General features: G+C 40.6%; 2 protein-coding genes across 6 annotated transcripts; both read right to left on the reverse strand.

Moving 5' to 3' along the window:
* Nucleotides 1-22,592: 22,592 nt before the first annotated feature.
* Nucleotides 22,593-134,180, reverse strand: PTPRR (protein tyrosine phosphatase receptor type R). Of its 2 annotated transcripts, XM_070755707.1 has the most exons (14): nucleotides 134,102-134,180; nucleotides 116,398-116,702; nucleotides 84,956-85,069; nucleotides 83,497-83,649; nucleotides 81,005-81,115; nucleotides 78,374-78,636; nucleotides 48,209-48,395; nucleotides 47,916-48,000; nucleotides 46,468-46,547; nucleotides 46,009-46,146; nucleotides 34,040-34,150; nucleotides 30,906-31,063; nucleotides 25,987-26,100; nucleotides 22,593-23,878 (listed from the first exon to the last, which is right to left on the reverse strand). In XM_070755707.1, exons 1-14 carry the CDS (start codon nucleotides 134,154-134,156, stop codon nucleotides 23,785-23,787), a joined length of 1,968 nt encoding a protein of 655 aa, XP_070611808.1. In that variant the 5' UTR covers nucleotides 134,157-134,180; the 3' UTR covers nucleotides 22,593-23,784. The 2 variants fall into 2 exon arrangements, with proteins under 2 accessions (XP_070611808.1, XP_070611809.1); XM_070755708.1 differs by lacking the exons at nucleotides 116,398-116,702; nucleotides 134,102-134,180 and adding an exon at nucleotides 85,327-85,338.
* Nucleotides 134,181-208,512: 74,332 nt separating this feature from the next.
* TSPAN8 (tetraspanin 8) lies at nucleotides 208,513-259,480 on the reverse strand. Of its 4 annotated transcripts, XM_070755695.1 has the most exons (10): nucleotides 241,198-241,288; nucleotides 240,124-240,340; nucleotides 230,212-230,391; nucleotides 224,931-224,993; nucleotides 220,991-221,119; nucleotides 219,294-219,368; nucleotides 217,495-217,602; nucleotides 216,275-216,400; nucleotides 212,761-212,844; nucleotides 208,513-208,763 (listed from the first exon to the last, which is right to left on the reverse strand). In XM_070755695.1, exons 3-10 carry the CDS (start codon nucleotides 230,269-230,271, stop codon nucleotides 208,710-208,712), a joined length of 699 nt encoding a protein of 232 aa, XP_070611796.1. In that variant the 5' UTR covers nucleotides 230,272-230,391; nucleotides 240,124-240,340; nucleotides 241,198-241,288; the 3' UTR covers nucleotides 208,513-208,709. The 4 variants fall into 4 exon arrangements, with proteins under 4 accessions (XP_070611796.1, XP_070611797.1, XP_070611795.1 ...); XM_070755696.1 differs by lacking the exons at nucleotides 240,124-240,340; nucleotides 241,198-241,288 and adding an exon at nucleotides 259,202-259,480; XM_070755694.1 differs by lacking the exon at nucleotides 240,124-240,340 and having other exon boundaries at nucleotides 241,198-241,413.
* Between the last annotated feature and the right edge of the window lie 26,270 nt (nucleotides 259,481-285,750).

The following is a 285,750-nucleotide window of genomic DNA, read 5'->3' on the forward strand; positions in this document are numbered from 1 at the left end:
TTGTTTGTATTTGGTTGTAAGCCACCCAGAGCTCTCTGGGAGTGGGGGAGGGGGGTATATAAATCAAATAATAAATAAATCCAAATAATAAATAAATAAAGAGGACAGGTCAGAACAATTTCCTAACACAGATCACAACCCCAAATTATGGCTGCCCTGGCAAAAGTGGTAATGAACCCCTAAACAACACAGCCTTGGCAAAACTTGGCTGTAAGTATTTAATGCCCTTCAGAGCTGAGATAATAGCCATTTTCTCCTAACAAAGCCTTGTATCTTATTATTTTTTTGCTTTAAAAAAGACAGGAATTGCAAATTTCCTTTTTGCTATCTTAGCGGAGTAAATCAGTTATCAGCCTAGAACAGCTACTTTTCTTCCTTACAATCAATATAGTCACTCCCATTTTGAATATCATATCAAGCAGAACCTTATGTTCAGCAATAATCAGTTCTGTGGGGGAAAAAAACATTAGCATGGAAAATGACCAATTTATTTTCCCTTTTTCTCCCGTCAGCATCTGCATTTAAACTGTTTAAAGTCTAAACTGCATTTAGACTGTTATGCTGCCCCAAATATATTTCCACTAGAAATATACACAATTAAAAGCAATAAATGAGCTTGTTCTTGGAAAATGGCATTAACAAATTAACTCTGAATCCCTGCAGGATTTCACATGCTATCTTCTGCCTTTCTCCTATTTCAACTTATAGACAGGGAATTTCCAAGTGCTAGAATGGGGTGTCCACTCTTGGGGAATTCTATAAGTCGAAGTCCACAACTGTTAAAGCTGACAAGGTTGGACACATCCCTGTGCTAGAAGAAGCTTCAGCGGCTCATAAAATCATTCACAACAAGTCTTCTAATTATGCAGCATTTATATCACTCCTTAAAAAGTTGATTCAAATGTTGTGAATCACTATCTTGATAAGCTTTCGTTCAAATTTATACAAATTTTTTAAAAAAAACTTTAAGCCCATTTTAAAGTAATTTACATGATAGCAAAATCTATTCTCCTGTGAGTTATCAGCAAGTCAAATCTCAAGATTGCTTCAATAATTTTTCCTACTTTTGTAATAATTGCTTATTTTTAAGATACGTTCTCCAAATTTGAGTCATCCTTCTTTGCTTGACTTTTCACTACCCAAATATCCTTTGTCCATTAGTGCTCATTCAGTTTGAGTTGGAGTTCTGGGATTTGAAGCGGTCATAATTCCATCTGAATTTATAATTTGAGGTGAACTTAAATTAAATTCAAGACAGTTTATATTTTAAAACTCAGATTAAAAATTATCCATTGTTATCCAATCATCTTTCCCATTAATTGGAAATAATTAAAATGTTTGTGGCTGCTTCATTGTGGGGAAAATGGCATGCAAATAATAGAAAAGATAGAACTTTTACACACCATTAATCCCAGCATATTTCAGTTTTGTACTTCCAGGAATTCCACCACAATATTATTTGGAAATATTCCCATGGACCTCTTTTCAAGACACTTTCAGACTATCCAGCAAATAGCCTATATACGGAGCAATGTAGATTTTTTAAATCAAACCAAATAATTCTCATAAAATGGATAAAAGTGATATCCGTCCACTTGCTTTTTGAGGGTGTTAAAGTTCCCTTGACATTAAGAGGAGGCCTTTGGGCTTCTTTTATGTATAGGTGTAACTTTGCTATTTACAATTTTATGGATATTAGGAGAATAAAAGACACGAGTAGCAAATTTTGCCCTTCCTAGGAAGAGCTCTCTGTCTTTAATAGGATACCAGGCTGGCTAGGACAAATCTTTTCTGGACAAGATATAATTCTACCTTGCTTCCTCTCAGAATTCTTCTAGATAACAATAATGGCATAAGCAGGCTGGCAATTGAAAGACAATACAGTTGATCTACTGAGAAAGTCTACAGAGAAGCAGGCTGGTATAGAGAGAAGAGCATTCACCATTTTCAAACCATTCTCATGGTTTTTGTTTTACTATTTATTGAAACTTCTAAGATAGCATTGGTGAGATTAATCAGTTCAAAGACTTTGTAAGATGGATGATTGAGAGAATATAACTTAAATAGGAATTAGAGTTAACAAGTCAAAAGTGGGCAGGAATCTTAGCCAAAGAACTAAGACCTGCTGGGCTTTTGGAGAAAGTTACACAGATTTTGGGTAACCAAGAGATTAGATAACTGAAGAAAACTAGCAGCTGGGCTGACAGTGTGGTTGGGGACATGTTTGTTTGTTTGTTTATTAATTTACTAATTTACTAATTTACTAATTTACTAATTTACTAATTTATTTACTTGCTTGCTTACTTACTTGTTTGTTTGTTTGTTTGTTTGTTTATTCATTCATTCATTCATTTATTTATTTGACTTATATGCTGCCCCTCTCTGTGGACTTGGCGTGGCTTACATTTTAGTAAAAAATACAATAGATAAAACATTCTAGGCCAATTAATAAGATAATAACTTTTTAAAAATTCTTAAAACTAAACATTTAAAATAAAAAAGTCACACACATACTATCACACCAGATACATTCATTGGGCAGAGGCTGCGGTCTAATGACTCCAAGCCTGGCGACATAAATGTGTTTTCAAATTTTTACAGAAGGCAAGGAGGGTGGGGGCATTGCTAATCTCTGGGGGGAGTTGATTCCAGAGGGCCGGGGCTCCAACAGAGAAAGCTCTTCCCCTAGGCCCTGCCAGCCAGCATTGTCCGGTTTACAGGACCCTGAGAAGACCAACTCTGTGAGACCTAACTGGACGCTGGGATTCGTACGGAAGAAGGCGGTCTCGGAGATAATCTGGTCCTATGCCATGTAGGGCTTTATAGGTCATAACCAACACTTTGAATTGTGTCCGGAAACCAACATATGTTGTCGTGATTGCTAGACTGTGATTATAATGGCAGCAAAACCAGTGGAGGTATAGCCACCACCATTGGCTTCCAAAATCTCTTTCACCTGAACCAGCTATGAAGACATTCATAAGGTCCCAGTCCACCTATTGGCAGTAGATTGAATGTTGGGCCATTTAAGTATCTGGGAAATGGACAGGGTCCCTATGACAATGTCACAGCACATGACATTATAAGATTGCACTGGTCATGATAGTGAATACTGGATGGAGAAGTTATTAGAAGATGTCCAGGGCTTAAAGGCACTACTTTCAGTAGGGTTTAGTAACACATCAACCGTCTGGAATAATCTCCCAAGTAAGAGTTCTGCCTCAATCATAAGGCAGAATTTCAAAATACAGTTTGACTCAAGGGTGCATGCCAGTTTGATTTAAAGGTCATCCCTACGCCTAGTGTTGATAGACTCTTACTTGCCTTGGCAAGACTATTACAGAAGTACACTATTCTGAGTACAATTAGGGTTGAGGTTGTCTTCACAGCTGGTCCAGAAGTTGGAGCTGTGAGACTAAATGTGAAATCACTGCCACTCCAAGAAATCAGTCAAAATCAGCATGAAGTAATTAAATTATGGAGTAATTAAATTCAGTAGCCAACCATTCAATTTATGCTGACCCCTCCATGCACTCCCAACATATGGATATTGTAAAATAATGTATTATCTGGAAACCACCAAGAAGCCTCAGAAAACCCTTGAATCTGTGAAGTCCTTTACAAGGCTATGAAGTATTTTTCAGCCATTTGATTTAGAATGCTGAATTGAAGGGGAGTTGTGTTTTTGATTCCCAAATTTATTTCAATGGAATATCCTAAATTTGCAGGTCTGTAGTGAATAATGTGATATTTGCTGTAAATGTAGTTGCTGTTCATCATTTATTTGGGCAACTGATTTCCTCCTTGTGCTACAATTGCCGGTGTATTTTTGCCATCTGTTTCTTGCTCTTTATCTAGTTATTTATCCATAATAAATATCATTTATTCAGAGTGGTTTATAAATAACTGAAATATGTAATGTTTACTGCATCATGGATGTCCCAGCCCATTGCCAGGAGTCTGTAAAGGTGAAATGGGTTTCAACTCAACTCAACTCAACTCAACCCAACCATTTCTTGGCTATTAACCTCTGGCAGGCTGAAAATGGCATAGATGTACAGTGACAAATATATTTATTTTGCACTTTTTAATAGTTTACGTTTTTATCATATATACTACCCAGAGTCTTCCATTTAACTTGGTGGTTATAGAAATCAATTGATCGATCAATCAACCAACCAAACAACTAATCAATCAATCAATCAATCAATCAATCAATCAATCAATCAATCAATCCTTCTCTATTTTCATAGAATACTAAAATCTGAAGAAGTACTACTTCCAATTCATCAATTTTTTGATGAATCCAGAGGAAAAATTGTGAGGGCAGTATTATATAGAATTTCCTCCAGAGCTACAGGATGGGTAGGTTCATCTTGGTGAAACTTCATCCTATCTCCTCACTCCTGGGATATCTCCACTCCTTCCTGAAGTAGTCTGTTGTCTTGGTTCCCCTGCCCTCCAAAATGCTTTAACAGTACCCAAAAAAAAAAAAAGGCTTCTGCCAATGCAATCATTTTTTTTCCTACTAAAAGAAAATGAAGTGAGGAAATGAGAATAGAAGGGTGGAACCCTGGCTGGGTACCATTTTTTCATTCTTCTATTAGCCAGCTGGATGAACCTTATTCCCATTTCCTTTTGTACCAAAGTGAGGAGAACATTCCCACAGTGGCAGGAAGTACAAGGTTAGTGAGGTGAAATCAGTGGCTGAGAGTAAGTGTCCATAATGACAATTGTTAGTAACAACACAATCTCAAATGCACTTATTCATGAATAATCAGAAATTCTACACAATTCTATTCAGTTTGATTTCTGATCAAGTGGGAATTAAATTGTATTATTAGGTTTCTTCAAGAAATTTAATTGTGCAACATTATAAAAGTTAAAATTACAGTAGCTTTATGAGATAGTCGTCTAATGGTTTGCAACTCCCAGGCTGTTCTTTAACCCCATTTTTAAAAATACATTTTCACTCCATTGATAATTGAGTTTAAAGATAAAATATAATTAAAAATCAATATGGCCATGGTTAAATTTTTAGCAATCTTTTTAATTCTAAAAATACCATTATTCTTTGTCAATGGAAAGCAATTCTGTAGTTAAAGATGAAGATCTATCTTACAAACCACCTGTTAACTGATGTGAAAATGTCCTATGCCTATCATTAATGCTTTTATGGAAAGAGAGGAATTAGGGACAGAATTAGAAAGATTTGAAGCATGTCGGAGATCCATAGCCTTTCCACTCCATGAACAACCATTTAGACTAAGAGCAAAGCAAATAGCTGGAAAAGATTCTTATTCCACCCACTCCTTCAATCTTCGCCTCCGCCAGCCGGCTCTGCAGCTAAGAGGCAGCAGCGATCAGCCCCCTCGCCCTCCCAGACGTCCCCAGCGCCCAGCCACGCGCCGCCTCCCGTTAGCCCAGCTGACTTTTCCCTGCTGCCGTTTTCTCTTCATGGCGCAAAGCCACAGTCCCGGACTCCCGGATCGCTCGCTTCTCCAGCCAGCAAGCCGGCTGCCGGAAAAGCATCGCACTTTTTCAATGCGCGGCGCTTTCCTGGGCAGATGGCTTTGCTGACCGGAGAAGCGAGCGATCCGGGAGTCCGGGACTGTGTGGCTTTGCGCCATGAAGAGAAAACGGCTCGGGCAGCAGGGAAAAGTCGGCTGTTTTCTCTTCATGGCGCAAAGCCACACAGTCCTGGACTCCCGGATTGCTCGCCCCAAGGCAAGAAGCGGCGGCGGAGGAGAGGGGGCAGATCGTGCCCCAAGACAGGAGGCGGCGGCGGCGGAGGAGGAGAGGGGGCAGCTTACGGGGAATGGTGCTCGCAGCTGTCCCCCGGCTACTGCCAGATGCTGCTGTTTCCAGCGCTTTCCTGCTGGGCCCCAAAGAAGGAAGGTGGGAAAAAGGAGGCGCGAATAATGAAGCTCTCCTTTTTCCCGCCTTCCTTCTTTGGGGCCCAGCAGGAGAGCGCTGGAAACAGCTGCATCGGGCAGTAGCTGGGGGACAGCTGTGAGTGGGAACTCCAGGTCCGAGGCACCGGCGGTCCAGCACCGGCAGCGCCCCGCCCAGCTGGAGCTTCCCTAGGCTTCGCGGCACACCGGTTGGGAAACGCTGCTTTAGACCAATGCTGGATTTCTAACACAGCAGAATTTGAACAGTGGTAGACCAAGAATGAATTCTATCCCAAGCTTACCCCATTTTCTGAGTACAATTCTTACAATTCAATGTAGCTCTAGTTTGATACTGATATCACACATGAGAAACCTGTGATCAAATCATGTCTGGCTAAATGAAATGAGAAGTAGAATTCAGTTTACCTCAATACTTCTCTATGATCATTATTATCTTTCTAGGGCTATCAGTGATGGTTGTAAACAAAATAAGGATCCAGATTAACAATCCACAGTATTTGTGCATTTATTTATTTAATTTATCAGTTAAAACAACTGCCAAATGATTCTGTCAGCTTACAACTCAAAACCCACTTACTAAAAGAAGAATACAAGACAAATTACAGCGAACCAAGTCAAACTATTTTTTCCTCAGCTTTCCTAAAAAAGCCAAAGTTCTGCAGAGGCTACATAGGGGCAATGTAGTTTAAGACAGCCACTCATCCATTTCAGACTGCAAAGAGAGTCTCAATTGAACCATTCACTAAACCTTCATGGAGACCCCAAATTCCATCTGATTCATAGGTAGGATCAGCAATTATTGGCTGGTCTAGCAGACTGTCCAATTTTCCACCAAACTGCAAAGCAATTAGAAAGTGATCTGACCACAGCAACAGAAATATTCTTCAAGGCCAGATCCACTGCATTGAGACAAAAACAACAGATCTAAGGTGTGACTCCAGGATGCATCAAGTTTCATTTTGGAAAGTTACAAGACCATGAACTTCTGAAATGTCCTAGATTCAATGTTTCTGGGTTGCAGATTGAAGTCATCAAGAACTATAAGCCTTGGGTCTAAATCACCAGCCCAGCAATGAAATCCAGCAGCTCAGGCAGAGATGATGTTGAGCAGCATGGATGTACAATAGCATCTGTTCCCTAGAACCCAACTTCAATCAGAGAGTCTTATATTCAGTTATCTATGGGGCAAGAGCTTCTGGAAACTCCTAACAACTTGTAGATGATAACATTGTATTACAATCAAGTAACATGTACATCAACATCAGTTATCAGATTCAATGAGCTATTTGTTCACAATCAGAACAGTATTCTGGATTATGACCTTATTGTTTCTTTTTTATTTTATAATAGAGTCAAGGAAAGAAAAGCTTTCCCAGTGAATAAATTATCTTACCTCTTTTGTAGTGCTAGAGAAATGATAGGTAGTTGTAGGAATCCAGTTTTTTTCTGTCACTTCAAACAAATTCTGTTTAAGACTGAATTTGCCCATAGCCTCATAGTTACTTTCTGTAACATTTCTGATGGAAATCATTGTATTGCTACTGCCAAGAAAATTCTGTGGATTATGAGTTATAGGATTAAAGGGAAGGGATGTATTTTTAGTGCTCTGAGCCAATGGTTCAGCATCTTGGAAATCTAGGAGGAATAAACATATATAAAATCAGAGCTCAACATACATAGAAATAGTCTGACATATTAATCACATCTTAACTGTTAACATGAATAGTGTTAAATGGGTTGCAGTTTTACAATAATAACTGATTACATAGTCTTTTAACTGAGAAAATGCTAGGTTGATAAGATAATATCCACATTGCTCTTTGATGTTAGATTTCTAAAGAAATCCACAATGGCCATTTCTCTAGGTGCATTCATGATTATTACTAATTTAAGTATGCAATGTGTTTAATAGCTCAATCATATTTTGACAATCCAAAGCAAAATTTCCACATAGCAGGAAGAAACTGACTTAATCATTTCATATCATAGACTAATCAGCTTATTATATGGTCTAAGGTCTAAGATATACCCTGACTCACACGGCACTGTAGAACTGAGAAACTGTATTTGTCTAGTTCCAATTTAAGACCAGAGTATAAGATGCACCTAGATTTTAGAGGTGGAAAACAAGGGGAAAAATAATCTGACCCAAATGGTGTAATAATTTAATAAAATATTAGTGTAGCAGAATACTTTATACAACAATGTACACTTTTTACAAACTTCAAACTTGACAGCTTTAAGACTTGTGGATTTCAAGTCCCAGAATTCCTCTTCCAGTCATGCTAGCTCAGGAATGGGAGTTGAAGTCCACAAGTCTTAAACTTGCCAAGTTTGAATACCCTTGAACTTCTAATCCCTAACCCAGAGGTCTTCAAACTTGACAGCTTTAATACTAGTGGATTTCCCATAATTCCTCCTCTAGTCATGCTAGATGGGATAATTAGAAGGCAAAAACAGTCTCATTTTTTCACAAAAATGGGGTATTTGTTGCCCATTTTTTCACAAAAATTGGGTGGGCAAAGGGTATTAAAAGCATGCAGGGAGTTCCTGGATGCTGGGGGATGTCAAAAATGTCCACATTTTTGTGAAAAAAGGCTTTTTTATCAAAAAAATTGAGACATTTTTGCCTTCCCCCAGTCCCCAGGAGCTCCCAAATCCTTTGCCCACCCCATTTTTGTGGGGGTAAAAACCAGGCAAAAAATGGCAATTTTTCACAAAAATTGGCATTTTTGCCAACCTCCAGCACCCAACAGCTCTTTAGGTGGGGGTTGGGCTTTGGGACAGCAAAAATGGCTGCATTTGGTGTATAAGACGCACCGACAATTCCACCCTCTTATACTTCAAAAAATATCTAAAATTTGCTACAAATCCCTTGGGTTTTTTCTCAACAACAATGTAACATCTGCATAAAAAGGGACTCCAGCTACCCATGCATATTTGTATTCCCAACTACCTCCCTTGCCATAACAAACCACCCTAACTGTATACATTTCCATTACATTAATCTGTAATTACATTAGCCAACGGTAAAGACTGGAATCTCTACTCATAGTCATTCATGCCCTTATCACCTCGAGGTTTGACTATTGCAATGCTCTCTACATGGGACTACCTTTGAAATGTGTTTGGAAACTGCAAATTGTGCAGAACGTAGCCACGCAAGTGGTCATGGAACTGACCAGGCAGGCCCATGTCTTTTCAACACTCTGCAGTCTGCACTGGCTGCCAATTGTTTTCCAGACTCAATTCAAAGTGTTGGTTATGACCTATAAAGACCTACATGGTATTGGACCAGATTACTTGTGGGATCACTTCTGCCGCATAAATCCCAGTGACTGGTTAGGTCCCACAGAGTTGGCCTTCTCCAGGTCCCATCAACTAGGCAACGTTGTTTGGCGGGACCTCTGGAATCAACTCCCCCCAGAGATTCCTACTTCCCCCACCCTCCTCGCCTTTCATAAGAGACTTAAGACTCATCTATGCTGCCAGGCTTGGGCCGATTAGACCTTAGCCTCTGGCCAACGAATGATTGTATGGTCCCTGTAACCAGAGATTTTAGATAGTTATGTAATTTTTAATTTAACTGGATTTAATTTTATTGTAACCTACTGTTTTTAATATGTTGTAAGCCACCCGAGTCCCTGGAGAGGGGTGGCACACAAATCCAATAAGTAAGTAAGTAAGTAAGTAAGTAAGTAAGTAAGTAAGTAAGTAAGTAAGTAAGTAAGTAAGTAAATCATTTGTTTAATTCCTCTTCTAACAATTAATTAACGATTCCATTTATTCTCTTACATGTTTTATTTTTGTCACATATTGATTTTATATTCAGCAACTATTCTTTATCTCCATATCTATGAAAAATGTTCTGACACAAGAGTCTCACTGTCATTTATTTTTTAATGATCTGAAAAAGCTGGTCTGTCTACTATAAAGATGCTTTGCACTTCCCAGGTTTTGCTCATTGTCATCTCTTGTAAATGTTTTGTTCAGAATTCTACCAAATCCTTCCAAGGCAGACCTAACAAATGAATCTTTTTTTGTTCAGTTTTAGCATTCAGTCTTCCAAATTCCTTTTGTAGAGGTGGATAATATTAGCATTCTTCCAATTTTTAGGTACATATGCAGTCCTCACACCATTTAAAAGAGGCATACAACCATAGATAAATCATATCCTTGCTTTAATATATTGTCAGTTGCATTATCTACACCAGTGATGGCAAAGGTTTTTTTCCTCGGTGCCAAAAGCATGCACACATGTGTGCGATAGTGCGCACACATGCCCATGCTCATAATTCAATGCTTCCTTGTGCTCCACCCCTGCGTATGCATGTGTGACCCCACTGTGCTGCCTTGCCCCCCCCTCCCGCATGCATGCACAACTATACCACTTCCTCATTTCCCAACTTCTGGTGGGCCCAATAGGCCTATTCTCTCCCCCCAGGAGATTAGAAACACCCTCCCAGAGCCTCTGCACGAGCTGAAAATCAGCTGGCTGGCGTGCATATGCATGCTGAAGCTGAGCTAGGGCAACAGCTCATGTGCCAGCAGATATGGCTTCGTGTGCCACCTGTGGATCTACATCATAGATCTGCACTGTTAGAGCAACAATCTCTTCCATATATATATATAAATGCTATAAATGCTATTTCTTTTATTTTAAATTCCATTTATTGAATTCTGCTGGAGGTTTGTTACATTTCCATCAAAATTACTTTACATCTCTTCTGTGTTTTTTATTTTTAATTATCTTTGTGATTTTAGGTGATATTCTTTACAAATATCTATTCCATCATTATACAAACTATACAATATCTTTCTTTCATTCTTATGTTTTGTAGCAATCTCTCTCCCTCTGTTTACCGTTTTACCCAAATATCATTTTTCAAATGACACATATGTTCAAATGTTTTAAATCAAATCAAATTTCAAATATGTATCAAATGTTACCTTAACTTCATGCCCTTCCATAGCTCTTCTGTAACATGCAATTTTCACATATTTTCTTTTTTCCATTGAGAAATTAAGCTAACCATCTTTTCATATAAGACTTATATTTTCTCTCTGTGCATCAGTTCTACATTCATCCCCTTATCTTTCATTTCTTTCCTTCCTTATTTATTTTTTCCCCAAGATCCTCTTTTGACATGATCAAAAATGGTATGTCCTACATTCACTAGTTTTCTGATTTTTCTATCCGGATCCCCACTGGACTGTTTCCATACTGATTCCTTTTGGGATTCCAAATGGGCCAATCATTCATTCTGTACTCTCTTGTTCTCTCACAGTGACAGAATAATTCCTCTTTCCCCACCTTCACTTCCAATTGCATGGATTCAGAATAACCCATAGTTTTATGCAAAACCAATTTCTGATTATTTTATTATTGCCTCCATTGCAACATGATATACAACTATCATGAGTATGTGAATTCTTACTTTAATATGCAGACACAAGTTAGACTGTACTAATTTACTATTTTTGAAACTTTGTGGTCCTTATTTTCAGAATTTAAACGTACACTTTCACTTTCTTATGTACTATTTTCTCCTGTAGAAGATCAGGCTATCTTCATTCATATCTATTTTATCTTTCCTTTTTCTCTTGGTTTCATATTGCTTTTATTTACTTAAAATAAATATTTAATAAAATAAAGTAAATCAATTTTATTTACGATTTCATGCTTTTTAGCATTTATTCCTTTTACATTTCAAGATGAAATCTTTCATATGCCATGGTGATCACTAGAGTCTATGGATATTAATCTCTGCTGCAAATCATGACTTTGCTCAATACTAGGATTGATAAAATAGAGATTACCTTATAAGGGCATATACCGTTGTCTACATCCCATGAAACTCAAATACAAGTTGTATATTGACAAACAATCAGGATGCCCAAAATAGCATAGTGAGTTTATTCTGTCTTATTCAAAAATAGGAAAAGTAATTTCAGTGTGGTTATTGATATCATGTTGCCCAATAGAACAACCAGAAACACAATTGATTCAAAATACATATAGTGAATTAGATAATAGCATTACTATGATGAAACATTTAGCACCAATATCAAAAAAAGATTTTGTTCCCACTTCAATCCTGCGTACAGTTTAAGGTGTCAGAATTAATCTCTGGAGACCAAATTTAGCCCCAGTTATTTGCCAGTTTATAAGACCCTCAAAATGCTGCATTTATTTACAAAATTTCAAGTGCCTTCATATAAGTTTGGCTAGAAAAGTGGCTCGGCATTGACTTTGAAATAAACTCTTAATGATGACAGTCAGGATATCAGATAATTGATCTTGCCACCATTATCTGCAGCCATTTGGGAATAGTTTTGAGCAACTGATCAGAAGCACCCATATTAGCTGCTTTTCCATACTGATTTTAGACAATCTATAAATATTGTTGCGCTTAGGCATTTCATGCTTCCCAAACTTAAACACATCTTGAATCTGCTGCTATTTTATATTTGTTCCCCTAGATGTTAGCTATTCCTGTAGGTTTTTTATTATTACTATTATTTTTATTAAATCTTATTATTACTTTGATTTCTTTTGAAGCATTTGGATGCAAAGGAAAATGCAAAGAAAGCTGCTCAGAGTCACTTTGAACTGTGAGATGGGCAGCAATTAAATTTGACAAATATTTAGGCTAGCAGTCTAAATATTTTCCTGGTTTATTATCTGTCATGATTATCTTCAGTTTCAAGAGATTTTCTCAGGTATTTCTTGAGATATAAAGTATTGAACCTGCTACTTTCTACATTCAAAATATGTGTTTTATTGCTGAAAACCATGAACAAGAAGGGTAAAGAAGATATTGATGAATATATTATGATTATGAAAGATTAATTTTTTCTTGTAGTGTAATCTGAAATTATTTGCTTCTCAGATACCATCACTGTTCTCAATAAGTTCTTCTTCTTAAAGTAAACCTTACAGTTCTTATGTTCGTCTGTTAACGCTACCATATAGCATTTTAATCAAGTAATATTTGCATCTTTTGTGTCAGCTGTTCAAGTTAAATATTAGTAATGAATAGTTGTTTTCTTCCATAGCATATACTGTACTGTATATTTCCAGTTTCATTTGTTAGAAAGAGCTGGGAATTTGAATTCTTTGTTAAAGCAATGGCAGATCACAATCTTCTACTTTATATTATACATGATTCTTACTTAACTTAAAAGTTGCACATGCATCTATAATAAGTCTTAAAATTTGAAGTCAGATCTAAATCACACCATTAACACTAGTTCTGGACTAGTTCTTATTTCTTCCGGACTTTCTCTGCTATTCATGTATACTTTTTCTGCTCCTGACCATATAGTCTGTGAAGTTCTACTTCAGTTTTTACAATGTAAAGTTTTATATCCAGCCCATTTTCAACTGACTGGGAATTTGGACATCATAGTCCTAGCACATCTGAAGTGTACCATGTTTAGGGAAATCATAACAGGTGATATGTAAATAACTAGTTGGGAAAATGTCTATGAAGATTCTCAATTATTCAGGTCATAGTTGGCCCAAATATACTTTTCAAAGTGCAACTTGACTTTCTTGGTTTTTTTTTCCTTTGACAATGTTACTTCTCATCAAAGAAGCTTCTTCAGTTTTTTCTTCAACCTTGTTGGAAAATAAGTGTTTTTGCTGTAGCAGACTAACATGCCTGGGATTGTATGTTTGGAACGAATGACTATGGAATGAATGGATATGATTATTGGAATGATTGGGATTATATGTGCCATAGATATATGATTTTGGAGTGAATAGATACAGTATGGATAGGTTATATGGCTTACCTGGTGACAGAGAGGCAGGGGGGATGGGGGACCCTACCCCTGGGGTGGTGGAGTCAAGATCCGTCCGGATCTGAGCGACTTTATCAGCGAAAAATGAGTTAAATTCCTCAGCACTACTCTGCAAGGGCTCCCCAACTCCCCCCTGATTAAGAAGTGAGCGGGTCATCCTAAACAGAGCAGCCAGGTGGGATTCCACTGATGCAATCAAGGTGGCATGGTATGCACATCTTGCCGCCTTGAGCGCCACTTTGTAAACTGGAGCTGGAGCAACACCACCTTCTCAACAACCTTCCCCATAAAGGGAAGGTTGGAGATTGGATGATTGTTGTTGAGTATGGCTGGGTCCAGGGGAGACTTCTTGAGGAGAGGGCGCATGAGTGCTTCCTTGTAGGGAGCTGGGAAGGTCCCCACCCTCAGAGAAGCATTGACAATTTCCTGGACTCAGCTCCGTGTCACCTCTCTACTGGCCGAAACCAGGCAAAAGGGACACGGATCCAGCAAACAGGTGGCGGAACTCACAGCTCCAATGGCCTTGTCCACTTCATCAGGTGTCACCAGGTCAAACTCCTCCCAGACAGATGGACAAAGACAGCCCCCAGTCACCTCGAATGACTCGTTGTCAGCTGACACTGCAATTATTATAGAAACATAGAAGACTGATGGCAGAAAAAGACCTCATGATCCATCTAGTCTGCCCCTATACCATTTCCTGTATTTTATCTTACAATGGATATATATTTATCCCAGGCATGCTTAAATTCAGTTACTGTGGATTTACCAACCATGTCTGCTGGAAGTTTGTTCTAAGGATCTACTACTCTTTCAGTAAAATAAGAATAAACAGTAGAACTTTCCAAGAAAGAAGCCAAAGGCAAAAAAGAAAAGATCTCAGGAAGGATCTTAGCAAAGAATTTCAGAGAGCTGCTAGAAATGAGGAGTAGTATTGCAATGACTTCTGTAAAGACATAAATGATAGAAACAGACATGGAAATACTCACTTGAAACTCAAATGGCTCAATTTATTAGATTTTGGGCATACAATGAAAAAACCTAGATTTCTTGAAAAATCCACAATGAAGTGAAAGATGAAAGAGAAAAAAGTAAGTCAGTCAGAAGCAAGGTGAATGAACTTGCTCAGTTAGGATGGCAATATACACCATTAAAAGAACTGAAGGATCATCCTGAAAAAAAAATAGTGTGTTGTAGTTAAGAGTTGATACTGACTTGATGGCACATAATCATCAAGTTGGAAAGTATTAACTTTGTGACAGTTACACAAATGGTCTGAATGTCTTTTGATTCAGCCATCCAAACTCTCATCAATATAATCACATCATCCTATAAAAGCCAGCTTGTCATCTTTCAAAATCCATCTATTTTTAATCTTTAGTTTAAGTATGAAAACCATGACTGACTATTATGGCACATGACAGGAAACTATCCCAGACACTAGCTGCATTATTTTGGCAAGCAAATGCTTTCTGCTCTAGCAGAAACAGGCTCCATTTGGGGTGACAATTGCAAACTGGTTGGTCATCTCCAGGGGTGGGCTCCAGCCGGAATGGGGCAGAACCCCATTATGGTAGTGAAATTGAAGCTGCATGTGCAGCTCCAGCTAATCTGTGTTAGTTACTTCTGAGATTCCCTGGTCACTGGCATTAAAAATAATTTCCCCCCAAAATCTTCTGCGCCTGTGCAGGAAATTGGTTGATGAACCAGCAGCTTCCTGATTTGCTGGCTCGTCAATTAGTAACTGGCATTATTTATTTATTTGTATTTATTTGTATTTATTTGTATTTATTTGTATTTATTTGTATTTATTTGTATTTATTTGTATTTATTTGTATTTATTTGTATTTATTTGTATTTATTATTTATTTATTTATATTTATTTTTATATTTATATTTATTTATTTATTTTTTTAAAAAAAATATTTTTTATTTTCTTATTTTTTTATTTTTTTATTTTTTTCCAAAAAAATCATCTGCGCATGTGCAGGAAATTCATTGATGGCCAGCAGCTTCCTGATTTGTGGTTTGTCAATCATGCCCACCCACCTCGCTTTGGTGCGCACAGATTCCTGTCCTATGTGACGGAGTGGTGCGCAGCTGGGAACTTGCTTTGGCTGATTATGTTGGCTACCTTTAGCAATTTACAAAACCCTCTTTTCTAAAATTTTCATTCATTACAAAAGGAGAACCGGTGCTCAGGTAAGTGTGTTATTTTATTGGAGGTGGCTGTGCAGAGGAATGCTTTATTTTTTATTTTCCCATCTGGTCGCCAGCAACGTGGCTGAGAAGATGGGGAGGAAACTGCTCTTCCTCCATTCCCCCCCATTGTCGCAGCCCTGTGTCATGCCCCCATGAATTTCTTTTTATTTTCCCGCCGTTGTTGGCCACGTGGCTGAGAAGATATGGGGGAAGCAGCTTCCCCAACTCACACTATAACCCTGAACATTATATCTATCAACAGAAACAGGCACATGGTAGGTAAGCCACTCCCACCCAGTCACATAACCTTTAAGTCACCTCCAGTCACATGGTTGTCAAGCCACTCCCACCTGGTCATATGACCAGCAAGCCACTCCTACCCAGTCACATGACCATCAAGCCACACCCACAAAATAAGCCACACCCAGGTATGGTAGTAAAAATTTTGGTGTCCCATCACTGGTCATCTCAAAGGTGCTTTTTCAAAAGGCAACTGGATTTTGTTTTTCCTTAAAGGCGTTTTGCCTTTCAGGAAAAGAAGCTTTGAAGAAGCATGTTTGGGACAATCATGGCCCAGATGACTGAGAATTTCCATAGTCAATCTGATTGGCCAAGAATTACAGTATAATAAACAGTTTACAGCTTGCCTGTCAACTTGCTGTTTAACAAAAAACTTGGTGGATATGATTAACAAATGTCTGATAATGGTTTGAAGAGTTTATCTTTGGAGATGACAGAATTTAGTACAGAAATGAATAATTACACTTCATTTTTCTTTCTCCTCTTCCATAGTAAAATAATGTAATATTTTTTTACATTGGGAAAGTAATGTTCAGTCTGTGATATTTTATGGCCCCACTATTACAACTGTATTTTTTCCAACTTCCTCTAAGAGAAAACATTGCACTTCTTATAGCACTTTGGAATCTGTTTTGTCAGAAACACCTGATCCTAAAAACAGAGTTTCAAGCACAACAAAACTTTGTTTTGCTGCCACAATACTAGGTTGCTTACTACATATAACAATTTTAGCTTGAAGAGTCCCTTTAAAAATGTAATTAGTGGGTTATAAGGAGCCGGTATTTCCAAATATGATCACTTGGCATATAATTATGAAGGTTTAGAATGGCAACCTATGATTTCTTCTCTTTTAAAAGAAACAGTTGATGAACTTTCAGCCAGAAACAAACCTCTTTGCAAAATATTGTCAGGCATGTTTAATGTTTTCAATAAAACAAATCTTATCTTTTATTCAAGATATTTATTTTTGTGAGGTCCTTTTCAGTGACAAATGTTCCTTATTGCATATTACTTAGCCTGGCATATAGTTCAAATGTCTTCAGAGTTGTTTCCCCCGCCCCCCCCATATCAGCACTCTTAACTATTCCACATTGTGCTGAGGGGAAAACGTCAGCTTCCTGCAACAGGTTGTATATATATTTGGAGTCCACTGTTCGTTTTCTATTACTCACAAGTCAGATTCCTACCTCTCTGTCTACATGGGGTTTTGCCACACATGCATTTTTCTTGCTTTGTTCATGAATATCGATACAATACTTTGTATCTTCTAATCTTTAACCCTTTGTAATACTATAGAAAATTACAGTGACATTCAATTGCCTTCAGATTAAAAAAAATGGACAAAACAGTGTAAATTCTTTTTAAATTTTTTTAAAAAGGAGTTCCCATGGGTTTTGCTCTCCTAGTCATTGCTGACTTTAGGGGACTATTTCTAGGCCATTGAGCCAGTGCTGTTCAAAGATATTTCTGCAATCATGTAGCCAGAGTGACATCAGGCTGAAGCTCAGTGTGTATAGTGAAACATGGAGTGCTATTACCTTCCCACTGAAGTGGACCTATTTAGCTTCTTGCATTTACATTATTTAAACTGCTAGTTTGGTAGGAGCTGAGGAAAGTGATGGGAACTCATTCCATGACACAGTGGTAAGACTTGAATTACCAAAGCATAGACCTTCTTTGGTGTCTGAGCCACTGAGCCATCGCACCTGTTTAAAAACTAACTAAACAAATTACAGTAGATAATTAGTTTAACAACAACCACTTCAATACAAAGAATTTCTTCAATACTGAGATAGGAAGCATATAAATTTAATAAATAAACAAATGAACAAAAAAGGAGAGCAAATTTCTGGCCACATGACTGTTTTCCTCCATGGACCTTTGGTGGCCATCTGAAAATGGTGGCTCTTAGCCATGGAAGATTGGTTGGCCTGGCTAAATGTAGTACCCCACAATGGGTCTTTTTTGTTGATCGGCTAAATAAATTAGATATTTTTGGTTATTCTGTTCTCAAACTACTGTACAATTTTGGAAAATCTGGTCTAAGATTATTAATACATTATATCTTTTAATATCCATATCTCAGCTTGATTTGATAAGTTTTTTAGTCAGGTTTAATCTTTCAAAGAGCAACATTTCGTTATCTAAAGGTTAAATTTTCCTAAATTACGTTTGAATATTTGTTTTATTATTTTATTTACTATGAATTTTGATTGGATTTATTAAAATCATTAAAAAAAGAAGCGGCTAGATATCTATCTAATTTATTAGATTTGTTATGAATTGTCTTATTGTATGCTGTGAGCCGCCCCGAGTCTACGGAGAGGGGAGGCATACAAATCTAATAAATAAATATAAGAAATATAAGAAATGAAAAGCAGAAGAAATTCATACAATGGGAGTTATGACTAAACTCTAAAATAATAATTAATTTCATTAGCTATGGAAGAAGGGTGATAGAACCTGTCTACTCATACCTTCATGTTGCCAAACTACTTTCAGAATTGTGTGTTACAAATTAGATTTGAAATCTGTAAAAGGAGCTGGCTTTGGGTTACATGATGATTCAGCATCCAATAGAATGAAATATGAATACATTATTCTGTAATTCAAAGTATTCTCTAATCATATATTCAGGCAAATGATGTTTCTCATCTGTTGCTTTTTAAATCCACCATATTGGAGTATGCATATTGGTCCATGTTGTTTTTAATAGTATGATTGGTTTTGTATTAAAAATGTTAAGCTCTATAATTTCAACAGGCAAACAGACAACAACCTCTTTTTCCAAACTACTGGTATGAGCATATATTTAAAGAATTTCTAATCTTGGCCTGTTCATTTCTGTGAGGGAAATGCATCTTTGTGTTCACCATCCTTAAGAAAGGCCATGAAAAGCTAACTGAAAGCATGGAGAAAGATAACCAATATACATATATAATTAAGAAGGCATTTCTAATCACTATTCTTAAAACATTAACAGTTGAACTATCTTGGAGAACTTTTAAAGTGCTTCTAAATGGTTTTCCACCTGTGAATCAAATGTCATTGTACTTTTAAAATCAGTCAGTGCTTGTAGTTGACAGGAAACATATTCAAACTGCTTACCAAGCTTTGAACAAAGATTTTCATGGATGGTCTCTCCTTTCTCATTGACATCAAGTTTTTTCCAACTATGGGGATATTTCCTGCCCTTCTTCACAACTACTCTTGAACTTCGTTTCTCAAGGAAGAGAGAGCTGTTTTTCACCTCCAGGAGGCCTTCACTGCTGTAACAAGTCCAGCTAGGAGCCTCAGAGCAGTTGGCAACAATCACTTTGCGGGAATGTGCAACCTTGGACTTAGTGATGGCCAGACACTGGCCAGTTCTAAGATGGAGAAGCTTGTCTTCTTGCAACCAACTCCACTGCTGATTAATATTGGTCAAATTGCACATTCCCACATAGGCTATATTATGACTTTCATAAATACACTGCTCTTTTAGCTCATGGATAATCAGAAAACTATCTAAAAAAAAGGAAACAAAGAATCCATGGTAATAGAATAGGGCATCAATTAATATTCATAATACAGTATAAGGACAATAACAAAAACACAAATTAAAACCATTTATTTTGTCATCACCCTATCATGCTAATATACAAATAATTCATAAAGATCAAAATGGTTTGGACAAAGTGTCAATTATGAATTTGGTGAATTTCAGTCTTTACTTTTTCTTAAATAACAAAAAAAACTTACAAAAAGTATAGCCAGAGTTAGAATAGATTCACATGATGAGATTAACACATTTTGTAATAGCACAATATCCATTGGCAATGCCTGTCAGATATATTGCTAGTCCTATAGGCCACATGTTTGTTTTTTCTTATTTAATAATATAAGTAATAATAATATTTTCCTAATACTGGCTTGGCTGTAATGCTCTTAATTGTAATATAATTCTCAAACAGTTCCCCCTCCTATAATGTTTCAAAGCACAATTGGTAAATTGAAGAGTAAATTCACTAGGATAAAATCTAGTCAATCTTAACTATAAAATACCAGTATATGATAATTATTCTATTTCTTTCTGCCAAATGTTCATTAAAAAGTCCCAATTAAACAGACCAATGACCTGAAATAATATGCCAGGTTACAATTTGTTTCTATTTGGAAAAACAGGACAGTATGTCAGAGTCTCACATTTAAGGCAATTAAGAAAAAAACAACCCTCATTTTTCTTTCTGAAGAAAATCTAAATAGTTATGGGCTTCTAATGGTCCATAAACCAAAACTTAGAAATCAATTATTCTATTTCAAAAATCTTGTGGAAACTCCTTGGAAATCACAGCCAGAAAAAGAAAGAAAAAGAAAAAATAGGAGTCATACTTACCAGAGACTGTAAAGGCCAGGGAAGTAGAAATTAGAACACAAAGTAAAGACCCCATATTCCCTCTAACAACATCCATTGCTTCTTTCTCTCTCTTCACTTTTTTAAAAAAAGCATAGTCTAGATAAGTGAAGTGAAGGCTAGGAAGGAAATGTGGTTTCACAAGAGGAAAAGTCGGTGACGAACATTTCCTTCTATTCAATTGTTTTTGGGGGGAGTTTTACACCACTTTGAATTTTCATACAGTTCTTTACTGTCCTATCTCTTATATTTAGGAAAACACAAGCAAACCAGAGCATTTAAAACAGATCTCAGCTAAGGATGAGAAGTTGTAATTTGGCTTAATTGCCTGTCTGCAGGTGTTCTTGTGTGTAAATATATATTGTGCTGTCCTGTAAATACCCCCAGCTTTTTGTAATGATATGTTATGTATAAATCTAGAGACATTATATATTTAGATGCCATATATGATTTATCTGTATCCTACAAGGAAGTAGAGCATGTTCGCAGGGGTCTCTTCATTATGAATTCAATTGAATATTTGAGCCCTTGCCGCATTCACATGATGTCTTCATGTCATCATTTTTCATTGTACCTTGCTGTCACTTTTTCTACACCAAGCAACAATGGTTATGAAAGAAATTAATATCTTTTGACCTTATTTGATTCACACTTTTTTGAAGTGAGCATGAAATAATAAGCATGGCCTGGAGGATGGTTTTCTTATATATATCTCATTTGATTAGTTCTATTGTGCTATTGCTGAAAAAGGTAGCACAATTCAAGAATTGTGAACTCTGACGCTTTAGCTTTGTAATGTATAGGGGGAAAAAGATAAAGGAGTCCTTGCAGATTTTACTCCTCATTGCTGACAATAGGAGGAAAGGTTCATATCCCTTTCAAAGCCAATGAGCCAGCGGAGTCGAAAGATACTTCTGTGATCATGTGGCCAGCATGATGTCATGGTGCATTGTTACCTCCCCACCAAAATGGTACCTATTTATCTACTCACATTTTCATGCTTTTGAACTGCAAGTTTGGCAGGATGTAGGATGGGAGCTCACTTCGTCACGTGGTGTTTAGGTCTTGAACGTGGGCTGCCAGTGATTTAGCTGGCAAACCCAGCATATGTACTGCTGAGCCACTGCACCACTCTTGCAATATTCATGTATTTATTTATTCGATTTTTATGCCTCCCTTCTCCTTAGACTCAGGGCGGCTTACAACATGTTAGCAATAGCACTTTTTAACAGAGCCAGCATATTGCCCCCACAATCCGGGTCCTCGGAAGAATGAAAAGCTGAGTCAACCTTGAGCTGGTGATGAGATTTGAGCCGCTGACCTTCAGATGTACAGTCAGCTTCAGGAGCCTGCAGTACAGCACTCTACCTGCTGCGCAACCCCAGCTCATGTATATACAGTATACTTTGCTTTGGAAATTAGATTTCTCACTGGGTTACAACAAATATGTCATTTTAGTCTTCCTGTCTATGGTACCAATGTCCCTTGATATCATCCAGGAGGTAGAATTATTATTGCTTTAATCTGGATTAATTTGGAGTCATCAGTTTTTAGAAATAGTAAAGTGGAGTCATCAGTAGTACTAATAATACAGTTATTAGTACAGTTGGTCTGCCCATGCTTGACCTTCCAATCTTATCATCTGCTCTTCTTTTCCTGGCACTGCTAGTTCATTAGATTATAGGAACAGAAAGCTTTATTATACATTAGTTTCGATTACCAAGATAGAATAGTGAGAAGGCATTTATAGATTTTGGAGAAATGTACTCAGGCAGAATATTTTATCATTGAATATTCCAACAGAAAAGTAGCAACATTTGATGATAATGACCAAAACAAAATTTTAAAAATTACAAGCATCTTTATATGCAGTTTATTGACTACATGAAGCAAAAGTAACATCATTTGCTTTAAAAAGCTGTGAATAAATTGTGTGCTGAAAACTCTTGAGTTTGTTGAAGGTGAAATGCCAACTATTTTTTTCCTGTAACAACTAGGCAAGGGGAAAAAAATAAAGAAATTTTATGTTTAACAAAGCTTTCAAGATTTTGTTTCTCCAAGCATCCAACATCACATGTGAGTAGAGGGTTACAACTTTTTTTAAAAGACAAAGAAATATTTTAAAAATTACCATATAAATATATGTTACAAAGATCCTTTTCAGTTTGTTTGTAAAATAACTCAAATGAGTTAAACATACACAGAATTCTGTTCTGAAGTAAAAAATGTTCTTAACATAGTAGATTGTATTGAATAAATGTATAGCTATTGCAAAATGACATTGGATGCAATTTATTAGGAATTTGTCTTGACCTAGCTCCATTGAAATTAGATAGAAGTTCAAGAGAACCCAGCAAACTTCATTAAAATGCATTCCTTTTTTAAAAAATAATTTTATCTTTTTTGATAGGTTTTGCACAGGAAATACAATAAGTGTTCCACTTATTGTGTTCCCAATGTTTTACATTATTCACTATTTGCAGCAAATATTTATGAGTATTTACTAGAGTCATCATATAAAATAGTTATTAATTTTTATTCATTTAAAACCCCACAAATTTATTTATTTTTCCTCTGTAGCATTTTGTGAAATTAGTACTCATAACTACCCTCTTGCAGATTTTACCACCAAGAATCCAAGGAGCTCCAAATTAAGTTTACCACATAATAGGGAGTAGTACTTAATAGGTACAATTGAACATCTGACTAGCTATTCACAAAACAGACTTTGGAAACATTGAAGCATGTATACACATTTCTTCCATGAAATTTCTCACATCCAGTTGTTATACATACATACATACATATATACATACATTCATACATACATACATACATTCTGTGTTTTATATTCTATTAATACAGAAATAAGTCTTCCTTAATATATGCACACACACATGTATATGTGTGTATATGCGTGAAAAATTCAATGTAACATCAGCATATTAACCTTCATTAAAACTGTTTCAGGAACTCACAATACATTCAAGACAAGAGTCCATCAATCTTCAATGCTTTTTTTAAAACAATGATCCACATTCCTTTGACAGGTTGAATGCTCTGCTTCTCCTTCTACGACTGTCAACCTCTTGAAGAAGTTGCTGGTAGGTAATGAAATAAATTACCTCAAAAAAGAGTGACCTGTTTAATTTTTCCATCTTGGTTTCATTGGACAGCTTCAGTGGAGAGTCTGCTTTCATATAGATTCAATGCATGATGAACAAATTCATACTGTTCACTTGTTTGGACCATTCCACCTCTGAAAAGCAAAAGAAAGCAAAGCAAAATAAAAAGGTAAATTCTCACTGATGATACAATGCCTTTCCCCCCCTAAATCCTTGTGTCATCCATCTTTGTGGTTTTTAGTTTATATTTAATTCTTATTAATTGTAATTATTTTTATATTTATCTTTTTAACCTTTTGTAAGCAGGGTCACTTCAATAATGAAATGGGCAGCATATGAATGAATGGATGAATGAAAGAATGAATGAATGAATTTGATATTCTGTCTGGGTTTTTGCCTAATCATACTGCATTTTCAATTTAGTTTGGAAGGGGATCGTATCATTTCAAGTACCATCCAACTGTCTCCACTCCCCAAAATCAGAATGACAGAAATGTGACCTTGGAAAATGACCTCTTTCTCGGACCATTTTCGGTTCTCTGCTGATGTCTATGTCAGCAGCCCAGCTGATGCAATTACAGTTGCAACTGAATCAATTTTTTTTCCAGAACACTGTTTTCAAAAATAATAATAAAAGGAATGTTTGCCTTATCCACATTTCCTACTCAGAATTTCTAATACATTTTTTCTGAATAGTCTCCACCTTGAGTATTCTCCAGCACTGGGTGATGTTTGGGCATTTGGCAACCACCATTTTCCTTCACTTCACTTCCAAATGATGTTTGGGCCAGTGGTGGGTTGCTACCAGTTCTCACCAGTTCAATGAACCGGTAGCAGCAGTGGCAGGAGGCTCCACCTACCAACCTAGACATCCACAAAAATGCTCTGTGAATGCACAGAAGATTCTGCACACACATGCTCCCGATCCCGAACCGGTAGCATAGTTAATTGAAACCCACTACTGGTTTGGGCCTAAGCATTGAGGAAGATGCTCAATACTTTCTAGGCTGGCCTTCTTCAGGGGACTCAGCGCGGCTTACAAGATAAAATCAATACAAAATACAGATATAAATTATAAAACCCAACCATAAAACTCAAATCTTAAAATACCATACATTTAAACCCGTTCATCCAAACGAATCACAATCACAATCATACTATCAGCCAGAGCAGTATGTCAAAGCTCAACAGCTACACTTTACCTATAAGTATTAAAATACATTCAATGCTCCAACTTGGAAGAACTCTATCTGCTGCTTTTCAATTATTCATTTGGGCTATGCAGTTCAGCAGTTAGATGTTTTGATTTTGTTTGCCTTTCTTCAGAGGATGCTACCCCAGCTCTTGAACTATTTATCAATTTAAAATTCAGAACAAGCAACGTGCATCTTCAAACGTTTAAGAAAATTTGAATGTGTCTGCCAATGTCCATGAATTTGCATTCTGACACTAAATGTGTGACCTGTTATGGTCCTAGAGCACACGTACAGACTGCAGGTTTTCCTGTCCTTTTTCTAATGCCTCACAGGCTTCCTGTCTCACCAGCTGACATCGAAGAAATGCTGCAGCAGTGACTCATTTCAGAATGGACAGCAGAACTGTATTTAATCTGACTATAAAAGTAAAATACATGGCCCAGATACTTTTAAAGGCACATTATAGAATTCCACTAAGCTTTGGAATAAACTGGTCATTCTCAGCCTGGCATTTTTCTAACAGGCTACAGCTACCACACAAATAGTCTGGCTGTGATGATAGGAACTACAGTCTAATCCATCTAAGGGTTGTCAAGTAGGATAATCCTAGAATTTACAGAACAAAGGGGCACTGCCAGCATGGAAAGATCAAATGACTTCTCCCACCATTTGTCTGCTGATAATGTTGCTTTGAATGCTTGTTTGTATTTTGTATTTTGCTAAATGCATTCATGAGCTTGCCCCTAAAATCCATAGGAAAGGGCCATGATGGAATTTAATGGGTGCATCACCAATTATTTCCTTTATTATAAATAAGCACAAAGGGTGTGGACTGAAATGTTGGATGAAGGGGAAATTGAGTTTGCAAAAACCTTAAATTGATTTTACATCCAATGCAGCTATTTTCTGTTAATGTTGCTTGCTTCTATTGTTCATTTGTTTCCCTTTGATCCTAGAAAAATTTCAGAATTATAATGTTCATGACATGAATGACAGTGACCCTTAAAAATATTGTGTGGCAAATATTAATGGATTTTGTATCCTACCTGTCCAAACGCAGTTGGCAGACAATACTCAATGCATCAACAACTCCTGCTTCCCTGAGCTGGTGGCAACCAATTCCAGTAGCAATGAAACACCCTGTTCTTCCTATTCCAGCACTGTCAAGGAAAACAATTAAACCAAAGCCGAATATTATTAAAATGGTATCATAGGATATTTAAGTTTTGAAATATTCTCCATAGAAGACAGAGAATGGTTTTGTTCCTAATTTACTCATACGATAATCTCAGATAATCATTTTATCTGAGATAACCATTTTCTCAGCAGAGCATTTGTTTGTTTTTATTTATTTATGTATTAAATTTCTATGTTGCCAATCTCTCTTACAAAGTGACTCTGGGCAGCATAGAAATTTAAATTTGTTTAGTAGTTTAGCAATTTGACAAATGTAGATTAGCTGAAATTTTTGATTTCTGTTCCATGCAAAAATATAAGATTAAATAGATGCAGATGATGCACCTTAAAAATGCAGCAATTTTCAGCCCCATAAACTTTTGAATATCTAAATTCTTATAATATATTGCAAAAACAAAATACATGTCTATGTTCTTTAGCTCTGAGAGAATTAAGAATGCCTATTGTTAGATTAACTTCTTAGTTTTCCAGACACTTTTGTATTTTTCCTTTTTCATTGCACAATTGAGATCATAATACAAATATGAACATTTCCTGCCATAATACGATAAACTCATGCAAGTATAATTTTTCTGATTTTTTAAAAATCCACATTGTAGAAGAGAAGATAAGGGGAAAATTTATTCTGTGAACTGCTATTAAAAATAAGCTCCCCTTACACTGGGTGAGAAAATAGGTATTTTCAGATCAACACATGGTATGATTCACATTGTAAATGATTATCAAAAGCTACAGTAAAACCTGGGATCTTACTAAAATTGTGATGGAAGGGAAATTCAGTGTTTTCTAAAAACATCCACTAAAGAAGAGTTCTGGATTATTCTCTGATTTGGATGCAAGACTGGTGTCAATCATTGTTTGTTATAAATTCCACACTGCAGGTGAATTGTTTTTCCCTATTCCTGCTCCTTTCTTATCTATTTAGTAAGGTTTCCTTGTCCAGTTTCCATTTGAGGCCAAGCTGGTGTTCAGTCCTTCCTCGCCAGTCCCCATTCCATTCCTTGGTTTCTCAGAGGTTTGCACACATGATACCTTCACACCTGTTTCCCACAGTATCTCCTTCACCACTGAAGTAGATTCTTCTTTCTACTCACTTTTGTGGCATTATTACAAACAGTCCTCGATTTACAATAGTTCATTTAGTCAAAGTTACAACGACACTGAAAAAAGTGACTTATGACAGTTTTTCACAGTTACAACCTATGTAGCATCTCCATGATCATGTGATTGAAATTCAGATGCTTGGCAATTGGTTCATACTTATGACTGTTACAGTGTCCTAGGATCATGTGATGGTCTTTGCAAGCTTCTGAGAAGCCACATTCACTTACAGCAACAAGTGGGTTACTAACTTATCAACTGCAGTGATTCACTTAACAATTGAGTCAGCAACTTAATAACATAAATTTTGGGCTCAATTGTGGTCATATGTTGAGGACTACCTGTACTCTCATGCTACAGTCATCAAAGTATACTGTATGGGGAAAAGGTTGCTCTTTGGTTCCTACCTTACTGTGCAGAGCCATGGAAACTTTGTAACAAGGAAGAAATGATAACTTAGCTTTATTAAAAACAAACTTCAAACTTTCTATCTTGCAGTTATAACATAGATGTATAAACAGATAAAGAGAAATGAAAGGAAGCTTTACAATATTGTAGACAGGGTGTGGAAAATCTAGGGACCATGTGTCACTCAGATTGGGCATTAAACAACAGGGGTGTCTACTAGAAAATGTTAATAGTTCAACGGAGCACAATTCCCTAGAGCAGTGATGGCGACCCTTTTTTTCCTCAGGTGCCACAAGAGCGTGCACGCGCATGCGTGAGTGCCCACACTCATAATTCAATGCCTGGGGAAGGTAAAACCAGCTTCCTCTGCCCCCTGGAGGTCCTCTGGATGCTGGAAACAGCCTGTTTCCTAACTTCTGATGGGCCAAGTAGGCTCTTGTTTCACCCTCCCCAGGCTCCACAGGCTTCCCCCATCCCCCCTGAGGCTTTCTGGAAGCAAAAAATGCCCTCCCAGAGCCTCTCTCTAAGCCAAAAATCTGCTGACTGGCACATACATGCATGTTGGAACTGAGCTAGGGCAACCGCTTGCATGCCAGCAGATAAGGTTCCGCATGCCACCTGTGGCACCTGTGCCATAAGTTCGCCATCACTGCCCTAAGGTTTGGCACAGTTCATTAATTTAATAGGCCACTTTTGGATCAATTGCAAGATTATAAAACAAAACACAGAGAACATAGCAGATCTGCAAGCTTAGGGCAATGATCAGGCACTAAAGAGAGGGAATATGCCAAGCCATACAGCCAATCATAGTCATAGCTGTTACTGTATCAGAAAAAAGTACTGGAGATGATCCATTCTGAAGAGTTTGTGACAGTTCAATATGAGAATAGTATGAAAATGAACTGAAGCTGGGCAACACGGGCAGGAGATACATTTCTGGTTGGCTGCAAGGACAATGTCAGTTGTTCCTCCATTTAAGATGTAAATGGATCATAATGGAACAGGCAAGCAAAAGGCTACTACTGAGCACCAAATCTGTTTTAGGCAGCAAATAGGGGACCTGCCTGAATTGAAGAAGACATATAATAAGGGGAATGATTTTTGTCTTTTGGATAATGATAGAATATAGGTAGGCCATAAAATTTGCATGAAAAAAGGACCAGTTTTAATTACCACTAAACCCAGATTAGGCTGAGAAAGATTCTTGCCAGAAGCTTGGAAAGATATTTTTCATGTAGACTGAATGGAGTTAAATAAAAAGCTCCTTACAGTGTAACTGAATCAGCTTTCCACTTTCTTGATATGTACTACTATCAATATTGCAAGAATCAATTTTAATTCATATACAGTGGTACCTCGGTACTCGAACGCTTTGGTTCTCATACATTTCGGATACCGAACAAAATTTTCGGCAAAAATTTGCTTCGGTATCTGAACAAAAATTCGGATACCGAACAGCCAGAGAAAATTTTGTTCATTATCTGAAATGCTACAAGATCTGAGGGGACGGGGTGAGATGGAATGGGAGTCGGAATCCGACACGCCCATCCTGGCCGCCCACTAAACAGCCTCCCATGTCTCTAGTCTAAATGCTCCAAGCTGTAGGAAGGGACCTGAGGCGGCGTCAGACCCAACTTTTTTGCCTAACTTTTTTTCCCGCTCTCTTCCCCCGGCCACACTGCTCTCTGTTTCCGTTCCAAACTCGGCTTCTAGTCCGCCATGAGGCTGTGGCGCACGGCCCGCGCTGCGCGGTAGTTAACTCGCCCCGCTTCCTAAGTCCGGATGGGCCACGGTGCCTTGAGCCCCTCATTGAGTACCTCACCACCTTCACGAGCAAGAGCGGCTGCCTGCTGAGGGGCACCACCAACCGTCTCTGGGGCACCGTCCCCGGCGTGGGGAGCCTCCACCAAGTCCACTTCCAGGATCCCCAACACGACGGGGTTCCCTCGCCGCCCGCTTGGCAAGATAACTTGGTCCTAGTTGGGCCGGCGGGTTTCGGGAGGGAGGAGAATGGTTTCATTCGTAGCTGGTCAGTCAGAGAGAAACAAAACGTCCGTCCCTCGCTCCCCCCTCCCTTCGTGGGGGGACCCAGAATGCGCGACTCCTAAAAAGTTGTGTTTCCCAGCCTTTTGTGGAGGGCACTCAGCAGCGCCGGGAACGTCAGCGGCTTCCCTTTCTCATGTGACATTCCCGGCGCTGCTGCTGCTCAAAGGAAAGCCGCCGCCACCATCGGGAAGGAGAAAGTTGGTGTAGTTGCTTAAAGGGAAGAAGACGAACCCCTGAGGAAAGGAGGCCCCCCAAAGCTGTCAGTATTGCAGCTGCCCCCACCCTTCCTACAGCTTGGAGCGGAAAGGTGTAGGAAGGGTGGGGGCGGCTGCAATACCGGCAGTTTCGGGGGGGCTCCTTTCCTCAGTGGTTTGTCTTCCCTTTAAGCAGCTACACCAACTTTCTCCTTCCTCATGGCGTCAGCGGCTTTCCTTCGAGCAGCAGCAGCACCGGGAACGTCAGCGGCTTCCCTTTCTCATGTGATGTTCCCGGCGCTGCTGCTGCTCTAAGGAAAGCCGCCGCCACCATCAGGAAGGATAAAGTTGGTGTAGCTGCTTAAAGAGAAGAAGACGAACCACTGAGGAAAGACGGCCTCCCGAAGCTGCCGGTATTGCAGCTGCCCCCACCCTTCCTACAGCTTGGAGGGAAAGGTGTAGGAAGGGTGGGGGCGGCTGCAATACCGGCAGTTTTGGGGGGGCTCCTTTCCTCAGTGGTTTGTCTTCCCTTTAAGCAGCTACACCAACTTTCTCCTTCCTGACGGCGTCAGCGGCTTTCCTTCGAGCAGCAGCAGCGCCAGGAACATCAGCAGCTTCCCTTTCTCATGTGATGTTCCCGGCGCTGCTGCTGCTTAAAGGAAAGCCGCCGTTGCCGAGAAGGAGAAAGTTGGTGTAGCTGCTTAAAGGGAAGAAGACGAACCACTGAGGAAAGGAGCTCCCCGAAACTGCCGGTATTGCAGCTGCCCCCACCCTTCCTACAGCTTGGAGCGCTTAGACCTCAGATCTTTATCCCATAGGAAATAAAGGAAATAGGGGCTGGAAACCAATTAAACCCATTTCCATTATTTCCTATGGGATAAATTAATTCGGTACTCGACCAAATCGGTTCTCGACCACACTTCTGGAACGAATTGTGGTCGAGAACCGAGGTACCACTGTAATTCCTATCCTGCTCCATTAAAATCTAAATTTAAAAACATATTTAAGGTGAAAATTACCTGCAATGAACAATTATAGGACCTCTATCAGTTGAAGCCTTCTTGTCTTCTTCTACATCCAGCATGAGTTGTAAAAGAGGTTGAGCACTGACTGGAGTTTTGTGATCTGGCCAGGAAGTGTACCAGTAATGCTTGACATTCCTTGACTGATTTCCTTGCTGAAAATGATGAACAATTTAACAATTTTTGTGAACAATGTATTTCTGCACTCAGGTACAATGTATTTCTGCACTCAGAAAAACAAATACTTTGGGGTCCTTGGTGTTCTGTGAGGCTTGGTTGTTTTGGGTATAAATTTTTTATTGTTTTTCACACCTTACAGAGATTCCAATTTACATACCTCAAATTAAAATAAAATACAATATAATATCATATGCCAAATTCTTAGTCAAATTAATCAAATTTTCCAATTTATTCAACTTATTCTGGTATATATCATTCATCCTGTGCTACCTCCTTTCAATATACTATCATCCGGATTTTGGGTATTGTTCTTCGCCTTCATTTGCATTTAAAGTGCTATAGCTATATAGATTTCTCTTGGCTATTTGCTGTTTTTCATAACTATGACATCATGCTTCAGTTCACTTCTAGCCTTCTTACTAAACTCATTTCTGCTTTTATTTAACACCCCCCTCATTTTATCGTAGCTGCCCTTAAAAAAAGAAATATCCAAATTTACTTCTCTTTAAAACCTAAGAAGGAAAGAAAAAAGAAAAAAGAAAAAAAGAAACACTATTCATATCTTAATGTAATTATAACAATGTCAATATACATTATTCATAGGAGGAATGATTGTTGTTAGGAATTTTAAGATATATTTACTACTCAATTCATTTCTTTCATTTCTTTCATTATATCAGTATATTATTACTATTACTATTACTATTATTATTATTTATTAGATTTGTATGCCGCCCCTCTTCGGAGACTCAGAGCAGCTCACAACACAAAACACGGCACAAATCCAGCAATTTAAAACCAATCATACATCTCAGACAAACCTTGCGTAAAATGGAAATGGCTCGGGGGAATCAATTTCGGCATGCCTGACGGCAGAGGTGGATTTTGAGGAGTTTGCGAAAGGCAAGGAGGGTGGGGGCAATCTTAATCTCCGGGAGGAGTTGATTCCAGAGGGTTGGGGCCGCCACAGAGAAGGCTCATTCCCTGGCTCTCGCCAGATGACATTGTTTTATGAACGGGACTCAGAGAAGGCCAACTCGGTGGGACCTAACCGGTTGCTAGGATTAGTGCAGCAGAAGGTGGTCTCGGAGATATTCTGGTCTGATGCCATGAAGGGCTTTATAGGTCATAACCAACACTTTGAATTGTGACCGGAAACTGATCGGCAACCAATGCAGACTGCGGAGTGTTGATGTAACATGGGCATACCTAGGGAAGCTCATGATAACTCTCGCAGCTGCATTCTGCACAATCTGAAGTTCCTGAACACTCTTCAAAGGTAGCCCCATGTAGAGAGCATTACAGTAGACGAACCTCGAGATGATGAGGGCACGAGTGACTGTGAGCAGTGACTCCCTGTCCAGATAGGGCCGCAACTGGTGCACCAGGTGAACCTGAGCAAATGCCCCCTTCGCCACAGCTGAAAGATGGTTCTCTAATGTCAGCTCTGGATCGAGGCGGACGCCCAAGTTGTGAACCCTCTCTGAGGGGGTCAGTAATTCCACCCCCAGGGTAATGGACAGATAGATGGAATTGTCCTTGGGAGGCAAAACCCACAGCCACTCTGTCTTATCAGGGTTAAGTTTGAGTCTGTTGACACCCATCCAGATCCTAACAGCCTTCAGGCACCAGCACATCACTTCCACTGCTTCGTTGACTGGACATGGGGTGGAGAAGTACAGCTGGGTATCATCAGCATACTGATGATACCTCACCCATGCCCTTGGATGATCTCACCAAGCGGTTTCATGTAGATATTAAATAGCAGGGGGGGGGGGAGGAATGACCCCTGAGGCACCCCACAAGGGAGAGACCTAGAGGTCGACCTCTGACCCCCCACTAACACAGACTGTGACTGACCAGAGAGGTAGGAGGAGAACCACTGAAGAACAGTGCCTCCCACTCCCAACCCTTCCAGCCGGCCCAGAAGGATACCATGGTGGATGGTATCGAAAGGCACTGAGAGGTCAAGATGCACCAGGACAGAGGATAAACCCCTGTCCCGGGCCCGCCAGAGATCATCCATCAATGCGACCAAAGCAGTTTCCATGCTGTAACCAGGCCTGAGACCCGACTGTTGAATCAATATAAATCATATTGTTCCATTACTTTTGTGAAAAGTATCTTCCATTAGAAAAGCGAGTGTATTAATATTCTTCCCTAATCTAGATATCTTCCACTGCTGTTCTTAGTGTGATAGTCTTCCCTAATCTATAAATTCCACTGCCAATCCCAGTGTAATTATCTTCCCTAATCTATGTGTCACTGTCATATCAGTGCAATAGTCTTCCCTATTCTAATTATTTTCACTGCTAAATGCAGTGCAATAATCGTCCCTAATCTATATATTTTCCTAATCTATATATTTTCCCTAATACTATATATCTTCCACTACTCCTTCCTCCCTGTTTCGGCCAGCCAGGAAGTAGTCTCCATAACATCAAGGCCCCGCCCCCAGAATCCCCTCGTGGGATTTCCCACCTCCTTTTGCTTGCACCGCTGCAAGCAAAAGGAGGTGGGAAATCCCATGATGGGGTTCCCCACTCTCCTCCCGGGCGGCAGTGTTTCGCGGTGTTCGGCTGAACGCCGAACCCAAACCCGAACTTTACGAACCCGAACTTTGCAGGTTCGGTTCGCCCAACACTATACATAACCTTTCTCAAACTATCTTCTAGGCATTCACTGTAATTATCCTAATTCATAAGTAACAGATTATGATGTCTACCATTTTGTAAGGCTATTGGTTGAAAAAGGCTGACAATTTTATTCATAATCTCTATCTCTATCTTTTATATTTCTATAATATTTAGTTTTTATATATTCTTGTGTAAGATACTTTCTTTGAACCAATTAGCTATTGAAGTCATGTTCAGTTCAATACTATAGATGGTGTGAACTAATAACTACATATAGTGATTTGAAACAAAACAACATAAAAACCATTAAAGTACCTTTAATGTTAGATTGCGGATAGTATAATTTTCACATTCCTGCACATTGTCAACAAGTACTTCCACTTTTCCATATATTCCTCTCTTCTCTGGCCAATACAGCACACATTTCTAGAAAAAAGGATTAAATAATGCTTTAAATAAAATAGTAAATTAATTTTAATTTTTCTTGAAAGTTGTATTTGTCACAAATATGGCAGACATTGTAACTGCTTCATCATTAATATTTCTAGAATTTTACATGGTAAATGGTTATGAACATAAATTGACATTAAACCTATCTGCATATCTTGTAAGCTTCCCTAATGACATGAGTATAGGTTGGCACACAAATATTTTAATAAATAAAACTGCAATAGAATGTTATTTTGTGGAGACTTTTGGTTCCAAGATACCTAGAATAATCAATTTCAGCATTCCAAATTAACTTCTTTTAAATTGAATTAAATTAAACTGCACAAGTCAAAATGAGGTCAGTGAAAATATTTACTGATCCCTCGCATCCTGGACATAAACTGTTTCAACTCCTACCCTCAAAACATCGCTACAGAGCACTGCACACCGAGACAACTAGATACAAGAACAGGTTTTCCCTGAATGCCATCACTCTGCTAAACAAATAATTACCTCAACACTGTCAAACTATTTACTAAGTCTGCACTACTATTACTATTAGTTTTTTCCCATCATTCTTATCACCCATTTCCTCCCACTTATGACTGTATGACTTGTTGCTTGTATCCTTAAGATTTTTATTAATATTGTTTCCTCATTGCTTATTTGACCCCTATGGCAATCATTAAGTGTTGTACCTCATGATTCTTGACAAATGTATCTTTTTCTTTAATGTACACTGAGAGCATATGCACCAAAGACAAATTCCTTGTGTGTGTAATCACACTTGGCCAATAAAGAATTCTATTCTATTATTGTTTCTTTAAAATGCTTTTTTTAAATAAAGAAGTGTTTATGGTCAAATCAATGTACTGTTGATCATTAGCAGTAAGATAACTGCTTAAATGATGAACTATGCACAGGCTTTCTTAATAACTCCATTCTCTGAAATCAAATGCCTGGGTCACTCAGGAGCCTTGTAAGCTTTTTCTCTCAAGGAATTAAAAAGAACAACCATAAATAACCAGAATTATGATTAAGCAAATCTTAGAAAGTTTCTCTGACAGATCTTAGGGATTGAGTGTTACTAATTAATAGGCATTTTGAAGGCCTACATTTAATTACTACATATTTTATTTTATCCCTAGATGGTTTTCTTTGATCTACCCAGAGGTTAATAAATCTTATAAAGAAATCTTTAAAAATTAAAAACAAAAAGGCTAAATATGTTTACATGCACAAGTTTTAATTATGTTTTATATTTATATCTGGCAACAGCTTAAGACATACTAATTTCACCAACATCAATACTATGCTTATTTTCAACTGTGGAATGTATTAACACTATTCTCAATTTTAAAGGAACAGTGAGTTGGATCCTACATAACCATGTTAAATACATTTGTCCCATTAATTGGGCATAACTGGTTATATTCAGTAGCTCCATCTTGATTGCAAAAGATATTGAACTCCAGTTTAAATAAAGTTCTAAAAATAATAAACTTGAACCCCAAACAAGCATCATGTAATAGCAAAGCAGATTCTTGAACAAAGAAAGAGAAATAATCTATGCACTATTATTCATTGTTCATTTAAACGAAATAAGATTATAATATATGCATAAAATAATATTATTCATATTATCATTATTTAGAAGCTGTACTTATAATTATCATAAAGTAATGAAATTGCTGTACACCAATATTTGGAATAAAGCAACAACAAACAACAACCCTATTACTTTTAAGTCTTATAAGATAGCTCATCGGTTAAGCAATGGGAAAATATTTTACAATAACTAATTATGATATTTGTGAATAATCAATGTTTTTGACTTTTGTAAAAAAAAATCTTTACCTGATAGATATTCAGCATTTATGTGATGACCATCTACTTTGTAACATCAAATTATTCTAACTAATGTAAGAACTCTCCATTCAAAGAGAAAGTTGGAGCTGCCTTCTGGAAATCAAAGAGTCCTGCTACTAACAGGGTCAAAACACCGCCCACCTTTTAAGCTTGTATTCAAATGTTCAAGATCCTAGCCCATGTGACCCAGGGGTTCCTTAATTACATGGAAAGACTAATAATGATACAAAAAGCCTATCATATATGCCTTCCCCTCCCTGGGAAGATGTGTTCTTGCCAACATTAAGAAGGCCAACATAAAATATTGCTGCCTGTTCAACATCCTTCTGTGATTTCTTGATAATAGATCAAATATATTCAACTCCTTAAAAGCTAAAGAAATGTTTTTCTTATCTTGTTCCCAGACGTATAACTGGCAGACAGCTTTGGGTGGACAATGAAATTTATTGTTCTCTTAGGCTACCCACTTCACAGCTGCTTCTAACTTTCAACATAACCCAACAGATTTATTTTTAACACATTACTGCTAGTATTCTAGCAATACCCACTTGGCACTGAAGAAGGAATGAAGGGCAATATGTAAATCCCAGATACAATTGTCATTATAACTGCTAATATGCACCATAACATTAGTAAAACAGTTACAAGCAAATCATTGATGCTGTATCATGAAACCAGTTAACTCAAGACAAATGACTAATTAAAGTAATATTTAGTTGCAAATCTGGAATTCAAATTCACATGTACCAATCTGCAATATTGTATATTTTATGAATTTTCATATTTTCTGCAACCATTTAGATGTTAATCACATAGGTAAAAGATGCGGAGGTCAAAATCTATTAATCACAATCAATAAAGTATACAATTGATACACCATTTTCATAATTGCACAGAAGCAGTTGTGATTCCAAAAATTATTATTATTCATTTTATTTTTATATTTTTGTTCTATATAAAAGAAAAATGTAAGCCATATTCACTAAAACAGTCAACATTGTAACTACTGATTAGGCACAAGAGATTAAAAATATATAATGTAAAACAAGATGATTTGTGTTTTTTTTTCCTTTTCACTAAATTTAATTTTACTCTGATTCTCATCTTGTGTTGCTACATCATGTGTTGCAGGTTGAAATGTTAATTACAAAAACATTTGATTTGCAATGTGACTTTTAATGTACATGTTACTGGTTTATAGCTACCAGAATACCTATGGGACCGCCTTCTGCCGCATGAATTCCAGCGGCTGATTAGGTTCCACAGAGTTGGCCTTCTCCAGGTCCCGTCAACTAAACAATGTCGTCTGACAGGACCCAGGGGAAGAGCCTTCTCTGTGGCGGCCCCGTCCCTCTGGAATCAACTCCCTCTGGAGATTCAAACTGCCCCCACCCTCCTCGCCTTCCACAAGACTCTGAAGACCCATCTATGTCGCCAGGCATGGGATAATTGATATATCCCCTTTGTGGCTAATAAGATTTATGTGTGCTTATGATTTGGTAGTATTGACTGTTTTTAAATGATAGTGGGTTTTAGCTATAGTTTTAATTATTGGATTTGTACTGCATTGCAATCCCATGTTCCGGCCCCTTGGAATCAACCCAGGGCTCTGGTGATGAGTGTAATTTATTTTATTTATTTATTTATTTATTTATTTATTATTTAGATTTGTATGCCGCCCCTCTCTGCGAACTCCAGACCCTGGACTCAGGTTGCTGCTGCTCAATGCCAGGTCGGTAGTTAACAAGGCTCTCCTCATCTGGAACTTGATCCTGGAGGAGGAGGCCGACCTGGTATGTGTGACTGAGACCTGGCTGGGCACAGAGGGGGGAGTTCCCTTCTCTAAAATGTGCCCAGCCGGGTTTCAGGTACAGCATCAGCCATGACTCCAGGGAAGGGGGGGAGGAGTGGCCATTGTAGCCACTCTATTAGCTTGCGCAGACACGCTGCTCCCGAGATTGAGGGTTGTGAGTCCCTTCTTGTGAAGTTAGACCTAGAGGTTCAGGTGGGCTTGTTGCTCATGTACCTGCCTCCCAGCTGTGTGTCAACAGCCCTGCCTGTGCTGCTCGAGAAGATAGCCGGGCTGGCAGTGGAGTCCCCTGGACTTATTGTCCTGGGGGACTTGAACCTGCCATCGCTCGGTGAATCCTCTGAACTAGCACAGGAGTTCATGGCCACCATGACAGCCATGGACCTGACCCAAGTAGTTCAGAGTCCAACTCATGAGGGGAGGGGCACGCACCCGATATGATATTTCTCTCAGAGCAGTTGAGTAATGGTCTGAAACTAAGGGGCTTAGAAGTTGTGCCTTTGTCATGGTCAGACCATTTCCTGCTACGGCTTGACTTCAAGGTTCCAATCCTTCCCCGCAGGGAGGCGGAACTGACTAGGTGGCTTCTCCCCAGACGTCTGATGGATCCAGAAGGTTTTCAGACGGTGCTTGGGGTCTTACCGGATTCATTCATCCACAGCTCGGCAGAGTCACTTGATGTGGCCTGGAACAGGGCTGCGATGGAGGCTCTTGACTGAATTGTCTACCGAATTGTGCCATTGCGACCTAAATGTGGCACTAGACCCCAGAGAGCTCCTTGGTTTACCAAAGAACTCTGGGTGTTGAAACGCCAGAAGAGACATCTAGAGAAGCGATGGTGGAAGAGTAAATCCAAATCTGACCGAACACTTGTAAGCATAGTTCCCTCTAAGCCGAGCAGTGAGCAATCGCTCACTTAAAAATCATCATCAACTCAGAGTTTTCCAAACCTGCCCAGAAGCCGAGAGGGAAAGAGTGAGAGGGAAGGAGAGAGAGAGGAAGAGAGGAAGAGAGAGAAACAGATAGAAAAAAGAGAGGAAGGAAAAGAGAAAGAAAAAGAATGGGAGTAAGGAAGAGAGAAAGAAAATCAAAATCTAGTTTGAAACTAGCTCAACTATTTAAGTGGCATTTTGATATCGATAGAGTTGCCCTATTATGAGCTCACTGTTATAGACACACAGTACAGTATTTTATTTTGAAATTCTCTGAGGCAAAACAGGCTGGGTTTTTTATTTGTTGTTTGTTTGTTTGTTTACTTATTTATTTATTATTTCTGTGCCACCCAGTCCCGAAGGGACTGCCGCTCAGACACTATACTTTTCCGCCCACCCCCCCCCCAAAAATTAGAGGGAACACTGCTTGTAAGAGCTCATATTAAGACTTACAAAGTGGCACTCAAGACGGCAAGATGCGCATAGTATGCCGCCTTGATTACATCAGTGGAATCCCACCTGGCCGCTCTGTTTAGGGTGACCCACTCCCTTCTTAATCAGGGGGGAGTTAGGGAGCCCTTGCAGAGCAATGCCGAGGATTTTAACTCGTTTTTCGCTGATAAAGTCACTCAGATCTGGACAGACCTTGACTCCAATTGTATAGCAGTGCTAACTGACAATGAGTCAGTTGAGGTGACTGGAGCCCGTCCTTGTCCATCTGTCTGGGTGGAGTTTGACCTGGTGACACCTGATGGACAAGGCCATTGGAGCTGTGAGTTCCGCCACTTGCCTACTAGATCTGTGTCCCTCTTGGCTGGTTTCAGCCAGCAGAGAGGTGACACGGAGCTGGGTCAAGGGAATTGTCAACGCTTCTTTGGGGGTGGGGTCCTTCCCGGCTCCTTACAAGGAGGCACTTGTGTGTCCCCTCCTCAAGAAGCCTTCCCTGGATCCAGCCATACTTAATAACTATTGTCCAGTCTCCGACCCTCCCTTTATGGTGTTGGCGCTCCAGCTCCAGTGGTCCTTGAAAGAAACCGATTATTTAGGCCCTCAACAGTCAGGATTCAGTCCCAGATACAGCACGGAAAATGCTTTGGTCGCACTGATGGATGATCTCTGCTGGGCCCGGGACAGGGGCTTGTCCTCTGTCCTGGTGCTTCTTGACCTCTCAGCGGCTTTCGATACCATCGACCATGTTATCCTTCTGTGCCGGCTGGAGGGGTTGTGAGTGTGAGGCACTGTCCTTCAGTGGTTCTCCTCCTTCATCTCCGGTCAGTCACAGTCTGTGTTAGTGGGGGGTCAGAGGTCAACCTCTAGGTGTCTCCCTTATGGGGTGCTTCAGGGGTCGGTCCTCTCCCCCTGCTATTTAATATCTACATGAAACCACTGGGTGAGATCATCCAAGAGCATAGGGTGAGGTATCATCAGTACGCTGATGATACCCATGTCCAGTCAGTGAAGCAGTGGAAGTGATGTGCCGGTGTCTGGAGGCTGTTGGGGTCTGGATGGGTGTCAACAGGCTCAAACTCAACCCTGACAAGACGGAGTGGCTTTGGGTCTTGCCTCCCAAGGACAATTCCATCTGTCCATCCATTACTCTGGAGGGGGAATTATTGACCCCTTAGAGAGGGTCCGCAACTTGGGCATCCTCCTCGATCCACAGCTAACACTAGAGCACCATCTTTCAGTTGTGGCGTGGAGGGCGTTTGCCCAGGTCCGCCTGGTACACCAGTTGCGGCCCTATTTGGATTGGGAGTCACTGCTCACAGTCACTCATACCCTCATCACCTCAATGTTCGACTACTGCAATGCTCTCTACATATGGCTTCCTTTGAAAAGTGTTCGGAAACTTCAGATTGTGCAGAATGCGGCCGCGAGAGCAATCATGGGGCATCCAAGATCTGCCCACGTTTCGCCAACACTCCGCGGTCTGCACTGGCTGCCGATCAGTTTCTGGTCACATCGGACCAGAATACCTCCGGGACCGTCTTCTGCCGCACTAATCCCAGTGGCCAATAAGGTCCCACAGAGTTGGCCTTCTATTATTATTATTATTATTATTATTATTATTATTATTATTATTTCTTAAAATAATGTCTAAACTTTTCATTAAAGCCTCACTTGAACACAGAGTTGTAATACATTTTTGGTGCACATGCATTACCTGGAATGAATTATACACAAAATTAAACTAGCAATCTCTTGGACAAATTGAAATGGCTAAATCCTCATTAAAATATAGCTAAATATGCAAATGGACTGTGCAGAAAATGTCCCCTTTTGAATTTCATTCATACAATTGATACCAGGTAGTTCAGCCTGTGACCCCAGGGTTGCATAATCAATGTGAAATAATTAAGGTTTCCAATTGTGTTTTATTAGACTCTAAATATTAAATCCATTAAATTAATTATACGATCTATAATATAATAATTCAGCAACACCCAAAACCTTAATTAATGTTGTTGCAAACTGTTAGAAGTATGTTGTGATATTATTAGGCTAGACAGAAAAAAGAAGCCATGTGATGGAAAGGAAAGAGTGTAATAAGTGGAATTTTGGAAACTTACACAATATTTGTAGCATGGAAAGTTGTGCTATTCCAAATAGCATAACCAACTCCAGTAGTTCTTTCTGTACATTGATTGGAGTTATTGAAAATGATAATTTAGTAACCCATTGAGAGCCACCCCTAGGGTACATAATTAAGCTATCTGCAAGGTTTTAGTAAAGTAGCAATGAAAGGTTACAGGAAAAGCAACAGATGTATAGTATGTTTAGTAGAATATACAAAGGATAGGTCATATGTAAATTGGCCAAGTACATTGAGATCCAGTTGGAAACAAAAGTTATCAGTAAACTGAATCTTGTTCTAGCTTACTGTAATAAATGTGACTGAAAACTCTAAGATTATTGCAAGAATGTTACTATTGTTAAACAATACACGAGTTGGTCTTCTGCCATTGATAACTTGGGTTGTTATCATGGAGACATAGGGAGAATAATATTCCAGAAGCTTAGCTTAATTTTCAATACTCAATTCTTCCCAGGGCTATACGGATTATGCTTGAACTCTTTTCTATTTGTGGCCGTTATGTTTTTTCATGTTGTAGAGTTCAGAAATTTATGTTGGAAGGATGATTTTGCTCCAATTCAAATCAAAATAAGAAACATATTTGTTCTGCCAGGCTTCTCGGCATGAGCCCTCAATTAAGTTCAAAGGTAGGAATTCAGACACACACAGTTGTATAGTCAACAACACTGTTTTTATCGAAAGTAAAATAGGAGCCAAACACACTTTTAGTCAGTCAAAGGGCTCACCTTCAAAGCAACCGCCTTGAATGCTGTGAAGAACAATAAACAAACACAAAGCAGATAACAAGCAGCTGTGAAGATGTCACTGCCACTCTCCTTCAAGAGTTCTCAAGTCACAAACCTGACTATGATTTAGTTCAAAAGTCCTGGAAACAGTTCAAAGAGAGTCCTTGTAGAATCCTGATACAAAAATACATGTCTCTTTCTCACCGAATGGATAAACTTCCACACCCAGAGGCCAGAACACTGACAATTTAACAGCAGCCCCCAATTAGTCTAATTACACCCAGTCACAGGTGATCTTCTTTATTTCCTGTAGTATTTACACAGTTGCTCTTTCCTAGACATCAATGAATGTCTCTCCTTCCAAATCCATTGATGATAACGATGATGAATCACTCATGGGGCGACTAACTAATGGGCTGTATGCCATTACCCCCTCTGAGGATTCCATTTCACTTGCAGTATCAGCTACAGACGCTTCGCTGTCAGAAGCAGTTGGCAGTAAAACTGGCTTCTGACACTGGGAGGATTCACCCACCCCGACCCCCACAGTCCTTGGGGCAGGAGCTGGCCCAGAGGAAACCACAACACATAATATGCCTGTCTTTTAGCCTGAGAGACATTGGCAACTATAGTTCTTAGCATTTTATCTATGTTTTCAATTTCTGTATCCCTTAATTGGTTTCTGTTCTATTCCGTTCCATTCCATTCCATTCTAGTAATAGAGTTGATATACTATAGATTATTATGGTTATTCCCTGCTTTCACAGAAATTAAAACTATATAAAAAAATCCAGGATAGTCCAATGAAGACAATACTGTGGAATACTGGCTGGTAAAATACTCCACTTTATAATAGCAGTAGCACTTAGATTTACATACCACTTCACAGTGCTTTTCAGCCCTCTTTAAGCAATTTACAGAGTCAGTATATTGGCCCAAACAATCTGGATCCTCATTTTACCAACCTTGGAAGGATGGAAGGCTGAGTCAACCTTGAGCCTGGTGACTTATAACATTTTGCCCTAAATCCAGATTCTAAGTCCACAGTGCAATTAATGAAGGAAGGAATAATAAGAAGTAGCACAGATGGGGCACACTATACATAAATATACTAGCTATAACAATTTTCTCTGAACTGTCCTTTCCTCACTATGAGAATTTGTTACCTTTTGCTTAGATCATAATATTACATCCTGATTTCCCTTATTGTCCTGGCTAGCTAACAAAATGGATTTTTTCAGTTGGTGGCTGGAGGAACGCAATGGAAGAGAAAGTAAAGAACTGTTAAGAGAATAATCAGTAATGTTTTTCTCATCCTCATTCTAAGATATGGGGCCTTTTAAGAATCTTCCAATGCTTGGTTAAGATTGGATAGCTCATACAGACATATCTTCTTGATTTTTGTGGTGCGGGGAGAGGCAAACTAATTTATACTGGGGTCTGTGATGGACAGAGTAAAAAAAACTTACTATTTATTTTCCACAGACTGCTAATTTTCTTCCTTTGTTATGCAAGGTTGTGGAAGAAATACTCACCTCTAAACACTTTGAAGGGAGGAAATGTTGTAATTTAATATCATTAAAAATATTCCTATTTTCCTTGCAGGACGATTAAGAGAAAATGTATGAAAACTTTCTCCACAACAGCACTGCTACATAAAAATCACTTCTGCTTTGATAAACACATTGCAGTCAAAAATATAACTTATTGGGATATTTCAGTAGGATATAAAATGTTTGGATGCCCTACGTCTTGTAAATATTTACTGCCCTTTTTATTGGGTAAACTTTTCTGTTTATCAAAAGAAGAAAAGTCACAGAAGAAAAAAAATTCTGTCTTATAAACATTCTTATAATGATTTGATCAAATATGAGAAGCTCATATAAACACAAATGTCCATGTAGCCTGGGATTTCCTTAAGAAATCTCCGTCTTTTTTATTATGCGGAAATTGCCACCCTCAGTGTAGGACAATGTGCAGAAACAGTATTGTAATGAGTGGGAGCAATTCAGGTAAACACAGGGCTTCCTGATATGTTGAGAATTACTTTGTGTTTCTTTCAAGCCATTCTTTTCAAACAGTGTTAGAAGTGACTTTTTTAAAATAGGATAGATTTTCAGAATTATTTTGATCAGTGCTGATAAGGCACTATTTATAATATCACACATTTCCTTAGAAAATATTCTTTTATATGTTTTTAGTTACACATGTTAAGATACTACTTTATAGATAACTGTCTATAGTCCTTTCCTTGTTAGAATCCAATACTTATATCAATAAAAAATTAAAAAATTAAACAAATAAAACTATTATTTCAAATCAGGACTCAACTAATTTCTGATTTCAGTCAAAAGATACAGCAAACTTCTCAATATCCTTAAGACATCAGAGCTTCCACATTAAATATAGATTTAATCAGGTTCTATCCTTGACATATTCAGAAAGAGCTGGCAAACTTTGTGTAATGCTGGGACGCCACAGTTACAGATAAGAATATTGTGCTAGATAGACTGATAGTTACATTTAATATAGTGCAGCATTTCATGGTAGTAAATGGTTGACCAGTTATTTATACATTGAGTAATTATTGATAAATAGGATTTTCACACCATGACAGGAGAAATTTAGATAAGTTCCTTAGGTAAGGAAAAACTTCTTAGAGAAGTTTCATAAGTAAGGAGAAAATTCCTAACAATGTGAACAATTACCCTATTTTTAGAAATTTAAGACTCACTGGAGTATAAGACACACTTTGATTTTAGAGGTGGAAAACATGGAAAAAAGTATTCTGAACCAAATGGTGTAGTAATATATTAATTAATAAAATACCAGTGTAGCAGAATACTTTTTACAAACATGTACACTTTTTACAAACTTCCAACTTGACAGTTTTAAGACTTGTGGACATCAACTCCCAGAATTCCTCCTCCAAACATGCTAGCTCAGGAATGGGAGTTGAAGTTTTAAACTTGCCAAGTTTGAATACCCTTGTACCCCTAATACCTAACCCAGGAGCCTTCAGACTTGAAAGCTTTAAGACTAGTTGACTTCAACTCCCAGAATTCCTCCTCCAGTTATGCTAGATGGGGTAATTAGAAGGCAAAAATAACCCAATTTTTGCAAAAACCAGACTGTTCCCCCCATCATTTTTTTGGGTAAAAAGTGGATGGGCAAAGGGTCTCGGAAGCCTGCAGGGAACTCCTGGATGGTGGGAGATGGCAAAAATGGTCCAGTTTTCATCTGTCCCCCCCCCCACCCCAAAAAAAAAATTGCCTGGGCAAATGGTCTAGGGAGTCTGCAGAGAGCTCCTGGGGACTGGGGGAAGGTAAAAATGCTTTTGTTTTTGTGGGAAAAATGGGTGAAAAATATCCCATTTTTTGCAAGGTCAGGGCCATTTTTGCCATCCTCCAGCATTCAGGAGCTCTCTGAAGGCTTCCCAAATCCTCTGTCCAAAAATGGGATGTGGGGGCAGGCTTCAGGACAGCAGAAATGGCTGTATTCAGTGTATAAGATACACCAACATTTCCATCCTCTTTTTGAGGGGGGGGGGAAGGTGTGTCTTATACTGTGAAAAATGCGATAACCAGAGAAACAGCTTTGCCTTCAGAAGTTGTGAGTATTTTATTACTTTTAAGAAGAGACTGGACAGTCACTTGTCTGAAATGGAATAGAGTCTCCTGCTTGAACAAGGCCTTGGAAAGAGGAACTTCAAGTCCCTTCCAGCTCTATTTCAATTGAAATGGATTCAGAACAAAATTATTACTATTTCAAATCTGAAAAGTAATGCATATTTTTGAAATACATATCCATGTTAAATTAGTTAAGGTGTTTTAATAGATAGTAGTATTGGCTGGGTTAGATTTTTATTTTTATGTTTTAGAACTCGACAAAATGTCCATGATTGATTAGCTAAAAAGTCTTACCTCATTTTTCTCCTTCAGTTTTGTGATCATAACAATAACAGGACTGTCTTCTTGCCATACCATCAGCCAGAAATCATTCACAGTATTAATCATAGGACCCTGAGTTGCAATGAAAGCCTTCTCTTTGCCAGCATATCCCTAATTAATACAAAGATGGAACAGTCATATTAAAATATGTGTCTCTAACATGCTGAGAAGAAACCAGAAGATAATCAACATATCTTGAACAAAGCTTTAGTTAAAAGACCAATACACTTCAGAACAGCACTTTATGGAATGATTGCTCATTTTATGCAGTATATACATAGTCTACTATCTACTGTCAATAGTAAAAGGCAGTGGAAGTTGATAGTACTAATAGTATTAAGCTAGGTGTTTTGATAAGAGAAGAACTGAATGGGAAGCATGAAGATGAAATATATGTCGGCAAGTCAGCACACTGCACATCAGTGTACTTACTCTGATGTAGTTAGCATTTATGTAGGTGCTCAAAACATCCCCTGGGTTCCTTGGTTTCAAATATACCCTGCTTACAGGATCTGTAAAGACAACACAGGTGGAAATGGAAATGAAAACCTAAAGTAGTAAAAGGAAATGTCATAAAAGCATAAGGATTTTTTAAAAGAAGCTTGATGATTTATGCAATGATATTGACAGCTATAGGTATGGAAGGTGTTACAAATCCTTCTAAACATTCCAGAAAAGCTGTGAAACCAAAAAAACCAAACAAACCCCAACCATGAAGGATTTATACTGTCTTCTGTCTGCTTTTTAATTTTATGCAAAGGAAAAGGGGAGGATAATCTATTTCCAATATTCATGTTCTTTATGTGCATGGATAGATATTTTTCCAATAGTTTTGAAGACTTGAAGGGAGAAAGTACATTATATCCTCTGAAATCATCTGAAATAGCTATCTATAAATTAAAACCTAATTTTATCATAGAATGTAATTCCCAGTCTCCTATTGTCAGATAAGGTAGTCAGAGGCTTGTGCTTATCTCTCTTATTGTAACACTGGGAGGGATCAATTTTGCCTCCTCCATTTAGTATCATACCTGCATCAGAACTGGGCAACAAAGCTGAGATCAAGTAAATCCCATGCAATTCAAAGAGTATACTGATTATTGTACCTATATGAGCATATTCAGTGGTATTCCATTTGGAGTAGGAATACGCCTTATTGTATTAAAAATATTAAATTAATCCTATTTTTTGCAGCACAGAAGATTATTTTTAAATCTTTCTGAGCTATAGAAACCTCAATTTCAGCTTTACCACTGTTGATTGAGTAAAATACATCACTTAAAGAAAAGGGAAAGCTGGGTCCATCTTCTGCCAGATTCATTACTGTATTAACTTTCCTACGTAGCAGTGGGTACACAGTACAATTATGGCTCTTTACTGGAGTAAACTGTATGCTGTGTTTTGGTTTAGTCTATTTTTTCCCTTCTCCCCATCGCTACTTAATCACAGTTAATCTTATGGCTCTTTAACATATGTTTCAGCAAAATCACATTCTTGAGGAAACATACTTTGACAAAGGAAAGTAGTAGAAAATTTGAAAATACTTAAGTTTCATTGATATGAACAAACTATTTTAATATAAGTTTCCAACAGTAAGGTAGATTAATAAAGTTCATGGTAGCATAAATGCTTATTTAGTTATGCATGCAATTTGATACATCTACACAAGTTGGGCTTAAGAAGTCAAATGCAGTTCATCAGTTGGGATTGTGATAGCAGCAATAACAATAATGCATATTAAGAAAATATTATTTCACAAATCAATTTGTAATCATCCTAGGTTGCTTTAATTCAAGAGCACCTATAAATTAAGAATTAAAAAGCTGATGATAAGCAAATGGAGAATTAAGTGATAAAAGTATCACTTTAAATCAACTTACTTGGAAGAATTGTTTTATAACGATTTTTGGTTCCATGACTAGGGATGTCTATTTCTTTAGGATTGACAAAATTCATGGGAATTTCCTAAAGAGAGAAAAAAGAACCCCCACAATTTTTATTATGAGCAATTCTTAGTATCAATATTAACAATGATTTATTGTACTTGTAGGAAGGTTTCTCACAAAGCCACAGTATTGTTGTTGTTTTTTTTTAATAAATAATCTGTTTAAGTTAAAAAGCAGAAAGAGTATGGGGTGGTTCTATTATTAACAAAGCAGTATTACAGACTTACCATGAATTCTGTCTGAAGTAAATGAGAACTTGCAACTACATCTTTTAATTGCTCTTTGGTCAATATTCTGCTAGCTGACTGTAGATACTCCATTGCTACTTTTTCCCTTGGCGTGGGCACAGCTATTAAGGGTTCGACACATCCCAAGCTGCTCATATCTAAGGTGAGCGAGACGTTGGATCCTCTTCTGTATGATAACAAATATAATATGTATTTGTAATTAATTGTTTATGTGAATCTATCTGATAAATTGAAATTTGATGAATAATACTGTACTTGAATAAGAAAATATGCATATTTATTGGAGAATAAATGCCACTGAATACAGAGAAACGTATTACAGTACTTTGTAAAAGTCTCTTTGAAATTTCTTAATGTTGGTGTTTGCACTACAAATAAAGAAAAGTATATTGTGTCAGGGTTCTGACCAATGCCCTAATAAAAGCAGGAGCCTCAAGCCAGTTTTCAAGAAAAATCCAGTTGTTTTTTAGGAGTGCCATATAGGACAGTGAACTCTAGTATCTTTTATCACTAAAAAAAAATATCAAATTTTTATTGAGAAAAGATACTAGAGTTCACTGTCCCATTTTTCAAGTGGGCAAGTCCATAAAATAGAACAGTAACTTCTATATATTATTGTCTAATTCTGCAACTAATCAATGGATGTGAAAAATCTGTGATCCAACCTACTGTGGCAAGACAACTGTTGGTTGAACAGATCTTCCTAGCCAGTTTACTCAATTTGAAATTACTCTATGTATTTGGTTGTCACTTTTACTTATTGTAAAAAGATACTTGCTACAACTATTTATTGGCACCATCAGATATATGCTTATCATGTCCCATTCAGGATCTGATGGGGATGTGATGGTTCCTTTTCTGGATGAATTTCCCCTTTACATTAATCACTTGGTAACACCTTTGAGAGTTAAAAGCATGGAATAACAAATTTTATTTAAATGCTTGGTATAACATTATGCAAATCATTAGAATAGTACTGTACAAGTAGAAGATAGAAAATTGGAAGAGGCTGCCAAACATTATTGTTTACACCTAAAAGCTGGAAATCATTTTGGAAACAGTATAATTCATAAATATGGCTATTGAAATATTATTAAAATGATATAGGAGAATGAATATGTCAATTAAGAAATGACTAAATTTAAAATAGGTTATCTAACCAAACTTTTTTATTTGTCTGCTACCTATATGTTGATTGTTAATAAGCAATCTGAAGACCACGTCTTTCTTTCTTATCTCTCTATAGTTTTGAAGTAAATTTTAGCCAGAGACCCTTCAGAGGCCTGAGCATTAGGCACTTGGTGTTATTGACCAACAATCATGCCTTCAGGCTGAAATAGTACATGCTTCAATATATTTGAAGTGAGGGAACTATTCTGCCTCCACCCTTCTTTGTGAACCCAATTATTTTTTCTCCCCTAAAATAAACAAAAGAAATTCATTGAAGATATAACCAGCAGTATTATTATATTGACTCTAACTCATTCAAGTGACAAAAATAAAAGAAATAACTAAAAATAAGAACACTAGTTTAATGATAACATTGAAAGTAAAGGCCTTCCTAGAAGAAATATATATATATTTTTAATCTTTAGAAAAAGAGATTCTAGATCTATAATGATCTGCTGATCTCAGACAACAGAAATAGATTTAAAAGCTCCACAAGGGAGATGTTATTTCTTGTTAAATGGGTATCACTGAAATAAGATTAAAACATAACAAACTAGCTATGGTGATGCTTGTTTAGAGTGAGGTATTTTCTGACTTTTCCTATTTTGTAGATATGACACCAGAGTTTATAACTAAATGCTAAAGCAAAATACACTGTATTTTAGTGTTGAGTCAAAACAGGATGTTATGTTTTTGGAACATTTACACCCCAAACTAATTCCTGTATCAATTTCTTGCAGTTATTTAAAAACAGTTCAAAATGGTCTCAATGGACCAACTATGTGGGAGTAGGGAGGGAGAGAACATGAAAGAAATCCAGCCAATTCTCCATTACACTACGCACAATTTTACCTCTCTAAAAGTGTCTGTGGATTTCTTAATAAAAAAGCGTAAATACATATTGTTTTATAACAAAGCACAATTGCAATGTTGATATTTTCTTTGGCTCTAACATTGTTTTATCAGTCAATCATGACAAAGGGGTTATTTCCTCTGCAGAAAAAAATGTGGCAAGAGCTAATTATATCTTTGAATTTATGACTTTTCCAGTTCAAGAGATTAATTTAAAAAATGGACATTGAGAAGCAAATTGATTTCTCTGAATTGATCCAAAGATATAGTCATCGGACAAAAACACAGTAAAGTAATTTAAAGAAATGTTTGGAAAGAAATAGAAAATTGTTAATGGTATAAGTTAATTATAAAAATAGAATTGCAGCAAATAATGCTTCCAAAGGCGTTTTCATATAAAAAGTAAGGGTTACATTAATATATTAAAGCTCCCAGTAATGTTTTATAAGGTGTATTGAGATTGAATCTCATTAACCTAGAAAAAGAAACACACACACACACACATATACACATACAGTGACACCCTGCCAGTATACAATATTATATTGACTTAAAGGAAACAAATCTTTAAGGCCGCCATCCTTCAAGGAAAGGGCTAGTGTTGAAAGATAACCTGATCCTACAAATTGCAGCAAGCAAGTTGCTCAGATAATAGCACCGGTGGTCTTTACTCACCGGTGCCTTTTGCTGGAGGCCCGGGGAGACAGGGACACATGGCGGCCACCATCTTGGATTCGGCCGAGATCTCGCGAGACTTCGCGAGATCTCGGCCGATGATCAGGCCAGGGTGGCCTGATCGGTGACGTTTCCGGGCGGGGCCTGCCTGCCCTATAAAAGGGCGCGCAGGCCCGAGGCTCTCCCTTCTTGCCCGGACTCGTTTCCTGGTGCAGACACTCGGTCGGGTGTCTGCTTGTGGCCGCCGTTTTCGGCGGCCTCGTTGGAGGCCTTTTGGTGTGGCGGTAGCGGCTGGGGTTCGGCGGAAAGGCCACCCCCCCCCCCCGGCGAAAGGACTTTTCTGCCTCATCGGAGGCCGGTGGTTTGGCTGCTGGTGGATCCCTCGGGACCTGGCGCTAGGGCTCCTGGTGGGGGGAGTGATCGTTTTTCCCCTTGGGATCGGGGCTAATGGGGGTGAGGCCGCAGACACATCCCTGATGATCGCTCCGTGGGCCCGGATGGGGCCCTTGTAAGAGGGGGGAGTGGCTGGCCCTGCTTCTCCTCGGGAGCGAGGAGGGCGGCGTGGGTCAGTTTGGGCTCCCTTTTGATAGGTAGCAGCCCTACTGCTACTCCCCTGCCTTCCTAGGCAGCGGTCTTCATTTTCTTTTGGGGGCGGGGCCTTTTTGGCTCTGGCTCCTGGTTTAACAAAGACACACACCTAAAATGAAATCCGGTTCCGGTGGGAGGAGGAGGGTGGAATATAGCTCCACCGGACTACGACTAAACATCAAAGAAAAAAATATAGGAACCCCCCCGTTGAGTCAGCAAACCTGCTTTGAAGTTCTGGGGAGGCGAAGTGTCCCTGTTTCCAGAAATCCTAGATTCGGCGGTGTTCATGGCGGTGGCGAGCTGTTTGGCCATGAACACGCCTGGAGTCGGGTTCGCGGAGACACGGAGGAATGGCGGCTGTTATTTACAACTGAGCCGCGCTGCCGGGAGTGAGTCGGGTGAGTTGGAGAAGGGAAGAGTGGAGGACCGTGACGGCCAGGGAGAGGGAGAGGGAGCCAACCAAGAAACAACTGGCTTGGACGACCCAGACTCCGGGGGAAGCCTTTTTTTGGGGAGGAGGTCTCCTGAAGCTGACGGTCCCCTGGAGGGGTCTCGAGTGTACAAGGAAGGACAGCTGACGGGAGGAGAGAGCGTGCACCGAGAGGAAAGGAGAGAGGGGAGAAAGAGGGGCGACGTCTGAAATTGCCTTCCCCCCACTGCATAGACCCGAGACACCAAGTAGCTGTATGGTGGGAGCACCCGGCCCCGGAGGGACTATGGAGGAATGAACTAGTGGGAGGAAGGAGAGGAAAGAAAGAGGAAGGAGGAAAGAGGAACTGAGACTGAGACAGAAGCTCGCCCTACTGAGACCACATGGAGTTTCTATTAAGACCTTATAAGACTGCAGAGGGTCTGGAGACCTGGAAGCATTGTAAGATCAGAGGAGTGGAAGTGACTGAGAACCCAGAGAAAGACCTGAGTGTGCCAGCCAGTGGCAGTGGCTGGCACCAAAAACTTGGGAAAAACCTGAAGAACAACAACATGCCAGGACTTCTCCCTCAACAACATCTTTCCCCTGATCAATTCTTTTCCCCCCAGAACTCACCTTTAAGAACTGGTGTCAGTGTTGCTGACTTGATGGATAGTTGATTTTTAATTACAGTATTTCCTATATTTTTTAGCACTTTAGAACTTTGCACTTTACCAACTTCAATTAATAACTAAGCTCTGATTTTATCTTATTAACTATTAATCTATGAACTTTTTTATTCTCTATTTTATATTGTGATATATATTATTAGTATTTTAATTATTATTAATTTAATTCATTTTAATATTACTAGGGGGTCTTGTAATTAATGGATGATTGGGGTAGATATGGGATGAATGATTGGTATGAATGCAATGGTTGGGGCGGGTGGGATTATGGTATGAATGAGATAAATGGAAATAGTATGAATGATAGATTTGGCCCACCTGACGCCGGAGAGGCGGGAGGGGAAGGGGCACTAATCTCTGGGGTGACAGAGGGTCAGAATATTCCGGTGTTGCTGGGGAGAGGCAGATATGGCGGGGACCACAGAGTTAGCCGTTCCAGGGGACCGTTGCTTAATAATGGTCCCTTGTTCTGGCTCTGTGAGCTCAATCTTGGGTACTGGTGATGAGTGTAATTCTGGCCCTGGGCTCAGGTTGCTGCTGCTTAATGCCAGTTAGGTGGTAAATAAAGCTCTCCTCATCCGGGATCTGATCCTGGATGAGGAGGCCGATCTGGCATGTATTACTGAAACCTGGCTGGGCCCAGAGGGAGGAGTTCCTCTCTCTGAAATTTGCCCAGCTGGGTTTCAGATATGGCATCAACCTCGACCCCAGGGAAGGGGGGGAGGAGTGGCTATTATAGCCAGGGAGTGCCTTTGCCTACGTGGACTCATTGCTCCAGAGATTGCGGGCTGCGAGTCTCTCTTGATGAAGTTGGACTTAGGGGTTCAGGTGGGCTTGTTTCTCACGTACCTGCCTCCCAGGTGCATGTCAAAAGCCCTGCCTGTGCTGCTCGAGGAGGTAGCCGGGTTGGCGGTGGAGTTCCCCAGACTTATTGTCTTGGGGGACTTCAATCTGCCGTCACTCGTCGAAGCCTCTGGACTGGCACAGGAGTTCATGGCCACCATGACAGCCATGGACCTGACTCAAGTAATACAGGGTCCGACTCACGAGGGAGGACACGCACCCGACATGGTATTCCTCTCTGACCAATTGAGCAATGGTCTGAGACTAAGGGGCTTAGAAGTATTGCCTTTGTCATGGTCAGACCATTTTCTACTACGGCTTGACTTCCTGGCTCCAATCCTTCCCCGCAGGGAGGCGGAACCAATTAAGATGTCCCGCCCCAGACGCCTGATGGACCCAGAGGGATTTCAGACGGTGCTTGGGGTTATTCCAGATGCACTCGTCCACAGTCCGGCGGAGTCTCTTGCGGAAGCCTGGAACAAGGCTGCAGCGGAGGCTCTTGATCGGATTGCGCCTTTGCGACCTCTCCGTGGCGCTAGACCCCATAGAGCTCCATGGTTCAACGAGGAGCTCCGGGAGTTGAAACGCCAGAAGAGACGTCTAGAGAAGCGATGGAGGAAGAGTAAGTCTGAATCTTATCGAACACTTGTAAGAGCTTTTATTAAGACTTACAAAGTGGCGCTCAAGGCGGCAAGATGCGCGTATTATGCCGCCTTGATTGCATCAGCGGAATCCCGCCCGGCCGCTCTGTTTAGGGTGACCTGCTCCCTTCTTAATCAGAGGGGAGTTGGGGGCCCTTACAGAGTAGTGCCGAGGATTTTAATACGTTTTTCGCTGATAAAATCGTTCAGATCCGGGCGGACCTCGACTCCAATTGGAAAACAGAGTCGGCTGACAACGAGTCAGTTGAGGTGACTGGGGCACATACTTGTACATCTGTCTGGGAAGAGTTTGATCTGGTGACACCTGATGAAGTGGACAAGGCCATTGGAGCTGTGAGTTCAGCCACCTGTTTACTGGATCCGTGTCCCTCCTGGCTGGTTTCGGCCAGCAGAGAGGTGACACGGAGCTGGGTCCAGGAGATTATCAACGCTTCCTTGGGGAGGGGATCCTTCCCATCACCCTATAAAGAGGCGCTCGTGTGCCCCCTCCTCAAGAAGCCTTCCCTGGACCCAGCCGTACTTAATAACTACCGGCCAGTCTCCAACCTTCCCTTTATGGGGAAGGTTGTCGAGAAGGTGGTGGCACTCCAGCTCCAGTGATCCTTGGAAGAAGCCGATTATCTAGGTCCCCAGCAGTCGGGTTTCAGGCCCGGTTACAGCACGGAAACTGCTTTGGTCGCGTTGATGGATGATCTCTGGCGGGCCCGGGACAGGGGTTTATCCTCTGTCCTGGTGCTTCTTGACCTCTCAGCGGCTTTCGATACCATCGACCATGGTATCCTTCTGCACCGGCTGGAGGGGTTGGGGGTGGGAGGCACTGTTCTCCAGTGGTTCTCCTCCTACCTCTCTGGTCAGTCACAGTCTGTGTTAGTGGGGGGTCAGAGGTCGACCTCTAGGTCTCTCCCTTGTGGGGTGCCTCAGGGGTCATTCCCCCCCCCCTGCTATTTAATATCTACATGAAACCGCTTGGTGAGATCATCCAAGGGCATGGGGTGAGGTATCATCAGTACGCTGATGATACCCAGCTTTACATCTCCACCCCATGTCCAGTCAACGAAGCAGTGGAAGTGATGTGCCGGTGTCTGGAAGCTGTTGGGGCCTGGATGGGTGTCAACAGACTCAAACTCAACCCGGATAAGACGGAGTGGCTGTGGGTTTTGCCTCCCAAGGACAATTCCATCTTTCCTTCCATTACCCCGGGGGGGGGAATTATTGGCCCCCTCAGAGAGGGTCCGCAACTTGGGCGTCCTCCTCGATCCACAGCTCACATTAGAGAACCATCTTTCAGCTGTGGCGAGGGGGGCATTTGCCCAGGTTCGTCTGGTGCACCAGTTGCGACCCTATCTGGACCGGGACTCACTGCTCACAGTTACTCATGACCTCATCACCTTGAAGTTCTACTACTGTAATGCTCTCTACATGGGGCTACCTTTGAAAAGTGTTCGGAAACTTCAGATCGTGCAAAATGCAGCTGCGAGAGCAGTCATGGGCCTACCTAGGTATGCCCATGTTTCACCAACACTCCGCAGTCTGCATTGGTTGCCGATCAACTTCCGGTCATAATTCAAAGTGTTGGTTATGACCTTTAAAGCCCTTCATGGCACTGGACCAGAATATCTCCGAGACCGCCTGCTGCCGCATGAATCCCAGCGACCGATTAGGTCCCACAGAGTGGGCCTTCTCCGGGTCCTGTCAACTAAACAATGTCAGTTGGCGGGCCCCAGGGGAAGAGCCTTCTCTGTGGCGGCCCCAACCCTCTGGAACCAACTCCCCCCAGAGATTAGAACTGCCCCTACTCTCCTTGCCTTTCGTAAGCTCCTTAAGACCCACCTTTGTCGTCAGGCATGGGGGAACTTAGACATCTCCCCCGGGCATATACAATTTATGAATGGTATGTGTGTATGTATGTGTGTTTAGAAAATGGGGTTTTTAAATGTTTTAGTAGAAATTTAGATTTGTTGTGAATTGTTTTTTTCACTTTGTTGTGAGCTGCCCCGAGTCTGCGGAGAGGGGCGGCATACAAATCTAAATAAATAAATAAATAATAAACAAACAAACAAACAAATAAATAAATAAATAAATAAATAAATAAAAGACCAAATCAGGGGATTGGATACTGTAGCCTAGAGGTTAATTCTCTGCCTTACAAGGCAAGGGTTGCAGGTTCAAGTCCCAGTAAGGGTATGGCCAGCTGATGAGGCCAAAATAAGGTCAAAACAGATGTATCCTAGTGGTTCTCCAGCCCGGGCAGATGGCGGCGTTGCCAGGCCCCGTGGGACTGGGAATACCCTGGGTGCCTTATACACCTTTCGGGGCAGTTGCGGTCGCAACACATTCGACATCCATTGCACTCCTCCCTTGGCCCGGGCAGGCTTTTGTCCCACCGGGTTTCGGGAGTGGGGGCAATGGTTTAGGGTCTCCGGCGGGCACCTGCAACCAGGTGTGGTCCCCGTTGGCTATGGCTGCCCTCCCTCGGGCTCCTGCGACGGCTTTTCTGTCGAGGCCCGGGGTATCTAGTGCGGGGGGTTGGACCCCGCCAGATTCGGCCGCTATGGCTCTGGCCCCAGTGATCGCTTACCCGTCGGGGCCTGGGGTGTTTAGTTTAGGAGCCTCTACGGTTTGGGACCCGTTTACTGGCCTTAGGGCCGGGGCTATCCCATGCGGGTTGCCAGCGACACCCCTGGGGTTTCCACCTTCACCCTTTGGTCAAGGAGGCCATTTGGAGGGGGGAATTCGCGGTCCTCTTTTCTATCCTGAATAGGGAGGTCCCGATGAAGGACAAGGAGGGGGAGGTCCCAGGGACGGAGCACAAGAAACCAAAGGTCGGTAAGCGTTTCAGCTCTTGGCTGTACGCTTTCTTGACCTATACCACCATTGTGGTACAGAGGCAGCCGGCTAGGGCTGCCTCGATGCTTAATTATATAGACCTTATAGCCGTCCCCAGCTTGGGGCTCCCATGCCGCTTTTGTTTGTCCTAGGCCTAAGCAGGGGAAGGACAAGAAGGGTGGGGGTCAGGCGAAGCAGCCCCCGCTTGCTGGGGGAAAAGGGCCCCAGTCCAATTAATCTTGTTGTTCTTAAGGGTTGGTTAAAAAACTACCACCATCGCGAGAGAGCGGACGCTCTTCTGCTAGGTTTCCTGAGGGGTTTTAGGATCCCTTACAGGGGGGTTAGGAAGGCCTTCGTGTTTGACAACCTTAGATCGGTTGTGGGACATGAAGACATTGTTAGGGATAAAATGAAGAAGGAGGCCCAAAAAGGCGAGTGGTGAATTTCGGTTGATTCACCACTTGTCTTTTCCAAAAGGGGAGTCAGTGAATGATTTCATTCCTGATGAGCTTTGTTCAGTCCGGTATGCATCTTTTGATGCGGCCGTGACCATGGTTAGGAAGTGTGGGGTTGGGGCCCTCATGGGAACATGCGATATTAAGTTCGCATTCCGGCTCCTCCCCATACACCCTGCGCCTTCAAGCTCTTGGGCTTCCGCTTCGAGGGGGGTTATTATGTGGACAGAGCATTGCCAATGGGTTGCTCTGTCTCATGCTCTCTTTTTGAGAGCTTCAATACCTTCTTGGAGTGGGCGCTCAGGAGGCGCAGTGGTCAGGTTTCGGTTGTTCACTACCTGGATGATTTCCTAATGGCGGGGCCCGCGCATTTCGGAGCAATGTTTGCTCTAATGCGGGACTTCGAGGCCCTTTGTGCCCAGCTGGGGGGTGCTTTTAGCCCCCGAGAAGACCGAGGGCCCTGCCACCAGGATTACCTTTCTTGGTATTGAATTGGACTCGGAGGAGCCATCTTCTAGACTGCCCCTGAACGAATTAGTCAAGATTTGGGGTAAACTCGATCTGGTTCTGGGCTGCAGGAAGGTCACCCTTCAGCAGCTCCAAGAATTAGCGGGGATTCTTATTTTGCCTACCGGGTCATCGTGCCTGGCCGGGCGTTTTCACAGAGGTTGTATAGTGCGATGAAGGGGCTCCGTTTGCCCCATCATCATACCCGCTTATGCGCTGGGGTCCGGGTTGACCTGTGCGTGTGGCGGGAGTTCTTAGAACGGTTTTAATGGGTTGTCCTTTTGGAGGCACGAGCTTCTTTTGGAAGCTGAGTTGCAGTTGTGTTCAGATGCCGCAGGGACTTGTGGCTTCGGGGTTGTGTTAGGTGACCAGTGGTGCTGGTCTGCTTGGCCTCCGGAATAGAGGGCCTCTCCCATGGTTAAGGACTTGACCTTTTTTAGAGCTTTTTCCCTTGGTAGTGGCCTTAGAGCTTTGGGGGGAGCAGTTCAGGGACAGGACTGTGCACTTTTGGTGTGACAACCTAGCAGTTGTCCATGTTGTGAATGCCCTGACCTCCAAGAGTGACAGGGTCAGGCGGCTTGTCCGCCATTTTGTGCACGGGTCTTTGTCCCTATATGCCTTATTTTTGGCTAGACATTGTTGTGTTTGGGCCTGGGCCAGCTGTTGCCCCCACAGATGGGGGAGACGTGGCACACAGTGACTGTGAAAGCCTGGCTGACAGCTAGGATGATGCAGCTGACAGCCAGGAAGATGTAGCCAGCAGTCAGGAAGATGGGGCAGAGAGCCAGGACGAATTGGCAGACAGTTCAGGGGAAGGGGCTGGCAATTCGTCAGACAGTCTATCTTCTCTCAGCTCGTCTGCAGGACAATACATCAATTTACGCAGGGGGCCTTACAAAGAAGGGGTCGCTTTAAGAAGTAGGAGAAACACACCTGGGCTGGGTGTGGTTCCCTTAATGAGGGCTAAACAGCATAAAAAGGGAACGGGGCCAAGGCAAACTGTGGCTGATTATCTGGGTGGTTTGTGGTTTGTTCCTGCTCTGAAGTTCCTGCTCGTGGATTGTACTTCAGCGTTGGGGGAGTTGAACGCTCTGGGACAAGCTGCTGCTTTTGTGCTGTGAATATTCAGAGACTCTTGGACTATTTCTGCTCTGTGACTTTTGTATGGGTTGGCTTTTGACTGAACTTTGTAGCTGATTGAATTTTGCAACGAATCCTCTTGGTTTCTCCTGAAAGTAAGGACCATTTGCTTTAGTCTTTTTTCTTTACTGTTTAAGTACAAGTTTGCTGATTAACTATCCACGTGTGTGTTTGACTTTCTTTTCTGGACCATTCATCATTGCTTGAGGCCGGTCAGGCAGAACAGACATGTCCCCGGGTTAGATAATGGGATTGCTGACGCCTTGTCCCGTGGTCAGTTGTCCAGGTTTCGGACCCTGGCCCCGTGGGCCCGTGCGTCACCAGAGGCTTTTCCCGACCACCTTTGGAGCCTGGGCGGGCTCCTGAGCGGTGGAGAGAAGAGGCCTGCAGGGCTATGGCCCTCTCAGTAGCACCACGCACCCTGAGGGCTTACCAGCATGCAGGTGTGGAGTTTGGGGATTTCAGGCAGGATAGGGGTTACCCTATAGTTGGCCTGCCCCAGTTGAACTCCTGGCAGAATTTTGTGTCCAGCTTAGGCAGCGTGGCCTTTCAGTTAGGACAATCAGGTCCCAGTTGGCCGGTCTCGCCTTTCTGTCCGAGGCGGGGGGGGTTAGGGACCTTTCTGGTGACTTCCGCATTCGGAAGATGCGGGATAGTCGCCAGGCTCTGACGGTGCAGCAGCTGTTGCTTATTAATCAAGCTTTGGACAGTCTGTGTGCCTCTCTGTCCGAGGCCCGTCTCTTGTGGGCAGCGACTTGTGTCATGTTTGGGGCCCTACGGGTCAGTGAGGCTATGGCCTCCTCGCAGGCTGGCAGGTTGCTCCGTGCCTTCCAATTCGCTGATTCTGTTTAGTTGGGTTCTAGTGTCCAGGGTTCTGGCCGGGCTAGGGATTGATCCCGCCGGCTATGGAATGCTTGTTCAGTATTGGCGGCGTCATTGGTGCGGCATTCGAGAAATCAGCCGCTGATGGTCAGCGGCCTGTTTAGGGTACGATTGGCCAGCTGAGGGTCTGGGGGTAAGGTCTTAGGCCAGTTTACCTCTCTTGGCCCTCTTCTAGTGGGCCCTGCCTGTACGACACCGATGGGTTGCTTTGCGGTCACAGTGCTGATCCTGGGCTGGCCGCTCAGCAGCTTGAACCGTCGGGGGGACCCGACTGTCTTTGGGAGGACGGGTCCACGTCATATGGCTGGGGAGAAGAGGTGTGCGGTTGGAAAGGTTTTTCTACGGCTGTTGCTGGGAGGGCGGCATCCCATTGCTGCGCCCAGATGGTGCTGGGAAGGCGGCATCCCATTGCTGCGCCCAGATGGTGCTGGGAGGGCGGCATCCCACTGCTGTGCCCAGGTGGTGCTGGGAAGGCGGCATCCCATTGCTGCGCCCAGTCAGTGCTGGGAGGGCGGCATCCCATTGCTGCGCCCAGATGGTGCTGGGAAGGCGGCATCTCATTGCTGCGCCCAGGTGGTGCTGGGAGGGCGGCATCCCTTTGCTGCGCCCAGTTGGTGCTGGGAGGGCGGCATCCCATTGCTGCGCCCAGATGGTTCTGGGAGGGCGGCATCCCATTGCTGCGCCCAGGTGGTTCTGGGAGGGCGGCATCCCATTGCTGCGCCCAGGTGGTTCTGGGAGGGCGGCATCCCATTGCTGCGCCCAGGTGGTACTGGAAGGGCGGCATCTCATTGCTGCGCCCAGGTGGTGGGTCTTGCACCTCGGTGGCAAGGACCTGTGTGTGCCTGGAGGTCTACTTTTGATCTACCAGGCTCACGAAGACCTGCGGTGGCTTCACACTGTGGGGCCCACCACGCAAGTGGTGTGGTCTGAGATCCTCCCGAGGATCACTTGGTGGGACACCATTTCCCTTAGGACCGGGTTAGACGGGGGGTTATTAAGGCCCCGGGTAAGGTGGTCAGAGAGTTAGGTGGGGTTGTAGTGGCCCTTCCCCTCATCACCATATATCAGCCGTGGCTTTACCGGGCTGCCGGTGTTCCTCTGTCAGAACAGTGGGACACCATTTTTCTTACAGGACCTGCAGTGGTCACTGCGCGAGCTGGTGCAGTTAGAGGGGGGAGTGGGGGGGGGCAATATAGAGATCTGACCCCCGCTCCATGGCAGGTTAGGGGCGGAAAACTGGGTGGTGGTTTAGCAACTGCGTGTTCCCCGTTGGGCATCTTTGGGGATGATTGACAGGTTCTCTCCAAGCTTGTGGTATTGGCGACCTGAGCAGCTGGGGGGAACCTGTCTTTGGGTCCCGCCCATTTAATTCCCCTTTTAGGGGTTAGCCGGCGGGACCTCCCACATGCAAGTGCATGGCATGGTCTCAGGTGAGGGAGGGGTCCCTCACCTGGATTAGCATGGAGCTACGCCCATATGTTGCCCCGGAAGTTTATTATACCTCATTTTCCGCCCCGGAAGCAATTGTTTGACCCTGCAGGTCCAAGTCAGGGTCATTGGCTAATTATGTTGATTATGCTAATTTGATTAAATAAATTATGCAAATTTATTTTAATAAAAATGATCCAGTTTTAAATCCAGCTCATTTGTGTCCGTGTCGTTACTCCGCCTCTCCTGCAAATGAATACATTCATTTATTTGCTGACTCTAATGGATAATTGACATTTATCACTGTTTCTTGGATAACAGCAAGACTAAATTTTCAGTGGTCTGCCAACCTCCCTGCCAGATTTGTATATGGAGATACAGGAACTCTGGAAAGCATAGTAGATTGGAGTATAACCATAACATTGTTAACTAGATTGCATAATTATGATTATCCTATCTATTCCAAGTCCTGATGGCTATTTTTATTTAACCCCCCTCACTGTCCCATAAACACAAATTCCTGACCTTAATTATCGGTTCACTTGCATAGTATGTCATGGCTAAAAGGCTACATGAATTCTACATGAATTCAGGAATTCATATTCTAAAATAAGTTGGAATGGAATTAAAGAGAGATTTTAGTGGGGGGGGGGGAATAAATGCCTTTAATATAATTAAATTATGCATGGTGCATTTGTGCCTCCTGAACACAAGGAGACAGTAGAGGAGACAGTAGAGTGATGATAGAGTTATAAATTTGCTTCTTCCCTCTTTTTACCTACTTTTTATATAAAAGATTGTTATTGTGAAGCTGCTCCTTTCTGCCTTTCTTCAAAGCATGCAGACACAGAAAATGTTTACTTTGGGATTCTCTCTGGTAAGAGGCAGTTAGCTAGTTCTAGGTTTATAATACATTTCCTTTGGGTTATAAGCATAAAGAATACTTGATTAATCATTGCTCAATAGTTTTCCAGGTTCAACATGCTTGTTCAGACCCATCAACCTTCAATACTCTTTTCACTGGAAAAAGTTTTAATGTGAATGAAGTGATACTTAAAGCCCATCATAATAACCAAATATTTTTTCCATACGATGTATTCTGTGTTTATGAAATAAACTTACTTAACTTTACATATTTTGATGACAGGTTTTATGGTGTTGGTTTCCAAACTGCTTAATTCATGCTGGAGATTTGGGCACTTTTAGAGGATGTCAATTTTTAGAGACTGAAGAAGGTCATGAAATTTAACTGGAAAATCTCTTCAGGAAGCTCCACCTATTCACTTTATGTCAACCAATCTGATGAAGCCCATAAATTACTGAAGTAGTCATTTCCTGCCTTTCCCTGAAAATGAGTTCCCTCATAACTTTTGCTGATTATTTTAACTAGTTGTTTCTTTAACACCATCTGATATCTAACACGCTCTGAATATCATGTTCAGTATTGCAGTACCCATTATGATTTCATTCATTTTCTGGAGGGAGCAAAGAATTATGCATAGCTGAGTTTTTCCCTTCCCTCACCCATTATTTGAATTGCCTTTTTTCTATAACTGACGGTAAAGAGGCTTCTGCATTCCACTATATATAGTCCTGAAATGAGATTCCATTACTGGAGTTTTTTGTTGTATAGTGTCTATATATAGTCTCTATAGGGGCGTGCATAAGTGTACCTTTGTGCCTATCATTCCTGTCTTAATGTCTTTTTATCTTTTCTATCTCTACTTTATATTTATATTATGTTAAACAAACTATAATACAAGACTATATTTGTATGACAAATAAAATAAAATAAACAAATAAATAATAAATTCCTGAAGTTAGAAGCATAGAAACATAGAAGATTGACAGCAGAAAAAGACCTCATGGTCCATCTAGTCTGCCCTTATACTATTTCCTGTATTTTATCTTAGGATGGATAGATGTTTATCCCAGGCATGTTTAAATTCAGTTACTGTGGATTTACCAACCTTGTCTGCTGGAAGTTTGTTTCAAGCATCTACTATTCTTTCAGTCAAATAATTTGGAGGGGTAATTTTGGGAGTGATTTGGGGTGGCATAGGAAGCTTTTGGAGGGGTGATTTTAGCAGTGAGATGGGGCAAAGGAAACGGTAGGTTAGAGGGGATTTGGGCTGTGGAATGGGGCGGCTACGGGGAGCAGAGGAAGCGGAGGACTAGAGGGGAAAGTGGCAGGGAAATGGGGCAGCTCCAGCGTTCCCTGCCTCGGGACTGCAGGTGCAAGCAAAAGAAGGTGAGGAATCCTGGTGGGGGAGGGAAACAATTGGGAAATCCCTGCAGGGAAAGGCAGGGAAATCCCTGGGGCAGTAAGAGAGGCACGCACAGTAAGAGAATCCACGCACCCGAGCTCAGGTTCGTAAGGTGAAAATGGTTCTTAAGAAGAGCCAAACAAATCTTAAACACCAGTTTCGTATCTCAAAAAGTTCGTATGAAAAGGCGTTCATAAGATGAGGTATCATTGTAATGTGCTTCAGACTATTCAGGCAATCAGTAATAAGAGAACCTAGCATCATTTTAGGTATGTAATCAGTAAGAAGACTTAAAGAAACTTCTACCACTTTCTGTAACTTGCCTTATTTTCAGTTTGAGAGAGCTATCCAAAGTGTAGAAATAAAAGTGTAGAAATGAGTGAATTAGGATTGGGTATCATTGTTCCTTATTTTGGAGAATCTGACTCCCTTTCTTTTTTTCTTTTAATAAAATGTGCTCTATCATTATGGTCTGATACTTGGATAAACATAATTTTCCTCTGTAATCTGGTTGAGTAGGTATAATTGCCTTGCTTTATTTGTTAAATAAAATCAGCTAAAGTACTTATTCCCTAGATTGATTCCCTTCCCAAACAAAACAGAAGAGTAAACTGAATTGTTGGTAACCTAAAAACACTACCATAGTTTTTGGTGTATAAGGCGCACCTAGATTTTAGAGGAGGGAAACAAGGAAAAAAGGATTCTGAACCAAATGGTGTAGTATTAAATAGTGATAGTAATAGTAAACCTCTCCAGCCACGAGTACCTGGGTTTTGGGGTTCCCAGTGTTTTTTGTGGGAAATGTCTCCCTCTCTCCCTCCCTCCCTTCCCTCCCTCTTTCCTTCCTTCCTCTCCACTTTTCTATTTCCCTCCCTCTTTCCCATTTCTTTCTTTCTCTCCACTTCTCTCTCTCCCTTTTCCCTCTCTTTCATTCTCTTCCTTCAGGTTCCTCTCATTTCTGTGTACTTCTCCCTCTATCCCCCCTTTCTCTTTCATTTGTTTCTCCCTCTCCCCACTTTTTGCTCTCATTTTTCTCACTTTCATTTCTGTTTTTCTCTCTTTCCTCTCCCTCTCCCTTTTTCTTTCTGTCCCCTTCTCTCTCTAATTTGTTTCCCTCTTCTCCCTCTCTCATTCTCCCTCTCTCTCAATCTTTCTCTCATTTCTCTGTCTTTTCTCTCTCATTTGCCTCTATTTCTTCTACATCATTCTTTCCCTCCAGCATTTTCTCATTTCTCTCTTTCTCCCTCTCTCTCTCATTCCCTCCTTTCTCACTTCCCCCCTCTCTTTTTCCATCCCTTTCTCCTCCCCCCCTTGTGTGTGTGTGTGTGTTCACTCTTGAACCATTTCCAAAAACAGGCGAGGGCTGGTTCTTTTCCTCTCTCTTCTTCTTTGGGTGCCTTTTACCATATGATTTAAATCATGAGTCACTTCCCTTTCTCTTTTGTTTCTCTCGCTTTCCTCTCATTCTCTGCCTCCATAATTTTCTCATTTCTCTCTTTTTCTCCCCCTTTTCTCCCCTTTTTGCTCTCATTTCTCTCTTCCTCTCTTCCTTTCATTTCTGTTTTTCTCATCCCTCTTTTTCCTTCTCTCCCCTTCTCTCTCTCATTTGTTTGTTCTTTCTCTCCCTTGTTCTTTCCCTCCATCATTTTCTCAATTTTCTTTTTCTCCTTTTCTCTATCTCATATTCCCTCCCCCTCTCACTTCCCCCCTTTATTTACTTCTCATCTCTCTGCCTCTGTCTCTGTCTCTCTGGGGACCAGCCAGCAATGGCGTGTAGAAGGGGAAAAAAAAGCATGGACATCGCTCCAGTCCCTTCAGCGCAGAACAAACAGAAGGTCAATTCCTTTCCCCTTCCTCCCTTGCCCCACCCAAGCATGTCTTTTCCAGCGTGTGGGTGTACAGCTTGATTCGCTCTGTTTGGTGAATCGACTCTTAACCTAGCAGTCCCTAAAAACTCTGCTGGGCGGGAAAGGGCACTTTCTGCCATGGTAGGGAAAATAGAACCAGAGTCCCCACTGGTGGAAATGGGGAAGGCTCAGCTTATCTTGTCCTCCAGTTCGTGGATGTTTCTCAACTCTCTTTGAAGATCGTCCCCCGCCGCTGGACTACAGAAAAGTCACTACCACCACTGCTGACTGCTGAGAGAAGCTAGTCTCTGTCAGCGGTCAGCACCGGTGGCAGCAGCAGCCATCCCTATTCCGGTGGTGGTGGCTTCTTAAGTGCTTTGGTGGTCGTGGTCAGCAACGGCGGCAGCAGCAGCCTTCCCATAGTCCAACGATGGTGGCTTCTCACGCAGTTTGGCAGCGGCTCCACCAGCAGCTCTTTCTCTGCAGCTTTCTCATGTTTTGGCAGCCAGGGTGGCAGTCAGCCGCCAAACTGCATGAGAAGCCACTGCTGCAGGACTACAGGAAGGCTGCTGCTGCCACTGCTGACTGCCACCCAACTCCCCCACCCCCCCGGTAACATTTGGTGTATAAGACACACCCAGTTTTTGACAGACTTTTTTGAGGTAGAAAGGTGCATCTTATATACAAAAAATACGGTATTTAATTTTTAAAAAAAATAACCATCAACTAAGCAGCATTTTCAGTATTTAGATTCCGATTCAAAATCACTTCCAAGCATTAGTCAGAGTCAGACTATATTATGCCACAAAGGAATGAAGGAAATGATTTTTAAAAGTACTTCTAGACTAAATTTTAAGCAATTGGTATCTGGTTGGGACAGGAATCATTCTACATCCTGTGCAGGAAAAGAGCTGAAAGAAAAACATTTCAGTTTTCCCTCTTTTAATCAGCCCTTCTAAAATTCTTTCAATTGACTCCTATTTATCCAAAAAGTTAGGAATGGACTTTTCACTGAAAGACAGATAACTCCTGTCTGAACTTCTCAATTAACTCCAGCATCAAATGTAGATTTATCACGCAAACCAGATTATCAGATAAAGGGATGGAAATGTTCATAAGTCACATAGGTGCAGAATGCTCAGTTAGGGTCTGGTAAGATAATGAAATGGATCCTCCCCCAATTCCCCAATCCCCAAAACTTTACCCTTAGACTGACTACTGTGACCTCCCCCCATTCCTAAGAGGTCAGTAAGGGGCATGCATAAGCACACCAGCATCCCTGTACAAACGTTCCCTTTTATTTGTACCCTTCTTATGTATATAAATAACGTTATACCTATGTATATTACCAAACACATACTTGGTAATATAGGCTATATGTCTGTAGAAATTCCCAGTGATCCAGGTCATGGTTGTCTCAAAGGTGCTTTTTCAGCATTCAAAGGTGCTTTTTCAGTAGGCTGCTGGACTTTCTTGTTTTTTTCTTTGAAGACCTTTTGCTTCTCATCCAAGGTTTCCCATCCCCATCATTCTCATCAGTTGCTTCCTGAAAAAAACACCTTTGGAACAGGATAGCTGTGTATTCAAAATAGATTTGATTCTCAAGAGCTGGAAACATCAGTAGAAAAAGGCATGTAGTCTTTCTCCAAATTGATGTTATTAGGGGCAACCCCTCCCCCATTAATTTTGGAGCAAAAATGTTTTTAAAAATACAGGAATTGATCCTCAGATTAGCAGAAACAGAATTATTTTTACAATAGTCTTGCAAAGGCTCCTACTAAGATGCATAAGGGCACATTTTCACTTGCCAGGTGTTCCAACTGTACAAAATGTTAACAATTCACCAGAAAACCAAGACTGATTTGAATAGTTTATTTCTCAATACCATTAATAGATTAGTCCAAAGACATATTAAAATGATTATTGAGGTTATTATCTGTTATTAAATACTTAATTGAGTCACTAAATAAAAAATACTTAGTGTCGTGAATACTGGCCAATGACCTCTTTGTAAAGTAGTATTGCCAATTAATTATCTAATATGATTGAATGATGTTTTATTGATGGAAGTTAATGATTATTTCCTTTTATTGTCAAACGTCTCAAAGAATTTTTTATCTAGGTTTAATATAGACTGGAAAAATCTTGAGCTCCAGATGCTTTCAGCAATCTTATAATTACTAAAACAAAGCCAGACAAGGAAGGAAAAGTGATATCAATCACATAGTTTTTACAGTTATATAAGAAACCTGCACAGAAATATAAATGGAAATAATAATAGTAATAACAACTACCACCACCTTAACAGCTCTTAGATTTTTGGTTAGGACTTGAACTGTTAAGATTTTACCAGTCCCAGACTGTGAATCGAATTGAAGATTAAATCAACAACAACAACAACAGCGATAATAATATAATAACAGGATTGGAGGGAATCTTGGAAGTTTACTACCTGCTCAAGCAGGAGAGTCTACACCATTTTAGAGAAATGGCTGTTCAGTCTCTTCTTGAAAGCCCCAGTAACTTCTGAAGGCAAGTCCTTCCACTGGTTGATTGTCCTCACTGTTAGGAAATTTCTCCTTAGGTCTAGATCTCCTTGATTAGTTTCTGTTCATCAATTCTTGTCTTGAAAAACACTAATTGGTAATTCCAGCAATACCTCACCTTTATTATAAAACAAAACTGCAAATAGCTGCTCTGCTGTCTGACAGAGAACATGGCAAAAGAATTATGCAGCTCATCTGTCATGAGTGGCCAGTATTCTTTATAAATTAGACTTAATACTTTTCTGTGGGAAACCAAAACAAAACCATTGCACTGAAGAAATCAACAGTTTAATAGTGTACTGACAACGTAAGAGCCATACTTGATGAAATTTCTAAAGTTGTAATCTGTACATATTAAGAGGATTGCTGAAGATTAATACAAACTGGTATAATCTAGTACTGGCCAATTTCAAGCCTGAGATTGGCTTGGTGCTCTTGATGGGAGGTCTAGAGAAGAGGGTTTGTGGGTTACATGTGGTCCTCTCAGCCATTTAATTGTCAAGAAATTAAGAAGAAGAAATGAAGGACAAAGGTCTCTCTAGTGGACAAAAGTGGAAAAGACAATAATCAAACCAGCTTTCTTGGGAGGGGAAGGGAAGGGAGGTAGAGAGCAAACAAAAATCGTATGGAAGATCGTTTTTTCTGCTTAACCAGGATAGAGAAGAAAAGGGAAAAACAGTATTTTAGCAATACTTGGAAGGCTGATGGGGGAAGAAAGAAGAATGCAGGCAGTCCTCAACTTATTCCTCAACAGTTAGTTTAGAGACCGTTCAAAGTTACAATGGCACTGAAAAAAGTGAATTATGACCGGTTTTCACACACATACAACCGTTGCAGTATCCCCATGGTCATGTGATCAAAATTCAGATGATTACCAACTGGTTCATATTTATGACATTTGTTGTGTCCCAGGGTCTTGTGGTGCCCTTTTGCGACATTCTGACAAGAAAGTCAATGGGGAAGCCAGATTCACTTAAAAACGTATCAACTGCAATGAGCTGCACCAAGAAAAGTTGTAAAATGGGGCAAAATTCACTTAACAACAGACGTTTTATGGTCAACAACAATAGTTGTGGTGGTCATAAGTCAAGAACTATCTTTAAAATAAACTTTATGTTGAGGGGGAAAAAAATATCCCTGCATTTTAAGAGTGGGGTGGGGAGAAATGTTTAGATTTTTATTATTTTAAAATAACGAGACATTATATCTCAGAATGAAAGAGTAAAATAACATAATTGCTTATTTGTACTTCATTTTGAGCCTCCGCATGCCTTGCTCAGCCTAGTATGGTGTAAAACCCATAACACTTACACACCTGTCATGCTGTTTGTGTACACAGTGTAGGTCAGATTTCAAAGTTTTTAAATATACTTTCAAGTCTTTAGAATCCAGATTTTTTTTCTTCTGAAATAATAAATGGAATGTTTGCTTTGTTCATGTGAAAAAAATTACATCAATTGTTGGACATTCAGTCAGTTAAGTTTCCCATCAGGTTCACCATTCTGGCAGGAAAATAAGCCAATCTGTTTGGAGGAGCTGCCTGACAGTTCCCTATGAAAGGGAAAGCTGTCAGGTAAGGAGTTGCTGGATTTGTACATAGTTACTGAATAAAGAGCTGCTGTCACTGAGTCCAGTCTCTTCCGTTCACCCTATCTAACACTGGCAACGAAGGTAGGAAAGGAAGGTGACTGAGTCAAAAAGAGCTGACAACTAAATCCAGACAGAGCTAAGGAATACTGGGATCAGTGGCCATTTTGAGTGGCAAATTCAAATCTGCATCAGCCTGTCAATATGATATCTTTCATACCTTCAGCTCCATTCAAACCAGCGAAAGAGCACTGGAACTCATATATCACTTGTTTTGAGTGCTTCATGGAGGCAAACAATCTCCTAGGTATACAGGAAGAAGGCTCTCTTTTTCAGCCATAGCAGTCCTGAGGTGTTCGATATGGCAACATCACTCTCCACATCAGTCACATACAATCAATACCATGGCTAGTATTATAGAACACCCTGAAGATGCACTGCACCTTGATGCCATCCAAAGTCATGATGTGACACGAATTCCACTGATAATATCAAAAAGACAGGGAGGCTATCAACCAGTATGTCGCCATGTTTCGAAAGGCAGCAAAGGACTGTGGGTTCAGACACTTGGATGAGATCTTCCTCAACCAACTCATTGTGGAATGAGGGACCTCCACCTGCAATGGCTGTTGTTAGCCAAGCCGAACCTCACTCTGCAGGCAGCATTAGCTGAGGCAAGGGTGACGGAATCATCCGACAGTTTGGCTGAAACTCTCCAGAAGCATGGCGCTCCCCCACTGGGCTCAAAAATGTTATCAAATGTTCCTCAAAGAAACATCAAACATGAAGACTTGGATGACAGCAAGGAAAAGTATCCCGACTTCACTCAGAACACAAAAAAGTAACCCCTGACACCAAGGAAAAGCAACACTTTTGTGCCGGCTGTGGGGGGAAATATTCAAGAGAAGTCTGCCACTATAAGGATGCCATATTTATTTTATTTATTTATTTTATTATTTGTATTTATATGCTGCCCCTTTCTGAGGACATATGCTGAGGTGCGACTGAAAAGGGCACCTGGCAAGGGTTTGCCGAGCCAGCTAACCACCATCATTTTGTGTGTGACCCCCAGCAACCTAGCCAGAAACAGAGGTCATTCAAAAGTGAGCCCTGGAAACCCTGGTGAAGAAATGAATGTTTGAAGGTCTCCAGAAGACAATCTGCATCAAAGGAGGTCCATGCAACATGGAGATAGACACGTGCTCATCAGCAACTATCATTTCCTGAGCCACCCTGAAGCAGCCAGTTCCAAGCCTTAAATGGAGCCACCTGAAGCACCAACAGCTGAAACTCAGTGATTACCAGGGAAACCACATTTCTGTCCTGGAGTACGGAACATTCAAAGTTCAATTCAAAAACTTTGATGGGGGACTATCACTAACTGTTTTCAGTGGTCCCCTGCTTGTATTGTTCCAATTCCTTGGCATGGGAATCAGCGGCATCAACACTATCATAAATGACAGCTCAGACAACCTGATCAGAGAATTCCAGGCCATTTTCAGACCTGGGAAAGTATTGGGGATGCCCATATCCTTCAATTTAGACGCAAAGAGCATCCCAATTAGGATGAAACCCAGGAGGCTCCCCTTCACCCTCTGACCTAAAATAGATAAAGAGTTGGACAAACTAATTAGCCAGTGGGTTCTGAAACCCGTCAAACACACCAAATGGAAAACCCTTATCATAATGCCAATCAAATCTGATGGCTTTGTCCACATATATGGAAATTTCCAATGTACACTTAATAAAGCCCTACAGCAAAGCACTTACTTTGTCTCAATTGTGCATCATTTACTACATTCCCTGGGTCTGGGTAATTTTTTTGCCAAACTCGACCTAGCACAGGCATACCAGCAATTGCCAGTAGATGAGGCTATGGCAGAGGCCCAAACCATTGTAACTCATAGAGGTGCATTTAAATGCCACTAGTTACAATTCGGAGTCTGCATGACACCAAGACTTTTTCAATATGTTATGAACAGATTATTGCAAAAGATTCCTGGGGTGCTGCCCTATTTTGACAATGTCCTAATAACATCAATTAATAAGCAGCAGCTCATAAATTGTCTAAGAGACATACTAACCAGGTTTAGGGAAGTGAGTTTCTGAGTAAAAAGGGATAAATATCAATTGCTGTGCCTCAGGTTGAATTCCTAGGGTACTGGGTTGACAGGGTCGGAATTCACCCCACAAAAAGCAAAATTAAGGCTATCCAAAATGCCTCCACACCAGACTGAACTGCAAACCTTGGGCTTACTAAATTTCTACAGCATTTTACTAAAGCAAAAAACAATGGTTGCAGAACTGTTACGCCTGTTGTTAGAGAAGAAGGTGAAGTGGACCTGGGACTAGGCTGAAGCCACAGTATTTGTCACAGTAAAAAGCCTATTGATCCAATACAATGAAAACCTCCCCATAGTATTGACTTACGACACTTCCCCATTTGGCGTGTGGACAGTCCTCAGCCACCGACTACCCAATGGCACCAAGGCACCGGTTGCCTTCTATTCCAGGACTATGCATGGGGTAAAGAGAAATTATAGCCAACTGAACAGAAAAGCGCTGGCTGCAGTGACCAGGGTCAAAACATTTCATGAGTACCTGTAGGGGTCTGGATTTTGAACTCATCACTGACCATAATCGATTGTTGGGACTTTTGGCTGGCCCCACCCCATCTCATTTTTTTGTTGCCACAAATGAACCGTTAGCCAATCTTTCTGATGGCATACAGCTATAAACTCATCCACTGCCATGGAAAGACCCTGGGACATGCGGATGAACTTAGTAGATGTCTGCTGCCAGAACTCCTAGAAGATCTGACCCCTGGAAACCCAGTCTTCCTAATTTATAGCCTAGAGTCCGTGCCAGTTACCTCAGTTGAGATAGACAGACACTCTGCCAAAGACAACACTTTTGTAAAAGTTTTAAACTTTTGACAAGGGATAAACTTTAACCTGGGTGGCGAACTGTAGGAAACGTTAGTATTGAGTTGACTACAGTTTGAATCTAACATGGCTCTGTTAATAAATTGGAACATGGAAGAAGGCGAAGGTTTGAACTCTGATTTATTTCTTGAATGCTCACTGGAACACTGATACAGAGTCAATTAAGAAGTTTCCCATCAGGTCCACTGTTCAGGCAGGAAAATAAGCCAGCCTGATGGGAGGAGCTGCCTGACAGCTCCCAATAAAAGGGCAAACTGTCAGGAAAGCAGTTGCTGGATTTGTACATAGTTGCTGAATAAAGAGCTGTTGTCACTGAAGCCTGAGTCCAGACTCTTCCATTTGCCCTAACAGCTAACAGCTCAGGAACCATTGGTTTTCACCACACCGGATTCCGCCATTATGGTGACATAATTCAAAGTAATTGTATAGGAATGAAATCTGAAAAAAACTTAGAAATGTGTAATGTTCAGACAGTTATCTTTCTTCATCTGTTTACAATATAACAAACCTTTTAACAGATCACTGTGACATTACTTAACATTAGCAAAATTGTCTGCCAGATGTTGGTCACTGATTAATTTGTTTTAAGTTCAGCCAAGAAAAAAAGTGTACTGGGTGGTGCAGCAAAAATATGCACAATCAACAAATGAGCAAAGATTTCCTGTCATCTTGGGAATAAAATTGATTGGTACAGCCATTTCCTGTATATAATCTAAAACCAGTCACAACAACTGCAAACCAGGAACATTCTTAGAGATAAAGTTGATGGCAAAGGCTGGGTCTTTTCTTTGCAGCATGCCAACTTCCCATTTTTGTCCGTTGAAATGATTATAAAATAATATTTTAAAAAAGACACAGGGAGGGCAGAAAAACTAATGGGTACCATGAGCACGGCCAGCATTGTATCTAGTTCTATGCTGGGTGTTACATAAGTGGGTGAATCCTTTAAAATTAATTTTATTACCGTACATCTCTGCTTTTAATGCTATTTTTGTTAAGATAGAAATATTTGCAAAAACTGCCATACATGATACTAACAAGTAATAGCATATTGGAGAGATAGAAAATTATTAATGGTACTGTATCTTTGGTAATCCTTTCTAACAGAAATACAACTATAATACAGGATTTTTCTCCCTTGTTTGAAAAATCATCCATCTGCATGCTGTGGACAATAAACTTTTCATTTCCTTGGGGTAAAGCGGGTAGTTAAAAGGGACAACACTGTGACATTATCTCTGCATGCCTGGATTTAATGAAACACTTGCAATGGTTGTCTTTGCAAGATATGCTAACTTAAGCAGTCTGGTTCACCCATCCCAGTGCAAATACATTAACCTCAGTTATAGGCTTTCTGTTTTGTGCGAACTCCCTGCAATCACCATTTTAGATTTATGCAAACTGCAATTTAACATCTTATCGATGAGTAAACTAAAATGCTGGCTATTCTGGATACAGATAATGATAAACTTAACCATAACTTAGGCTAAATAACTATGTATAACACTTGGGGGAAAGGAGCGCTAAACACAGTTACTACAAATGTTTTGAAATACTGTTCTCATAAAAAAATTAAAAATGCCATTTTTGGGATCATTGCAACCCTGTGCTTAAAACAGTTGTTATTGGCATTTCCCTGAAAGCAATAGCTAAGAGTTATATTAAGCACAAGAAAGCATATTCATCTCAACACAATAGAGTAAATTTATCCTCCAAATCTATGCAAAGCTGTATATTTCAGTCAGGAAATTCCAAAACCTTTCCTGTACATGTATTAGGGCCTCAGGTCTATGCTATCATCCACAAACACTGGCTCGGTTTCATTATTTAGTTTGCAAAAAGCCACACAATGCTTAATGTCAAGCAATTGCCTTTAACAGAATACTGGATGGAAAAGCAGGAAATGTTTAATAATTGTTATAATTATATATAGCACGTGGCCAGCAATTCTGCTGTACTTGATTTAAAAAAGAAATTCTGGAGAGACTAAAGGCAGTAGATATCAAGAGTCTTTTTCTCATAGAAATATTATTTTAAATTGCTATAGCTTAAGGATGATAATCTCAATCCTTATAGGAGCTTGTTATAAATGATGTGAAGGCAACCCAGTGTACAGTATATTCACAGTTTTGCAATGTATACTTTGCCAGGCTAAATTTCTTCTATTTGTTCTATAAAAAGTTTAATTATGATTGATATAAAGACTATATAGTATGATCTCATAAATGACAAGCACTAAATTCAATTGGATGAGCCTCTCTGCCCCTAAAGGCTGTTAAACTGGCGGTAGTTAAATTTCCCTGGATTTTTCTTTTTCTTTTTAATCAGAAAAATGGAGCATATATTCCAGGTTTAGTAAACTCCTTTCTATAGATACTGTTTAGACTGAATAGGTCTTCTTCACCTACTAAAACTTGACACCTTTATAGGAAGGTTCATGAGAATGAATTGTCAGATTGAATGGGAGGATTGTCACCAACATGCTATAAACATTGCTCAGATGGAAAGGCTCTGGTCTGAATCCTTGTTCTGTAACTTGAACCTTTCTTTAATAAATTTAAAAATTTCTGGGCCAATATAGTTGTTTGTTTCCAGGTCAGTTTGTGACTAAAAAATCCTGATAGGGATGGAGCCAAAGGAATTTGAGAGTTGAAATATGATGAACAGCATCCTTTAACTGTAATATTTCAGAATGATATGTAAGTACATGGTTGTCATCCTTCCACTCATATTAGCAGCATGGCCCTTTTGTCATTTCAGTTATGACAAGATCAGACTTGTTGGTGTTTTAATAAATTAATTGTTTTGATCTCCATAATTTATCTTTCATGAAAATGGTATATTCTTATTTGGTTTTTTTGAGTGATTGTTTATGCCTGAAGTCATCCTAATAATTTGCCCAATTGTTTTATTTATAGAAAACTCCCATCTGGTGTCCAATACTGCTGGGATCCTATACTTAATTATTAGTAATTATTTTATAGCTGTTGTAGTTTGATGAGTTCCACTGGTACATCGCTGTGAAGTCCAGATAGGAAGTAGCTTATAAATGAGAGTAACAGAGATGTTTGGGTGACATTTTTCAGTGGGAAATGATAACTTAATATATCCTTAATAAATAATTTTCTCTCTATGTAGGAATAGATCTGGTTATATTTTCCTTTTCACCAGCACCATTTGCTACTTTAACATGTCTAAGAAAAAAAACTTTTTTGCAGAGGTTTTCTTTCCTGTCCAAAACCAACCAAACATTAAGGAGATTAGGGATCTTGAAGATGCCCATCATCAGTATCTTAACAACAGAATGAATTAGAGAATCAGCTGGTCTTTCCACTACTAATTTTAAAATTAAAGAAATAAACTACTTTATGAAAATGTACCTCCTCTTTTCTGGTTTATTTTTGGTACTGCTTTTATATTTTATATTTCTTGCCCCCCCCCCCCAATATGTTAGAAGTCTATATGTTTAAAAGTTAGTCTTTTGCTGGTGTATAAGAAAACCAGGAGCAAACTTTGAATTTACAAGCAGATGGAGGTAAACAAACATACAAATGAAAACATACTAAATGCAACACAAAATAAATGTTTCTATTAGGGGAATCTCTGGATATATTTTGCCTCTTGCATATATGTACACACATTACAACTTTTAAAGAAAATGAGAGGCCTTTTTGTAAAAAGAACCAAACCCAAATACCAGTGAATTCAAGAGTTATTGGCAGGTGAAATATGACTCAGTTTTACACCCTCCTAACCATTTTTTTTGCCTTTGATTCTGGATCACTACAGGCTCTCAATAAATATAATGTATGACAAACACAACTCTACTTCCCACATTCCATCTTTTATTCTTGTCCATTCTTGTTCTTTGGAAAGTGGGGGACGTTTATATTGTCTTCATAGTGAGACACTCAATTTCTCTTTTTGCAAAGATATGTCGCGGAGTGACCTTCCTAGTTGGTCTTGTCCATAAGTTGGTTTATGAAAATATGATGCTAATACTTTTACACAGCCTGCAATATTAAAAGATAAATAGATAGGCTACTGAGCTAATCAGAGAACATTCATAGACCATCCTTCTGCTATCCAGTGCTTTGCAAATATGTTGAGATGATAATTGGGAATTCTGGAGACTGTCACGCCGACGTATCTAAAAGAGCACAAGACTAGAAAAGCTGATTTTGATCTACTATGGGAAGAAATGAATGCCTACAAATAAAACTGTACAAACCTATCTTCCCAGATGAACACAAACAATAATTTATCATAAATAAAATACTAAATTGACACCAGGAGCCATACTATCACTTTAAACTCTTCTTTATAAACCTGCATCATAGCTCAGAGAGACTTGCTGCTTGTTTGCTTGCTTGGTGGTCAATGTACCTGAAAACACAATAGAGCAGGGCTCTCCAACTTTGGCAACTTTAACACTTGTGGACTTCAAATCCCAGAATTCTGGGAGTTAAAGTCCACAAGTCTTAAAGTTGCCAAGGTTGGGGACACCTGCCATAAAGGATATACACAGTGAAAAAAATGGAGACCTCCCTTCCATTTTAAAGAAATCATGTAAAACCTTGTATGTGAGGGAATTATATAATGTAACATCTGCACATTTCTGTCTGGGAATTTAAGGGAAAGTTAACTGTGTCATTCCATTCTTTAGATTTCATTTAGATCATAAATGAAATAGGAAATGGGCCGACAATATTTTCTTTCCTCTAGATGTCACTGCTCTTCAAGAAATAAAATTAAATGTGAATTATTTCTGTTAGAGAGTTAGAGAGCAAAATATTTCTGGTACAAGTTGATTCAGGGAAAGCAATGATCATTGTAGCATCAGTTTATCTCTGTTATGGGTTAAGAACATTACCTTACTTTGCATTGCTACAGCATAAATCTTAAGGCGATATATTTGAATTCTCCAAGCTAAGAATTATTGAACAATAGACCGCACAATATTCACTGATTTAGATGTGAATGTTTTCTACTCTTTCCTGTCATTTAAATCAGGGCCTTTTAAGGAATCAATGAAAACATTTCCCACAACACACAAACCTTTACACAGTACATACTATTTACACTACTTATATATTATTACTCATTTATGGTAATATAAATATTTTAAGGCAATAAAACTACCTGAATAATTCTTTAAGAAATGCTTACCAAATCAATATCCATAACACAGGGATAACACAGGCAATTACGTCGTCTTAAACAGGACCTAAGCATAGCCCATAAAATCATCTGCTACAACATCCTTTCTGTCAATGACTACTTCAGCTTCAACCACAACAACACATGAGCACACAACAGATACAAACTTAAAGTAAACCACTCTAAACTCGACTGCAGGAAATATGACTTTGGTAACCGAGTATCTGATGCATGAAACTCACCACCTAACTCTGTGGTAGCTTTCTAACCTAGCTTTCTGAAACTATCCTTATCATCTCTAATTTGCCTTGGCCTTCTCTACATTGAAAGGCAAACTTGGAAATAACAACAACAACAACAACAACAACAACATAGCCACCACCAGAATATAGTCAGTACATTTTTATTTTCTAAAACCACCTAGAAATTGGAGGCATTCTTAGAAATAAAATGATACTTAAGGTTGATGCTTTGATTCAGCTATATGCCAAATCCATGTTCTTTGTTTTTACTGAAAGTAATCCTAAAAATAATAAAAGGTACATGAGGCACAGAGATTTATCAGGAAAAAGGATGTTGTCTGCAGACTCATAGGTATGTCAGGTTGCTTTCCTGTCTTACAGAGAGAGAGAATAATAAACTCTGTCCCCCGGGCTTTCATCATACCTTTCTTGTAGCCCCACGGGTTTCATTTTGAATGGTGATGGATTGGCAGAAAGTGGAGGCTTGATCTCAGTAGTACATTGTCCATGGGGATCTACTACAACATTTAGTACTTTATGGGTCTGTGCAGGTTGGACCATTCTGTTTGCTGTCTTATATTCATATGGAGTTCTTTGCAGAGGGACGGAAGAAAGGTGTATTTCCTGTTTTTTGTTCTTATCCTGTCTCACAGAAAATTGTATTTTCTCTTTCACTCTGTATAAAACCTGTTCATAACAGGAAAAAACAGATGTTCTTACCTTAAATTCTGAAAAAAGCTCACATTGGGTTATTAATGAACTGGATAGAAGATTAGATACTAATATGATAAATAACCAATAGGCATGGAAAGCATCAGCAATAACAAAAAAACACACATTTTTCTACAAATTACTGAATGGATTCCTTAAATATTGTATTAGTTTGATATGTATTATCTGCAACTGTGGTTTCTAGCATAATATTTAATGATACCATGCATAGGTGCACCAGTATGCCTTCCGTCCCCTATCCTAATGTTTCTCTCTTACTAGTATCATGTATATAAACATTGTTATATCTTTGTATACTACCAATACATATGAATGAATGAATGAATGAATGAATGAATGAATGAATGAATAAATAAATAAATAAATAAATAAATAATGCCCCTCCCCGGTAATGGTAATCCCCCCCCCCGGTAATGGACGGACAGATGGAATTGTCCTTGGGAGGCAAAACCCACAGCCACTCCATCTTGTCAGGATTGAGTCTTAGTCTGTTGGGACCCATCCATACCCTAACAGCCTCCAGGCTGTTTGCCTTTGTGTTGTATTTTTATATTATATGCTGTGAGCTGCCCGAATCATCAGAGAAGGCTGGCATGCAAATCTAATTGATAAATAAAAAATAAACAAACAAACAAACAAATAAATAAATAATTGTCTTTGGCTGAGAAAATGTGACAGGTACAACCTACTGTAATTCACTTTTGGGTTGTCCTTTATAAACAGAGCAATTGTTTCCTTCTAATTGTCTGAATTGTCAAACAATGTTAATAACAATAAATAGGATATAATAATAATTGAATAGGCACAAAATAGCAACCAGTGTTGCAGTGATGGGTTTCAAATTTTTTACTGCCAGTTCTGTGGGCATGGCTTAGTTGGCGTGGGACAGGAAGGATACCGTAAAATCTTCATTCCCTCCCCACTTCAGAGGAAGGTTACTGCAAAATCCCCATTTCTTCCCTATCAGCTGGGACTCAGGAGGCAGAGAATAGAAGGGGTGGTGCCAATCAGAGGTAGTATTTACCGGTTCTCTGAACTACTTAAAATTTCTGCTACCGGTTCTCCAGAACAGGTCAGAACCTGCTGAAACCCACCTCTGTAGTAATGGTAATAATTTTCCCCCCATCTATGGGACAGGAAATTATTATATAACGGAAAGTCAACATGCCACAACTAAGCATGAATGAACAGAAAGATATGCATTAATAATGAAAGAAAATGAAAACAAAGAAGCCACTGGTTCAAATGAAAAAAAAGTCATTGAAAGGTGGGCACTGCAGTAATGTTTGAAAATTAAAAAAGGACATCCATCACTACTTAAGTCCAGAAAAACAGATGGAAACATAAGGTGAACAGCCTGTAATATTACAGCTGACAAAAACAAAAGCAAAAATCAAACCATGTGGAATCTAATTAAAATTGTGTAAATGAACATATTTATTATTTGGCTTGATACATTAGAGTTTACTAGTCAGAGCCTAAATGTTAGAAACCATTTTATCGTTCAGCATATAAACAATAAGAAATTGTACTAATCATAATGCATCATTATTTTACACACATTTACAATGACTTTTACTCTATTTGTTTTCCTGAAAGCATCCAGAGTTACTCCAAGAAGGACACCATGGCAGTTGGGACAATTGATAAAAAATGCATCATGACATTCTGATGCAAAACCTATGAATATGTCGTTTGAATGTGACATAGGAAAGCAAGTGCCAAAGAATAAGCTTTGTGTTGTGATTTCATCATATGTGTCTTGTCTTTTTTCATATTGCAATTAGCAGCAAATTCCTAAAGAAGCATTTGTGTTTTTTTAAAATTTGCCAGCTAAGAACCAAATAAGCATATTGGGGCATTCTTAGCTAAATCTAAAACTGGGTATGAAATGGATTCTGCATATAATTTTTCTCTCTCTTCCAATCCAGCTGCTGTGGTTCATAAAAAATCAATTTGTTGTTCAATAGGAGAATGGAAAATCTGGATTCAGTCCATGCTTTACTCTGCCTCTACTCCAATTACTATTTTTTTTAAGACACCATGTATTTACAATGCCAATTATAAGCATGTGTTTGGCTGAGGACCAATAAATGAACTCACCCTGTTTTAAAAAATGGGGGAAGTGCCCCTTCATAGTCAACTGAATGATAGCATTACTTGGTCTATGCATGATTAAGATTCACTTTATGCCTCATTTTGCATTAATTTTGTTTGTGGCTAAAAGACTGGACTGTTCTTAGGAAATAATTTCAGCACTAGTAAAGCTTGTTTTGCTTTTCAGAAAGGCGAAAACAGTGATAATGGAAGTTAACAGACTTACCATCAGACATGTCACAATAACAACAAAGATGCTGAGAAAGATTATGACAGCATAAAATCCTTCTTTACTCCAGAGTTTATCCGACTCATGCTTGCCTTGCAAAACATTTTTCTTTGACTTATAAAAATATAAAAAGGGGGGGGGGGGGGAGGTAATTATATGGTTCTGGATGTGCATTTGAGAATCATTGTCAATCTAATATAAAGCTTTATCTTTCTTCAATAATATAAAGTGCTTCAATGAACCAAATAAGGTTACATTTACATAATACATTTCTATTTTTATAATTTTTGCATCAGTAAATATGTACCAGATAGATATGCCATCATTATATTTTGTAACGTATCTAATGTTGACACTGTATGGAAGTGAAAATGAGACTTTGAAGTTCAACATCTTTTATGGGAGGAATGTCCTAAAAATATAATGGACAGCTAAGAAAATGAAGAAATGTATTATTGAATAAATAAATCCAAAGATTTAATTTAATGCACAAATGACCAGCCTAAAATTAGCCTGATTTCTAAACATTATTGCAAAGATCCAGCTCTTTGGATGAGGCTGTGATGCTGGGAAAGGTGGAAGGAAAAATAAGACGGCGGGCTACAGTCAGGGGTCGGTTGCTGCCCGAATGGGGGGGAACGCAGTGGAGTAGCAAAAATGGAGCTCCATCCCAGAGCACCCAATTTGCACTGAAAGATGTTGAAAGAAAATTCAGGGTGTCCTGTATAAGCTACAGCCACAGTGTGGTAGTAATAATTTTTGTAGTCCTTCACTGGCTACAGTTGAATTGACTCAATTACTGTTGGATGGGCTTAAGTTACTTAGTTATTGAAAGTTCTATTGTGGTCACTAGGAATTGAAAATGACTTGAGTTGAGGAAAAAAGATGAAATAATGGGACAAGGAAAGAAAGAAAGAACAGAAACATTGTTTTATGTTTATTTGTTTTATCCATGAAATAAATAATTCATTGCATTTATTAAAATCAATAACTCTTAAGATATATTTGGTATAGCACAAACTCCTTTACAAAAACAAAAACAAAAAAACATCAAAGTCTACATAAATTGATATTAGGTTCTCATATGAATGGACATATTTATGCTTTCCTGAACTATACTGCAATCCTATATATCAGTGATGGTGAACTTATGGCACACGTGCCATACGTGGCACGTGGAGCTATATTGGAAGGCATGCAAAGCGTTGTCCTATGTCATGTGCTGACCAGCTGATTTTTGGCCTTGCAGAAGGCCATTTCACTGCCCGGAAGCTTCAGGGAAGCCTGAAGCCCCGGAGTGTGAAAAACAGCCCAACGGACAAACTGGAAGTTTGGCACTTCCTGTTTGCCCATTGTCTTGTTTTTTGCACTCTGGGGGTTTTAGGGAAGCTTCTTGAAGCCCTGGAGTTCAAAAAACAACCCAATGGGCAACCCAAAAGTCTGTTTTTCTGAACTTTCAGTTTGGCCATTTGGCCATTTTTTCACCATCTCAGGTTTCAGTGAGGCTGTATGCATGCATGGGAGATGGGGGGGTTGTGTGCATGTGCAGAGGGCAGTGCGTCTCGGGGTGTACATACACGGGGGAGGGAATGAGTATAGGCATGTGCATAACTATGTGCATTGTTGTGAGCCGCCCCGAGTCTTCGGAGAGGGGCGGCATACGAATCTAATAAATTATTATTATTAATTAATTATGTGCACTAGCGTGTGCACACACTCCCTTTTGGCATGTGAACCCAAAAAGATTCGCCATACTAATTTAATACTAATTTATACTAATTTAAAATTAAAGCCTGTTGAATGCTTGCTGCCGGGACTATACATTTTTGGTGTCATTTTAAAATTACACTTCTTTTTGCATACATCCAAACTCATACTATGTAATATCAAACTAAAGTATAACAACATTATAAACCAGTAGTGGACTGCTTTACTTTCAAGTGAAGAGGCAAAGAGCTGTAACAAGTGGCTTAATGTTACTTATAACATTATAAGAGTTACAATCATTAAGCATTTATGCTGAGGAAAGTCTCCCCTTGACCTGATGATCCTATGACTTTGAGTCAGTCACTTTCCCTCAGTTTGACTTAATGTAACTTACTGTACAAAATAAAGAAAAAACCATATATGCTTGAGCTTTTTGTGGAAAGAAACTCTATTAATCAGCCCTCAGGATACTTCCCGATACCAGATGACTTTCAGTTAGTTGATTTCTAACCATGAAATGAAAACAAAGCTCCAATATGTTGTACATTAGTCCTATTTAAAGAGTAACACGTTACAATCTTTAATGTACTGTTTTAGTTAGCACCTTCAATCCCTTAGATACACAATGAATTTACGGTGGGAATTTATAATAGAGAAAATAGAAATAAATACCTAGAAAGGTATTTATTTATAATTTATTGTCTGAGTTTGCAAAATAATAACAGGTCTTAAAGGAGTACCGATGAGTAACATATTAGCACTTTATAATAATGATAACTTACCTCTGGGGATATCTCTGTAATTCCAAACTGGGTCAATTCTTGGCGTAGGACATTGATATTAAGAGATCGTAGCACTTCTTTGGATGGTATAGTATCAGAAACTCCTTTACTACTGACTGGAGATATGAAGAGTTCAACACAGTTCCTCTTGCCCTAGCAATAATACATAAAATAAGAGAAAGATAGCTCAAAAAAAAAAAAACAGAGGAGGAATAAACATAGTTAACGGTATAAATTACCATTCTTGCAAGTGTCAAACGAATAATAGAAATGGATGAATTTCCATTTTCCTTTCCAGTCCAAATTCTTGAGATTACATTAGAATTATCTATCTAGAAGTTCAAATTGGATCCAAGTTGATATTTTGAATATCAAAATCTGAGTTTCAAATATATGGATTTCCTTCCTATTTATGGTATATTTCAAGGTTTGTTAATTAGTGACAATATCACTGTTGCGGAAAGCCTTTGGAAAGAACATGGATGGGCAACTTATTGTCTCAGCCTAATTGCAATAGCCCTTAACTGGCAAGTAAGAGTCATTTGGCTCTCTTTTTGTCAGACAGGTGAGGAAGAGAAGGGGGCATAAGAAAGAGAAACAAAGGCATTGCTAGAAAAAATTAAAAAGTGATACACCAGAAGAAAAAATTATCTGTTTTTGACATTATTATCAATTACTTTTACTTCAGTTGTTATTTCCTAGCAGAAAGAAGAAGAAAAAGTCCACTTCTCGTGTGGCCTCAACTCATGGCCTCTTCAGGCATGGAAGAAAGCATGCCTGTAGAAATGTCTGGCCATCACATTAGTTCTTATTAAATTCAATAGACCAATCATCTAGCTTCATATAATGCTGGGTGGCTGCTTTTTCTACTCAGATTATAGGTAGCCAATTGCAGTCACAATACAGTAAAGCTTATCCTAGAAGGCTTGCATCATTTGTAGCATTTGGAACATGAATTAAACTTGTCTTGCAATGGCAAGTACATACAAATAAAATAACGATAGTTGGCATATGTACATGTATAATATATATACCTATTTACATTTCTGTAACTATGCTTGTCTGCCTGACTGCCTGCCTAACTATCTATCAATAATATGGTATATTGGTTATGAAGCTACACTAGAAGTGGGTAGAACCAGAATAGATGCTACTGTAAGTAGGCATCTTTGTACTAGTCAGTCTCTCATCCTTAGACTGAAAAGTTGTCTATCTGTTGAACTGCATTGAATCAGTGTGGTGGATTATAGACCACCATAACCTTCAGCATAAAGGCAGTCATTCTTTGATGAATTTGGGCTGCTACTACACATGGATGAGATATCCCAGAGGACCTTCTTGTCCATATTGTTACTTCTATAGGTAGCAGGTATATAGAATCATTTATTTATCAGGCTGGTTGGTTTTATTTCCAGGAGGTGAAACTATGCAATAGCAAGCATGAAACTAAGCCACTTACAATCAGTCGATTGATATGCACTTGTTGCGGCAAGAGTCCTAAAGCAGCAGCCACTCCTTGGCGGAAAATCCGAAGCAATGTGATATTCAACTTGTTTACATCCATTTGCAGAGTCTGAAAAACAAATCCAAACAGTGCTAATCTTGCAAGGCACACACAGTTCCCTGCTAATGAGTGACCTCCGTGAATTGTGCAAATGGTTTTTCCCAGGATGGCAATGTGTGAAGTCAATTTGCATTTCAAACAAGAGAACAAGAGTTGGAGGAGTGAATTCAGGGTGCAGGATTCCAGACTATTAATGGATGTTAGTTTAAGGAATGTTAGCATTTCCTCTTTTCATAACCTTAAGTTCACCATGAGGTCAAAGAAACCTCTTTGGCTACACTCCTGGAGCTTTTACACGAGCTATAGTGTTAGATCACAATATATTGTAATGGAACTAAGTGAAACAGCATTACCCAGGAAAATGAGCTCTGATTATTATCATTCTTCCTAGAAATAAAACAATATACTGGATAGATTGGAGTAGCTACTACTCATAGTTGCTTTCAAGAAGCTAAATGAGATTGGACATGGTTGGGGCTTGCATAGGTTGCACTGTAAATGAGACTGGGGAGCAAAAACAAAAAAATGTATCATTAGGACTACATCTTATTGTTTCTAAAGATGAAGAAACATGAATTCTCCACCAAATTGGTGGGCAAATACCTTGGAGAACAGTTCTTCCAGGGAAAGAAAATATCTTCAACAATTTCTGCCTTTGTGCATATGCTTTGTGAATATCCTGAGAACTGGTACTAAAGAAGCCCATGGGAGGATATCCCTTATGACTGAAACATGGGAAGCCAGAGAAATTACAGACCAGTGGAATTTGATACATCCACACATTTCTATTAGATACTTTGAAACTTAAAGGGGATGGGGGATGTCATTTTTTTGAGCTTGGCATTAATCAATGTCTCTTGCAATGTGGAAATTAAACAACTGCAGATCCCAACTTGTTTGGGGTATCATATGTGCCTGAAATGAAAACTGGCATTCCAACCTGACAAATGAAACCTTGCTGAGTGCCCACATGACATTGATTAAGCCCATCAATCAACAGTTGAAATTAGGATTTTTATTAGGGATTAGCCAGCAAGTGAGGAAAAGCCCAGCACCTTTTTAACCTTATTAGTCTTTCTGGACAAAAAGGGCACTCCCTTTTTGTCCAGAAATGTTTATTGCAGGTATTGCTCCTGAGTTTTCTTTGCAAGGGTGCAGTAGGCAGTTGAGCAATTATAAAGTTTAAGTATCATTGGGATATATCAATTAAAAAGTAACTGGTATGTATAAGTAGTGTGTTGATTTATTGCCTTAGCCCCAGTTAATTCATGGTGATGTGTGTGAGTTAATAAAATTAAGCTGTGGTCTAATTAATTCTGTAGACGCAACAAATGAATACCATTTCACTAGAGGAGAGAGATTTTAATTCACTGAATGATTTAAGTTTGTATTTTTGACCAATATGTGAACCCAAATTTAGATTTCGTTAAAAAATTATTTTTTTCAAATTTTGTAATTCACTTTACTAATTTGCAAACAGTATCTCAGGAGAAGATTTGAACAAAATAGGAGTGGAAAAAGGAGCCGGGGTGGCGCAGCAGGTAGAGTGCAGTACTGCAGGCCACTGAAGCTGACTGTAGATCTGAAGGTCAGCGGTTCAAATCTCATCACCGGCTCAAGGTTGACTCAGCCTTCCATCCTTCCGAGGTGGGTAAAATGAGGACCCGGAATGTGGGGGCAATAGGCTGGCTCTGTTAAAAAGTGCTATTGCTAACATGTTGTAAGCCGCCCTGAGTCTAAGGAGAAGGGCGGCATAAAAATCGAATAAATAAAATACTTATATTCATGAACATAATCTATAAAAATACATTAAATCAAGGAAATTAGTTTTTTAATCTCTTTACATTAGGCATGATTATAAACAAAAAAAAGTATACGTGCATGTATTCAAATATATTTCACAACATCACAATTCCTATTTCCAATTTGTGCCATCCTAGAATTTTCAGAAAATTCTGGGATGGCACCAATTGAAAGGCTTGTTTAAGATAGAAATTGTGATGTTGTTTCTATTTCACTTTGTTAAATATATTTCAGCCAGATGAAAACTCTGATTAGGTCAGATACTAACCACTTAGGCCGTGTGACTTGGCCTACTTTTAACACCACAGCATCCCTGCCTAATGAAGCTGATCTCACTGTTCATCTTGGACCGTGGGTAGGTGCCACAAGGGAATTTACATGATGAGAAAGGCTCTATGAGTAGGATCCATTCCACAAGCCTTTAAGATAAGTCTCTTTACATACCACTTATATCTTGGGCAATAATCTTCAATGGAACAATGGAAAGAGATTAATTGGTTAGAAATTTTTCAAATACTGCTGGCACCTTTAATTCAACAAAGGAAGTATTGTATCTTTTGAAGCCAGGCTACACTAATTAGTCATATTATGCCTTGTTGATCTGTACTGTTTATCATTTTTGGCACCTGCTCCTTGAGGTGAGTTCATGTTTGAATATACTGTACATGCTGGCAGCCGTGACTTAGTAACCCAGAAGGAGAAGATAATCCCTCCAGGGAACATAGTTTCCCAATGGAATTTATTAATCTAGTTGTTGCAACTGTTAGTGACAGTTTACAGGTTTCAGGACTATATACTGTATATGATGAAATATATTATTAGGTTATACATATATAATAAAAATAAAAAGACTAAAACTTAATAATATTTAAATGTATAATAGTTTCATTGGTGGAAAATAAACAAATATTGCAAATTTATGGCAAAAATGTTTGCAAACTTCTGCTCATGATCTGTAGTAAGAAAGTTGCATCATGGAATTCAAATGACTGTTTCAATAACTGGAAGATTTTGTGGAGCTTTGATGTCCATAGGTTCTCATGCTTTTTAAAGAATAATGAAAACAGTATAATGCTTTCATGACACACACTCTGCTCCTTCTGGGCTCTGGTGTGACATTACCACGCAGATAAAAACAGGTGATATTTGCATTGTGTCACCATGATCCCACTAGCATTAATTTGATTCTTTTGTCCTCCTGCATGAAGATTTTGGTTGCAAGCCATGAATACCAAAAGCATATCTGTTTTAATATAGAGAAAAAGGTTATATTGACTATTAAACATAAATCCTGAACCTTCTGGGGAAAAAGTTTATTGTCAGGCCAGCTCAAAGATTATTACACATATCAGGCTTTGACACTCTTTGAGTCAGATATGATGTGGTCAAGAATGTGGAGTGTTAGGAATAGGAATAGTTAAGACTGTTGAGACTGTTCTCACAGTGAGTACACACTGGTTTGAAATGTTCATAGAGATGTTCCTGCCGGCTCAGATCTCAGTAATGAACTTATGAAACTGCTATTTGCTATTTGTTATTCCAATATACAGTACATTATATAGCATTACATTTATCACTGAAGTCTATTGACCTAGTTTGAAGAGAATCTTTTGGAGCTGTGTGCAATTATTATGACTATTATTGTTATTTAGTTTAGCAAACAGCTTTAATTTGAGATCAACAATGAACTTGACTGTTTCTCCTAAATCAGTGATGGCAAACCTTTTTTCCCTCGGGTGCTGAAAGAGTATGCACCCGTTCACTATCATGCATGTGTGAGTGCCCACACCCATAATTCAATTCCTGGGGAGGACAAAAACAGCTTCCCCCACCCCCCAGAGGCCCTATGGAGGTCAGAAACAGCCTGTTTCCCAACTTCAGGTGGGCCCAGTAGGCTCATGTTTCACCCTCCTCAGGCTCCAAAGGCTTCTCTGGAGCAGGGGGAAGTTAAAACGCACTCCCCCATCCCCCCGGAGACACTCTGGAAGCCAAAAATGTCGTCCCAAACCCTCTGTGCAAGCCAAAAATCAGCTGGCCAGCACATACATGCAGGTTGGAGCTGAGCTAGGGCAATGGCTTGTGTGCCAGCAGACATAGGTTCACCATCACTGTCCTAGATCCAGCCCATTAATTAAAAACAAGTTTAAAAGCGATCATCTCAAGAAAGATCTTCAGGAAACTTGAACAATTATCTAATTTATAGTTTTGTCCTTTCTACTCCTTAGATAGATGTTTTGATGTGACATATTATTTTAGAGAATATAGATTTTTATAGAATTCATAATTTTGCACTGCACCACTTTAAATACGTGTTGTAATTTTCACTACCTTTCAGTCAATAAATTTCTAAATGTTGAAGTAGATTTTATTTAGTCTCTAATATTTTCTTTATGTACAATTGCCTGCAATTATAGAACAAAAATAATTTTACTAAGAAAGCATTTTAATTTTAATTTTAAAACATTTTAAAGATAAACATAACATTTAATCGTTTATTTTTCTACAAAACAAGGGAGGAAAATATGCATGCCATAGAAGATAAGATATCAGTGTGTCTAGGTGTAATGCTGCCCTCACGTTTTTCATTCCTATTATCTTTGGATTGTTCTTCTAGTATTTTCTATAATATAGTTAGCTCCATAAATTGTTGTGCATACTTTAAGTTGGTTGCCTCTTTATGTTGCAACTATTGTAGAAGCAGATACTTAATTGTTTGCTTAGACTTTTATTTTAGACTTTCATAGCAGACTTTCAATAATGTTATATTTTAAAATTAGGATCTAATCAGTGATGGATCCTAAATCCAATCACTTTTATGTTAACTTTTTAATATTCCAATATTAAAGTGTGATAAAGCACACTTACAGAAAGCACACCAAATACTTTGTATTAATTGAATGAAATAAAACTTACAAATGCAATTCTTATTAAACTGCCAATTAAAACTGGGGATTTAAAAAATAATTTACATTGTCCATGGCTGTAAATACAGTAGCAATTCAAATAAAAATGGGAATAAATTCACCTGGAAATACTGTGGAGTATTAGACTGAGGCATCAAAAGGTTGATATTTTCAAGACCAAGTAACCCCAGTTGAATAAAATCAAGAGAAAAAGCATATTTTTATGACAGTACCTTGAATGTCATTATTTGCCTTGAGGTTATACTTTTAAATATAAAAGAAGTAAAATATTAAGTTTGTTTGTAAAATCTGAGCCCTGCCTAACGAAAGTTTGTTCTGCTATGTTAGAAAGAAAGAAAGAAAGAAAGAAAGAAAGAAAGAAAGAAAGAACACTATACCTTAGGTAATATCCAGGTTTTTCTAATTTTCTTTGATATCGTTGATGCTCTCAGGTCTATGTATCTCATTGACTATCTCATTTTCTGAAGAGGTTGTGAGTCATTCTAATCATGCACTGGTTTCTAAGTCAACAGAGAAATAGAAAGCAATTCCCATTCACTCCCTGTAAAGTCACTGCCTGCATAACTGGTCCCAGAACTACTGAGACGGACTCCTTTGGGATACAGCTCAGGTGCTCCTGCAGCTTACGAGAACCAGAAAGTAAAAAAACTGGAGAAAGACCTGTCAGAAGAAAAGGAAGGCTTGGAGAAGACAGTTCTTGGTCAAATAACCGTCTTTGAAGCTATCTGATATTTATGATCAGACCTGTTATTAGGTAAAATGTCATGGCAATCTAAATAACAAGTGCTGGTTATAAGAGGACACTCAGCAGTGAGGTGGCGACATGAGCTTCACTTGTTTCACTTGTTACCATGCTCTTTAATCCACCCATCACATTAGCAATATTATTCTATCATTCACTCAGCTCAACTCAGCTTTTGGTGTGTTATGGAAATAATGATCGTGTAATATTTCTGAAGCAAAATAGTTTGATTTGATCAATATGGATTCAAAACATTTTTTACTAGGAGTGTGGATTATATGGAGTAGGTGATATGCAGTACGTATGTATATGTGTGTATACACACATACACACACACACATATATATAGAGAGAGAGAGAAAGAAAGAGAAAGAGAAAGAGAGAGAGCAGAAGAGAAAGAGAGAGAGAGAGTAGGTGATATATAAAAACACTGAACTGCTAACCAGAGCCTATAAAACATTTGTCAGACCAATACTCGAATACAGCTCACCTGTATGGAACCCACATTGCATAACTGACATTGACACAATTGAGAGAGTCCAGAAATACTTTACAAGAACAGTCCTTCACTACTCTTCTTGAAACAAACAACCCTACTCCTCCAGATTTCAAATACTACAGCTAGACGATTTACAACTACATCGCCTCCAAACTAATTTAACTGTTGTTCATAAGATCATGCACCATAACGTCCTTCCTGTTAGTGACTACTTCACCTTCAACAACAACAACACAAGACCATGTAATAGATATAAACTAAATGTAAATCGCTCCAAACTTGACTGCAGAAAATATGACTTCAGCAACAGAGTGATCAATGCCTGGAACTCACTACCTGACTCTGTTGTTTCTTCCCCTAACCCCAAAATCTTCAACCTTAAATTATCTACTATTGACCTCTCACCTTTTCTAAGAGGTCTGTAAGGGGAGTGCATAAGCGCACTATTGTGCCTACCGTCCCTATCCTTCTGTGTTATCATCCTTTTTATCACTTCTTTATACTTTGTTATGTTAATACAAAGTCTAATTCTATACTTGTTTGACAAATATAATAAATAAAATAAATAAATAAATAGTAGTCTAAATAACATTCTTTCCAGAAAGTCAAGGCTGCTGTGCCGGGCAGCTGTGACAGGAAGGCATCTTCAGTTTTGGATGGTGCCTGATGGGATCGTGTGATGGACATATGGGTGCTGGGCAGGGACTTGACCTTTAGTTTGGGTGGAGAAAACCTGGACGTTTTCAGTTTTGGGTTTTTTCCAGATGTTGCCAACATGGCATTTCTAATAAATTGGAACTTTGAGATACTTCTAGCTTCGGAGTCTTATTTGGATGGGGACATTTTTTGGAACACCGACATTAAGATTAGTTGTACTGCAAAGTCATTGAGGTGGTTTAGAAGAAGAAAACATACTTCAGCTGTTTTTCATTTTGTAAAGACATATTGATTTTATTATGTATAATGAGTTGTATGTTACCAATTGACATAAAGCAACTGATGAGTAGCTTAGAAAAAAATAGCACAAAATCCATTTGACACACTGAATATGCTTGGCAAAGAAAACACAAGCAATTCATCAAAACTTGGCCTGTATTTTTTTTCTTAAGCTCACATGTCCAATGCAAATCTGTGTTGTTTAGATTCAAATTAAGTTCAGTGAAGAAATTATGCATGGAATTTCAGTTTTGTGGGTGATTACTACTGACATGGACTGTACTTATCACATTAATGTGCAGAATCTATGTGATATGTTCTGATGAATAAAACAGCAAATGAGGTAGAAAAACTACTAGAGGGATAAGAATCCACATTATGAATATAACTTTTAAATTAGTTTTAATTTACATGGAAAGAAGTATTCAACAGTCACAAATTGCCGCACGAATCCCAGCGACCGATTAGGTCCCACAGAGTGGGCCTTCTCCGGGTCCCGTCAACTAAACAATGTCAGTTGGCGGGCCCCAGGGGAAGAGCCTTCTCTGTGGCGGCCCCGGCCCTCTGGAACCAACTCCCCCCGGAGATTAGAACTGCCCCTACTCTTCCTGCCTTCCGTAAACTCCTTAAAACCCACCTTTGCCGTCAGGCATGGGGGAACTGAAACATCTCCCCCTGGGCACGTTTAATTTATGCATGGTATGTCTGTGTGTGTGACTGTTAGCATATGGTTTTTTTTAAATATTTAAATATTTTAAATTTGTCTGATTGCTTATGATTTGTTTTTACATGTTGTGAGCCGCCCCGAGTCTTCGGAGAGGGGCGGCATACAAATCTAAGTAATAAATAAATAAATAATAAATAAATTAGAACTGCTGCATTTCATGTTACCATCATCCCTGTTGGATATTAGTATAGATAGCTCTCGGGCATACTGTTGGATCTTGTAAGCAGGGGATGAAAGACAAACTCAGTTCACATATGCACAATTATTTAATAACTACAACTTTAATTGTTATCTTACATGAACGGATGCAGGCAGGATGCATCAAATATTTGGGTGACATGGAGTATACATGTCTCCCAATAACACATCCAGGAAGTTTATTAGTAGAAGCACGGCACATGATCAGCTGTGGGGAACTAATTATCTATCTTCACCATTAGAAGCTTGACTCATGTGAGCATCAGGTAATTTTTTACAATCAGAGAAGGGGCCTGACGCCCCTTAATAAAGAATAGTCTACATTTTGTGGTTTAATATTTCTGCAGAAATACTTCTGCAATTGGGCCATTCTTTTAAGATATCAAGTGGAATCATTGGGAAGGGAATGGCTAAAGTGCATATTGGGAATAGAGAAAAAAAATATATAATCCCAATCAAAAGTTTTGAAAACCATGAACTAAACTGAAGCACTTCACATCTACACCTATATTCTACAGCAGCGTTTCCCAACCAGTGTGCTGCGGCACACTAGTGTGCCGCGAGACATGGCCAGGTGTGCCGCGAAATTCCTAGGGCAGCTCCAGCTGGGCGGGGCGCTGCCGGTGCGGCTACTGCCCGATGCCGCTGTTGCCGGCGCTCTCCTGCTGGGCCACAAAGAAGGAAGGCGGGAAAAAAGGAGAGCTTCATTCTTCGCACCGGCAGCAAGAGGAGGAGGGCGCCATCAGCAGCGGCACCAGGTAGTAGCCGGGGGATGGCGGTGGCAAGAGCTCCAGGGCGGAGGCACCAGCAGTGCCCCGCCCAGCTGGAGCTTCCCTGGTGGGGGCGGCAACCAATGTCCTTTGGGGCCCGGAGGGAGAGCACTGGCTGTGGGAGCAGGAGGGTGCCAGGCCACGCACGCCTGCGCCAGTGCACCCCAAAACGCACCCCCGCACACCCTTTTCCAAGGGCGCCCCCGAAGCCGCGGCCGCCCCCGCGCCTCTAGCCCTCTCGCGCCACTGGCTACTCGCCGCTGCCTTCACCGAAAGCGCTTTTGTCTCGGGCTCTCAGCGAGGGGGATGCAGGAGAGGCGGCGAAGGCGATCTCTCTCGTTCTCCGGAGGCTGGCAAAAGTGATTTTCAATGTTGGGCGCGCGGGCCGGCGCTCTCTCTCTCCCCATCCCCCTGCCGGCTTACTTTGAATGTGGCAGGGGGAGGGGGAGAGTGCACACCGGCCCGCGCCCCCGACATTGAAAATCACTTTTGCCAGCCTCCGGAGAACGAGAGAGATCGCCTTCGCCGCCTCTCCTGCAGCCCCCTCGCTGAGAGCCCAGGACAAAAGCACTTTCGGCGAAGGCAGCGATGAGTAGCAAGGGGCGAGAGGGGAGTAGAGGCGCGTGGGGGGCGGCCGCGGCTTCGGTTGCGCCCTTGGAAAAATCACTTTCGCTAGCCTCCTGAGAACGAGAGAGTGAGAGCGACAGAGCAAGATAGAAAGTGAGAAAGATAGAGAGAGAGACAAAGAGGGGGTAGAGAAAGAGATAGCAAGAGAGAGAGAATGAGAGAGAGAAAGTGAGAGAGAGAAAACAAGAGAAAGTGAGAGAGAGAAAGGGGGAGAGAAAGAGATAGCAAGAGAGAGAACGAGAGAAAGAAAACAAGAGAGAAAGAGAGAGAAAGCAAGAGAGAGAGAAAGAAAACAAGAGAGGGAAAGTGAGAAAAAGAGAGAGGAGCAAGAGGGGGAGAGATAGAGAAAGAGAAAGAGGGGGAGAGATAAAGAGAAAGAAAGAAAGAAAGAAAGAAAGAGAGATGAGAGGAAGGAAGAGAGTGAGAGAGAGAGAAAAAAGCAAGAGAGAGATAGCAAGAGAGAGAGAGAGCAAGGGAGAGAGAAAGACATAGAGGGAGGGAAGGAGGGAGAGAGTGCAAAAAAGAGAGGAAGAAAGAAAGAAAGAGGGATGGAAAGAGAGAAAGAAGGGAAGGAAGAGAATGAGGGAGGGAGAAATAGAGCGAAAGGGAGGGAGAGATTTTTTTTGTCCAAACTTTTCTTTAGCCCCTCCCCCCGTTCAATGTTCCCCAGGATTTTGAAAATATGAATAATGTGCCGCAGCTCAAAAAAGGTTGGGAAACACTGTTCTACAGAACTCATTTTTTCCTGGCAACCAGTGTCCTACTGATACCTTCTCATCATATCATTCATTATTTGTCTCTACTGCTATCCTTTATGTAACTACAAATTAATCTTCACCCCCTCACCATCTGTTATCATGCTTCTGCTTAAATCTCTGAAGCTTAAGAAAATAAAAACTGTCCACTGACAGGGAATATGCATAAAAGCCACTTGGAGTGGAATATTGGCAGTTTAAGTAATCAGCATTAACTCTGTCATTATTGGGATTAGTTTATGCTCCATTTTAAATTATGGATTCACAAATGTCATGTCACAGACTTTCTGTAACTAAGTATGATTTCAACTACAAAAGAATTTTCAATAAATGTATAGAGCCTACTCAAAAAACAGAACTGAGTAAAGGTCAAGTGATAGAATTTCATTGTTTTTGAGCTATCCCCACTGCACTTAGTTGTTCTGCTTGGTCTTATTAAACCCTGCCTGAGTGGAATCATTTTCACTACTCCAACCCAGCAGCTTATTGCTTTGTCTTCTTAACTTAGGCTCTCATCCTTTTCTGGATCCCAGTTGTTCCTAAGTCCATTGGGTTTCCTCTCACCTCTGTTCCAATCCTTTTCCTTTTTATGGATGAAGCTCAGTGGCCTAAAGCTGCTGGAAAAGGTCTATGCTTCAGCAGCTCAAGTCCTAGCATCGTATAATTGAGTGAACTCCTGTCACTCACCTCAGCTTCTTCCAACCTAATGGTTCAATGGCATGTTATATGCAGGTATAATCCCAACTGATGAAGAGAAGAAGGAAGAAAGGAAGGGAGGGAGGAAGGAAGGGAGGGGAAAGCACAACTAAAATGTACTTTTTAAATACAGCAGTTGTCTTAGCACTTTGTACTAACAACTCCTAAGATATAATTTTTTTAAAAAACCAATGGCAATTTTTTTTGCTTAGGAATGCTGCAGACATAATTTTGCTTTTGTTTGTATTGTAAGAAGAAAATAGATTTAAGATCTTGAAATTTAATAATTCAAAGCACTAGTTTTCTGCTCTCTTATATTAATTGCACACTCACATGGATCTTTTGCATTTACAGCAATGCAAAACATATTGAAAACTAAGGCTGGAGTGGGGAAAAAACTCAATTTCAATTTCCAACGTTTGCTTTCCTTGGAAAAAGTCTTCAGTTTTTCCACATTCAAAGTGCTTTAAAATGTCTTCCGATTTTTTAAATTGTATATTTAAGCTCTAAGCTTGGAGATATTTTGAAGTGCTGTTATTATTCTATTATTGTTCTCTTACTCATCTTTTAGTCACTAATCTTCAATTCTTTTGATTATGAAGAGATATGGAAATATTTAAATGAAGCATATGAAATAGGGACACTACAGTGAGCTGGAGAAGTTGTGGTTCATTGAAACACAGAACATTCATACACTCACATAACTTTGGTCATCTTGGACTCATTCAGGGCATGAACAACACATTATAGCTATGATGAATTAAATTATCTTTTCATTTGAATGAAATTTGGAAAGCTGTGAAAACCATTGATATTTTTTTTCCTGCATGGTGCTACTGAACATGAAATTGTGTTAATGTTGCTACGGTGTCTGTCTGACTTCACTACTAGATGCAAATCATCGCTATATATTTCCAAAATATTTACAGATCAAATAGCATAATGCAGATAAAAATCTTTTTTTTTGCTGTGACTTATATTCCATGAATTTATATAGAGATTTGTTTGAGAATGGTGTTCCTTGCTAATGCAGAATAGCCTCTTTGCCAGTTAATATTTACAGGAGAATTTCACTTACTGCATCAGTGCCTTCATTCTGTTTCAAGGATGTTTTTCTATGCACAGCAATATGCTTTGCCCTTTGGAAAACTCATCAGTAAACCCGAAACGCTTTAGTGTTGACATGACTCACAGCAACTGAACTGTCACAGTGCATTTAAATTCTGTTTGATTTCCTTACCTAGAAAATCTTAAAAGATAATTGCCCCAGAATGTTGTTGTCTTTCTGTTGCAAAGGAAGACAGGATTATTTAGAAGGCTGTGAGCAGAAGACATACAAAAGACTGGTGCACATTGGTTGTTACAGAGAAGCATGTCAAAAATAATACTGATAATGCCAGATAGCATTTAGGATGGGAATAAGTGAAATACCATTCAACTTCCATTTCCCTAGAGCAGGGATAGCCTTTCCTCGTCTTTGGTGTAGATTGGATACAACAGGCAAAGCACAATATACAGTACTCCAGTTGCAGAATACAGACAAGCATATAAGCTAATCAACAAGTAACTTGAAGCATCTGGGCATTCTAGGCCCAATATGGGTCATGTTTTGGTTAGAGGAGCATTTGTATTTGAAATCTTCTAACTATCTCTGAAAGTAGTGATAAACAAAAATAGATTTATCAAAACATATAAGCACACTTTTGAAATTAGCACGTGATGAAAAGTTCAGGACTGACTTTCCTATTCCTGAGCTAATCAAAGAAAACTCATATAAATGGAGACCATAAGATTTAATCCAGCTGCCGATCAGTTTCCGGTCGCAATTCAAAGTGTTGGTAATAACCTTTAAAGCCCTACACGGCATCTGACCAAAATACCTCTGGAACCATCTTCTGCCGCACGAATCCCAGCGGCCGATGAGGTCCCACAGAGTTGGCCTTCTCCAGGTCCCGTCGACTAAGCAATGTCGTCTGGTGGGCCCCAGGGGAAGATCCTTCTCTGTGGCGGCCCCAGCCCTCTGAAATCAACTCCCCCCAGAGATCAGAACTGCCCCCACCCTCCTTGTCTTTCGCAAACTACTTAAGACCCACCTATATCGCCAGGAATGGGGGAATTGAGACATCTCCCCCAGGCTTTTATAGTTTTATGTATGGTATGCATGTGTTGCATGGTTTTTAAATGATGGGTTTTTAGATGCTTTTTTAATATTAGATTTGTTTACATTGTCACACTGTTTTATTATTGTTGTGAGCCGCCCTGAGTTTTCGGAGAGGGGTGGCATACAAATCTAATATATTATTATTATTATTATTATTATTATTATTATTATTATTATTATTAAATCAGAATTTCCTTGGAATTAAAACAAGTCCAATATTATTCCTGGGTTCATTTTATTTCCCCTGTAACCAGTTCCTTGGTTTATTTATAGTTGCACCTTATGTTTTTTATTTTATTTTAATAGTTGAATAGAATAGAATAGAATACAATAGAATAGAATAGAATTCTTTATTGGCCAAGTGTGATTGGACACACAAGGAATTTGTCTTTGGTGCATATGCTCTCAATGTACATAAAAATATACATATAAATATATAAAATGAATCATTTTAAAGTTGATGTGGGCCACAACTGCCATTAAATTGCAGAAGTTCTTAAAGCATGGCAATAATTTGCAAACAGGTAAATAGCAAATTATTAGAAAAGTGTTAAAAATGGAGATAGGAAAAATACAGTGCCAAATAAAAACATTTTAAGTTATTTATATATGCAAAATTGCTGAGAGAAAGGGGGGAAGGGAGGGAAGGAGAGGGAGATAGAGGGGAGACCACTATCAAAAGCTCTAGGACAAATTAAGTTTATTATATTCATGTAATATAAGATTGCATCCAGATTATTTTAAGTACAATTAATTTCAGAGATTCAGTGCTATCCATTATAATGGTATGCACTTGCTTATAATTCCTTAAAGTAGCTGCATATTTCCTCATGTTGTGATGCTTGTTCTCTGCAGCTGGAAAATCCCAAGAAAAATCATATTTGGTCTTATAATCTTTTTAATTTTTGCAATAGTGGATATATCTATATTTATCTATATCTACTGTATATTATTAATATTAATGCACACAACCACATACAAACGTATAGTGTATATGTAGTCATAAATACACATACACACGCACACACAAACACACACAGAGAGAGTTTAATAATCAGAATATACCATCTTTCTCTCTTCTCTGTTTTTCTTTAACAATTATACAACAACATACTCTTCCTATCAGTATATTGGAAACTTCTCATTTTCAGCTATTTAAAGATATCTTGGCCAAACTGTTAACATGCAGTATTTTTAACCATATCTCACAGAATTACCAGACAGCATAGCACGACCTTTGGATATTCTGATCAGGGTTTTGGGAACTATAACCCAACCTCTGCAAAGGAGCCTTTGCCCACATAACTGAATTGTGTTCTGTTGCCATCTGCTGGTGATAGGGATGCCAGATACATTTGCATATTTATGTCAAAGCCTGGAAAAGCCCTACGCTCCTGGAGTACTTCAAATTTTTGAACACTTTGTTTTGAAAACTTTTTAAAGCAATAGACAGAACAAAAATACTGTAATACAATTTTTTGTAGTTTAAAATAAACATCAATTTTTAATTTTTTAACGAATAATTGGAAATATTGAATGTATTCATTTGGTAATGTACAGCTGTGTAATTATCCTACTAAACTAACAAATTTTTGTGACCAAACTGACTAAATCTTGTAAAATGGAATGATTAGCAATTATAATATGAAATACAGATTAAATGAAGTGGTACTTTCTGAGCTAATATAACAGAATTTAACGTTTCATCACCTCAACAGAAGGCAATCTTTTGCATATTAAGTAAGTATGAAATTATAGTCTCAGAAATGATGATTAGTGAGGGGAAAATGCAGTTGAGAGGTGAGAAACCTGAAGGTCTCCAGAACTAATGTATAGGAACTCTCGCCATTCTTTATGACTTTGATTTTATAATTCAGCAAAATCTGGAGGCTGGAAGTCCACTTGCTCCTTACAGTGTAAGGTCCCTCTCTCATCTCACAAAACGGTTTGCCTCAAATGCAACAGTATTCTGCAGTTCCACTTAAAAATAAGCATTTAACTAGAACATTTCAAGGTAGTTTACATTTATATATCAGAAAGTATCCCAAGCCAAAGTATCCCAAGCCAATTTCATATTGTTCCCCATTCTCTATATAATTTGTTTAAACCAGGGTGTGGAATCTATACTATTGTCTTCTGATACCAGGGCATAAAGGAGCACTAAGTCCTAAATTTAAACCTCATTTGTTATAATTTTAAAAGGTAAGAGACAAAAGGACCTTTTGTATATAAGAGAAGATCTGCCCCCTCATTATCTCATGATTAAGAATGTTTTTATAATTTCATATTACAATAGTGTAAACAATAAAATAATGATGTGTGATTCATTTCAGAATTACATGTAGAACATGATAAACTATTTTCTGATGCTATTTTACTTTACAAAGCTCATAATCATCAGTGATCCAGATACAGAAAAGGGTAAGAAAAGCAAATTCAAAGTGACATTTTTTGTTCCCGATGCCAACTTTAATAAAGCAATGGAATTATAGGAGTCTGATCCTGAATTTTCAATTATTTTTATTGCTATCTATTATTTTCCTTCCTTATATATACCTATTTCATGGATAAAAAACACACTAATTGCAACTATTCCTTATTGCTAAGGGTTTTGTGATGAGTGCAGTTTTACAGTATATAGTTTTATGGTATTAAATGACCCTTTAAAGTTATTTTAATTAAATGAAACTGGTATTATGTTCAGACTATTTCCTGTATTTTATCTTAGGATGGATATATGTTTATCCCAGGCATGTTTAAATTCAGTTACTGTGGATTTACCAACCATGTCTGCTGGAAGTTTGTTCCAAGCATCTACTACTCTTTCAATAAAATAATATTTTCTCATGTTGCTTTTGATCTTTCCCCCAACTAACTTCAGATTGTGCCCCCTTGTTCTTGTGTTCACTTTCCTATTAAAAACACTTCTCTCCTGAACCTTACTTAACCCTTTAACATATTTAAATGTTTCGATCATGTCCCCCCTTTCCCTTCTGTCCTCCAGATTGAGTTCATTAAGTCTTTCCTGATAAGTTTTATGCTTAAGACCTTCCACCATTTTTGTAGCCTGTCTTTGGACCCAACACATATGCCCAATAAAGTACAAAATGTTTATGGGAGATTACAAAAAAAAGGATAGATGCTCATCCAGTAAATCAGTGAGCTGTATTCACTTTCTTCAGGAAAAATGAGGTAGATGGAACAGAAAAATCTTAGGTCATATGCCGCATTTTCTTGTGTATGGAGCTTTCCATGGTGCTGAATCTACTTGCCAATCATTCTACTCTTTCCTATAGTGGAACAGAGGATATTTAGATAATGGTTTGAAATTCCTATATTGTAAGCTGACTCCTATTTAGTGATGTATATACTTTGCAAAAAATTAAGCTTTCTAAAACCTTTACAAAGTCATTTTAACACATATAATAAAGAATCTGGAACATCAATATAAGATTTATAGAAATTTTCTTTTAGCAGGAGTTTTTGTCTATCAGTTTGCATTATGTTAATCATTCATTTGTTACTAATGTATTTAAATCAGCTCTTTGAAGTGACACCAGTTTAGATTCCAGAAAAATCTAAATGGTAGTTCTGGGTTTTGTAAAAACATACACCACATCAATTACACTTAAGATTCATTGCTCTGATCATTAACAAACAAGCTGATATTGCCTCTAGCTGTCTCTCTGTGATTTTCTTTATTATAGTTAAGTAAAGTAAGAAAGAATTAAAAGAATTGGTTAAAGGAACACACATTTTATCAGCTGCCTTTATTATATAAAAGCAATGTCCCAGTAATTGGAAAAGAAATAGTATTTCATGGTGACAAAAGATTATAAATTACTGGTATCATTGTGAAATAATTATATGAATGCCATTATTAGTAGTGATGGCCGAACTGAACCTGTAGAATTCGGGTCCGTACCGAATTTTGCGGTGTTTGGTATGCCGAACACGAACCCAAAATTTTTCCAGAGTTCGGGCAAAGTTTGGGGTTGTGTTCAGCGTTCGGAACTTTGACATCACCAGCAGGTTGCTAAGGACGCCAAGGTGATCACTTCCTGGATTCCTGCAGGTGATGTCAAAGCTCCGCCCCCGGAATCTCTTCATGGGAGGGATTCCCCATTCGGGTTTGAGTTTGGTTCAGTTTCAGCCGAATTTTGCGTAAAATTCGGCCGAACTTGCCAAACCCGAACACTGTTGGGTTCGCCCATCACTAATTATTAGCATTCTATTATTGGATTTTGGGATGCAGTTGGAAATTGCTGGAGAGAAGGTATGGAAAACAGGAAATCTCCCATAATAGGATTTGGTTTTAATAAGGGACGTACATATGAATCTGCTACAATATCCTCAGTTGAAATGAATAAATCAGATCAGACTTCAATCCTTGAAATGAACATCTCTGGTTTTGAATGGAAGACATTATATCAATTATCAAAGGCAAGCTCTGAGCCCTAAACATTTATAGCAAATAATTCCACAGTGGTCCCCATGCTTACGCAGTAGGTACAGCAGCATTGATTTTGTTATGATTTCAGAAAAACACATACCTATTTAATTTTCAACAGTGAGCCATAGAAAATATCTAACACTTTTTCCCATCTTTCCTAGACAGACATTGTAAATAAGTTCTACAATGGTCACTGATCAGAAAATTAAGTAGCCAACTTCCTAATCAGAATAAAATAATGAAAAATGGAAAAAGGGGAAGCTAGCATATATGAAGGGAAACATATAGATTAACTAAAAAGAACAATGAAATGCCTTGAAGTCTCAAACATTTCTACCACCTTTTTAAAAGGATTCTCAAGTGGTAGAAGAGACACAATTTACTTTTCTTTGTTTTTCTTTGTATGATCATATCTATTTTCCACCATTTTAATAGCTCTATGTAATGGGTAAAATGGGTTGCATGTAATTTGTTACTTATCCTTGAAAACTCCTTGGATTTTCAGTTCTCCCAAACATGTGTATTGAAAGCATGAATCAAAAGCTAATGGCCTTAGGAGCCTTTTCAGTCATCTTAATTGTGCAGGTTATTCCCATTAAAGTACAGTAAATATGATACATCCAAAAAAAGCATCATAGCTTTAAATATGAAAAAGAATTATAAAAAGAGAAGCAAAAATGTCATAGAAATAGTAGTTGGTTCACTTGCAGGGAGCAATATCTGCAGATATTACTTAAAAAATGCCATGATATTTTATATCAAATGGGCACTGATTTAATCTCAGGATACTAATGAAGGTTCTTAAAATAACTCACACTTAAGTTACATGAGCCAAAAAAGCGTTCAGTTATGCCAACCAAAATAAATGTGAAACCTGAAAGAAGGGAGCTTATGAATTAATTACTAAATTTCTCCATTTCTGAATGTACAAAAGCCAAATAGTATGAATTTTAAATATTGAAACACTCTAGTCTTTATTTATCATTTTAGTATGTTGGAATCATGGAAATTGCCCAACAACAAAAGATAGTTTTGAGGAGCAGAGATTTCTTAATTTCATTAAGGCACAAAAGAACTTTCTGGATTATTCTAAAAACACCTAAGACTATATATTTGTTTCTTTTAAATATTTACACAAATTAACAATATAGTGTTTTTTTAAAATAATAAATACTATACACCATGTGCACAATTATTAGGCAATCTGTATTTTTGGGGATTATTTTTATTATTGAACAACTATAATGCTCTCGATTAATTCAAAATATTAATAAACCTCAGATCTGAATATTTCAAAAAACAGAACTGAGGCTATGGCTTTCTTAGGAGAATATCTATGTGTGCACCATTATTGGGCAATTATTAGTGTGCAGAATTATTTTGCAATTAAATGAAAAATGACAATTTCCCCCTCTCACTCATTTATTTTTATCTGTTAAAATGAGAATATTTTTTTAAAACCTCAAAATTTAGAAATAAACATTTCTGACAATTCAAAAACATATCAGTGACCAATATAGCCACCCTTCTTTTTCAATAACAATCATAAGCCATCCATTCATGGAGTCTGTCAGTTTCTTGATCTGTTGATGATTAACTTTTTGTGTAGCAACAACCAGAGCCTCCCAGAAATTATTCAGAGAGGTGTATTGTTTTTCTTCAATGTAAATCTACCATTTAAGAAGGACCCACAAATCCACAATAGGGTTTAGGTCAGGTGAGAAAAGAGAGAGACATGTCATTATTCTTTCTTCTTTAAGGCCCTTTTTTTGGGCTAGCCATGCAGTGGGGTACTTCGATGCATGCGATAGAGCTTTGTCCTGCATAAAAATCATGGTTTTCTTGAAAGATGCAGACTTTTTCCTGGATCACAGTTTGACTAAAGTGTCTTCTACAAACTAGTAGTAGGTTTGGGAGTTTATTTTGAGTCCATCTTCAATCTGAAATGGCATAACCACCTCATTTTCAATAATACCAGCTCATACCAGTACCCCACCTTCATTTTGCTGGCATCTGTGCCCGTTACTGATCCAGTCAGAAGCCTATCCATCTGGTCTGCCAAGGACTACTCTAATCTCACCAGCTCATAAAAACTTGGTAAAATCTGTCTTCACATATTTCTTGGCCCAGTCTTGTCATTTCAACTTATATGTCTTGTTTAGTAGTTGTAGGATTACAGCCTTCCTTACTTTGGGCTTGTGTCTGAGCACTGAACACCTTGTATTTCTGGGCACTCCAGGTAGGTTGCAGTTCTGAAATATGACAGCACTGGAGGATATAATGGATCTCTGGTAGCTTCATGTTTGATTCTTCTCAAATCTTTGGCAGTTAAGGTGCCTCTTTTTCTCTCAACACATTTCTTCCGACCCTATTTACTATTTGCCAGAGAATGGTTGATGGTTCTATAATCATGCCCCAATATCTTAGCAATTTCAAGGGTGCTGCATCCATCTGAAAGACTTTTTTTACAATTTTTGACTTTTCAGAGTCAGTTAAGTCTCCTTTTAGGCCATTTTGCTTCAGGAAAAGAAGCTTCCTAATAATTATGCATACCTTGATATAGGGTGCTTTGATCTCCTTAGGCCACACTCTCTCTCATTACACAAATAGAGATCACCTGATATGCTTATGCCAAATAAGCATTTAAGATTATACAGGTTGGAGGTGGAAAATATGCATAGAAATGATGATAGGTCAAAATATTCACTTGCCTAATAATTGTGCAGACAGTACCTATCTTAAAGATAAGTCTTAAAGATAGGTATTACTATTAGCCATTTGCAAGAAAACTAGAATTAAGAATTAAATGTGCTATATTAAAATTCCAATGACTACATAACTTACAGGACATTACATATAATCATTTAAAAATGTATTTTTATTGCACTTAAAATAATGGCAGAGAAATGGGGGGAAATCCCACAAAGATAAAAATACATGCATTGTCAAAGAAAAAACCAAAAGACAGTTTTTAAAAAAGAAAAAAGAAACAAAAGGTGTGATACACCATTTTAACTGTAAATATTTATCATTCTATCTATAGATAAATGGTGTAATTATTATCCAAGAACATAAATAATACATTTATAATTATTATATCTTTTACCTTACAGTATTTTATATAAATGAGTTGCCATGTGTTCTTATGATCTTAATAATTGTCAATTCAAAAGTATCAATATTTTTAACACTTTAAAACTAATTCGTATAAACTAATAACTCTCATGCCATATTATGATGAGGATTATAAGAAAAAATATGTTTCATTAAGCAGAAGCGCTAAATCAGTAAGTACAGTATTAGGTATTAACCAGTTCATGGCTGAATAATGCCAATTGTAAAACCACATTCATGTTCACAACATTTTTAGGATATGGAAAAAACAGGGAAACTGAACTCATTAACATTAACTCAGAATCCCTATTTAACTCAACAACAACAACAGCAATATTGCTTACATACACGTTCCCTTATATACTTCCTAATTTTAAGTATGGTACTATAACCTCTGCCCCCAAGAAAATAAAACTGGTACTATACCATACCCACATCTCCAATGAAATTATATGATAAAAACCTATGCTAAAATTTCAGTATCATTTTAAATGTAACTAACCCTGAAATATGTCTTAACAATTACCCTGACATTAATTTTCATACCTTAATGAAATGAAACTATAACCTGAATTTCATACTACCGTGTTTCCCCGATAGTAAGGCAGTGTCTTACTATCTTTTTACCCCCAAAAGCCCCACTGTGTCTTACTTTGGGGGTATGTCTTATATTGTCCTGGGCACCGGGGCCGGCTCGTCTTCGGGCTTTGGCCCGGGCGAGGCCTCTTCTCCTCCGGGCGGGCGGCGTTAGGCGTCCACCCACCCCCAGCCCCGAATTCAGGGCGCGCGAAGGAGAAGCCGGCTCTCAAACCGAAGGACGGTGCTGGTCCCCGCTAAGCCTTCTGCGCCTGACTCGGCGAGGCGAGAGGGAAGAAGGAGAAGCGCAAGTGGATGCGGAGCGCCCGGGAGGCATTTATCCGCCCGGGAGGCATTTATCCGTCCTTCGCTTTGACGGCGCTGGTCCGAAGCGAGCCGAGCGGGCGGACCAGCGCCGTCAAAGCGAAGGATGGATAAATGCCTCCCGGGCGGATAAATGCCTCCCGGGCGCTCCGCATCCACTTGCGCTTCTCCTTCTTCCCTCTCGCCTCGCCGAGTCAGGCGCAGAAGGCTTAGCGGGGACCAGCGCCGTCCTTCGCTTTGCCAAGCCGGGGAAGAGGCGGTGGCACCGCGGCAAGGCGAAGGATGGCGCTGGTCCGAAGCGAGCTGAGCGGAGGGGAGCGCCGTCCTTCGCCTCGCTGCCACCGCCTCTTCCCCGGCTTGGCAAAGCGAAGGACAGCGCTGGTCCCCGCTAAGCCTTCTGCGCCTTCTGCGCCTGCGGCTGGGGGCATTGCCCGGGCCCTTCCAGTAGCGGCTGGGAAATAAGCAACAGAGCAGCCCGCCCAGTCACGAAATGATCCCGTCGCTGCCGCCTGCAGAACCTCTACCGCTGTCCAACCTCGGGGAAGGAGGAGGCGGGCTCCCTCTCCCCTCCCTCCGCCTCCCTCCACTGTGCTCGCAACTGGCTGCCCTCCCGTCGGCAGCCGCGTTAACGAGAGGCTGGGCTGTCAGCCTCTGGGAAACCCGGCGTGCCCGAAGGGGGTCTGCACCTCGGAGGCATATGCAGAGCGCAGGTGGCTGAGGGAGGCGAGGCGAGGGGAAGCGAATTCAGGGCGCGCGAAGGAGAAGCCGGCTCTCAAACCGATCGGATTACCTTCCGCGCCTTAACATTTATTTATTTTTTCCCCACCTGAGCGGATGCACCGGCACTCGCGAATCCGGTCTGCTCAAAAGCAATTTGGATCGGGAGATAGGAGCCTAAAAACACTCTTCTTTTTTTTCCTTTTTCTTTTGAAATACTGGGTTGTACAGACCCAACCTATATAGCTGAGCAGACGAATCCACTGCTGAATTAGCATTCGGCATCAAAACCTTTCTCCTTCTTCCCTCTCGCCTCGCCGAGTCAGGCGCAGAAGGCTTAGCGGGGACCAGCGCCGTCCTTCGCTTTGCCAAGCCGGGGAAGAGGCGGTGGCGAAGGACGGCGCTGGTCATCGGGCTCCCCCCCCCCGGCAATACCCCCGTGTTTCCCCAAAAGTAAGACATATGTCTTACTTTCGGGGTATGGCTTATATTAGCCAACCCCCCTGAAACCCCCCATATGTCTTACAATCGGGGGGGTCTTACTATCGGGGAAACACGGTATCTCCAAAATAGAGGATTAATTTATCCCTAAGACAAAATATCATTTATAACATAAATCTAAAGCACCATTAAAAATAAAAACTAAAAGTAACACATTTTTCATAATATTAGTATTAAACAATACTAGATCCCAATTTACTTTCTCCAAAGTGACAACTAGATATAATATGGCTAAAGTAATTCTATAAGCCCTATGATGACCTGGAACAAGCCAATAGTTGACACGTGTATGCATTCCTGAGCTGCCTTAGATAACAAAATGGAGAAATTGAAATCCATCATTTGATAAAACTTGAATGTTGCTTACAGTCTGAAAAGTGATATTACAAGAACCAGATATGGAAAAATTATGAATAAAGGCATAAGGGAAAATTATAGTTGACATGACTGGATGGAATAAGATGATAAAGGGGAAAAAATTACAGATATAAGAATGTTGACTGATCAGTCTATTTCAGATGGGTGTCTTTTGAGTCCATGGCCTAAGCATAAGTCTATTCACACATACATGTGACAAAGAAATTGATATAAATCTTAAAAACAAAGATTAACTTCCAATTAAGGCTCAGACACAGGGTGTTGAAATGAAATAGTTTTGTACAATCAGGTTTGAAAAACACAAATTATATAACAAAGGAATGTCCTTAGGCTGCCAAAGAAGAGCTGATAAGCAGGATTTCAATGCAGGTTTCCAAAACAAAAATTTACTCACAGGCTTAACACTATAATTGCTCAGAACTGCAAAAAGGTATGTTGGTACGAAAGGCAAAAACTCTTAATGTGCTCTTTTCCTTCAAAGAATCAAATGTTGATTTTCTGCAAAGGGAACCACCCAATATCCTCCCCTTTTATACACCCTGGGATTATAGCCTGCACACAGCTGTACTCAAGTCCTCCTTCTGAGTCTGCATAACTGCTCTTGCCTCCCCTGCATCCTTCGCACTCTTGCATCCAGGATAGGGTCCCTCACCTTCTCTTCCTCATCAGACCCAGATAAAGTCCCAGTTGGGGGTTCTGTAGTCTCTGCAGGACTCTCACATACTCAGGACTCTCACATACTCTCCCTCCTCCTCACTGTCCGACTCTTCTGACAGCCACACAGGCCGACCATGCCCAGCGTACCTAGTTCATCTGCCTCAAAGTCTGTTATCAAAGGGCCTGGCTGCGATCCAACCACAACACTATGAAATGAAACAACTGACAAAAATGATAGTGGAAGTTGGACTGCAAAAGATAAAGTATGCATGTAAAAATATTAGAAAAAAGAGCCTTCCAACAGAAAGAATGGAGAGAGAACATAAAGAAAGAAAACGCAAAAGCTGAAAAAGATGTATGTATAATGAAATGCCATGTGGAATCTGTGGAATTATGCTAATACAAGATGTGAAAAAGGATGCTTGCTAGAAGGGTGAAGTGAAAAAGTCTGTGGATGAAACTAGTTTTATGTGTGTCTGAGGAATATAAAATGCCATTATTGTTCCCCTATTTATTCTTGTCAAAAAAGCTAGTAAGGGTGAATTGTATTGTTGTACATTGATGGTATTATGTTGTTGGCTTTGAACCAAAATAATTTGTAATAATAATTAGCAATGTTAGATTATATGATAATCTAACCAATAAAAATTAATATATTAACATCCAAGTCAATTTTGTTTGATAGGAAAATGAAGTAAATGTTTATATTTATTCAAATAGCAAATAAGCAGAGCAAGTAGATAACTTTGTGTACTTAGCAGAATGTTTACTAAAAATGAGGAAAAATCCAAATATCTAAAAATATTGACTGGTATTTTCTTAAAAGAGTGTCTATTTTGATACATAGCTTAAGCAAAAGCCTACACTTATACAGGTATACACAAACAAATTCTTAAAAGCTAAGTTTTAAATTTTACAAATACTGATAAGTAGTTTATATATGATCTGTTTCAGATCTGTTTCAAGGAAGCTAAAACGGACTTAATTCTTGCTTTTTATTACTTGCTTTTACTATTTCTTATTCATTTTCTGTGGTTACATAAAATTGTTATATCAAGAGGAGATGGTGTGACCAGAATGTATACAGGATATATGCTTAGGTTTAGTTATTTCTGAAAACACTGAGTCATACAGGAAATTTGAAAAAAGAATATTGTATTTTATGTTAAAATTAATGTAACATCTAAAAATCACAATATAAACAGGCATATAATATTATGTGTAATTTCAATATTGTTATCAAATTGTGCTTCAAGAATCTAAAATTGCATTACCAGTGCTATTTAGTAGGAAAAATAAATAAATAAGCCATACTAGATAAAAGTGTTATTGAATTAGAAACCTTTCAAGGGACCATAAAATCCTTCCGAAGTGGATCTGTCTCTAAATAACCCCCCTCAGGCTAAATTCTGAGACTGTTCATTTTCAGAAAAGCTTTATTGCTGGAGTCACAAATCAATTTCATTTTCTTAAGTACACCCACTGAACTCTCACCCATTGAAAGTGTAGTGCACAGAAGAGCTGTCTCCTGTAAAGCTTTATTTTCAAAACAAAAAAACCCCAAACTCTCTTAATAGCAGCAATTGCCTTTCATCTCCACTTCTCCTTTACAAAAATCAAAACCTAAATTGAATGCAGGGTCTTGTTCTCTAAAACAAAGTTAGGTGAGAGAGAAAAGCAATATTTCTAGGCAACCCTAATCTGTCATAAGAAATTTAAGAAATGTATGGTAATTATATATGAGGGTCACCCAGAAAGTGATGCACCAATTTTTTTTCTCACCCTATAGTAATGGTACAAATGTGAAATTTTAGATATATATTATTTGAATTGTCAGGAGTGTATGAATAAATTTTGCGTTTCTTCAGACAGATAGCGTTGCTGCAACAGTGTTTCAAAATGGCATCTGTAAATGAGGTATGTTACAAGCAGCGTATCGTCATTTTATTTGTTTGTTTGTTTGTTTGTTTGTTTGTTTGTTTGTTTGTTCGTTCGTTCGTTCGTTCGTTCGTTCGTTCGTTCGTTCATTCATTCATTCATTCATTTATTTATTGGACTTATATGCCACCCCTCTCCGTGGACTCGGAATTTTTCACTGCAGAGAAAGAAACTGTTGGAAACATTCACAAACATTTGTGTACAGTTTATGGAGAATCTGCAGTCGACAGAAGTACGGTTAGTCAATAGGCACAGAGGGTGAGTCCACTAGAAGACGGTTCAGCAGAGCTCCAAGATTTGCAGTGTTTGGGGCAGTCAGCCACGGCTGTCAACATCTGACAAGACGCAGCTTGCTGATGTGCTCATTCACGAATACTGATGCATTAATGACTTGGCAATTGGCACTGAAGCTGTCAATCAGCAAAGGAAGTGTGGATGCAATTATGTGTGCTCTTGATTACTCAAAAGTGTGTGCATGATGGGTTCCACGCTGTCTTATGGTGGATCACAAATCTCTCAGAAAAACCATTTTTTTCTGAGCTGCTGAAACATTTTGAAACTGAGAGGGAAGTGTTCTTGTCCAGGATTGTGACAGGTGATGAAATCTGGGTTCACCATTTTGAGCGTCATCCTCAATCTCCACAGAAGAAAACATTTAAAGCAACTGCTTCCACCGGTAAGGTCATGAACACTGTGTTTTCGGACTGTGAGGGCATCATATTCATTGATGTGATGCCAAGAGGCAGCACCATTAATTCTGAAGCTTATGTGAAGACATTAACCAAAATCAAGAAGCGCTTCCAGCGACTTCAGCAACATAACAACCCAGGTTAATGTTTGATTCAACATGATAACGCTCATCCTCACACAAGTTTGAAGACTTTGGAACACAACACGAAACAGGATTGGTCAGTGTTACCCCATCCACCCTACAGCCCTGACCTAGCTCCCTCAGACCTCCACTTGTTTGGGCCATTAAAGGATGCCATTCATGGAAGACATTTTGAGGATGACGAAGAGGAGATTTGTACAGTGCAGGAATGGCTTCATGACCAGAACAAGGAGTGGTACCAACATGGCTTACACACACTTGTGTCTCTCTGGAGAAAGGCCATAGAATGGGATGGAGATCATGTGGAAACATAGGGAGTGTAGAAGAAACATAATTCTTTCTTGTGTGTAAGTCTCATTGAGTTCAATAAAAAATTGTTGAAGGAAAAAAATGTGCTGTATTATTTTCTGGGTGACCCTGGTAGCAACCATCAACCTTTCCAATTTTTTCCTTGGGTTGACAATGTAAGAATAACTCCCAAGTTAAAAACCAGACCTTTCTCCTGCCACTTTAATTTAATAGTCACTAGCACACATTGGTTTCTAATAGGATTGGAATCCCCACCCGTAGGTCTGAGTAGGCAAAGCAACTGATTTTTTTGTAGACTGTGAATTAAAATCTTTTAGATCCAAAGCACAAAGTCCCATTGTGGATATATTATGATTGCCCAGGTTCTTCTTATATCATCCCATCCCATGCTTTTCCTTTTCCTTCTATTCTTTCTCTAATTCTATTTCCTTGAAGGTGTCCTCTATTACCTTCATTGTGTATTATTGTGTATTGGACAAACTAAATAAATAAATAAAATAAGGTTGCACAGGACTGCGGTTGGGCCCACTCAAACACTTCCCAAATTCCAGCTGCAGAGGTGTGTGCTCTGCATGCTGATTGGTTGATGATGACAGATACATGTATTCCCTCACATGCATGCCAAAGAAGTCTGCTTGAGCCTTAAATTGAGCTATTTGAAGATAAGATCCTGTGGATTTCCAAATCCAGACAAACAGGCAGGTAGTAACTAATCAACCAGACATCATGTAGCAGTGCTAAATGATAGGAACATCAGGAACAAGTAGGAGAAACTGGAGAAGTTCCAGGCCTGCAGGAGGAATTGGGAATGTATAGAAAGCAAAGGCCAAAGTGGTTCCAGTGGTGATAGGAATTGTAACTCCTATAATGGGAGAATGGCTCCAACAGATCCCAAGAATTACACTAGAGCACTTTCTTCTGCACAGATCCTTTCATGCCTATGGCAGAAGAGTCAAGACTGAGGAAGATGCATACCACACATAAAGATAAGAAGGGAATTCTCCCCCCCCCAACATCAATCTAATCTAATCTAATCTAATCTAATCTAATCTAATCTAATCTAATCTAATCTAATCTAATCTATCTATCTATCTATCTATCTATCTATCCATTATCATCATCACTCTCTATTTATCTATCATCTATCATCATTCTCTCTCTTTATATACATACACACATACGGACATATCACAGATTTTATTTATTTATTTATTTATTTATTTATTATTTAGATTTGTATGCCGCCCCTCTCCGCAGACTCGGGGTGGCTCACAACAAAGTGAAACAATTAACAACAAATCTAAATTACAGTTTAAAAATATTTTTTTTAAAACCCATTTTCTAAACAAACATACATACAGACATACCATTCATAAATTGTATATGCCCGGGGGAGATGTCTCAGTTCCCCCATGCCTGACGACAAAGGTGGGTCTTAAGGAGCTTACGAAAGGCAAGGAGAGTAGGGGCAGTTCTAATCTCCGGGGGCAGTTGGTTCCAGAGGGTCGGGACCACCACAGAGAAGGCTCTTCCCCTGCGGCCTGCCAACCGACATTGTTTAGTTGACGGGACCCGGAGAAGGCCCACTCTGTGGGATCTAATCGGTCGCTGGGATTCGTGCGGCAGCAGGCGGTCTCGGAGATATTCTGGTCCAGTGCCATGAAGGGCTTTAAAGGTCATAACCAACACTTTGAATTGTGACCGGAAATTGATCGGCAACCAATGCAGACTGTGGAGTGTTGGTGAAACATGGGCATACCTCGGTAAGCCCATGACTGCTCTCGCAGCTGCATTCTGCATGATCTGGAGTTTCTGAACACTTTTCAAAGGTAGCCCCATGTAGAGAGCATTACAGTAGTCGAACCTTGAGGTGATGAGGGCATGAGTGACTGTGAGCAGTGAGTCCCGGTCCAGATAGGGCCGCAACTGGTGCACCAGGCAAACCTGGGCAAACGCCCCCCTCGCCACAGCTGAAAGATGGTTCTCTAATGTGAGCTGTGGATCGAGGAGGACGCCCAAGTTGCAGACCCTCTCCGAGGGGGTCAATAATCCCCCCCAGGGTAGTGGAAGGACAGATGGAATTGTCCTTACACACAGAACAAATACATACAAAGCACATACAAATATCTATGTTTGAAGAAATCCTTCTATGAAATACAGGATAATCAATTATGTGGATAGAGTTGAACAATATGTAACCTCAGAGATCAATTGAAAGCTTTCAACCCAGGCTCTTATCTAACCACAATGAATTTCAGGTTCCTATTCCCTTGAGAGGCTGAAAAAGTAAGACATAAAAATATACCTCATATATATCTCCACCAAACAGAAAGAATGGACAAAATTCTAGCCCCTCATAAGTATATTGGAACCCTGCTTGCTTTATGACCATGATGGGGAACCTATGGTACGTGTGGCAAAGGTGGCACACGCAGCCTTATCAGAGGGCACACAAGGCATTGCCATCAGTATGGATCAGGACACTGCACTGGTTGCAAAAATTGAGCTGCGTGTGCAGCTTCGCATCCCTGTTGTGCGTGTGCATGATTCCGAGGAAGATTTTGCTTCTGCTCAGGAAGCAAAATCTTGTGAGGGGACGCGCACATGTGAGATTTTGCTGAATTTTTTGCTTCACAAATGCACATGTCCCCTCACAAGATTTTGCTTCCTGCACATGTGCAGAAGCAATATCTCACTCGGATCTATGTGTATGTACAGCAGACGCAAAGCTGTGCACACAGTAATGGCGGGAGTGGAAACCCCCACCTGGGCATTGCCCTATGTCAGCTTGAGTGTGCATGCGGGCACTAGCCAGCTGATTTTCAGCCTTGGGGAAGGCTGTTTCACCACTTTGAAGGCTTTACGGAAGCTTCCCTGAAGCCTCCAGAGTGCGAAAAACAGCACAACGGGCAAACCAGAAGCCGTTTTTCCACCATCCCAGGGTGCACATGCAGGGCGGGGAGGGAATGGGTGTGGGCACATGCACATGTACTAGCACATGCGCACGCACACACAAACACACACGCACCCTTTTGGCATGTGAACCAAAAAAGGTTTGCCATCACTGCTCTGGGACCTCACTTTGCCCAATAAGAGCGTGAAACATCAAAAGATTGTGCACTCCTGTCCTGTCCTACAATAACAATGATGGGAAACAATACAATCTTCAAAAAAGATCTTGGAGCAGAACTCTTTCATGAGCAGTTCCTGAAAAACAAATGCTGAGAAGCAAAATCAATTATTTCCATTCTCCCAAAAATACCAAACCAAAAGAATGAGAAAGAAGTGAACAGTAGAGCTCTCCTTCTGCAGGAATAAACATGGATTATTATCTATAAAAGCTTTAAACAGAATGTATTTTCAATACAGAGGGGAGCGGAAATAGCTCTCAAAACCAAATTTGTTAAAAGTGCCTGAAGGGTGAAAGCTTCTCCTGCATGTAGGAGAAACCCCACTGATTCAATTGATCTTAAGGTTTCTCAGACACATTATTAGCCAGAGTACAACTGACCTGACTATAATTAAGCTTAGAATTATGTTTTTCTACATCCAAGGGAAGCAAGGCAAAAAGAACAGTGGCCCACAGATATATACTGATAGACAATTGTACACTACTAAATAATCATCTCTGGATTCGTAATTCATAGTGTTACACCCAGCCAAACTGCCCATATGGTTCTCCGTTGGATTCGTTTTAATCGCAATCACTATTTTGTGCAAAAGCGAGAGAGTTTTCTACCAGGTATTTAATGGAGATTTAAAAGAGTGGCAGTGTGAGAACAATAACTATAAACAGACTGAGTTTCGGCTTCGGATAGAAATTATATTTTAAAAAATCACTTGGAACGATTCAAACAATGGCAAGGGGCTTTCAAACTACCCTTGAGACATAAAGATTTATATAATCAATGCAAATATGTTAACTTATGAAAATGAATATTGTTTAGGATAGTTAAGACAAGATAGATGGGATCTTTTCTGTAGCCTACAAGCAGAGCCTTAGTTCACACTCATAAATGGTCTCTTCAGGCACAAATTTGGTAATTTATCATGGAGTATTCTATGTTATTTTATTGAGATATTTAATATGACAGCTGAAAACCCCCAAAATGGAGCCAAATCATTTTATTTTCTTTTAAACATTAAACATGTTGGGGACCTCATGCATGTTTCTCTCCTTTCCTTCTTTCTTTCTTTCTTTCTTTCTTTCTTTCCTTCTTCCTTCCTTCCTTCCTTCCTTCTTTCTTTCCTTAGGGAAGGAATTTCCTTAACAACCAAAACCTATAGTAATAAAAAGGGCCGAATTTGGATTTCATTCACGCTATCTTTGATTGTATTCACTATAAACTTTGGAGAGTTTTTTAAGTGGACTTCAGAATAAATTAGCTGCCAATTCTTGAACTATATGGGGGATGGGTCTTCGGAGAGGGGCGGCATACAAATCTAAATAATAAATAAATAAATAAAATAAATGGGGGGATGTAGAAAACTCAAGGCCTCAATTCCTCAAGCCTACTCCTCACAGAAAGTTTCCATTAGAAACTTTCCATTATAAAGTGGGCTTTTTCAACTTGCTACTATTAATAGGTTCAGACAACGTTGGCTGAGATTTCCTACATCTATTGAGTACCTGCTTCAAAAAGTTGGGGCTAAACATTCCTGAGCTGAGTGAGACACTAAAAATGAACAAAGGTTCTTACCATAGTGATCACATTAGCTGCTGGGATGGGAAGATTTTCCACTTCCTGGTGCTGCCCTGTCATAGCTAGGAGATTGAGACTTGGGTCAAATGCAGGTCTGGAGAATGCTGATTTAACTATGATTGCAGGGTGCAACTTGCCTATTTTTACATGAGAAGGCAGGTGGAAATGTTTTCCATAATTATTCTGATCACTGGTATCCAAACTTTTTTCAATACTTTGTGTACGATGATAAATGAACATTGGCTTCCAATTCTTCCTCTGATGAACTGCCAAAAAATGTCCACTGTCTCCTGAAAAACACCCTATTTAAGAAAAAAGAAGAAAATTGTTAAAACAGAGTAAAAATACTTCAGGATTAAACTATTAAACTGTTAAGATTAAACTGTCAAACTATTCTTCATAAAAAAATATTTGATCATTCAAAGAACATTACTATTATGAAGCAACATTGAGTAATATCTAAAAAGTCAGATCTTAGACTTATACTGTAGCTTAAAATTAGGAATGAATGCATATGACTAATTGGTGATCAATTTAGTGATATTTAATATATTTGTTAAATTAAAACTATACTTTTTTGCATTTAAATGCCAATTTTTTCTCATGTATACATTTTATTGGCATATTTTTTAGTATTCAATTTTGCTAAGTGCTTTGTGTAGTTTTGTGCACCATTGCCTCAGTTATTTAAGATAATGGACACATGTAAGTAAAATATTATTTCCTGTACATTTCCTTTAAGCATACAAAGTAGAGTGTAAAATTCTACCAAGCGGGTATTTCAATAAACATGTAAACATGCAAACAGTGCAAACTGGGTACTAAATATAAATTTCTCTTCAGTAAACTGGAAAAATAAGTTTGTCTTCTTAGTCTTTGTTCAGCCACATTTCTTTTCCTCCACAAAGAGGACTTGCTTCATACTCAGCTGAAGGATGTGGACATGGCCAACAAAGCCATAATAGAAGAAGTGAGAAATGGCCAGCAGCAGTAGCAATCGCTATAATTGACTACTATCTGTAAATACTTGATGGAGAAGGCTAGACAGTGGGAAAGACCAGGGGGATCTTCCCACTATTTTGTGGCACTGCCTTCAATTGGCTTCCCACCAATGTTTTGGTGGGAGTGGAAAGAAGGGTGAACCTCAAGACTTATTCTTTCTGTTTGTTAAAGGGAAAAGATGCCACAGCACTGCTACAGTTGGGGAATGAAGTGTCATCACATCTTAGATGGAAAAGAAAAGCCCTAGTAAATAATTCTTTCCTCAAAGGGTTGTAAACCATTGTGCTGCTGCTATCAATGCTCCAGAGAACACAGCATGTTTGTCACCAAATCTGAAGGCTTTTAGAAGAAGTTGTGTTGGTGTCTATATGTGTATGTAAATTATGTGTATGATTATATATGTGTGTTCTTGGGGAAAGCAGCTAATGGCATATGCCTGTTTTCAGGTACAGTATATAGATGTGGTACCTCTCTCATCTATCTGCATCCATACATCTACATTTTTGTTAATTTTTCTGTCTCCTAATTTTCTTTTGTATTTATGACCTATTTTAAATATTACTACTATATGATATATTTAACAAGTGGAATGTGGTAAATATATTTCTGTATTCTAAAACATCTTTTTGAAATAGATGTCAGCCACACTTCCTCTTCTGAGTCTGAAAATGACATTCCATGAGAAAATTAAGAAATGACAAATTCAGATGAAAATCTTTGTATTCTTGAACACACAGGATTTAAAGCTTTCGAATTACATCTAGATTCTGAAATAAGCTGGTCAGAACTAGATATTATTAAACATTCAACCACATTAGGAACATCCATTCACTGAAGTAAAAACCTGGAACAAGTTCAATGACCCATAAATAGATGATGCCATCATAACTAGTGATGGACGAACCCAATGGTGTTCAGGTTTGGCAAGTTCAGACGAACTTTATGCAAAATTTGGCCGAACCCGAACCAAACCCGAACCCGAACGGGGAATCCGACCAAGAGATTCCAGGGACAGAGCTTTGACGTCACATATACCGGCAGGTTGCTAAGGACGCCAAGGTGATCACTTCCTGGATTCCATGGAATCCAGGAAGTGATCACATTGGTGTCCTTAGCAACCTGCCGGTGACGTCAAGGCTCCGCCCCCGGAATCTCTTTGTGGGAGGGATTCCCCATCTCCTTCAAAGGGAGGTCTTCACGTAAAAATAAACATTGTTATTTTTACAAAAAAGGATGCCACAGCCGCACTGCAAGCAAAGGGCGGTCCTTTCACGTAAAAATAAACATGTTCATTTTAACATGAAAGGACCGCCGTTCGCTTGCAGCGCCACTACTGTGTCCTTTCACATAAAAATAAACATTGTTATTTTTACGAAAAAGGATGCTGCAGCGGTGCTGTAAGCAAAGCACTGCCCTTTGCTTGCAGCGCCGCTGCGGCGTCCTTTTTCGTAAAAATAACAATGTTTATTTTTATGTGAAGACCTCCCTTTGAAGGAGCTGGTGACATCAAAGCTCCGAACGCCAAACACAACCCTGAACTTTGCCCGAAGTTTCAAAAAATTTCAGGTTCGGGTTCGGCATACTGAACACCGCAAAATTTGGTACGGACCCGAATTGTGCGGGTTCGGTTCGCCCATCACTAATCATAACAATAATTCTTCTAGAAAATTAGACTCTCCTGAAGTCTAGAATATCCTATGACTAAATAAGGCCTGGTAAAGCAGAAATTAATAATTATGGAATAAGGCAATTTTGGTAAAACTAATTGATTGACTGAGGAAACAGCAGTCTCTGAATTTTGTTACATATGAAATTATGGAATAAAAGTTTCAATAGAGAAGAAAACATCATTCTGACTCTTTCATTATGAATATGAGATGTTCAAATAGCTTCAAAATCACAGAACTCAGATCTTGTAAATTAGTATTCTGGTCTATAAGGAAATCTTATATGTAGAGACCAAAACATTGTTCTCCGTTACTTGTTGACATACGTCACTTTTAAAAAGTTTCATAATGTTCTAAAAATAAAACTTTAACTAATTCAAGGATGATTGATAACTCTATATCCGTGAGGGTGAACCTATGGCACATGTGCTAGAAGTGTCATGCAGAGCCCTTTCTGTGGGCAAGTGCACAGTTGCCAGCTGCCCTTTTGGTTTCCAGTGCATGCACGTGCTGGCCAGCTGGTCTTCCAGTTTCTGGCACTCCAGTGCACATGAAGACCAACTGTCCAGAGAGCATGCATGCACTGGAAAGCCAAAGACCAGGTTGATGGCACGTGCATGTACACTGACCAGTTTTGGTCTTCGGGTTTGCAGGTATCTGGCACTCAAGTACATGCATGCCTGCACATGTTCCAGTTTGGGCATTTGGTGCCAAAAAGGTTTGCCATCGCTTTTCTATATATTGCATTATCCATTAAAGAATATGGTGATACTTCCAGTTGAGGCAGGAAAAGGCCAAGTATTTTCATCAAAGTAATCAGATCTGACATATGTCATGATGATTATACACTAGCATAACCAATATTCTTAATCTTGAGAAACATATGCAGGTCATTTCAACTTCCTTTGACTTTAATGCTGCACATACCTCAGCAATAACCAAAGAGTAATATTTCTGCGGAAAGTAAATATAATGATGTTATACCTAGAGAAATTATGGTCATCAATAGACACAGACATAAACAATGTCTATATTCCTTGCAAAAAAGACAATTAATAATCCAAACGACCAAAACACCTCCCTACCAGAATCAACACTCAGATGAGCATAGAATAATACCCAAGAATAATATCAGACCAACAATTAAGAAGCAAACAATTCCCAAATCAAAGAACTGCCAAACAAATTAACACTAAACAGCCCAACCAAAGAACCTCCAAGACTTGCACCTGGTTTTAAAAGGTGCAGATCTGTCTATATATCTCATTTGTATTGTCAGACCAGTTAACAGTTATCAATTGATTGAAACAATCTTAATTCCTTGGACACTGCTTAATCTATTAATATTTTGTAAATAAAATTAAACATTTAAAATAACAAAGAACAATATTGAAAACATACATGAGGGCATTAAAACCATAGGTCAGAATAGTTTCTGTCATTATTATCTTCTTCCACATTCTTTTTTCAATAATGCTTCCATTCATTTACTCTTCCATTAAGTGTGCTAATATAGTGCACATTTTAAATGATATCAATGCACAACTAAATATAAACCTGTCTGGAGCCATCATGCCTCACATCTGTATCATCTCTGTAGAATGATGGTCTATATCTATTCAATTTTACTAAAACAGGAACAAACAGAAAAAAGGGATTGGCTTCCTTATTTTATTCACAAAAATGCTGTTCAAGCCTAGCTATAGTATTTGAGCCAAGTGGATTGTGCATGGGTTTACTCAGGTAAATTCAGATTTGATTGTCTGGTCCTTAATGTACATTCTTTCAATTCATTAACATCCAAAGTATTGATTTATGAATTATGGTCAATGCTTGGGCATTTCCCAGAAGGTGTTCAACCAATAATATACTAAAAGATGCTGCCTTTTTACATTATCCCTGGGAATCACTTAAAATAATAATTTTTAAAAATGTCTCACTTCCCATAGATCATAACTCAGAATTAGATTAACAAGCTTCTACAGCAATAATTCAGGTGAATATCCCACCTGACTTACCAATTTTGCTCATTTTTGCCTTGTTCCTCACAAGGAAGATGTTTTGGTTTTTTTAATAGTCATTTTATTAAAGGTTATAATTAAAACAATGCACACTAATGTAAACTAATTGAATAAAAAGAAAGAAGGAAAAGAAAGAGAAAAGGAAGAAAAGAAAGAAAGAGAAAAAGAAAAAAATATAAAGGAATGGTTTCATCTTCATCACAATAAGTAAAAAACTGTTTTAGTAATTTATCAGTCTAAAAATACAACAAATAATCTCTTTCTTCCTGTTCTGTCTCACATGGCAACCGACCAGTAATTAACCTCCAATAAAGGCTCAGTTACAAGGTTTCGAAATGAAAGAGTCTATTTAAAATAAGGTTTGTTGAGAAGCACAAACTAGGACAAAGGAATGTCTCCCAACTGCCCAAGTTCAGAACAGGAGGCTTCCAAAACAAAAACAGAATTACTCACAGCATTCTTTAACCCTATAATTGTTAAGAACTGTAGCAAGGTAGGTTTGAACAACAGGCAAAAACTCTGAATGTGCTCTTTTCCTTCGAAAGATCAAATGTTGATTTGCTGCAAAGGGAAGCTCCCAACTCCTCCCCCTTATATACACTCTGGAAGTGTATAGACTGTGCACAGCTGTTCTCAAGTCCTTCTTTTAAGTCTGTGCAACTTCTCTTGCCTCCCCCACATTCTTCTGACCCTTGCATCCAGGATAGGATCCCTCATCTCCTCTTCCTCATCAGACCCAGGCAAAATCCCAGTTGAGGGTTGCAAAGCCTGAATTAGGGGTTCTATAGCCTCTGCAGGAATCTCACATTATCTGTCCCTCCTCCTCACTGTCTGATTCCTCTGATAGCCACACGGGCAGTCCAACCACAACACTTCTCATATCCCATCTCTTATCTATAAAAACCTCCATCCACAAGCATAATTATTCAAGGTTTGGTGTCAGCAAAATCCATTAAGAGATAATAACGTATCTATTTTAATCTCCATCAAATAAATCCATTTTGCGTTACGTCCTTTTACCTCTAACAATCTTAATGTTTAATCCATTCAAATAATATCATAGAACTTTATTTCATTTCATTTTTTCTTTGTCTCTTCTCACAAGATTCTTCAAAACTTTAACAAGATTTTTTCTAATTCCAAAATAGAAAAATATCAAATCATTTTCTTGATTTATGATTTGTATAGTTCTTTTTAATTATTAAGACATAAGATGATGCCCAGTGTAACATCTGTTTTCTTATCATTCTTGTAGTCTGTCATTTGTTTTTGTTTTTAAAAATAATTTTTATTAGACTTTTTTTTTAACAAACACAGACAGAAATTTATACAATTTCCTTCTTATACATATTTTTGCATTGTAAAACATTTTTTCTTGTATGTTTCACTCTTTGATTTTTCATTTTATTTTATACATATTATTCATAAATCAATTTTCATCCATCATAATATTAAATGTACTCTATTTCTACCATTCCTTCTATATCCTTTCAACTTTACATTCCTTCCCCCCCGTAGCTTTTGACTCCAATATCACTTTCTTTCAATTTATTCTCTTATCTTTTAACCCTCTTTTCTAGCCACTTGTACCGTGTTTCCCCGATAGTAAGGCAGTGTCTTACTTTCTTTTTACCCCCAAAAGCCCCCCTATGTCTTTCTTTCGGGGTATGTCTTATATTGGAAAAAAATTGAAAGGGTCGCATTCCTGAAGGCTCAAAGTTGACTCAGCCTTCCATCCTTAACGAGGGTAAGTCAGAAAAGCACAGGGTCTGCAATGTTTGGGGTCCATCAGCTGATGAAAGGCACCGAAAAAAAGGAGGAAAGGAGCTAAAAAGAAGCAGCAGGATTGAAAGACCCGCATAATTTCCGAGCCGAGATAAATGAATGATGAAACCTGGACTGCCGGGCGGCCCGCCTGGAACGCCAGCAATGCCGCCGGGCCGATTGCCGAGCGGGGACGGGGTGTGGGAGGAGGCAGCGCTGCACCAGACCCCTCAGGCCGCTCCGCCCGGGATGGGGCTCCTCCGGAGGGGCGCACGGGGGCTCGGGAGGAGCCCCATCCCGAGTGGAGCAGCCTGAAGGGTCCGGTGCAGCGTTGCCTCCTCCCGCGCCCCGTCCCCGCTTGGCAATCGGCCCGGCGGCATTGCTGGCGTTCCAGGTGGGCCGCCCAGCATAAGCAGCGGTTTCGTGCCTCTCTTGCCGAGCGAGGACAAGGCGCGGGAGGAGGCAGCGCTGCACCGGACCCCTCAGACTGCTCCGCCCGGGATGGGGCTCCTCCCGAGCCCTCGTGCGCCCCTCTGGAGGAGCCCCATCCCGGGCGGAGTGGCCTGAGGGGTCTGGTGCAGCGCTGCCTCCTCCCACGCCCCGTCCCCGCTCGGCAATCGGCCCGGCGGCATTGCTGGCGTTCCAGGCGGGCTGCCCGGCATAAGCAGCGGTTACGTGCCTCTCTTGCCGAGCGAGGACGGGGCGCGGGAGGAAGCAGCGCCGCACCGGACCCTTCAGGCTGCTCCACCCGGGATGGGGCTCCTCCAGAGGGGCGCACAGGGGCTCTCCCCGCCGGGCAAGAGGCAAAGGTGGCGGCAGGAGTAGCGGAGGTGAGGCGGAGAAGAAAGAAGCGGCGGATAGCTGGCGAGGCGCCGGCTAGAGGGCTGGACCCCAGCAAAGCCGGCGGCGGGAGCGGCGGCAAAGCGGCGGGGTCCAGCCCTCTAGCCGGTGCCTCGCCAGCTATCCGCCGCTTCTTTCTTCTCCGCCTCGCCTCCGCTACTCCCGCCGCCGCCTTTGCCTCTTGCCCGGCGGGGAGAGCAAAGGTGGCGGCGGGAGTAGCGGAGGCGAGGCGGAGAAGAAAGAAGCGGCGGAAAGCTGGCGAGGCGCCGGCTAGAGGGCTGGACCCCAGCAAAGCCGGCAGCGGGAGCGGCGGCAAAGCGGCGGGGTCCAGCCCTCTAGCCGGTGCCTCGCCAGCTATCCACCACTTCTTTCTTCTCCGCCTCGCCTCCGCTACTCCCGCCGCCGCCTTTGCCTCTTGCCCGGCGGGGAGAGCAAAGGTGGCGGTGGGAGCAGCGGAGGCGAGGCGGAGAAGAAAGAAGCGGCGGATAGCTGGCAAGGCGCTGGCTAGAGGGCTGGACCCCAGCAAAGCTGGCAGCGGGAGCGGCGGCAAAGCAGCGGGGTCCAGCCCTCTAGCCGGTGCCTCGCCAGCTATCCGCTGCTTCTTTCTTCTCTGCCTCACCTCCGCTACTCCCGCCGCCGCCTTTGCCTCTTGCCCGGCGGGGAGAGCAAAGGTGGCGGCGGGAGTAGCGGAGGCGAGGCGGAGAAGAAAGAAGCGGTGGATAGCTGCGGCAAGGGCTCGTTAGCCGGAGCGTATGCCGGCTACCCCCCGCAGTTCCTGCCACCGGGCGTGGCGCTCGACCCCAGCAAACCCTAACAATTGTTTCAAGTAATTAGAGATTTTCCGTTGATTAAAGATCTGTTATAGATTAGAATGTTCTTACATATAACTTTTCAGTTTATCCCCAATGTCAAGATTGCTAACTAGTTAGTATAGAGTAATATTGCTGTACATCAATAGATATAAAAAAACCCCTCTTTCTTTCTTTTCCTCAAAGTTACAGTAAAGCAAACACATATTCATTCCCCAATCTAGAAATCAGAGCACTGATCGGTGTAAAATAGCCATGGTGCTGGTCTGGCTTATAAAGTACGGTGATAGAAAATACATAATAAACTCCTTAAAGGTTCATTTTATATTGTATGTAGTCAGTCTTAAATTATGCAAAATATTCCAGAGTTTCAAATTATTTATTAAAAGAAAATTTTGATGTTTTGATGTCTTCTTTTTGTTTCAAAAGATAAAAGAAGAGTTTTGTGTTTGAAAAGAGAAACCTCTTTTTCAAAACTCCATTCAGACCAAAGAATTACAAGAGTGCTCTGAAAATCAGCCTCAAAGCCAGAGACTCTCAATTGAACTTAGCTATTTCTAGAAATCCTGTCCAACATCTCTTTACTGTTGTAGCTTTTGTTGTCATTTGGTCTCAGCCACAATTACATCTATTTTCAAAGAATTCCTGACTTTGCATCTTCTTGATGTGTGAGGATTTGTGATTATGGAGTTAATACATCAGTGGGAGAGTCAAGTCTACATGGAGAATTAAAAGTGATCAAGGCAAATTCCGGGCTTAATGTGAAATTGAAACTTTTGGTAGTGCACTAATCAGACAGGCAAAAACCTGGAAAGAAATAATATATTCTCAGTTCTTCCTTTTGTTCAACTTTTTAAGATCATGCAAGTTTCTTTATATGAACTTCCACAATTTACTGTATAAATTAACTGATTCATTAGATGCAGTCAGCACTTCCTCTTATCATCATCAGTTTCAGTTTGGTTGACAGTCTAGAAAACAAACAGCATGGCAGCTCCCATGGGTTTATTTCAGCTTTAGAGTGAATTAGGAAAAGTTTAATCCACTTGCACTGTTTTATGTTTGATGACAAGCAGTCTTATGTTTTCCTGCTAAGCACCTGCATGTCATAAGCAGTTGAATTAAAATTATTATCATATTGAAATCAAATCTGATGGGGTTTTTTTCATTTTTATTTGGTGTGCGTCAGAAGAGGGGTAGTCTTATACAGTGAGTATATCTCAAATTCTATATTTTAACTGGAAAAGTTAGGGGGTCGTCTTATACACCCAGTCGTCTTATACGCCGGAAAATACGGTAGTTGGTTCAGTAGTTCAAACAAACCCTTTCTCAGTTTCTTCGTGACAAGATCTGTAAGTTCAAATTAGATTCCCCTGATGTGGCAAGTTAATAATAGAGGACAGTTAGATTGGTAAATAGCTTGTGGCTTGAGATCGCTTGAGATCGCTTGGAGCAGCTCTGTGTGTCTTCTTTTCTCCGTGGATAATTAACAGTGTGACCAACTCACGTAGCTTCACAGAGGCTATCAGGGTTAAGCTAGGATCTTGTAAACTGTTCCCTCTCCTTTCCGTAGCCTCTACCAGCGTGGTGATTAGATCTTAGTCAGATTAGGGTCATCCGCTTTTCTATCAAGAAGGAGAAGTCTCTGAGTTGTCTCCGAGTTGTAATTCCCGCTGCTTGTGCTCAGCAGCTCCTCCGGCCTCGCGCCTCTCCCAGTGAAAACCGGCTAACCGGGTCTATTCGGATGCCTCCTCTCCTCCTTTTATAATGGTGGCCAGCGAACGCCCCGAATCGCCAGAACCTTCTGAACTGCCACCTCCAAACTTCCGTTGATGAGGATGGTGTTGATATGGAATTTTAACTAACTTAGTTATTGCTGTAGTGCTTGTCATTTTTCCTATTCTTAGTATATTTTTCCAAAATGTCATACAGTAGCTTAGCTATTGACTTACGGTATGTCCATAATAGCCTTATTAACACAAGTATAAATGCATATAAATTTAATTAATAAATAAATATCCAGATACTGTCTGAATAGTTTGACACTTTAGGATTCTCAATAAAAGTTATCTAGAAAGGCATAAACTTGACCAAGATCCAGAATATGGATATAAACAAATTAAAATTGACATGTGTGGGTTAAAGTGTTCAGCACAGCATTCAATAGCTTATTTAAAGAATAAGAATACAATAATTACTACTAATGTTATTTTGAAATGTACATTTTAATATGTATAGTACATATATTTATTTACAGGTTGTTTAAAAGTTTACATTGCATTTAACATGAAATCTAAAAGAGGGATAAGATGTTTTGCAATACGTTTGATTAAATTTCCTGCACATGGATTTAATATACAGTTGAAATAGACAGAACCTAGTTTCTGCAGAATATACCAAATTATTATTTATTATTTATTTATTTATTAGATTTGTATGCCGCCCCTCTCCACAGACTCGGATGCTATTAGATGCTTCCACGAAGCTACCAAAACCTTATCTCAAAATGTTCACATGTCTCTGATATCTTTCTTTGAGTGACATGCTGAAGTATACCCACTTTGCAGAAGTGCACAGGTTGATAATGTTCAGCATTTTTAATGTTTTCTTATATACACAGTACTATCATTTCTATTTAACAGCAGTCAAATCTGCATTATAGTCATGGACCAGCATAAGAAGAGTATAACAGTAATTTTAAAAGTAACAGTAATTAAAAACATTAATTAAATACAGGGAAACATAAAAATTAGTATATGGCTAACTAAACCCACCACAATACAAAACATTCTTAACTAACAAGTTACATCATCTGGAGGATTTGAATTGCTGCTTCACAGAACATGGCAACATTATAGCAGGGTTTGTATCTACAAGCAGGAGAGGGGATATTAAATTGTCCTGGTGCCATAGGTATTTATACAGTATTGTGAGAAGGTGGCTTGTGCAAATGTCTATGAGGCACAGGTACTGGGGGAATATGTGCCCTGTTGTTTCAATATACCAAGAGTTACAGGGGATTTTATTTAATGTATAGATCAAAGTTATTGAGATTAAAATGCACATTCACTTTATGTCCAATCCTAATGCTAATAAAATTATTAGTTTCCTTCATAGGGGGTTTCATTCAAATTCATTTATCAGTTTGTGAATGATAGTGTGGCAAAGTTCTTGGTCAAAAATTAATCTAAAGTCTTCAGAGAGGGGTGGCATACAAGTCTAATAAATTATTATTATTATTCAAGGCATACTCACTTTGTTCTGGAGAGCTTCCTATTACTATTATTGTAATACACTAGTACAATTCTTTTACCTTATCCATAAGCATCCACCCGGAGTTAAAAGGCAATTAGTGTTGTTACATACATTACATAAAATTATTCAAATAATGTTAATTATTCACCTGTGTGAACTGGTGTCATTCCTGCAACAATGTGCAAAGTCTTTTTGACATTTATCATGTCTTCTGAATGCCTATTATCTCATCAATAAGACAAATGAAGAATGTGGCTGTCTCATTGCATAATTTATTTAATTAGCATCTATAAATATATTTTATCCAGCATCCTATTGACATAATAAATATTGTAGATTTCACATCATATAATTATATCACAATGAAAAGTCTTTTCTACTGTGAATTTTGAATGAAAGCCATTTTTAAATTGAGTTGTTTCAACCCAAGTTTAATGAAGGATATATTTCAAGAAGATCTGCAGCAACATTAAATACTGTGCATTTTAAGGATATATATATATATATATATATATATATATATATATATATATGTGTGTGTGTGTGTGTGTGTGTGTGTGTGTGTGTGTGTGTGTGTGTGTGATATATATATGTGTGATATATATATGTGATTCGACACAAAAATGTAACCCTTCCCTGGTACAGAGCTGAAGGGATTGGATACTGTAGCCTAGAGGATAATTCTCTGCCTTACAAGGCAAAGGTTGCAGGTTCAAGTCCCAGTGGGTATGGCTAGCTGATGAGGCCAAAATAAGGCCGAAATAGATCTATCCTAGTCTCCCTTAATTTTCAAATTCAGCTTAAATATATGACACATACAGATAGAATTGTCGGCTATCAATAAAATTAACTACCTTGGAAATGGCCCTGGGTTGAGCCGAGAGGCAAAACAGGAGCTGTGATGTTCCTTCAATATACCAGGGTGATTCGACACAAAAATGTAACCCTTCCCTGGTACAGAGCTGAAGGGATTGGATACTGTAGCCTAGAGGATAATTCTCTGCCTTACAAGGCAAAGGTTGCAGGTTCAAGTCCCAGTGGGTATGGCTAGCTGATGAGGCCAAAATAAGGCCGAAATAGATCTATCCTAGTCTCCCTTAATTTTCACATTCAGCTTAAACATGTGACATACATATATATATATATATATATATATATATATATATATATATATATATATATATATAGAGAGAGAGAGAGAGAGAGAGAGAGAGAGAGAGAGAGAGAGATGCATAACACTAAATCACAATTTATAATTCATAACTGCAGGATATAATTAGATGAATTTTCCAGTTCTGTTTGTCAGCAGACTGGTTCTTCTTTGCTACATGATCCAGGAATCATACTGCTGGTGTTTTTTCAATGGCAACATTATATGGTCTATTAAAAAGTGTGTACGTATTTTGAACATGATAGAAACCTAATGCTCACTAAGAAGACAAATATTCATCCAGGCTGTGTAGCATATGGTGGCTCTCATGACTGAATATTGCTGAAATGGATGGTGGAGAGAAAGAAAGAGAGGATGGGAGGGGGAGAGATAGAATCCATTCATTTGGAAAATAGTTATGGAAATTGCACAGCTAGAACCTTTTTCTTGACACCTACAAACAGTACTTTATTAATTGCAGAAAACATTGTGTTTAAATCATAGGAAGAAATCACTAATGCAATGCATTAACCCTGACCTTCAGCTTCCAGAAACAAACTATCTTCTACAAAAACAAAACATGGCCCAAAATACATGTAGATTGTCATCCAACTTAAAATAACAACATGGCAAGCCCCTTCCATACTGTTGCCAAAAACTGTATGGAAATGTACATGAAATGTTTAGGAATTGAGCTTGATTTGACGAAGAGCCGCATTTACCTTTATCAGCAATACAAAACCACAGTTGTAGATGAAGATAAATCTTTCTGACAGAAAAACAATTAGAGTCAACATTCTTTGAAGGGAGAGAGTCAAAGAATAACCTGAATGAATCCACTGTAAATGGAGAGGGGCTGAAAGCAGCTTACAGAATTATAGAATGGCTTTGAATTTGGGTTAATGGGTCACTGGGCCCTTGGGGGCAAGCAAGCTAGATCTCCCCATGAAAAATTAATTTTCTCCATAGTAACCAACCATTTTGCTTTTACTGGACTATTAGTACATGCAGTAAAATGGTACAACCATGTTCAGTGTATTTATATCCAATCTCTAAATCTATATACAATTTTAAAGGTTTAAAATTCAAAACACATCTGAATATGGGAATTCTTTGAGTCTGCAGCAATTAGCTATCACAATTCTGAATTCCCCCTCTATTGAGTACTTTCCAGATCCAACACATTTCTCCTATAAAATACTAACCTATATATTTCATTCATTTTTGGTAGGATTTATTCTCAGATAAGTGCAGTTTTTAAAATTTGCAAGCAGGAATAAGCAAACCATTGGTAAATGGCACTGATAGAAATACCATTCAAATGCTGGAGCAGTTATACCATACCTAAAGCAAACAAGTAAATATTTGGAAAGAATTTAAATAACATTATAGAACAAAGACCATTTTAGGATCTGAGTCTTGTGAAACAAAACATATGGTGGGCATGGTGTGGCTTGGTGGTGTGGCTTGATGGGCGTGGCAGGGGAAGGATACTGCAAAATCCCCATTCCCTTTCCATGAGATGAGCCAAGGTGGCACAGTGGGTAGAGTGTATCACTGCAGGCCACTAAAGCTGACTGCTAGATCTGCAGGTCAGCAGTTCAAATCTCATCACCGCCTCAAGGTTGGCTCAGCCTTCCATCATTCCGAGATGGGTAAAATGAGGACCTGGATTGTAGGGACAATATGCTGGCTCTGTTAAAAAGTGCTATTGCTAACATGTTGTAAGCTGCTCTGAGTCTAAGGAGAAGGGCGGCATAAAAAATTGAATGAATGAATGAATGAATGAATAAATAAATAAATAAATAAATAAATAAATAAATAAATAAATAAATAAATAAATTCCCGGGGAAAGAATATAGCAAAATCTCCATTCCCACCCCACTCTGAGACCATTCAGAGGTGGTATTTGCTGGTTCTCTGAACTACTCAAAATTTCTGCTACTGATTTTCTAAAACCTGAGAGAACCTGCTGGATTTTCCCCCTGGTATGGTTCCACTCATGGGTCAGATGTCCCTGTGATCCCTTAAGATTTCTGCCTTCAATTTTACAATGTTGGCTTTCACTGTGGGTTAAACCCACAGATGGCCTTTTGGATTCAATATCTGAAGAAGATAGATTTAAAATGGTAAGACTGCAGTGGCAGAAGAAGTTCACAGTAAGCTTTCCAAAAGGTAATATCAAGTAAGGATTCTCACCATTCAAATGCCTAGAATTCAAGACAGCCTTAGCAAAGTTGTCTGTTGCCCTTTCACTGAAGTTGCTGAAAGAATTAGCAGAGGCCTAGGATGCTGTTTGGGGAAGCCCTACAGTATAACATACAGCAATTCACTTAGTGACTGTTTGAAGTTACAAGAACCCTGAAAAAAAGTGATTTACAGACAGTTCTCATTCTTGCAGCCACTGCATCATTCCCATGGTCATGTGATCAAAATTCAGTCTCTTGGTAACTGACTTGCATTCCTGATGATTACGGCATCCCAGGATCATGGAATTGCCATTTGCAACTTTGGCAGCAAAATCAATGAGGGAAGCTGGATTTCCTTACTGACCATATACTTAACAGCAGGGATTCATTTAAAAATCATGGCCGAAAAAGGTCATATGATTGGACACGACTCCCTTAACAACTGTCTTGTTTAGTAGTGGAAATCCTGATCCCAATTATGGTCATAAGTCAAAGGTTGCCTGTAGAACAGGGGTCTCCAACCGCCGGTCCGCGGACCGGGACCGGGCCGTTGGGGGTTTTCAGCCGGTCCGCGGCGCCAGGGCCCCCTCGGCCTTTCCGCGCTGCCCACCGCCCGCCCGATTTGCCCCCTCTGCTCCTCTGCCACCTCCTGCCTTTCACCGCAGCTCCTCCCGCACCCGGAACGCACGCCCTGCCCGCCTCACATTTGCCGAGAGGACTTTCGCCCCGGGCTCTCAGCAAGGGGGCTGCATGAGAGGCGGGGCCGGCGGAAGGTGATATTCAATGTCGGGGGCGCACGGGCGGTTTTGCGCGCGCTCCCTATCTCCCTGCTAGCCCACTCGGAATACTGTATTCAAAATAAGAAAAGCCTTCGCCGGCAAAGGCTTTTCTTATTTTGAATACGTATTCCGAGTGGGCTAGCAGGGAGATAGGGAGCGCGCGCAAAACCGCCCGTGCGCCCCCGACATTGAATATCACCTTCCGCCGGCCCCGCCTCTCATGCAAACCCCCTTGCTGAGAGCCCGGGGCGAAAGTCCTCTCGGCAAATGTGAGGCGGGCAGGGCGTGCGCGCGTCACCGCTGAGAAGAACGGAGAGAGAACGAGAGTGAGTGAAAGCAACAGACAGCAAGATAGAGAGAAAGTGAGAAAGAGAGAGTGAGAGAAAGGGGGGGAGAGAAAGAGATAGCAAGAGAGAGAGAACAAGAGAGAGAAAGAGCGTGAGAAACAAAACAAGAGAGAAAGAGTGTGAGAGAGAAAGCAAAAGAGACAGAAAGAAAACAAGAGAGAGAAAGTGAGAAGAAGAGAGAGAAAGAGGGGGAGAGAGAGAGAAAGAGAGAGGGGGGAGAGAGAGAAAGAGAGGGAGAAAGAGAGGGAAAGGGGGGAGAGATAGCAAGAGAGGGAGAGAGAAAGAGAGAGGGAAAGGGGGAGAGAGGGGGGAGAGAAAGAGGAGATAAAGGAAGAGGAGAGAGAGAAAGGAAGAGAAAGAAAGAAAGAGGGATAGAAAGAGAGAGAGAGTGAGAGATGCTCAGTGAGCCTTTCTTTGAAGTTGCCTTTCTTTCTTTCTTTCTTTCTTTCTTTCTTTCTTTCTTTCTTTCTTTCTTTCTTGCTCTTTTTCTTTCTCTCTTTTACCTTTCCTTCCTCTATTTCTTTTCTTTCTCCTTCCTACCTTCTTCCCTCCCTCCCTCCAGTCCTTCCTCTCTTACTCTCCCCTTTCATAAGTTTCCTTGCTTCCTTCCTCTGTTCCTGTCCCTTCCCTCTTTCCTTCTTCCTTCCTTCCTTCCTTCCTTTCCTCCCTTCCTTTCCTCCCTCCATTTCTTGCTTTCCTTTTCCTTCCTCCCTTCTTTCCTCCCTCATTCCCTTCTTTCACTCCTTCCTCTCTTACTCTCCCCTTTCACACCTTTCTTTGCTTCTTTGCACCCTTCTTCTGTTCCTGTACCTTCCCTCTTTCCTTCCTTCCCACCCTCCGTCCATTCATTCACCCATTCCTCTCTTGATCGCCCCTTTTACGGCGCCGCTGACAGCTAGCTCCCCCCCCCCCCACCGGGCCATGGAAAACTGGTCTAGCTGAAAGCCGGTCCCTGGTGCAAAAAAGGTTGGGGACCTCTGCTGTAGAACATCTTATGGCTTGGCAAAAACTAACAGCAAGAGGGGCAATCTATCATGGGATGAAGAGGTGGCCACTGACAAGTTATTCCTTGCATTTTCTGAAGGCTAGAAAGCTGTGGTCTCACTAAGCTGCTCGTTTCACACTCGAGGGCACAGTTCTGTAGCCTGATTCTTTGGGCCAACCTTCCAATACATCTCCTCTCTCGGGAAAGCTGCATGAACTGAACTTGCAAGTGGAATGGCCTGATTTCACGTGAACTGCGCTCCTCCGAGCAGATTGGCAAGGGGAACTCTGGGCCAGCCGCTCTCCCCGCCGCCCACGGGGCCAGCTGCTCAGTATTTTCAAAGGGTTCCAGCGGCTTCTGACCCTGGTGCTGAAACCTAGCAAGACGGCGGAGGGACTACCGAGGATCCGCCGCGCGCGCTCCGAACAAAGCGGGGATTTGAGCCCTCGGCAGGGAGAAATCCACCATTGCGTCTGCGGGGAAAGGAGCGTTGATTTGATTAAGGGAGCGGGACGGTAGGGCAGCAGTAGCCCCGGAGCCCACCGGCAACGACGGAGAAGAGATTGGCCTCTTTCGAGCCACCCTCGAAGGCAAAGGAGCAGATCAAAGGGGGGGATCGCGCGTTTCGAGCGGAATCCGCGCCGATTTGTGCACCGCCCTCCCCGACTGTTCAGTTCATCTACCACCATAGCCACCATCTCGTCTGCAGAGACACCACCCCATATCGGCCACCAGTAACAACAAGTGCTTGAATGGGTGACGTGAAGTTGGCTTCTCTGGCAAGCGCGCAGGGCGAGCCTCTTTCCTTCCATCCTCGCGAGGGCTGTCCCCACCCGTTGCTATCTGCCGTCGCCAGCTCGGCTGCTTTTTTCTCCTCTCTCTTTCTCCCTTACCTGCCGCCTGGAGATGAAGCCAGAGGAAGACCAGGGAGGCTGCCGTCCTACACATGGTGCCTTCGTGCAGCTGGGAGAGCATCGCCCCAGCTCCCATTGCTGGCCGCCAGAGATGCCAGGCTTGGCTTCTGATCAAGGCTTCTTTCCTCCTTCCTGGTGAATGAGCATGCTTGAGAAGTCCACGCAGATGCAGTAAAGGCCGCGAGGCTGCTGCCCTCTTCTGGCTTCAGGAATTCGCAAAGCAGGCCCTGCTTGAGAAAGCAGCCAGAAAGCATTCTGAAGGAACTGCTGGGTGGGTGAACTAAAAGCACAGAGCGGCCGAATTGGGGTCAAGAAGAAGAACGGGACAAGTCCAAGAGGCCTTGACCTGGTGGAAGAAAGAGAACAGCCTTCTTCAAGCTGAGGGTGGGTGGAAAGGGTTTCCTTCAAAGGAAAACCTTATATCTAGTTTAATGGAAAAAAGGACCAGAGGAGACATGATAGCAGTCTTTCAATATCTCAGGGGTTGCCACAAAGAAGAGGGAGTCAAGCTATTCTCCAAAGCACCTGAGAGTAGAATAAGAAGCAATGGGTGGAAACTAAACAAGGAGAGAAGCAACTTAGAACTAAGGAGAAATTTCCTGACAGTTAGAACAATCAATCAGTGGAAAAACTTGCCTCCAGGAGTTGTGAATGCTCCAACACTAGAAGTTTTTAAGAAGATGTTGGATAACCATTTGCTGTGAAGTAGTATAGGGTTTCATTTCTAGGGTTGGATTAGAAGACCTTCAAGGTCCTTTCCAACTTTGTTCTTGTTCTTGTTGGACTTCAACTCCCATGGCCCCATGAACCAGTAATGCAATGGAGGATTATGGAAGTTGAAATCCAATTCTCCTGGCAATCAGACTGAGAAGATATTCTAATTCAACCAGCCTGGAGATATTCTAATTCATCTACTATAGCGGATTCACCCCCACTTTTTTTGCCCCATTTCCTGATTAGTTCTTAATGGATCTTTCATGCAGGTCAATAGATTTTTTAATATATAATTTAAGACAGTGAAATAGTTTGAAAAAATTCACATAGCAGTTGTCCAAATGCCTTGAACTCATCAGAAAAAAGAAGAAATGCTCCAAGGTAGGCATCACCTGCCACTTCCCATTACTTTACACAAATTGTTGCTTTAACTTAGTCCACCACATCATTCATTTTAAACTAACAATTTATGTTCATAACTCAAGTTCTGAAAATTATAGGTAGCTAGTTCAACACTCTGGGATTAATACAAAGGATGGTCTTTAAGGCAAATTGTAGAAGCAAGTTTTGGTATCAGGATAAACTAATCAGTTATATTTCTTGGCAGACTTCATCTTTTTCTGGTTAAGATACTAGCCAATCTTGATGGAATTTTGGTCTAATTTCTTGTTGACTGTCTTGTATTGGGTACAAAGTTCCAAAAGCCTTTGGCTAATTGAGGTCTAGCTTCATTAATTCTCTAAAATGAGTATCAATCTACCTGTGAATTAAAGCTCTTCATTCTAACCTTGAAATCTGGATTTTTTTCTCTGTTCTCAAGATAGAATATGATCAGCTGAAGCAAATATCATAAAGGAGACTGTCAGGCACACCCAAGGAAGGTCTCGGCCTTCCTGACATCAATAAATACAAGATAAATAAGTCACTTTTCTAGGCTGACTCACCCAGCTAAAAAGCTCCAATCTTGGGAAAGCTTTTACCCTCACTCAATGTCATGTTTTACCTTCTGCAGTTTTGGATTGAAAAAGGAGGATTGAAACCACAGAACATGTTTTACTTCTTTGCTCCTTTTACAGAGATGTTCAAATTGCATTTATCTTCCATGATTGGCAAATATTCTGCTAGCTCAGTCTTTGTCTATGTCCAAATGCTTGTTACAAATAAACTACTATTTATAACAGCACGCTGGATAGGTTTTGTGCAGCAGTATGTAAGTTTTGAGAGCTAATTTGGTGTACTGGTTAAAAGCATCAAACGAGAAATGAATTCTAATCTCGCTTTGAGCACAAAATCAGTTGGCCAGTCACTTTCTCTCAGCTTTCTCTCAGAAGAAGGCAATGGCCAATCACTTCTAAAAAAAATTTCCAAGAAAATTGCAGGGACTGTTCAGGCAGTCTCTGGGAATCATGCATAACTGAATGGAAGGGGAAAAAATATTTTCTGGAACTTAAGAGCTCAAGTTATTGGATCTAATATTAGGTATGAACATATTTTATGTAACTCTAGATATCAACTCATTTATAGCTTGACTTAATTGCTTTTTTTATTCCACTCTTGTGTCCGTCTCAGGGTGTTTTAGAGATGTATTTTAATTTTGTTTTACATTTTTATTTACTGGTTTCCATTAAATTTACTATTTACCTGTAGGTTGTTACAGGTCACTTATGAATATACTTCTGCTATTAATTGGAGAATACAAGAAAACCATTGGCTGACTGAAATAGTAAGAAATACTAATTATTCTGGAAAAAAGCAAACTTCTTGTATAATAGTAAGAATTATAATAAATATTAGCAAATTATTTTTCATTCTACAAAGCAAATAATGTTTATTTGGGCTAAATATGAATTGTGCTGTAACCATAGAAATTATCAGAACAGTGTTTATAGTCAATTTCTGAATTATCAGAACAGTGTTTATAGTCAATTTCAGAGAAGAGAGGTATATACTATATATTACATTATGTCAAATCTGTCAATGTGTTTAAGCTCAGACCCAAATGCCACTAGGTTATTTATATGCTAGCTGTTTGTTTGTTTGTTTGTTTGTTTGTTTGTTTGTTTGCTTGCTTGCTTGCTTGATTACTTTCTTATTTTTATTTAATAGATTTTCTATATTTTTAATAAAAGCATTTAATATTCGTTTATATGCCATTACATGACTTGGATGGCTTCCTTCCAAGTAACCCGAGAAGATTGCTACAAAATTGTCATTGTAGACAATTGAGTTGGGGCTAGTGAGAATGTTTTTTAAGACACTGTATTGCAAAGCTGTGACTTTTCAATGTGGCACCACCCATCATCTTATTTTGTCACCATGGCTAGCTGAGGGACCTGTAGAACTTGAATTAAAATACATTGTTAGGTTTATCTAAGAAGTACACAAAAACTTCAGGCATTTGGTGTAACTATAGCTAACTAGATTATAGATTATTGCTCCATTTGATTTCATTACTGGAGAGAAGACTCAGGAGTGAAGCTCCGTGTTTTGGCAGCTGGGACGATCGCAGTGCAGCATCTCCTTTTCCCTCCTCCCGAACTTTCTCCCTCTTTCCCCAAGTTAGGGAAGCTCTCAATGCAGTTCCCTGGGCTGCTTCTGACTGAGACAACAAAGGCGCAGGGGTTGCTGGGAAGCCCGTAGCATGTGTACAAAATGGCAGGTCCAGGAGGACTGATGTGCTGCCTCTCTATCGGGCCTTGCTGTGAGAAAGGGGCATTTTGGGAGTGGAGCCAAGTCTGTCTTCTGCCTCCATGAAAATCCCACCCCACCCACTCCAGTTCAATTCCATCCCAATTTCTGCAGAAAAAAATATATCAACAGATGCATAATATAACAGAAAGTCTGATTAAAGATTTGACAACTTGTGCTTTAAAGAAATCTCCTTAGTCTTCTAAGTTTTCCTAGTATTACCTGAGGAGGCTTTTCTTCGGAAATTTAGTCACCTTATACAAGTAAACTGACTATTTCCATCCCCAAGTGTCCCTTGGGTTAGGAATCAGGGCTTTTCCCTTCCTCTTAAGCCACACAACCAATGTTGCTCTTCTCTGCCTTCTTCCTTGCACACCCTAAGATGAAAAGGCGGTGGGCCTTGGTCTTCATCTGAATCCCTTCTACCTTTCCTTTGCTCTACCCAGCCTGACTTTTCCCTTCCCCAATTATCTTGCTCTTTATCAGTTGTTCATTTTTCGTCTCAGATTCAAACTCAGATGGGGGCATGATAGGAGGCTTGCACTATAGTCAGCATACCCATTTATATTATATCACTTCACTTTTGGCAGAAGAAGTTCTCAAATCACAGGTAGCCCTTAACTTACAACAGTTTGTTTCATGACCATTCGAAGTTACAACAGCACTGAAAAAAATGTCTTATGACTGTTTTTGTCGTTGTGGCATCCCCTGATCACCTGGTCCAAATTTTGTGGTCAAATTAGTAATCAAAATTTTGATCAGTGGTCACCTGATCAAAATTAACTTAACAATCATGTTACTAACTTCCAGTCAGTGAAGCAGTGGAAGTGATGTGCCAGTGCCTGGAGGCTATTGAAGTCTGGATGGGTGTCAACAGATTCAAACTCAACCCTGATAAAATGGAGTGGCTGTGGGTTTTGCCTCCCAAGGACAATTCCATCTGTCCACCCATTACCCTGGGACGGTGGGAATCACTGACCCCCTCAGAGAAGGTCCGCAATTTGGGCGTCCTCCTCAATCCACAGCTCACATTAGAGAAACATCTTTCAGCTGTGGCGAGAGGGGCGTTTGCCCAGGTTCGCCTGGTGCACCAGTTGCAGCCCTATTTGGACTGGGAGTCACTGCTCACAGTCACTCATGCCCTCATCATCTTGAAGCTCGACTACTGTAACATTCTCTACATGGGGCTACCTCTGAAAAGTGTTCAGAAACTTCAGATTGTGCAGAATGCAGCTGCGAGAGCAATCATGGACTTCCCTAAGTATGCCCATGTTACACCAACACTCCACAGTCTGCATTGGTTGCCAATCAGTTTCCAGTCACAATTCAAAGTGTTGGTTATGATCTTTAAAGCACTTCATGGCATTGGACCAGAATATCTCCGGGACCGCCTTCTGCGGCACGAATCCCAGCGACCAGTTAGGTCCCACAGAGTGGGCCTTCTCCGGGTCCCGTCGACTAAACAATGTCGTTTGGCGGGACCCAGGGGAAGAGCCTTATCTGTGGCAGCCCCGACCCTCTGGAACCAACTCCCCCAGAAATCAGAATTGCTCCCACCCTCCTTGCCTTTCGTAAGCTCCTTAAAACCCACCTCTGTCTTCAGGAATGGGGCAATTGAGATATTCCCTTCCCCCTAGGCCTATACAATTTATGCATGGTATGTTTGTGTGTATGTTCTGTTTTAAATAAGGGTCTTTTAATTATTTTAAATATTAGATTTGTTATATGTTGTTTCATTATTGTTGTTAGCCGACCCGAGTCTACGGAGAGGGGCGGCATACAAATCTAATAAACAAATAAATAAAATTGACTGCAGTGATTAATTTAACAACTGGGGCAAAAAAGTCATAAAATGGGACAAAGGTCACTAAGCAAATGTCTCACTTAGCAACAGAAATGTTGTGCTGAGTTCTGGCTGTAAGTTGAGAACTACCTGTATTACCAAGTCATATTCTTTGTCCATCTAACACAATATTATCTATTCCGTCCATAGAAATTTTCAGGGATCTTTTAATGGATGCTCTTAACTGGACATGTCAAACATATTGCTCCAATCTGTTGTATTCTAGATATTTTAGAGTACAATTTTATTTTTAAAAATTCTTGATTTCAAAAAATAACAGACTAAATACAAATAAAAGACAAAAAGAACAAAAAAATAACAAAAGCTACATACAAAATAGAAAAATTGTGTACTGTATATAACAGATATACAATTAGCACTAAGCATACAACATCCATCCTGGTTGAATGTTGATAAATATAACTCAAACAAATCTAATATATTCCCTCTCTTGCTTTACAGGTTTACAAATGGTTATAACATTTCCCATCTATATTTAACTAAATTACCAATTTAAATTACAATCTCTTAACAAGTATCCAAATATAAAATATTATTGTGAGCCACCCCGAGTCCTGCGAGAGGGGAGGCATACAAATCTAATAAATTATTATTGTTGTTGTTGTTGTTATTGTTATTGTTCATCAATCTGATGAATCAAATCTCTGTTCATGTAAAAATGCTTTTGATTAGTAACGGAAAAACTTAATTTAATCTTTAAAATCCTCTGTTAATAGTCCATTGTTGTACTTGACATTCAGAAACTCCACAAATGGCCTTCAATCTCTTATAAACTTACCCAACCCTTTGTCTCTAATCAATGCAGCTGATTTGCCAGCTGTATCAGTTTCAGGATCTATTCCTGGTATTTCCTTTTCTTTCCAGTATTTGGCATATACTGTACAATCTTTGCAACAGTCACCATGTACAAAAATAAAATCCCAAATTGTTTTTCTATCAGTTTATCCCTAATCTTCCCCCTGACCAACAAATGTTTTAGTACGATTGTTGAATGAATGGAAGTTTTTAAAGTAGATTTTTATGGATTTTTTAATGTATTAATTGGATTGATTTTACTATTGTCTATTTATATATGTTGTGAGCCACCGCGAGTCCCCAGAGAGGGGCGGCATCCAAATCCAAATCCAAATCCAAATCCATCAATCAATCAATACCAAGAAGGTATTTCAGGTTTAATTAATATTTGCATTTTAAATAGTTTCTGCATAATTGTTATTATATTTATCCAATATGATTTAGTAAACATGTGTTTACACCACATGTGGTAAAATGTACCTGGAATTTGATTACATTTACAATGTTTGTTGGAGGTTCCCTTATACATTCTTGCCAATCTGCCTGGTATCGAATACCACCGATCTATCATTTTATAAAAGTTTTGTTTCAGAATGTAATTTAGAGTAAACTTCAAACCATTAGTCCACATATTTTCCCATTGATCTAGTATAATATTCTGACCATTTATTTTGCCCAGTCTATCATAGAATGCTTAACATATTCATCTTCCAAGTTCATCCAATGTAGCATTTTATAAACTCTAGAAATCACTTTAGGGTGACCATTAGAAATCAAAATCACCCCAAAAGTATAAATTGGATTCTAATTCAGATTTATCTCCTGCAAAAAGTAAACTTTTTAAATCAAGTTATCAAAATATCTTTCAAATATTCTATAATAATTAAACCAGTCACATTGAAATCCTCCATTTACCATTTATTCCCCTGTGTTTATCTAAATTTCCTTTTCATCAAATCTCAGGAAATCATAATATGTCAACTTTGATTAGCATCTCTTTTCAGTTCAATGCTTCATGAAGTTATATCCAAAGGAGAACCCTATATGTCCAATCAACTGCCTAATAAAATTATTCTTAAAACCTGGATTAACCTCTATTTTATTGTACCATAGATATATATGCCACCCAAATCCAGGAAGACTTCAAGGTCTTCAATCTTTGATTTTCCAACGTTATGCAATCTTTCTGCCACGGTACAATTTTCATTATCTTTGAGCAATGGCAATACACAATGGGATTATAACCCAAGAGTTCTTAATGGGAGAATGTGGCCAATTCACCACAGCCAGCAGGACATCTCTCTGTGGCCAACTCAGTGAGGGATAAATTGCTGCATAACAAATTAACAATTCCATTTATATGGAATAAAAAATTATTTTATTTTTTGTTATTCACATTTCATTTTGTCTCCCCGTTTCCATTCTTTCTTTAATTATTCTATTCCACCATTTCTTCAATATTAGACTAACCTTTGTCCTGCAGTGAGTTGGTTATGCTGCGTTCTCCTAGATCTAGGTAAGAGAGTGTTAAGAAAGGCCCTTGGATTTTCTGCTTGCATAGTATATATCATGGTCCTTCCTCAACTGAGGTGTGAATTATGACGTGTATAACCTTATTCTTCAATTTGGGAATGTATCTTAAATCAGGAATATAGAATAGGATATAATTATTTTTTAATTGGTCAAGAGTGATTGGACACGTAAGGAATTTGTCTTGGGGTATATGCTTTCAATGTACATTCATCAAGAATCATAAGGTACAACTTTAATGATAGTCCTGGTATAAATCAGTCTGAGTTTCCAATACTGTGCACGCGCGGCCATCTTGTTTTCAGCATTATTATTTTTTAAAAAAATGGTACTGCGCATGCATGCGCACAAAGTGCCCGGGTGCCCGGATGGTGTGCACATGTGGCATGCATACATAGTGGACCTATGTGGTGCGCACACATGGTGCACACATGCAGTGCACCCAAACAGTGCGGGAGGAAATGAACCAGAAGTGAGATAAGTTGAACCTACCCCTGCAGCAACCCTATCATGTCATTTTCCTTATATGATTTACTGTGGCAAATCATTGCTTCACAATCTTGTTTATGCATCCAAAAATAGTCAATTGAGTACCCTTGCAAAAGAAGCATAAAAAACCAATATCATTTGAAATCTTTCAATAAAAATTAGATTAATATCTTGGTCCTAAATTCCCAGGTCTCCTAAAAGATAATTATGGGGCAGCTTTGAAAGCAGTTGCAATGAAGTCTGTATCCAGCAGGTGGCAGTAAAAGATTCATGACTAGGCTGTTAGAACATCCCAAGAAAAGTAAATGCGGGAAAAACATAGAAGATGTCAATAAGAAATCAGTCTTGCGAAACTGTGTTTAATATTTTTCTAAAATGAGGTCTGTATGGAAGTCACGTAAATAAGAATTTTTCATCACATTAGAGTTAACTTACAGTTAAAATTTGAATGTATTTCTTTTGGTGTTTTTTTTTTACAAAATTACAAAAACACCCAAGACAAATTTCTTGTGTGTCCAATCACATTTGGCCAATAAAATTCTATTCTATTCTATTCTATTCTATTCCATTCCATTCCATTCTATTCTATTCTGATACTAAAAGAATGCATCAATTTCTCTTGTACACTGCAAGATCACTTTCTGTTAGCAACACTTTTTAGCAATACTATGTATAAAGCTGTAAGGGGGCAAGTTTGCCACACTACTATTTAATAGATGTTTTTGAATTGTAATGTTAGAAATAGTGGCAACTCTGTTATGATTTCATTTATTATTTCACAGAACTACAGAATTCCAGCCTACTTGGCTACATGGCATAATATTGTTTATACTGCTTCAATGGACTATTAATAGATTAGATTAGATTAGATTAGATTTATTGGATTTATATGCCGCCCCTCTCCGCAAACTCGGGGCGGCTCACAACAATAATAAAAAACAGCACAGTACATAATACCAAATCCAATGCCCACCAATCTAATTACAGTTTAAAATTAGTAATCTCATAAAAACAGTATATATAAAAAACAGGCACACAGTCAATCAATCAACAAAACAACATGGGCAAGGGGGAGGTGTTTTAGTTCCCCCATGCCTGACGGCAGAGGTGGGTCTTAAGGAGTTTTCGAAAGGCAGGGAGGGTGGGGGCAATCCTAATCTCAGGGGGGAGCTGGTTCCAGAGGGTCGGGGCCCCCACAGAGAAGGCTCTTCCCCTGGGTCCCGCCAGACGACATTGTTTAGTCGACGGGACCCGGAGAAGGCCAACTCTGTGGGACCTAACCGGTCGCTGGGATTCGTGCGGCAGGAGGCGGTCCCGAAGATATTCTGGTCCGGTGCCATGAAGGACTTTATAGGTCATAACCAACACTTTGAATTGTGACCGGAAACTGATCGGCAACCAATGCAGACTGCGGAGTGTTGGAGTGATATGGGCATACTTGGAGAAGCCCATAATTGCTCTCGCAGCTGCATTCTGCACGATCTGAAGTTTCCAAACACTTTTCAAAGGTAGCCCCATGTAGAGAGCGTTACAGTAGTCGAGCCTCGAGGTGATGAGGGCATGAGTGACTGTGAGCAATGACTCCCGGTCCAAATAGGGTCGCAACTGGTGCACCAGGCGAACCTGGGCAAATGCCCCCCTCGCCACAGCTGAAAGGTGTTTTTCTAATGTGAGCTGTGGATCGAGGAGGACGCCCAAGTTGCGGACCCTCTCTGAGGGGGTCAATAATTCCCCCCCCCGGGTAATGGACGGACAGATAGAATTGTCCTTGGGAGGCAAAACCCACAGCCACTCCATCTTGTCTGGGTTGAGTTTGAGTTTGTTGACACCTATCCAGGCCCCAACAGCCTCCAGGCACCAGCACATCACTTCCACTGCTTCGTTGACTGGACATGGGGTGGAGATGTACAACTGGGTGTCATCGGCATATTGATGATACTTCACCCCATGCCCTTGGATGATCTCGCCCAGCGGTTTCATGTAGATATTAAATAGCAGGGGGGAGAGGACCGACCCCTGAGGCACCCCACAAGGGAGAAACCTCGGGGTCGACCTCTGACCCCCCACTAACACTGACTGCGACCGACCGGAGAGGTAGGAGGAGAACCACTGAAGAACAGTGCCTCCCACCCCCAACCCCTCCAGCCGGTGCAGAAGGATACCATGGTCGATGGTATCGAAAGCTGCTGAGAGGTCAAGGAGCACCAGGACAGAGGACAGGCCCCTGTCCCGGGCCCGCCAGAGATCATCCATCAACGCAACCAAAGCAGTTTCCGTGCCGTAGCCGGGCCTGAATCCAGACTGCTGGGGACCTAGATAATTGGCTTCTTCCAAGGATCACTGGAGCTGGAGTGCCACCACCTTCTCGACAACCTTCCCCATAAAGGGAAGGTTGGAGACTGGCCGGTAGTTATTAAGTACAGCTGGGTCCAGGGAAGGCTTCTTGAGGAGGGGGCGCACAACCTCCTCCTTATAAAGGGGCGGAAAGGACCCTCCCCCAAGGAGGCATTGACAATCTCCTGGACCCAGCTCCGTGTCACCCCTCGACTGGCCGAAACCAGCCAAGAGGGACACGGATCCAGTAGACAGGTGGCGGAACTCACAGCTCCAATGGCCTTGTCCACTTCATCAGGTGTCACCAAGTCAAACTCCTCCCAGACAGATGGACAAGGACGTTTAGCCCCAGTCACCTCGACTGACTCATTGTCAGTCGACTCTGTTTCACAATTGGAGTCAAGGTCCGCTCGGATCCGGGTGATTTTATCAGCGAAAAACGTGTTAAAATCCTCGGCACTACTCTGAAAGGGTTCCCCAACTCCCCTCTGATTAAGAAGGGAGTGGGTTACCCTAAACAGAGCGGCAGGGCAGGATTCTGCTGATGCAATCAAGGCGGCATGATACGTGCATCTTGCCGCCTTGAGCGCCACTTTGTAAGTCTTAATATGAGCTCTTACAAGTGTTCAATCGGATTCGGACTTACTCTTCCTCCATCGCTTCTCCAGACGTCTCTTCTGGCGCTTCAACACCCGGAGCTCCTCGTTGAACCATGGAGCTCTACGGGGTCTAGTGCCGCGGAGAGGTCGCAACAGCGCAATCCGGTCAAGAGCCTCCCCTGCAGCCTTGTTCCAGGCCTCAGCAAGAGACTCTGCCGAACTGTGGACAAGTGTATCTGGAATAACCCCAAGCGCCATCTGGAAGCCTTCTGGATCCATCAGGCGTCTGGGGCGGAACCTCCTAATTGGTTCCGCCTCCCTGCAGGGAAGGATTGGAGCCAGGAAGTTAAGCCGCAGTAGGAAATGATCTGACCACGACAAAGGCAACACTTCTAAGCCCCTTAATCTCAGATCATTACTCAATTGCTCCGAGAGGAATATCATATCGGGTGCGTGCCCACCCTCGTGAATCGGACCCTGAACTACTTGAGTCAGGTCCATGGCTGTCATGGTGGCCATGAACTCCTGTGCCAGTCCAGAGGAACCGCCGAGCGACGGCAGATTGAAGTCCCCCAGGACGATAAGTCCGGGGAACTCCACCGCCAGCCCGGCCACCTCCTCGAGTAGCACAGGCAGGGCTGTTGACACGCAGCTGGGAGGCAGGTACGTGAGTAACAAGCCCACCTGAACCCCTAAGTCCAACTTCACCAGGAGGGACTCGCAACCCGCCACCTCTGGAGCAATGAGCCTACGCAGGCCAAGACTCTCCCTGGCTATAATAGCCACTCCTCCCCCCCTTCCCTGGGGTCGAGGTTGGTGCCATACCCGAAACCCAGCTGGGCAAATTTCAGAGAGAGGAACTCCTCCCTCTGGGCCCAGCCAGGTTTCGGTCACACAAGCCAGGTCGGCCTCCTCATCCAGGATCAGATCCCGGATGAGGAGAGCTTTATTTACCACCGACCTGGCATTGAGTAGCAACAACCTGAGCCCAGGGCCAGAATTACACTCATCACCAGTGCCTTGAGTTAAACTCATGGAGCCTGAAGAAGGGATCGCTACTAAGCAGCGATCCCTCCTTCCCCTGGAACGGCTAGCTCCATGGCTTCCGCCATACCTGCCTCTCCCCAGCAAGACCGGGATATTTTGACCCTCTGCCACCCCAGAGATAAGTGTCCCCTCCCCTCCTGCCCTTCCAGCGTCAGGTGTGCCAAAAATTCCATTCATGTCATATTCATTCATTTCATACATATTATAATCCCGCCCACCCACTCCATTCCATCTATCACCCCCCTCCCATTCATTTTCATTCACAGTATTCCATTCATTCCAATAATTACTAAAATAATCCCATTCATTCATGCCATCACTACCATCCTCCCATCCACTTAAAAATCCCCACAATAATTTAGTTAAAAAGAGTTAATATAAAACTAACAGTTCATATTATTAAAAATATTAATTATTAAAAATATAGATAAATATAAGTAATAAAAATAAAAATATAGGTAGAAGATATTTCAACTGGTCAGTTAATTAATCAATTAAGCCAAGTTCATATAGATATCATCCAGTCTGAAAAGGTGAGTCCAAGGGATGTATGATGTTATTAGTAGGACAAACAGTCCTGAGTATAAACTCTGTCCTCTGTCCTCCCAGGCTTTCTCTTTGCCACTGTCGTTGTTATCAGCTTTCTCACCTCCACGGCACCCCCGGTCTCTCATGGGTTGCCCCAAATGTCTACCAGTACCTCTGCTGTTATTTGGGAGGTATCTCTGTATCTCCTGGTCTTCAGTTATAGCATCCAGCAGCCACAAGGTTTTCATACTGTCAATTTCAATCTGGCAGTCTCTTTCTCACAATCTCCTTGTTTACTATAATGGCCGGCCCTCCTTCTTCCAGGCACTCCAGCCCCGAGTATGTCCACCGCAAAGCCCTCCGACGTCGAGCGTGCCCACCATGTAACCACTTGGCGTCCAGCGTCTATCCCGTTGTTTTTGGGAACGTCCTGTTGTTGTGGGGGACGTTTTCCTCCATCTGCTTTCCTCCTCGGCCCGTGCACGGTCCACCCAGCATGCTCGCCCTGAACATTCACACGCTCGCTCGCTCCTTCTCAATCCCTCTCCACCTCTCCTTTTCCACCTCTGTCCGTGTCGGTATGGGTCAATGCCGGGCGGCAACCACCACTCTTCTTATCTCTGCCAGCCCCCGGGTTGAGCCTCAATGTGATTGCAACAATACAGCTCACCCCACTGCAGAATGCTCTTAAAAAGCGTGGATTCAGGGCAGAATCAAGCCAGCTCGGTTGCTGACGCCATTTTCCGAGCCCCAGCTGATCGGGGCTCCCAGCTTTCTCACAGCAGGAAATAAAGAGAAAAGCGCTGCCGAGACACAAGGTAACACGATCCTCCGAAACAGGGGAATCTAATCCTTCTGAACTATCTGTTGTTTTTCAAAATTAACTGAAAAATTTCCCTATATTTGATGTTAATGCCGTAGTCCAGTGGAGCAGCAGTCTCTTCCCTCCCTCCTGCTACTCAACCGGAACCGGAATATAGATGGTATTAGTAACCAAATATTTTTAAAAATGGAATCAATATAGGGCCTGTATATATCTTTACATATATATACATAAACACACACACATTTACATATACAGTAATACCTCATGATACGAACTTAATTGGTGCAAGGAGGAGGTTCGTAAGACGAAAGGTTCGTAAGACGAAACATTGTTTCCCATAGGAAACAATGTAAAGTCAATTAATCCGTGCAACCAAAACCCCCCCCCCGCAAAAAAACGGCTTTCGGCGACTGCTGGGAAGCGGCGCGGCTGTTTTAAAAGGTGACAGCCGGCCTGGGGGGCTTCCCAGCACCCCCGAACCCGGGTTCGGGGTTCAGGGGGTGCTGGCAAGCCCCCCATGCCGGCTCCGACCTTTTAAAACATCCGCGCCGCTTCCCAGCTGTCTCCTGAAGCCGAACGCAGAAGTTCAGGGTTCGGGGTTCGGGGGGTGCTGGGAAGCCCCCCAGGCCGGCTGCGACCTTTTAAAACAGCCGCGCCGCTTCCTAGCTGTCTCCCGAAGCCGAACGCTAAAGCCGAACTTCCGCGTTCGGCTTCGGGAGACAGCTGGGAAGCGGCGCGGCTGTTTTAAAAGGTCGCAGCCGGCCTGGGGGGCTTCCCAGCACCCCCCGAACCCCAAACCCGGGTTCGGGGGGTGCTGGCAAGCCCCCCAGGCCGGCTGCGACCTTTTAAAACAGCCGTGCCGCTTCCCAGCTGTCTCCTGAAGCCGAACGCTAAAGCCGAACTTCCGCGTTCGGCTTTGGGAGACAGCTGGGAAGCGGTGCGGCTGTTTTAAAAGGTGACAGCCGGGCTGGGGGGCTTCCCAGCAACCTCCCGAACCGAACCCGCGGTTCAGAAAAATTTTGCCTCTTCTTACAAACTTTGTTCCAGTTACGAACCGGCGTTCGGGAGGCTTCTGGGAAGCCCCGCCGCCCGGCTGTCACCTTTTAAAACAGCCACGCGGCTTCTCAGCCGTCTCCGAACGCCGGTTCGTAACTCGAAAAAAGTTCGTAAGAAGAGGCAAAAATTTTCTGAACCCCGGGTTCGTATCACGAGTTGTTCGTAAGACGAGGGGTTCGTATCTTGAGGTACCACTGTATTTCTGAAGACCTTTGATTCAATGGTACATGACAAACTATTCTAAAAATAAGATCCAATTGCATTTCTGGACCCCTGCACAAATGGATTATTGCATTCCTGTCAAATAGCAACAAGTGGTCAAAATAGGAAACACTTTATCAAACCTTGTACCTGTTAACAGCAGCATTTTAGGACCAACTCTCTTTATTCTTTACATAAGTGATCTTTGTGATAATATAAAAAGTTAACGGTGTCCTCTTCGCAGATGAAGTAAAACTATTCAACACCATCAATAATACTACTACCCTTCAAAAAGATCTTGACTACGTATCAGAAAGGTCAAAAAAGTGGCAACTTCAAATCTCAATCAACAAATGCTCAGTCTTACACATTGGCAAAAATAATCAGAATGCAAAATACAAACTAGATGATCACAACCTTGTTGACAATCCTCACTCAGTTAAAGGACTTTGGAGTACTCATATCTAATAATTTAAGTGTCAGAGCCCACTACAACAGGGTAATATCATACTTCTAACTAGAGCATATGAAACATTTGCTAGACCAATTCTTGAATACACCTCATCTGTCTGTGGAACCCACACTACATCTGTCTGTGGAACCCACACTATATTGGAAATTAATATAATTGAGAATGGCCAGAGATATATCACATGGGGAGTACTATACTCCTCTATTTGCAACAAAATACCTTATGCCACTAGACTTGAAATTTTGAGTATAGAAAATTTAGAAATATGCCACCTTTGATCTGACCTAAGTGTAGCACACAAAATTATATGTTAAAATGTCCTATCTGTCAATGACTTCTTCAGCTTCAACTGCAACTATACACAAGCACACAATAGATACAAACTTAAGGTAAACTGCACCAAGCTTGATTGCAAAAAATTCGACCTCAGCAACAGAGTGGTCAACATCTGGAATATATTACTGAATCTGTAGTTTCTGAATCTATCAGCTTATAGTTAGATTGCCTTTGAAGAATTTGCAAATAATATTTGCACAAAACTTGAGAACAGCTTTTTGTCTAAAGCTGCATCTTTCCCAGTACCAGCCCTATTCCTATTAAGGAGAGCAATTGTTGGATGCTTTCCCATCAGCTGTCGAAATTAATGAAGGAGGAGAAAAATAAACTGGAGGAATCCTCAAATACTTAACCTTGTTGTACCCTAGGCACCATAAATAAAGACATTGTCACCATCTTGCTTATTACACAACAGGAATTATCAATAGATATCCCAAATGTTATGCTGGTATAGTTTTCTGCTAGCTTCACTCCCATCTCCTTCATGCAATAAATGTGGGAAGTGCTTTCACTTGATATGCAGAAATGTTAGTAGTTGTTCTATGAGTATAATGCGGAAATCTGCCATCATTTCATCTATTCTTTTGACTAAATCCAATGACATTTTTTATTTTCTCAGTGAAATAGCCTGAAGTGCTTCTAATATTTTTCTCTGGTCAATCTAAACAAGTTTAGCAAACAGTTCCAGAAGATACATTCTTGGAAAGTACAGATTTGAATTATAGCAAAAATGAACTAAAACTGACAGTTTAACACCGAGAGGGCAAAGGGTTTGTAACAATCCCTCTTCGATTCTATTCTAGAATTCTAAGAAAATGTTGCTGACACTTTTTATAGCAATGAGTTACATAGTAAAATTATGTAATGTGCCTTACATTCTGAAATATTTATTTGTACAAGATTTTGTTAAGATCAGTGGTGGGGCTCATACACTCAACTTTTGATTTCTGGATTGTCTAATAAGCTGTTAAGTTAGTTCAGTATGGAGTGCTTGGCAAACATAATTCATGAATAACTTTGTTTATAGTATTCATTACTCATGTGTTTAACTAAGGCCACTTCAAACCAACTGTTGGTATCTGATTTAATCATTGTTCTTCAGATGCATGCATTCTCATACCTGCAAACAAAACAAAGCAACTACATCTACAGACAGTGGATTGTTTTTGTCTCTTAACTAGAAACTCCTTTGCAGGAGAGACGGAGTAACGACACGGACACAAGAGCAAATTTATTAACATAAATTTGCATAATTTATTAATTAAATTAGCATAACTAGCATAACTAACTATGACTCTAACAATGGACCTGCAGGGTCAAACAATTGCTTCCGGGGCGGAAAATGACATATAATAAACTTCCGGGGCAACTTCTGGGCGTAGCTCCATGCTAATCCAGGTGAGGGACCACTCCCTCACCTGAGACCTTGCCATGCACTTGCATGTGGGAGGTCCTGCCGGCTAACCCCTAGAAGGGGAATTAAATGGGCGGGACCCAAAGACAGGTTCCCCCCAACTGCTCAGGTCGCCAATACCACAAGCTTGGAGAGAACCTGTCAATCATCCCCAAAGATGCCCAACGGAGAACACGCAGTTGCTAAACCACCACCCAGTTTTCCGCCCCTAACCTGCCACGGAGCAGGGGTCAGATCTCTATCTTGGCCCCCCAACTCCCCCCTCTAACTGCACCAGCTCGCGCAGTGACCGCTTCAGGTCCTGTAAGAAAATGGTGTTCTCCTGTTCTGACAGGTGAACACCGTCAGCCCGGTAAAGCCATGGCTGATCTATTGTGATGTGGTGATGGGCCACTACAACCCCACCTAACTCCCTGACTACCTGCCCCAGGGCCTTATTAACTCTCCGTCTAACCCGGTGAATGGCCCTAAGGGAAATGGCGTCCCTCCAAGTGATCCTCGGGAGGATCTCAGACCACACCACTTGCGTGGTGGGCCACACAGTGCGAAGCCTCCACAGGTCCTCGCGAGCCTGGCAGATCAAGGGCAGACCTCCAAGCATACACAGGTCATTACCACCGAGGTGTAAGACCAGCCATCTGGGCGCAGCAATGGGATGCCGCCCTCCCAGCAACAGCGGCAGAAGACCTTCCCACCGCATGCCTCTTCTCCCCATCCAGACGATGTTGATCCATCAGCCCAAAGACAGCTGGGTCCCCACTGTGTTTCTTGCTTCTGAGCGGCCGGCCCAAAACATCATACTGTGGCCGCAAAGCAACGCCGTCGGTCTCGTACTGGCATGGCTACCTGGAAGAGGACACAGAGAGCTTACCTAGCCTAAGACCCTGACCTAGATCCTCAGCAGGCCTAACATAACCTAAATATGCTGCTGACTGCCAGCGGCCGATCTCCCAAATCCTCTGGGCCGGGAAACCTGAAAGTGCCGCGCTAGTAGCGGTGCCGATACGGAACGAATGCGTTCCATAGCCGACGGGATCAATGCCTATCTTGGCCATAGCTCTGGACACTAAAACCCAAAGGGAGACACCCCCCTCCCTAAACTCTAGATCAGTGAACTGGAAGGCACGGAGCGACCTGTCAGCCTGCGAGGAGGCCATAGCCTCTCTGACCTGCAGGACCCCAAAAAACATGACACAAGTCGCTGCCCTAAAAAGACTGGCCTCGTACAGAGAGGCACACAGACTGTTCAAAGCTTGATTAATCAGTGACAGCTGCTGCACCATCAGAGCCTGGCGACTATCAGAAGGGGTCCCCTGTCACTCCCTCACCCAGCCTTCCAGCATCTTCTGAAAGCGGAAGTCACCAGAGAAGTCCATAAACCCGCCCGCCTTGGACAGAAAGGCGAGACCGGCTAACTTGGACCTAATTGTCCTAACTGAAAGGCCACGCTGCCTAAGCTGGACACAAAATTCTGCCAGGTATTCCACTGGGGCAGGCCAACTATGGGGATAACCCCTATCCTGCCTGAAATCCCCAAACTCCTTACCTGCATGCTGGTAAGCCCTGAGGGTGCCTGGTGCCACTGAGAGGGCCATAGCCCTGCAGGTCTCTGTTCTCCACTGCTCGGGAGCCCGCCCAGGCTCCAAAGGTGGTCGGGAAAAGCCTCTGGTGATGCTCGGGCCCACGCGGCCAGGGTCTGAAACCTGGACAACTGACCACGGGACAAGGCGTCAGCAATCCCGTTGTCTAACCCGGGGATGTGTCTAGCCAAAAATAATGCGTTTAGGGACAAAGACCTGTGCACAAAATGGCAGACAAACCGCATGACCCTGTCGCTCTTAGAGGACAGGGCATTCACAACATGGACTACAGCCAGGTTGTCGCACCAAAAGTGCACGGTTTTGTCCCTAAACTGCTCCCCCCAAAGCTCTAAGGCCACTATCAAGGGAAAGAGCTCTAAAAAGGTCAAGTCCTTAACCAGGGGAGAGGCCCTCCATTCCGGAGGCCAAGCAGACCAGCACCACTGGTCACCTAACACAACCCCATAGCCACAGGTCCCCGCGGCATCTGAACACAACTACAACTCAGCTTCCAAAAGAAGCTTGTGCCTCCAAAAGGACAACCCATTAAACTGGTCCAAAAACGCCCGCCATACACGTAGGTCATCCTTGACCCTCGCGCATAAGCAGGTATGATGATGGGGCAACCGGAGCCCCTTCATCGCGCTATACAGCCTCCGTGAAAAAGCCCGGCCAGGAACAATGACCTGGCAGGCAAAATTAAGAATCCCCGCTAATTCTTGTAGCTGCTGAAGGGTGACCTTCCTGCAGCCCAAAACCTGATCGAGTTTATCCCGAATCTTGACTAACTTGTCTAGGGGCAATCTAGAAGATTGCTCCTCTGAGTCCAATTCAATACCCAGAAAGGTAATCTTGGTAGCAGGGCCCTCGGTCTTCTCGGGGGCTAAAGGCACCCCCAACTGGGAACAAAGGGCCTCGAAGTCCTGCATTAGAGCAAAACATTGCTCTGAACTCGCAGGCCCTGCCATCAAGAAATCATCAAGGTAGTGAACGACCGAACCCAGACCACTGCCCCTCCTGAGCGCCCACTCCAAGAAGGTACTAAAGCTCTCAAAAAGAGAGCACGAGACAGAGCAACCCATTGGCAATGTTCTGTCCACATAATAACCACCTTCGAAGTGGAAGCCCAAGAGCTTGAAGTCGTCCGGGTGTATGGGGAGGAGCCGGAATGCGGACTTAATATCGCATTTTCCCATAAGGGCTCCAACCCCACACTTCCTAACCATGGCCACGGCCGCATCAAAAGATGCATACCGGACTGAACAAAGTTTGTCAGGATTGAAATCATTCACTGACTCCCCTTTTGGAAAAGACAAATGGTGAATCAACCTAAATTCACCACTCGCCTTTTTGGGGATCACACCTAACGGGGACACCCTTAGATTTGGGGAGGGTGGCTCTGGGAAAGGCCCCAAAACCCTGCCCTCGGCCACCTCTTTATGTATCTTTGCCCTAACAATGTCTTCATGTCCCACAACCGACCTAAGGTTGTCGGACATGAAGGCTTTCCTAACCCCCATATAAGGGATCCTAAATCCTTCAGAGAATCCTTGCAGGAGAGCATCCGCTCTCGAGCGAGGGTGGTAGTTTTTTAACCAACCCTTAAGAACAGGAAGATTAATTGGGCTGGGGCCCTTTTCCCCCAGCAGGCGGGGGTTGCTTCGCCTGACCCCCTCCCTTCTTGTCCTTCCCCTTCTTAGGTCTGGGACAAATGGAAGCGGCGTGGATGCCCCCACAGTTCCCACACGCATGCCTGAATTTACAAAAGGGGCGAAAACAAGCCTCTTTTGCAGCAAACTCATGACATGAGGGAGAGGCTCCCTTTGCCGCACTCCCCGTGGCGGCCTTAGCTGGGGTGGAAGCTGGGGACTCCTCCTCCATAAAGTTCCCACTGTCTGTTCTATCACAGCCCTCTTTCCCAGACATGTAGGTTGCTTGGAACCACAAGTCGGGAACTACCATATCCCAGGGGAGAGTGGGATCAAATGCCACCCGCATCCTAAATGCTTTATCGTAGTGCCTCCAGATGGAGCCCTTATATTTAAAATGGGCCCTGGCTATCAGGTCTATGTACTTAAGCATTGAGGCAGCCCTAGCCGGCTGCCTCTGGAGCACTATGGTGGCATAGGTCAAATAAGCGTACAGCCAAGAGCTAAAACACTTACTGACCTTTGCTTTCTTGGGCTTCTCACCCGGGACCTCCCCCTCCTTATCCTTTTTTGGGACCTCCCTATTCAGAATGGAAAAGAGGTCCACGTACTCCCCTTTCCATATGGCCTCCTTAATCGAGGGATGAAGGTGGAACCCCAGGGGTGTCGCTGGCAGCCCGCATGGGATGGCCCCTGCCCTAAGGCAGGCAAACGGATCCCAAACCGTGGTGGCCCCAATCCCAAGCACCCCCGGCCCCGATGGGTAAGCCATCACAGGGGCCGGAGCCATTGCGGCCGGAACTGGTGGGGTCCAATCCCCCGCCCCTGACACCAAGGGCCCCGACGGAAAAGCCGTCGCAGGGGCCTGAGCAACTGCAGCCGGTGCTGGCGGGGACCAAACCTGGCTACAGGTGCCCACCGGAGACCCTAAAAAATTGACCCCACTCCCAAAACCCGGCGGGACAAAGGCCTGCCCGGGCAGAGGGAGGAGCGGAGTGGATGCCAAGTGTGGTGCGACCTCACCTGCCCCAAACGGTGTAGAAGTCATCCAAGGGAGCCCCGGTCCCCCGGGGCCCGGCAACGCTGCCATCTGCCCGGGCTGGGCCCTCTGCCCGGACTGGGCCGCCTCCTCCTTTGGATCTCTTCCAAGGGCCGCAGGCGCCGACGTGGAGGCCCCTCCCACACCGGATCCAGACCTCCAGCACTCAAGTTCATCCAATCGCTCGAGGACCCTGGCCCAAGAGAGAGAAGACATATCCGAATTAGGCCCAGGGGGCGCAAACCCCATCCCTCTGTCGGGACTTCCACCGGAGCCCCCTCCTGGCTCGCCCGAGCCGAGGGCCGCAGCGCCCTTCTTGGCCTGACTACCGGCTGGGCCGATGGAACCGCAGCCTTCTGCCTCTTCGGGGCCATCAATCTACCCACAGTAGTTATGTATAATTTGAATATGTAATCTGATATTCAGTATTATTTATTATTTACGTACTATTTGTATTATTTATTTATTTATTTATTATTTTATTCTACTACAAAAAAGCGGAAGCCAAAAAAGGCCCAAGCCCTGAAAGGGGAGCCGGTGGACTCTGCCGGAAAAGGCAGAGAAATAGCCAAATAGCCACCCGTGAAGGAGCCTACTATGCCCACTTAGCCCTCCTCGGTCCCGAGGAGAGGTAGGGCCGATTACCCCCCACACACACACACACAATAGCCAATGAGCCCCTTGTGCTCAGGAACCACTGCGCATGCGTACATGCCTCTGATAGGCCAGCTGATTTGGGGGAATCTTCCATGCATGTGTGGATGATGGGGCTATGTGGAGTCTACGGAGAGGGGCGGCATACAAATAGATAGATAGATAGATAGATAGATAGATAGATAGATAGATAGATAGATAGATAGATAGATAGATAGATAAATAATGTGGAAGACATTTGCATATGCATCGGGTGTATGTGTGTGTGCATGCATACACCCCCCATGGCCCATTTTTGCTCTCTGGAGGCTTCAGGTAGGCCTGCTAGGACAAAAATATGGTGGCCTGGTTATGCACACACATGGGGGGGACAGAGGGGTCACACATGCATGTGGGGGGGGGATCAGTCACATTGGAGGTATCACAAATGCATTGCATTGCATTGGGTGCCAGCATGCACACACTTTCGGCACACCACGTGAAAAAGGTTAGCCATCACTGCCCTACAGGCTATCAAGACATTTCCCCAAATCAGGAAATTTTTAGTGTCATGCCCCTAAACTGGTTTCATCATCACTTAGTTCCCAAGCTTACGTTTTATATATGTTTTCAGCAGTAGTAGGGTTTAAAACCTGTTCTACTGGTTTGCGCATGCACCCTGCTTCTACACATGTGCAGAAGTGTCCCAGGTGGGCGGGCAAAGCCTCCTGCTGCTGCTGTTATCAATTTGCCGAGCAGGGCCGAACCAGGAGCAACCTACCGCTGGTTTTCAGCTGTTTGCATTTTCCTTGTTCATTTTATGAATACATTTAAATTCAAAGTATGTTTTACAATTAAAGCAAATAAATTAACGTAGCACAACAAAGCAATGCCAAATCCAAACACCCAATTCTAATTCAAAAGCTTATCAACAATCATTGGGCATAAAATTACCATGTGAAAATAATTTTATGTTTCCAAAGTAAATCTAATAAGGAATTTAATTTGATTTGGAATTCATTTTTTAATTGTATCTCTATATCTAAAGATATATATCACCGGAAAATTGCATTTATTTTAACATAAAGTTTTTAGTTGCTCAGATAGAAATTACTATTTAAATCCCATTTTATAATGTATACCATACTATTGTTGATTTTCAAATATTTCTTGGATTTTAACAATGATTTTCATTTTTTTTTAATTTTATTTTTTAAGTTATGTAAAGCTAATCATATATTTAAAAAAAATAACTCAATTCTTTGATGATTTAAGCTCCCTGCTAATCATATATTTTAAAAAATAACTCAATTCTTTGCTGATTTAAGCTCCCTGCGTATCTATATTGTACTTTTTTTTTTACTTTCTCCATTTTATCTATGTGTGTCTTTTTTCTTTTCTTTTTCTTAAAAATATTAATTTAATATTAAATACTCGTGAGCATTTTTTCATGCATCTTGTTTAAAAACACAAAAGTATGAATCTATACTGAGGTAAATGTTCATATCTGTGCCTTTTGTCAAGCTTTTGCAATTCTTATTTGTTTTTCATATTTGTATATATTCTTCATATTATGTATGAATAATAGTTCATATTAATAATAATTAATTTTTCATATTCATAATAATATTTCATATTATTCCATATTATATACATGTTGTACATAACTAAATATGAAACAATAATTGGCTTAATCTTTAGCTATGTCTTTGTCCTGACATACAATGTAAAATAATTTATTTCAAATACTTACAGGATTCTCTCTTGTCTGAGCATCACAGGAAAAACAATTGGTGATTTCTCAGTTGTATGGAGTATATGAGTCAGAACCTGGTAAGTTCTGCTCCTCTTCCAGTGTGAAATCATTTCCTTTTTAAAAATTAAGTTCTAATGTTCTGGCCTTTTGTAATTTTTTTAAAAAAAAACTAAGGTATTCCGGGGAGCGTTTGATAATTGATGGGATTACGGTACTTGATTTTATTGATATAGTTGATTTTATTTATAGTTTTATGTGTCTTATAAATGTTCTGGTCTTTACATCATCAGTGGCTGATATTTTTTATCAATAGATAGTCTATGTTCACTGGTTTCTCTTTTAGAAAGCATTTAATAAATACATTTCTCAATGGTCTTCACATTTTAACCCAAATTGAAATTCTATCCCATGTTAAAATATGAAGGAAAGAGAGCTGTAAGTTCTACTAATGCTTGGCTGCTGCTTTCCTTCCTTCCTTCCTTCCTTCCTTCCTTCCTTCCTTCCTTCCTTCCTTCCTTCCTTCCATCTGATAATCATGTCTGGCAGGCATAATAAGTATCCTGAAACTGAATTGTATTTAATTAGCAGCCAAGTAATCACTTAGCAAATCTAGTCTCTTCCCATTTCATTATCCAAATTAGATAATATTTATGGTTTGCCTAAACTAAGCACCTACTAGTTTCTTACAAAGTAACTCTTAAGGCAAAGCTAAAGCTTACTAATATGCAAATTATACTTGGTGATGTAGTTGTGAAATAGGTCCTAGATCAGAGAGTATATCTTACGTTCTCCAAAAATTCTCATATCCATGAACAACTTTAGGGAGTAAATAGATTTGGAAAATCCATAAAGCATTTTTTTCTTTAGAAAAAAATATATAAGGTCACTTTTTAAAATTCTTGGCAAACATACTAACATTTTCTGGAAGGTGTGCAAATAGCAATTTTAGAGGAAGCAAATATATATATATATATACTGTATTTTAAAAAATTCAATTCCCAGCCTTCTTAGTTTGCAAACAACTGACAGTTGGCAGGTAGTTTTGTAACATGCCAAACTTTAGCCAGCCTTATGATATATTTCATTTGGGGGAAAAACAACCTGTCAGTTCGCAACATTGTTTATCTCTCAGATTCTTGGAATAAACAGTTGAAATGCTGATTTGAGCTTCTTGTGCTCCTAAATGAAAGCTCCAATGAATAGTGAAGAGACTCAAAACAAATAATGGAAAGTACAATGCTTCAAATCAATTTAAGCCAACTGGGACTTCCTTCTCAAACATCTTCCATGTGTTAAAACCACAAAGAGCTTATACACAAGAGTGCTCCTTCCAGCTAGGGGAAGGGTGGTAAAGGAAACAAATGTGTTATTATACAATGATTGTTATATCAGGTTAGATCCTTGTAAATTAATAGATTTTATAACCATATTTAACTTTACTTATTTATTATTTATTTATATTAAATAAGTTTATTTATTTATTTATTAAGATTTCCTGTTGCTTATCTCTGACTCACTTCAGATTTTGAAAGAATTCAGTTCAACTCTTGACCAGGAGTGGGTTCTAACTTACCTTACTGCGGGTTCGCTTCCTCCCACGCCGTGTGGGTGAGCACCAGGAGTGGGCTACTGCCCAGACCGGGGGGGACACACAGTGGGGTAGCAAAAATGGAGCTCCACCTCGGAGCACCCAATTTGCACTGAAAGATGTTGAAAGAAAATGCAGGGCGTCCTGCATAAGCCACGCCCACTGCGTGGTAGTAAAAATCTTGATGGCCCTTCACTGGTGAGCATGCACATTCACAGTTCTGAAAGCCCAGCTTCTGTGCATGTGTAGAAGCAAAAAACAGCTTCTGCACACACGTAGAAGTGAAAAACAAGATGGTGGCACCCACACCTCTGCTGAGAGGGCCTGTTTGGGGGGAGGGGAATTCCTGCTACCAGTTCTATAGAATTGGTTCAAACCAGGAGGAAATCACCTTTGCTTCTGACTATTAAAAGTTTGTGGTTTAAATATAAGTAATTGGTAATGACATCATCTCTGGTCTTTCTTGGCAGTTATGGTGAAGACTAATTTGGGCAAGGTGAGAAGCAAAGGGTCTGACAATGGCTAAGAGACTCATTTCATTAGACCATATAGATGTAAGGAAGAGACATAAGGTTTCAACTTCAGATCAACTCCTTAGTCTTATAGTCTGCATTTGTATTTTTGGTATTAGAAATTTTTCTAGAGTCTATAATAAAACATTTTTATCAAGTTTTGTGTCCTTGAAATATGTTTGAGACGTTCTAGTTCAAGAATCTGTCTGAGGGAAACCTGACAGTTACTGAGTTTCTAACGTCCTTTTACAGATAAGGTGATGTCCCTTTTTTAATGGTTCCCTTTATATTCATGGAAGGGATTAATAGCTTTCTGTTTCTCACTAATAAAAAAAAGTTATAGAAGTCCATGTATGGAACAGAAACTCTAACATTTGCCCAGAAAAGTTGGTGCCTTTCAAAGCCTACTATTTCACACAGGGGGGAAAAGAAGGAAACGTAACCCTTGAAATCATATCAAACTGTAACTGTGATCATTACATAAAGAAAGTGTTATCAATTTTAAGATTATTAATAGTGGCTAGTTTCTTATACTATTTGTTATCTTGAATACACAGATAGTTGAATAGTTTTACCATGGGCAAATCACAGAAAGCAATTCTCTGACTGCCTTATAAAACCAGATGAAGAGTGGTTGTGGATTTTAACTGTACATAATTTTCAGCTTGCAAGTCAGATGTATGATATAGGATCTCTTTGTAATTATTAACAATAACAACAGAAAGCCATTTGCTACTTTTTTGAACAATTCAGCCTATTGTGAAAAAAGAAAGACAAGGAAAACCTGAATGTGGTAGAATGGCCCATTTGTCTCAGCAGGAAACCCCCCTCCCAAGTAATAGTAAATATGTTTCTGATTTCCCACCAGCACCACTCCTTTGTTTGCCAGCAAGACAAATGTTCAATAGGACTAAAATAGCTTTGACATTATGCTGATAAGATGCACAGGAAAGGATCAAAGAATCAAAACACTTTTGCTTTGAAAGAACACATTTGATTTCATCAATAATGTAGAATATTTTGATATTGACTAACAGGTCCTTCTAAGACATAAAGCATTTTGAAGAATGCATTAGCAGTCACGTGCTATAAGGCTGGTCATATTAAGTTTTCTTGTAACAAGCTGTAGCTATCTATATTTGATACACATAACATGAAAAAGTACACAAGAAAATATAATGCCTTAATAGTCTTGGTTGGTTATGCAGTAGCCCAATTATATCATATTTTCTTTTTCTATATAAATACCATAGCATACAACAGTGCTGTTCTCATGCAATAGAACTATCTCTCCCAGACTGATGACCTTCAGATGCATTGGAACTATAACTCAATTCCTTGTCTGGGAATTATGGGTGTTGTAATATCATCAAAATTGGAAAACACAAAGTTAGATACAGCTAAAGTGAATTTTGCAGGAATGTTTTCATCAAGAGAGTTACATTTTCAAACATGCTAGTAAAAATGACCAAAATTACTAAATATATATTGTGAGGAAGGAAGGAAGGGAGAGAGGGAGGGAGGGAGGGAGGAAGGGAGGGAGGGATTTTGCAGCCCTTTGTAGGTAATTTACTGATTGAACAGTATTTCTTCCACTTCCCTCCTCTCAAATTTTCAATTTTTGAAACACTCAAATGGTTTATTTATTGTAAGAGTCATAAGTTAGTCTGCCAACCCACACAGATTCTGAGTTACAACTTGGAGAGTCTAACCTTCCTTCTGTTGAACATGTGGCTCTCTCAAACATCTGGAAATGATATTTCATACTATACTTTATGCTCCTCATTAAATCCTCATTTCATCAGAAAGTATGCCTGCTTTTCTGTTCTCTTATATCCCCTTTGACCTTGTCAGTCTATACCAAGACCTGCCTCCAACACCTTTGTACCAAATGTGGCCAGATTTTTCTGCCAAGGTTTACACGTTGCTTTCCATGCATCTAAATAACATTAACTGAACTAGGTTTTTGAAATTAGACACAATCACTAGCTAAACAATTTTAATGACTGAGCCATTTTAGCCACACAAAGGACGTTTAAAGGATTGTTGTTCTTTCCTTGAGCAAGTAATTTGGAATGTCTTTGACTTCCAAAGTAACAATTTGCAGATTCATAATGGTGTAACTGCCATTACATATTGATACATACAGACATAGTTGCTTAAACCCCAGTGATTGGACACATAAAAGTCTCTCATAAATCCCTGAGTGAAGTACAAAATTAGATTTACAAATTTATGGAAGGCACCAGTTATTATGATCACACATGTATTTCCCTCCTTCAATCTGAATCAATTATTTCAAATAAATAGTTATTTCTGGTGAACTTATAAGATATTTTCATGGCCAATAGAGAAGAAAGACTTTATGGCATCTGATTCTTCAGACTGAGGCAACTTTACAATACTCAGAGTAGTCAATCTAAAAATATTGTTATTTTTCCTATATAGGGATAATTTCCTCCAAACATAAATTGTAAGTATCCCATAAGGAGTGTCAAGGCTTTTTCCTGCCTGAGAGAGACAATGATGTAAAGCTCAATATGCTAATTAGGGTGTGGTATAATCTGAGCATGTGCAAGATTGAAGAGGGAGAAGGGCAGAGTTTAGCCTGAGTTCTCACTCTCTGCTCATGATGAAGAAGGATGTCAAAGTTAAAGTGCTCCTGTGTAATATGGTACTGTAACTTTATTTCTGCATCTATGAAGTTTGTTATGAAACTCAGCCACATGCAGTCACTTGTTTCTCAAGCTTCCAGGTTTTAAACTGCAAAAACTCCGACATGCTGTGCAAGTGCAGAGTGACATACTATAAGTATCGTTATTAGGGAAAACATTCTGAAGTTTCTTGAATTCCTTTCACCAAACTCTAAAGTCAAACTAGTAGGCTAAAGGACAAGTTCCTTATTACAACAGCCCGGTTTTCGATTCAAATTTTGCAACTGCATGGATATTATCCAGAACACAAATCTGGCTTAGACCCCATCTATTGGCCGGTTAGATGAATTAAACAAGTTCATAACCAAGGAAAAAAGAGTGGGGTGGGGTGAGAAAGGGGGTGAGGGAGAGCAATCTCTTCCCACTCCTAAACTGCTGATCAGGATACCAAAACTAACCATCAAAGCTAGCAGCACTTACTAATGATGAATTCCATACATTAATCTTATGCGATGTAATGAAGAACTTCTTTATCTCCCTGGATAATTGAATATTGTATAGCCGGAAATGATACCTTTCAGTATTTTTCATGTCTGCAAGATTCCATACTTGTTGAACTTGTTCCTTTCAGTGGAACAGATATGAAGACCGAGATATTTGAATTTTAGGCAGCATGACAGAGAATGTGTGGATTGAAGCCTTCTGCTGATTAGAAAGCAGGAATGTACCGCAAGGATGTTTGGTGCGGCTTTTATGAATATATAAATGCAAGATCAGAATCACAGACACTGCTGTTCCTTTGTGGTGGGGTGCGAATGTACAACTTCAAGCTGATTTAATTAAAAGATGCATTCCATAGGGTTCGGAATAATGTGCAATATAGGCTAGGGATCAGAAAGCATGAACAAGCTCTGTAGTTATCTCCTCCAACCTCCCTCTTAATGGTAAATCTCTCTTAGGGAAATGACCAAAGAAGGAAAAGTAAATAATGATTTTGGTTTTCAACAAGAAGGCTAAGTTTTAATATATCTTAATGTGGCATGAAACAAGCATTAGCAACTAAAACTCAAAGAGCAGGCTAATCTAAAATCTAACATTCTCCTTAGCATAATGTTTTACTATGACTATTGTCTGTCGAAATGAAATGCTTTGTTGGACTGAGAGAGTTTGACTGGCCATAAGGCACCCAGCTGTCTATTATGCCTAAAGAATGCCTAGAATTTATCTTCTAGTTTCTAAGTGAATAGCCTAGCCGTGACAGCAAACTTGGTCTCTGTTAAAATATTTTTTGATAATAGGCAGGGAGAGGAGAGCAGAATTCTTGGTTCAGTTTGCCTGCAAAGTAGCTCACTTTGCAAAGAACACTTCCTTATTGTTCCAGAATTCCAAGATGTTTTTATTCTGGATCTGACTATGATGGACGTCTTTATTTGTCTCTCTACAGCAATATTGTTAATTTGACAAAAGGATAACTAGGAAATGATTTCCATTACAATCTGTGTTTTGGCTTCAAGCTGAATTTCTTCTTCACATCTTTCCAATTATACACTGGACATATGTCTATGTCCTATCTGTTCCATTTATATCGTAGTCTTTTTCTTTTGTATTAGCACCTGAGAATGGGTAATCAAGATAAAATATGTTTTGTACTAAAGGCCTCAGTAGTCTCTTGACATTTGTACTTGGCGGCCCAGATGGAAATTTAATCATAGAGAACATAAAATACTTGGAGGAAACTAAGGAAACCTCTTTATTTTTCTTTTAAAGTCAAATGTTATCACTAATTCAGATCATATGGCAGTGCCAGCTAATCATGCTTGCTTCCAAAAAAAAGAAAAAGATAAAAAAGTGGATCTGGACAGGAAACTACCAGGACATGGAAAGACTGTAGGCTAGACTAAGAAGTGAAAAAAAGAAAAAAAAACAGAAGAAGCATGGCAAGCCACATGCACATTGTTACAAGAAAACTATGTGAAACTGGTCAAGAAGTTACATGGATTGAAGTCAATTTTAAGTAGCCTTTCCCTTTCCCTACTGAGTCAAGGTGAAATTCCAGAACACCCCAAAACCAACACCAAAAAACTCACTGGCTTCAGATATATTTCAGAACATGCCTGAAGCTTATTCTAACCATGATACATCATTATTTTTTTTGGAAAAAGATGTTTTTAATTTTTTAGTCCATACAAAAGTCCACATATTGCAACATTACAATCAATACATGATTATACATTTTAACCATATATATAACACTTTTTTCCCAGGTATATTTGCGGCAATTATGTGCTTTAAAAGAAAAAAGAAAAAATATAAATCTAATTTTGACATGGAATTTCTATCAATTAATTTCCAACAATTTCCCCCCCCCCAAATTAATTACCATTATCTTAATTTACCATTTTAATTCTTCTTGTTGTTTTTTAAATTTTAAGCCATTTTTGCTTCTTAATTTTCATCTAGATTTTTTTTAATAAAACATTTTTTATAAAACTTTTTTTCATCTATAGTTTTGACGAATAGAGAGGAAAGATTATGGCAAAAAGGGTCCCAATGTAATTTAAAGAAAGATAAATCTACAACTGCTCTTGCACTTCTATTTATTTATTTATTTATTTATTTATTTATTTATTTATTTATTTATTTATTTATTTATTTATTTATTTACCTACCTACCTACCTACCTATCTATCTATCTATCTATCTATCTATCTATCTATCTATCTATCTATCTATCTATCTATCTATTTATTTATTGCATTTATATGACACTCACTCCGAAACAGACTCTGAGCGGCTATTTTTATTCTATTTTCCCTTTTCCACTTTAACTTTTTCTTTATTTCTTCCTTTTTCTTTTTTCTCCTTTCTTTGTTTTAGTTTGTATTAATTTTTACTCTTGTTTTTAAAACTTTCAATAAAATCTTTTTTAAAAAAGATATTGCAACCCCATTTTTTGAGTGTGGATTATTTATATTTATTTCAAGCCAGGGGATAGAGGAGCACCTGGTGAGAAGCCTAATGAAATATAGGATTTTATAGCTAACAAAATGATTCCTTGGGTGCATATGGTTCTCCATATGTACAGGGATAGCCAAGTCAAACTGTTGCTTTAAAAACAATAGAGAGTATTTGTGAGTGTGTGTGTGTGTGTGTTTGTTTGTTTGTTTATTGGATTTCTATGCCGCCCCTCTCTGAAGACTCGGGGCAATTTACAACATATAAAAAACAGTAAATTACAATAACATTAATCCAATTAAATTAAAATTACACAGCAATCTAAAACCCCTAAATATTAAAATCAATCACACCCATTCATGCAATGATCTTACACTGCTCAAAAAAAATAATAAAGGGAACACTTAAACAACACAATATAATTCCAAGTAAATCAAACTTCTGTGAAATCAAATTGTCCACTTAGGAAGCAACACTGACTGACAATCAATTTCACATGCTGTTGTGCACATTTAACTTTGTACAGAAAAAATATTCAATGAGAATATTTCATTCATTCATATCTAGGATGTGCTATTTGAGTGTTCCCTTTATTTTTTTGAGCAGTATACAATCATCCGTTGGTCAGCAGTTATGATCAAGCCTAACAACATAAATGAGTCTTAAGATTCTTACAAAAGGCGAGGAGGGTGGGAGCAGTATGAATCTCCAAGGGGAGCTGATTCCAGAGGGACAGGGCCCCCACAGAGAAGGCTCTTCCCCTAGGTTCCACCAAACAACATTGTCTAGTTGACGGGACCTGGAGAAGGCCGACTCTGTGTGATCTAGCTGGTCTCTGGGATTCATGTAGCAGTAGGCAGTCCCACAAGTAATCTGGTACAAAATTTAATATTAAGCTTTAATGACCTAAGCACTTCTTCACCAGATGTAGGTGGCAGAGTTAGAAAAGTAAAGGGACACACTGACCACTCTAAAATGATGGCTAAAACTAATTAGAATCCACAGAGAATATGTGGATGTCAAAATATTGCATTTGAAAATGTGAAGCCCTGAAAAGTATCTGAATTAATTCCCTAAATCTTGAAAAGCAATACAGTACTTGGAAATATTTTCTATGAATGCAGGACTGATTCCTTGGAAAAATCTAACAGAAACTCTTTAACCTAGCAATAGACCCTACTGGCTTCAATCAGTGCATGTAAAAGCCATTTTATAGCCTGAGCTTATGGGCTAGGCATATTTATTGCCTTGACCAGGTTGTAAATCAATGCAGACATTTATTGGCTTTGGAATGTTCCCTCTGCCACCCACACAGATGAGGAAAGGATTATTAAGGAATTTTTTGCTGCCTGGGACAACAGTAGTAGCAGCAGCAGGTGCTGTTTCCCAGCCAGCAAGAAGGTAGAAGGTGGAGCTCACATCTTCCCTAATAACGTTAAAAGATGTAATGGGAGCCATTTGAAAAGCCAATGGAGAAACATTTCACTGCTATGTATCCTTCTATATTCACTACCCATAAAAGAGCTAATTGAACGAGGGCCTCATATCCTAGCACACTCACAGAGGTGTTAAAGAAACAAATAAAAGTCAACCACTTCTAAAAAGGAAAAAAAAAAGAAATCAACCACTGATCCAGCACCTTAGTTACCATGGGAAGAACCTCATCAAATGCTGTCTAGCCCCACCAAAATTAAAACAAGTGGTTTAAAGGACTAATAAATTGACATGTAGCAAGAAGGTTTATGCATAGAGATAGACATATTGGGAGGTTGTAAAAATATTTGAAGAAAAAGAAATTTAGAATATGAAAAATGAGCCATCAAGGGGCAGATAGTTCCACATGAGTTGAGAATGTGCTCTGTGGACAAGGGCTCATTGAAACTACAGTTCATATCCTGTTATGTTCCAAAGACACTTTTTCAAGAGGCAACTGGATTTTCTTTTTTTTTCTTTGAAGACATTTCACTTCTCACCCAAGAAGCTTGATTGGATGGTGAGGAATGGAAGGATTTATACTCCTTGTGGATAGCCGGTTATCTACATTTTTAAAAGAGTTGTTGAGGTTACTTGGAGGTCTATTTGTGTTGCATCCTTAGCAACAGCCAGGATTGCTCCTGATTGGCCAGTTCTGGGAGCAGGAGTTTCTGGAGCATGGATTGGCTGCCGTGCCTGACAGCCAATATAAAAAACTATCAGGCACAGCTGAGGTGTTCTTATCCAGTTTCTGGCTTGCTGTTCAGTTCTAGTCTGTGCCTGCTTTGCAGTTACTTGTTAAGTCAATAAAGAGTTATTTGAGAGTTCTGGTTGTGATATATAACTATTTGTATCCTCAGGGTCACCTGAGTAGTACAAATAAGTATAGCACAGCTCCACAACACACAACTCCACTAAATGTCAACAAATTGCTGGGTCCAGACAGCATCCACCCTAGGGTTCTCAAGGAACTCAAGTGTGAAATTGCTGAACTTCTAGCTAAAATATATAATCTTTCTCTAAGATCAGGCACTGTACCTGAGGATTGGAGGGAGGCAAATGTAACCCCGATCTTCAAGAAAGGATCCAGAGGTGATCCAGGAAATTATAGACCAGTCAGTTTAACCAGTCAGGCAAAGTGATGGAAACCATTATTAAAGATAAAATTACTGGGCACATAGAAAAATAGGCATTGCTGAAAGAAAATGAACATGGTTTCTGCAAAGGCAAATCATGTCTCACTAACTTGTTAGAATTCTTTGAGGGTGTAAATAAACACATAGATAAAGGGGACCCAGTTGATATTGTATATCTTGACTTTCAAAAGGCTTTTGACAAAGTCCCTCACCAAAGGCTCCTTAAAAAGCTCTTCAGCCACGGAATTAGAGGACAAGTCTTGTCCTGGATTGGTAACTGGCTAAATTGTAGGAAGCAAACAGTGGCAATAAATGGACAATTCTCTGGATGGAAAGAAGTGAGAAGTGGTGTATCCCAAGGTTCAGTTTTGGGACCTTTACTTTTTAACTTATTCATTAATGATCTGGATGTAGAAGTAAATAGTGAGGTAGCAAAGTTTGCTGATGACACTAAATTTTTTCGGGTAGTGAAAAGTGAAACTGATTGTCGGGAGCTCCAGAAGGATCTCTCAAAATTGAGCGAGTGGGCAACAAAGTGGCAAATGCATTTTAACCTAAACAAGTGCAAAGTTATTCATATCAGGGCAAAGAACCCCAATTATACCTACCAACTGATGGGGACCAAGCTTTCTGAGACAACCCAAGAAAGGGATCTTGGGGTTTTGGTGGACAGCTCAATGTAGATGTCAACCCAGTGCGCAGCAGCAGTAAAAAAAAGCAAATTTCATGCTTGGCATGATTAGGAAGTGAATGGAAAATAAGTCAGTAAGTGTTGTATTGCCTCTGTACAAATTGATGGTGAGACCACACTTGGAGTACTGTGTACAGTTCTGGTCACCTCACCTCAAGAAGGATATAATGGAACTGGAAAAGGTGCAAAAAATGGCAATAAGTATGATCAAGGAAATGGAGCACCTCCCTTATGAAACCAGGTTGCAATGCCCTGGTCTCTTCAGCATGGGATAGAAAAGGTGGATAGAGAAAAATTCTTTTCTTTTCTTTTCTCTATCTTTCTCTATCACACAATACTAGGACCAGGGGGCACTCCCTAAAGCTCATAGATAAGAAAGCGAGGACAAATAAAGGGAAATATTTCTTCACCTAGAGGGTCATTGGTTTATGGAATTCACTTCCAGAAGAGGTCGTGACAGTTGTCAGCCTTGATAGCTTCAAGGCAGCATTAGACAGATTCATGGATGCCAAGTGTATGGTGGTTATTGAAATGGATGTCCATGTGCAGCCTCTATGTTGGTTGAGGCAAGCAGGATTCCCTTGAGTATCATTTGTTGGGGGTCAAGAGAAAGGGAGGGTTTTGCCTTCTCTTTCTACTCAAGATCCTCATGTACAATTGGTGGGCCACTGTGTGACACAGAATGCTGGACTCGATGGGCTTTGGCCTAATTCAGCATGGCTCTTCCTATGTTCTTATGTTCATGACATGGATGACTGAGAATCTTCATAGATATATAATAATAATTAATAATTATAATAATTTATTAGATTTCTTTGCCGCCCCTCTCTAAGGACTCAGAGCGGCTCACAACAATAAAACATCATATACAAATCCAATGTTAAAACAGTCTTTTAAAACCCCTTATTAAAAACAGTCATACAGCCCAAACACACCATCCCGGAGAAGGCCAACTCTGTGGGACCTAATCGGTCACTGGGATTCATGCGGCAGCAGGCGGTCCCGGAGGTATTCTGGTATGATGCCATGTAGAGCTTTATAGGTCATAACCAACACTTTGAATTGTGACCGGAAACTGATTGGCAGCCAGTGCAGGCTGCAGACTGATGATGAAACATGGATATATCTGGGAATGCCCATGATAGCTCTCGCAGCCGCATTCTGCACGATCTGAAGTTTCTGAATACTTTTCAAAGGTAACCCCATGTAGAGAGCATTGCAGTAGTCGAACCTCGAGGTGATGAGGGCATGAGCGACTGTGAGCTTATAAAATTTATCTTATTAAATGTCAAGAAGATCCAGGTAGTTCAAAGGTGTATAAAGATTTATTGCTAACTTAAGCTCTCTACATGAATCTGAACTACTACTAGTGAAAGCAAAATTGGCAGTTGATAAATGTCAGCAAAATTCAAAGTAGGTTAGACTTAGATCTCTTGTGGTCATGAAGGGACTCATGATTAATGATGCATTTGATCCTTCCCTTTGGCTCATCTCCTACATCAAATATCTCAGAAATTCTGATATCTTTTTTGTACAATTACTATTGTGTAATCAGTATGATTCAGTTTCTCTGAACATAGCTAAGTTGTACACTATCAGTACACTGTCCATAAAATTAGGCAGATCTTGGTCACCCACTGATTTCACGGTCAATATTACTATGCCATGTTCTGCTTGGTTCAGTTCAGTTCAGTTTTGCTTTATTTTAATGTTTATTTGTATGTGTGTGCTGTTCCATGACTGTAATAAATACTGAACTGAAGTAATGACTCCTCAAGTAGAAGTTGAATAGATGGTAATAACTCAGTTAACCTACTGAGGAAACCATTGTCATTTCTCATAGCTTAATAGCTGCTTCAGCTATGTCAGTGTTCCCCTCCCAACTTTTGATCACATGTATTTTCCCCTTCCACTTTTCCTAATGTACTAGATGTCACAAAAGATTGAGTTTCAAGATACTTCCAAGAGAAAAAGGATGAAATAAAGACTGCTTCACTAAAACGAGAACTGACTGTGGTAGAATGAAGAGCCACAAGTAAACAAGCTCTTTGAAATTCATCTCTGGACAAAGGCAAGACCTGAGACTATCCACCAAGGGTCCAAATTGTTGCTCTTCATGAGGTGGCTGCAAGACAGCAATCTCCAGTAGGGTTTAAGCTCTGGGAGATGAAGGAATAGCCATCTTGTCTGCATGGTTTCCATGGTTGGTATTTTTAAAGGTTCAATATTTCCTTTTCTAATCATTTGCAGAAATTGCTTGTAATAAGATACTAGGAATTTTTGAAGTATACTTTTTACAGCACCAGGTGAGTTTCCTTCAATCCTTAGTGAAATAAGCTTTAAATCTAAGTTTAAGAATGGAACAAAATATTTTGGGTAAACAACAAAAATATTTTGATTTTGATTTTGGAAAGTTACAAATTTACTAATAGCCCATATGGATTTGAAATAATATTTTGGAATTAATTATAAAGAATCATTCCCATGGGAAAATGCTTTTGTTTTGAATTTTCTTTAAAAACTGATAGTTTGGGACTTTGAATGTTGTATCTTATAGGAAACTAAAGGAACTGGTTACCATTAAAGGAGAAATTTGATTTATTATTATAAAATAAAGCAAAAATATTTAACATTGGACCTACTGAAGGATGTTTTTGAATGATGGACTCAGAGGTTTTAGGACAATACTGTACTGTATTTGAAGGGACTAAAGATCAAGATTGTTAGAAGTAAAAGGAAAGAATATAAAGGTGTTCTGTCAGCTAGAAGCCCCCCCAAAAATGGATTCACACACAACTGGATTCTTCAATTTTTCAGCAGATATTTTTCAAAACAAATCATAGCAGAAATAGTTAACTGTAGCAAGAGATAAGAGTGAACACTGGGCAACATTCCATGATCAATTACCGGCTGCTAACACAGTCTCAGGCCAGAAGCCAAAAAGTCATTAAAATGTTGTCTTAGATGCATTCTTTAATCCCCACACTCACAGTACTTTGGCAGGAATCCCAAAAAGGCAAATTGCAGCTTTCACATGCTTTATTTCAACAGAAAGAGTTCTCAATCACCATGTTTAAGCCATCTTTAGCCGAACATTGACGTTCACAAAGAGCTCATCATGAGACACCTTCTTATATAGCCACACTGCCATGTATTCTCTAGAGCAGTGATGGTGAACCTTTTTTCCCTTGGGTGCCAAAAGAGTGTGGGTGCATGCGTGAGTGCCCACACCATTAATTCAATGCCTGGGGAGGGTGAAAACAGATTTCCCCAGCCCCCAGAGGCCCTCTGGAGGCTGGAAATGCCCTATTTCCCAACTTCTTGTGGGTCCAATAGGCCCATGTTTTGTCCTTCCCAGGCTGCAAAGGTTTCCCTGGAGCTGGAGGAGGATAAAAATGCCCAGCTCCATCCCCCTGGAGGCTCTCTGGAAGTCAAAAATGGTCTTCTATGTGAGCCAAAAATCAGCTGTCTAGCATACACATGCATATTGGAGCTAAGCTAGGGTAACAGCTCACATGCCAGCAGATATGGCTCCGCATGCCACCTGTGACATCTGTGCCATAGGTTCGCCATCACTGCTCTAGAGCTATTCACACAGAGATCTCTTTCTCCCAAGTCATGTCTGCTAATACTTCTGCGCACCCTTGCATCATGAAGGGGCTCTTCTTCTTCTCCTGAGTCACTCAAGGGCACCCCTCAAGGTGCAACCATACTTGGTTGGCTTTCAGCCTCTGACTCCACATCATCTCCAGCCTCCTCACTCTCAGACTTAGGTGCCAATTACACTGGCCTAGGATACTAAAACACACCCGTTTCTCCATGCTCAGAATCAATGCTCCAGATTCATCAACACAAATGGTAATTCCAGAACAGCCAGTTATAATCCAACAGATTTTCATCACCCTAGGGTGTACATCATTGTTGTGTAACTTTGAGTACTGATTGCTTTTTTAATCACTGCTCATTCATGTAACCCTAATGGGTTTATGATTATTTAAAAGGTTTTTCAGATAATAGTTCTTAAAATTCATCTTAAATATTCCTGTGTTTAGACATGTCCTGAGGTATATGTGTGGAAAATCAAGATGGACGCATGATAGAAGCCCTTCCCTTTTTTTATTCTCATGAAGTGTGTAATGCATGTAAAAAAGGAGCAAAGCTTTGACTATGTGATTGTGATTGCCATGTTGACTTCCTCCTCCTAACTCTGTAGATAACCCTGTTGTAGTTTAAACTGTTTTGAAGCATTTCCTGTTTGATTTTTATAGTGTTAAGAAAGTTAGAAAAATCCTAAATTAGGTTCATGATAAAATGTAAAACTAAGATTGGGAAGAAAAGTCTTTAAAGGTTTAGTACCCTGAAAATATTTTGGCCACCTAATGAGAAGGAAGGACTCACTGGAAAAGGGAATAATGCTGTGAATGATTGAGGGCAGAAGAAGGGGATGGCAGAGAATGAGGGTGCTGGATGGAGTCACTAAAGCAATCAGCGTGAACTTAATGGACTCCTGGGGATGGTAGAGAAAAAGGAAGGCCTGAAAGAATGTTGTCCATGGGGTCGTGATGGGTCAGCCATGACTTCACAACTAACAACAATACCCTGAAGTCTGACAAATTGAGGAGATGACATCTGAATAAAATTGTGAATTTGAGCAATCAGGAAATACGTGCCACACCAAAACATAGGTCCCTAGATATAAGAACAGCAGTAAAAGAAATGATCACTTAGAACTAGTTTGTTTTATTAATAAATATATTAGAAAGCTATATCTGCATCATCAGAATATTCAAGCCAGGTTGAATATTCCAAAATGGGTCCAACCACATGATTTGGCCTTATTCCACAGGGCTTTTGGCAGGATGTATGGATCAGCGTCTATCTGATCTGTTTTACTTCCCATTTTACTGGACAAAATTCTGCTCTAGGAGATCCATGTCTGGGCAGCTTGTTAAAAATCAGAACATACATTTTCTGGTCTGCAAGAAATAGCTTGGCTGTTGTTGTCAGCAAATGAATTTCTCTCTCTCTCTTTTTCTAAAAAGAAAATAAGAGCCAAGACCCCACACAGTCTTCTACATATACAATATTATCTTACAGCCTTTTTTGCTTCTCTAATGAAAGATGGATAGTTGCTAAATGCCCAGTTCTACTAGTATTCATTACACTATGGATCCATTGAGAAGGAAAAACCCAAATTGTTCCTAAGAGAATATGTGTGTCCTTACAAGATACAGTCAGAACAGTCAGAACTCACAATTGAAGAATTATCATGCCTTTCTTTTAAATATAAGAAATGATAAATTGGAAAATAAAACCAAGTTAAAATGTAACATAAAACAATCAGTAGACTGCAATACAGAATTGATAGGACATTCTAATAGGACATTTTTCATTGTTTTTAAAAACTCTGTGCTTCTCAATGCAAAATGGTTCTGAATGAAACCTGGCCTTTTCTTTTACTGTATCACCAATATTTCAAATACAGTAGTACCTCTACTTAAAAACTTAATTCATTCCATGACAAGGTTCTTCGGTAGAAAAGTTTGTAAGTAGAAGCAATTTTTCCCATAGGAATCAATGTAAAAGCATATAATGCGTGCAAACGCATTAGGAAAGAAGTAAAAGCTTGGAATTTGAATGGGAGGAGGAGGAGGAGGAAGAAGAGGAGGAAGACAGTCACTGCTGAAGGAAGAAGGTGAGGTGAGGGCAATAAAAGAAATCCAAAGCTTTAAGGCTTAAAAAACAAAGAGGGACTCTAAGGCGGTGAGGAGGAGCACGCACCTCCGATATACCTGGCGTGAAGCTGCCTCCCATACACTGCACCAGAGAAAGAAATCCAGGAGGGTGACTGAAAGGCTGCTGCTGCTACCTGCTTCCTCTTCCTTCCCCTCTCCTCTTGCTCGCTTGCTTTGTAGCTGGCGCCTTTCCTTCACTGTGGTGATTCCTCGGTTTGGCTGAAGCTGAGTTGATCTGGCCAGGGTGAAGCACCCCTTTTTGCCTTTCCGTACCCAGACGCTCCGAGAGGCAACCTCGCACCAGGTGTATGGGAGGCAGCGTGAGGAAGTCACAACAGCAAAGTAGTTTATTCCCTGTTCAAGCGCCCAGAGAAAGGAAAGGAAAGGAAAATGCTTTGTTTGCTCTGGTCTGCCAAAGCCTCCTTAAGCACCACCAAAAGGCTCCTCTGGCAGCCCAGAAAAGCCCAAGATGGCCGGGATTAAAGGGGGAATGGCAGGAAACTGGCCGGGCCTTTGTGCCGCTCTCAAATTTCCTGGGAAATGTTTCGGGCCTCGGGTTCTTAAGTAGAAAATGGTTCTTAAGAAGAGGCAAAAAAATCTTGAACACCCGGTTCTTATCTAGAAAAGTTCTTAAGTAGAGGCGTTCTTAAGTAGAGGTACCACTGTACAATGTTTGCTCCAAACTTACATACAGCTTACTAATTAAATCAATAGTTCTCAATATCTGATCTAAAGAACATCAACTTTCCACCCTGAGTCTATGGAGAGGGGCGGCGTACAAATCTAATAAATAATAATAACTTTCTGTAAGTTTTTCTTGGTGAAATGGTCAAAATAAAAATATAAAACAACCAAGAGATTGCCAAAACCTGCAATATAGCTCAGACACCGGGTTTTCACATTACTTTGGTTATCTTATCATCTTTTCATTAAATTAATTTTTATTTAACTGCAAACACACATAAATACCCCTGGGGGAATGTTTATGCACAGACCAAGCATGGACCAAGTGGGCAAGACATTGCCACTCCTGGGCAAATGTGATCCTCAAATGTGTCTGATAGTGAACTTTTTGTTCACATAACAGAAAAGATAGTTTACTCATCTACAGTTTATTAAATAAATGCCATTATATAATACAACAACATTTTGAAATACAGTGAAGATGCTGCTACACTGTCAGAATTCAACTAATATTTAGCTATATGTCCAATCAACTGTGCCTCCAAAATGCATGTACCAGTTTGCCATTCTTTTAAAGCTGCTACATATCTTTGGCCAGTCCTTGTATGTTTCCTCTTCTATTTTATTAGTTGCTTTGCACGTGGGACATTTAAATAAAATGAACAATAATGTAGGATAGACATTTAAATAAAATTAGCAACAATTCCAATCAATAATCACATTTATTTTTGTATGTGAAGAAACTTTGTTCCAGATGTTTGCATTCATTCATTCAATATTTTTCAAGTCCCTTAATCAATGTACAGACTTATTTTCAACCATGTTTTTACTTAACTTTTCTCTCTTGTATTCAATAATTGAGTGTTAATCAATAGTAACAAAGGAAAAGACTTTTGACAAGTATAATCTGGCAAGGAAATAACAAGCCAACCATGCAATGAAGTTTGAATTATGAAGATGTCAGCTCCATTTCTAGTGCCAGTTTTATCAGAAATAAGTTGAGCTATTTAGATCTCTAGTCATGTAAACATCCTTTGCTTGTAATATTAACAAGTTCTAAGAACCAAACTTTCTTTGTTTTTTTAACTAAGGCAATTTGATAAAAAAAATTATTATATCTGTCAGGCATATTTTTAAACAACATTACCAGTAACCCACATTTGTCTGTGTGAAATTAAGAAGAAAGAACTTTGGATAAATATGCCAGAAATGATGGAACAGAACAGTTGCTGAAAGCTTAGAGGAAAATGTCATTGAGTTAACTATGAACACCTCATTATAATTAAATACTGCAATCACTGAATATAATATTCTGAAAGATGCGGTACCAACAACATGAACATTAATTATGAGTTCTCCTTTCTCATTCCTTAAGTGTGAGTTTTTATATATTGTGATTAATCCAACCTTTTGGCTGCAGCCACAGCACCTTATTACTACATGACAAAATTGCCTTTGTGATTCTAAGTGTTGTTCATTTTGGTTTGCCTCCCAGAGTCACTTATATGGGTGACACTGGGTGCCTATACAAATTAAATCTATAAGACAGAAAAACAAAATAACTGTGAAGCCGGGAAATGGTCAGGTTAATTTGAATCAGGATGAAAAGCATAATACAAGTTAAATTCTGGATTCTAGGAAAAAGTTAGAAAGCTTTTCAACATTCATACATATACAGTTACGATTATCCAAGTTGTTATGGATGCTAACCTCAACCCTGTTCCACTGTATCTGAGTACCCACAACATGCTAAGCTAATTTTAACATGTGATTAGTTTGTTTCTCCTTTGATTCAGTTGTTGTCATAAGTCGAGCACTACCTATTTACAGTTGCCCAAGCCGGTCAGAGAGCAGGTTCTCATCTGGACTACATTTTGGACTGTCTTGGAATGCGCAGGTTGCCCTGTGAATTCTTCAGCTGCTCGATTCCCTCCCATCTCAATAGATAGGGCTGAGAATGAATGACTGGCCTTAAGTTACTTAGGGAGTTTCTCCAGTTCCGAATAGGCTGCACTAAATTTCCTTAAACCAATACAGGATGGAGGAATCACATAGAAACATAGAAACATAGAAGACTGACGGCAGAAAAAGACCCCATGGTCCATCTAGTCTGCCCTTTTACTATTTCCTGTATTTTATCTTACAATGGATATATGTTTATCCCAGGCATGTTTAAATTCGGTTACTGTGGATTTACCAACCACGTCTGCTGGAAGTTTGTTCCAAGGATCTACTACTCTTTCAGTAAAATAATACTTTCTCATGTTGCCTTTGATCTTTCCCCCAACTAACTTCAGATTGTGTCCCCTTGTTCTTGTGTTCACTTTCCTGTTAAAAACACTTCCCTCCTGAACCCTATTTAACCCTTTAACATATTTAAATGTTTCGATCATGTCCCCCCTTTTCCTTCTGTCTTCCAGACTATACAGATTGAGTTCATTAAGTCTTTCCTGATACGTTTTATACTTCAGACCTTCCACCATTCTTGTAGCCCGTCTTTGGACCCGTTCAATTTTGTCAATATCTTTTTGTAGGTGAGGTCTCCAGAACTGAACACAGTACTCCAAATGTGGTCTCACCAGCGCTCTATATAAGGGGATCACAATCTCCCTCTTCCTGCTTGTTATACCTCTAGCTATGCAGCCAAGCATCCTACTTGCCTTTCCTACTGCCCGACCACACTGCTCACCCATTTTGAGACTGTCAGAAATCACTACCCCTAAATCCTTCTCTTCTGAAGTTTTTGCTAACACAGAACTGCCAATGCAATACTCAGATTTAGGATTCCTTTTCCCCAAGTGCATTATTTTACATTTGGAAACATTAAACTGCAGTTTCCATTGCTTTGACCATTTATCTAGTAACGCTAAATCATTTACCATATTACAGACCCCTCCAGGAATATCAACCCTATTGCACACTTTAGAGTCATCGGCAAATAGGCAAACCTTCCCTACCAAACCTTCCCCTATGTCACTCACAAACATATTAAAAAGAATAGGACCCAGAACAGACCCTTGTGGCACACCGCTTGTAACCTGTCTCTGCTCAGAATACTCGCCATTAACAATAACTCTCTGATGTCTATGCTTCAGCCAGCTTGAAATCCACTGAACTATCCAGGGATTAAGTCCAATCTTCACTAATTTATCTATCAGCTCTTTATGTGGAACCGTATCAAAGGCTTTGCTGAAGTCCAGATAGGCAATATCACACATAATTTGTGTAAAGGGGGAAAATTAAACAGACATGTAAATCATCACACATAGATTTATTTATTTATTTATATATTTTATTCAACTTCTATGCCGCCCAATTCCAAAGGACTCAGAGCGGCTTAAAACAATATACAGTGATCCCTCGATTATCGCGAGGGTTCCGATCCAAGACCCCTCACGATAATCTATTTTTCACGATGTAGGGTTGCGGAAGTAAAAACACCATCTGCGCATGCGCGCCCTTTTTTTCATGGCCGCGCATGCGCAGATGGTGGAGTTTGCGTGGGCGGCGGGGAAGACCCAGGGAAGGTTCCTTCGGCTGCCCAGCAGCTGATCTGCTCGGTAGCGCAGCAGCAGCGAGCAGACGAAGATCGGGGTTTCCCCTTTGCATGGGCGGCGGGGAAACCCCGATCTTCGTCTGCTCGCTGCTGCTGCGGCCGCCCAGCAGCTGATCTGCTCAGTAGCGCAGCAGCAGTGAGCAGACGAAGATCGGGGTTTCCCCGCCGCCCACGCAAAGGGGAAACCCCGATTCGGCTCCTCGCTGCTGCTGCGCTACCGAGCAGATCAGCTGCTGGGCGGCCGAAGGAACCTTCCCTGGGTCTTCCTCGCTGATGCCCCCGCTCGCCCGCCGCCCGCCGCCCGCCAGCAAGAGGGGGAGAGATAGAGAAAGAGAGAGAAGGAAAGAAAGAGATGAGAGAGGGAGGAAGAGAGTGTGAGAGAGGAACAAGCAAGAGAGAGAGAGAAAGAGAGAGAGAAAGAAAGATGAGAAAGGAAGGAAGAGAGTGACGTCATCGGGTGGGAAAAATCGCGATATAGCGTTTCGCGAAGAACGAGATCGCGAAAATCGAGGGATCACTGTAAATACAAAAACAATAAAAAGATGGAAGAAGAATATCCAGTATGAATGATCAGTAGATAAAAGTAAATGAAAGACTTTTTCCAAAGTTCAGCTGGATTGGTGCTGGTGGTATGAAAAAGAGGGTGTTGGGCAGAGGGGGGGGGGGGAGAAACAGCAATTCTTCCTTTCCTATCCATTTCTTGGCCTCTTTTTATTCTTTAGCTTGAATAACTCTTTTTCTATCCTTCACAACATGGCAATCAAAAGGAGGGGTATGGTCTCAAGGCAGTTTGTAAAACTTGTACATTGTTGATTGCAAAATAGGGCAAACGTGCTTCTATAATTTTATCTTGTATTCTTATTTTATTTTGAGGTTCTACTCCTAGGTTTTACAAAAATAATAATAATAAGTTTTATTTAGTCTGGTTTGAGAACCTGTAATAAAGAATTTGATTTGATTTAATCTCAAGGCCAGTTTATATTTTTCTAGATTTACTTGGGGTTGAAGTATTCAGGGACCAGGAAGGCTATGCTCCCCAATTATAAAGCTATTTTTAAAAATAATTTTGAATCCTTCACTGTAAGCTGCCCAGAGCCATAACTGTTTGAGTTGAACGTCCATATATATTTGCTAAATAAATAAATACAAATATCCTGACAATTTCTCCACAATTTATTTGAGCTCAGAATGCTGCATTTTCTTCCCTCTTTCTGTAGGCAATGACTGTTGGGGGAATTAAAGCCCACATATCTTCCTTTAATGATAGGCTTATTCTTTCAGAAGATGTCATATAAGATGCCTTTATAATTCCAGCGAGACCCATCTAGGCAGCCTAAGAAAGATAGTACATGACAAAAGTAAGGGCAACCTTAGCAGCATATTTAGTGTAAAGCCTGCTTATCTTACCCATCACCCAGATGTCTATGAACTCATGTCTGGTCAAACTAATTTAAATTTAGATACAGAATATCATTTCCCATGTATCTCAATAAAGGGATGAGAAAGAAATGAAATGTATATATTAGCATATACACTTCACACATAAATCAAACATTTGGACCTCTTGAATGTTGACACTGAATATTGGATTTTTGGATTTTGCCAAAGTCCATCTGGAATGTGGAAAAGTTAACTGGAGGGATGGGTTTTTGGCTTGGGTTTTTTTTTGTAGAAGACAAGGGTTGATATTAGCTTAGCATTCACAGGGTGTCAGTGTTTATTTAGAATTTGAACATTTAGCATTAACTATTCCAGATGGTATCTACTTTAATATACAGATAGGATTCATTTTGTAATTCAATTTGGTAGTTGTCTCACCCATCATCCAGCTTACCTATCAAATTATTCTGATATTTATAATGTATCCCATTCATATGATGCACCCTCTCCCTCTCACGTTAGAACATCTGCCTCTTCATAGTAATTTATTTTCAAAGACGTTCATCTCATGAGTATTTTGAACTGATAGAGCCTATATAAGAATGATTGACGATTTCAATTTCTATTGGTCTCTAGGCGCAATGGCCACATTCAGAAAGGTGGTAGAGTAAAAAAAAAAAAAGTATGTAGCCCATCTGGACTCACTTACATACATAGACTTAAAATTAAAAGCAGTGAAACCTCTGTATTTTGCTTTTCAACATTTCATAAAAGCCTTTTGGAAAATATATTTCAGCTTTTAAAAGACCTGATCCCCTCCCCCCATTTTTTGTGTCACTCTACAATTACAATACAGTACCTGTTAACCAGATGCTTTGGGAATCAGAGGTCCAAAATGAAAAAGACACCAGATCTCTAATTTAGGGGTAGTTGCCTTATATATGCATTGTACTTAGCTGACCTTTATTTAAAAAAAAAAACTGGAAAAATTACAAGGCAATATTCTAAATGTTCCTTTATAAGTATACCAAATCTTCATAGGCTTTGAATTTGTGTATGTGAATATTTGTAGGGATTGGAGGATAGCAGCCCTATTATACCCATTATAACAAGAACTTTAGGATGAAACCAGATATTTTTAATCATTAAAATTGTTCTGCAATGTTAAAAAAATGGATTATATTTGTTGTTGTTGTTGTTGTTCATGATTCTCATTTTTTTAACTTAACAGAAAAACTGTACGAACCAGGTATTACTGTATTTTGTGGAGTATAAGACGCACTGGAGTATAAGATGCACCTGAGGTTTTTTTTGGGGGGGGGGAATAGCGGGGTGGAATCTATCTACCAGGTAGTCATCTAGCTAGCATCCTTAGTTTGGTCAGCTTCAACACATTATTTTATCCCTTGGTTAGGGCTGGGAACAACAAAAAACCTCTTCAGAAGGAATAGCTATGAAAACAAGCCAGCAAAGATCTAGGCCTGGAAAGAAACTTCTTCAGAATAGCAATGAAAAAATTCTGCAAGCTGGGAAGACTGTTAGCACCTTGTTATGGCTGAAAAAAAATTCATAGGGAATAGCAATGAAAACAAGCCTGCAAGCTGGGAAGAGCCAGGAAGATAGCATCTCATTGAAAAAAAAAATGCTTTAAAAAAGGCTACATTTGGAATATAAGACGCACCCAGATTTTTTTTTCGGGGGGGAATGGTGCATCTTATGCTCCAAAAAATACAGTACATTCCAAGGAATTTACTGCTTTGTTTTTTCCTAACTTCAGTTCTATCAGCTAAGAAGTCAACTTCATGTAACAAACTAGAGTTGTGCTATGTTCCTTTCTGCTTTAAACACTCTACTATCATCCCAGTGCTGAAGAAGCCCTCCATCAAGGAACTGAATGACTACAGACCTGTTGCTCTAACACCTGTAATTATGAAAACCTTTGAAAGGCTAGTGATGTTCCACTTGAAAATCATCACAGATCCACTGTTAGACCCCCTGCAATTTGCATACCGAGCAAATAGATTGACAGATGATGCTGTTAATATGGCTCTACACTACATCCTTCAACATCTTGAATCTCCATTGACCTACACTAGGGTCCTCTTTGTAGACTTCAGTTCAGCATTCAATACCATCATACTGGACATTCTCTTAACCAAACTAAATCAACTAGCGATACATGAACACACTTGTAAGTGGATCACAAGCTTCCTAACAGACAGGAAGGAGCAGGTGAAGCTAGGAAAAATCACATCAGATACATGTACAATTAGCACAGGTGCCCCCCAATGCTGTGTACTCTCACCACTTCTCTTCTCTCTATACACTAATGACTGCATCTCAAATGATCCATCTGTTAAACTACTGAAGTTTGCAGATGATACAACAGTTATCGGACTCATTCGAGATAATGTTGAATCCGCATACAGATGGCAGGTTGAACAACTATCCTTGTGCTGTGACCAGAACAATCTAGAATTGAACACACTCAAAACCGTAGAAATGGTGGTAGACTTTAGGATAAACCCTTCCACCTTCCACCTCTCACAATACTAGACAACACAGTATCAACAGTAGAGACCTTAAAATTCTTAGGTTCTATCATATCTCAAGACCTAAAATGGTCACCTAACATCAAAACATCATCAAAAAAGCACAACAAAGAATGTTCTTTCTGTGCCAGCTCGCTGCACCTGTATAACTGTCTGGTTTGGTGCTGCAACCCAACAGGACCAACACAGACTTCAGAGGTTAATCAGAACTGCAGAAAATTGCAGCACCGGACTTACCCGGCAGCAGGCTTTGCTGGAGGGACCGGGAGACACCGGACCCTCATGGCAGCAGCCATCTTGAATCCCGAGTGAAGTCTCGTGAGATGAGACTTCGCTCGGGAGTTCGGGCCTGTCTGGCCCGGCTGCTGATTGGTCCGGGCGGGGCCTGCTTGCCCTATATAAGGGCGAGCAGGCCCGGGGCTCTTCCTTTTCGCCCGGACAGCAAGCCACGAGCAGACACTTGTCAGTTCTGCTCGTGGCAGCCATTTTGGAGGAGCCTCGTGCGGCGGCCGCCATTTTGTGCAGCCTGTGGTGGGCGAGAAGGCCTCCTTTTGCCTTCAGGCGAAGAGGATTTATTGCGGAGCCAGCAGCAGCTGTGCTCCGCCCTGGTTTGCCCCCCAGTTTCCTGGGTTCGGGGTGTGGGGGTGCTCTCCTCCGGGGCCTCCTGTGCTGTACAGGGTCCCTGGGGGGGGTGAGGCCTTGGGAATAAAGGCCCCTATAAAGCGGTGCAGCGAGGCCTTGCTGCAACCGCTGGGGAGGGGGGAAGTTTTCACCTCCAGGGGGTGCATTGGGAGGCCTGCAGCATAAGCAGGCCTTGCCTCATGGGTGCAGCCTCCTTGGGGGTAGTTCTCTCCCACCCCCTTCTTTATTCTGTTTAACATAAAAATAGTTTGAGGCAGGCCCATGGCCCCTAAAAAGAGGCAAGCCCAGGCCCTTCCGGCCCAACCTGTGGTTCGGCCTAGGAGGGCGGCGAGGCCTTCTGCTCGGGCTCGTGCCAGTGCGGAAGGGCCCCCGGGGGTGGTCCCGGCGGCAGGGGGGGTGGGATTCATGCCCACGGTCCCTCAAACCGAGGTTTCTCCTTCTCTCTCTTGGGCCAGGGTCCTGGAGAGGCTCGATGAGCTGGAGCGGTGGCGGTCTGGGGCAGGCCCGGAGGGGCTTCCCATGACTGCCTCCGCAGCATGGGGTAACGACCCCGAAGAGGAACCAGCCCAGGAGGGACAGATGGCCCACACCGCGCAGCTGGCCCATACCGGGCAGACGGCCCAGACCGGGCAGATGGCCCAGTCGGGGCAGTGGTCATCGTTCCAGGGCCCGGCGAGGATGGGCCCCCCGTGGATGGCTTCCACCCCTTACGGGGCAGGTGAGGTTGCACCACATGCAGGCACTACACCGCTCCTTCCCGTGCAGGGTCCCGGGTTTATCCCGCCTGCATTGGGGAGTGGCAATAGCTTCCTGGGGGCCACTGCGGGCACATGTGGGCAGGTTTGGTCCCCGCCGGCTCCGCCGGTAGGGGCGCCAGGGGTATCTTTCCCACCTGGGGCAGGGGTGGGGGGTTGGATCCCTCCTCCGTCGGCCATTATGCCACCGCCCCCTTTGGTGCATCCACCGGGGCTTGGTGTGCTGGGGATGGGGGCCACCATGGTGTGGGACCCGTTCGCCAGCATCAAGCCTGGGGCCATCCCTTGTGGGTTGCCCGCGACACCATTGGGCTATCATCTCCACCCGTCTGTGAAGGAAGCAATCTGGCGGGGGGAATATGTCGACCTTTCTCCCTTTTAAATAGGGAGGTCCCCAAGCAGGACAAGGAGGTGGTGCCTGGGGAGAAGGTTAAAAAAAAACAACGAAGGTCACAAAGTGTTTCAGCTCTTGGCTGTACGCTTTTTTGACCTTCGCTTCGGTAGTAATTCAGAGGCAGCCGGGTAGGGCCGCTGCACTGCTGAAATACATAGACCTAATAGCGAGAGCCCACTTTGAGTACGCAGGTACGATCTGGAGGCACTACAATAAGGGGTTTAGGATGCGTATCGCCCATGACCCCTACTTGCCCTGGGATATGGTGGTCCCGGACCTTTGGTTCCAGGCCACGCATATGTCCGGGAAGGAAGGATGTGATAGGACCGACAGCGGTCACTTTATGGAAGAGGAGCCCGTGACGCCCGCGCCGGCCAAGGCCGCGGCGGGTGGAGTGGGAAAAGGGGCCTCTCTGGTGTGCCACGAGTTCGCTGCAAAAGGGGCGTGTTTTCGTCCCTTTTGCAGGTTTCGTCACGCATGCGGGACTTGTGGGGGGAACCATTCCGCAGCCGTGTGTCCCCGCCCCAAGAAGGGGGTGGAAAGGAAGGGCGGGGGTCCCCCAAAGCCTCCCCCACCTGTTGGGGGTAAAGGGGCCCAGTCCAATCAATTTGCAAGTGCTTGAGGGTTGGTTGGGCGACTACCACCCTCGCTCAAGAGCGGCCGCTCTCTTGCTAGGATTTTCGGAGGGATTTAGGATCCCTTACATGGGTGTTAGGAGGGCCTTCATGTCTGACAACCTTAGGTCGGTTGTTGGTCATGAAGACATTGTTAGGGAGAAGATTCGGAAGGAGGTGGCCGAGGGCAGGGTCCTCGGGCCCTTCCCGGAACCGCCTTTCCCGAATCTTCGTGTGTCTCCCTTAGGTGTGGTCCCCAAAAAGGCGAGTGGTGAATTTAGGTTGATTCACCATTTGTCTTTTCCAAAAGGGGAGTCAGTGAATGACTTCATTCCTGACGAGCTTTGTTCGGTCCGGTATGCATCCTTTGATGCAGCCGTGACTATGGTTAGGAAGTGTGGGACAGGAGCCCTTATGGGTAAATGCGACATTAAGTCGGCATTTCGGCTCCTCCCCATACACCCCGACGACTTTGAGCTGTTGGGCTTCCGTTTCGAGGATGGTTATTACGTGGACAGGGCTTTACCTATGGGTTGCTCTGTCTCGTGCTCTCTGTTCGAGGGTTTTAGCACCTTTTTGGAATGGGCGCTCAGGAGGCAAAGTGGTCTGGGTACTGTCGTTCACTACCTTGGTGATTTCTTGTTGGCGGGGCCTGCGCATTTGGAGCAATGCTTTGCTCTAATGCGGGACTTCGAAGCCCTTTGTGCTCACTTAGGGGTGCCTTTAGCCTCTGAGAAGACCGAAGGCCCCGCCACCAGGATTACTTTTCTGGGTATTGAATTGGACTCAGAGGAGCAATCTTCCAGATTGCCCCTGGAGAAGTTGCTCAAAATCCGAAGGAAGCTTGATGAGGTGCTGGACTGCCGGAAGGTTACCCTACGGCAGCTTCAGGAATTGGCGGGCATTCTTAATTTGCCTGTCGGGTAGTTGTTCCTGGTAGGGCTTTTTCCAGGAGGTTATACAACGCAATGAAGGGGCTCCATTTGACCCATCATCGTACCTGCCTCTGCGCTGGGGTCAGGGCTGACCTCGGCGTGTGGCGGGATTTCTTGGTCAGGTTTAATGGTTTGTCTTTCTGGAGGCACGGGCTTCTTTTGGAAGCTGAGTTGCAGCTCTGCTCTGATGCCACGGGGACTTGTGGTTTCGGGGTAGTGTTAGGTGACCAGTGGTGCTGGTCGGCATGGCCTCCGGAATGGAGTGCCTCTTCGTTGGTTAAGGACCTGACGTTCTTGGAGCTCTTCCCCTTAATAGTGGCCTTAGAGCTTTGGGGGGAGCAGTTTAGGGACAAGACCGTGCACTTTTGGTGTGACAACCTAGCGGTTGTCCATGTGGTGAATGCCCTGTCCTCTAAGAGCGACAGGGTCATGCGGCTTGTCCGCCATTTTGTGCACAGGTCCTTGTCCCTAAATGCATTGTTTTTGGCTAGGCATGTCCCCGGGTTGGATAACGGGGTCGCTGATGCCTTGTCCCGTGGTCAGTTGTCCAGGTTTCAGACCCTGGCCCCGTGGGCCCGAGAGTTGCCAGAAGCGTTCCCCGGCCACCTCTGGAGTCTGGGGGGGATCCAGAGTGGTGGAGAGACGAGGCATCCAGGGCAATCTCCTTGTCTGTAGCGCCCGGCACCCTCAGGGCATACCAGCGTGCAGGTAGGAGTTTGGGGATTTCAGGCAGGGCAGGGGTTACCAACTTAGTTGGCCTGTCCCTGTAGAGCACCTGGCCGAGTTTTGCGTCCAGCTTAGGCAGCGTGGCCTGTCAGTTAGGATGATCCGGTCCGGGTTAGCCGGCCTCGCCTTTCTGTCCAAGGCGGGGGGGGGTTTGCAGATTTTTCGGGTGACTTTCGCATCCGGAAGATGCTGGAAGGCTGGCTGAGGGAGCAAGCGGGGGCCCCTGGTGACACTCGTCGGGCTCTGACGGTGGAGCAGCTGTCTTTAATTAACGGGTTTTTTGACAGTCTGTGTGCCTCATTGTACGAGGCCCGTCTTTTTAGGGAAGCGACTTGTGTCATGTTTTTTGGGGCCCTCAGGGTCAGCGAGGCCATGCGTCGTCTCAGCCTGACATTCTGCTCCGGGCCTTCCAGTACGCTGATCTGGCCTTTAGACAAGGGGGGGTATCCCTTGTAGTAAGGCAGTCTAAGACGGATCAGCTACACAGAGGGGTTATCCAGCTTAGTGCGGCCGCCGACCAGTCGGTGTGTCCGGTGGCCGCCCTACAGCTTTATTGTGGTCTGCGGGGGTCAGGGCAAGGGTACCTGTTTAGGCATTGGGACGGTACCCCTCTGACCCGTTACCAATTTTGGGTGCTAGTGTCCAGGGCAATGGCCCGGGTAGGCATGGATCCCGCCGGTTATGGAACGCATTCGTTCCGCATCGGCGCCGCCACTAGCGCGGCACTTTCTGGTTTCCCGGCCCATCGGATTCGGGAGATCGGCCGCTGGCGGTCAGCGGCATATTTGGGTTATGTTAGGCCCACTGAGGATCCTAGGCAGGGCTTAGGCTGGGTAACCTCTCTGTGTGTCTCCTCTTGCAGGTCCCCAGGCTAACATGAAACCGACGGCGCTGCTGTGTGGCCACAGCATGATATTTTGGGCCGGCCGCTCAGCAGCCAGGAGCGCCATCGGGACCCAGCTGTCCCTGGGGCAGTGGGTCAAGGTTGCCTGGATGGGCCGGAGAGGTATGCGGTGGGAGGGTCTCCTACCGGCGTTGCTGGGCGGTCAGCATTCTGTGGCTGCGCCCGGCAGTATGGCTGGGGCGGCTCCTCGGGGTCGTGCCCAGGTGGGTTTGGGTGGGCAGCGTCCTGTGGCCGCACCCAGGTGGCTGGTATTGCACTTAGGAGGCAATGACCTGTGCATGCTGGGAGGCCTGGCGCTGATCATCCAGGCACGCGAAGACCTGCAAAGGCTTCGTGAGGTGTGGCCCACCACGCAAGTGGTGTGGTCAGAGATCCTACCTAGGATCGTGTGGAGGGACGCCTCTTCCCTTAGGGCCATTCACCGGGCGAGACGTAGGGTGAATAGGGCTCTGGGTAAAACAGTTAGGGAACTAGGTGGGGTTGTAGTGGCCCATCCCCTTATCACAATAGACCGGCCATGGCTTTACCGGGCCGACGGCGTTCACCTGTCAGAACAGGGGAACGCCATTTTCTTACAGGACCTGCAGCGGTCTCTGCGTGAGCTGGCGCAGCTAGAGGGGGGAGTCGGGGGGCCAAGGTAGAGATCTGACCCCCGCTCCGTGGCAGGTTAGGGGGCGGAAAACTGGGGTGGTTTAGCAACCGTGCGTTCTCCCTTGGGCATCTTTGGGGATGATTGACAGGTTCTCCGCAAGCTCATGGAGGGAGTGCCTGCCTGAGCAGCTGGGGGGAACCTGTCTTTGGGTCCTGCACCTTTAATTCCCGAATTCGGGGTAGCCGGTGGGACCCCCCTCATGCAAAGCATGGCAGGGTCGCAGGTGATGGACTGGTCCCTCACCTGGACTTGCATCGAGATACGCCCATGAGTTGCCCAGGAAGTTTTTTGTCATAACGTCATTTCCTCCCCGGAAGTATTTGTTTGACCCTGCAGGTCCATTTCCGGGTCATAGTTGATTATGCTAATTGATGCAAATTTAATGAATAAATTATGCAAATTTATGTTAATAAAAATGACCCAGTTTAAATCCAGCTCTTGTGTCCGTGTCATTACTCCGTCTCTCCAGCAAAATAATTGCTGCCAACCTGCCTTCCATTGACATGTATACTGCACGAGACAAAAAGAGGGTGGGGAAAATATTTACTGACCCCTCGCATCCTGGACACAAACTATTTCAACTCCTACCCTCAAAACGTCGCTACAGAGCACTGCACACCAAGACAACTAGACACAAGAACAGTTTTTTCCCAAACGCCATCACTCTAACTAAACAAATAATTCCCTCAACACTGCACATAAGCAAAACAAAAACAGCTGAAAATGGGCAAAATCTCATGTGCGCGACCGTTCTTGCATGAGATTTGGCTTCTGTGCATGTGCAGGAAGCTGAATGTTATGCTGGGAGTGCACGTGCCAACCGGGAGTGCTCACATGCCTGCGCTGTGTTCCAGTAGTAATGGGCGATAGTGGCCCACCGCTGGCTCATCATTTGCAGATCAAATCTAAATACATTGAGGATAAAGCTAAATATGGATTTCAGAAAACAAATAATTTAGACAAATTGTTTTTGGGCACCGATGAAAAATTAATTTCCAAATTATATAATTCTTTGTTACAACATAAAACGTTAGGTGAGGAAATAAAAGTTGCCATGATTGTGTGGGCCCAAAACTTTGGCTACTCCATAAATCTAACAGAATGGGGTAAAATTTGGACTACTGTACTACAAATTAACAATGGCAACAACAAACAGAAAACATTTATAAAATGTTTTACTGGTGATAACTCCCCCTGGAACTTTTCAATGTTCCTAAACTTTTCACCAAAATGTTGGAAATGTAAAGAAGGTGTAGGAACCTACTATCATTTATGGTGGACGTGTCCAAAAGCAAAAAGTTTCTGGACAAAGATTAAAAATTTCTTGGGATGAATTATTTCCAAACAGATCCCTTTTAAACTGGAACTTTTCCATTTGGGCATATTCAGACAAAAGATAGAAAAAGAAGATAGATACCTAAATCTATTACATACTAACAATGGCCAGAATAATTTCTGCTCAAAATTGGAAAATGGATTCAATCCCCTCAATGTTAAATTTAATCAGTAATATATTAGAATGCGCAAAAATGACTAAGATGACTCTAGAGTTACAAGACAAAGATGAAACAGAATTCTACAAAACCTGAGTGGTACTATTGCTTAAATTTAAAAAAAAATCAAAAATCATAATAATGGAATGTTACAAATTGTAAACAATAAATGACAATAATAATTGATTAGTAACTGCATACAATTCAGAAAAATAATGAATGGATATACGTAATCTTACAAGTCGGATAGGCAGCAACTCAAAATTAATAGCCAAATCATTGTTAAAATAAAATACAGCTATTAAAAGAACAATGAAATGAAAATAAAAACTAATTAAAGATAATATAAATAAAAAGATAAATAAGAACGAAATTTATTTAAATACTTGAATATTTGACTATACATACTTACAGGACCACCTTCTGCCGCATAAATCCCAGTGGCCTATCAGGTCCCACAGAGTTGGCCTTCTCCAGGTCCCATCAACCAGAAAATGTCATCTGGTGGGGCCTAGGGGAAGAGCCTTCTCTGTGGCAGCCCTGGCCCTCTGGAACCAGCTCCCTCCGGAGATTTGGAATGCCCCCACCCTCCCCACCTTTCGCAAGAGCATTAAGATCTATGTCCCCAGGTATAGGGCAACTAGCACCTGCCCCCCTTTCTGACCATTAAAAGTTATGTAGGGTTATGATTGTAATATTGATTGTTGATTGTGTACTATTGCTTGTTTTTTTTAAAAAGATAATGGGTTTTAGACATAGTTTTAATTATTAGATTTATACTTATATTGTTTTATTGTTGTTGTGAGCCGCCCCAAGTCTCCAGAGAGGGGCGGCATACAAGTCTAAAAAATTATTATTATTATTATTATTATTATTATTATTATTATTATTATTATTATTATTATAAAAGGAATATGTGTGTGTATATATACATATATACATATATACATATACATATACATAAATATACACACACACACACACACACACAAATACATATACATATACATATATATATATTTTTTTTCGTAGATTTTGATGATGGTGAATGTGATTGCACCGAAACGTCGCATAGATACTCAAAATAGAACAATCTACATATATATATGTATATGTATATGTGTGTGTGTGTGTGTGTGTGTATGTATGTGTGTGTGTGTGTGTATATATATATATATATATATATATATATATATATATATATATATATATATACATACAGTGATCCCTCGAGTATCGCGAGGGTTACGTTCCAAGACCCCTCGCAATACTTGATTTTTCGCAATATAGTGGTGCGGAAGTAAAAACACCATCTGCGCATGCGTGCCCTTTTTTCCATGGCCGCGCATGCGCACATGGTGTTTTTACTTCCGCACCTGGGAAGACCCAGGGAAGGTTCCTTCCGCCGCCCAGCAGCTGATCTGCTTGGCAGCGCCGCAGCAGCGAGGAGCCGAAGATCGGGGTTTCCCCACGCAAAGGGGAAACCCCAATCTTCGGCTCCTCGCTGCTGCCGTGCCTGCCGCTTGTCCGCCCGCCGCTTGTCCGCTGCTTGTCCGCCCGCCGCTTGTCCGCCCCGCCGCTTGTCCATCGCTTGCCCGCCCGCCGCTTGTCCGCCGCCTGCCTGCCTGCCTGCCCGCCACTTGTCCGCCCGCCGCTTGTCCGCCGCTTGCCTGCCCGCCGCTTGTCTGCCGCCTCGCTTGTCCGCCCACCGCTTGTCCGCCACCTGCCTGTCTGCAGCAGCAGCGAGCAGACGAAGATCCGGGTTTCCCCGCCGCCCACGCAAAGGGGAAACCCCAGCTCCTCGCTGATGCGCCCGCCCGCCGCCCGCCAGCAAGAGGGGGAGAGATAGAGAAAGAGAGAGAAGGAAAGACAGAGATGAGAGAGGGAGGAAGAGAGTGTGAGAGAGGAAGAAGCAATATAGAGAAAGAGAGAGAGAAAGAAAGATGAGAAAGGAAGGAAGAGAGTGACGTCATCGGGTGGAAAAATTGCGATATAGCGTTTCGCGAAGAACGAGATCGCGAAAATCGAGGGATCACTGTATATAATATATATATATATATGTATATGTTAAATGTTTTTAGCTGGAATTTTAAAATTAAGGGAGACTAGGATGGTACCATTTCGGCCTTGTTCTGGCCTCATCAGCTAGCCACAACCTTTCCCTTACTGGGATTCGATCTGGTGAACTCTGCCTTGTAAAGCAGAGAACTAGCAGTTAGAGCTATCAGATCAGAACCCTTCCAGCTCTGTACCAGGGAGGGGGTATATATATGTAGATTGTTCTGAGTTCGGGTTTTGCCCCGTGTAATGTTTTGAGTGTCTATGAGACGTTTCGGTGAAATCATATTCACCATCATCAGGCTGAAGTTTTAAGCTTCGTGCTGCTGTAAATATGGAATATATATACATATATATATATATATTTGTTTTTGTAGATTTTCACGGGTATATGTATGTAGATTGTTCTGAGTAATATTACACGGGGCAAAACCCGAACTCAGAACAATCTACATATATATATTTTAAAATTAAGGGAGACTAGGATAGTACCATTTCGTCCTTGTTCTGGCCTCATCAGCTAGCCAGAACAAGGCCAAAATGGTACCATCCTAGTCTCCCTTAATTTTAAAATTTCAGCTAAAAACATTTGATACATACAGGATATAGTTGTCGGCTATGAATAAATTAACTGCCTTGAAATGGTCCTGGGTTGGGCCTAGAGGCAAGAAGGAGCTGTGGCGTTCCTTCAATATACCAGGGTGATCCGACATAAATATATATATAAATAGTCTACGGAGAGGGGCGGCATACAAATCTAATAAATAATAATAATATGAACAATATAATAATATACTTAGGATATTCATAAGATGGTTGGCATGTATGTTAAATGTCTTATATTCAAATAGTCTAATATAGACCTGTATATACTTAATTTTATGTGTGTGTCGGTCTTGTACTGTGTTTGTTTGTCTTTTTAATATTTATATTTAATTTAATTTTTTTTAAAAAAAGAACACAGAGATATTGTGCATATTGTGAGAAATCATTGCCTGTCTTAAACAAATATTTCCCTCAACACTGTCAAATTTACCAAGTCTACACTACTATTAATATTCTCATCATTCCTATCATCCATCTTCTCCCACAAATGACTGTATGATTGTAACTTTGTTGCTTGTATCCTTACAATTCGTATTGACAATTTGATTGCTTATTTGTACCCAGACTATCATTAAGTGTTGTACCTTATGATTCTTGACAAACCTATCTTTTTTTTATGTATACTAAGAGCATATGCACCAAGACAAATTCCTTGGCCAATAAAATTCTATTTTATTCTATTCTAAAACCAGCACCATAACCATTACACATTCTTGTTCTTATGGTAAAAATTGTAAACTGATTTTAATAGCCCCTTTTCTAGATACAATAACTCCAACAATGTTTTTGAATGCTGGGAGATAGCCAGTTATGGAATGGATTTAGTACTGATAGAGAGAATTTGGTGGTCAGAAAGAATGCATTTTACATCTTCCAGGAGAAAATTGGCATGTTTTAGTTGTGGCAAACATTCATGTGGTTTCCAATCCAAATATGATATTCATTTCTATAGTTACAAATCCTTCTGTGCCTGCTTACTTAAGTAGCCAGGAATTTATATTGCTGAGAGTTGCAGAAGAGACGGAGTAACGACTCGGACACAAGAGCTGGATTTAAACTTGGGTCATTTTTATTATAATAAATTTGCATAATTTATTAATTAAATTAGCATGGATTAGCATAAATTTGCATAAATCAACATACTCAACTATGACCCGGAAACAGTGGACCTGCAGGGTCAAACAAATACTTCCGGGGCGGAAATGACGTAAAAGGTCAACATTCCTGGGCAACTATGGGCGTAGTCGATGCTGGTCCAGGTGAGGGACCTCTCCCTCACCTGAGACCCTGCCATGCCCTCGCATGAGGGGGGGTCCCGCCGGCTCACCCCTACCCTGGGACTTCAATAGCGGGACCCAAAGACAGGTTCCCCCCAAGTGCGCAGGTAGCACCCACCATGGGCTTGGAGAGAACCTGTCAATCATCCCCAAAGATGCCCAAGGGAGAACGCGCAGTTGCTGAAACCACCCAGATTTCCGCCCCTAACCTGCCTATCCAATGACCAGAGGTAAGCCAATTAACCTAATTAAACACAAACACCCCCTAACCGCACATCCATCTCCCCAGTGTGGAATGGGCGAAAAAACAGCCTGGCCTAATGGGCGAGGCTGCAAAAAATTCCCATTCGGCCCCCGAAGGCGACCCATTAGGCACACTGCAAAATAGGGAAGGGCGGGTGGGTGTCTGCTCTTAGCACCAGGTCCGGGCGAACAGGCTTTCTTCCCGGCCTGCTGTCCCTTAAATAGGGCCAGCAGGCCCCGCCCGGACCCGACGTCATGCCCGGCCACGTGGGCAGGGCATTCTCGGCCGAAATCTCGCCTCGCGAGATTTCGGCCGAAAACAAGATGGCGGCCGCCATCGGAAGGGTCCGAGTCTGCCCGGCCCTTCCGCAACAGCGCCGTGGGGCCGGTAAGTCAGCCGGCGATATTGCAGAAGAGACGGAGTAACGACTCGGACACAAGAGCTGGATTTAAACTTGGGTCATTTTTATTATAATAAATTTGCATAATTTATTAATTAAATTAGCATGGATTAGCATAAATTTGCATAAATCAACATACTCAACTATGACCCGGAAACAGTGGACCTGCAGGGTCAAACAAATACTTCCGGGGCGGAAATGACGTAAAAGGTCAACATTCCTGGGCAACTATGGGCGTAGTCGATGCTGGTCCAGGTGAGGGACCTCTCCCTCACCTGAGACCCTGCCATGCCCCTCGCATGAGGGGGGTCCCGCCGGCTCACCCCTACCCTGGGACTTCAATAGCGGGACCCAAAGACAGGTTCCCCCCAAGTGCGCAGGTAGCACCCACCATGGGCTTGGAGAGAACCTGTCAATCATCCCCAAAGATGCCCAAGGGAGAACGCGCAGTTTATTTATTTATTTATTTATTTATTACTTAGATTTGTATGCCGCCCCTCTCCGAAGACTCGGGGCGGCTCACAACATGTAAAAACAAATCATAAGCAATCAGACAAATTTAAAATATTTAAATATTTAAAAAACCCCATATGCTAACAGTCACACACACAGACATACCATGCATAAATTAAACGTGCCCAGGGGGAGATGTTTCAGTTCCCGCATGCCTGACGGCAAAGGTGGGTTTTAAGGAGTTTACGGAAGGCAGGAAGAGTAGGGGCAGTTCTAATCTCCGGGGGGAGTTGGTTCCAGAGGGCCGGGGCCGCCACAGAGAAGGCTCTTCCCCTGGGGCCCGCCAACCGACATTGTTTAGTTGACGGGACCCGGAGAAGGCCCACTCTGTGGGACCTAATCGGTCGCTGGGATTCGTGCGGCAGGAGGCGGTCTCGGAGATATTCTGGTCCGATGCCATGAAGGGCTTTAAAGGTCATAACCAACACTTTGAATTGTGACCGGAAATTGATCGGCAACCAATGCAGACTGCGGAGTGATGGTGAAACATGGGCATACCTAGGTAGGCCCATGACTGCTCTCGCAGCTGCATTTTGCACGATCTGAAGTTTCCGAACACTTTTCAAAGGTAGCCCCATGTAGAGAGCATTACAGTAGTCGAACCTCGAGGTGATGAGGGCATGAGTGACTGTGAGCAATGAGTCCCGGTCCAGATAGGGCCGCAACTGGTGCACCAGGCGAACCTGGGCAAACGCCCCCCTCGCCACAGCTGAAAGATGTTGTTCTAATGTGAGCTGTGGATCGAGGAGGACGCCCAAGTTGCGGACCCTCTCTGAGGGGGTCAATAATTCCCCCCCCAGGGTGATGGACGGACAGATGGGATTGTCCTTGGGAGGCAGAACCCACAGCCACTCCGTCTTATCCGGGTTGAGCTTGAGTCTGTTGACACCCATCCAGGCCCCAACAGCCTCCAGGCACCGGCACATCACTTCCACCGCTTCGTTGACTGGGCATGGGGTGGAGATGTAAAGCTGGGTATCATCCGCATATTGATGATACCTCACCCCCATGTCCTTGGATGATCTCGCCCAGCGGTTTCATGTAGATGTTGAATAGCAGGGGGGAGAGGACCGACCCCTGAGGCACCCCACAAGGGAGAAACCTAGGAGTCGACCTCTGGCCCCCCACTAACACCGACTGCGACCGGCCAGAGAGGTAGGAGGAGAACCACTGAAGGACAGTGCCTCCCACTCCCAACCCCTCCAGCCGGTGCAGAAGGATACCATGGTCGATGGTATCGAAAGCCGCTGAGAGGTCAAGGAGCACCAGGACAGAGGATAAACCCCTGTCCCGGGCCCGCCAGAGATCATCCATCAACGCGACCAAAGCGGTTTCCGTGCTGTAACCGGCCCTGAAACCCGACTGCTGGGGACCTAGATAATCGGCTTCTTCCAAGGACCGCTGGAGCTGGAGTGCCACCACCTTCTCGACAACCTTCCCCATAAAGGGAAGGTTGGAGACTGGACGATAGTTGTTAAGTACGGCTGGGTCCAGGGAGGGCTTCTTGAGGAGGGGGCGCACAAGCGCTTCCTTATAGAGTGATGGAAAAACTCCCCTCCCCAAGGAAGCGTTGGTAATCTCCTGGGCCCAGCTCTGTGTCACCTCCCTGCTGGCCGAAACCAACCAGGAGGGACACGGATCCAGTAAACAGGTGGCGGAACTCACAGCTCCAATGGCCTTGTCCACTTCATCAGGTGTCACCAGATCAAACTCTTCCCAGACAGGTGGACAAGTACGTGCCCCAGTCACCTCGACTGACTCGTTGTCAGTCGACTCTGTTTTACAATTGGAGTCGAGGTCGGCCCGAATCCGAGCGACTTTATCAGCGAAAAACGTGTTAAAGTCCTCGGCACTACTCTGCAAGGGCTCCCCAACTCCCCCCTGATTAAGAAGGGAGCGGGTCACCCTAAACAGAGCGGCCGGGCGGGATTCCGCTGATGCAATCAAGGCGGCATGGTATGCGCATCTTGCCGCCTTGAGCGCCACTTTGTAAGTCTTAATAAAAGCTCTTACAAGTGTTCGATCAGATTCAGACCTACTCTTCCTCCATCGCTTCTCTAGACGTCTCTTCTGGCGTTTCAACTCCCGGAGCTCCTCGTTGAACCATGGAGCTCTACGGGGTCTAGCGCCACGGAGAGGTCGCAAAGGCGCAATCCGGTCAAGAGCCTCTGCTGCAGCCTCGTTCCAGGCTTTCGCAAGAGACTCTGCCGAACTGTGGACAAGTGCCTCTGGAATAACCCCAAGCGCCGTCTGAAAGCCCTCTGGGTCCATCAGGCGTCTGGGGCGGAACATCTTAATTGGTTCCGCCTCCCTGCGGGGAAGGATTGGAGCCAGGAAGTCAAGCCGTAGTAGAAAATGGTCTGACCATGACAAAGGCACTGCTTCTAAGCCCCTTAGTCTCAGACCATTACTCAATTGCTCGGAAAGGAATACCATGTCGGGTGCGTGCCCCCCTTCATGAGTCGGACCCTGTACTACTTGAGTCAGGTCCATGGCTGTCATGGTGGCCATGAACTCCTGTGCCAGCCCAGAGGTTTCGCCGAGTGACGGCAGGTTGAAGTCCCCCAAGACAATAAGTCTTGGGAACTCCACCGCCAACCCGGCTACCTCCTCGAGTAGCACAGGCAGGGCTTTTGACACGCAGCTGGGAGGCAGGTACGTGAGAAATAAGCCCACCTGAACCCCTAAGTCCAACTTCATCAAGAGTGACTCGCAACCCGCAATTTCCGGAGCAATGAGTCCACGTAGGCAAAGGCTCTCCCTGGCTATAATAGCCACTCCTCCCCCCCTTCCCTGGGGTCGAGGTTGATGCCATATCTGAAACCCAGCTGGGCAGATTTCAGAGAGAGGAACACCTCCCTCTGGGCCCAGCCAGGTTTCAGTAATACATGCCAGGTCGGCCTCCTCATCCAGGATCAGATCCCGGATGAGGAGAGCTTTATTTACCACCGACCTGGCATTAAGCAGCAGCAACCTGAGCCCAGGGCCAGAGTTACACTCATCACCAGTACCCAAGATTGGGCTCACGGAGCCAGAACAAGGGATCGTTATTAAGCAACGGTCCCTCGTTCCCCTGGAACGGCTAACTCCGCGGCCCCCGCCATATCTGCCTCTCCCCAGCAACACAGGAATATTCTGACCCTCTGTCTCCCCAGAGATTAGTGCCCCCTCCCCTCCCGCCTCTCCGGCGTCAGGTGGGCAAAGTCTATCATTCATACTGGCCTAAGTTGCTGAAACCACCCAGATTTCCGCCCCTAACCTGCCACGGAGCGGGGGTCAGATCTCTATCTTGGCCCCCCGACTCCCCCCCTCTATCCGCGCCAGCTCACGCAGAGACACTGCAGGTCCAAAAGGGAAAATGGCGTTCCTCAGTTCTGACAGAGGAAGACCAGCAGCCAGGTAAAGCCACAGCTGATCTATGGTGATGCGGGGATGGGCCACACCACCCCGCTTAACTTTCTGACTACTGTACCCTGGCCTTAACTCCCCGTCTAACCCGGTGAAGGGCCCTAAGGGAAAATGGCGACCAACCAGCGATCCCCCAAGAGGATCTCGACCACACCACCTGCGTGGAGGGCCGCACAGTGCGAAGCCACCGCAGGCTTCGCGAACCTGGCAGATCGAAAACGACCCCCAGGCCCACACCGGTCCTTGCCACCACGGTGCAAGGCCCACTACCTGGGCGCCGCAATGGGATGCAGCCCTCCCAGTACCATCTGGGCGCAGCAATGGGATGCCGCCCTCCCCAGCACCAACTGGGCGCAGCAATGGGATGCCGCCCTCCCAGCACACAGCCAGGCACAGCAATGGGACGCCGCCCCCCGGCACTAACTGGGTGCAGCAATGAGATGCCGCCCTCCCAGCACTAACTGGGCGCAGCAATGGAATGCCGCCCTCCCAGCACATATCCAGGCGCAGCAATGGGATGCCGACCCCCGGCACCGGCTGGGCGCAGCAATGGGATGCCGCCCTCCCAGTCCCAACTGGGCGCAGCAATGGGATGCCGCCCTCCCAGCACCAACTGGGCGCAGCAATGGGATGCCGCCCTCCCAGCACACCTCTGAGCGCAACGATGGGATGCCGCCCCTGGCCACCGACTGGGCGCAGCAATGGGATGCCGCCCTCCCAGCCCCACTGGGCACAGCAATGGGATGCCGCCCCCCCGACACCACCTGGGCGCAGCAATGGGATGCTGTCCTCCCAGGACAAACTGGGCGCAGCAACGTGATGTCACCCTCCCAGCACCTCCTGGGCGCAGCAATGGGATGCCACCCTCCCAGCAATAGCGGTGGAAACGCCCATCCCACCGCACACCCCGTCTCCCCAGCCAGACAGCCAGGACCCAGCCGCCACGCGGCAGGGTCCCCACCCCGATGGTAACTTGTTGCTGAGTGGTCTCGGAGCGCTCTGACACCAAGCAACACCGTCGGTCGCGTCCTGGCGGGGTTGAAGAGAAGGGGACCAAAGGAGGAACCTGGCCTAAGATCTTACCCGGACCCTCAACAGGCCGTTCGTACCCTAAAACAGGCCGTTGACCGCCGGCGGGCGACTTCCCGAATCCTCCGTATCGAGAGGCCGTTACCGCACTAGTGGCAGCGCCTCTCGAGAACGAGCGTTCCCGAATGGCGGGATCCATACGTGGCCTGGCCAAACCCTACATACTAGCACCCACCTACTGAAATAATGAGATGGAAGGCACCAAATTGACCCGGCGGCCCGCGATGCGGCCCCGGCCCAACTTTCCCGCACAGTCACACTGCGGAAGACGCCATAAAACCAATAACCCCGCCCCCGCCTTAAACAAGGCGAAGCCGGTCAACCTGGACCTAATAGTCCCAACCGAAAGGCCACGCTGCCTAAGCTTTTACACCAATATGGCCAGGTGCACAACTGGGGCAGGCCAGCTATAGGGGTAGCCCGTATACTGCCTGCCATCCCAAACAGTTCACCTGCCCGCTGCGAAGCCCCCCCCGGGTGCCAGACACTCCCAAGAGTGCCGCAGACCAGGAAGCCTCGCCTCTTTACTGCACAGTAGCCCCCCGGCCCCTAGGTGGACAGGAAAAGCCCCTGGCGACATCCGTGCCCGCAGGGCCAGGGTCCGAAACCAGGACACTGACCATGGGACGAGGCGTCACAACCCCGTTATCTAACCCGGGGACATGCCTAGCTAAAAACAGTGTGGTCAGGGACAAGGACCTGTGCCCAAAAAATAATTGGCGGACAAGCCGCATGACCCTGTCCCTTTTGGAGGACAGGGCGTTCACAACACGGACAACCACTAGGCTGTCACACCAAAATGCACAGTCCTGCCCCCCAAACCGCTCACCCCAAAGCTCTAGAGCCACTATCAAGGGGGAGAGCTACCAAAAGGGTCAAATCCCTAACCAAAGGAGAGGCCCCCATTAGGAGGCCACGCAGACCAGCCCACTGGTCACCCAACACAACCCAAAGCGCGAGTACATGCCGTACCAGAGCACAACTGCAAATCAGCTTCCAAAAGAAGCTCTTGCTTCCCAAAAAGACAACCCATTAAAACGTTTTAAGAACTCCGCCACACGCAGAGGTCAGCCCTGACCCCTGCACATAAGCGGGTACGATAATGGGGCAAACAGAGCCCCTTCATCGCAGTACATAACCACCTAGAAAAAACCCTGCCCGGCACCACGACCCGGCGGGCAATGAAGTATCCCAGCTAGGTCCCGGAGCTGCCGAAGAGTGACCTTCCCGCAGCCCCAGAACCATACCAAGGTGATCCCTGATTTGTGCCAACTTGACCAGGGGCAAACTAGAAGATTGCACCTCTGAGTCCAATTCAATACCGAGGAAGGTAATCCCGGTGGCGGGGCCCTCGGTCCCCGTAGAGGCTAAAGGCACCCCCAACAGAGCGCAAAGGGCTTCGAAGACCCGCATTGGAGCAAAGCAGTGCTCTGCACGCGCAGTCCCCGCCATCAAGAAACCCTCAAGGTAGTGAACGCCGAGCCCGGGCCGCTGCGCCCCTTGAGCGCCCACTCCAAGAAGGTGCTCGAGCTCTCCCAAAAGAGAGCATGAGAGGGAGCCACCCGTGGGTAAAACCCCCGATCACTTAAAAACACCTATGAAATGGAAGCCCAACAGCGCGAAGCCGTCCAGGTGCATAGGGAAGAGCCGGGATGCTGACTTAATGTCGCATTTATCCATAAGGGCTCCATCCCCACACTGCATTACCATGGCCACGACCGCCTCCAAGGATGCGAAGCCGGCCAAACAAAGTTCGTCAGGAACGAAAACCTTCACTGACTCCCTTTTAAGAAAAACGAGTGGTGAATCAACCTAGATTCATCACCCACCTATCAGGGGACCCCCCTGAATGGGGAGACCCCAAGATTTGGGAAGGGCGGCTCTGGGAAGGGCCCAAGGCCCCTCCCCATGGCCACCTCTTGTGCTGTCCCGGACCGAACAAGCCGTTATGTCCCACAACCAACCGGAGGTTGTTGAACCGAAAGGCCTGCTCGAACCCCCCATGTAAGGGATCCCGAATCCCTTAGAGAAACCTAGCAAGAGAGCGGCCGCTCTCGAGCGGGGGTGGTCGTCCATCAACCAACCCCATTGTTGTTGTTGTAGTTGTTGTTATAATTAAATGGGCTGGGCCCAGTTTCCCCCCCCCCCGTAGGGGGCTTGCCCTTTCAGGGCAGGGGTACATTGCAGCGGCATGGGAGCCCCGCCTTCCCGCACGCATGGCTATACATACAAAAAGGGGGGAAACAAGTCCCTCTGCCGCAACCCAGGACAATGCAGCGAAAGGGTCCCACCCTGTGGTGGCCCCCTTGTCCAATCTCCCTGGCCCCGACGGGTAAGCCGTCAAAAGGGGCGGAGGCCCTCTGGCCAGGGTTGGCGGTCAAACCCCCTGCCCCCAAAGCACCAGGCCCCGGCAAAAGCTGCCCCAGGGGCCTGTGCTCTCGCACTAGGAGCCAGGGGTGGGGAAGGGGGCAAACCTGGTTAGGAGTCCCCCACCCCCCCGAAAAAACGCCATAGAATAGAATTTTCTTGGCCAAGTGTGATTGGACACACAAGGAATTTGTCTTGGTGCATATGCTCTCAAGGTACATAAATGAAATATACATTTGTCAAGAATCATGTGGTACAACACTTAATGATTGTCATAGGGGCCAAATAAGCAATGAAGAAGCAATATTAATAAAAATCTTAGGATATATTCAGAGTAGTTCCTGTTTGCTGCTCTGATCTCCCTTGTTAATATTTTTCTGGCCTGATTAAGTTAAATAATAGCTGTAATGAAGTTTGTCCATGATTTACTGAAATAGTAAAGGCCTGGAACAAACTTCCCGCAGACCCATTAGCTGAATCCACAGCAACAGCGTTCAAACATGCCTGGGACAAACATACAGCCATCCCAAGACAAAATACAGAAACAGAACAAGGGCAGACTAGAGGGACCAATAGGTCTTTTCCTGCCTATGTCCATGCTTGCCTACAAATATATGACATCATTCCAACCATCATCAGTCTCATTAGGAGTATGATTAATATGTGCCATGGTTCTTAATTTACACCTGAGGGAACTGGGGCCCCCAGGCCCCAAGAGGGCAGCAAAAGGCCTCTGCCCAAACAGGCAGCGCAGCAGCATGAAGCTGCCACCGAGGGCCCAACCGTCCTCCTTTTTTATTTTATGTTGTGTTTTATTTTTATTGTTTTTTGGGGGCCACGAACCGGGAGGGGCCGCACACGCGAGCCCCCACCCTAGCCCCCCACGTCCCCAAGGGGGCTACCAGAAGGATCCCCCCCCAAAATAGGGGGGGCAACAGCCAAACGGCCTTCCCGCCGGACCCGAAGCCCCCAAACCATTCCCCGAGCCTCCGATGAGGCTCTCAAAATGGCGACCGCAACACGCGGCCGCCTGTTACGTGGGGTGGGGGTGGGGGCCTCACGCGGGACTCCTGCCACAAGCCCGTTGCTGCCCAAGACTCCTTGAAGATGTGCAGACCGGCAGCCTCGGATGGGCGAAGCGAGCGACGAGCAGTGCCCCAAGCCTCTAACGAGGCCCGAAATGACGGCCGCCTCACGCGGCCGCCGAAAGGCTCCAAGAGCAGACAGCCGAGTGTCTGCTCTTAGCACCAGGTCCGGGCGAACAGGCTTTCTTCCCGGCCTGCTGTCCCTTAAATAGGGCCAGCAGGCCCCGCCCGGACCCGACGTCATGCCCGGCCACGTGGGCAGGGCATTCTCGGCCGAAATCTCGCCTCGCGAGATTTCGGCCGAAAACAAGATGGCGGCCGCCATCGGAAGGGTCCGAGTCTGCCCGGCCCTTCCGCAACAGCGCCGTGGGGCCGGTAAGTCAGCCGGCGATATTATGCTCATTATATTGAATGCAAAAATCAATGGATATGTAAGCTATGACAATCATTAAGTGTTGTACCACATGATTCTTGACAAATGTATATTTTATTTTATGTACGTTGAGAGCATATGCACCAAGACAAATTCCTTGTGTGTCCAATCACACTTGGCCAATAAAATTCTATTCTATTCTATTCTACAAGCAGCTAATAATAGATAAAGTACTACTTTAAAATGCTTCATTGCTTTCTTCAATTAATTTGTCTATCAGCAATTATGCCTGTAAACATTTTAGAGAAAATGGTTTTATATATTATACAGTATATATAATTGCAAGCATATAGACATGGCATGAAGTTTAGATATCTGAAGGAGACTCTTCCAGAACATGGACAGTTCATGGAAACAGAACTCTGTTAGAGCTGATAAACATATGGTCAAAGGGGGAACTGGTTCCCAACTATTCGATGAAGTGGAAGAATAAGATTTATATATTTGTACATGACTAGAAAGTTTTCCAACTCCATGCTTGGATTTGCATTTACAAATCAGGTTGGGGTACAAAAGAAATGCAAGCAAACAAGAAGAAATGGGAGAGGGTTGGTGACAAATAATAAAATCCAAGAATATATTTTACGAGAAAAGAATCTGATTAAAAATGTCCTTTAAGAGAGCGATGGTATTCGAGGAAAGAGCCGGGGTGGCACAGCAGGTAGACTGCTGTACTGCAGGCCACTGAAGCTGACTGTAGATCTGTAAGTCAGCGGTTCAAATCTCATCACTTGCCCAAGGTTGACTCAGCCTTCCATCCTTCCGAGGTGGGTAAAATGAGGACCCGGATTGTGGGGGCAATATGCTGGCTCTGTTAAAAAGTACTATTGCTAACATGTTGAAAGCCACCCTGAGTCTAAGGAGAAGGGCGGCATAAAAATCAAATAAATAAATAAATAAAATAATAAATAAAAACTGTTCTTGTGTCCGGGTCCTCATTTTACCCACCTCGGAAGGATGGAAGGCTGAGTCAACCTTGGGCAAGTGATGAGATTTGAACCGCTGACTTACAGATCTACAGTCAGCTTCAGTGGCCTGCAGTACAGCACTCTACCTGCTGTGCCACCCCGGCTCTTTCTTCGAATACCATCGCTCTCTTAAAGGACATTTTTAATCAGATTCCTTTCTCGTAAAATATATTCTTGGGTTTTATTATTTGTCACCCATCCTTTCCCATTTCTTCTTGTTTGCTTGTATTTCTTTTGCTTGTTCTAGTGTGCAGTGTTCTATAGCATCTTTTTGAAGGTAGGAGTTGAGACAATTTATATCCAGGATGCGAGAGCTCAGTGAATATTTTCACAGCCCTCTTTTTGACTTGTGTAGTATACAGGTCCTCAGTGGAAGGCAGGTTGGTAACAACTGTTTTTTCTGCAGGTCTGATTATCCTCTGAAGTCTGTGTCGGTCCTGTTGGGTTGCAGCACCAAACCAGACAGTTACAGAGGTGCAGATGACAGACTGAATGATTCCTCTGTAGAACTGTATCAGCAGCTCCTTGGGCAGTTTGAGCTTTTCGGATTTGCTTTCTCCTGGTTTGCCCAGTGGTTGCCTCTGGTAGCCACAGTGGACATCTTCTGTGGCTATCATCTGGGAGAGAGCAAAATGAATTTGTCTGCTGGTTTTACTTTCTTTTCTTATTTTCTTTTCTGTTTGTTTTCCAACTTCCAACCAGTTTCTGTATCCTGGCAACTGCCTGAACAAGTCCTTGCAGTTTTCTTGGTAAGGTTTTTCAGAAGTGGTTTCAGAAGTGGTTTTTTAGAACTGCCATTGCCTCCTTTTTTGCGCTGAAAGTGACTGGCCCAAAATTAGGGTGAGGCTATAACTCAGTGAGCATGTGTGCGTGCTATCATGCATGTGTGAGTGCCCATACCCATAATTCAATGCCTGGGGAGGGCTAAAATAGCATGCCCCTCCCCATGGAGGACCTCTGGAGGCTGGAAGTGGCCTGTTTCCTAACTTCTGGTGGGCCCAGTTGGCTCGTTTTGGAGCCCCCCAAGGCTCCAAAGTCTTCCCTGGAGTTGGGGGAGGGTAAAAACACCCTCTCCCACCTCCCCGGATGCTTTCTAGAAGCCAAAAATGCCCTCTCAGGGCCTCTGTGCAAGCCAAAAATCAGTTGGCCAGCACTAACATGCATGTTGGAGTTGAGCTAGAGCAATGGCTTGTGTGCCAACAGATATGACTCCACATACCACCTGTGGCACCCATGCCATAGGTTTGCCATCACTGGTATAAGTCATAGTCTCATGGTTTCTCCTGCTATTTGTGAGGCATTGAAGAAAAATCTGAAATTTTGGCTCTAGTAACTATTTATCCTGGAAACGTGTAGGGAGTTGTCAGATTTTACATTCAGTCTGGGGAAATTGGCAGGGCATAAAAGGGTATGAAGCTAGGGGAAGTGTTCAGAATCTCCCAACCAAACTCTATCACCTGGACAGCAACTCTTTTTCTGCTAGTCAGTGATACTGAGTGGGAGGGAAAGGAGGCCAAGGAGTTGACCAATCACTGCCCTACATTAAATGTTCATTGACAAATGCTCTCTGGTTTCATTGTTGAGGCAGAGTAAAGCTGGTGGTGGTGGCAATGAAAGGTCTGTAAGGAGTATGCATAAACGCACCACTGTACCTACCATCCCTGTCCTGCTGTCCTATTATCTTCTTTTATCATTACTTTTTTTACTTATGTTATGTTTATACCAATTACTACTATCCTCTATATGTTTGACAAATAAATATATAAAAATAAAATAAAATAAATACATATATTTCTGTCACATCAAAGATGGAAGAAATCACATCAGAAAACAGTTATCAGTAAGTGCCCTCAGATGCTTCTTTCTGATTATGAAGGAGAAATCCAGGGATGCATTTCCTAGAAGTGGAAATGTCCAGAAAAGACAAACACTTTCTAGTTATTTCAACAATAGATTCATCTGCCAACACATGTTTTTTCCCCTTCATATCAGTCAATATATTCATTTATACTTTTTAAAAGTATACTTATTTTTTTCATATGATACTTTTATACAATAGAAACACTTATTCTGGGAACATACCAAATGAAAGGTTAAGCTTGCACAGAGCTCTTTGTAAATAAGATAAGCCACTGGTCATTCTGAAAAGACATACAACAGATCATTTCTTTTATGAATGAGGTAAACTGTCATATCTCATTCATAAAAATGTACAAAATTCCCATATTAAAGATTCATTTCAACTGGGTTTTGTCTGAGCATTAACACTTGCTTAGGAAAGGAACCATGAGGATTTGTGTCTGTTAGGCTGAATAAGAGCCGGGGTGGCGCAGCAGGTAGAGTGCTGTACTGCAGGCCACTGAAGCTGACTGTAGATCTGAAGGTCAGTGGTTCAAATCTCATCACCGGCTCAAGGTTGACTCAGACTTCCATCCTTTCGAGGTGGGTAAAGTGAGGACCCAGATTGTGGGGGCAATATGCTGGCTCTGTTAAAAAGTGCTATTGCTAACATGTTGTAAGCCGCCCTGAGTCTAAGGAGAAGGGCGGCATAAAAATTGAATGAATAAATACATAAACTTTCAAGCAAATTACTTATTTATGAAAATATTATATTTCTTGACAGACCATGTTAAGGATTATAAGGCTCTAGCTGGCAATTGAGTTGAAAGAGAAATTGACCATGAGAAATTATTAGAACCATCTGTCTTTTCCCCTCAAGACCCACTTAGACATGCATAAACTAGATCTAATCTGTAATCATGAACAATTGTAGTAGGATTTACATTGTTTGACGTTTATTCTACTATAATATATGAATGCTCTTCTTAGAAGATCATAGTTCGTAGAGACATCTGCTTACACTCAAATAAATGCAAATATAAGAATATTTTAGGCCAGTTATTTTAATGCCCAAAGTCTGGAGGCAATAGGAATAAAACTTGCTTCCCTATCTCACTTTTAGTCATTGTAAGCAATAGCAGAGGCTCTGTTGCATTTCCTGCATATGCAAATATGGGGAAACAATAATATTTGCACAATCTCTTTGTTCTTTTATACTATCATGAAATTATTAACATAGTAGGTTTATTAAAAGATCATATATTAACTGAAAATACTTTTATCAAATACCCTCTCCACTGGACTTGTATGTTTTAAAATCCAGATTTTAAACAATTACTGAAACACAGGGTTTTATACAATTATAAGGAAATGAATGGAATGTTTGATTTAAAAAAGCTGCATTCTTGTTCTTCATTAACTTTGAGTTAATTGTATTTACCAATTTGCAAGGAGTTTTTATGAATTCCATTTTCCAGTAAGATTTTGAGATTTTTGTCTGAATTACCGTATCCTTCCATAATTCTCACATATGGATATAAAAGAAATCTGTTGGGAATTTATTTTATTTCCAAAAGTTGTTATCTGACAACACAAACTTCACTGTAGCATGGACAGCAGTCTCCAGAAAAAATAACATATAACAGCTATAGAGACTATTTGTTAAGGAAAAGCAGCCATAAAGTCCAACATTTAGAGACTGCCTGCTCCAACTTTTCAGACCTTATTGTTAAAGGTTTTCTTGCATCTCGCAAGCCAAGATGTATTCATGTAAATAACCTAAGTCCATTGAACTGATCGGATAAACTATTAGATCAATTTGTTCAAAGGTTTCATTTCAAAATATTTCAGCGATACTAAGGCAGTGAAGGGCTCCTACGGGTACAGTCAGGTAGGCAGAACCAGTAGAAAAATTTTGAATTTTTTTCTTTTTTCCCTTCTGGGCTCTGGGTATGTTTTTCCTATCACAGTAAATGAGGTTGAATATGCATAATTTTAGAAGAGCTGTGCGTGCATGTGTGTGTGTATACATACACATACAGTTTATATAGTAGATAATGTACATTTTTGTGTGCCTGTGTGTAATATGTATGTACACATATGGCATATATTTATAAAATTAAATAGTATATTTTGAACATTCAGTAATAGTAAATAGATAGGGAAATTGTATCTCTTTGAGGCAAGGAGAGGCCAAATACCCTAACTCCAACCCAAACCCTTGACGTGAGTGACGTCAAATTGGCCACCTTTAAGCCAGTCACATGATCTTTAAGTCACCCCTATCACATGATTGTCAAGACACTCCCATCTAGTCACATGGCCAGCAAGCCACACCCACAAAATAAGCCACGCCCATAGTGTGGTAGTAAAAAGATTGCAGCCCTTCTTTGTGTTAAAGGTGAAACTTTTTATGAGTCTCTGCATGCACAGTTGAGAAGCAAGACTTTTGGATGGGGGGGATATGTTAATGTGTGGATATGGGTGTGGACATATATAAAATAAATAACTTTTAGTTGAAATTGGTTAAGCAAGCATCAACTTTAATTCAGAAAACAGATGAGTGTTTTGTTTTGTTTTGGAGTAGTCAAATAAATTGCAAATTACCAACACCCCAAATACTTATTGTATATGGTTTTTTTTTAAAAAAAAAATCTAACTACAGATCCAATTCCTCAATTTACAAAGCTTTTTCATTTGGTTGATGATTTCCTTGGCTTCATTTAATCTGAATCTGGCAGTAAAGGGTCATTGAAAACACCATGCCAACAATCTGAAAAAGGAAGAAAGATTTTAAGATGCATTGTTTGGCAACTTTAGTAACAGTTCAGTACACAGCAAGAACATTTTGTTTGCAAAATTCTTGGAGTTTGCATGTACTAATGGATCTGCTATGTTAAAGATTGCGTCCAATACCATTTAGAGATATGACTTTCAGATAGTGGGATTTTAAATAAAACCCATGTATATTTGCAGCATAGGAAACATCAACTTGTTCTGAAAGATTGATTATTTTAACGGGTGAAGACAAGTTGTGAGACTCTTACTTGTGCTTTATATTGCAACATTTTTGGGAAAGAGATTAGATTTCTTGAGAGCTGAAAAGTTTTTCATACTGCTTCCTGTCAACATTAGAATTCTTAGAAACCTTATGTTGTGGCCCATCCACATCCCATGCAGCTGGTCACAGACCCCAAGGATCAAGAGATGGGTGTGGGCTAGTACCCTTGGTCCGTGTACCTGGCACCCAAGTCTGATAGCGAGGAGGTCATCAGAGGCTGAAAGCCAAACAGGGTCTTCTGCACCTCCTGAGGTACACATGAGTGACTCAGGAAAAGAGGAGAAGACTCTTCTTGATGCTAGAGTACAAAGAGTTACCAAAACACATGAGTGGCTAAGCAAGAGGAGGTCTCTGCATGAATAGATCTCTAAAACAATTGGCCACACACTTAGGCTACTTAAGGTGAGCCACATGACTTCAGTGCAGAAGTAAACTTTCATTATGTTCCAGATGCCCGCTCAGAATTTTCTCTTGGAATATTATTATTTCAATGATGAATTACGAGCTGGGGAGTTGGGATCATTATCTCCTGGTTTCCTGTCAACTCAGAATGAGTCAGTTAATGAGAACTGTGTGATCAAAGAAAATATCTATGAGTTTTGGTTCCTGTTTTGGACTCTAATTAGCAGCTGGAATCAAACAGACTTATTTCTTCCTTTATTGCTGGATTTGTAAAAACCAAACCTCCCTACTCCTAAAATATTAGAATTGCATTTATTTATTTTATTTATTTTATTAGATTTATAGGCCATCCTTCTCCAAGTGGACTAAGGTGTACAACAATAAAAAGACACAATTATAAAAATACAATTATAAAAATACAATTTAAACATTCATACATCATGCATTCATAGCCACTGGCCACAGCAGAATATAATGTTAAACGGCCCCAGGTCTGGCAGCAAAGCCATATTTTTAAGGCATTTCGAAAGGCCATGAAGGTGAGGGCCATACAAATCTCCAGGGGAAGTTGGTTCCAGAAGACTGGAGCTGCTACAGAGAAGGCCCTTCTGATTGGTTGCTGGGATGATGATGATGATTATTATTATTATTATTGTTGTTGTTGTTATTGTTATTATTATTATTTATTAGATTTGTATGCCACCCCTCTCCGCAGATTCGGGCGGCTCATAACAGTGATAAAACAATATACAATAACAAATCTAATATTAAAAGTCTAAAATAACAATTTAACATTAAAAGCCTAAAAACCCCATTATGGGGATGTATGAAGCAAGAGACAGCCCCATGCTTAAATCTTGTAAAATCAGTGTGTGGGACAGAACAATGTAAAGATATGAATTGTTGCATTTCTATAATAAATTGCGGCAAAACAACAATCTTGCATAATTGAATAACTAATGTATTATTGCATGTGCTCATGGAATTATGTTCACTATTTCAAATCCATATAGCATATTACCACAAAAAGAATATTATAATGCCACAATATTTGTAATTTGAATTTTTGTGCAAGTTATTACAAATGTGGGGTTTTGCCATCACTTCAATTAACTTCAACTGGTCACTTCAATTTAACAAAATATTTCTAACAAATTACAGTAGAAATTGGAGGACATTCATATATGTGTTGCTTTAAGTAAAATTGAAACTGACTATCAAATGGAATTTTTCACTGGAGTTTTAAATTTTATTATTTTTCTAGCTCTTCATGAACCCCTGGTAGCTTTAAAATTGTTCATTTTAAGCTACCAGGTGTTTATGAAGAACTAAAAAAACCCAGTACTCTAACTACATTTTTGTAATCAATAGTTGAAAAAAGCACTAAATAACGCTACATAAAAAGAAGTAATCACTAAGACAAGTCTGGTTCACTGTTCCACACATAAAGGTGTTTGGAATTCATTCTAAAAGAACTAGTTATAGAAAGGTATGGCTGGTGTACATCAGCTGTAGGAGAAGTAAATAATCTTCAGCCTTTGATGCCTTCTCTAACACTTGAAAACAACTCTCATTTCAAGACAGAAAATATGATATCTGTACTGAATAGCAGACATTAAAACAAAAACACAAACCAAAGAGGAGAATAACAATAGCCTTTCTCAATATAAATTCTTGCCTCACCCAATGAAGACTTTACCCTTATAAAAAAGAGCATGCTTTAATAATAAGTTGCCAAACATTTACAATGGGAAGCTTAGAGATCCAAGCAACTGTTATCTGCAGAGCTAAATATTAACTCTTAAATGAGCTATATGTTTTACATCTTTTTTCTGTAAATTAAGATATAAGAGACTAAGAATTTATCTGGAAAGGTAAATGAAGCTAAGTTTCCTTTTCCATTTAAAAAAAAAATACTTTATGCTTTGTTTGTTTGGACTTTACTCCTTGTTCTTATCGAACCCACCTCATTTTTGTAGTTCCAAGTTTTGTTATTGAACAAACGGGATTGAATTAAAATATTTTCTCACAAAAATTCTATGATTATAGAGGTCACATTAAAATTTAAAGTCTTATTTTTGCTGTACTTTAATTTTGTTAGTATTATCATTATTTTTCTTGTTTCTTGTAAAATGAGGTTTGGGTGTAGGGGTTAAAGCAGTGTTTTTCAACCAGTGTGCCGTGGCACATTAGTGTGCCGCGAGACATGGTCAGGTGTGCCACGAAGCTCAGCAAGAGAGAGAGAGAAAGAAAGCAAGAGAGAAAGAAAGCAAGAGAGAGAGAGAAAGAAAGAAAGAGAGAGAGAAAGAAAGAGAGAAAGAGAGAGAGAGAGAAAGCAAGAGAGAAAGAGAGAGAGAAAGCAAGAGAGAAAGAGAGAGAGAGAAAGCAAGCAAGAGAGAGAAAGAGAGGCAGGGAAGGAGGGAGAGATAGAAAAAGAGCAAAAAAGAGAGGAAGGAAGGAAGAGAGAAAGAGGGATGGATGGAGAGGGGAAGGAAGGAAGAGAGAGAAAGAGTGAGAGAAATAGAGCGAAAGGGAGGAAGAGAGAGATAAATTTTTTTGTCCAAACTTTTTTTAGCCCCCCCACTCCGCCCTGCTCAATGTGCCCCATGATTTTGTATATGTAAAAAATGTTGAGCAGGACTTTGTTCAGTTGTCAACTATTTTTCATATAATTCAGTCGAGATTTTTCTATTTACATGAATAAGAAGTAGAAATATGCAACAGAAGGGACTCCATTTATTCAGTGAGCCCAATATTTTATGTTCTAATTTCTAATGACCCGACACACACTTCAAACAAATTGGCAGGACTTTTGAATCCAGAACATGGAAGGGGGTAACCTAGCAACAGCCTTTTTCTGAACATGCAGAAATATTCTTCATCAAGTCACTATCAATACTGTTGAGGTATGCTTCAGGGGTGGCTTTCTCTTACCTATCCTACCAGTTCGGAAATGCATGTACTGTGTCAGAAGTGCGTGCTTCACACGCATGCACTACACCCAGATTCTGACCCTCTGCGCATGCACGGAAGCACTTGTGCATTTGTAGAGGGTTCTCCATTTGAAACAGCAATCAGAGAACTGGTTCGGGGTGTGGCAAGCTGTCCGTCACTACCGGTTTGGCGTATGAGACCAAATTTCCACCACTGGCTCGTGTGAACTAGTCCAAACTGGTAGCAACCTGACGCTAGTATGTTTATCCTTTAACAAGACTTGATTAACCATAAACATTCAATTTGGTGTGCTACCAATGAAATGATGGTTTTCAATATCATAACAGATTAAAATAAGATTTTATTAGTATACCTCGATAAATGCCAGTCCAAATGCTACTCCCATAACTATAATCATATTTTTCTTAAACATTTCCATAATTGCAGTTGCACAAGTCTGAAAGAAAGGCAAAGACAAAAAATGGCATAAATCACACATGCACCAGCTATTTTAACCTAATAGCCATGTTACAAATTTAGATTAATTTTGCTGGTATCAAAAGGCAAAGGAAGAATGAGTAAATTATCTTCATTTTTTTAAACTTCCAAGATTTTTATAATTCTAATGAAAAAGGATAATCAATTGAATAAATAAATAAGATCTGATACATTGTTAGATAGTAGATCTTTAGTAAGAATCGACTTAGAAACATAGTAACATAGAAGATTGATGGCAGAAAAAAGACCTCATGGTCCATCTAGTCAGCCCTTATGCTATTTCCTGTATTTTATCTTAGGATGGATATATGTTTATCCCAGGTATGTTTAAATTCAGTTACTGTGGATTTACCAACCACGTCTGCTGGAAGTTTCTTCCAAGCATCTACTACTCTTTCAGTAAAATAATATTTTCTCACGTTGGTTCTAATCTTTCCCCCAACTAACGTCAGATTGTAATCCCTTGTTCTTGTGTTCACTTTCCTATTAAAAACACTTCTCTCCTGAACCTTATTTAACCCTTTAACATATTTAAATGTTTCAATCATGTCCCCACTTTCCCTTCTGTCCTCCAAACTATACAGATTGAGTTCATTAAGTCTTTCCTGATAAGTTTTATGCTTAAGAACTTCCACCATTTTTGTAACTCGTCTTTGGACCCATTCAATTTTATCAATAACTTTTTGTAGATGAGGTCTCCAGAGCAGAACACAGTATTCTAAATGTGGTCTCACCAGCGCTCTATACAGCGGGATCACAATCTCCCCCTTTCTGCTTGTTATATCTGTAGCTATGCAGCGAAGCATTCTATTTGCTTTCCCTACCACCTGACTGCACTGTTCACCCATTTTGAGACTGTCAGAAATCACTAACCCTAAATCCTTCTCTTCTGACGTTTTTGCTAGCATAGAACTGCCAATACAATACTCAGATTGAGGATTCCTTTTGCCCAAGTGCATTATTTCACATTTGGAAACATTAAACTGCAGTTTCCATTGCTTTGACCACTTATCTAAATCTAGCTAAATCATTTGCCATATCACAGATGCCTCCGGGAATATCAACCCTATTGCACACTTTAGATTCATCGGCAAATAGGCAAACCTTCCCTACCAAACCTTCCCCTATGTCACTCACAAAGATATAAAAAATAATAGGACCCAGAACAGACCCTTGTGGCACACCGCTTGTAACCAGGCACTGCTCAGAATGCTCACCATTAACAACAACCCTCTGATATCTACGCTTCAGCCAGCTGCAGGGGAGCTATCAATCACATATCTGAGTTGTTTAAGAACTCTGGGGTGGATGCCATCTGGACCCATTGCCTTATTTGTCTTTAATTGTTCAAGTTCTTTTAAGACATCGGCCTCTGAGATCACTGGAGCTGAATCCCTACAGCTGGAAGCAATGCTATATCTACCTATAGTATTATATTGTAAGCTGCTTTCTGAGAAAACCAAACAGAAGTAGCTATTCAAATGGTCAGCAACCTCCTTATTCCCATCAATGTATATATTATCTCCAGTACTCAGCTTTGTGATGCTGCAGTTTTTCTTCTTCCTATCACTAATATATCTGAAAAAGGTTTTATCCCCCTTCTTCACAGATTTGGCAATTTCTTCCTCTTTTGAGGCTTTAGCAGCATATATTATCTGTTTCACCTCCCTTTGTTTCATTTTATACACCTCTTTGTCAGCTATACTTCCAGACTTTTTATACCTCCTGTAGGCAGACATTTTTTCATTGACTATACCCTTTACATCATTACTATAGAAACCATAGTGGTTTCTTCTTCCTTTTACCTTTAGTTATTTGCCTTACATACAGTCCAGTGGCTTTTAAGATGGCCATTTTAATACAGTCCACTGGGCGCTTGCTCCTGCCATTTTATCCCTGCCCTTTAATTCATTATTTTAAATATTTCCCCATTTTATTGAAATTTGTTTTTCTAAAATCCAATACTTTGGTTGTAGTATAGGATTGCTCACAATCAGTTTTTACATCTAACCATAAACATAGGTGTTCACTGCAACCTAAGTTTTCTCCCACCTTAACCTCTGAAAACCCAGTTCCTATTCGTAAAAACTAAATCTAGAATATTATATCCTCTAGTTGGTGTCTTAACCAGCTTTGCCATAGCTGCTCCTGTAAGGGCCTCTACTATATTCTTACTTTTGCATGTAAGGGCACTAGGGATATTCCAGTTAACATCAGGCATGTTGAAATCACCCATAATTACAATATCTCCCTTTACTGCCATTTGGGTAATTTCATCCACCATCTTGTTGTCACAATCCTCAGATTGCCCTGGAGGCCTATAGATCACCACAAATCTACTGACAGAACCCTCTTTAGTTTGCATGTAAACCCAAAGAACATTATTATCATTATTTGTTTGTCCCTTATCCTGAACAACTACATCTATTTCATTTACAACTCCCTTTTCAACAAACTGATTTATCCTCATTTTCCAGGGACAGAAATGATCCACATCGGTTACATCTCTGTCCCCTTTACCTAGTTTAAATGCCTGTCCAAAAAAGTTCTGAACTCCTCACCAAGCACCTGGGTACCTCTGTATGATGGATGCAAACCATCCCTCTTAAACAACTCCCTATTAGACCACCTACTAACATCATGACTAACATATCCAAAACCTTCAGCCTTACACCACTGCCTTAAGCACTTAGTATAGATTCATTCATGTGTTTATTTATATGACTGTTTATTCATTAACTGACTCTGATATACAACATTAGAAAATTTTTTAAAAGCATCTGCTGTTTAAAAAGGTACAAGCTTATATTAGTTCTAGATTCAGTAAGTCAGATAATACATAACAGGCCTCTATAAATGATTTGCATAATATCTTGGTTCCAGTGCTTGAAGGAAGGATCCTAAAAAATAAATATTTACCCATTTTGGCATAATGCAGCACTATTTAAAACCACTGAGCTAGAAACTAGGAAATTGTGAGTTCTAGTTCTGCCTTATGGGATGAAAACATCTGGATGACCTTAGGCCAATCCCTTCCTTTCAGCACAAGGAAGGAAGCAATAGCAAAACTTCTGAAATCTTGCCAAGAGAACTCCATGGACCTGTCCAGGTAGTTGATAGAAATCAATACTGACTTGAAGACATCATAAAACAAACAAACAAACAAAGTAGTAACAGAAATGCAAATTATAATAATTATAATTTTTATTAGCTTTTCCTTAACAAGGATACTTCCTAGATACTTCCTAAATCAATGCCTGATAATCATACTGCATTATTGTTCCCTAGAATGATTCCATGATATATGAATCTGGAGACCACAAATGGCCACTGGAGACCATAAATGGCCATCAATAGTGATTGATGTACTCATCCCATTTTTTTCTTACCTGTTTGTACAGATTTTCAACACAGTAACTAGTACCTATGTCTGTCGGATCACATACACATCCATAGCTAGGCTGAAGATTCTTTCCCCAATCTGTTTTTCCTTTAAGCTTGCCACAACATTTGTACTACAAGAAAAACAATAATAAAGAGTTTAGTTTGGTAAAGTAATTCTTCTAACACATAAACAGCAAAGCTTATACTGCAGTCTTTTCAAATTTCCATCAACTTTGCTGAATATTCTTTCCATATAAGGGCCATATAAGTGGTATATACCATTCACTGACACAAAGAAGGGAAATTTGATGAATCTATAGCCACTTCTGCAGAAAACTGATATTGGTTGGTTAAAAAACAGTGCTATTTTAAGTGTTATTTTAAGACAGGAATTTTATGTTATATTTTATATCCTGTAAAATTAGAAAAATCAGCATGAACATTTGAGGGCAATATTTCTTGGGCTAGAAGACTGGAAAAGAGAAGAAATTAAATGTAAAAACCTAATTCTATAGGATTGTTGGCATCCCTTGGCATCTACTAACTACATATATACATAGTTCTTCTTTACATGCATCCCAATGTAAAATACTAGCATGAATATTGGTGGATTTGTGATGTGATATCATGATGCATGCTTTTTAACTTGCCCATCTTCTCTCATCCCTATGTCAATGCCACCTTCAAACCAAATTAAAATTGTTATTATTTTTCCTAATAATTAAAAACAAAAATTAACAGTCAGAAGTGTTCTATAATAGATAGATACTGTATGTATTGTTGTCTACTAATCTCTAAACATCGAGTTACAATCTAGAGTAGTGTTTCTCAGTCTTGACAAATTTCATACATGTGGACTTTAACTCCCAGAATTCTAGAAGTTGAAGTCCACATATCAAAGTTGCCAGTGTTGAGACACTGATCTACAGCTTGAAAACAGAATTATTGAGAAGTCAGTAGTGTCACAAACAGGCTCTAGCAGATTATAGTTATCTAATATTGACTGGAATACTAAATACACACAATTTCTCAGCTCATTAATGTTTCTAGGAGTCAGTCATTTTAGTACAGATAGTTTTCAATAAAGCTGTATCTGTATTTGCAATTTTGAAATTAGGGAATTGGAGATGACAATGGTTTTCAAATATAGTTGGATTTTAAGATGTTAGAACAAGTGGAGTAAAAATAGTAGTAATTATTATAAATATTAATGAATTTAATTTGCCTTTATCTCCATTTGGCGGAAACCTTCCAGAGTATTCTTATCATTACTTGAAGCAATATTCAATACGTCAATTTCTTTCTCGAGAGTTTCATTTACGACACCTTCAATCTGCAAATGAATAGATGATACAATCAGCTTATGTAATTTAATTACTATATAATTTAATAAGAGTTGTTGGCAAAATGTTCACATCTTACCATCTTGATTGGATCTGCAGAATATCGCCCAGCCACCTTGTTTAGGGTGACTCATTCTCTCCTTAATATGGGGAGAGTGGAGGAACCCTTGCATGGTAGAGATTAGGAATTTAATAAATTTATCATGGATAAAGTCGCCCTGGACTCTGACTGGGCAGTATCAACTGAGGAGACAGGGTCATGTCTTAGTTTGGTTATATGGAATGAGTTTGATCTGGTGACACCTGATGAAGTGAACAAGGCCATGGGAGCTGTGAGCTCCTCCACCTGTTTATTGGACCCATGCCTCTCCTGGCTGGTTTCAACCAGCAAGGAGGTAACATGAGGCTAGATCCAGGCGGTGGTCAATGCTTCGTTGAGGGAAGGATCCTTCCCGTCCCTGCTTAAGGAGGCAGTGTTGAGTCCCCTCCTCAAGAAGCCTTCCCTGAATCTGGCTATTCTTAAGAACTATCACCCTGTCTCCAACTTTCCCTTTCTAGAGAATGTTGTTGAGAAGGTGGTGGTGCTCCAGCTCCTGTGGTCCTTGGATGAAGCCAATTATCTTGACTGTTATCAGTCTGGTTTCAAGCCCAGACTCAGCACTAAAACTGCTTTGGTCATGCTGTTGGATGATCTCTGGTGGGCCTGGGACAGGGGTTATTCCTCTGTTCTTGTGCTTCTTGACCTTTCAGCAGCTTTCAATACCATCAAATATGGTACCAATACCATCAAATATGGTACCTACTGAAGGGATTAGGGGTGAGAGGCACCGTTGGTTACAGTCAGTGTTGGTAGGGGGGCTCAGCAGTCAACCCCCTAGGCCCCTCCTTTGTGGGGTGCCTCAGGGGTTGGTTCTCCCCCCCCCCCACTGTTTAACATATACAGTACATGAAACCACTGGGTGAGATCATCTGACGACCCAGGGTGAGTTTCCATCAGTACGCTAAGACAATCAGCTGTACATCTCCACTCTGTCTCAGTTCAGTGAAGTAATGGAGGTGATGTTCAAACGGCAGCCACACAAGCCGTCATGGGTTTACCGAGGTATACTCATATATCGCCATCACTCCATGAGCTGCATTGGTTACCAAGTACCGATTAGGGTGCAATTTAAAGCGTTGGTTATTACCTACAAAGCCCTACATGGCTTAGGACCAGATTACTTATGGGACTGTCTCCTGCCTCATGTATCGCAATGGCCAGTTAGATCCCACAGAGTTGGCCTTCTCCAGCCAAGCAATGTTGCCTGGCAGGGCCTAGGGTAAGGGCCTTTTTTGTGGTGGCTCCAGGCCTTTGGAACAAACTACCCCTGGAGATTCACACTGCTCCCACTCTCCTGGCTTTTTGAAAGGTTTTGAAAATGCACCTTTGCCGGCAGGCCTGGGTCATTGAGCATGGACATTCTGCTCTGGCTTATCGTATGATTGTGTTGGAATGAGTTAGGTTTTAGTCTTCGGTTTTACTTGGGTTTTTAAAATTTTGCATTTGTATTGATTTTATTATGTAAGCCACCCTAAGTCCCCTGGAGAAGGGCAGCTTAGAAATCCAAACAAATAAATGGATGGATGGATGGATGGATGGATGGATGGATGGATGGATGGATGAGATTGAAGAATTATATACCTGAGATTTATATACTGCTCCCAAAATGCCGGCTACAATTTGAAGAAGCAGAATCATCAGCAGTCCAATGAAAAACTGGTGGGGGAAAAAAAATATCTCAGCTTCGGGAAAGTACATTACACACTGCTTCTTTTTGTAAGTGTTCTGAAATGGTTCACAATATTATAAAATGTTTACAAAGTGAAACAATATGTCTTGACAAGGCACTTGTTAGGAAAGACAGATTTTTAAAATCAGAATATGAATATACACAATATTCAAAAGTTGTACATACAAGATATTTTAAGAAAATACAATTTTTATATATTCAGGAAAATTGAAATTAACAGAATTTCATAATTCAGTATGTACTATAATTGCACATAATTCTGAAACAAAGTTGCATTTTCTCTAGACAATAATTTTTACAAGTCAAGGCTCATGGGATGTTTTATTGTTTTCCATTCCTTAGAATAATGATTTGCTTCCTTTCAATAACATGTGCTTGCTTGTATGGTAATTATAGCATTTTTAAAATAATTAGTCACATGTATATTTTAATCCATGTTACAACACTTAATGATTAACCCTAGAGTTTGTCATACTTAGGTTAAAACGTAAGCATCTCTTAAGTAAGTTCCAAAAAATATTCATAATTCTAATTAGGCATACATAATTATAGATAGATCACTATTTAACAAGAATGATGGACAATGTTGGATTAAAATAATGGAGCCTCCCAAAAGTCAAATGTGTTTTTAATAAGATAGTATGAAAATAATTCATTAAAACCAATGTTGAAGTAGAAAGGAATATCAGAAGTGGAGGGGGGGGAGGATGTTAATTTTATAGCTGACACAGCTACTTAAAACTTCTTAAAGAGTTTTGTGAAGTTCTTCTCTTTTGGTATATACAAACCTGCCTTTATCACAATACACCCACCAAAATAAATACATCTATTGAGACTGAATTTGCTTTCCATTACTGATTAGATCTGTCCAGGTGATGAAATGTATGGAATCGTGGAGGCAAGGCAAGATTCTGTCTGGTGCAAGGGTACCAGGAATCGGGAAAGGTCAATCTAACGGTAATACTGCATGAGTCAAAAAGAGGGCCATGAAAATATTTACTGACCACTCACATCCTGAACATAAATTATCTCAACTCCTACCCTCAAAACAACGGCTGTAGAGCACTACACACCAAGATAAGTAGACACAAGAACAGCTTTTTCCTGAAAGCCATTATTCTGCTAAACAAATAATTCCCTAAAGCTGCATTACTATTACTAAATAATCCTTAAATTTAAAAATAGTACTATTACTAAAATCTCCTTAAATGTATATCTTTCCACATAGAAAATTGTAAGTTAGATAAAATGGGGTTGATATATTTTTCTAATGTTTAATTGTATTCTATTTTTACCTTGTCTTTGTAACTATATTCTATTTTTACCTAAGTCCGCAAGAAGGGCAGCTTATAAATCTAACAAATAAATAGAGAGACAGACAGACAGATAATACACCACAATGTATTTACACTCTTGTGTACAAGGGACATTCTCCTTATTCTTGCTTGAGAAAAAATATCTAACTAAAACTTGCACTAAAGATCATTTATTGTCTAACAAGCTAAATACAAGCAGGCTATTGCTTTGAACATATTGGCAAAGAAAACTGCCCAGAAATTGAAAAAAACTGCAGAAATTTAAACTCTACCAGGAGAAGCATGCACTGGCTCTCCTTCATGGCACCACAGCAACCTAGAAACCCAAGCACCATAATGATTGAGCCCACAGCAATGAGGAGATTAACAGCAGAAAGCAAGCTTGAGTCTGTTTTGAATTCCTGTAAAAAAAGAAATACAAAATTTCAGATACAATCAGTGAAATAGTTACAATATAAAAAGGAAACTGGGAGCAAATGAATAGCTCCCTGTTATTCATAGACATAAATCATATCATCAGTAAACTACTTTGCCGTAAGGCAATACCCTCAGTCATGGCATTTCATTCTGATTGTTCAGCACCCAAGGACATTGCTCTAGTGCTGGAATTCCAGAGAAGGCAGTGGATTGTTTCGGTACCTGAAATGAGTTTTGCAGAAGTGGGATTGCCTAGATTTTAGACAATACAGCAGATTATAAATTCCCAGATTAGAACAGAATAGTGAATATTGAGGTATTACTCATAGCCTGCATTTTCATTGTCTGTTTCCTGGATGGCAAACAAACTCATATCTTATAATTAAAAAGTAATAAAAATAAGTTCATATATACAAATAACTAATGAAAGCAAAATCAAATTAAACCAATAGTACAAGTAAAAAAACACACACACTCAAACCAGCTTGAATGAACCATAACACATTTTGCCTGATCAGATTAAAGGTGTACACAAGGTATGCACAAGTATTTCTAGGATTGATTAATTGATCAATCATTATGTATTAGGAATTTTTCATTCCTAATCACCTGAAAGAACATTAGAAATACATCATTATGAAGAAAATCAATCGGTGTGTGGTCGTTAGGAGATGAAAATTCCCAGAAAGGGCATTTCAATGTGAGTAACTCAAATAAAAAAGTCATTTTTCCAGTTATTGCCAGGGTATAAGTCATTTGTTGGTCCAGCATAATCTCCTGGTTGCTATTGAATCATGTTACATGGCAAACATATAAACTCACTATACTAAGAGCAGCAATCTAACAGGTGTTTGTTAGTTAATGCCCTTATGCCAAAGGGAAAAAAATAGGAGGCAGATTATTAATTTATTTGATCCTTAAAAACCTAAAACAGGTATAGCAGCACTTAGTTGATAAAACAAACCAGGATATTCTAGGACTGCAGAGTAGATTAACAAATTGAGAAAACTCACACAAATCTCTTTTATAAACTACATGGATGTGTTAATGAAGGCAGCAGAAGTCAAGCTGGACTAGAAGAGATGATTTTTTAAAAATGTTTTAAATATAGGAGAAAAATTGAGTGGTATTAGTACGTTGCTGGTATAGAGTTGCAACAATTGCCCATACGTTAATTGAATTTGGATTAAAATTAATTTGTATAGCTGACACCAATATTGTAAACTGTTTCACAAAAAGATTTTAAGATATACGGTAATTATTGGTATTTTAGTCCTGAACACATGAATAAAATACTTGAAGAACGCTTTTCATGCCTTCACTCAATATTATATTGAGTTCCCATTTTTACATTTAAAACTTTAAATTAAACTGGTAACTTATAGACTTTCTTAACTGGAAAATCTAGGAGTAAACTGGGGGCAGGGGCAGTGTTCCCTCTAATTTTTTTTCCAGTGTGGGCAGAAAAGTATAGTGTCTGAGCAGCAGTCCCTTCGGGACTGGGCGGCATAGAAGTAGAGAGATAGATAGATAGATAGATAGATAGATAGATAGATAGATAGATAGATAGATAGATAGATAAAAAAGTGTGGGCGCACACTATCACGCTTACGCGAGTTCTGACATCCATAATTCGCTCCCCCTCTTTTCTCTCTCCTTCTTCTCTCATTTCTTTCCTTTCTCTCCCTCCCTTTCTCTTTTCTTTCTCTCCCTTCATCTTTCTCTCTATCCTTTCTATCTCTCACTCTTTATTTCTCCCTCCATCATTCCCTCTTTCTCTCCCTCCTTTTCTCTCTCTTTCCTTTCTCTCCCTCCCTCCCTTTCTCTCTATCCTTTATATCTCTCTTTCTCTCCCTCCTTCATTCCCTCTTTCTCTTTCCCTCCTTCCATTTCTTTCCCTCCCTTTCTTTCTATTCTTTATATCTCTCACTCTTTCTTTGTTTCTCTTCCTCCTTCATTCCCTCTTTCTCTCCCTCCTTTTCTCTCTCTTTCCTTTCTCTCCCTCCCTCTTTCTCTCTATCCTTTATATATCTTTCTTTCTTTCTCTCCCTCCTTCATTCCCTCTTTCTCTTTCCCTTCCTCCCTTTCTCTCCCTCTTTCTCTCTATCCTTTCTATCTCTCACTATTTCTTTGTTTCTCTTCCTCCTTTGTTCCATCTTTCTCTCCCTCCTTTTCTCTCTCTTTCCTTTCTCTCCCTCCCTCTTTCTCTCCTAGGGCTGCCTGTGCCTGCCCTGCCTGGACGGACCGCGTTTGGCATTGGCGTCCCCACACACAGACGGCAAGAAGCGTGGCGGCAGGGTGCACCGCTAGGCCGCTTGCCTTTCGGCAGCCCCTGGTCGGTGCCCCCCCATGGATGGACATTGTCAGTCCGCCGGATCTGCCCCCCCCCCGCCTCTTTCATTTCTCAATGAAGTTATTGTGAGGCCAACCTGTTTTTACAGAATAGCTACAAACAAAGATATAAATCCAGGGTCCCCAAACCTTTTACACAGGGGGCCAGTTCACTGTCCCTTAGACTGTTGGAGGGCCGGACTATAAAAAAAAATCCTGCGGTTTTCTTAACACCATCCTCGGGGAGGAGGAGGCAGCAAAGTGGAGCAAGTCCCCAACTCCTTGCCGAGTTTTCTCTTTCTCTCTCTCTCTCTTCCTTCTTCTCTCTCCCACTCGCTTTCTCTCTCTCTCTCTCTTGTTTTCTTTCTCTCTTGCACTCATGCTCTTTCTATCTCTCCCTCTTCCTTTCTCTCTCTATATATCTCTGCCTCTTTCTCTCTCTCTTTCTCTCTGTCCCTTTCTTTCTCTCTCTCTTGCTTCCTTTCTCTCTTGTTCTCTCTCTCTCTTGCTATCTCTCTTTCTCTCTCTCTCTTTGTTTCTCTCTGTCCCCTTCTCTCTTGCTTGCTTTCTCTCTCTCTTGCTTTCTCTCTCTTGTTCTCTCTCTTGCTATCTCTCTCTTTCTTTCTTTCTTTCTTTCCTTCTCTCTGTCCCTCTCTCTCTTGCTTTCTCTCTCTCTTACTCACTCTCTCTCTTATTATCTCTCTTTCTCTCCCCCTCTTACTCTCTCTGTCTTTTTCTCACTTTCTCTCTCCCTCTCTATTTCTTTCTATCTTGCTCTCTGTTGCGCTCTCTCTCTCTCTCTCTCTTTCTCTCTCTCTCTTGTTCTCTCTTTCTCTCTCTTCCTTTTTTCTCTTTTTTTAAATAAAAAAATTAGTCAAGTGTGACTAATTTGTCATCGTACATAGTGTACATAAAAGAAAAGTGTACATAAAAGAAAATATATGTTTGTCAAGAATCATAATCATAGCTGGCTGGAGAATTCTGTATTAAAGTCCACAAGTCTTAAAGTTGCCAAGTTTGAAGACCTCTGAATTAGATGCTTGATTTACTTTTATGTGTGTGATATTGAAATCTTTATTGTTTCTGATATTTATTTTTCCTTCTGCAAACCTAGTGAATCTGGGATTTCAGTAATAGACCAGTAACGTATTTCAGTCTGTTCAGTGTTAAATTTTTATATTTAACTTTTTATAATTTTCTTTTTAGAGGCTTTTTGAAATGGCTTTCTCTTCACCATTGTATATTTTAAGTATGGCTTAAAGTAGGAAAATATTTTTTACATTTAAATAAAGTAATTATTTATTTATAACTTGAAATTGATTTTGACTTCCAAAGAAGAGTAAAGGGTGACTGCTAGAGAATTAAATTCGTTTTCATCCACTTTATTTTTCTGTGACTTGCTAGGAATATGCAACTGTAATATGTGTTGACACCTCTAATTATTATTGATAAAAGCATATTTACCTCTTGAATATTTTTGCTGACACGCATCCATATAGAGATTCCCAGAATAATACATCCAATTATCTAGTTAAAGGGAGAAAAAAAATCAGTATCCTGAAAATAAGAAAGCCACTACTTGATGCAGATCCCTGTAATTAAATTATTTAATCCCATTTTAATATACATTAACAATCCCAAACACCCAATATACAAATTGATTCTATTAATTTTAAAAAATCTAATTTCCCAAGTACTGTCTTGGACAAAAACCCATTTCTCATTTAAAATATAATTTTGTTTTTGAAAAAAATGCTATCACATGAGACACACATAAAAAGATCATGTTGCCATCTTGACAACATGTGGGAAACTCTGTGAATTCTTTTGCTGGTTGCTTTTTTATCTCAATACTGTATTGTGTTTTATATTTTTTTAAAGTACATTTTTAAATACTGGAGAAAGGTCCACAGCTTTATCCCTTTCCATCTGAATGTCAAAAGACATTACAGATAGTCCTCGACTTACAATAGTTCATTTATTGACTGTTTGAAGTTACAATGGCACTGAAAAAAGTGACTTATGACCATTTTTCACACTTACAACCGTTGTAGGATCACCATGATCACGTGATCAAAATTCAGATGCTTTGGAACTGACTCAAATTTATGGTTCATATGATCACTTTTTACAACTTTCTGATTTTACAACTTTGCCTCAGTGGTGCAGTGGTTAGAGTGCAGTACTGCAAGCTACTTCTGCTGATCACCGTTTGCCAGCATTTTGGCAGATCAAATCTCAGTAGTCTCAAGGTTGACTCAGCCTTCCATTCTTCCAATGTCAGTAAAATGAGGAACCAGATTGTTGGGGGCAATATGATGACTCTCTGTAAACCGCTTAGAGAGGGCTGTAAAGCACTGTGAAGCAGAATGTAAGTCTAAATGCTGTTGATAAGCAAAGTCAATGGAAAAAGCAGATTCACTTAACAACCATGTTACGAGTTTAACAACTGCAATGATTCACTTAACAACTGTGGGAAGGAAGGTTGTAAAATGGGCAAAATTCACTTAACAAATGTTTCACTTAGCAACAAAAATTTGGGGCTCAATTATGGTCATAATTGAGCCCCAAATTTCTGTGAGTGGGTTAGATTGCTCAACATTCAGGTCATCCAGAAATCTTCATTTGTGATTATTCTTTGAATAATAAATTGATACTACAGTATCTATCACATTCCACTATAATTAAGTACAATAGGACTTGCGGGAGTGGGAGGAGGGAATTGTTTCCTGCCTTTATTTGAAATACTGGAAACCTGTTCAGCAACTTTATAGAATGGCAGAGTTTCTTTTTGTATGCATGATGTTACAAGAGATTAGGTAGGGGAAAGCTAAGGACTAATTTCTCTGATCATTAATGCTTCTGAATAGAACACAATGGACTCCAGTTTTACTTGGAACTTGATCAGGTAAATTTGGATGGATGATAATTTTTCCCATTCTCCCAAAGATGAATAGATAGACACACGCTTATATCTAGCTGTATACCAGGCAGGGGTTGTCGCTCCTGCTGCTACATGTTGTGGTTGGCTCTGGCCCAGCTCCTGCCCCAAGGAATGTGGAGGTGGATGCAGGGGAAACATCAACATGTCATAGGCCTGTTTTATTGCCAACAGAGTCAGGTAGTGCAGTTTCCTCGGACGAAGAAGAAGGTGGGGGTGACTTGGAAGAGGGGGGCTTGGCACACAGCCCAGGAAGCCAATCTCCATTATCTTCGGTCGATTCGGATGAGGAAGTGTTAGACCCATGCATGCGCAGAATTATGCATAGAAGAGACCAATTGAAGAAATATTACAGGAGATAAGAGAGGCCACCTGTGTTTGGGTGGGGCTCCAGCAATTAGAGCTGCTGATATAAATAGCAGTGGGCTAGCTTGGCCGTTGTGGAAGATTATCTGATCGTTGTTTCTTGAGGACTGTGCCTTGCTGTTTGCAGACTTTGTTTGTTGATTTTTCACGACTTTGAAACCAAAGCAGAGCAAAGTGTGGGGTCTCACTTTGTGGAATAAGGAGGGCTGTGACGTTCCTTCACAGCTGCTAGCTAAGTACTTAAGGACTTATTAAGGGGATTGTACAGACTACCAGGTTGTTTTGGGACAAGTGCTCTTTGCAATACAAAAAGGGTGCTTTGTTTCTTTTGAATTTTTGTGATAAAGAACATTGTTTTTGAACTTTCAAGTGTGTGTGTGTTTCTGAAATTTGTGCCCTTGAATTTTTGGGAGACTCATACCATAGAGCCTGGCAGAACACTACCGATATGCTGTGCACACAAACCCACATCTCCAATTTGCGCACATGTGCATCTGAGTGAGATTCTGAGCATGAACAGGAAGCAAAATCTGTGTATGCGCTTTTTTGTTTCCGCGCATACACAGAAGCAAAACACAACCAAAATCTCTCTCGCACACAAGTTCCCTCACAAGATTTGCTTCCTGCGCATGCACAGAAGGGAAATTTCACTCGGGCGTGCATGTGCGCATGCTGTAGATGCGGAGCTGTGTGCACAGCTCAATTTTCCCTACCAGTGCAATGGTGTCAACCATACCAGTAGCAAGCCATTACTGCTGTAGACATAATTTTACTAATCATTTAAGAATGGAATATGATTTCTGAGAATCAGTGGGATATATCAGATTTTGAGGAAGTGATATTGCTGCCATACAGAGCTAGCTAATCACAAAATGTTAGTTAGAGTGCAAGTGAACAATGCTAAAACATCAATTTATAAAATCAACAACGTATACAAGAAATTGAATGCAAGGGAAATATGAGACCTCAATTCTAAAAAAAAAAAAATTCCTTTAAAATTATATTTTTTTCCAGACTCACATTTCAAGGTCTCACTTTTTCTCCCCACTACCCACACATTGCATTAGCATCCTTCAGTCTCGAAAGACCATGGTATCCTGCTGTGGATTCCCCAGAGCATGAAGCCTGGATAGGTTAGTATGTAACAGTCTATCCACCCACACATAACCACATTGATAAAACATTCAAAATCTGCTAACCAATCTGCTAACCATCGTCTCTAATTTTTCCTTCAAGTTATCAGCAATTTTTTTTCACCCATTCTTTTTTTTTTACCTCATCTTACATCCTCAAATTGACTTACAGCATGGAAGGCAAGCCATAGCAACAAGTCATTTCTTAGTATTAAACTATCTTTAGGACCCTTAAAGTATTCCCAGACTTGATAGGGATAACTGTTTGTTTGTGTATGAAGGAGACAAAATAAGAGACAAAGATAGAGAATTATGTAGTTCTAGGCAAATGACATGTTTTCAGCCAAGGCTGAAAATAGTCATTTCACCATTTACTCCTCCATCCAATCCCAGACATGTTATGGATTTTGTCCCTTTAAAAGACAGCATGATATAACTTGGCATGGTATTGGCTATTTTAAAAAATGGTTGACTCAAAAATTAATTAATGATAGTAAGGACTACTTCACACCACAGATTTATCTGGAAATATATGACTGAAACAATAACATAGAAATAAAAGCAAAATATATTTGGAAAGTGATAAATCATGGAAGTCCATCACCTAGACAGACTGGACAGAGAACAGTGGTCAATTTATTCTTAAAATTCTCAAAGTTGAATTAGCTACTGCTTAAGAACTTAGCTAAAATTATTCAGATTGATCAGGATTTATAGCAAACAAACATTTGGGCATTTTACTATCCTTTCAAATTCATTTTGCAGGACAACCTGAAAAATTAGAAAAAAATATTCTTACAAACTGAAAAAACAAAAAGCTCACATATGTTTAAAATAAAAAAGGTTATTGCAGACAGGGGTTTCGCAACAATATCTATCACGTAAACTCTCTGCCAAGTGTTTGAACAGATTTAATTATTCATACCAAATCTCCACCTTTTCTCACTTTGTAATTCATTGTTTAAAGCAGACCCCAGCAAGGGGCAGCTTTCGGGCTACATCCAGCCCACCCGCTGTCTGTGACCGGTTTCTGGAGGAGGAAGCCATGGAGTGTGTGTGTGTGTGGGGGGGGGGAAACAAGCGCCTTGAATGAGCAGGACAAAAAAGCACCCACCAACAAGGCTCTCTTAGAGCCCCACCATTGTGGGACAAATCGGGGTCACACTTTTTAGTCCCGTTTTGCTGCAGGAAAGCAACAATCCCTCCTTCCACATGGCTCTCTCTTCTCTGTGGTGCTGGAGAAAAGGGGGGCAGTTGCTGAGGCTCAGGGTTAGGAGGGGGGCAGTTGCTGAGGCTCAGAGCGGCAGCAGCAGCAGCCCAACTGTGGTGGGAACAGGCTGGGCAGCCGAGACAGGGGGGAACAACAGCCCAGAGGATAGCATGCAAGGGCAGAGGGCTGCTGGGGGAGGCATCAGTGGGACGACACAGAAGGGAGGAAGGCAGGCGGGCGGCTTCATGCCATATTGGGTGTTATTGGCCAGCGAGTGTTTATTGTGATCATGTGAGGGTGGGGCCAGCTGGGAGTGGGGATGTGGGCTGCTGTGGAGGGGCAGTGTGAGTGAGGAAGTGAAGGGAGGAGGGGGAGGAGAGCAGAGGGGCAAATAAATAAATAAGTAATGGGGGAGGTTTGCACTCTTTGTGTGTGTTTCTGTATTGGGGGGGGAGTAATTTGGGAGAAAGAAAACAAGGAAGAGGATAGAACTGAGTTAATTATATTAGTCCTAAAACCATCCCAATTTCTCATGCGGCCCCATGGCAAAATTAATTGCCCACCCCTGGTTTAAAAGCTACAAGGAGGGTTGTCCTTTGTCCGTTGTCCTTAATATTTGACAGAAAGTGGAATGGTTCAGGAATAGTAGGAAAATAAGCAATGTGCAACTATCTCAGTAATCTCTTGAAATTCAATATATGATCACACATCCAATTTGAAAACAATCATGACTACACTAAGAAATAAAGCTTTAAATGTTGATAAATATGTTGGCAGATAATCTATATACTGTATTTTTATTTTGCTAAAGAAGTTATTTCAAAAAGCAGCCAATTTCCAATATTTACACACTTGTCCCAAAAAGTATTTATATTTAATGCTTTTCTCGATATATAGCAGATAAGTATCTGTTTTCAAACTTGCCACTTTTTGTCCAATCCTGCAAAATAATGAAGTATTTATCTCAATTCTTGTCCAGTACTGTTATTGGAACAGGTGGCTCCAACTCTTCATAAAATATCACATTTTAAAGCAACCAATATTTCATTGTTCATTCTGGTTTATATATTTTTCATTTCAAAAAGTTAGACTTACCCAAAATAAAAAGTTGAAGACGAACATGGAATATTTCATACATGAGCTTACACCTGCCATCTTTTCTTAGTCCAGTAAGAAATATTCTCAAATGGAAGGAAAATCTCTCAGAAAGGGTCTTCTTTAAATATTCTTCTTCTATTGCAGATCAGGAAGGAGTTCTTAGTTGCCTTCTTTGAGCTGACAATAAAAAGGAAAGTATGAACGGAGAAAAATGTTTGTTATTCATATCTGGTAGGTAAATATTAACCAGACTACTGAACAAAAGCCTACTTTAGTATTTCCTTTTACCTGCAAAGTTCATAAATGTGAGCATTGGCCATACAACTACTCTTTCATCACTGTTGTAACTATGAATGGCCACTGAATAAAGTAATCATTGAGCAAGGACTACCTTTGTAAAGATCTAAATTCAGATATACAAACTGTGGTCACAGTGATTCATTCTGTATTCGAGCAGCAGTCACCACATGTATGCTTGAATAGCATATGCCCAAAAATGGAAGTTAAATGTGATACTGATTGATGGAGAAATCTTGAAGAAAATAATAGACTGTGCAGAAATGATTAACAATGAGAATTAAAGATAAGGAAGATTCAAATTACTATAATGTGTGGGGGGAAATTTATGACTGGTTAGAGGGGAAATACATATAGAGACTATATTATTAAGGACAAAGAATTCAAAAAAATAGGAGATAAATTGGTTAATCCTGATGTCACGACTAATTTAGGAGGCAGTATTAAGAAAATGATATATACCTACAATAAAATGTAATTGTAGAAATAGAAATTATCAGTCTGTTCCAGTTGTTTATATTCAATATAATAGAATTACCATATTTTTCGGAGTATAAGATGCACCTTTTTCCTCCCTAAGAGAGGCTGATAATTAGGGTGCATCTTATAGTCTGAATGTAGCTTTTGCCGGCTTTTAAGCTCTTTCATTGTTGTTCTCTGCCAAGAATGTTTTCTAAACCCTTTACTTGCACCAGATGTTTCTTTCCAGCCCTAACTAGGTGCTAACAATGTTCCCAGTTCTTACCATCTTGCAAGCTCTTTCACTGTTACTCTCTGAAAAGAAGAATGTTTTCCTAGCCCTAAGTCTTTGCATGGTTTTTTTCTATTGCTCTACTGTTTCTTTCCAGGTGCTAATGATGTTCCCAGCTCCTACTGGCTTGCAATCTTTTTCATCGTTACTCTCTCTGAATAAGGTTTTTTTTAAAGCCCTAACCAGGGGATAAAATAATGTGCTGAAGCTGACCAGACTAAGGATGCTAGCCAGACTAAGGACCTGGCAAGCAGATTCTTTTCCCTATTTTTCTCCCCGAAAGCTGTGTCTTATACTCCAGTGCATTTTATACTCCGAAAAATATGGTATACCATTAAGGGAAGGATAAGAAGAGGGGAAGAAGGGAAGTAGATTGACAGGAGAAGAAGAGGAGGAGAGGAGGAAGAAGGAGAAGTTAGAAAGGGGGAGAAAAGGTGTCAGAATGTAGTTGAGAGGGAGAGAGAAGGAAATGAAGAGAGAGAAGAGAAACAGACTGATTGTCAATAATATGATTTGAATTTAAATTCAGTTAAGGATTGTTTAGATATGTTTATATTATTTGATATGTTAATGGAATATATGTTGTAATGTGATAACTGATAAAATGTGGAGAAAAATAAAAAAAACTTGTTTTAAAAAAATTATTCATTCTGGTAGGTACATGAAACAATAAAAGTAAAAATAAAAAATTGAACAAAATTAATTAGGATTGTGGGATATGGTGGCACATTGGAAGTCTTCCAGATTCTTGAGTGTCTGTCTGAGAGCTTTTATAGAAAATCTATACTATAGCCAATTAGCACTATAGCCAATTAGCACAATATGAAACACAACTCTATTATCCTCAATAGAAGACACTTTTTAACAATAATATGCTTTTTGGTAACAGCTATACAAACATAGTTTCTAGAATGGATATAATGTTTATAGACTTTATAGACTTCCTTACCTGTAACAGCTTTCTACATCTATTTCTTGAATGAGAAGCAAAACGTTTTTAAAGCAAAAAGCAAAGAAAATCCAGTTCCCTTTTAAAAAGCCCCTCTGGGCAAAAGTCTGACTGTTCAGCATCAGAAAGATAAACATAAGGCTCCAAGTATTCAGTGATTTGCAATATTGAGCATACAGTTTGAATATAGCTCATAGAGATGACTGCAATAAATCATGACTGCAATCAATGTATTGATGAATTTCTTTCTTTAATCTTTTTTATTCTTTTATAATTTTATATTCTTTTCCTCTCTTCAATTTTTGTATTAGTTAATTTTTTAAACGTTGTAGTCGTATATTCCTAAAGTGTCTGCTATGTTGCAGACATCTTACCTTTTTTCCCTTTCCCCATCGTTCCTTTCATCCTTATACCTATCCCTATCCTCTCTTTCTAATAATTTAAATATATATATACTTCTGCTACCATGGCAAAAGAAATGTGTTGATTTTACAGTATAATATGTACAATATTTACTTGTGTTATTTTCTTGTTATGTATGCTCCTTTTTTGTTTGTTCTTCTCCCCTTCCTTTCCCCCCCTTTTTAATTGTTAATATTCAATAAACTTTTTTTTAAAAAAATTAAACTGTAAAAAAATTGATGGAACTGGGGAAAAATATTCTTGATTACAGCTGCCAGCTGCTTTTAAACTAGGAGCTGTGAGGTGCAGAGATTCCAAATTGTAAACCAATTGCATCTTGTGTAGTGCTAGTCCATTCTGAATAAACAATGAAACCTCTTTGGAATAGAACCTTTGAACCCCAAATCACTCCATCTTGCTGGGATTGAGTCTCAACCTGTTCCTCCCATTCCAGAACCTGGCAGCCATCAGTTACCTGGCAGCACTTTAACACCATCATTTATTTGGTCATGTATACAATTGTAAAAACCTAAACTCATGTTGGCAGATTATCCCATCCAGAGATTTCATGTGCACTTTGAATAGGAGTGGGGAGAGAGTATTGAGTCTTGTGGCATTTCTTACTTGAAGGACTTGGAACTCAATCTCTATAGAAAATGTTTCACAAAAATCTCTTACATAATCCTCCTGCTCATCATTCCCCCAGAGTGTATTGAGCCAGACCCAATAGAACTGAGATATAAAACCCATTTTATTTATTTTTATTTATTTGTTTGTTTGTTTTGTCATATATGTATTGGTGGTATACAAAGATATTTGTATACATGAGACTAGTAAAAGAGAAACATTAGGACAGGGGACGGAAGGGACTCTGGTGCACTTACTGACCTCTTAGGAATCGGGAGAGATCAACAGTGAATAATCTAATGGTAAAGTTTGGGGGGGGGGTAGGCGATGATACTACAGAGTCTGGTAGTGAGTTCTATGCATCAACTACTCGGTTACTAAAGTCGTATTTCCTGCAGTCGAGTTTAGAATGGTTTACTTTAAGTTTGTATCTGTTGTGTGCTTGTGTGTTGTTGTGGTTGAAGCTAAAGTAGTCGTTGACAGGAAGGACATTGTAGCAGATGATTTTATGGGCTGTGCTTAGGACATTTTAAGATGACATAGTTCTAGGCTTTCTAAACATAGGATTGTAAGTCTAGTTGCATAGGGTATTTTGTTGAGAGTGGAGGCCTCTTCTAGTAAAGTATCTCTGGACATTTTCTAGAGTGTTTATGTCCAAAATGTGATGCGGATTCCAGACAGATGAGCTTTATTCAAGGATTCGTCTGGAGAAAGTTTTGAATGCTCTGGTTAGTAGTGTGAGATTACCGGAACAGAAGCTACGTAGGTTTAGGTTAACAACTCTTGAAGCCTTTTTTGCGATGTTGTTGCAGTGGGCTTTGGCACTTAGCTCATTTGATATGAGTATTCCAAGGTCTTTTACGGAGTGAGGGTTGTCTGCAAGATCTTGTTTATTTAGCTTGTGTTTGGTGTTCTGATTCTTTTTGCCAATGTGTAGGACATAGCAGTTTTTAGTTGAGATTTGGAGTTGCCAGATGTTTGACCATTCAGACACAAATTCAAGGTCTTTATGAAGAGTAGCTGTGTTATCGGTGGTGTTGAAAAGTTTGGCATCATCGGCAAAGAGAACGCAGTTGCTTGTAATGTGATCACAAAGGTCACTTATATAGAGTATGAAGAGTGTTGGTCCAAGTACGCTGCCTTCAGGTACGCTGTCTTAAGAAACCCTTTAAGCATCTCCTTGAAGCCATGAAGTTCCTTAGATGTCAAGGTTTAGACATTTGAAAAGCTCTTCCCATGGAGGTTTGTGACACCAGAGTGCTTTACAACAATCAGGCACTGATCCAGCAAAGATAAAGGACAGATATTAGTGTCACCAAGCTTTATATCACATTGCAACTGCTCAAAGACAAATAATAGATCTAGGGCAGGGATGCCAAACTTGTATGTTGACGGCAACATCACGTGACATATTGAGATTTTTTTCCCCATTCGCTAAATTGGGCATTGGTGTTGGCCAGTGCATGACACATCCAGCCCATGGGCTGCAATTTTGACTGCGATAGCCTCTGCGATGTGTCTCCCAAAGAACTCCTCAGATGTAGAAGTCCTCAAAGATAAGTATCTTCCATAATTGTACTACCAACCTCTCAATGAGATTCAGCAGCACAAGGAAGACAATACAACAGTAGCGTCTTAGAGAGCAGTTTTACTAGTAAGGCCTTACATCCAATTGTCTTTGGGATGACAACACCACTCCATTTTCCTTCCTCTTAATTTGTGGCTATGAAAGACTTAATTGAGGACATCCCAAGAGGGGAAATGCCCCCACCTCCAACCACATTCTGACAATGTAAGATGAGGCGACCTTTACTTTAGGCAGACTTGGCATTCAATAACTACAACTGGATACCAGCAGTTTCAAATTTCTTGTAAACTAGTCTTTCAGTAACCATCCCATCCTTTCTCCATCAATCTCCACATAACTTCAGTCACCTCCTATAATGGAATGCATGTGTGACCTTGGGGAAAGGGGAGATGAAATACTGCAAGCAAGGAGGAGCTTGCAGTTTCTCGATGGTCAGAGAAAGAAACTAAGGAAGGACCCACCCTAATGAAGCAAGTTATTAAGAAATGGAATCCTATTGCAGAATTCATGTCATTCTCCCTGGGTAAACCACACAGGAAACTCAATAAGATGAGCTAAACCTACTTTTTTGTAAGGCTACATTAACTTGCAAATTCTGAAGTACTGAATTGTACTTCATATAGCTGTAACTACATGTCTATGGATGAATTAAGACACAAGGAAGAGGAGAATGGCGTTAATTGCCACAAAATATGGAATCTAGTGACAATTGGGATCCATTAACTACTTTCATGACAAGCTTTTCAAAACTGTTCTATGTTACTTTCTCGTGAGATATGCTATGTGGTTTAAAAAACTGTTTTGATTTGCATTTACACTAGATTATTTCTTGAGAGAATTTTTGTCATCTGGAAACTTATGACACACACCATAGGTGGAATCCAGCGGGTTCTGACCAGTTCTGGGGAACTGGTAGCGGAAATTTTGAGTAGTTCAGAAAACTGGTAAATACTGGCCCCACCCTCATCTATTCTCTGCCACCTGAATCACAGCTGATTGAGAGGGAATAGAGCGTTTGCAATATCCTCCCCTAGAATGGGGTGGGAATGGAGGTTTCAAAGTATTCTTCCCCTGCCATGCCTACCAATCCCACCCACCAAGCTCCGCCCTACTCACCAAGCTCCACCCACAGAACTGTTTTTACCAGATGTGATTATGTATGGTAAAAACTCTCTTTTTAAAAACTCTCTTTTAAAATGAGACAGAAGATGGCATAAAATTAGACTGAAGCTCAATGTGGACTATTTAATGGTTGAATAATGACCACTACCCTGCAGTACAGTTATTAACTGTTGACTAACATTTCAGAAATAAGAGTATGCAGTAGCATTATGCCATTTCTATGTGATAAGCCATGTTAACTTGCAATGTATGTTCTAGGAAGTCAAACCATACTTTAAGCATGCAGATATAATGATATGAGTCTTCATGGAAGGCAGAATCAGATAAAAAAATAACTTAGCAGCTTAGCAGCACTTTAAAAAAATCTTCACAGAAAAATGCAAGACTGATTATTAAGGTCCAATTTAAGTAAAACTAGACAAGAAATATTATAAACCCGAATAGTCACCATGGGTTACCATAAGGCCTCATTTGAATTGCAGAAAAATATATCTATACAAAGGTAATCGGCATGTTCAAAGTCTATGAGTAGCTTTTTGTTCTATACTTCCCGCCCATATAAATTATATTCCTTTATTGTAGCAGTCACTAAATAAACATGCATAACGGAGTGTATAAACACAGTAGAGATTTGCTGGTCTTTTTAAAAAAAAATCTGAGCTCTCCCAAAGAAACATATTAATTTGTATCTAATTTTCAGAAGTGTAGTAAAACTAAAACCAACAGATATTTCTGTGCAAAGGTTCATGGACTGAGACAGAAGGAAAAGTCAATTAACTTTGCAGAAATTCATGAGTTACAGTACCCCAAATTTCCAGTCCAATTGTTGTACATCTGTCTGATTCATTCTTAAACATATTAAGCTTAAAAAGCACAATCAATTTTCCTTCAAACCATGTTTCAATAGCTTTAAGTGCCTGTCAGTACTATGGCTTGAAGTAGATTTGAAAGTTAGAATTTAAGTTTTATTCTTATTGATCAACTATTGACTTAAAGTTTAAAATTTCTTTCCAGGGACCTGGTGCCTTCTACTTCTACTTCTCTTCTTTTTATTTTCTATCGTTATATATATTACTTAATGTCTATTCTCTTCCATATGTATTGTATATTGGACAAAGAATAAAATAAATAAATAAATAAACAAACATGTACAATAAGTTTCATATGAATTTCACCTACTAATATATCTACCTCCAAAATTTTAAAAAGTTAAACAAAATATTGAACAATTTTTAAAACTTTATTTGTTTGTTTGTTTGTTTGTTTGTTTATTTGATTTGATTTTTTGATTTGATTTGATTTTTTGATTTGATTTGATTTTTTGATTTTTTGATTTTTTGATTTTTTGATTTTTTGATTTTTTGATTTTTTGATTTTTTGATTTTTTGATTTTTTGATTTTTTGATTTTTTTGATTTTTTGATTTTTTGATTTCTATGACGCCCTTCTCGAGGTGACACTTTGCCCGTCAACTGGACTTGGATAAGTGTATAGTTGATATTTGTCTTGGTGGATTTTTTTAGTCTTTTCCAATTACACAGATGTAGGATAGGGATAGGGATAGGCAGGGGTGAGTTCTACTTACCTTCCCCACCAGTCTACATTGTGAGAGAAGTGCACATTTTGCGCATACATAAAAAGTGACAGGTCCTATATCATAGATTATACTTATTTGTAAAATACATGTTTACTTATTTAACGATTCTCCAACAGCACAGGACATTTACATTAGCTCTTTTTAATGCTTCTAAGCAGACTTAGAATGTAAATATTGTAATATTCATCTGGAGGATTGTGTTTTTACTAATAGATTATTATTATTATTATTATTATTATTATTATTATTATTATTGTTATTGTTATTTATTAGATTTGTATGCCGCCCCTCTCCGAAGACTCGGGGCGGCTCACAACAACAATAAAAACAATATTCCAGCGAAAACAAATCTAATATTAAAAAGCACATAAAACCCTATCATATTTAAAAAAGGAAACAACATATACATACCCAAACATAAATATAAAAAAGCCTGGGGGAAAGGTGTCTCAACTCCCCATGCCTGGCGGTATAGATGGGTCTTGAGTAATTTACGAAAGACAAGGAGTCTGGGGGCAGTTCTAATCTCCAGTGGGACTTGATTCGAGAGGGCCGGGGCTGCCACAGAGAAGGCTCTTCCCCTGGGGCCCGCCAAACGACATTGTTTGGTTGACGGGACCCGAAGAAGGCCAATTCTGTGGGACCTTATCGGTCGCTGGGATTTGTGCGGTAGCAGGCGGTTATGTCATGTTAATACAATGGAAGAGTACAAAACTGGATATTTTGTATGTTCCTTTTAAGCATATAGAATGACATTTTGAGATCTTCTGGAATATATAAAGACAATGCTTAGGAAGGCCATAAAATGATTGAATTTAAATTAAAGCGGCCACATTTAGTCTATAAGCACCTGTGTAACTACTATGTGAAGCAAATAATTTGTGCTTTCTGTACTCTTCGTTGGTATGTCATGGTCTTTTGAATGTTTGAAACCCAAATATGGCATGGTAGTCCTTCTTAAACTTCCTTTTGGAATCTCAGCCACTTCATTTAATGGTTTTCTAAGCAACTGGATTTCTGGCATAATCATACAATATATCTGCATAACCTATTGCCTACAACCACACCTTAGCTGATTCATGCCTATAAAGGAATGAAAGATAACACATATCCAGGTGTGCCATAAGGCAGAGTCTTTATGGTGGGAAAACTCAACTCACACAGGGGTGGATTCCATATACCTCTCCTACTAGTTCACATAGCATCGGAAGTGCGCATTTTCTAATCTTTTATTTTCTTTCTTTTTTCTATCTGTTTTCTTTATTCTTTCATATTTACTATATTGTTTTTAATCTGTTTAAAAAATAATAGGAGGAATATCTGTATAAATATCCAGGATACACAGCATCTTTGAATGTGTGCAGCTTAGACCGGTGTTGGCGAACCTATGACAGCGTGCCAGAGATTGCATGCAGCACCCTCTCTCTGGGCACATGAGCCATTGCTTGAGCTCAGTTCCGCTGTGAATGCATGTGCACCTCCCACCAGCCAGCTGGTCTTTGAATCTCTGCTGCACATGCACTGGGGCAGGGTGCATGTGGGGGCCACGCGTGCATTGCATTTTGGGATTTTGTGTGTGCACTTTGGGCACTCGGTCAGGAAAAGGTTAGCCATCACTGGCCTAGACCAAGAACTAGAACCTCAGGTTGCTTTCCCTCTCTATTAAAGGTACCGATTTCCTGGATCAGTCATGTCTGACTCTGGGGTGGGGTGTGATTAGAATAGAATAGAATAGAATAGAACTTTTTATTGGCCAAGTGTGATTAGACACACAAGGAATTTGTCTTGGTGCATATTCTCTCAGTGTACATAAAAGAAAATATAGATTTGTCAAGAAACATGTGGTACAGAACTTAATGATTGTCATAGGGGTCAAATAAGCAATCAGCTCATCTCCATTTCTTGGCTGAGGAAACCAGTGTTGTCTGAAGACAATTTCCATGGTCATGTGGCCAGCATGGCTATATGTCAAAGGTACATGACATTCTATTACCATCCCACAGAAATGGTGCCAATTAGTCTACTTGCATTTGCATGCTTTCGAGCTACTAGGTGGGCATGAGCTGGGCAAGTAACAGCAATTCACTCCATTGCACAGCACTTGGGTCTTGAACCAGGCTGTCAGTTCTCCAGCTGACCAGCTATACATATTTAACTGTTGAGCCATCGTGCCCCCATTCCTTTCTGTTGCCTGAAGGGTTTATTTTCATAGCCCTCTGCTACTCCCATTCAACCATTTTCAGAAGCATGAAATGGTGGATATTCTACATAATAGAGAGGGAGAGTTGGGCTGACATGATCCTGGTTTTGAAAGGAAGTAGATGCAGTTTATTCAACTGCAATTTATCTTTTGTTTTCCCCATGAGCATCTTCTAGTAGTTTTCACAAGAGTTACGTGCAGTTTTCAATTTTAAAAAATTAAGTACACAATCTGCAGCTCTTTCAAAAATTTTTGTAAATTCTGAACTCCAAAGTGTTTGAAATGAAAGCTTATTCAGTGCATGAGGAGGAGGCATAATTAATGTTTACTTTAAAAAATATTTTACATTGCATTTAAACTTTTGTCCTGAGTCTCACCATGTTATACAACTGTGGTCCATGGAATATTACATTCAGTTCTTGATCTGAAATGGTTGGAACGTTCTGCTTAAATGAGCCAGTCAGTTATGATCCTGTGGCATTTTATGTTCATGACAGACTATGGTAACATTGCTGCTCAGATACAGGTTTTATGTAAGAAAAAATCTAAGCACTGGCCATATCCTTCTGCTTTATTGCATGGAAAACCATGTCACTGAAAAAAAACAAATAGGAAGTACTTGGTGTGTTTATTTTTTAAAAAAATGTATCCTCTATCTTTCTGCTTAATTAAGTGCTCAAAACAACTTATGATTAAAATTTACAAAATACATTTACAAATAGACAATCTGCATGCATGTGCATGATGGAAATAACAGTTGGATGTAGGATTGTACATCTCTGTGTCTCAACAAATCATGTAGCAGTAAACAAAGCCTGACTTTGCATATGGGCATCCTATTTCATAAATGATTGAACTGACCACCCATCAGGCATGTCTTGGCAAAATTATTCTAGTCTAATTCACTGCTAAATGAGAGCTTTTTCCACATGCAAACAAATTAAGCACCTAAACCTGTGCCCAAAGATTGCATGCCCAACACAAAAAGCAATAAACAATTCATGGCAAGAGTTTGTGTGTCCAAAGAAACAAGCATACAGAAAATATTCAAGCAATGGGAGAAATAATTGCCACTGAAAATAAACTTGTGTTCAGTGACATACTCTCTTCACATACTTTGTTTAGGCAGTTTCTGATTGTTTAGATTGTATGGTCTCCATATTTATGACAAGCCACATTTTGCCAAATAAAACTGTTGATTAGGTACAAGCTACAACAAATAAAAATAAATCTGAGTCAGCTGGAAAAAATGTGTGTTTTCCATTTAACTAAACTATTGTGGTAAATGTAGAAAGTGGAAGCATTAATGGAAAAATTGTACCACTATAACAAATCTTTCATAGTGACACTATTCTTTCTGCAAGAGTACATTGTATATTCATTTTCAAAGCTTTCAAAGAAATCCAAACCAAATCAAAATGCTGATCAAGGGAAGAAAAAAAGTTGCTTACCTTTGCAGAATATGCACATTTCTTATATTAAACCTCCCCTTCTCAAAAACCAGCCATCAGAGTGCAAGAAAGAAGCATATTAAAGACAAAATATTATGGAGGAAATAAATTCAGCAACAAGAAATCAGTACAACAAATACTGATCACAACTTCCTGTGATTGTGAACGCTCTTTCCTGCTATTGTGGTTTTACCAGCAACAGCTTCTTTTTGAATCGCTAATTGCAGCCCTAGAGCTACCACTTTAGTAATAATTACCGTAAGTACTTTCTAAGCTTCTGGGGAAATTTAAAGTAGCAGCAATCTTTCCAAGCTAGATGGAGATCAGAAGGGATGGTGTGATTCTGCAGTCTATAACACTGGGTCCTAATGCCTAGCAAGTCCAAAATTCTACTGTATACCCAGTGGGTAACTAGACGTCTTTAGGAAAATACACAATCATGGGTAATAGCCTTCTGATTCTTCCAAGCAACTGGCATTTAAGTGTATTTAAGTATTGAATCTGTGGCCAGAGATTTTGGAGGTAGTAAACTGATACTAAGCCATTGAGTCCGTAAGGAGTTAGGCGGCCTACAAATCCAAATAATAAATAAATTGATAATTTAAAGTCTTCATATTTTATCCCCTTTCTGAACCATCTACAGTAAATGGTTTCTGAAACAAAGTCCCAAGGGTGCTTTGTTCAATAGGCAACTGGTCTTCCTGGTTTTTCTTTCAGTTCCAGAACTGACATTTTCTTTCAGCTCAAGAACTCCAAAGCCCTACATGGCAAAGGACCAGAATATCTCCAAGACTGCCTCCTGCCGCACGAATCCCAGCGACCAGTGAGGTCCCACAGAGTTGGTCTTCTTAGGGTCCGGTCGACCAAACAATGTCAGCTGGTGGGACCTAAAGGAAGAGCCTTCTCTGTGGGAGGGCAGGCCCTCTGGAATCAGCTCCCTCCGGAGATTCACACTGCCCCCACCCTCCTTGCCTTCCGTAAGAGTTTGAAAACTTATCTTTGCCACCAGGCCTGGGGTTACTAGATCTTCCCCCTGACCAGTGAATGTTTTTAGTATGCTTGTTGACTGAATGTTAATGGAAGGTTTTTTTAAAAAAAAATCAGAATTTTAAGGATTGTTTTTTATGTATATTAATTGGATTGACCTACTATTGTCTTTTGTATATGCTGTGAGCCACCCTGATTCCTCGGAGAGGGGCAGCATACAAATCCAATTAAACTTGAAATTTGAAACTTGAAGAAGATTCTTGGATGAGAAGTGAAATGTCTTCAAAGAAAAATCTGAGTGTCCAGTTGCCTAGCTTGAAACAATCACCTTTGGGACAACTATGACCTGGATGACTGAGAATCTCTATAGACATTCTGAATCAAATGTTCTCTACAACTGTTGCCAGTGCATTTGATAGTCAAATTAAGCATTAGGAAAAAGCAAATAATAAAAACAAAATGCCCTTATTATTCCCAAATCATATTGCAGTTATTTTCAGGGGAACACCCAGGTTTTGTCATTATGAAAAGAAAAAAACCTATTCTGTATCCATATTACATGTGCTCTGCAAAACTTTGAAGAGGCATATCAATTCAGCAAAGTTATCTATCATTGCAGAATGATGAATCAGAGACCCACTTCAATGCAACTAATCAAATTAAATGGCAACAAAGTGCTCCAGGCCATGGACACATAAGCTGCTTCTGGCTTTATTACAGATTTAATAGACATAGACACTATAATATTGTAACTTCATTTCCCTATATGTGGAGAATTCTGGAAGGGTGGAATTAAATTTCAAATGGACTCTGACACTATGAATTATTGAACAATGGATTTTTCACTGAATATGTAACTACCTATCAGTGTTCTACTTTTAAGCTTCCTTTACTTTCTCAGTTCCTTTGGTGTAGCCACCATTAAACTTTACCTTTGATTATGCTAATGTGATATTTCTGTTCAGCTCAGCTCTTAGTGATGGTGAGTGTGGACTCGGAATTGACCAATCCAGGGCTTGCTCTAAGACAGTGTTTCCCAACCTTTTTTGAGCCGCGGCACAATTCATATTTTCAAAATCCTGGGGAACATTGAACGGGGGGGGGGGCGGCTAAAGAAAAGTTTGGACAAAAAAAATCTCTCTCTTCCTCCCTTTCGCTCTATTTCTCCCTCACTCATTCTCTTCCTTCCCTTCTTTCTCTTTCTCCATCCCTCTTTCTTTCTTTCTTCCTCTCTTTTTTGCTCTCTCTCTCCCTCCTTCCCTCCCTCTATGTCTTTCTCTCTCCCTTGCTCTCTCTCTCTCTCTGTCTCTCTTGCTATCTCTTGCTTTTTTCTCTCTCTCTCACTCTTTCTTCCTTACTCATCTTTCTTTCTCTTTCTTTCTCTCTTTCTATCTTCCTCTCTCACACTCTCTTCCTTCCTCTCTCATCTCTCTTTCTTTCTTTCTCTCTCTTTATCTCTCCCCCTCTTTCTCTATCTCTCCCCCTCTTGCTCCTCTCTCTTTTTCTCACTTTCCCTCTCTTGTTTTCTTTCTCTCTCTCTTGCTTTCTCTCTCTTTCTCTCTTGTTTTCTTTCTCTCGTTCTCTCTCTTCCTATCTCTTTCTCTCCCCCTTTCTCTCTCTCACTTTCTCTTGTTTTCTCTCTCACACTTTCTCTCTCATTCTCTCTCTCTTGCTATCTCTTTCTCTACCCCCTCTTTGTCTCTTTGTCTCTCTCTCTCTTTCTCACTTTCTATCTTGCTCTGTCGCTCTCACTCTCTCGTTCTCAGGAGGCTAGCGAAAGTGATTTTTCCAAGGGCGCACCCGAAGCCGCGGCCGCCCCCCACGCCTCTAGCCCCCTCGCGCCCCTGGCTACTCACCGCTGCCTTCGCCGAAAGCACTTTTGTCCTGGGCTCTCAGCAAGGGGGCTGCAGGAGAGGCGGAGAAGGCAATCTCTCTCGTTCTCCGGAGGCTGGCGAAAGTGATTTTGAATGTTGGGCGCGCAGGCCGACGCGCTCTCTCTCCCCATCCCCCTGCCAGCTTACTTTGAATGTGGCAGGGGGAGGGGGAGAGCGCACGCCGGCCCGCGCGCCCGACATTGAAAATCACTTTCGCCAGCCTCCGGAGAATGAGAGAGATCACCTTCGCCGCCTCTCCTGCAGCCCCCTCGCTGAGAGCCCGGGACAAAAGTGCTTTCGGCGAAGGCAGCGGCGAGTAGCCAGGGGCGCGAGGGGGCTAGAGGCGTGGGGGGCGGCCGCGGCTTCGGGTGCGCCCTTGGAAAAGGGTGTGCGGGGGGCATTTTGGGGTGCACTGGCGCAGGCATGCACGGCCCGGCACCCACCTGCTCCCACCGCCAGTGCCTTCCCTCCTGGCCCCAAAGGACATTGGTTGCCGCCCCCGCCAGGGAAGCTCCAGCTGGGCGGGGCACTGCTGGCACCTCCACCCTGGAGCTCTTGCCACTGCCATCCCCTGGCTACTACCTGGTGCTGCTGCTGATGGTGCCCCTCCTCCTCTTGCTGCCGGTGCGAAGAATGAAGCTCTCCTTTTTTCCCGCCTTCCGTCTTTGGGGCCCAGCAGGAGAGCGCCAGCAACAGCGGCATCGGGCAGTAGCAGGGGGGCAGCTGCGAGTGGGAGCTCCAGGTCGGAGGCACCGACAGCGCCCCGCCCAGCTGGAGCTTCTGTAGGAGTTTCGCGGCATACCTGACCATGTCTCGCGGCACACTAGTGTGCCGCGGCACACTGGTTGGGAAACGCTGCTCTAAGATCAAACCTTACTTTTACATTCTGCATAGTCATTACAGTCTCTCATTAATAAACAAATATTAAGGTAACTTAGTGCTAAGTGCTTTTCAAATAGTGCTTTTCAAATAGTGGAGTGGGGCCCCCTGAGGGGATACAGGGCGATGCCAGGGTATGTGTGACCCCAGGAGACGTGCTTTTTTCCCCCCACAGGGAGTAGGATGCGCATTCTACCTGACACTTGTACCCATGTGTGGGCTGCTGCCCGGATTGGGGGGGGGAATGCAGGGGGGTAGCAAAAATGGAGCTCCACCCCAGAGCATTCAATTTACAGAGAAAGATGCAGGGCATTCAATTCAATTCAATTTATTAGATTTGTATGCCACCCCTCTCCGAAGACTCGGGGCGGCTCACAACAGTAATAAAAACAGTATAACAATGGAACAAATCTAATAATAAAAGTATATAAAAAACCCCAACAATTTAAAAACCATACAGCACATACATACCAAACATAAAATATAAGAAAGCCTGGGGGAGATGTCTTAATTCCCCCATGCCTGGCGATATAGGTGGGTCTTGAGTAACTTGCGAAAGACAAGGAGGGTGGGGGCCGTTCTAATCTCCGGGGGGAGTTGATTCCAGAGGGCCGGGGCTGCCACAGAGAAGGCTCTTCCCCTGGGGCCCACCAAACAACATTGTTTGGTCGACGGGATCCGGAGAAGGCCAACTCTGTGGGACTTTATCGGCCGCTGGGATTCGTGCGGTAGAAGGTGGTTCCGGAGGTATTCTGGTCCAATGCCATGAAGGGCTTTAAAGGTCATTACCAACACTTTGAATTGTGACTGGAAACCGATCGGCAGCCAGTGCAGGTCACGGAGTGTTATAGAAACGTGGGCGAATCTAGGAAGCCCCACGATAGCTCTCGCAGCCACATTCTGCACGATCTGAAGTTTCCGAACACTTTTCAAAGGTAGCCCCATGTAGAGAGCATTGCAGTAGTTGAACCTCGAGGTGATGAGGGCATGAGCAACTGTGAGCAATGACTCCCTGCCCAAATAGGGCCGCAACTGGTGCACCAGGCGAACCTGGGCAAACGCCACAGCTGAAAGATGGTGTTCCAAAGTTAGCTGTGGATCGAGGAGGACGTGAACCCTCTCTCAGGGGGTCAATAATTCCCCCCCAGGGTGATAGACGGACAGATGGAATTGTCCTTGGGAGGCAAAACCCACAGCCACTCCGTCTTGTCTGGATTGAGTTTGAGCTTGTTGACACCTATCCAGACCCGAACAGCCTCCAGGCACCAGCACTTCACTTCCACTGCTTCATTGACTGGACATGAGCATAAGCCACAGTCATATTGTGGTAGTAAAAATTTTGGTAGCTTGTACCGGTACCTCCATCACATTCTTCGGTGTTGTGTCCAGGGCAGCCTGTTCTAAAAGAAAACATCTTGCAAGTTTAATCAAACTTATCGAACTTGCGAGATTTTTTTTTTTAGAACGGGCTGCCCTGGACACAACACCAAGGAATGCAATGTAGGTACCAGTAGAAGTGTCAGGTAAGATGTGCATCTCATGGTGGGGTGCAATTTGTGGGTGGCAGGTCAGGCAGGGTGGGCTGCGAAATGTGCTTCAATGGAGAGTTGGAGGGGACATGAAATTTTTACTTCTTCCTGGGTGGGGGTGTAACAGAAAATAATTGAGAAGCACTGGGCTAACAAAACAGCTGCTGGACCAAACATCAATTGCTTTCAGAGATTGATGCAGCTATAAATGCCCTCTTGTTTATGCCAAACTTTCTCTGGAGCCTGCTTATTTCACTACACCACATTACTGATGCCTATGCTAAGTACAACACATACAATAGAACATTACAAGCCAAAAACAACCTGAATAAAACTGAGCCCTGTCCAGGGCAAGCTTTATCAATTTGTCCTGTCCATCCTCACTAAAGCTGATGATGATGAGGGAATGCTTTTCAAGAAGGATCAGTCTTTCAGTTGTCCTCCCCGCCCCCAAAGAACAAATCAATGATTTATTTTCAATCTCATGCCAGCTGAAACAGAACTGATTTTCAAAAATGGGTTTAAAAAAAAAAAAAAACCCAACCAAACAATTGTTTAAGATGATGGAGATAATTTCTGTGTTTATTCAGAAAAGATATTTTGGTGAACCAAGTGGAAGATTATGGGGTGGTTTTTTTTCATCCCTGCTGCTTGTTCCTTAAAAAAGCATCATAAACATTAAAATTGGCATGGCTAATGTCTGGTAATACACATGTTATTTTTTTTGTCCAGGTCTGCCCCAAAATGAAGCTATTACAAGATTTTGAATGTTTCCATATAATAATTAACAATGTCGTTTGACGAGACCCAGGGGAAGAGCCTTCTCTGTGGCGGCCCCGGCCCTCTGGAACCAACTCCCCCCCAGAAATTAGAATTGCCCCCACCCTCCTTGCCTTTTGTAAGCTGCTTAAAACCCACCTCTGCCGCCAGGCATGGGGGAATTGAGATACACTTTCCCCCTAGGCCTTTAAAATTTTATGCATGGTATGTCTGTATGTATGATTGGTTTTTATATAATGGGTTTTAACTGTTTTTAGTATTGGATTATACTGTTTTGTTACTGTTGTTAGCCACCCCGAGTTTGCAGAGAGGGGCGGCATACAAATCCAATTAATAATAATAATAATAATAATAATAATAATAATTATTATTATTATTATTATTATTATTATTATTATTTACTATTTATTATTATTATTATTACTGTTGTTGTTGTTGTTATTTATTAGATTTGTATATTGCCCTTCTCCGAAGACTCAAAATACAGCATATGTATTTTTTATGTAACATCATCAATGCAGTCCACTTTGAGTCCATATGTTTTTGAATCTAAAATCTCAAACCTACGGTCTCCTTGGTGCTTTCTGAGCTTGGTTGTTTTCTTGTAGACATTTCTGATATTACAAACTAGGTAATATCAGCGATACTTCACAGGAAACCCCAAATCAAATCTCTAATTCATCAGAATTAACTTGCATAAATCTATTATGAGAACAGCTTTATCTGCTTTGTAAAATACTGTATAGATTAAAAACTTTGTAAAATATAGACTAGTAATGATTTTATGATGTCCAATTCCAGCCTATGACCTACCCAAGATGAGCCTGGCATGTCGGAAGCCCACTGACCTTTCAGAAGCACGGATCACATTTCAGATAATAATAATAATAATAATAATAATAATAATAATAATAATAATAATAATAATAATAAAAAAAAAAAGCTGGGGTGGTGCAGCAGGTAGAGTGCTGCACTGCAGGCCACTGAAGCTGACTGTAGATCTGTAGGTCAGCGGTTCAAATCTCATCACCGGCTCAAGGTTGACTTCCATCCTTCTGCGGTGGGTAAAATGAGGACCTGGATTGTGGGGGCACTATGCTGGCTCTGTTAAAAAGTGCTATTACTAACACATTGTAAGCCACCCTGAGTCTAAGAAGAAGGGCGGCATAAAAATCAAATAAATAAATAAAAATAAATAAATAAATAAATAAATAAATAAAATAATATATCTGAACCTGAAACAACAGAAAAAAGAAAATAAGATACTGTGTACTAGAAGCTACTAATCTACTGTTATTGTTCCACGCTGGACAAGAGGTTAATGCTAGGTCTTATTACTAGAGGATTAATTATTAAATGCATGAAATGGAGATCTCTGTCTCTCTCCCCTCACTCCCTCTCTCACTCTCCCTCCCTCCTTCCCTCTCTCTCCCTCTTTCTTTCTCTGTCCCACCCACCCACCCACCCTCTCCCTCCTATGTGTCGCTTCTAATTGATGGTTTGCCAGAGCGGGAACTCTGGCATCTCCTATTGGTCGCTTCACCTGACAGCTCAATATAAAAGAGCTGTCAGACTGTGGCTGCGGCAATTCGTTTTGCTTCAGCATTCTCCCTCATTCACTGTATTCCATTTGCTGTTCTTCCTCAATAGACTTGTTGTACTGTTCGATGGCTTGCTCATGATTTGGCTGGACTTAACACTTTGCTCCAAATTTCCATTAGCTAAAGTAACAAATAGGTATTGCACATTAATATTTGTCTGTGAGGTATTGATATTTACCATTTCTATTGGTGGCCAACAGCATAAAGAGTTCTACTCTGTAGGAACCTTTGTGCTGTCACTTATTGGTAAGTAATTGCAACACATGTCGCAATGTAAATAAGGTTTTGCTTTACTGGCACATGACAAGAAATGGAAAGTTTGCGTGTAAATATACTAGCCAATTTTGCTTAAACACTGTTTATCCATAGCTCAGGTGTGTTCATGAAGTGTGATGCAAATTGTTATTCAGCTATCTAAATTGGGTTCTTAGACTCTGAATAAACCTGATGTGTAGTTTACTTATCACTCTGAATGTCAAATGAACATTGGGTTAATTCACATAATGTGTTAAGCTGGAGACCACAATTTAAAAAATACAAGGTCTAGGTCAGGAGAGTCAAACTTGCGGCCTGTGGGCCAGATGCGTCATGCAGTGGCCGTGCTCGCATCTGGTTTAGCGAAACGGGAAAGTTGTGATATGTCACGTGACATGACGACGCAAGTTTGACACCCCTGGTCCAAGTCCACAAATCATATTAAAATATAATCTGTTTTCTTGTGTGGGTTAGCCATTGTAAATTATGTTTTTATGAAGTGTCATGTATGAATGCATGCTTTCTTGTCATTGCCACGATAACTTTAACCTAAAAGTCATGCCTCCATTGCCTTTGTGAAATGTGGACCCTCTCATTTAATTCATTTAACCTAGTGCTGTGATCAGCTGAGTTTTCACTTCCAGCTGCATCAAAGCTATCATATTTAACTGAAAAAAGAACCCACAAACAAAAAAGGGTATTGTTAGATATCAGGAAATAGCTATAAAAAATCCTAAACTTTTACTGTCATCTGGATGTAGGTTTTGGGTTTTTTTGCAACCTAGATATGGTAGCACTAAACATTCTATTTCTTCTATCTAAGACAATGTATCTTGTCTAGTAATCTTCCTCATAGCTGTAGATAAATAGACCCCCCCAAAAAAGGCATCTACTAGCATCTTTCACTAACAGCATAGAGAGCAATGATTTGAAATTTTGTTCTCTGAAAGAACAAAAATACACTCGACTGTTTCACTTTGTTTTTTCCAATCAGTGAAGGTAGGAAAGTGATGAATGAATAGGCATTTTACTACTTTATGGGGTGAAGTACAACTCCTGGATGCCAAAATTGAAGTCAGGAATGTAGAAAGCTGTGGAGCTAGTTGCAGGCCTGAGGAAAACGTTGAGGATTACTAAGAGGAAGGGAGGGGCATTTTGAAACTCTGGATCCTAGAATATGAATCCCCAAATTAATCACTTTACTGAGAGAAAACTATAGAACAGTTTTATAAAAGTCTGACATAGAAGAGGTTTCCCTGAAATCTTCATAGCATGACTGGTGATGGGAAAGTATTTCATAATGCCAGTACAAAAGTCATCTTGTAAGCACTGTGATGTAGATGAAATGTAAGGCCATATGCCAGGTATTTGGTAAGAGATGCTTAAATGAGCTAGAGAACAGTGTAGTAATTGCATTTTGTGATCTTATGTTCCAGAGACTTTGCCTAATTAATAAAGTGCTGGGGCCAAAATACAGCTCTAGAGTGCACCATTATTCATAGAGGGGATGTTTGTTGTTTTTAAAAAAGAACATTGCCACATTTTATATGAGCTCTTATATGAAAGATTAATCATTGGTCAGGTACCATTTTGTTGAGTTTTACCAGAGTTGGTATCTGGAACAGAGTCAACATAGTCCTCAGCACCATAAACACAGCAAATGGTTTCTCTCCTTAGGGGACTGGAATATTTTTCTGCAATATGCAACAGGACCAAATAATGGTTTAGAGTGGAGTGGACTTTCCTGAAGGCTGCTTAATATAATTATCATTTTTTCAGATATTGTGTCAATTTATTATTGAACATTTCCAGTAGAGTTCCCATATATTAAACAAAAATGTATAGATCTGTATTGTAGTTTGCAGGGTTCATCCAACCATACATGACCTATGTTTTTAGACTTTACACATCTTAATATTTCTCATGTTCCCTTCCCTTTCTGATGTTCCCTTTAGTAAATTTACTATTAATGTATATACATTTATCTAGTTTCTCTCATTTTGAATGATTGGAAGTCATACATAAATGGCAATCAATTTTCCGTTTCAGTTACAGTAGTCCCCATTTAGCAATTGCCTTGGACAGCAACTATTCGCAAATGAAGGAAAATATACGTGTCCCAGGATAATGAGGTAAAATCAAATTTGGGTCAGTCAGAAGGGGTGTGTCCAACAGCACAGCGCTACGGTGTTCCCTGTACTCTGCAGGGGAACCCTGATATCTGCGCTGCCAGGACACCTGGTTCAGTGAGAACCTCCATGTAGGGTGGGGGAAAGAGAGGCTCCTGCTGGTAAACTGTGGAGTAACACCCCCCCAGGAAGCCATCTTAGTCTTCTCAGCCTGCAGTGAATGGAAGACAATGTTAAGTGTCATCCCAGCTGTGGCAGCCATAAACAGCAGGATTAAATTTGAAAGATTGGAGTCAACTGGGAGGAGGAATTTAAAACTAGAAGCTGGTGAGTGATACAGCCAAAAGAAAACATTAGAAGAATTACTTTAATATTTAAAGGGGAACAAAAGGACCAAAAAATAAGGAGCAGCTGTTTAGCAAATGGAGATCATAGAATAAAAAAAATTAACTGAACTGTAACTAAAACCCAATGTTTGAGGATTTAGAACTTTATTTATTTATTTGTTTGTTTGTTTGTTTATTTTGTCCAATGCACAATACATATTGAAGAGAATAGACATGAGGTATTATATATAAAGAGAAGATATAAAAATAGAGGAGAAGATATATGAAGGAAGAAAAGATATATGATATATGAGATAAGAAGAGAAAATTGGACAGGGGATGAAAGGCAGGCTAGTGCACTTATGTACGCCCCTTACTGACCTCTTAGGAACCTGGAAAGGTCAATCGTGGATAGTCTAAGGGAGAAATGTTGGGGGTTAGGGGTTGATACTACTGAGTCCAGTAATGAGTTCCACGCTTCGACAACTCGATTGCTAAAGTCATATTTTTTGCAGTCAAGCTTGGAGCGATTAATATTAAGTTTGAATTTGTTGCATGCTCTTGTGTTGTAGCGGTTGAAGCTGAAGTAGTCATTGACAGGCAGGATGTTGCAGCATATGATTTTGTGGGCAATACTTAGATCGTGTTTTAGGCGTCGTAGTTCTAAGCTTCCTAGACCTAGGATTGATAGTCTGCTTTCATAGGGCATTCTGTTCCAAGTGGAGGAGTGAAGGGCTCTTCTGGTGAAGTATCTTTGGACATTTTCTAGGGTGTTGATGTCCGAGATGTGGTATGGGTTCCAGACAGACAAACTGTATTCAAGGATGGGTCTGGCAAAAGTTTTTTAGGCTCTGGTGAGTAGTGTGAGATTGCCGGAGCAGAAGCTGCGTAGGATCAGGTTAACAACTCTAGAAGCCTTTTTGGTGATATTGTTGCAGTGGGCTTTAGCACTTAGGTCATTTGATATTAGTATTCCAAGGTCTTTTACTGAGTGGGGGTTGGCTGTGAGATTTTGTTTATTCAGTTTATATATGAGGTTTGGATTCTTTTTGCCGATGTGGAGGGTAGAGCATTTGTTGGTTGATATTTGAAGTTGCCAGACCAATCTGAGACAAAGTCGAGGTCTTTTTGGAGAGTAGATGTGTTGTCCGTGGTGTTGAATAGTTTTACATTGTCGGCGAAAAGAACACAGTTGCTTGTGATATGATCACAGAGGTCGTTGATGAAGAGAATGAAAAGAGTAGGACCTAGTACGCTACCCTGGGGAATGCCACTTTTGACAGGGACAGGGGTGGAAATGGCACTTCCAATTGACCTAGGTGGGTAGTCCATATGTTTTTTGCAGTGAAGTAGTTGTAGGTTTCAGGATAAAACTTTGTTTTAAAAGACTTGGTGGAGGTATGAGAAATTGAGAGGATAATATCAACTCGTCGTGTTTGGAAGAGAAAGAATGCTGAGTTGCATCCAAAGAACCCCACACCTACTGTGAAGAATGCTGAGTTGCATTCAAAGAACACCATACCTACTGTGAAGCATCATGCTTTGGGGCTGTTTCTCTGCAAACAGACCAGGATGATTGATCCGTGTACCTGAAAGAATAAATGGGACCATGTATCGTGAGATTTTGAGTGCAAATCTCCTTCCATTAGCAAGGGCACTGAAGATGAAACACTGGGTCTTTCAGCATGACAATGATCCCAAGCACACCGCCAGGATATTGAAGAAATGGCTTCATAAGAAGCATTTCAGGGTCCTGGAGTGGCCTAGCCAGTGTCCAGATCTCAACCCTATAGAAAACCTTTGGAGAGAGTTGAAAGTCCGTGTTGCCCAGTGACAGCCCCAAAACATCACTGCTCTTGAGGAGATCGCATGGAGGAATGGGCCAACATACCAGCAACAGTATATGCCAACATTGTGAAGACTTACAAAAAAACATTTGACTTCTGTCATTGCCTACAAAGGATATATAACAAAGTATTGAGTTGAACTTTTGTTATTGACCAAATACTTATTTTCCACCATAATTTGCAAATAAATTCATTAAAAATCAGACAATGTCATTTTCTGGATGTGTTTTCTCATGTTGTCTCTCATAGTTGAGGTCTACCTATGATATCAATTACAGCCCTCTCTCATCTTTTTAAGTGGGAGAACTTGCACAATTTGTGTCTGACTAAATACCCCCCCCCCTTTGTATCTCTTCCTGAACTGCTTTTCTCCACAGTGCAGGTGTTCTTGAAAAGTGATAAACTGCACGTTAACCAGCTCAGCTCTGTAGCCTTCATTAGTTTATTACATTCTTCTCACAGCTGTTGCCTGAAATTGACAAGACAGGAATTAGTTTCACACTAATGACTTTAATTTGCCTCCTAAGTGACTGGCTAGGAAAACAACCAACTCTAGCTTCTTTCTTTCTATATGTATTACCCATTATGTGCTTACTCTCTTGTAATCCATTCCTCTCCAATATTAATACAACACAAAATATTATTTCCTTGGTAATTATCCCAGCAATAGGATAAGCATTTCAAAGAATGGGTAGCTTTCATAGTCTTTCATATACCCATAATCCTCACTGCATCATACTATCTAACCATCACTGAATGTGATTTTCAGGTATCTACATAGCATCTGCATCCACACATATGTGCAGTGCCCTGCTGAACCCATCTCTAATGCCAACACAACATTCCTTTCCACAACATCTTTTTCCATAAGCACATTAAACAACCCAGGACAATATTCTTATTCTATACTCAGTATTAAACATTTCTGCAACATGCTTTATTTCTATCATGTACCCTTTTTATTACATTCATTTCAAGCAAATCTATTTCTCTTGTTCTCCTCTTATCTTCTCCTGCACTGAAATAGCACTGCCAACAGCTAAATTGACTGGCCTTACAAATAAAGCCAGTTTTACCATTAAGTAGAATGTGATCTCAAACAGCAGTTCTGAAGTAGGTGGAAAAAGCAGCATTTTATTTTTCAGAAGCACTTTTTTCTTGGTATTGTATTGTATTGCTGGAATAAGAGAACTGTACTCATATTTTCTGTCTCATGTGCCAAAATAATTTGGCTAGTTTGAAGCATTATGCATTTTGAATAAATGAGGGAGAGGAGCAGTAATTGGCTGCTTCCCCACAGGAGGGGGGGGCGCAGTGGGCGTAGTAAGTTTATGCACTATTTATTGAATACTTAATAGTTTTTTTATTGTCCTTCCTTCCCTAGTACCTTAGTATAATCCTTAATAACTTTTAAAATAAGAAATAATTAAATAGTATCTTTTTACCCATAAAGCTTTAATCGTTTTAATCATTATCTAGAATGTAATTTTATAGTAATTAAAGAAAATTGAGCTACTTGCCTAATCTGTTATCATATTGAACCTTGTGGGTTCAGTACAAAACCTTAAAATGTTACTGTGTTCCTCAACAAATAATGCTGTCTATCATTTGTCCTTTTTGTGGCTATTCAAATAATGTGATTTAATCAACTGAAAAAGAGTCCAAGCACCTACCGTATTTGAAAACTTACCTTGGTTGATAAGCCACCCCTACCCGGTCACATGATCTTTAAGCCACCACCCCCAGTCACATGATCGTCAAGCCACTCCCACCTGGTCACATGGCTGGCAAGCCACTTCTGCCTGGTCACATGACCATCAAGCCACACCCATACAACGCCCACAGTGTGGTAGTGAATGTTTTTGCAGCCCTTCACTGGAGAGGAGTATCATTTGTTGCTCCATTTTGGACAGCATATTCAGATTGATACTTTGAACCCTTGAATTCTATTTTGGGTTGTATTGATATTTTAGGTTTTGTTATGTTTTGTTAGTTTGCCATTGATGGGGTTTGCCTTCTTATTAAGGTTTAAAACATTATTGGATTTGTTTGCTGTCCATCTTGCCTAGAACATTCGCAAAGCACAAGGCTGGGCTCATACCATGCAAAGTCAAAAGACAACAACTGAGTGGTAACTTAGTGTCCTTGGAAGGACCACCTATCTTTTTGTAAAGGAAAAACAACATGGAATTGATTTGGACATTAGCAATGCCAAATGATTCATTTGTCTCTAAAATGTTCAGGAGATGAGGAAATGTTTTTAATATATATCTCTCTGGTCTAATAAGATTAATTGTTTCTGACATTTATTATAGTATCTAAATAAGCCCTACTTTAATTACAATTCAGAAAGTTCAAAAACGCATTACATTTACTGGCTAGGCTTGTGAAAGGTACCAGAGGTACATAATCCAGGCAGGTCACATGTGCCTCCCACTTCTACCATTTTGTACTTTGTGAAGAGCTTGTTAACTTTTATAGAGAAAAATCCTTACCAAGATCATCCTGACCTTTTCAAACTGGACAATTCTCTTTTTTCATTCTCATACTGAGTTTTCACCCCCATGGCCAATATGAAAAAAAAAAATCCTCCTCCTTCTCCCTCTCTGAACTTAGCACAGCATATATATGTTATGATAGTCTTTCCTTTAAAGCAGTGGTTCTTAACCGAGGTTCTATTGAACGCTAGGGGTTCGGTGAGTCGGTCTCAGGGGTTCGTCGGAGCCTCTGCCACGGAGATCAAGATACACCCAACTTATTATGTAAATTTGTGATGACACGCCCCGCTTGGCCATCACTTACTGCAGATGATCACGTTACATTAATTGGTCAATCAGTGTTGCGGGGAATTTAGTGTGCTCAGTAGTCACTATGTGACTGTCGTAGTCGTACGTTGTATGGTTTCTTTCTTAATATTTTAATCCATACTAATTATGTTGAGCAAAAAAAGAAAGTGGTCAGACGAATATGTACAACATAGATTCACATGTATCACGGAACGTGATGGGAGTCAGCGTCCTATCTGCATGATTTGCAATGCCAAGTTGAGCAACTCTAGTCTCACACCGGCAAAACTGAAGGAACACATCTTGAAGCTGCATGGAGATGGGGAATACAAGAACACAATGCTTGCTGAATTCAAGGTGAAAAGAGCCAGATTCGATGAAAAGGCCACTCTGCCTGTTCTTGGATTTGTACCCATGAACAAACCGATCCTCACTGCATTTTACGAGGTTGCTTACCTGATCACAAAGCAGGGCAAGCCGCACACCATTGGTGAAACACTCATAAAATCAGCAGCATTAAATATGGCGAATCTGATACTCGGAACAGCGGCTGAAGGTAAATTATCCCAAATTCCTCTTTCAAATGACACCATTAGTGACAGAATAGAGTGCGTGAGTAAAGACATCTTGTCTCAAGTAGTCGCAGATCTAATTTCAAGTCCGGCAAAATTCAGCCTTCAACTCAACGAGACCACAGACGCTTCTAATCTAAGCCAGCTTGCTGTTTTCGTGCGCTATGTGAAAGACAACATGATAAAAGAAGAGTTTTTATTTTGTAAGCCTCTTACAACAACAACTAAGGCAGCCGATGTGAAGAAGCTTGTGGATGACTTCCTCAGAGACAACAATCTTTCATGGGATATGGTTTCTGCAGTTTGTACGGATGGAGCTCCAGTCATGCTGGGGGAAAAGTCTGATTTTGATGCGCTACTAAAAGCCGATGCACCACATATCATTGGTACGCATTGTATTCTGCACAGGCATGCGTTGGCAACAAAAACCTTGCCTCCAAAAATGGCAGAAGTATTAAAAACTGTAGTGGAATGTGTGAACTATGTGCGAAATAGCTTTACACAGTATGCTGTGTAAAGAAATGGGCTCTGAATTCGAGGTACTCGAATTGTGTTTTTGCCATGCGTGTGGAATTAGCCCTGTTTTTGCAAGAGCACCAACATTGTCATGCAGATTGTTTCAAAAATCCTGAGTTCATTCTCATTTTAGCGTACATGGCTGATATATTCGCAGCTCTAAATCATCTCAATCAGCAGATGCAGGGTGGTGGAGTCAACATCATGGAAGCAGAAGAAAGCCTAAAGGCTTTTTTAAAAAAAAACACTACCGTTATGGAAACGACGAACAGAGAACAATAACTTCGCAAACTTTCCCCTTCTGGATGACTTTGTAAGTAAGATTGAAGATGTGTCTGGAATCGGAGACATTTCTGTATCCATGGAACTGAAGCAAACAATTGCCACACACTTAGAAGAGCTTGCAAAGTCTCTCGATGGATATTTCCCTACAAGAGAGTCATATCCAGCATGGTGAGACAGCCGTTCACGTTTGCTGTTGAGACAGCAGATGTCAATTATGAATACCTCAATGAAATCATTGAAATTCAGCAGAGCCAGGTTCAGCAAATATTGAGCATGGCGGCGGGGGGGGGGAGAGATATTTTGGATCAGGGACAGAGCAACAGAAGGTAAGGTCTAACCAAGGTATAATCAATCTAACTGGACAGAGGGTGCAGATAAAATATTGACAACATGTAGTGGATGCATAAAATGGCTTGATAGGAGGTTCCAATTAGCAAAATGGTTGCCCCTGCCAGGCTATCATAAAACAGTCATAAAGCATAAGCCATTAATCATAATGAAAAACAATCCCAGTATGTCCTTTATCATCCAATAGAGGGCCTTTTGTATCCTAGTATATTTTTTCAAATGAACATAAAAGGATGATGTTTTGAATTGTAGCATGTCAGTTTACACACTATTCTTTTGACAGATGTTTTAAAACAATCCCTTTAATTTAAAAATGTAGGTGAACTCTTCCTTTCGTTGACCACAAACATTTAATCCCACAATTGCTAGAAAACTATTACATAAGCACATGGTAGGTTTTATACTTTGCAACTGAAAGCAGAAGGGAGGGTTAGCACAATTTACATAAATTGGTTATGTTGATTTGCAATGGGAGGAAAAGCATTATCACCACCTTCCAAAGACTGATTATTCTGGTCCATACATTATACTAAACTAGGGCTAGTTTTGTTCATGGTTTATTGGATATATTAGTTATTCAATAGTTTTATATATATGACTTTAAGTCCCAAAATAATTTTCAACTATAATGGCTTCATATCAAGTTAGTCTTCCCCCCTTATGTGTCTGCATGCAGTAATATACTGTATAAATATGAACAACTGACTTATCTCACATTGACTTATAATTCTTCAAGTGACTTGCAATATTTTTTAAAAAATATGTAACACCTTTAACTAATAATAAATGCATTATTTCTTCATAAAATTAGCCCACTAGTACAATACAGTTTCTCAAGGATATGGAACAGCTTTTCCAGACAAATTTACCTAAGATTCTGGTAAATAATACTTTTCAGTGTCAATATATATAAAGATCTGCATGTTTGTTTGTTTATATGTATTCATTCAGACTGAATTGAATATATTGATTATATACACAATTTGTTCAACCAGACCTTTTAAACAATTCATGTAGAATACAACATGTCTTCTTGATTTTAAAATTGGCATTTCAAGTTAAGTTTCATGTTACTTCTTGCTATTTTTTGCAATATATTTGTGTTTTGTCTTGAAATATTTATATAGCTCAGAAATTGTTAATCATCTAAAGTGTCACAGCAATTTGCAATAAAAATAAGATATTAAATTGTTAGAATAATTAAAACCTATAAAATAAAAAATATTAATTAAATCATCCAATCCAAAACATGTCTTTTTAGAACTTTCTAAAACACTATTAAGTACTTACATTCCTCCAGTAATTCCAAGGAGCTGGGAGAATTACATTTATCACCAGATCAACCCCCAGCAGCTGTAGGCAACCCTCACAGGTTCTTCAAGAGGGTGGAGATTTAATCAGAAAAAATATTCTCTTAAACAACCTGGACCTAAGTCATGTAAGGATTTTAAGGTAATAATTTGAACTTTTTATTTTGCCTGGAAATTACCCATAGTCAGTGCAGAATTTTATGCAGTATTCTGAATCTCAGCCACTTTAAAATGTAGACTTCAACTCTCAGAATTCCCCAGATAGCACTGAAATGCACACTTTTAAAAGTGACTGGGGCTGAGAAAACTGTTTTAAGCATATGTGTAATTTGGTCTTTTGTGTCCTTTCCAGGATCAATTTGGCTTCTGTACCAAATTAAATTTCTAGATCAAAGGCAAAGGCAAAACTAGTATTCAAGTCCATTATTACAGTCAGTCTAGAGGCTACTACTCTGTTTTCCATAGCGTTATGATGATTTTCTTTCAAAAAGGAATTCATCTGGTGTATTAATCCAAGCTAATAAAAAGTTCTTTCAAAAAGGAATTCATCTGGTGTATTAATCAAAGCTAATAAAAAGTTCTTGACTATGGCTTGAAAAGTCAGATTTGAATATAGAAGCACTCCTGAATTTAGCGGTTGCTATTTCTGAAACAGTGTAATCTTTTCAGCATAGGCAGATTGATCACTTCATATACTGCTTGTGGATCTCTCCGTAAAGCTTTCATCTAACTTCTGGCATTATTATTAAATTTATAGACTGCTTGATTCCCATATGGCTCTGAGTGACCAAAACTAGCATATAAAAGCCCAACTGAAAAGCACAATACTTAAAATGAAAACAAATCCATATCTACTTCCTTGTTATCACTTTTCAAGCATTGGGTGACTGCTGTTATGTCTCCTCGTAGTCTTCTCTTGTTTAGACTAAATACATCCAGTTTCTTTAACCATTCTTTACAGAATTTAAGCTACAAGGTCATCACCATCTGTGTTGCTCTTCTCTGAACTTTTTCTAGATTTAGATTTAGATTTACCGTATATACTCGAGTATAAGTCGCTCCGACTATAAGTCGAGGCGCCTACTTTTGCCACAAAAACTGGGAAAATTTATAAACCCCTGTATAAGTCGAGGGTGGAAATTGCAGCGGCTACTGGTAACTTATAAAAATGGAAACCAATAAAATTACATCAATTGAGGCATCAGTAGATTAAATATTTTAGAATATTTATTTCAAAGAAAGCCAGTAAACTAGCTCTGTAAGTTTAAAAGAGGGTAAAGAGGTATATATCCCCCAAGGCAGGTATAGGCAAAAAAAATGCAAGTACCTAGGTACTTACCTCAATCCCCTGCTCCTGCTGGTTTGGGTTAGGGTTAGGATACTTGACCTCTCCTTGCCTCAAATAGATACAATTTCCCTCTATATTTACAATTACTGAACATCCAAAATATATTTAATTCTATGTATATATGCCATATGTGTAAATAAATATTACACACAGGCACACAAAAATATACTGTACATTATCTACTATATAAACTGTATGTGTATATACAGAGAGAGAAAGAGAGAGAGCTCTTGTAAAATTATATATGGTACATTCAACCTCACTTACTGTAATAGGAAAACAAACCCAGAGTCCACTTTCTGCCACACAGTTAACCATAACTAGAACATTACACATGTCTTCAGATGTACCGCTACTTCCCTAGCTTGCACATCACTGTTAGAGCTAGGAAATGTCATGGATTGAGTAAAATGTGGTGATTTTCACTTAACAATGCTTTTGCTTAACAACAAATTTTGAGCTCAATTGTGGTCATAGGTCTCTGTCTGTCTGTCTGTCTGTCTGTCTGTCTTCCTTTCCTGTCTGTCTGCGCCCCCCTCCTGTCCCCTCCCCGGGTAAATTACAGAGTCAATACTGTATTGTTTTTTTATTTAAGGTTACAAAGCAAATGAAGAATCATTTTGAGTATTCTTTAAAATTTCTTCAGTGAGATCCATAGCTAATCTAGCAAAAAAAAAATTCACCTGGCAAAATTTTTTATTGTCGACATTAGACACAGCCAGAGAGATGTCTTAAAAGGCAAACAAACTGTCAAAAAAGTATGTTTTTAAAAAATATAATATTTTGGTTGTTGAATTTAATTCTGCCTTGGTGCGGGGCAGCCCCCGCAGATGGGTGGCTGGCGAGGACCACGCATTCCCATCTTTGTGTCCGCTGGGGTTAAAGGAAAGTTTAGGGACCCCCGCCCCTTGGAGAAATGCCTCGTTGGTGACATTCTGAGCGTTTTTGCCTCCCCACTCCGAAAACCCCACTTCTCGGCAGCTTGCCGAGGCTGAGAGGAGAGTGATTTTAAAAGGCACTCTCAGCTTGGGGTTTTCTCCCCGCTGAAATGTTGCTCGCCCGCCGCCCTCAACACCCGCTTTGTCCTCGACCCGGCAGAAGAAAACCGCGTCCTTTCCTGTTGCTCTCTTCCCGAGAGGTGGGGTGAGGGGGTGTTGAGAAGACAGAAGCAAGAATCCACCATCCCCACACACACACCTCATCGGCTTTCCCCCCCCTCTAGCGCGGCATTGGAGTGTTTGGCTGGCTCCTTTTCTTGCGGGGAGAGGGGGGGAAAGCTGGGGGGGTGGATTCTTGCTTCTATCTTCTCGCCACCCCCCCCCCCACCACACCTCACCGGCTTAGGAATGTCGTTGCCTCCCACAGCCACTTCCCCATGCGCTTCGGATGTGCCTGCCTTTCCTACAGCGAAGACAGGCGGCACCTTCCCGAAGGGCTCAGCTAAGCGGGTGGGGGAAGGGCTGGCCATTTGCCGCCTCTCTCCGCTGTAGGAGGGGCAGGCGCAAGCAAAGCAACGTTCCAAAGTGGTCTCCGGGAAGCGACCGAGGGAAAGGCAGTCGTCTGCCTTTCCTTCAGCTCAAAAGAGGAGGCAAATGCCCTGCCTTCTCCCAGCCGGTTAACCGAGCGCTTCAAGTTAACCGGCTGGGGGAAGGCGGGGCATTTGCCTCCTCTTTCGGGCTGAAGGAAAGGCAGACGATTGCCTTTCCCTCGGTCGCTTCCCGGAGACCGCTTTGGGACATCGCTTTGGGAGAGGGGACAACTGCTCCCGGTTTAAGAAGCAAGAATCCCCCCCCCGCGAAACGGCTTTTTTCTTGTTTAGCGCGGCGTTCGAGTGGTTGGCAGGTTCCTTTGCTTGCACGCAAGAGCCAACCACGCAAGAGCTGGAGCGACACTACCTTCTCAACAACCTTCCCCATAGGGGAGGTTGGAGACAGGGTGATAGTTGTTAAATACGGCCAGGTCCAGGGAAGGCTTCTTGAGGAGGGGGCGCACAAGCACCTCCTTGTACAGAGCCGGAAAGAATCCCTCCCTCAAAGAAGCATTGGTAATCTCCTGGACCCAACTCTGTGTCGCCTCCCTGCTGGCCGAGACCAGACAGGAGGGACATGGGTCCAACAAACAGGTGGCAGAACTCACAGTTCCAATGGCCTTGTCCATTTCATCAGGTGTCACCGTGTCAAACTCGCTCCAAACAGGTGGACTAGGATGGGCCCCTGTCACCTCAACTGACTCGTTGTCAGCCGACTTTGCACTCCAATTGGAGTCGAGGTCAGTCCAGATCTGGGTGATTTTATCTGTGAAAAACTTATTAAAAGCCTCGGCAGTACCCTGCAAGGGCTCCCCATCTCCCCCCTGATTAAGAAGGGAGCGAGTCACCCTGAACAGGACGGCCAGGCGAGATTCCACAGATGAAATCAAGCCAACATTGTATGCATGTCTTGTCGACCTGATCGCCACTTTGTAAATCTTAATATGAGCTTTTACAATATGAGCTGAATCTGAATCGGTCAGATTCAGATCTGGTTTTCCTCCAACACTTCTCTAGACATCTCTTCTGGCGTTTCATTCTCTGGAGCTCCTCAGTGAACCAAGGAGACTTCCAGGGTCTGTTGCCAGAGAGAGGTCGCAAAGGCGCAATTCGGTCTAGAGCCTCCGTCGCAGCCCTATTCCAGGCTGCAGCAAACGACTGCCGAACTGTGTACAAGTGAATCCAGCAAATCCACAAGCGCCCTTTGAAAACCTTCTGGATTCACCAGGCGTCTGGGGCAGAACCTCCAAATCAGTTCCGCCTCCCTTACTCATTTTTAATTCTGTGGTCTATCAGGACACTTAGATCCTTCTCATACATACTGCCTAATTTGTAACCATGCAAAAGAGTTTCCTACATAAACGTAGAGACGTGACATTGAGCCCAATGTTCTATTCCATCAAGAACCTTTAATTTTATCCTTTCTTCAACTTGGTGTCATCTGAAAATATATTGAGCATCCCACCTATTATTATTATTTATAAAATTCTCCCATCATGTGTATGTAATTCTAACCCTATTTTCATCTGATTTTTTTTCCTAGTGCACATCTGATAGCTGGAGCTCTTTGTTAGTTTTGCAAGGAAGCAGATGCATGATAGGAATGAAAAATTCATATCTGTTGTCTATTGCTATCTTCCCAACCCATGGACTGAGAATCTCCTTGATCTTGTGCTGTTTATATCCAAACCCTCCCCGTTTTATGGTCATTTTAGGATTTAAAACTTTTCTTGATGCCACCACCCCTTGAGTCAGTGATTGACATCTAGAACCCTCTGTTCCATCTTCAGTTCATGAACTTAAGTAGTCACTATTGCTTCAGACTCTTTTGCCTTCTGCCTAGCTCTTCAAAAATCTCTTTCTATTCTTTCCAGACCTCTTCTGGTGGTGTCATTTATTCGAATTTGAAACAGAAAAAAGTGATAGTGATCAGTTTGTTTGATTAGTAAAATCAGCTTTTCTGTCATAGCCTGAATTTTCACACCAGAAAGACAACACACTTCCCTTGATCTCACATCTGTTCTCCAGATGGTTGATTCCACTCCTCTTAGCAGCTAGTCACTGGATGAGTGACCATACAACTCTATTGTAAGTTTCTTTACTTACTTCCAAATACTGTACTTAATCTTCAAAAATACTTTGCTTACTTTTTGAAGCATTTTACAATTCTATTGAAATATTTTTTGCTTCCTTACAAATATTTACTTATTTTGCTTACCTACTGACATGTTTTTACAAAGCTTTCCTACCAACCTTTGTAGAAAAACTATGTCCATGTACCACCTTGAATTGAAATGATTTTTAAACACTATGCTACACTACTATGCATAGTCATTCCACTGCTAAATATCTGCTTTTTTATCCAACTGAAAATCATAACCCTGTATACGTATCTTTAGAGATATAGAGCAAAGTGGCCTAAAATGACAACAGAGCAGCATATAGCATAATTGCTTACTTAAAATCTTATAAACTTTTTAGTTTGAGAGATAATTTCAATAATACATTTAATAGGCCACTAATATTGGTCATGTGATTTATTGAGGTTTTTTTTACATAGTATTTCTTTTTATGTTCAAAGTATAGATCATTGGCATTTCAAAATTTAAAGCTCAAATTAGAAAATACAATCAATATTGATTTGGACCATTGCAGGTTAACATCTGCTTTATGGGATTAACCTTTCAAATTGTGGTTCCTTTCTTTCCTCCCTACATGTAAGTACAAAAGATCATTTGAAAAGTTCTTTCCACTTAAGAGTTTAAGAAAAAAATCTGCATTGCATCTGGATGAATCACAAGTAGTGTATTCAATTTCAAAGGATTTTTTTTCTCTTTTTTTCCAGGAGCAGCATCCATGTATCATATTTTTACTCATCATAACCTTTAGAAAGCCATGTTGTAATGAGAGAAGTATAAAAACCTTCAGAACTGTTTGCAACTTCCCTATTTCTTATTGCAATATGATATTAATTGAATTTTTGAATGCATTAGTTCTACCTAAGAAAATTACCACTCATATCTAGATGAAATAACATTACAAATATATATTAAATTGTAAATTAATTGGGTTTTGTATCTCCAAATATTTTCTGCTGAGTAGGAACTTTGGACTTTGACTTTTGACTTTGGAGATAGCATTAAATTCTTGTCAAATAGATCACATCCATAAAGCCCAAGTTATTTTCTGATATCATATCTAAAAAAAATGTTGACCTTATAGTGAGATCAGGTTCAAATCAAATCAAATCCTACTGTCCCCATTTATTCGTATCCACTTCCTGCATTCATAATCATGTTTATACTTATATTTATTATCTTATACATATGTGTCAAATGAATAAAATAAATAAAAAATCATTCATAGCTAATATTCTGAAATATCCCTGGACGATGCTGAATCTGAAGTAAAAAATGTAAAATACAAGATGTTATTTTTTTACTTTTGAGATTTTTAAAATAATACTTGAATAATTTATAAATATTACATCAGATTACTAGATTGATTTGAGTCATGTTTATTAATTAGTTAATATACCCAATAAATATACCTGTTTTATTTTCAGACCTTTTATTTCTTTTTCACTTCTAATTTTATCTAACAATATTTCTAATGTTAGTATGAACAATATTTCTAATGTTAGTATGTGTCAATACAATGTTGCTTATTGAAAAACAAATGATTATGTAAAGTAACAGAGTTTCTCTGCCATTCCTATTGTCAAAATGACTTCCGGGAAATCAATGTGGTTCTATTCCACTTCTAAATCGTTTCAAATTCCAGCGAGATCAACCTACCTCAGAATCCAAGACAATAGCAATTGGAATATTGATGTCTTCCTCTGCTGCTTTGTCTCCAATGTGACAATAGAAAAAAACTTCTTCAACTCCAAGAGAAAGACAATACTGTATTCAGTTGAAGCAACAAGACAAAATATTTGTTTTCCAGATTATGTCCAGAATAAAACACTACAGTATGTTTTTGCACATACCATATGAAACTAAATGTTATATGCATGAAATAGTTCACAATATAGACTATTTTTGCACTGTCACACTAATTCTTTCTATTTTTTTCTGAAATCTATGAAAATAAGCATTAATTTGTTTACATAATCATGTTGTTTTTATATTTGTAAGTTGAGGACTGAAAACTAAAGCACATATATGTTAAACCTCAGTAATAATTAATAATAATAATAATAATAATTTATTAGACTTGTATGTCACTCCTCTCCAAATATTCGGGTCAGCTCACAACAACAATGGAACAATACAGATACAAATCTAATAATTAAAAACTGTAACTAAAACCCATTACCTTAAAAACAATCGATACTACACAATTATAACCATACATAACTTTCAATGGTCGGGAGGTAACACTACTTACCCCATGTCTGGCGACACAGATAGGTCTTAAGTAACTTTTCCTTCTGTTACACATGTAAAAATATCAATAATAGATTCTTATTTTTCACTTAATACGTAGGTATTCAAGACCTTCCTAATATTATGTAGCATAAATTGCTCCACTGGATTATAATTTGGTGTTCCCCAATAAGCATGGTCCTATCTGGGAATCATGGAAATCCTTCTCCAGCGTAGCTTGAATGGGGTGGGGTGAAGAAATCTATTTTTAGGGTAAGATTATTTTAGTAGATTGTACCATAATGTGTTCATATACTAGACATATGCATCTCTTTATTCTTTTTTAAATAATGATTTATTAGGTATCAAAATCTATCTTTTTGATTCTTCAAATATCTTTAAAACTTGCAAAATGTAGTTCTCTTTTAAGAAAATCCTTCTTTGTTTTAGAGAGGCCAATAAAATACCACAAAGCTATCTATTTTGCTTTCTTGTCCTTATTGAAAATTAAAAAGGAAAAATGAAATAAAAATTATACCACTTGAGGAGGAAGATAATTTTATGTTACAGATGTTTTAATCTTTTAAACAATTACCGTATATTAACATGCTATGTTTTATAATTCAATATTTCATTAATACTATTACAACTGCACATAGAATTCCCATTAATTTCAAATTCCAGATTGCTGCATCAAAAACCTTTATAATGCTTTTAACTGAGAAAGGAATAAATGATTTTATTTATGCCTTCTTAATAGAAGGGAATATAATATGAAGCAATTAACATACTTTTGTCTTAATTAGTCAGAGATGTGAGAAAATTAGACCTACAGGGGAAAATGCAGGTGATTATTTTTCCACAGACCTAGATAGGAGCTGTACTCACGACTGGCAGGCTTAAGTTCAAACACGACTCAATGAAATCCAATTTAGTTCAGTTGCTTATTTGCTTATATCTAGTAGACAGAATCTTGCCAGACTAAAGCAATAACCTTCTAATCAAATAGATACACAATGGGAGATTCCAGGTATGGCATGTACTTTTCCTCCCCCTTTCAGTTCAGAACTGGACAATCTCCCTGCTACCTCCATGCTGGAAAGCCAAGTCCCCCCCCCCTCAACTATTTCTCCAAATGCACATCTAGTTCCAACGTGGCTGATCTTGAAAAGGTTATGCAGACTTGAACCTAGTTGGAAACCTAATCTTACATAGCTTCTTCTCTAGAAACACTGATTTATTAATTAGAGCATACAAAACATTTGTCAGACCTATTCTAGAATATAGCTCACCTGTGTGGAATCCACACTGCATATCAAATATTAATACAATCGAAGGAGTCCAGAAATACTTCACAAGAAGAGTCCTTCACTCCTCCTCACGTAACAAATTACCCTACTCCTCCAGACTTCAAATACTAAATCTAGAAAATTTACAACTATGTTGTCTCCGAACTGATTTAACTGTTGTTCATAAAATCATACATCATAATGTACTCCCTGTCAGTGACTACTTCACCTTTAACAACAACAACACAAGAGCACTTAATAGATACAAACTGAATGTAAATCGCTCCAAACGTGACTGCAGAAAATACGATTTCAGCAATAGAGTGGTCACTGCCTGGAACTCATTACCTGACTCTGTTGTGGCCTCCCCAACCCCAAAATCTTCAACCTTACATTATCCACAATTGACCTCTCCCCTTTTCTAAGAGGTCTGTAAGGGGCATGCATAAGTGCACTTTTGTGCCTAATGTCCCTGTCATATTGTCTTATTATCCTTTCTATTACTACATTCTACTTATGTTATGTTATGTTATGTTAATATGTACTATAATACTATACAGTACTTGTTTGACAAACAAATAAAATAAAATAAAATAAAATAAAATAAAATAAAATAAAATAAAATAAAATAAAATAAAATAAAATAAAATAAAATAAAATAAATAAAATAAAATAAAATAAAATAAAATAAAATAAAATAAAATAAAATAAAATAAAATAAAATAAAATAAAATAAAATAAAATAAATCCCTGGGCTTTGGTTCAAACTAACAACAACACGAAAAAAATTCTGGAAGAAGTCATGACATATCACTTTCATATAGAAATAGCAATAGAACCTAAATGTATATACTGCTTCATATTGTTTTACAGCACTCTCTAAGTCAGCATATTGTTGCCAACAATCTGGGTCCTCATTTTATCAACCTCAGAAGGATGGAAGGCTGAGTCAACCTTGAGCTGTTTAGATTTGAAGTCTTGGCAGTGGCCAGAGGGAACCTGCAATACTGAATTCTAAGCACTGTTCCCCCATGGCTCATTTAATTTAATAAAACCAGGTGGTATATCCTTGTAGTCTCCTGCAGTGAAGCTGAACTCAAAGAAGACTTTAACTTTTTCACTCACTCAGGGCTGGATTGCTGTTACCCAGGCTTATTTAGAATAAATCCCTATAAATTCAGTGCGACATATTACTAAATAGACATATATAGGAACAGAGATGTTTGGGCAAGAGTAAAGGAGAATAAACACCGAATACCAGACTCCACATGAATGGAGGGTTCATATAACCATAGACACATTTGTTTAAACCTTTGTTTACATATTGTAAAAATTGGATTAAGACACGCATATTCAAAATTTAACATTATACAATATTTTGGAAAATTTGTTATTCTCTCTTTAATTTGCATCACATTTTATTTATTCAAATAAAAGTGTTGCAGTCAGATAATCAACTTTATATACGCAGTGTTGATGTGGGCATTTTTCCTAACCAGCATATTATTTACACATCATTAGAGTTACAGTATGGAATGTATAATCCTAATTTATAGAAAATGTGGTTCAGAGACTAAAGGACAAATACTGTCATAATGTAAAGTAAGTAAATCAAAAGTCTAGAAATTTGTACCTCTGCCCCTTGTCACCACTTGGAAAAAAAAATGGGTCTTTGATTATTATGACTATTTCTTCAGAATATGTAATGTATCTATTGTAGGATATATTGCAGGCTTTGAAAGCCAGTCCAGGATTCTTTTAACCTCTGGCAAAAAGAAGGTTTGACATCCCCCTCGCAGAACTGGATTGTTGAAATTGCTTTACTGCCAGTGAATGTTTTGGAAGAAATCCTGACCCCACGGAGTTGTTTTCTAATGGTTTCAAAAAACCATGAGCTCATTAACTGTGTTTTTGCTTCTCTCTGGAGTTCTCATGAGACTGTTTGCAAAGGGTTCCACCATTCAGTCTAGCTGGAGTGAAGTAAAAGTACTGAACTCAAGAGCCTAGTATGATTTATGTGAAATGGTGATTACCAAGAAAATTCTTATGTTTCTGAAATCTCATACTATTCATTTTTTGCATCAACATTTCATCAACCAGACATTATTTCCCTCAATTTTAGATGTGTGTGAAAGGAGTTTGACGTTGAAATCTCTCTCTACAATTTATACTTACCTACCGCAACATTTTACTTTTACACTAAAATTGCCATAATCATTAAACATACACACATTTAATATTTTTCATGTTTATGAAAATCCCTATGACCAATACATTATAAACAAGGATATAGATATTCAGCTTCACAAGTAGTCCTCAACTTATAATTGAGCCCTAAATTGATGTTGTTAAGTGAATTTTGCCTCATTTTATGACTTTTCTTGCCACAGTTGTTAAGTGAATCACTGCAATTTTTATGTTAGAAACACAGTTGTTAAATGAATCTGGTTTCCCCACTAACTTTGCTTGTCAGAAAGTCTCAAAATGGGACCAGATGACTCCAGGACACTGCAACCATCATAAATATTAGTCAATTGCCAAGCATTTGAATTTTTAGCACATGATCTTGGGGATGCTGCACTGGTCAAAAGTGTGAAAAACTGTCATAAGTCACATCAGTGCTGTGTAACTTTGAACAGAATTGTAAATTGAGGACTACCTGATTTTTTAGCTGTGTGGAAATTTTTAATTGATCCTGGGTAATAAATGGACTTTTCTTCTTCCTATTTATAAACCAGCTAATGACAGGAACATTAGGAGAAAATATCAAAAATTGGATTGTTCCATCAGCCAATAATATGGTTTTCCCTTTTTCTGTCAGCCTTATCTATTTCCAAATGTTATAATAATTAAAACAATTATTATACCCATAATCTAGCCTTTGCATAATGGCTTTAAGAAAATATTTTGAAATATTTTATTTATAAATTTTATTAAATGTACACACTTGATTATGGTAGATTACAATAATAAAGAATCTGTCAGTAGATTATCATTGGAAGAGTAGAAAATTATCTAAATCCAGCTGCAAGAATTTGGCATTTCTGCTTCATGCTGCTCCATTTTTGCTGATGAAAATTATGATTAATTTACTTAATCCATTTGGACCTCCTCTCTTAACTACATAACTTTGGTTGGCTAAGAAAACACATAGACAACATAAAACAACATAAAAGCTGTAAAGCAACTCTTAAAAAATATTCTCATAAAACAGTCTCCTCACAAAACTGTCACACAACACAGAACAGAGCATAGTTTACTTACTGGGTTCCAATAATATCCTGGCGTAGAAGTCTGAAAAAAAAAGTCAGGCCTAGATGGGGTAACTTTTCATTTAAATTTCATTTATCATTTAAATCTTGAGTGAGAGCTGTTCCATAGGGTGGGTGTTGTGACAAAGTTACACTTCTTGATCCTAAGAGATGACATTGTTTCACAGAAGTGACCTAGACTTATCTGCTATGGCAAGACATAATAAAACCATTGGAGACAGAAGATTCTGCAGGTAATCTGACTGTGCAAGATTTTGAAATTGCAAATCGGCCCTTGAATTGTACTCAGAAGCATACTAGAATGCAGTGCTGTCTTTTTCAAGAGCAGTTCTCTTTTATGTAGCATACATTGTAATTGTCCTACCAGGCAATGACTAAACAGAATGATCCTGAGCAAAATTTCCTAATCCTGAAATAGGATTAATTTATGCACTAAATGGAATTTTTCAAAAACTATCTTGGCCAAGTTAGTCAGTTGCTTCTTGTGCAAGAGCAATGAAGACAGGGAAATACCCACCCATCCCCCAAAATTGTGCACTAACTCTGCTTGTTACCAATGGAGGATCTACAGATCAAACATAAAATTCCTATAGCCACTCAGCTTTGCTAGTGTGAGTTGAAATGTGTTTTCCCCATCCAGATATGTAGACTTTCCAGGGACTAGGAATCAATCTTGATAGCATCGCTTGGGTAGCCGAGATCAGAGATACGGTACTTTGAAGTAACTCCTTGTGTTGTTTTTGGTTCCTTGGGCCCAACAGTTCAGAAGAATGCCATGATGGATGGCACTGAAGGTTCTCAACAGAATAGGATAGCCCAGTTTGGAAGCTGTTTAAGGTGCTCTTAACACCATACAGATAATCTTTGTTTAACACTGGTAATTGGAACTGACAATCCCATTGATGAGCAATATGGTTGCAAAGTGAGAAAGCATATGATCTTGCTGACTGCTGTGACATTGTAACTGCAAGCTGGTTGCAAAGTTACAAATTACGATTATACGACTACAGGAACACTGTGACACCTGTAATTTTGAAGACTCATCAGTCAGGTGCCATCATAACTTCAAACAGTCGCTTAATGAATTGAGTGATTATTCAACAAGGACTACCCATAATTTAAGACTTATTCTTCACATACAAAATCCAACTAATGATTATTCGATGCATTTTACTTTTACCCTTTCTGGTTTTACCCTTTATGGTTTGGAATTTTCTAAAGTTCTGAACTTCAAGACCACATGAAGTTATCAAAATGTCAAAGGATTTCAGCAGTCCAATTCCCACTGGCTCAAGGTTGACTCAGCCTTCCATCCTTCTAAGTTAATATAATGAGGACTCAGATTGTTGGAGGCAATATGCAGACTCTGTAAACTGCTTAGAGAAGGACTGTAAAGAACTGTGAAGTGGTATATCAGTGCTATTGCCAATCAGTGGAACAATTTGCCTTCAGAAGTTGTAAGTACTGTATCACTGGAGGTTTTTAAGAAAATACTGGACAACCACCTATCTGAAATGATATAGGTCTCCTGCTTGAGCAGGGAGTTGGATTAGAAGACCTCTACGGTCCCTTCCAACTCTATTCTGAATTAAAAGCAATTGTATTGCTACCATTGAACACAATTTAAAAATATATTGCTTGCCTCTCATTCGCTTTTAAAAATAAGAACAGCACTGCATATTATTGTACTTGTATTAATTTTACATTGTAGCAAAACATATTGTGCTTTTTGGTAAATTTATTTCATCCATAATTTTCAAAGATAAATGATAGTCTAAAGTAAATTTACATTTAAAAACCCTGCCTGATGTTAATGGGAATCAGAGACTACATACTTAATACATCAGGGGTCCCCAAACTTTTTACACAGGGGGCCAGTTCACTGTCCCTCAGACTGTTGGAGGGCCGGACTATAAAAAAAACCTATGAACAAATCCCTATGCACACTACACATACCTTATTTAAAGTAAAAAACAAAATGGGAACAAATACAATATTTAAAACAAAGAAGTAATTAGTAATTAAGTAATTTATACTTCTTTATTAACAAGTAAATTTAAACTTAAATCAACAAACTCCATTTCTCCTTCCTTCCTTCCCTCCCTCCCTCCCTCCTCTCCACTTCTCTTCCCTCTTCCTTTTCTCTCATTTCTTTCATTTTCCTCTCCCTCATTCCTTCCCTTCATCATTTTCTCATTTTTCTTTTTCTCTCTCTCTCTCTTTCCATCTCTCCCTCTTCCTTTCTCTCTCCCTTTCTATCTCTCCCTCTTTCTCTTTCTTTCTCTCTCTTCTTTCTCTCACTCACTCTCTTTCTAACTCTCCCTCTTTGTATCTCTCACACTTTCTCTCTCCCCCTCTCTCTATTTCTCCCTTTCTCTCTCTCCCTTTCTATCTCCCCTCTTCATTTCTTTCTCCCTCTCTATTTCTCCCTCTTATTATATTGATCGGTAAAATCTTGTGTGCTGCCATGGGCCAGTTAAAAGATCTCCGCGGGCCGTAGTTTGGGGACCGCTGTAATACATCGTAGATCTGTAAGAATGTATGTATCTGTGTTTCTAATACATTATCAATGTATTTTTTATTATTCCTGTGTAGTATATTTTATGATTCATTATGAGATTATATCCACCCAAATAGATTTATCTTTTAATTGAAATATGTGGGGGAACAGCTATTGACAAAATTATCTGGTTTATTTACAGGAAATTCAGGTCAAAGCATACAGGAAACATTTACAGAGTGTAACCAATGAATGAACTGAAGACATCTTTTTGATTCCCATGTCCTCCAGACTTTCATTATTATGTGTTGGCTAACTTCCAATATATAGGGGGCTCCACATTAGGAAATACTAATATAATGTGAAAAAAGGAAAGGAGAAAGAATGAAAACACCTTGAGATTAAGGGATGATGGATTGACTGTACCATTAAACAGAGGAATAATATTAGCTTAGGCAGCACACAATGTATAACATGAAATTAAAAGAAATAATTGATTACTGTTATATGTTTGGAAGAGTCAGACATCATGTGGATGTTTTGATGATTTAGTTGTCATACTAAATGTGATAAACTACCTTGGTTGATTTAGACTATTATGCATTTTGATTTGGGATGTAAGTAACATTGGTTTCTCTCATTGCAGCAGCAAAATATCTTTGCATAATCAAGTTATTTTTTTAGTTGCTTGTTTTTTCTACCAATATTTGAATACAATAATTAAATGGAAAAAACATGAGATTATTTCACATAAAAATACAACACCAATTCACTGATGATTTCCAGGTTTCAGTGCAAGAGTTAAAAATTCAGGCAAGGTCCCAAAAAGTGAGACTTATTGCATATAAGATTAACATACTCTTTTTTTATATAAACAATGAATTTGACTCGTAATTAAGCATTTGAAATAAAACTGTGCAAGCATTAATTTAACAACAAATAATTAAAAATAGGAATATAATGTGACATGGAATGTTCTTGTATTTCCTTATCCCGTCCCTCCCTTAGAGGAAATAACTGCCTAATTGTCTATAACAATTACCGGTAGTTCCCAAAAAGAGAAATACACTCAAAGCAAGACTGTCATCGGTTTCCTTTTTATTAACAGCAATAATGTCCAGAGTATTACGGATAGCAAATAACACTACCTAGCCAATTTTAAAATCAATTTAAAGATACTGTATTTTTTTAATTTAAAAAATAGGCAAACAAATAAAATAAGCCATCTTCTCTAGAATATATCGTCCTTTCTTCGGTACTTAAGCGCGCAGCGCTTCAACACGCAGCTTTCCCACTTTTGCTTCTACCGATGTGACTACAAGAATCGGCTGCCCACCGTGCAACTTCGGGATTTACATTACGGTTTACATACCGTAAACCCGGCAGCGCGGAGAAATTGCTTTCGAAGAAGTCGCAACCTTCTCGCGCTGGCCCACAGAGCCCCCTGGCGAGCTCCTCCGGTACTGCTCGAAGAACCGCTGAGATCCGGGGATGGCTGAATGGAGGGAGGGTTTCTTCTGGATTGGTGTTTTTATAGATGTTGTCTTTTCTGGAAAAATCCTGGCGGGAATCCTTGCCGTGGCAGACGTCGCTACGATTTAGGTGCAGTCACTTGAGTAAGATTCTCTTGATGCTTTGTCAGGAAAGTGATTCAACTTATCTCGGGAACCGAAAGAGCTACGCCTCTAGCCAGCAGACAGAAGGAGCGAGTTGGCGAGAAAAGCACTACCTGATGCCAATCAGGCTATTGTTTCTCAGTGACTGTTTTTCATTTTAAAAGCAGAGAAAACATTTTCCTGGAAGTGGTTTCTTGGAAGAACGAAGGGCAAATTTTGTGATCGTTAGTTGCTGGGCGGGGGGTGTGGGGAGTCTTAGTTAACTTCATGGAGAGTATCTCCACAGTGATCTTTTCACTTAAAACCAAAGCTGTGTGAATTTGCTAATTTGCAAACATATTTCTTGTGCATGATCAAAGAGAACACGAAAGGAGATATTATATGGCAATTAAATTAGAAATTGCCAAACCTTTAATGAGTACTAAATTCTTTTACAAATATTTTGAGATTAAAATCTTTTTTTGCTCTTTTAGTAGGGTTGTGGGGTTTTTGGACACAAACATTGGTTTTACACAGTTAACCACCGCTGACTATGTCACTGACGGCCAACCTGTTTTTCATCCAGTGCTGAAAGAGTGTGCATGTACACTATCGTGCATGTGCGAGTGCCCACATCAATAATTCAATGCCTGGGGAGTGCGAAAACAGCTCTCCCCCAGAAGCCCTGTGGAGGTTGGAAATGGCCTGTTTCCCAACTGTGGGCTAAGTAGGCTTGCGTTTTGCTCTCCCCAGGCTCCAAAGGCTTCCCTGGAGTCGGGGGAGAGTAGAAACATCCCCCAGGAGCCTCTCTGGAAGCCAAAAATGCCCTCCCAGAGCCTCTGCACGAGCCAAAAATTAACTGGCCGGCACACACATGCATGTTGGAGCCAAGCTAGGGCAATAGTTCACGTACCAGCAGATATGGCTCCGCCTGCCATCTGTGGCACCTGAACCATAGGTTCACCATCACTGGACTATGTTATCTTGAGAAATTACGACTGAATATTTAGTAACTTTTTAAAAGTGTGGGAGTGCTCATTAATTGCTTAATTATATAAATGTTATAAATTGCTTAATTGTATAAAATAAATAAATAAACAAACAAATAAATAAATACACAGTTCTTAACTCTCAGAAGAGGAAACTACAGAATAGATTCTATGCATTATTCAGGGGGATTAATCTGGAGATAAAATAGAGTACCTCTGTGTGTCATCCCATGATTCAACTCCTATCCCTGAGGGGTCTTTTTCTCATGCCTCTTGGTGTAAGTAAGACCGCTACAATTGCTACCTGGACAATCTTCTATATCTCATATATCTTCTCTACTATATCTGTATAAGCTTCATTGTATATTACTGTGTATTGGACAAAATAAATAAATAAATAATAAATATTACTTTCTGTGCAGTAGTTGGTTGTTGTAGACTGAGCAAAATTAAAACAGCATTTGCATTGGGAGAGGGCTCTGTTCTATACTTTCTTCCATTTTAGAAGAAACAAGTGCTGTGTGGATAGAAGCCCACCCTCTACACACACAATGACCAATTTTCGTCTCTATGACTGGAAAAAGTAGCATATGACGTCTTTTCCATTACACACGTAGCAAGCCAAGTCATTGAGCATACCCAAAATGGTGACAGCACAAAGGAAAAATTTGTGCATGCCCATTGCTATTTTTTCCTTCCCAGTAACCAAAAATCAGCAAATAGTATATTTAACATGGAAACAGAAAATCTCACAAGCATGCTAATGTGCCCTGAGAGTGTATATGTGTATTAAAATATGGCAAACAAGTAATCAGTATTTTTCTCTATTCAAGAGACAAGTCTCCTCCCAACCTGTGACCTGATTGCAGTACCATCTTGTACATTTGGAAATGTCCAGCTACTAGAAGACTTACTTCTATAGCATTGATATTTTATTAATTAAAAACAAAAGGGGAATAGAATCGAATGGAATAGGACAGGCTGTAAGAGGGGGTTGGTCCTGAAATGAGCTTATTGAAGCTCAACAGATCACCATCTTCTCTCAGGGTTCTCCTCCATATGATGCATGATACATATTTACATAGAGATATTATTGAATCTTCCACTGGAAAATAACTTTGTTTCCAGATCTCTTTGATCTGGCTTCATTCAAACTCAATAGCAGAATATTAACACTGTAAAAAGTAGTATTCTCAGATCCAAGGCAAATAGATTGTAGGAATGAACTTACAATTATGTAGCCATAATTACAATATGGAACTATCAAAATAGAATTCATTAGCAAATAGAACAGTAAAATAGCATTTCTAAAATCCCTGTAAATATTAAATAAAGAAAGCAATTGTCCCTCTTAGATTCATTTACTCTTTTCATACCTGTTTCTGGGGCATTGAAGACAAGACAGGTGTATATTTATATTTGATTGCATAATACCATATTAAACACAAATTATTTTTTTAAAAGAGTGATGCGTGAATTCAAAGTTAGTTGATTATAATTAATTTTATACAATGCTCATTGTTAAGAAGCTGAACAGGTTTTTCTCAAGAGAATTTGAATCTAATATCCAGATTACATTTTTAATAACTGAATGAACCAAAAAAATGAAGTTATTACTTTTTAAAAATAGTCATGCAGTCCTTCTGAAAGAGTATCACAGCATCATGCAGCTATCTCATTAAGGACTATGCATGCTATATTTTATGGAAGCGATGCAATTTATTGCCAACAAATCTGAAAGAAAATCCCTGGGCAATTCACAAAAAAGATATAACTTTTTTAGAAATAGTAGCTGTTTTCAATACTTTTATGTAGTATACCATTTTATATTTTCACTAAACAAGATTCTCGAGAAATTTTGTAGTTAAATTGTTTCAGTTGTTTAAATTGGCAATTTTAAATGTCCATCAATCTTCTGGAGAAGAAAATGACAAAAGACTCAGAGCTATAGCAATACTGAATTATATATTAACATTGGCACAGCTAATGTGTTTTGTCAAAGTAAATCATATTTTTCTGGAGAAAAATGGCTACGGCTGTTCAGTTTTTTTGCTTTCACTTCTAATTGCATTTCCTTGCAGTGCAGAACTTTCAATCAAGTAGCGATAGGCTGCATTTTGTTTTTTGCAGATTGGTGTCCTCTTATGTCACAAGGCACTTAATGCAATATGTATTTTCCAAGAAGGTTCCTGTACAGAAATCTGTGCAATGCCTATGCAATTCTGTTTGTTTATTTTGGTATGAATATGCCTTGCGTAATTGTGAGCATTCCTTTCCGGTATATATAATGATATACAAATATGTGACATCAATGTTTATAAAAATCTGCACCTTTAAAAAAGTTATGTATACAAGCGTTATCAAAACCGTTAATCTAAATATATTGTTTAGACTATATTGTTATATATTCTATAACATTTTCAAAGTTTCTAGTACTGATATACAAAGTTTTCAATATCATAGTTAAATTCTACATTATACACTTTCTGAATACAGTATTATTTTCAGTAGATTTTTATTATTAGCTATAATTTTGAGATCATTTGAAAAATATGATTTAGATTTACCTGGTACTGTAGGATGAGGAGACCAGAAATGGCAACTTCACAGAGAGCTGCTTTCACTGAGTCATGCCATTAGGCTTTCCAGCTTGGCACAAATCCACACTGATTGCCATTAATTGTTCCAGTATTTCAGACAAGAGTTTTCCCCAACTAAGAAACAGAAATACAATAGAAAACTGAGCCTTCAATATAGCAAAAAGTAAGGAAAAGGAAAGTACTTGCTAATTGCACTTCGCTATTAAAAGCTAAGCTATTAGAGAATAAATGTATTTATTACAAAAAAATTAGCCCACAAAATTTGTATAATTTAGTAGAAATATCAAAGTGGAAGTGTTTACTTTAGGAATTGTAATAAGATTCCTCAGAATATCAATTCCCAAAATGAGAAATTATGAGCAACCCCCACAAAAAGTACTTAAAACTGAATTTCAAAATGTTGATGGCCGCACTCCCTCCCCATGTCAAGTGATTGCATTATGAGTGTTGGCAACTGGCATATCTTTATTGCCATTAGCAGTCACCTGAAGTCACATAACCACAATTTATGTTGGTTTATGCCAGTTTCTGGCATTTATTTTTGGATTTTGGCAAAAACATCCATTGGATAAAACAGATTTGCTTAACAACCATTGTGTTCATTTAATGACCACTTGTGCTGCTCCCTCACACATGTATACACACACATTATGAATTCTAAAGCTGTTTACTCAAACAGGTCCTCAGAAAGCACCATGTTGCACTGGTTTGGATTCTGAGCTCAGCATGAGGAGAGACAGTGGGTAAAACCAAGTCCAAGGACATATATGAAGTCTAGGAAAACAATCCATGAGTCTAATGGATCAGGATACAGAGCACGAGCATACAAAGCAAGGACTGGGTATGTGGCTCCAGCAATGCTCAAGTCCTCAGGATGGGATTGAGTAGGCAACACTGGTACGGCTCTTCATGAAGGGCAAGGTAGCAAATAGTCTATCTGACCAGCTTTGCATTTTGTCCTCTGATTGGGAGGAGGTGTGGACTCCCTCTCTTCCTTATCACTAACTGTCAGCAGCTGCTCTCAGTCCTCAGCTGAAGCCTTCTGGTCAACTCACTGCAGCTTGCTCAGTCTCAACCTGTCACTCATCCATTTGACCCCGCTGAGGCTAGCACTCTCCAAGCTCAGGCCATCACACAGTTCTGGGTTTTCCTCTGCTGACTCAAACTCATCCTCTTCCTCCAAACTCACATCTGGAGAGGAGTCTAGGAGCAAATCCCTGATACCACAGCATTCACTTAACAACTGCTGCAAAAAAAGTTCTGAAATTGAGTGTGGTTATGAGAAATTGAAGTAGTTAAATTGTTTCAGTTCATTTAGCAATTTAAAATATTCTGGAGAAGAAAGTGACAAAAGACTGAGAGCTGTAGCAGCGCTGCTTTATATACTGGCATTGGCACAACTAGCATGCTTGTGTCAAATATACTTAATAATTGTTATGACGTAAGATCATAATTCTGAGCTCGATTACTGTCATAAGCCGAGGACCAACTGTATATTAGTTCTTATTCTGAATAAAACTCCACATTCTTCACTTTATAAAATTCTCAGATACACTTGTTCTAAACGATACACCTGACCTATACCTTAGAACAGCGTTTCCCAACCGGTGTGCCGCGGCACACTAGTGTGCCGCGAGACACAGCCAGGTGTGCCGCGGAGCTCCTATGGAAGCTCCAGCTGGGCGGGGCGCTGCCAGTGCCGGGGCGGGCTTTCCCGAAACGGATGGAGAATGCCCTCTCTCGCAGCCCCCTGGCTGGGAGCGCTTTCGCTGCGAGAGAGGGCTTTCTCTGTCCATTTCGGGAATGCCCGCCCCCCCCCTCTCGCGTGCGCGCCGCTCCCCTTTTCTCTCAGCCCTCCCTGGCTTTGCTTCTCAATCCTTCCCTCCTTCCGTCTTTCCTTCCCCTCAGCCGTTCTGTCTGGGGGTCTCCCGCTCTTCCCTTCCCTGCCTCCCAGGCTTTGCCTTCACCACCCCCACCCCCTTTTTGGTTGGCAAGGAGTCCTTTGCCGCATCCTGCAGTTCGCACTCAGCTCGAGGCCGCTTTCCCTGGCTGCGCTCTTTCTTTCTCTCTCTCTCTCTCCCGTGAGCCGGGGGAAGGAAAAAACAAACAAACAAAAACTTCTTGCAACGGGCCCGCGCGTGCGCTCGTGCGCGCGCTCATCCCTTCAGCAGTGAGGGAGGGAAGTCAGAGGGCGAGGGGGCGAGCGAGCGCTCTTGTCCTCGGTGCCCTCTGCAGCCTGCCTTCCTTCTTCTTTGCTGCCGCTGAGGGACGGAGAGAAGGATAGAAAGGAAAGAGGGAGGGAGGAAAGAGGGAGGGAGAGATAGAAAGAAAATAGATAGAAAGGAAAGAGGGAGGGAGAGATAGAAAGGAAAGAGGGAGGGAGGGAAGAGGGAGGGAGAGATACAATGGAAAGAGGGAGGGAGAGATAGAAAGAAAATAGAAAGGAAAGAGGGAGGGAGGAAAGAGGGAGGGAGAGATACAATGGAAAGAGGGAGGGAGAGATAGAAAGAAAATAGATAGAAAGGAAAGAGGGAGGGAGGAAAGAGGGAGGGAGAGATAGAAAGGAAAGAGGGAGGGAGAGATAGAAAGAAAAGAGATAGAAAGGAAAGAGGGAGGGAGGAAAGAGGGAGAGAGGGAGAGATAGAAAGGAAAGAGTGAGGGAGGAAAGAGGGAGGGAGAGATACAATGGAAAGAGGGAGGGAGAGATAGAAAGAAAATAGATAGAAAGGAAAGAGGGAGGGAGGAAAGAGGGAGGGAGAGATAGAAAGGAAAGAGGGAGGGAGAGATACAATGGAAAGAGGGAGGGAGGAAAGAGGGAAGGAGAAATAGAGTGAAATGGAGGAAGAGATATTTTTTTTGTCCAAACTTTTCTTTAGCCCCCACCCCCGCCCGAGAGAGAGAGAAAGAGAGACATAGCAAGAGAGAGAAAGAAAGAGATAGCAAGAGAGACAGAGAAAGAGAGAGAGAGAAAGAGATAGCAAGAGAGACAGAGAGAGAGACAGAGAAAGAGAGAGAGAGAAAGAGATAGAGAGAGAAAGAAAGAGACATAGCAAGAGAGACAGAGAAAGAGAGAGAATGAAAGAGAGATAGCAAGAGAGGCAGAGAGAGAGCAAGGGAGAGAGAAAGACCTAGAGGGAGGGAAGGAGGGAGAGAGAAAGAGAGCAAAAAGAGAGGAAGAAAGAAAGAGGGATGGAGAGAGAGAAAGAAGGGAAGGAAGGAAGAGAGAGAAAGAGGGAGGGAGAAATAGAGTGAAATGGAGGAAGAGATATTTTTTTTGTCCAAACTTTTCTTTAGCCCCCCCCCCCCGCGCCCCCCCCATCCCCCCGTTCAGTGTTCCCCAGGATTTTGAAAATATGAATAATGTGCCACGGCTCAAAAAAGGTTGGGAAACACTGCCTTAGAATACAGTGGGGTGCCTGGGCTGTTTAGCAACTCTCTGGGCAAAGATAGGGAACAGCAGCTTCCAGCATCCAGCATTACTGGCTGGAAATGCTTAGAATTAAGCAATAACTGGACAATTTCCGGAAATTTCTTTTTTGAGGTAACAGTGTTCTGTCAGATTCAGCCTATTCTCAGCCACACCCTGGCTTATACTTATCCTATTCTGCTCTTAGGAATACAAGTGAAACTTGAAAAATTAGAATATCATGCAAAAGTTCATTTATTTCAGTAATGCAGCTTAAAATACTATATGAGAAAGACTCATTACATGCAAGGCAAGATAGTTCAAGCCATAATTTGTCATAATTGTGATGATTATGGGATACAGCTCATGAAAAGCCCAAATCCACAATCTCACAAAATTGCATGCAATCAATAAAATAAGGATTGTACAAAAAAATATATTGGACCTCTGAAAAGTATAAGCATGCATATGTACTCAGTACTTGGTTTGGGCTCCTTTTACAGCAATTGGTGCCTCAGTGCAGTGTGGCATGGAAGCTATCAGCCTGTAACACTGCTGAGGTGTTATGGAAGATCAGGATGCTTCAATAGTGGCCTTTAACTCTTCTGCATTTTTCGATCTCATGTCTCTCATCTTTCTCTTGTCTGCAGAAGGAAGCATGAAGTGCTCCAAAATATCCTGGTAGATGGCTGCGTTGATCCTGGACTTAATGAAGCACAGTGGACCAACACCAGCAATACAGACTGTGGAGACTTTTGCATCTTAATTGGAAACCAAGGACCCAGAGTATGGAGAAAAAATGAAGAGGCACACACTGCAAGATACTTGAAGTTCACAGTCTATTTTACAGTTATCCTATTTTGGTTTAACATTCATATTATTTTTGAAGATAGTTCCTTTTTAAAAAATTATCAAGTTTTTTGTTTTGTCTATTTTACTTTTTGCATTATTCAATATATAATAGCTATAAAATAAACAAATATGAGCTATTTATGTCTATTGTTATGGGGTAATATCAATAGGATTGTTAATATGATTTTGGAACAGTTCTGTTAAAGATGTTTTCTGAGAGATGGGTGGTACATAAATATAAATAACAAATATTTTTCTTAGTTTTATGTGCAGTATTTGGAATGTATCAAGATATCAAGAACTATGGAGCTCATACACACACACACTTTTTGGCTGAAGTTGACTGGAATTTTATATGGTAAAAGCATCTAAGATTGGTATGAATGTTGACAAAGCAGACTAGAGTTCTCTGTAGTGTTATCTCTACTATTTTTTAGCCATATCTCCATGTCTCCTTCTAGGTGACAGGAGATTGAAACTGAGCAGCTGTCAATACTTTCTTGGATATGTTGACATATTCTTTCAAAGAGGCCATTGTGTCTCCTGCTCAAAAAACTATTGCTTGATCCAACCATTTTGGACAACTTTAGACCAAGTCCTAATGTTCCTTTTGGGGGAAGGTGGTAGAGAAAATTTTGATCCTGCAACTTCAGAGGATGTAAAAGAATCAGGTGGTCTGGACCTGAGGCATCCAGTTTTCAATTCAGGATTCAACATGGAAAATGTTTTGCCCTTACTTTTTAAAAACCATTGGAGCAGAGGTGGATTCCCATTCCCATTGCTATCGGTGCACACGCAGCTTCACTTTTGCATGTATGTGTGCAGGTCTCAGCATGTTTTTGCTTCTATCTATGCACAGGAAGCAAAATCTTGCAATAGGATGTGCGTGAGAGATTTTGGTGATTTTTTTGCTTCTGCTGCAATGGTCATAAGTGTAAAAAACAGTCATATTTTAACTTCAAATTGCCACTAAATGAACGGTTGCAGTCAAGGACTACCTGTATATAGAGATTGCTGCTCTGGGAATGCTGCGGGTGTTGTATCCTGTAATGGCTACCTTGTATCTCTGTAAATAGTTTGTTCCTTGTTAAAGCGCTGTCTGAGCTAGAATCAGGAAGTCGCTCCTGATTGGCTCAGACGCGGCTGCTCTTGCTTTGGCGGGAACCGCAAATGTATAAAAGGAGCGGTTTCTCCCAGGTAGAGCAGACGGTACTAGCTGAAAGTCACTTACCTTTTCTGAGCTAAAATAAAGGTACCGTTCTCACCTAACCCTGTCTCTGGGTCTACTTCACTGGCGACGACGGACGAAAGAAACCACGCGTGCAACATGAACAACCTCCAAATCGGCCGGGCTCCTGAGTTCTTCGATCCCGAGAAGACTTCCTGGGACGACTACTTAGCCAACTTCGAGATCTTCCTCGAGGCAGCAGGAATACGGGACGCCGACGCCGATCGGAGATGGGCCATCTTCCTAAACTACTGCGGTCCAGAAATCCGCGCCCTCACCCAGACTCTCACCGACCCGCTGCCAGCAAGATCCGTCGCTTGGGACGTCCTGCAAGCCAAGCTCGCGAGCCATTTCAAGCCAACAAAACCAGCCATGGTTTTCCGGCACCAGTTCTCCAGAATGGCTCAGCGCGAAGCGGAATCAATCAACCAATTTGCAACGCAACTTCGAACGGTACTTGCGAAATGCAAGTTTGACAACCCGGAAGCTCGCCTCACCGATGCCTTAGTTTTCGGCATGAGAAACGCCTCGGTCAGGAACAAACTCCTCACCGAAGACGAACCGACCCTACAAACAGTGATTAAGCTAGCACAAACCGCAGAGGTCGCCGACGCCGCTGCGAAAGAGCTGAAGGAACACGAAAGACAAGAAGTCATCGCAAAGATAGACTCCACATTTTCCCGCGCCGAGGACCCAGACGACCTCAGCCCACCAGCTCGCAACGAGGACAGCTGTTTCCTGCTGCAAGACCAGCCGAGACAACACAGATTTCCTCACCCCGCCGCCCCCTGCGCCGGCTGCCGAGGAAACCATCAGCGCCAACGATGCCCCTTCCGGGATGCCATATGCCACCGCTGCAACCGACGCGGCCACATCGCCGAAGCCTGCAGAGCAGCTGCACCGGAGGAAACCTTCTCCACTCCGCACCATCAACGACCCCAGAATCAAACACCTCAACCGCGAGAAAACCGACCTTTCCGTTTTTCGGGCCGAAAGAACTACTCAGCCGCTAACCGCGACTACTCAAGAGGTAACACTAAATTTTCCGTGAATAACACGGCAACAAAAAATGGGGGCAAGATTGTAATTTCATTACTACTAAACAACAAGCCATGTTCTATGGAGCTTGACACGGGGTCTAAATACACCATTATGCCATGGGAAAAGCTTAAATTGTACATGCCTAGCCTATCTAAATCTGAGCTATTGCAAACCTCATTGGTAATTAGAGATTTTCAAGGGGGAATAATCTCTGTTCTGGGCAAAGTGAATGTACCTATCGTGTTTAAGAATGTTAAATGTACCCTGCCTATGATTGTTGTTACAGGGGCTAAGCACTCTCTCCTGGGGTTGGCTTGGATGGAACCTTTGGGAATTGAAATTTCTGGTATTTGTACTGTTAACTCTGATAGCATGCCTAACTTTTTACAGGAGTTCCCTGAAGTGTTTAGCCCCACCTTGGGATCGTATAAAGGGCCCCCTATCTCGTTTTCTATTGACCCCAAGGTCCCGCCTGTCCGGCTCAAACCTCGCAGGGTACCCCTTCCGCTCC

The sequence above is a fragment of the Erythrolamprus reginae genome, chromosome 6, assembly GCF_031021105.1.
Source record: "Erythrolamprus reginae isolate rEryReg1 chromosome 6, rEryReg1.hap1, whole genome shotgun sequence".
Taxonomy (NCBI): Eukaryota; Metazoa; Chordata; class Lepidosauria; order Squamata; family Dipsadidae; genus Erythrolamprus; species Erythrolamprus reginae.

Coding starts and splice junctions, on each gene's coding strand:
- PTPRR (XM_070755707.1), bottom strand. CDS start 134,156: ATGTGTAGGACGGCAGCCTCCCTGGTCTTCCTCTGGCTTCATCTCCAG. Junction 116,703..134,101: donor GCTTCATCTCCAGGCGGCAG/GTAAGGGAGAAA, acceptor TTTCTTAAATAG/GGTGTTTTTCAGGAGACAGT. Junction 81,116..83,496: donor TTACAGAGATATCCCCAGAG/GTAAGTTATCAT, acceptor TATAAGTCAAAG/AAAAATGTTTTGCAAGGCAA.
- TSPAN8 (XM_070755696.1), bottom strand. CDS start 230,271: ATGGCAGGTGTAAGCTCATGTATGAAATATTCCATGTTCGTCTTCAAC. Junction 224,994..230,211: donor TCTTCAACTTTTTATTTTGG/GTAAGTCTAACT, acceptor CCCTTTAACTAG/ATAATTGGATGTATTATTCT. Junction 216,401..217,494: donor TCCGCCAAATGGAGATAAAG/GCAAATTAAATT, acceptor TTTTTCTTGTAG/TACAAATGTTGTGGCAAGCT.